The 243,793-nt window shown below is 47.2% G+C and overlaps 2 protein-coding genes across 3 annotated transcripts; one reads left to right on the forward strand and one right to left on the reverse strand.

Moving 5' to 3' along the window:
* Positions 1-8,902: 8,902 nt before the first annotated feature.
* On the forward strand, positions 8,903-103,134 carry MNT (MAX network transcriptional repressor). 2 transcript variants are annotated; one of them, XM_063146841.1, is made up of 6 exons: positions 8,904-9,232; positions 40,446-41,022; positions 50,808-50,849; positions 52,554-52,665; positions 99,310-99,502; positions 102,378-103,134. In XM_063146841.1, the coding sequence occupies exons 1-6, from the start codon at positions 9,163-9,165 to the stop codon at positions 103,046-103,048; spliced, it is 1,665 nt and encodes a 554-aa protein (XP_063002911.1). In that variant the 5' UTR covers positions 8,904-9,162; the 3' UTR covers positions 103,049-103,134. The 2 variants fall into 2 exon arrangements, with proteins under 2 accessions (XP_063002912.1, XP_063002911.1); XM_063146842.1 differs by lacking the exon at positions 50,808-50,849 and having other exon boundaries at positions 8,903-9,232.
* Positions 103,135-115,094: 11,960 nt separating this feature from the next.
* Positions 115,095-243,550, reverse strand: SGSM2 (small G protein signaling modulator 2). The gene is made up of 24 exons (XM_063146762.1): positions 243,514-243,550; positions 226,896-226,971; positions 183,900-184,062; positions 167,611-167,772; positions 164,101-164,168; positions 161,356-161,501; positions 159,566-159,700; positions 153,387-153,511; positions 153,122-153,189; positions 152,220-152,383; positions 149,386-149,521; positions 146,354-146,488; positions 141,734-141,884; positions 136,900-136,964; positions 136,280-136,425; positions 134,988-135,116; positions 132,488-132,664; positions 130,975-131,376; positions 128,352-128,476; positions 126,625-126,707; positions 123,290-123,399; positions 121,358-121,454; positions 118,317-118,484; positions 115,095-115,183 (listed from the first exon to the last, which is right to left on the reverse strand). Exons 2-24 carry the CDS (start codon positions 226,957-226,959, stop codon positions 115,095-115,097), a joined length of 3,108 nt encoding a protein of 1,035 aa, XP_063002832.1. The 5' UTR covers positions 226,960-226,971; positions 243,514-243,550.
* Between the last annotated feature and the right edge of the window lie 243 nt (positions 243,551-243,793).

Below are 243,793 nucleotides of genomic sequence, written 5' to 3' on the forward strand. Positions count from 1 at the left end.
ATCTGGAAGGCACCAGCTTGGGAAAGGTTTATTCCCGTCTTTTCTAAGCCTTGCTGGATCAGACAAAAAGCATGCTGTTCTTTTCACAGAGGCCCACCAGATCCCTCTGGGAGGCCCCAAAACAAGAAATGGTCTTGTATGTCCAAGCCTCTGGTACTGTGAGGTATTCTGCATATGAGCATGGACTTCCCACTCTTAACTAATATGAACGGAGTCCCACAAGGATCAGCATCGGGGGTGTAAAACCTCTTTCAGCCAGTGTTCTGGAAATGTCCAGGAAATTATAATTCTTGGATTTAATAATAATAATAATAATAATAATAATAATAATAATAATAATAATAATAATTTGTTATAAGGCTCCCAGAGAAAAAGCAGGTGAGCCAGGGTTTCCATTTCTGCAGTGCAATCCTGTGCATGTCTACTCAGAAGTAAGCCCCTGTGGGGGGTTGAATTGAGTGGGGGCTTGCATTAGCGGTGTTGTTTAAACGCCTAGGAAATGATCACACCTGGATTCCGTTACAGCAACAACAACAGATTGTGTTTATAAAGCTCTCCCAGAAGAAGACAGGTCAACTAGGGTTTCAGTTTCTGCAATGCAATCCTTGTGCATGTCTGCTCAGAGGTAAGCGCCCCTGAATGTAGTGGGGATTCCTTCTAAGTAGACATCGACAGGACTGCGTTGCCGGTGTGCTTTAAATGCCTGGGAAATTATTTCGCTTGATGATGATGATGATAGAGGTCAAGCAGGTTTTCCATTTCGGCAGCCTGATTTCTTCCCAGCCCCGCCTCTCCTGCAACCAGCCCTGCCCCACGTCTTCTTCGTGCAAGGCAACGCCGCTCCGTGATCTCATCTGACACCATCGGAGGGAGGCGCATTAATCTCCCTCTCCTCGGCTGCTGCAGCCAAACCCCGAGCCGCCCGCCTTTCCTGTTTTGCTGCTGCCCGAATTCCTCCCCCTCCCTCGTGTCTTATCACGCATCCTGCATTCACGTGCTTCCTCCTCCTCCTCCTCCTCCTCCTCCCTCCCCACTTTCTTTTTTTGGAAATAGGGCGCGGCCCCTTTAAGAATGTTCCATGCTCCTACCCAGCCATGACTAGACACATTGTCCCAGATAGGTCCCGGGGTTGGGGGAGGCTCCGCCTCCCGCAGCATCAGGCCAATGGGTGGGATTTGGGCAAGCCCCGCCTCTCTGCACACTTCTCGAGCTGGCCTGGTTGTGAAAGAATGGACGCAAAGGAGGACTGTTTCCTGCCCGCTGCAGCCTTGCTAATACACGAACGCCTGGAATATATAAATAACCAATATTACTTAGCGCCGCCATCGATTATTTATTTATTTATTCCATTTCTAAGCTCTCTGGGCGGTTTACAAAATTAAGACAATTCAAGTATAAAACCATAATATAAAATACAATATAAAAACACAACCAAGATAAATTATTATTATAAACCAAGATAAACTATTATTAAAGCAGGAGCAAGGTCAGGCTGCGATCAGTATCCGTACACTTACTCAGGAGTATGCTTTGTGGAGTTTTGTGTGATGCTTACTTCTGAGTAAACATGAAACCACTGCTGCAACCAATGGGACTTACTGCTGAGTAGGACCGCGTTGGTGGGGCTTGGTTCCTTATTTGGACTCCTGCAAGTTCTTGCTACACAGCTATGTAGAGTGCAAGCCTATACTTATGTATCCCAGAAGTCAATCCTGGCCTACTCCCATGTAAGTGGGGTTAGGATTGTGGCCTTATTCCGGGTGACAAATGCGTAGGATCATATCCACGCTGATTTGGGATTGACCCTGAGTTGAGAAGGGAAGATTGAGGGGAGCACTTCCCTTCTTTCAAGTAGTTGAAGAGTGATAGCACTCTTCAACTACTTGAAAGGTTGTCCCACAGAGGAGGGCCAGGATCTCTTCTCGATCCTCCCAGAGTGCAGGACACGGAATAACGGGCTCAAGATAAAGGAAGCCAGGTTCCAGCTGGACATCAGGAAAAACTTCCTGACTCTTAGAGCAGTACGACAATGGAACCAGTGACCTAGGGAGGTTGTGGGCTCTCCCACACTAGAGGCCTTCAAGAGGCAGCTGGACAACCCTCTGTCAGGGATGCTTTAGGGTGGATTCCTGCCTTGAGCAGGGGGTTGGACTCGATGGCCTTGTAGGCCCCTTCCAACTCTGCTATTCTATGATTCTATGAAATCAGTGGGACTTACTTCAGGGTAAACGTGCAGGAGATGTGGTTGCAATCATTGCTGAACTCCATGAAACTTAATCAGGCTAGATCTACACGACTGCTTTATAGCGGTATTGAAGTGCAATGAAAACTGTTGGGGCAAAATCCACATGCCGTATATTACTTTCATAGTGTTATTTCCTGCTTTTTATTCCACATTCATAATGATTTGACACGAGGTGTAGATCTGGCCTCAGAATCGGGGTTGTCTTTATTCCCACCTTAATGGAGGATTTACTCCTGAGTAAATTTCAGTAGGGGCGGATTGCGACTGTTCAAACTGACCCAAAAGTTATTTTATTTATTTATTGCATTTATATACCGCCCCATAGCCGAAGCTCTTTGGGCAGTTCACAAAAGTTAAAAACAATAAACATTAAAACAAATATACAAAATTTACAAACATAAAAACAACAGTATCCTTGTAAAAACAGTAACAGCCCCAGTGAAGTCAAGGCAACTTACTTCCACGTAAACCTGAATAGCATCCGCCTGCATCAGGGATTTAAAATTTTATTTTTCAAAGTCTACTTAGTGCAAAATATTGTCTGCACTTCCTTAAAAAATGACATAGGAATGGGTTCACCACCCGCCACTGAATACCACTTGGAAGTATACTCTACTCCTGGGGTAAATATTACATACCTAATAGTGAAAAACTGTGCATGAGAAGTAAGTCTCATTGACATCAATGGGGCTTTCTCACAGGCGAGTATGCATACTGGACCGCAGCCTATATCTATCATATCATAGAATCATAGAATAACAGAGTTGGAAGGGGCCTACAAGGCCATCGAGTCCAACCCCCTGCTCAATGCAGGAATCCACCCTAAAGCATCCCTGACAGATGCTTGTCCAGCTGCCTCTTGAAGGCCTCTAGTGTGGGAGAGCCCACAACCTCACCAGGCAACTGATTCCATTGTCGTACTGCTCTAACAGTCAGGAAGTTATGGGATGTATTATTCATATGTAGATACGTGTACGCTGTGCATTGCTGTAGTTGTGAAATAGACAGGAAGGTCCCCGCCCCGCACCTTACACAATCGGTCGCCAGAAAACAACAAGAAACAAAGGAGTTCGCCTGATAGTACACGCCCATGCACGCACTTTACCTGGGAGTAAAACCCCATTGAATCCAATGGGTCTACTTGTATAGAAGTGCACTCCTGTGAGAAGGTGCGACCTTTCCTGCGAGTCAAGCTCCCACCCGCCCCTTTCATAGGATTGCGCTGGGAAAGGGAGAGAAACGGCTGGATAGAATCAGCTTTTATCCAGGCTGCTAACAATTTAGCAGTCGTGCGCGCGTGCAAATCCTCGATTAAAACTGGGGTTTTTTTACGCTGATTTATTGCAGAGGCAATAAATAGATAAATAAATCCGTGCGTGGGATATTTATTGGATGATGCGAGATGCAATCGCAGCAGCTTTTTGCACGGAGAAATGCTTTACCTCGCTGTTCAATGAGCACGGTTTCTTTGCTGCTGCTACTCGCAGCAGCAGCGTGGGAAGGAAAAACCCTCTCCCTTTGGCACGCAGACGGAGGAGCAGCCCCCACCAGAGTTCACCGGGGGTAACCACGTGCCCCTCCACCCCTCCACCCCTCCCTCCACCCCACACCCCCCCCCTTGCAACAGGCCGCGAGAGGAGAGACGGCCTGTCCCTTTAAAGGGGACGCCGTCGGAGGCGCACGGAGCGGAGTGCCCATGTGGAGCTGCTCCATGCCTTGTTGTTCTGCGAGCCCATTGGCCCAGGCCCGGGTGACGTCACTTAGCAGCATGCGAACGCAGTGCCGGGGGGAGGATCGGCCGGAAAACCCGGCGAAGAGGAACAGCAGCAGCAGCAGCCCAACGCCTGTACCAAGAGAAATAACACAGCCTCGTTTGCAACAGAGGAGGAGGAACTCTTGGCAAAAGCGCTAAGGAAATTGCCTAAGATTTTCAGGCAGCAATCATGCAGTGGTGTCATCTGGGTAGGACTTCAGGGCAGGAGTGCATGAGAGCTAGGTTACCCTATTGATTTACTCATTTGTTACATTTTTATACCGCCCAACAGCCGAAGCTCTCTGGGCGGTTCACAAAAATTAAAACCGTAAAGAGCACAAGACAACCGACAATCTAAAAACACAAATACAAAATACAACATAAAAAGCACAACCAGGATAAAACTACGCAGCAGAAATGTAGTAGAACCCTACCCTGTGCCTGCTTACCCTACCCTGTGCCTGTTGGCATTCTCTTCCCCTCCTTATTGTTTTACTATGATATTATTATTATTATTATTTATTTATATAGCACCATCAATATACATGGTGCAGTACAGAGTAAAACAGTAAATAGCAAGGCCCTGCCGCGCGGCAGGGCCTTGCTATTTACTGTTTTACTCTGTACTGCACCATGTACATTGATGGTGCTATATAAATAAATAATAATAATAATGTAGAAGTAAAACAGCGGAAGAGAGGGGACACCGTAAGACTGTTGAAGAGCTCAACCCTATGCGTGTTTAGACAGACAAAAGTACTACCATTCCCAGCAATCCCCAGCTAGCTATGTTGGGAGTTGTAGGACTTTTGCGTGTACAGTGAGTGCACAGTCCAAACTGCACCACTGACGTTATGCAGCCCTGAGCTGGGAATAAGGCTCCTTAGTAAACGTGCCTCGGATCCTATCAGAAATGTAGCACATGCCCAAATACAGCTGGTGAGTTTGCTGCATGTGCCGTGCAATCCTATCTACACATGTCTATTCAGAAGCAAGCCTCACCAATTGCTGCTGCTGCTATTACGTTGTGCAGATAACACAGAACTGGCCTTGATGTAATGCAAATCTGGGCTGAAAGAACAAAATGAAAATTAAGCAGAGATAAAGGCAAGGTTCTGCATTTAGATGAAACTCACCAAATGCATTCTGCGTCCAATTCTGGGTGCTGCATTTTATCAAGGATGCAGGCAAATTTTAACTGCTTCAGGCGAGAGCAATGTAGATGGTCAGGGGAGTATGGGATATAAGTCCTGCTAGGAAAGGTTAGAGGAACAGGGTTATTTTTAGCCTGGAGAAGGAAAGACTAATGGGAACATGACAGCACTCTTGGAAGACCAGAAGGGCTGTCAAACAGAAGGAGGCAATGGCTTGTTCTCTGCTGCCCCCCAAGGGCAGGACTAGATTAAGTTACAGGAGGGTAGATTTTGGGTGAACATTAGGACAAACTACTCGATGGTAAGAGCAGTTCAACAATGGAACCAATGGCCCAAAGAGTTGGTGGCCTCTCTCTCACTGAAGGACTTCAAGCAGAGGTTAAACTATTTCCTACATCAAGCAGGGTTGGACTAAATGTCCTCCAAGAACCCTCCAACTCGATGTTTTAAAAATAATAACAACCATTACGGCTGGAATCACACAGGAAGATGGGAACATAAGAAGTGTTCTGCTGGATCAGATCAAAGAGAGCTAAGAGGGCGGGAGGGTGCTGTTGCACCGTGTCCTGCTTGTGGGTCAACAGCTATAGCCACTTGACTCAGCAGGGTTCTTTTTGTGTTCTTATATCCCTTATCTACTAAATTGTCCCAATACCAAACCGATTTATGGATCAACAGGAAATATTAGGTTCAAACAGTGGGGGTTATCGTTTCCATATATTTGCTACGCTAGTTATGAATGCAACGGGTGCTGGTTCATAATGTTTGGGCAATTTGGCCCATTAATGGATACTCTTCTTATCTTCTTAAGTATGTGCTATTCAATTGCAGCTGCTTCTAGGTTCCACCCCAACTCAAAGGGCAGGAGTGGGTGATATGGGGAAAAGCTCATTAAGCAATCTAAGATATGGGGTTGGGGGGCAGGTGTCCTTTGTCCTAAAATTGGAGTTGTCCCAGTGTCTGGGATGTGGAGGGGGGGGCGCAGGCTGCATTATTATTATTATTATTATTATTATTATTATTATTATTATAATATTTATTTGTATCCCGCCTTTTGCCCAATACTGATTCTAGTTGATCTGGCCCTGCAGATGTTTTGCTGGCAACTCTCATCAACCAGCATAGCCAATGGCGAGGGTTCAAGGGAATTATACCCCCCCCCCCAAATCAGAGGGCTACAAGTTTCCCACCCAGGGGCAGCAGGTCTAGCCTTACCCCCATCTTCTATAGAAACGAACAGCTAAAATGCATAAACATGCCACATTGTCTGTGGGGTCATGGGCATATATGCGCTTTCTCTCTTACCTTGGGTGACCCTATGAAAAGGAGGACAGGGCCCCTGTATCTTTAACAGTTGTATTGAAAGGGGAATTTCAGCAGGTGCTATTTGTATGCATACGGCACCTGGTGAAATTCCCTCTTCATCCCAACCATTAAAGCTGCAGGAGCTATACTGGAGCAACCAGATACATAAGAGGGCAGGCTTTGTGCTGCTTTATCTGTTGTGATGAAGAGGGAATTTCACCTGGTGAAAATCCTCCGTTTCATATGGTCACTCTATCTTGCCATAATTAAAGAGTTTCCAGTTGCAGCAAAGACCATGACAGCTTGAGAGGGTGATTCTATGAAAGCTAGTTCTGAAGTGGTCAGTGCATAATGTGCGGAGAGGATGCATAGGGCCCCAAGAGGAATGGTATGGATCACAGCTAAAGTGTGTGTGAACAGCGGTGTAGCTACTCATTTTAATGGAGGCTTATTTTATAGAGCTGGGAAAAGTGCAGGAAAGAGCAACTAAAATGATCGAGGGGCTGGAGCATCTCCCCTATGAGGGAAGGTTCCATCAACTGGGATTGTTTAGCTTGGAAAAAAGGAGGCTCAGGGGAGACATGACAGAGGTGTACAAAATGATGCCTGGTGTGGAGAACGTGGACAGGGAGACATTTTTCTCCCTCTCACAAAATACTAGAACCCGGGGTCATCCCATGAAGCTGATGGGTGGGAGATCCAGGACAAATAAAAGGAAGAATTTCTTCACACAGCGCATAGTTAAATTACAGAACTCACTACCACAAGATGTAGTGATGGCCACCAATCTGGTTGGCTTTAAAAGGGGGTTGGATAAATTCCTGAAGGCAAAGGCTATCAATAGCTACTAGCCCTGATGGTTGTGTGCTATCTCCAGTATTCGGGGCAATAAGCCTGTGTGCACCAGTTGCTGGGGAACATGGGCGGGAGGGTGCTGTTGCACCATGTCCTGCTTGTTCATCCCTGGCCGATGGCTGTTTGGCCACTGTGTGAACAAGAGTGCTGGATTAGATGGACCCTTGGTCTGATCCAGCATGGCTGCTCTTACGTTCTTAATGATCTTAATGATCTTAGGGAGCAATCCTATGCATGTTTAGACCAAAAAAGTCCTACAAGTCCCAGCATGCCATCAGGGCTGCTGGGATCTATGGGACTTTTTCCAGTCTAAACATACATAGGGTGGCACTGTTAATGATCGTATGACCCTTTTAGATGTTCACATTACTTCAGTTGTGAAGCAAACAGATAACATTTCTCTTTGCCTCCCAACTGCTTCTAAACGCAAATAGCCCAACAGATCTGGTAAGTGAATTTAAATGCAGCAGACCTTCTTTGCCATGTCACTTCATCCCTGGGCACTGTAACGTTTGCTTCAACCTTTAAAATACACTTCTGTGTGCACTAGTCCGTTCCCAAGAAACTTTTGCACAATTCAACACACAAATGGACCAGTGCATGTGTCAAGTATATTGAAATGCGACAAGGGGGCAGACATGGACTGCTTGCAAAAGGAAGAACTTCAGCTATTGGGTGGTATTAAAAAATGTAATAAATAATAATAATAATAATAATAATAATAATAATAATAATAATAATAATAATAAACATCCACAGAGGGTGTTATGATACCGTGAACTTTATGGCAAAAAGAACCATTGATTGGGATGGCTGCTTTCATAACTCGGTGAGACCAGCTTTTCCTAATCTGCCGCCCTCCAGCCGTGTTGGACTACAACTCCCATCATCCAGCGGCCTTGCTGGCTGAGGATGATGGGAGCTGTAGTCCAGCCCATACAGAGGGCGCCAAGTTGGGGAAAGGCTGTGCTACAGCCTTTCAATGAATTTGGCAGCATTTAAGCTGCCCCGTGATTCTTGTATGGAATTTTAATTGCAATCTGTGCCTCGCCTGTTTCGGTTGACTATCACGGGCCCAATTTACAAATGCAGCATTATCGAATCGTAATACTTCCCCACCTACCCCAGGACTGTACCACTTCAAGGCTGTAGATAATAGATATGATCCATGCTGGTCTAAGGGAGGAAAGAAAGAAATGCTTCATACACATTAAAAAAATATATAGCATTCTAAAGAGGGGGGAAACTAGGCTGTGTATTTGACACCCTAGCTTTCTACCCGCAAGGATGCGTCGTTGTTTTTAATCGGCTTGGGAGCACCCAAACATGCCAGGCTCCACGTGCAGCCTGAAAGCGGCGCCGCCCAGGAAAACCTTTTGAGTCACTCGCTGCTGCCTGCGAAAGCGGAAACTCCGCTCCTGTCAAAAAGCAGAAGCGCTCCGGTTTGGAGACCTGCACGAATCCGGTCCGGCTTCTGCCTCCAACTCTCGGTGTAGTAGCTGAGGGCACGGTCAGTCCCTCGCTCGCTCTCTTTTTCCCCTTTTTTTCTTGTTGTGTTTCTGTTACACATCGCCATCTTGTTACAAAGCCTTTTTCTTGTCTGGAAGCTTCGCAGAGGCGCTGGGTGGGAGGGGCGATTGCTTAGCTGCGCTTTAAAATCCCCTTTTAATATTTATTTTTTATTTTTATTTTTGCAACCACCCCCAAAAGCCACAGATCTTGCGAGGGAGGCGGTGAGCTCGGCGTTTCTCTCTCCCCCCTCCTCTTATACTTTTTTTCCCCCCTTTTCTTTTTGGGGTTTGCAAATCTCCCCAGACTTTGGATCCTCCACTGAGACGCAGCCCCAAGAAATGAGCATTGAGACGTTGTTAGAAGCGGCCAGGTTTCTGGAATGGCAAGCTCAGCAACAGAAGACACGTGGTAAGAGGGGTGGGGTGGCGGCGTGGGGTGGGGTGGGGAGGGCCGGGGGGGCACAGGGGAGACGAGCAAAATGCAAATCGGGGTGGGTTGGTTTGTGTTTTAAATGTAGGATTGGTCCTGCCAAAAATGAAATAATAATAATATTTTAAAAAACCCACAACCCTGCCTGCATTGTGCAAAGAGAAACCAACTTCGTAACACCATCCGAGGAGTGTGATGTGCGTGGTTTTAACTGGGGATCCAGCCCCAACTCTGTTCAATGGGACCCAGCCACGCACCCACCTACCCGCGCGCGCGCGCCCCACGGCAAGCGCGCAGGACCGCCAGCCATCCCTCGGCAGTTCAGCCCCATTGAATTCGCTGGCACTGACTCCCGAGGAAACGCGCGTTGGATCCCGCGGTTGGCTCAAGCCTAGCGAAGCCGGAATATAGTTTTGGCGGGTTGTTGCGGAGAGGCGGCGGCGGCGATGTCGATTTCATGTCTGTTTCATCTTTCTCAGGCTGAGATGTTGCAATGAAACCTGGTTTTCCCGTGTTTGGTTATTAATGGAAATTTGGGCGGGGTGCGTGGAAAGGTGTGGGGTGGGGGGGATTTTGGGGTGGGGGTGGGAAAACTCTCGCGCAAGGTGGGGGAGAGGCAGCCGGTAGGGCCGGTTTGAACCTCCTCGGAAGCAAGCCCCATGGAGTTCGGTGGGACTTACTCCTAGGGAGTAAAGGCGCGCAGCGCCTCGAGAGCTGCCTGCCTGCCTGCTGCGCTCCGCGTCGTGTTGCGTTTGCTGTGGATTTGCTGACACATAGTGACCTGGGTGCGAGGGAGGGGGGAGAGAGAGAGAAATGTATTTCCTGCAGGGTGGCGCGTCTGCTGGGTTTCTCCCCCCCCTCTTAAAAAGAGAGAGAACGGATCTCTCCCTGCTTTGCAGTGTAAGAAGAGGAGAGCAAGGAGGGGGGTGTTTGATAACCCTTGCAACCCCCGCGTCCAATCCACGCATAATGACCGCTGATTAATTGGTCATTATGCGTGGATTGGATGCGGGGGTTGCAAGGGTTATCAAACACCCCCCTCCTTGCTCTCCTCTTGGTCCCTTTAAAACGCTTGAACCCGGGCCCGCTTCCACGCAAGCAAAACACGCGTGGAAGCTCCAAGACGCGTCGGTGGGGGGGGTGAGGTGGGGAGGTTTGCAGGAGCGGGTTACGATGTCATGTAGTTATGCGCCAACCTCCCCCCCTCCCTCTTGATACCTCCCTGATCTAAAAAATAAAAATCGAGCTGTCTAGAAAAGGGGGAGGAAACCCGTCCTTTATCCCACTGCCCCCACCAACACCATCACGCAATTTTCCTTGGGCAAGATTATTCGTTAATAATAAAACGAATTATTATTGGAGGGAGGGGGAAAACCAGGACTTAAATCGACCGGGTTGCCTTGTGGGGACACGCTGCTGGAGGCTTTTGCACTTGGGCATACTGAAAATGACATGGAAATGGAGAGAGTGGATGGGGGGGCAAGGGGGGGCGGATTGCTGAAGCGACGCGGTCGCGCGTGCTGGAGATCTAAGGGCACAATGGAACGTTGGCGGCGCGTGTTTTCCTGCCCCCCCTTCCTTCCCCCCCCCCCCGGGTTTGGAACGATGCGTGTTTGCTCTGCGTTCCAAACGCGTCCCATTGGTTGTGGGGAGAGCTGACGACGTGTCCAGGCCCTGCCCCCGACCACGTGCGCTGGGGACCCGCCCTCTGGGGTGACTCTCGCTGGCTGGAGGTGCGGTTTCATTCTTGCAACAGTGCGCGCGGGCACGCGTTTGTGAGCGTGTGCGTGTGTGTGTGTGAGCGCGCCCTTGCGTATACGTACACGCGGGTGGTGGGGCGGAGAAGGCCTGCCCTCCGTTGTCTGTGGCGTGAGAATCAGAATCCGAAAGTCAACGCAGGGGAAGAAGCTGAGAGCCAACGGGTCCCTTCTATACTGCAATCTAATCTTTTTATACATATGTATATAAACTTCAGATCTTTATTTATTTATTTTCTGGTTCATAGTACAACTGCTGTGTTCATGCAGGCAGATCGGAGTGTGGAGTTTGCTCTAGAATTAAAAAAAAACCGTTTTAATAATAATAGGGGAGATCTAAAATAAAACAACACATCCCATATACCGCAATTCTGAAAAAAAAAAACACCCCATGTCTTTAATCATTTAATTTATTACATTTCTATAGCCGAAGCTTTCTGAGCTGTTCACCAAAATAAAAAAAGCACACGTTTAAAATACGTTCTATAAAGTACGAAAGAACACTGATGTAAAAACATACCAGCGGCACGCGCACACAGGCGACATAGATCTATGAACAATCCAGACCTCATTTTAATTTGTTTATGGCTCGTGGTGCAAAAGCAGTATCCATGTAGGCGGACTGAAGGGTATATTATTGGAATGTATATTGTTCTAGCATAGTAATCGTGAGGAGTGCATTGGGCAGATTTGAGACCTGTCATAGCTGCCATCTCATTTCTTCCTCTCAGCCCAGGTTTTTTAATCCAGGTCCCATTAATATTATATACTAATGTGCCTTGTAACAACAAGCAATATTTGCACAGGTGGATGCGGCTGTGGACACTGCTGAAAACAACAACCTGTGCCTCTGTTTACTGGTGAAATGGGATTAACGTTTAAACAGAATTCATCATGTCTCTTGCCAATGAAGCACTGACCTTGCCTTGATATAATAACGAATAGCGATAATGACAGCAAGAGGAAATCCCGAGAGGTAGCATGCTGAAATCTCTTTTGTTTCCAAACCACATTTCATAGGAGGAAGGGTGTGTGTCTGTGTGTGTTTGTGTGTTGCAGCCAGGGGCAAAACAGCAGTATCCGCACTGGCTGATTGTCGTGCTGACAGTTCGGTGGAGATTTGGTCTGTCAACCACTGAAAAGTGAGGTATAAATGCTTTAAATAATATTAGCTGTGATGGCAGTTTGCCTCTGGAAACTCGTTGTTGGAGAGAGTTAGTTGTTTCATGCCCTGCTTGTTGAGGTTCTTGGAGGCATAGAATCATAGAAGGGACCTCAAAAGATCATCCAGTCTGGTCCAGACCCGAGTCCCACCTCGCACTCCCAACCCACCTTCACAATTTTTTTTCTATGCCCAGCATGGCGTTGACAACTTTGCCGCAACCCATTTTTGGGTTGTGACACACCAGTTGAAGACCACTGATCTAGTCCAACCGCCCGGCAATGCAGGAAACCCTCTATTACAGCATTCCTTAGAAGGTGGCCGTCTAGCCTCTGCGTAAAAACCTCGGACAAAGAAACCGGTCTGTTCCATGGCAAAAAAGATAATCATACTCTGAGGAAGTTCTTCCTAATGTTGAGTCGAAATCCTCTTTGTTATTTGACCCTGTTGGTTCGGATCCTTCCAGGTGGAGCAGCAGAAGACATATTTGCTCTATATGACGACCCATCAGATATTCGAGGAGAACTGTCATATTGTCTCTTAGGCCACAGCTAGACCTAAGGTTTATCCCGGGATCATCCAGGGTTCGCCCCTGCCTGAGCACTGGATCCCCTGTGTGTCACCTAGATGAACAGGTTTGACCCCTGGACGATCCAGGGATAAACCTTAGGTCTAGCTATGGCCTTAATCACCTCTTCTCCAGGCCAAGCATATGCAGCTCCTTCAGCCTTTCCTGGTCTCTCTGGACACGTTCCTAGTTTGTCAATATCCTTTTATTTATTTTATTTAGACGTTTGTATCCCACCCTATATCACAAGGATCTCAGGGTGGCCGTGGGAGGCAGGATGCTGAATGAATAGACCCTCATTCTGACCCTGCAGGGCTCTTAGCTTAGAAGAAGCCATGTTGGAAGCCACTTATAAGATCCAGGGACAAAATAACGTCTTGGATGAGCAATAGAACAGATCAGCTTTCCGTCAAAGACATCCATAGAGGTTGCAGCTCTGTGAAGGGCTGTTGGCCATGATAGTGCAACGAAACCTCCCTATTCAGAGGCCACAAGCCACGGAGCACCGGCGGCTGGTAGGTTGTTGCCTTCAAAGCCCTAATTTCTGGGCTACCCAGAAACACCAATTTGGCTGCTGTGTGAAAATGGATTGGAAGGATCTTCAATCTCTGATCCATATTGAGGGGGCCCCTGAGAGAAGTTGTCCTCTTTGAACAGTGCCACTGCTACAAACAGCACTAGTCACCTGTGCCTTGTTAACCCTTTCAGATTTCCCAGAATGCCCCATAATGATGCTACGTCAGGAGCATTGTGGGAATTTAAAAGGGTGTCTTAGCTCTCAGTGCTGGGCAAGGATTTAGATTTAAGGGGAAGCCATGGCAGGTACCCCAAGGGGTGTGTGGGCAGGACCTTGGGGTACCCTGAGCTGCCCAAAATTTCCAGGTGCCAAAGCTGGCCCTCTTTGATCTGACATTGGAAGACTGTCCTTAAAACGGGAGCATCTCTGTGACTCTGTTTACTACTTAAATAGCTTCACTGGGGTTCCTTAAGCAACATACAGGCGTGGCTTTGATACGCAAATAGTAGCGAGGCGTGAACAGGGCAGATCAAACACCTGGCATGCTGAAGACTGATTTCCTCTTTCCCTAGATTTGTAATCCAGATATCCGGGTTGTTTGTTGGTGGCTCAGAGTAAAGCGGAGGTATCCATGCAGGCCCGCCTGAACGCAGGCCCTGCAAAGCGGGCAGCTGCGTCTCTGCCAATTGTACTCTGCTTGCTGCTTTACATAGGTTTAATCTTTTAAATGTAATTTTGTTCTTTCATATTAGGGTGCAACTACATGATGTTGCCACCCATTAGAGCAGCCTTCCTCAACCTGGGGTGCTCCAGATGTGTTGGACTGCATCTCCCAGAATGCCCCAGCCTGGGGCATTATGGGAGTTGTAGTCCAACACATCTGGAGAACCCAGGTTGAGGAAGCCTGCATTAGAAGGAGGCTTCTGAACTCAGAGGCTTCAGAGTATCCAATCCTCCGCCAGGCTGCTGAGTTTTGCTTCTTGGTCATTCTCCCCCCACCCCTTTTTCCTCTGAGCCTGTCTAGAGGAGGCCTGCTTCCAGAGGTGGGGCTGTGGCTGGAAAGGCTATAAGATTTGCATAGAATCAAAGAATAGTAGAGTTGGAAGGGGCCTACAAGGCCATCGAGTCCAACCCCCTGCTCAATGCAGGAATCCACCCTAAAGCATACCTGACAGGTGGTTGTCCAGCTGCCTCTTGAATGCCTCCAGTGTGGGAGAGCCCACAACTTCCCTAGGTAACTGGTTCCATTGTCATACTGCTCTAACAGTCAGGAAGTTTTTCCTGATGTCCAGCCGGAATCTGGCTTCCTGTAACTTGAGCCCGTTATTCTGTGTCCTGCACTCTGGGAGGATCGAGAAGAGATCCTGGCCCTCCTCTGTGCGACAACCTTTTAAGTATTTGAAAAGTGCTATCATGACTCCCCTCAACCTTCTCTTCTCCAGGCTAAACATGCCCAGTTCTTTCAGTCTCTCTTCATAGGGCTTTGTTTCCAGACCCCTGATCATCCTGGTTGCCCTCCTCTGAACACGCTCCAGCTTGTCTGTGTCCTTCTTGAATTGTGGAGCCCAGAACTGGACGCAATACTCTAGATGAGGCCTAACCAGGGCTGAATAGAGAGGAACCAGTACCTCATGTGATGTGGAAGCTATACTTCTATTAGTGCAGCCCAAAATAGCATTGGCCTTTCTTGCAGCCATATCGCACTGTTGGCTCATGTTCCGCTTGTGATCTACAACAATTCCAAGATCCTTCTCATTTGTAGTATTGCTGAGCCAAGTATCCCCCATCTTGTAACTGTGCGTTTGGTTTCTACTTCCTAGATATAGAACTTGGCATTTATCCCTATTAAATTTCATTCTGTTGTTTTCAGACCAGCACGTATTTATTTTGTATCTTGGCTGCTCATCTCCCTGTCCACCAGAACACCCCCCTTTTGATCTCTGTGAGGTTATTTAAGGTCACTTTTGCAACCTGAGAAAGCAGGGGCCATGGACCAGATCTTTCCATGGTGGTTCTGAGGGGTCGGGTGTGTGTTGGAACTTTAGGTCCCCCTCCTAAAGTCATAGCAGTATATATGATTTCGGGAAGTGGGAATTCGAAAAGTGCTACGGTCCCCAGGACACTCTCCAAAGACCATAAAGTTGCACCCTTATTTGTTGTACTTCCAAACTGCCCTATAACTGAAGTTCTCTGGATGTTGTACAATACATTAAAAATACTGTACACATATTAAAATAAACAATAAAAAGAGTGCAGAATAAAACTGGCAGCAAAGATTAAAAGCATCATAACATCATAAGATCAAATTTAAACCACCAGCAGCAGAATAGGGTCTCAAAGCAGTTCTTAAACTGCCTGGGAGAATAAAAAGGTCTTTAACTGCTCCGAGAAGGTCATAAAGTTGGTGCAAGGAGAGCATTCCACAAATGGGGTGCCACCACTGGAAAGGCCCTCTATCTTGTAGCCACCTGCCCGGCCTCATTCGGCAGGGGTACCTGGAGGAGGGTTTTGGACAATTACCTTAATGTGCAGGTAGGTAAATGTGGGAGGACACCTTCCTTTTAACTCTACTTCAGTTGCCTGTACTCTCTTTAAAGTTGCGTATAGGCAAATGAATTTTAAGCCTGTTGTTTAAAAATAATACATGTCTTATATGGGTTGCCCTTAATACCTGCATGTCCTCCTAAGAATGAGTGGCTGATGTTTGTGTTCTTCTGAATCAATTCCTTGTCTTTACGAAGCTGTCCAAGCGTTATCTGTAACCTCTGAAATGCCTCTGTCCTGCCTGCATGTTTGCTTTTCCACAAGGAGGGAATCTGGGCCTTGCTGACAACACCATTGCCATTTATTTATGATGACATTTAAATCCCACTTTTCCCCCTCTTGCAAGGAACCCAAGGTGGCTTACAAGGCCTTCCTCTTCTCTGTTTTTATCCTCACAGCAACCCTGTGAGGGAGGTTAGGTAGCCTTAGACCTGCTAGGTCACATGTCTAATTTCATGCCGTTTGTGTGCGGGGGGGGGGGGGGGAAGAGACAGACAGACAGAGCAGCGTTCAGTGCTGCAGTTTCTGCCGTTTCTTCGGATGTGGTCACCTTCAGACCTGATCTTTCCAGACAACATCAATAACTATTCAATTTTTTTGCCCGGCATGAAACAGAGCATCATAATTTCTTTGCTGCTGACGATGGCCATGATACGTTATAGTATAGTGTAAGGAAAAAGGACAGGTCTTTGCCCTGAGGAGGCTACAATGTGCCCATCTATCCCCAGCAGAGATCCTGCCCCCGGTACGCACAGTGCCATGCAATGAGATCCTGGTCCCTCTCTATTCAGCCCTGGTTAGGCCTCATCTTGAGTATTGCGTTCCGTTCTGGGCTCCACAATTCAAGAAAAACGCAGACAAGCTGGAGCGTGTTCAGAGGAGGGTGATGAGGATGATCAGGGGTCTGGAAACAAAGCCCTATGAGGAGAGACTGAAAGAACTGGGCATGTTTAGCCTGGAGAAGAGAAGATTGAGGGGAGACATGATAGCACTCTTCAAATACTTAAAAGGTTGTCACACAGAGGAGGGCCAGGATCTCTTCTCGATCCTCCCACAGTGCAGGACACGGAATAACGGGCTCAAGTTACAGGAAGCCAGATTCCAGCTGGACATCAGGAAAAATTTCCTGACTGTTAGAGCAGTACGACAATGGAACCAGTGACCTAGGGAGGTCGTGGGCTCTCCCACATTAGAGGCCTTCAAGAGGCAGCTGGACAACCATCTATCAGGGATGCTTTAGGGTGGATTCCTGCACTGAGCAGGGGGTTGGACTCAATAGCCTCATAGCCCTCTTCCAACTCTACTATTCTATGATTCTATGATCAGGCTGAAAATCCAGCCTGGCCTTCCTGTGCAGGAGAATGGTGTAGTAGCATCCTCAGAGGGTAGAAGGAAGACTGTACCACATCTGGCTACATGTGGATTAGATCCAGACTTGGTCATCCTTAGAGTAGACCCATTGAAATCAAAGGGGCTTAAGTCCCATGGATTATAGTGGGTCTGCTCTAAGTATTACTAAGCCTGGATCTAACCCATCATTTTTGTTTTAATGTTCCACTCTGTGTTTAAAAACAAAATGTCAGTACTCCTTTGAAAGTTGTAAGCTATCACAGCCAGGAGAACGAAGGATGAGGTAGGACTTCTTCCTGATGTGCTAGTTCTCTAATAGCGGGGAGTTCTTGTTTTGCATTACAGGGCAGCGCATTAAAACACGGCACACGCACCCCACTTGTCCACTCTGTCACTTCAGGATTCTACCCCATCATCCTGCTGCACGGGTAAACCAGGACACACTCAATTGATTGTATTTTAAATCAGTAGAATGATTTCATGAGAACTTTCCTCCATGGCATGGGATGGGGTACACAAAAATGACCATCCTATGCCTTGTTTCAGTTCCTTTTGGTATCCTGATCGTCTATAAGAGATGAACCAAGCTCTGTAAAGCTTCTTTGTCTGGTTGCTTGAATACAAATCCTTGCTCGCCATAGGCGATCAGCTGAGTGAGCGTTCTGTGTAATTGGGAGGATGTTAGGTGCAGTAACTCATTGGAGAAAGAGAGAGAGAGGTGTTGGGTGCCTGAGCCCATTCCAGTTACACCCTGGTAATGGACAGAGTAGGCCAATGTAGGCATCCTTTCACACTCCAGATATTTTGGACTACAACTCCCATAATTCTCGACCTCTGGCTATGCTGGATGGGGTTTGGGGGAATTGTAGGCCAAGATAACTGGAAAGTTACCAGGTTGCCTCCCCCTGGCTTAGGCAATTAAGTTTTCTTAAATAATGTAAACCTCGTGTCATGTCTCTCCATGTCACACACCCCTCCTCCTCCTCCTCTTCTCCTCCTCCTCCTCCTCCTCTCCTCCTCCTCCTCCTCCTCTTCTCCTCCTCCTCTTCTTCTTCTTCTTCTTCTTCTACTCCTACTCCTCTTCTTTCATCTCCCTCTGTTGCTTTCCCTGTTGATTCCTGGCTTGAATTCTGGCTTCTCTATAAAATAGCACGCACATCAATGCCCAGGCATTGAATCTGTTCACCCCTGCTTGGGACAAAGGTGAATCCCACCTCTGTTAACAGCCCCGGGTTTAATTTCATGAAGCTCAGAGCGACCTGGATTGCTTTTTCCTTGACTTACGGGTGCCTTGCTGTGCGGAAGCGCTATCTGCTTTGTGAAATTGTAATTAAATCTTTTAGGAATGCCATTAGAGTCAGGGTGCAGCGTCAGAATGGGGTGTATTGCCGAATTGCGCACCCCCCAGGCCCTCCGCATGATGTCAGCGACCATGGCCACGCCCACTGATATAGCCCCGCCCATCTTGCCTTTCTCCCTGCTGAGAGGCACAGTGTTCCGTGCCCATCAGCGTGACAAGAAGTTCCTGGCTTTGCGCATCTGCGCTCCTGCTGTTCTCAGGCCGGAGATAACAGTTCAGTTCCCCTTGTGACTCCCTACTGGGAGCTGCATTTAAGGGCATCCCCAGTGGTTCGTCCAATCTCAGTTCAGAGGTAATGGGGATTTCCTTCAGGGGCGGGGCTTATAGGACAAGCCCCACCCAGTGGAAAGACCACAAGGAGGCTCCGCGGGCCAGCTGCAGGACCCTTGGGCCTGCGGAGCGGAGGTTCCACACCTCTGTATTAGAGATACAGCCAGCGTGGCCAAAGGTTTCTCGAGGGTCCCCTTTCTCGGTTTCTTCTCTCGACCTGCCCGTTGTTGACTGCGTGGCAATGACGGTGGGGCCCCTTCAGCACAGAAACCCGCGAGGCAGGCAACGGGAGGTACCTGAAACGTTTTGTTTCGCTGATGAGTCACTCAAGGAAAGGGAAATCAAAATTCTCCAACCACAAAAGCAAACCAAGTGCTCTGGAACTCTCTTCCCCGGGGAAGCTAGACCGGCTCCCTCCTCGACGGGCTTTCGGAAGCAGGCAAAAACTTCTTCGTTCCGGCAGGCCTTTGGCGAATAATCTGGGCCTCCGTCTATGCTAAGGACTTTTAAAATTGTCATGTATTTTAAATGTTTAATGTTTTAACATTGTAATATATTTAAGATATTTTTTAACTTGCGTGTATTTCTTTTCATAGGTTTTTAAATTGCGTATGTTTTAAATTTTGTAAGGCTGTCTTGAGGCCCAGGCAAAAGGCAGGATGGGCAAAAGGCAGGATGATGATGATGATGATGATAATAATAATAGCAAAAAAGCTTGAGAGCTGCTACTTAGATATCACATGGCTGTATCTTCCTTTATTTATTTATTTAATTTCTGTACCGCCGAATTCCTGAATTCTCCTTGTCCATGTTGGGCCTCCCAAAGGACGGCAGGTGGTATGGCCTGCGTTTATTTATTAGATTTCTATCCCATGTTCTTCCCTCCTGCAAAGGAACCCAAGTTAGCTTGGGTGCAAGTTCTCCCATGGGGTGGGGGGGGGAATACAAAAATGTGTGCATTAAATGAAATGGTGAATAAAAATGCACACATTAGGGAAAACAGTGTACAAAAAGGCGTATATTATGGGAAAGTGCTTGCAAAGCATAAGCATGTTAGGCGAAATAGTGCTCAAAAGCACACACGTATTTTTGGCGCAGTTTTTTTTAAAAATGCAAACCGATGCAGAAATGGGACGGAATAAAAGGTGCTTGAAAAAAATGTGAACGAAACAGACTTCAGTATTACTGTTACATTTAGATCCTGCCTTTTTTGCAAGGAACCCGAGGCAGCTTACACAGGACTTCTCTCTATTTTATCCTCACAACAACAACCCTGTAAGGTAGGATGAGAGTCAGCGACTGGCCCAAAGGCACCCAATGAGCTCCCGTGGCGCAGCGGGGGCTAGAACCCGAATCTCGCGATTCCCAATCCAACACTCTGACCATTACACCGCACTGCCTCGCTCTCTTCTTTCTACCCATTTTTTTAAAAAAATAAAATGTCAATCAGATCATATGAACATGCGAAGAGTCCTCATCCCAAGGTGTCCCATTGGCCTATGAAGCTGATTGGTGGGAGATTCAGAGCAGATCAAAGGAAGGACTTCTTCAACTCTGGAACTCACTGCCACAGGATGTAGTGATGGCCACCAATTTGGATGGCTTTAAAAGGGGCTTAGATGAATTCCTGGAGGCGAAGGCTATCAATGGCTAGTAGTCCTGATGGCTAAGTGCAACCTCCAGTATCCGAGGCAGTAAGACAATGTATGCCATTTGCTGGGGAACATGGGCAGGAGGGTGCTGTTGCACCTTGTCTTGCTTGTGTGTCCCCCGGCTGACATGTGGTTGGTTGTTTTGTGGTCAGAGACCTGGACTAGATGGACCCTTGGTCTGATCCAACAGGCTGTTGTGTTTTTATATGTTCTTAGTATCATTTATTTATTTATTTATTTAGAATATTTATATACCGCTCCCCATTGAAAAAATTCAGAGCGGCGTACAAGGTAAAATGAAAATAAAAACAGAATAAAAGCAGTTAAAACAAAATTTAAAAGAAGCAATTACAGTAATCCAAGGCTGCATGTTAGAGAAAGGCTTCTTGGAATAAAGATGTTTTCAGGAGGCGCCGAAAGGGGTACAAGGTCGGCGCCTGCCTGACCTCCAGAGGCAGGGAATTCCACAGGAGGGGGGCCACCACGCTGAAGGCTCTTCCCCTGGTGGATTCCAATCGGAGGATGGGTCTAGGTGGAACCACCAGGAGCAGGCCCTCGGATGACCTCAGTGACCGGGCAGGTTGGTAAGGGAGAAGGCGCTCTCTCGGGTATCCTGGTCGCAAGTTGTTTAGGGCTTTGTACACACGTTCAAGAACCTTCAACCTGGCCCGGTAGCGAATAGGCAGCCAGTGCAGCTCCCTCAGCAGAGGAGTTCCATGCTGGAAAGGGGCAGCTCCAGACAACAGCCGAGCTGCAGCATTCTGCACTAGCTCCAGCTTCCGGAGCAGCTTCAAGGGCAGCCCCACGTAGAGCGCGTTGCAGTAATCCAATCTTGAGGTTACCAATGCCTGTACCACCGTGGCCAAGCTATCCCTGTCCAGGAGAGGCTGTAGTTGGCGAACCAACCGGAGATGGTAAAATTTGTAGTGGAGAGCAGTAACCCTTCACTACCTGAGATCTTTTTACCTGGAGATTCCTGGGATCAAACCTGCAACCTTTTGCACAAGAGGCAGGCGCTCTGCTACTGAGCTACTGTCCCTTCCCTGAAGCGAGCATCACAGAGCCACCTCATAGCAGTTCAGATCATGCAGGGCTATTCATCTCGCCCAGCGTTGCGTATACCAGTGCTGGGCTAGACCGCTGAAAGTTTTAGCTTAAAGCTCTGTCTGCCAGTAATTTAAGCCTTCAGAGAGGCATTTCAACTTTATAGAATGGGGAGGGGGGGATACACAGAAGGTGAACTGGTGGCTGGGGAAAGAGGTGTGGCTCTCGGGGGAATGCTAGAGGCCTGGTTTTGGCCCACGGGCCTGAAGTTCCCCACCCTGGTCTACACTGAGAGGTATCAGCTCTCCCGGGTTTTGGGCCAAGAAGGGTCATTTCCATCACTTGATTCTCTTAACTGGAGGTGCCAGGGATTGAACTTGCGACCTTCAGACTGCAAAGGAAATGCTCTGTCACTGAGCTGTGGTGCAGAGGAGGGCCAGGATCTCTTCTTGATCCTCCCAGAGTGCAGGACATGGAATAACAGGCTCAAGTTACAGGAAGCCAGATTCCAGCTGAGCATCAGGAAAAACTTCCTGGCTGTTAGAGCAGTACGATGATGGAGCCAGTTACCTAGGAAGTTGGTGGGCTCTCCCACCCTAGAGGCCTTCAAGAGGCAGCTGGACAACCACCTGTCAGGGATGCTTTAGGGTGGATTCCTGCATTGAGCAGGGGGTTGGACTTGATGGCCTTAGAGGCCCCTTCCAACTCTACTATTCTGTGATTCTAAAAAGGAGAGCAGAGGGTCACTGCAGTTCATCCCTCCCAAGAGATCCTTGTATCTCTTGGGAAGATATGTGTAAGAACACTTGGGGCGTTTAAGAAACAGCAACATACAGGCAGGATAGTACTGGGAATGGGCTTGGAGTGAGGTCTCCGTTCAGTCGTGTTGCCCATCGTATTTGCATTGGGCAAATAGCCCCCTGGCGGGGCACGGGGAGACGGGGCGGGAGATTGTGAAGCACTTGGTGCTGAGTAGAAGCGTAGAAAGGATCTAACAACTGCAGCACGATGAGTGCATGGGTGTCTTCCTGCAGTTCCACCGAGAGCAATAGAAAAATCAGACGAGCATCCCGGATCAGACCAAGGGTCCAGCGTGTGTAGAGTCCTGCTTCCCAGAGTGGCCAGTCTGATGCATCCGGAAAGGCTGTGAACAGGGCAAGGTGGCTACTGCAGTTTGTATTCAGAGGTACGCAGCCCCTAAACTTGGAGGTTTCATTATGTATCCTGGCTACTCATGATTGTATTGCTCGCCCCCTACCATTTACATACCATGTGGCAGTGAGTCCCATGGGTTAACAATGTCCTTTCTTTTGTCTGTCTTGAATCTGCTTTGGATGGATTCAGATAATGGGGATCCATAGAGCAAACACTTACGCAAGCTGCCTGCCTGGCGGTGGTCCTGGTGAGGCATGGTATCGCAGCCTTTTCCAACCTGGCCATGTTGGGTAGGAATGGTGGGAGTTGTAGTCCCACACATCTGTAAGGGGTACCCGGTTGAGAACAGCTGCTGCAGCATTCGTATAACTAATAGCGATCTCTGTCTTCTGAGTTGCGGTCCTTTGTGTAGCCAAAACAGCATGACCCATGTGCAAGAGGGAGGAATCAGGCTTGTGAAACTCAAGAGATTCATAGAATCATAGAATCATAGAATAGCAGAGTTGGAAGGGGCCTCCAAGGCCATCGAGTCTAACCCCCTGCTCAAGGCAGGAATCCACCCTAAAGCATCCCTGACAGATGCTTGTCCAGCTGCCTCTTGAAGGCCTCTAGGGTGGGAGAGCCCACAACCTCCCTAGGTAAATGATTCCACCATCACACTGCTCTAACAGCCAGGAAGTTTTTCCTGATATCCAGCCGGAATCTGGCTTCCTGTAACTTGAGCCCATTATTCCGTGTCCTGCACTCTGGGAGGATCGAGAAGAGATCCTGGCCCTCCTCTGTGTGACAACCTTTGAAGTATTTGAAGAGTGCTATCATGTCTCCCCTCCATCTTCTCTTCTCCAGGCTAAACATGCCCAGTTCTTTCAGTCTCTCTTCATAGGGCTTTGTTTCTAGACCCCTGATCATCCTGGTTGCCCTCTTCTGAACACGCTTCAGCTTGTCTGCGTCCTTCTTGAATTGTGGAGCCCGGATTGCAGAAGTACAGAAGAAGTTGCGGGGGGGGGGGGGAATCCTCGGGGGAACCCCTCACAAAACACAATTGAGCACACTCAGTGGGCACAATCCTGACTGATGGGGGTGACTGGGAAGGAATCAATGAAAGCCATAGAGGAGAAGGGAATGGAAACGGAACGGACCATCTTGGAAGAGGGCATGGCCGGCTAGAGCCCTGACAACGCTGCAACTTTTCGTTGCGAGTTCCACTTTGTGCAGCCCCTAACAATGCAGGAAAAAGCCCAAGGTTATCTCTGCTCCACTTCCCTGGACTTTTCAAGCCGCCTAGCAGGAGGTCAACAGGGGCTTTAAGTAGGCAAAGGACACTTCCCCCGGGGGATACGAGGGCCGGGCTGTGATCCTTTGGGTGGCTGGTGAGCGGCTCCATTCCGTGGTGAGGCTGTCGATCAGCCTTCCCCAACCTGGTGCCCTCCAGTTGTGTTGGATTGCAGCTGCCAGGGTGGCTGGGAATGGTGGGTGTTGCCGTGCAACACATCTGGCAGGTGTCAGGTTGGGGGAGGCTCCGGGAGCTTTTAAGGCAGGAGGCAGCAGCTAGCGGTCCCTGGCTTCCATTGCCAGTCTCTGAGGCACGATGTGCGTGGATGAAGGGGCATCCCACTTTATTGAGGGTGGGGGGTTATTGCCCCTTTCCTCCGCCCCTACTTCATCACAGTGGCTCTCTCGGAAAGCAAATTCCGTATTTCAAGTTCTTTGCCCTTGTCGGTCATGATGCTCACCTCCTCGACCCTGCTGGTTTTGTTTTGCAACGATTTCTTTTCCTGTGCCGTGTTTCCTTCTGTTTGACCTACCTCCCAGGGTGCTTGTGGAGCAATCTTTTCTTAGCAAGTGTAGCAGGAAAACCAGTCGCCTACTCGCGGGAAAGCAGAAGCTGTCACCCGTGTTGGTACGTGCGCGTTCGTCTTCCCTCGTGACGGTTGCAGGCAACATCCCAAGAGCGCTCTGGGCGTTTTCGCTTCTCTGAGGTTTCTTCTAAAAGTCCTTTAAAACAGGGGTTGTCCTAGCAGGCCTTTTCACTGAAAGGGTTTCCCGTTGCTAGAGTTAAGACCAGATCAGATTGCCTGGCAGAACCCAGCTGTGTTGGATCAACAGAAAAGGAAGCAAGTGCTGAAATTAACCCCATGAAGCTGTGCGTTGCCTACTGGTGTGTAAAATCATGCCTGGTGTGGAGAATGTGCAGAGGGAGACCTTTTTCTCCTTCTCCCATAATACTAGAACCTGATGGGGTCATCCTATGAAGCTGATGGGTGAGAGATTCAGGACAGATAAAAGGAAGGGCTTCACACAGCGCAGAGTTAAACTATGGAACTCACTACCACAAGATGTAGTGATGGCCGCCCGTTTGGACGGCTTTAAAAAGGAGGAGGATAAATTCCTGGAGGAGAAGGCTATCAATGAATGAATGAGTGTCAGTCTTTCATTTCTCCCATCTGTAAAATGGGAGCATTGATCTACATCGCACATTCCTGGTGCTGAGGATGAACCACCACAATGTGCTCTGAAGGTCCTTGAGAGGAGAATCCTGGGCAGGCACGGAGGCCCTTTGCTGGTTTGGGGGCTTTCCCCAGCGTCTTTGAGCCCCGTGGTACAACTCAGCCATCTGTGTTACAGAAGTTGGAAGTGATGGACATACTGTCCGAATTAACTAGTCTAGTGGCTAGGGTGACCCAATGAAAAGGAGGACAGGGCTCCTGTATCTTTAACAGTTGCGCAGAAAAGGGAATTTCAACAGGTTTCTTTTGAATGCATGCAGCACCTGTTGAAATTCCCTCTTCAGCACAACAGTTAAACCTGCAGGAGCTATACTAGAGTGACCAGATTTAAAAGAGGGCAGGGCTCCTGCAGCTTTAACTGGTGTGATGAAGAGGGGATTTCACCCGGTGCTGCTTGCATACAAATGGCACCTGCTGAAATTCCCTTTTCAATACAACTGTTAAAGATACAGGAGCCCGGTCCTCCTTTTCATAGGGTCACCCTACTAGTGGCTAACCAAGGAGTGGAGCAGTGAAACGAAATGTTGCTTCTCTTAGGGACGGACTCAGCTTCAACAACCCAATCTACAACAATTGGGAGTTAGGTCAAAATCCTTCCAGTAGACCAGTGGAGGCTGGTGGCTCCGACATCAGTGGGTGTGTGTGAATCTGCTCCAGGTTTCAGTCAGGATCTCCCTTATAGTCCTGACTGGTTCTGATAGAAACCCGGAGCGTATTCACCACCATACTGGATCGGAGCCGCCAGCCTCTACTTAATAAACAGCAAGCACTTCAAACGCTCTCTGTAAAGTGCTTTAGAAATGGTGATGACTAGCCCAATACAAATAACAAGGGAGGCATTTGGTACTGATTCACAACCTCCCCCCACTCCCGGAATTCATCCTCACATTGGGGATAAGCAACGTAGATCACCTGTTCCCGCTTTGTAGATCACCTGTTCCCGTTTTGTAGATCACCTGTTCCCGTTTTGTAGATCGCCTGTTCCCGTTTTGTAGATCGCCTGTTCCCGTTTTGTAGTTCGCCTGTTCCCGTTTTGTAGATCGCCTGTTCCCTTTTTGTAGATCACCTGTTCCTGTTTTGTAGATCGCCTGTTCCCATTTTACAAATAAGGGAGTTGCAAGTCTGATACCCAAGGTAGATTTGTGGCTACTAGACTCTGTCCTGAATGGGGTGCCGGATATTCCAGATCTCGCTGGCTGTCTTCCTAGCTGAAAGTCTCATTTGTGTGGGCCTGGGCTTTCAGCCCGAACCATCCATCCGTAGGCTGTTCGGCAGATGATCGGCAATGATAAATGGATGACAAAGCGGATGGTTCTGTGGCGCACTGGGAGTTTCCCCAAAAGCTTTGGGTTGGGAAATGATGATTCATTTGGTCTTTTTCTGAACTTGCCCTCTGGGTTTGGCGAGGCTTTGCTTTAGAAAGCGCTGCCCGCGGAAGAGACCGAGTGACCCTGGTCCAACTAGCAAGGATTTCAGACAGGTGTTTTCCAGCTATACCTGGAGAAGCCAGGTTTTGAACCCGGGACCTTCTCCGTGCAAAACCTGTGCTCTAGCACTGCGCTACAGCCCTTCATGGTTCTGTAACATCTCCTCTGAGGGCTGACCGAGAGAGATATAAAGGCTTCAAGTGGGGGGGTGGGGGATGGTGTCCCTCCCCCCAAATCCCCAGAAAATCACTGGGGGGGGGGAGAGGAGTTTTTTCTGAGTTTTTCTTTGTTTTCATTTGTTTCTGTTTTCTCCCCAAGGCTTTCTAGGAGGGTCTGCGAGTGTCTGAGTTTAGGCCCTGGGCCAAGACCTGACTAAGGCCACAGCTAGACCTAAGGTTTATCCTGGGATCATCCCGGGATCGCCCCTGCCTGAGCACTGGATCCCCTGTGTGTCACCTAGATGAACAGGTTTGACCCCTGGATGATCCAGGGATAAACCTTAGGTCTAGCTATGGCCTAAGAATCTTAACCTTGGTTTTATTGCCAAACCATGGCTTGCTGTGGGCCAATACGGTTTGGAGAACATGGTTTTGGGCTTGTTCGGCATTGCAAAGCCAGGTTTGTGCCAACTGTGATTCAGTCGCAGCTTCTGAACTGTCGGCCCGTGGTTATGGCCATGGCGCTGCCTTCAGAGGCGGCTGCATCCTGGACATGGGAGTCGACTCACAGGACGGTGAGAGGATGGCAAACCGTAGCTCTAAATAACACCTTGGTTTGGGGCGTGCCAAGCCATGGTTTGGCCTAACGTCTGGACCCATCCTGAGGGCCTCTGGCGTCCATGTTCTGGAGTTGGGAAGGTGTTTAGCCGCCCTGAAGGGGAGGGCTCGGCCGTCTCCTGGGGATTGGCCAGTGGCGACCTGTTGAACAGGCTGTAGAGCTACAAGCTACCATTCAAGGACAGGGATGCACCTTGACCGGCCATTCTAGGAACCCACGTTGGCATGGCAGGTGACTCCCTGGTACGAGTTCGAATCTGAGTCATGTGCCACCTACCTGAGCTGGGCCAGTGAACCTCAACCCACCCAGGCGAGCAGGGAAGTTCGTTCTCCAAGCCATGAGTCGTTTTTTGCAGGCTAAGAGAGAGCTTTGAAAATGGAGGAGGGCGTAAGAGTCACAGGAAGGACGGAATAATGGCGTAATGGCGGGGATGTCTTAGGTGGGTTTTTGTTTCTTGTAGAAGTGGTTCCTTGGCTGTGTCCAGGTTCCACTCTTGTCCACTCCCTTCCTCCACAAAAGTCGCGAGGTAACCTGGGCTGGCTTGCCCTCTTTCAGCCTCACCTTCCATACTACACGGTTAGCCTCGCAACAACCTTGTAATGTCTTCCTCTCTCTGCCACCCCTTTTCTTTCTCTTCCTCTCTTTCTCTCTGCCACCCCTTTTCTTTCTCTTCCTCTCTCTCTGCCACCCCTCTCTCTTCCTCTCTCTCTCTGCCACCCCTCTCTCTTCCTCTCTCTCTGCCACCCCTTTCTCTCCCTCCCTCTCTCCCTCTCTCTCTCTGCCACCCCTTTCTCTCCCTCTCTCCCTCCCTCTCTCTCTCTGCCACCCCCTTTCTCTCCCTCTCTCCCTCCCTCTGCCACCCCCTTTCTCTCACTCCCCCTCTCTCTGCCACCCCCTTTCTCTCTCTCTCCCCCTCTGCCACCCTCTCTCCCCCTCTGCCACCCTCTCTCCCCCTCTGCCACCCCTTTCTCTCCCTCTCTCCCTCTGCCACCCTCTTTTTCTCCCTCTCTCTGCCACCCCTCTCTCCCTCTGCCTCCCTCTCTCCCTCTGCCACCCCTTTCTCTCTCACTCTCCCTCTGCCACCCCCTTTCCCTCTCTGCCACCTTCTCTCTCTGTCACCCCTTTCTCTCTCCCTCTCTTTCTCTGCCACCCTCTCTCCCTGCCACCCCTTTCTCTCTCCCTCTCTCTCTCTGCCACCCTCTCTCTGCCACCCCTTTCTCTCTCACTCTCCCTCTGCCACCCCTTTCTCTCCCTCTCTCCCTCTGCCACCCTCTTTTTCTCCCTCTCTCTGCCACCCCTCTCTCCCTCTGCCTCCCTCTCTCCCTCTGCCACCCCTTTCTCTCTCACTCTCCCTCTGCCACCCCCCTTTCCCTCTCTGCCACCTTCTCTCTCTGCCACCCCTTTCTCTCTCCCTCTCTTTCTCTGCCACCCTCTCTCCCTGCCACCCCTTTCTCTCTCCCTCTCTCTCTCTGCCACCCTCTCTCTCTGCCACCCTCTCTCTGCCACCCCTTTCTCTCTCTCTCCCTCTGCCACCCCCTTTCCCTCTCTGCCCCCTCTCTCTGCCCCCCTCTCTCTCTGCCACCCCTTTGTCTCCTTCTCTGTCTGCCACCCTCTTTCTCTCTCCCCCTCTCTCTCTGCCACCCTCTCTCTCTCCCTCTCTGCCACCCTCTCCCTCTCTGCCACCCCCTTTCTCTCCCTCTCTCCCTGCCACCTTTTCCTCTCCCCCCCCTTCCCTGCCCAGTGGGCTGCTGAGGGAGGGAGGCATCTCCCTTACCACAGGCCTGAACTGGTATCTTGCAGAGGGCTGAGAGCGGCAGGAATTTAGGCAACAGGCACCTGTTGTCCGCCCCCCATTTTAAAGCTGCAAGAAGCCTGTGGCCCAGATCCCATGGGGTGGGTGGGCTCCTTCTCTATAGCACCCTCCCCTGACAGTGAGGATAATGGGAGAATGGCTTGCTTCAGGTGCTGCCGCTGTCCGTAGGGAGATCTGACTTCCCCGAGTTACAGGGCCTTTTTGGTGGTGATGGAATTCTCTCTACAGCAAGATCCACCAAGTCCGCGCAATGGCAGCCGTTTAGGACCTTGCTAAGACTGCAAATGGTTTAGAGGACCGAATGGGGATATATATATATATATTTGACTTGGTTGCTTGAAAAGAAAAGGGGGGTGCGGCAAACTGAGGTGAGGTGATTTATTGATGATTGTTTCTGCTGTCCTGCTGTAAGCTGCTTCTTGAAAGTTTATAGTAGAATTCCACAGTGCAAAGCCTCTTCCTCTCTGAGATTTTTGTTTTCTTCCGTGAGCGAGTTTTTCCCACCTCCCTCGCCCCACCTCGAGAGCTAGTTTGTCTTCTTCCTGAGAGATCCAGAGTTCAGTTCTTCAGGAACATGGGTATCGTCAAGGATTTCTGGATTCCATGACCCGTACCTACAAGTGCATGGTGTTTTGCATTCTCAGAAACGTAGCCTTTATTTTTTGAAATCAAACCCAAGTAACTAGCCCTTAAGACTGCGGAAGGAGGTTTGGAAAATTCCTGGTATTAAATCTGAGAAGCCAAAGCGGAAGCCTGAGACGAATTTGTAATAGGGTTGTGGCTTTGCTTTCCTGCATAATCCCTGCGTTGTCTTGTCTAGAGAATAAAGGATGAATAAAACAGCAAATGCATACAGGTTTGCATAACGTAGAGGAACGCGGCTTGCGGAATGCAGCTCTTTGGTTCGCTCTGTCATGTGGTTTTCGACTCTCTGGAACGCAGTTGCGTAATCCTGCAAAGGACCAGTGCCTTCTGTTTCCTCACCCACCAACCCTCTCTATGCCGCCTGCAAAACTGAGATCCCAGACCCCTCCCGCTTCTGTCTGGGTTTTTGGGATTATGGATTGGCCGGGCAGACGTCCCGGTGACGTGTTCTGTGTCGCCTGCGTGGAGGGAGGGGAGGCACGGCAGCCCTGCTTTGGTGGCTGGCTGCTGTCCAGCTGACCTGTCGTGTTGCGTTCCAAAGTGTGCATCAGGGAGGCACGTGCTTGAGGACTAGCACCCCCCCACACACACACCCTCCGCCCACATGGTGTTTTCAACGGAGGTTTTTTTTTCTACAGCCTCTTGCGGTTGAGTGATTTGCTCAGCTCGGCTGCTTCGCAACTCTCTGGCTATTTGTTGGGGGGGGGGCGTTCACCATTTGAAGCATTGCAGGGCTGATGTGCAAAGATGGCTAGGGCCAGTGAAAGGCGCCAAAAAGCTCCTGCCATATGTGCAGGGGGCGGTCCGCCCCTGAATGCCAGACGCTGGGGTCGTAAAACAAGGAGGCTGTATCCTTCCTGTCCTAATAAGCTAGCCCCTGTTAGAAACAGGAGACTGGGCAAGGAGACGGATATTGTTGGACAGGGACCATAAAGAAAAGATTGAATCAGTTTAGGGCATACGGTATAGACACAGTTATCGTGTAGAATGAAACCTCCACGTTCAGGGGCAGTGTAACTTTGAACAGATACCAGCATACACTCTGACATACCCTGTTTTGGAGGGGATCTGTCACTGGCAAATTAACTCTTTATTTTTCCTCTTTTGGGGATAATTTTGGGGATGTGTTTTTTTTTTTAAAAAAAAATGGGGACCAGCTAGAGGAGTAGTCGTAGTAGCTGCAATTATTATTAATAATAATGTATTGTTATTATTATTCATTAATATTTTAATGTATGAGTTTCCCTGTGACCGAAGCTCTCGGGACACCATACATAATAAAACCAATAATAAAACCAATTATAAAACACACTAAGCAATCTTAAAAAAAACGTTTAAAAGCAGAAACAATAATTTAAGATAATTTTAAAATACGTTCATATTCAAGCAGCTAAAACATGGGAAAGGGTTATTTTCAAATGTAGCATTAAACATATCATTAGAAGGAAAACAAGTAGCAGTGCAGCATTCTTTTAAAAGCCTGGGCTGGCGCTGAATCATCAGCCAAGTAGGCGCTAGGCAAACTCCTCTTGGAAAGGCATTCCACACTTTGTGGGCCACTGCAGAAAAGGCCCTGCTCACGAGTACCCCCACCCCCACATCTCAGTATATGAGAGTCTCTGAACAGGGCCTCAGATGACGATCTCAGGCAGAGGTAAGCAACATGGAACCTCTGGGCACCAAGAGGCAGCTGGACAGCCATGTGTCAGGGATGCTTTAGGGTGGATTCCTGCATTGAGCAGGGGGTTGGACTAGATGGCCTTGTAGGCCCCTTCCAACTCTGCTATTCTATGAATATGACCCCTTGGTGCCTATGTCCCGATTTTTATTTAGAAACTATTTTTGTATCTTCTTACTTGCAGCTGGGAATGCTCCAAAGCAAAGTTGAGAGCCTCTAGCTGTTGCCTCTCTTAATTTCCCACGAATACCTTTGGGTACGTTACTTATACTTACCAATGGGAGCCAATTTATGGTGGTGCTCAGGACAGTTTCTCAAATGTTCAAATGTGCACATTGGCCCAAAAAATTGCCCACCCCTTATCTCAGATAATACAATGGGGATAGAGGTTCTCCTACCCAAGAGGCCTCCAAGAGGTAGCCGGACAGCCATCTGCCAGGGATGCTTTAAGGTGGATTCCTGCATTGAGCGGGGGTTGGACTAGATGGCCTAAGAGGCCCCTTCCAACTCTACGATTCTATGATTCTATAACTTTTCGCCATGTTCCAGCGCCCTCCCTTGTACAGTCAAACATCTGAATGCGCACATCTTGATCGATGCGTGTGCATAAGGATGCATGTTCGAGCACGCCAGTGCTCTACGTAATGCGCAACCCACCATCCACATTGTGATGCCTGTCATCACAAGTAGTGATGCCTGTTGTGACAAGTAGGGACGAGGGTTTGGTTCGCATTTTAACTGCTACACCACACCAGGGCCGGATCTACACTACTGCTTTAAAGCGCTTTATAACAGTTTTGTAGCGCTTTAAAGCAGTTAAAGCGCTTTATAACTGTCATAAAGCGCTTTAAAGCAGTAGTGTAGATCCTGCCCAGCACTCTATCCACTACACCACACTGTTCTAACGTCCTAGGTGGAGTAGTGAGATGTGAGAAGTACATTCAGACAGTGGTGTAGTGGAGGAAGGAATGCAGGGAACGCGGGTTTTTTTTCCTTCCCAGAGCAGAAACGTTGGCAGGATCTCCCAGAGAGCCAAGAGGAACCACCCTTGACAACTGCATGAGGTGATAACGAGGCTTTCAAGTTTTACTGTAGCTTGTGTCCGATTTGCACAGAGGAAATTGTAGAGTGAGGGAAATGATCGAGCAGAGAGGCGCAACTCTGGGGTTCCTGTTTTACACTAACAGTTTAAACGGCAACACTCGTTTGCACGATGGTTTGCATTTCCAACCGGTTGCATTTCGGCTGGTTGGAAGTCTTTTGTTACAGCCGGTGTGTTGTACGAGTTGAACCCATGCATTCAGAAATAAACTCCACTGAAATGTCAGTGGAGCTCCTCATGGGACTGTGGTCGTGATCCATCAGCTTAATTGTGCCATTGTATTAGTGGTTTTCCCCCCCTTTGTCTTTTGATGTCTGTGTTTTATGATGGAGGTTTTAACCAATCCTTTGAGTTTACATAATTGAAAGCCAGGATATGTAGTCATCTGTCTCCTGGGGTGGGTGGGGATGGCTATGGATTCTCCTAGGGGTGGGTGGGAGTGGTTTCTCTGGGGGGCATGGCTTGGGATTCTCTTTGGGGTGTGGCTATAGGACTGTCATGATGAGATCCTGCACTGTATACATACACCTGCACACACAGAGGGCCGGTGCCAGGCTTTTTTGCGCCCTAGGCAAGGTGAGCTGCGTTCACCCCCCCCACTGTACCCCCCACGCGGAGACAGGCGGAGATGGAGGCCGCGTATTCACCCCCCCAGCGTCCCAGCTTGGCTTTGGCTGGGCAGGCCCAGTTGAAGCCAAGCCGGGATGCTGGGGGTGGGTGGACGAACGTGGAGCCGCCCGTTGCCCCCCTCCCCCAGCGTCCCAGCTTGGCTTCGGCTGGGCGGGCCCAGCTGAAGCCAAGCCAGGATGCTGGGGTGGGGGGCGGAATGGTGGCTTAGGAACGGCGCGTCTGGAAGCTGCCCTCGCTCGGCCAGAGCGGCTCGGGGAGTGGTAGGGCGACTTCAGGGCGCGGTGTTCGGCACCCCCCCTTCACCCCCAGCCGAAGCCAAGGCGGGACACTAGGGTGGGGGTGGGGCGAATGGACGGCTCCACATTCGCACCCCCCACCAGCATCCTGGCTTGACTTCGGCTGGGCCCACCCAGCCGAAGCCAAGCCAGGATGCTGGGGTGGGGGGCGGAAGGGCGGCTTAGGAACGGCGCGTCCGGAAGCGGCCCTCGCTCGGCCAGAGCGGCTCGGGGAGTAATAGGGCGACTTCAGGGCGCGGCGTTCGGCACCCCACTTACCTTGGCGCTCTAGGCGGCCACCTGACTGGCCTCTATGGCAGTGCCGGCCCTGCACACACACACCCTGGCAACACCCAATATTTGTAGCATGTGCTTTGTTTTCCCAGTAATACGTATAATCTGAGTTTGAGCAAAAGTATTATAAATCTGCCCCCTTTCTTGTACCCCATATATATCATCAGTTAGTTTTGACTTCATGGCACGTTCGCGTCGCATACTCACGCAGTTTCGATATTATTGAGATTTATATTTTGCGTCACGTATTGGTGCTGCAACGATTCTATGTGAGATCACTTCTGGGCGTGCCAATATATTGCTTTTTTTAAAAAATCCCACCCTTGCGTCACTGGTTTGAATTTTCCTGAGCACGGACAGACCGGATGGAGAAAGTGGCTTTAGTTTTAGTCGCAACGTTTGTTGTTTCATGGCGAAAGAGCGGAGCGTGTATCAGATGGCACCCTATGGGAAACAGCCCCGGGGGGTGATAACCTCTTCCGTGCTGATGGATGGCTGTGTTTGGAGGCTTGCACCTGTGTGGTGAGGCTCCTGCATAAGGTGTGGCCTTCACCAGGTAGCACCTGCTGTGTGTGGGTGCATGCTTTGTTTTAATACTTTGTTTTTTAATGGATTTCTACGCTTGCATTCATACAAGGCTATTCTGATTCTATTGCTTTTAAGGCAGGAGAGGGCAGAAGCTAGACTGGGATCAACTGGTAAATCTCTAGGTCATTTGTAGTGGATCAGCGAAGGACTCCAGCCCCCAGGGAGTAGCAAATTTTGAGTATAAATTAGACCAGTGGTTCCCAAAGTGGGCAGTGGGATTGCATAGGGGGGCGTCAATAAGCAAGGGGGCCTCTTAACGCCTCTCCAGAAGGTCTTAAAACCCAGGGACATTTTTATGGGAGAAGGTAGTTTGGTCCCAAGCCATATAGGGGAAGAATCCACACATGTATTAATACTGTTTAAGAAGAGTCCTTTTAACAGCGAATTGAAATATTTCAGAAGCACCAAAACGCTAATGAAGAGACATACCCTGCTTGGTGTGCCCTGCCACGCCGGCTGCAAAACAGAGGCGTTCGCTCTCTTTTCCCTCCCTCCCTCGGCAAGCCTGCGGTGCAGCGGATGCTTCGGATTTTGAATAAATATTCAATTAATTGTTACTGTTTTGAATTTTATTGCTATAATATTCCTTAGTGGGTGGTTGAAAACCACTATTCTGAATAATGATTTTTATAGTGTAGGGTAGGAGGCACTGGGCGTGAGTTTGTGGAACCAAGGGGGCGGTTACCCAAAAAAGTTTGAGAACCACTGAATTAGACAGTTGGAATCCCTGATCTGCAGTAACTTTGGGGCTAAAACAGATACAACTGTAAGGAAGCCATCCCGTGGCCCCTAGACAGTGTCCAAGGGGACATACGATACATTGGATTCCCAAGGTCGGAATCCGGGATATGTCCCCCACCCGTGCCCCCTCCCCCTTACAGCTGGCCTGGAAAGAGCCACACCGGCTGCCTCTCTGAGGTTGGGAATGTGGTCATGGAGAGGGGGAGAACAGGGGCATTACGGTGGGGAGGGGAGGGCCTTGATGTCCGGAAGAAATGCTTTTGCTAGACGGGCAAAAAAAAAAAAAAAAGCCCGTCTAGCGAAAATGCAGGGCGGGAGGACAAAGAGGCGAAGATCACTTCCACTGCTCCTTCTGCTCTATGCTGGATGTTTGTAAGCCTCTGAGTTTGGGAGCTTTATCCTATGCATGTTTAGACAGAAAATGATGCAATCCTATGCATGCTTAGACCGAGGGAAAGTTCTGAGTTCCCAGCATTCCCATGCAGAGGTCTAGGCTCTAAATTTGTGTCTAGCTACCACTTCCTTTCTTTGTTACTTTAGAGTAGGCACAGCCCCTCCCATAAGGATCTTGAAAACTCCCCCTACTGCCCACACTGGGGTCCTGATCCAGATAGGTGTACTTGCACCTACTCTAGAGTAAGAATGAAAAGCAGTGGCCAGCTCAACACACGTTTAAAGTCGCTTTTCATTCTTACGAAGTGGTTCCCATAAACCTCAGGCCCATCCTTCTTTGGTTTAGGGAAACATTCCCAATTTTTCGAGGGTTGATGTAAAATTTGCAGAAATTTCTGTCTGTGAGCGAGAGTGACTTCCCCCCCCCCCGTTCTTTGTGCGTAAAGGGAATTGACTGGACAAAATGCCATTTTGGGAAACGCGTCTTATTCATTACAGCAGCCCGGTAAATAACCCTCCCCAAATTAGTAGCCCGGTTGGCATTTGGCAGAGGAAAGGCAGAGAGCGGTGTTTCTGTGCTGGGTGTGGAGGAGAGGGCTTCCCTTCTCTGGTGGCTCGCTTGGTTTCTATGCTGGGCCCAGAGGAGGGATGGTAAATTCTGTCCCTCCTCTGCCCGCCTCCATGCACTTCCTGGTTACCTCTGGCTACCAGGCTAGTGCTTAATTGCAAGGCTGAATATCAGGAGATAGCTTGCAAAGAGGGAGCTTTTGTATTTATCTGGCCCGAGACCTGTGGCTGGCCAAGATTTGTTGTTGCTGTGACCCTTTCTCTCCCCCACTCCATGCCTCAGAGGGAGGGGCCGTGGTCTTCTGACACTTCATTGAGTGTGGGATCTGGCACAATGGTGCAAGGTGAGCCCTGGCTTTCCCCTACAGCGGAGGGGTGGGGCAGGAACTCTTCCCCGCTGAACTAACCTCAGATGTTCAGAAGCCGGCAAGATTTGCCACATGCGTATCCAAGAATCTCCAGGCCTCAGAGCAGCATCAGGGAAAGTCCCGGCCGTTCTCAGGTGCTTCTGAAATCACCCCGGCATTGCCGAAAGACTTCATGCTTCTTTGGTCAAGGAAGACGAGCAGGGCGCCACCGGATTCCATGCTGTTACCAGAGCAAATCACGCACTCCCCAGCAGTGAGCTGGCAAATGCATTTGTCGATCCATTTTGGAGTTCCTAACGCATTCGTTGCTTTTGCGCGTTCCCACTGGAGAGATGCGCCACTTCCTGTTCCATGCCGTCGCCAGAAGTACGGACGGAGGATGTGCGAGTCGCCGTCCGCCTCCACCGTCCGCACTCCCTCCTAAAGTGCAAGGGGAAGGGCAGAATTTCAGCCAATTCCCCCCCACCCCGAGTGTTTTACCGATTTGCACGAAATGCAGTTTGGAGGTTAATGTTTGGACACTGTTACGTGATGTGCTCTCATTAGACCCATGTACAAACTTGCACACGTTCCAACGAGACCTACACCCGCTTATAAGGAATCTTTAGACATTGGCAACAGAGCGTCTGTGGCTAAGTAAGGCGATTCTTACTCAAAAGAAATCTACGCCATTGAACAGGATAACACCACAATGGCACATTTATTGCAGTTCAAACAGATACAAATGCACAAGCTAGTTTGGGGGAAATTAGCTGAGCAAGTGGAGGATTAGAAGTAGTTTCAAGACTGAAAAATAGACTTTCTGAGACTTAGAGCACACACCCACAAAGCAGGGGAAAGAGGAGGGGGGGAGATCCCTAAAAGCAATGTACCTTTCCCTGGGCTGAAGCTCTTTCCTGTAGACATAAACTGGTGAGCATTGCAACTCCTGGTCTCAGGTGGAGAAGAAAGAAGGAGCAGGAGCCTTCCCTCTCGGAGGACAGACTCAGCAAATTTGGCAGCAGTGTGTGGCACCTTACCCGGTGGGAGGGGGGGGTAAGGCACCTAGTGGTTTCAGCAGCACGGCCTTTGGGAAGAATGGACCTGACTCTCAAAACCTGAGGGTTTTTATATGATCTAAATCAGTGGTTCCCAAACTTTTTCGGGTAACCGCCCCCTTTGTTCCACAAACTCATGCCCAGTGCCCCCTACCCTACGCTATAAAAATCATTATTCAGAATAGTGGTTTTCAAGGAAGATAATAGCAATAAAATTCAAAACAGTAACAATTAATGGAATATTTATTCAAAATCCGAAGCACCCGCTGCACCACAGGCTTGCCGAGGGAGGGAGGGAAAAGAGAGCGAACGCCTCTGTTTTGCACCCAGCATGGCGGGGCACACCAAGCAGGGTCTGTCTCTTCATTACGGTTTTGGTGCTTTTGAAACATTTCAATTCACCGTTAAAAGGACTCTTCTTAAACGGTATTAATACATGTGTGGATTCTTCCCCTATATGGCTTGGGACCAAACTACCTTCTCCCATAAAAATGTCCCTGGGTTTTCAGACCTTCTGGAGAGGCGCTTCTCGGAAAAGACCACCTCGAGCGCCCCCCTTCCGCCCCTTTGCCTCTTAGCGCCCCTCTGCTGTCCCCTTGCCTCTTAACGCACCCCTGTGCAATCCCACCGCCCCCTTTGGGAACCACTGATCTAAAGAAAAGCAGTGACATCACTGCTCATAAGCACTGGAAGTGATGCTACTTGCTATGGGAGAGAGAGACATAACCAAAGAGGGTGTTTGGGGATGAGCAACACAGTAATCCGGGCGAGGCCGTGCCACGCCGTCCTGTTTTGGGCGCCCGCAGTTTGAGAAGGATATTGGCAGCCTGGGAGACGTCCAAGTGAGGATGACCAAGATGGCGGAAAGGCTTGGAAACCAGGTCCTCTAGGGAAAGGTGGAAAGAGTTGGGTCTGTTTAGCCTGGAGGAGCGGTGATTACGGGGCGATAGGAGAGCCATCTCCAAACGTTTAAATGGCCGTCACAAAAGTGATGGAGCAACTCTGGTTTCCTGTAGTTTGAGAGGTAGGATCCAAATGGACCAGTTCAAATTGCGAGAAAGAGGGTTTTGACTAAGCGTTCGGAACAAGCGACGGACTCCGATGCCAGTCGGGCGGTGAATCCGCTCCGGGTTTTAGTCAGCATCTTGGATAGCTCCTCTAGAGTTCTGACTGAAACCTGGAGCGGATTTACCGCCCCACGGACATCGGAGCTGGCAGTTTCCACTAGGAACAACTTCCTAAGAGTATGAGCTGTTTGACAGAGGAACACCCGGATTTGGAAGATATTGGACTCTTCTCGATTAGAGGTTTTTAAGCAGAGGCTGAATGGCCGCCTATCAGGGGGGTTGTAGCGGTGGATTTCCTGCATAGGTGAGGGGGTTGGACTGGATGACCTTTTGAGATCCCTTCCAGCTCTATGCAAGGTCTGCACAATGAGGCCCAAGGTCATGGAATGTGCTGCAACAGTACATCGGGGCTGGGCTACTTCAAAGACTGCTTTCTCTCGTATGAACCCTCCCACACCTTTTGATCACATCTTTGAAGCTCTGCTCTGTAACCCCTGGCTGTCCGACATACGGAGAGCAACTATGCGAGACGGGTGCTTTTTGGTGGTGGCCCCTAAATTGTCCAACTCCCTTCCTGTGGGGGACTCAACTCCTTCTGTAGTCAGGTTTGGAAAGCAGGATAGGACGCTACTATTTGACAGGGGGGATTTGGGGATCGTAGACCTGCGTCTTGTCTCGCTTTTTGTACTGCTGTTTGTTTTCACAATGCATCTGTTAAGTATTTAATTGTATTGTTCTGTGTTGTTTTTAAAGCTGCCTCACGGATCCCACTTCAGGGAAAGGCGGGGCTATAAATCTCTTTAACTGTAAGGTTTTATCTGGCAAGACAAGACACCCAGGCCTCATTTATCTGCTTCAATCGGTGTGTGGTCAAAGCAAAGGGCAGGCCAATGACTATGACTACAAAAAACTACGAGGCCGGGATGAATTCTTTGGCAGCAGGGAGGAACCGGTTTTGCAGGTCCGCTTTCTCCTTCAGGGGAAAAAATCACTGTAAGGCACAGGCCTGGCTGAGTTTAATCTGAAGGAGTTCTAATGAATGCCTCTGGGCTTATGCAGAGTGCTGCTGCTATGTGAAGCTGCCTTAATCCAAGCCAGCCTCCTGTCTTCATTTTTATTTTGTTCGCCTTATTCCATGATGCATCCGGCGTGCACCATTGGTGCCGTTGATGTATTTACTGTGCTTTTGAACCACCCAATAACCAGAGTTCTCTGGGCAACGTACAACACACTGATCAGCCCAGACACAGACAAATACAAACGAATAAAAAGCCGTGCAGGAAGGATGTAAAGTAAAACCAGCCGCCCCAAATAAAAGAAATACAACATCAGAAAACCAAATTTCAGCCAGCGGCAGAATACATGAATAAAAGCAACAAACGCAGGTCTTAAACTTGCCTGGGAGAATAAAAGGGTCTTTGCCTGGTGCTGAAGAGAATAAAGTCAGCGTCCAGGTGAGCCTCCCTGGGGAGAGTGTCCCATAAACACGGTGCCACCACTGAAAAGGCCTGCTCTCTTTTGGCAGGGGTGGGAGGGGGTCCGGACAACGTTTGGGAACTATTCGATTAAAAAATGAGCTGTGAACATTTTTGTTGGAATCTACCGTATTTCTTCGATTCTAAGACGCAGGTTTTCCCCCCATATAAACATCTCTAAAAACGGGGCGCGTCTTAGAATCGCGGGCGCGTTTATTATTTCTTAGAATCAAAGCTCTCTCTTTTTTTTCCTGTACTGAAATTAGCGTGCGTCTAACAATCGAAGAAATGCGGTATATTGAATAAAGGGATAAAGACAGGGCAGAAATGCTTCCATTTCTATTGATGGCTCTTGTCCTTCCCCTTTCTCTCTCTCCTCTCTCTCTCTCTTTTTCCTTCCTGCGTTCCCCCTTTTCCCCTCCTTTCCAGAGGAAAATGAGAAGCGTGACAAGCTGATCCTGGAACGCGAACAGGAGCAGAAGACGACCAGCGCACCAAGGGTTAACCACGCCATTCACCCCGAGGACCTCCGCCATGAAACCGCGGCGGCCCCCTTGCCTCTGCCTGCTCCGGCTCCTCCCCCGCCTCCCCCTCCCCCACTGGCAGCCCCCATCTCGGTCATCCCCATCCCCGTGGTCAGCGCCCCCCCTCAGCCGAGGGTCCAGAGCACCTTGTCTCCCCCCCTCATCCAGCGCCACCTCATTAGCACGCCGGGCCTCGGCAAGGACCCCCCGCTGGTGGCGCCCGTGATCCAGAAGGCCTCCGGCCCGCTCCTTCCGGACGTCAAGCCCCCCGTGCCCTCTTCCGGCAGCCCGAGCCAGCTGCCGCACTACGCCACGCCCGTCCTGGCCATCCCCCAGCACCACATGGTCCAGAAACCGATCCAGCCCCAACCGCTGCCTCACCAGCCGCTGCAGCCGCACCAGGTTCCCCCTCAGCCCCTCAGCGTCAAGCTGGCGCCGTCGGAGGACGCCAAACCGAGCGAGCAGAAGAAGCGACCCGGAGGGTGAGTGGCCCCTGCGCAAACAGGCCGGACTCAGAAACCCCCTTCTGCGGCTTCGTTTCCCCACCCCCACCCCCAAAAGCAAGGGAAGAGTCAGTTAAGGCAAAGAAACCGAGGGACCATTCACACAACGCGCTGACCCACACTCAACGTTAAAGCATGGGTTGTTCGTCGGAACGTGGGTTGGCGTGTCGGCTGGAAGCAGCCTGCTTGCCGCACGGTAGGTTATCGTGTTTTCCGGACCCAGCCAGTGTGGCTTGTTAACCGACAGCAAACCACGGTTTCTCAAGGTGGCTGTTTTGAGAAAAATGACCCACACCGTATTGGTTAACAAGCCACCCTGGCTGCGTTCAGGCAGCGCTATAACCTGTGGTTCAACAAACAACGGTTCGAAACGACCCACGCCGAACCTTGGTTTGCGTGTTGTGTGAACAGCCCCACGGGCCCTGTCCTTGGCGCTTGCTGACAAATTGGCCTCCACGTACTCACAATTTGCCTTGGTCGACATTGGGGTGGGTGGGGGGGATGTGTGTCCAGGAAGGAATTCAACAGGTGCAGCACCTTCCCCAATCCAGTGGTGCAGGCAGGTGTTTTGAATCGAGCGGGAAACCTCTGACCTTCGAGATGCTGTTGGGCTCCCAACTTCCATCAGCCCCAGCCAGTGTGGCCAAGGAGCAGAGAGGAGGATGGGAGTTGTAGGCCAGTAACATTACTGGCTTAGGTAAATGGCGCAGCCCACATAGGGCTGCGAGGTCTCCAGATTTGGCCTGAGATGTGTAGGATATTTGCTGTCATCCGTCCACCTCATCTACCTTTCCCCAACCCTGACCACCTTCGAAATGAGCTGCAACTTTCCCAACTCACAGCTGATCTAACCCAGTATTGTTTACTCTGACCGGCAGCAGTTCTCCAGGGCCTCCTTGCAGAGAAAACTTCCCCCCATCACTTGCGACATAAAATCCCTTTGGAACAGGAGATGCCAGGGATCGAACCGGGGTGTGTGTGTGTGTCTTTTCCTGAGCTATGGCGTCTTTCCCACATCTTCTGGGAAAAGGTAGCAATCTGAGGGCGAGGATTAGAATTGAGGGAAGGGGCAGGCTATTTTCTGCTTTTACGGGTGCTTTTTTTTAAAAAGATGATTTTTGAAAGGGATTTATGTCAGCCTTGTACTTAAGGATTAGTTGCCACAGGTGACAAGAGATTGCAGGTAGGTGAGTACATGGAATGGGATCCTGGTGAGTGCATCTGGCTGGTGGGAGAAGGATGGAGCACACTTCCCCCTCCTCTACACCGAGGAAAGGATCCAAGTGGGCTGTTGGAGGAGGGATGGAGTTTTCCACGCCTCCTGTCATGTTTGTTTGTTTATTTATTTATTTATTTATTACATTTATATACCGCCCCACAGCCGAAGCTCTCTGGGCGGTTTACAACAATTAAAAATAGTTAACATTAAAAGTATACAAAAATTTAAAAAAACATAAAAACAGTATAAAACAACAGTATCCATTTAAAAACAACAATTCTGGGGTCCATTAAAAACAAACTTAACGTTGTTAAGTGCTGTTAAAATGCCTGGGAGAAGAGAAAAGTCTTGACCTGGCGCCAAAAAGATAACAACGTTGTTTTCCAGCCTCAGTCTCCCTATGGCTTAGGGGAAGAGGAGGAGGCTTCTGCACCAGGACCTTCTAGGCAGGAGGACATGTCTTATTGGATTTGGAGGGCACTCCGCCGATTCAGTCCTCTTTACCTCCATGCCGTAAGGACCAGTGGCTGCATAATTGGACAGGGGCCCTTTAAGAAGTAAATAGCAGACTTACTGACAGGTCCAGAACTTCAGAAGGCTTCTGCATGTTGCTGAGACAACAGTTCTTTGTGAGTGAATTTCTGCCAGCATAGATCTGGCCAGAGTTCTGAAAGGTCTGGCTCCTGGACAGATCTATGCTGGCTGAAGCTCACTCAGGAAGAGCTGTTGTCTCAATAACATGTAGAGGCCTTCTGAAGTCTGGCCTGGACTGTATAGTTGGACTTGACTCTGCCTTACTTTTCTTGTAAGTGCAACTGCTTCAGATAAGCTCCCCTGAGAACTGAGCTTGACAGGTCACCTCCACTGCGATCTTCCCGCAGGCTAGTAAAAAAAAGTTGCATGCTCATGACTTTGGCGGGCTTGATTACAAAACCGGTTTTAACTTGAGGCCGGGTGGCACTTTGAGCCAAATGCCTTCCTGTACCCCTCCAAACTCTGTGCCAAAACACCTTGCATGCTCAATATACCCAAATCCCCCCTCTCTAGATAGAAGCGGCTGGTGGGATTTATTTCTCTGATTGTAATATATTTTGGCATCGCTAAAGGATTCGGTATCAAGGATTCAGCAAGCAACTCCTTTGCTGAGAGAGCTGTACTGGCTGCCGGTTCACCTCCAGGCCAGGTTTAAACTAGTATACAAAACCATAAACTACTTGGGACCAGGATATCTGAGAGAGTGTCTTCTCCCTTACCAAGCTGCCTGGTCCCTGAGGCCATCCGAGGGCACGTTCCTGGTGGTTCCACATGGACCTATGGGCCAACTGGAGTCCACCCGGAGAAGAGCCTTCAGTGTGGTGGCCCCTTTCCTTTGGAATTCCCTGCCCCTGGAGGTCAGGTAGGCACCAACACTCTGTTTCTTCCGGTGCCCCCTGAAAACAGTCCTGTATCAGGAAACATTCCTTATTTGACAAGCCTCATTTTTTTTATTGGTACTCTGTTTTTAAAAAGAACCATTTTAATTTTTGATTTATTTATTAAAACATTTGTGTCCCGCCCTGTGTCGCTGGGATCACTGTTTTGATCTTTTTACCCTTTTAATGTTTTACCATTACGTTCGCCGCTCCAAAATCTGCCTTCAATGTGGAGCGGAATAGAAATTTTGTAAATAAATAAGCTGACTCTCACGTCTGGCCAGCCACTGCGTCCCAAATGTCAGGGTGTCATTGGTATACAGGCGCCATTGCTGTGGCAGACATCACCATAGCCGGGGTGACCTCTCAGACTGGTGTAGCCGGACGCTGCGTGCTGAGTTGGAATCTGCCCCAGGAACGTGGTATTCCTTCCGGAACTACCCTTGACCACCATTCGAAAGCTTCAACTGGCGCAAATCTGGGTATCTGTCTTTCTGGCAGATTATTTGTGCAGGGCAGGGAAGGAGGTAAGCAGTGGGGGTCTCTCTTCCTACCCGGATGGGATTCTTGCTGATTTCTCCACCTGTTTGAAGACTGCACGGAAAACAAAACCTCCGAGATGGGGATCCCTGGGCCAGCTGCCGTGCCAGGAGGCCAGGAGCATTTCTCTCACCGGAGCTGGCGAGTCCCACCTCTTGATGCCTGCTCAAAGGCCTTTCTCCAGGTTTTTCGCTGCCCCCCTGCCTTCGGAAGGCTCTGGAACATTCCCCCCTGGGCAAATTGTGGCTGCTGTTTTCTACCCTCCCCCCCCCGGGCACCAGCTGAATGGAGCCAAGGGTCTTTGGCCAACCACAGAGGAGCCCCGGACCCTCCCACCTTTCCTGCAGGAAGGGAAGCATTCTGACTTTAGCCGATGCTCAGCAAAGACGCTCAGAACCCCACCGCTGAGAAGCAGGTGCAAGACCCCCTCCGCCCCTCCCTATTGCAGGAGAGAGAGGAGGTACCTCCAAAGGCCACATAGCTTTCCCCCCAACTTTGGAGGTGGGGAAAGGGCAAGAATCCCAGCAGCGCTCCAGGAGTGCAGAAGCCTTGAAGCCCCCCAGGAAAACCCGCCTGGCCCGACTCTTGGGTACTTTCAACCCAAGGCCGAGACTGTTTTCTCATCCCCGGACTTTTTGGTGTCAGGTCTTTGTTTCGTTATTTATGCTGAAATTCTATTTGGTTGGTGTGTGTTTTTAACAAGATGGCCCTAGTGCTGCTACATGTGTGTGTGTGTTTTCTTTTTCAAAAAAAGAGAGTGCGGTTCATGCTTTTGGGTTGGACGCTGCTCTGATAGTCTTTGGATCTGAGCGGCTTAAAAGTACCGTGAAATAAATAAACGAATCCTGTCTTCTTTCTGGGCACTTGGTGGTAAAGTGGTTCAAAGCAGGCTGGCCTGTTCTTGAAACCCGGCAGCAATGCAGTGCTATCTTGTATAGTAGTATTAATATTCTCTCCCCCACCTCCTGGGTTCTGTACTGCCATCCTTTCTTGTATAGTACTATTAATATTCTGCGCCAGTTTTTTCCAGCTTGTTGGTAAATAAGTAAAAGCTTCAAGGGGCCTTTTAGCCCTGTCCTGTCACTTTCCCTATATCTTCCCTTCTCGTTGCTGTGGCTGCCGGCGGTGTAGAGTTCATTCCGGGACATCTTTCCTCTGGGCTGCAATTTTGCAGCTGCATCACCTCGGGATGACTTCTGAGCGCATGCACGCGCGTCATCCCGTGGCATTTTAAACGCTCAAAGGAAGAAAAGGCCCAAGCATGAAAGGCAGCTAAGGGTGTGTGTGTGGACACCACAGTGGTTTCTGACGTGAGAATGGTGCGGTGGAAGTGGGTAGATCAGGGTACACCGCCGGCAGGGCTGGAAATTTGCCGCGGCAGCACGCCACAAGTTAAATTTGCCCCTTTTAACCCTCCGTAGTGGCTTGCTGCAGAAATTTGGTGGCAAACGGCAGGCTTTTTCAGCCGCAGAAGTGCGGCCTGCAGGTGGAGGTGAAAAGTGACCTCTCGGCCGCGCACCATTGGACTAGTTAGTGTTCTTTTTTATTAAAAAAAAATCTTGTAATAGTAGAATGCAGGGGGTCGTCCAGCGCAAATTATTGGCAATTGAAACGGGACAGGCAAAAGAAAAGACTTTGTTGTATAGCCCATGATTCGTTTATGGAATTCACGGCCACAAATTGTGAGGATAATACTGGCCGAGATGGCTTTTCCATTGCTGTTAGCTGTGCTAGCATAAGCGTTTTATAGGGACTTTATCTCTGAATGCTAGTTATGGGGAGCAAATAATAGGTTATAAGCAGTAACAAAATAAAGCACGCAAAATGTGTGAGATCATGCAGACTTTGCCGCAGGTATGCAGAACTCAGCCTTTCAGGAGAAATGGTTTGCGTTGCCTGGCCACAGAGTTTTCTAAAAATATATTTTTGTTTGTTTATTACGGAATTCTGCACATCCCTTTCCTAAGTTGAAGGGAGAAAGTGCATCATTGCTCTTTAAAGGATGGGGGAAGGGGATGTAGCACGTCCCTCTCTTTGCAGCCGCAGGTTTGCTGGCGATAACGAAAAGTTGCCACCAAAGAATGATAAAGTCGATCTCTGGATAAATGCTAACACACTTCTCCTTCCCATAACTTTCGGGGACAGTTTTGGTTCCCGAGTAAATTGCCACCCCTGTGTTGGCTCTTTGAGATGTTGTTGTCGTTGTGTGAATTAGAAGACATGAGGTCAAGTCCTCCTGGTGGGCTTCCTGGCACCATCCAGCTGCCCGCTGTCGGAAACTGTATACTGGAGTTTGGAGCCTTTGGTGTGATCGAGAAAGACTCTTGTTATGTCTTTGAAGGACGTGAATTGGAAGTGGTTCTGTAAAACCACAGCTGACAGTCGAGTTAAAACCACTCTTCGTTAAAAATGAGAAAGATGTAGCATGTAGGATGGCCGAAGGCTACGGATGTCTGTTGCTGGGAAGTCCAGTTCTTTTTTTCTTTTTTTTTGGCTCGAATGAGTTCAGCCGTGCGTAAGGCTCATTTTGCGTCCACGAGCTGACCAGCTTGTCGATTTTCCAGGAATTTTGTGCATTTGGGTGGGTGGGGAGGAAGGTTCTGCGATGTCCCCAAATTTCTGAGCAAATTACGGCTGGATTTGCACGCATTACGCAAATTCAGCTGTGTTTTTTCAACCCAAAAAAAATGGCCATAATTTGCAAAAATCCAGTTGTAATTTGTAGGGCTGTGCTCCGCTTCTCCTCGGACCGGAGAAGCAGAAGCGGAGCAGGGTGCTTCGCCTCCCCTTAAGGCGGAGGCGAAGAGGATCGGGGGATCGGCGGAGCGTCGCGGAGCGGATCGAGGTGAAGGCGGATCCTTCGCCTCGATCTGGAGCTCCGCAAAACAGGTAAGGGGGGTTTACTTGGCCCTGCTGCTGCTGCCCGTGTGGCGACAGTGGCAGAACCAGGTAAGGGGGCAAGGGGGAGGGGGGGTCTTACCTGTGTCCGTCCACGGCCCCGCGGCTGCTTCAACTGAGCCCGAGGCTGTTTGAGTCCTCGGGTTCAGTTGAAGCAGCCGCGGGGCCGCTGACAGATGCAGGTAAGGGGGAGGGTGGTTACCTGGGCCTGCCGCCACCGTCTGTGCGGCGACGGCGGCAGAGCCAGGTAAGGGAGCAAGGGGGAGGGGGCTCTTACCTGCATCCGTCCGCAGCCCATCGCCAGCTTCGCTAGAGCCCGTGGCTCAACCCGGAAGTGTAGGCCGCAAGTGTGGCCTTCAGTTCCTGGTCGAGCCGTGGGCTCTAGTGAAGCTGGCGGTGGGCCGGGACAGAAGCAGGTAAGGGGGAGGCGGGGGGGCTTACCTGGCACCACCACCCCGCCACTGCGGAGCTCCAATTCGGAGCCAGAGCTCCGCAGCGGAGCGGACCCTAGGCGAATCAAGGCAGGGCGGAGCAGGCCCGTTCCGCAATTTGCAGAGCGGGGGCGGAGCAGGGGGTCCGTGCACAGCCCTAGTAATTTCCACAGACCTTCCCCCCTCCCCCCACCAAAAAAACACGCAAAATTCCTGTAAAATCCACAAACTGGTCCGACTCACTGCAAATTGAATCCGGCGTCGCAGCGGCAGCTGAAAACGAAGTTGCAAGGGGGCGAGCATGGAAAAACAACCCAGGGAGCTTCGGCTATTGGGCGGTATAAAAATGCAATAAATTAATAAATAATAAATAATAAATAAAACATGGCCATCTCCACCCCACAGATAAATTTCTCTGGCATCCCTGCCCAGGCTGTGGTAGCTCTTGCTAAGTTATTTCAGAGCCGGGAGCTGTTGGCTGCATCAGAGCCCCACAAGAAAGGCAAAGACGCTTGGCGAGAGGTGTCTGGTCTGTCTTGTTTGGAAGCGGATTTATTTGCTCATCCGCTTCTGATGGCTTCCAGTCCTCATGAACCAAGGAACTCCCTTGCAGAGTGGGTGGTTGGGTCGCCCCCTCGTACGGAGGCAGACGCGGGCCGGTCTGGGTTGTTACAAAGTGCCAGGCGGGGGGGGGCTTCTCTTGCACTCACTCTCCCCTCAGGGAGGAGTGCCGACCCTTCTGTCGCCAAAATGGCGCCATCCACACGGATGAAGGAGGTGTGGGCGGAACCCCACGTTTTTCAGGAGTAGGCAAAATATTTTAGGGGTAAAAACCGAGGCCCGAGACAGTGAGGACTGCATGTGTCAGCGGCCACAGAATGCAATCTGAGTGTGGCGGGGGAGAACGGAAAACTGGGTGGGAGGGGGAATGGAATGGAATGGAGTAGCACAGAGGAGGGCATGGCTGGCTTCAACACTGAAGAGGAGCACTCCCACGCTGCCACATTTTGTAGCAGGTTCCGCTCCCACAGATACACCGTTGGCTACACCCCCACAAACAGGAAAGGGGAACTGAGGGTCATGATCCCATGAGACTGTGAAGAGCCGTCCCCCTCCGCCCCAGATTCCGAATCCAATGTTTCTTGGCCGAGCGGCTTCTTCTGGCGCAAGTTTCTGTCTGCTTCCATCTTCCACCTTTTTAAAAATTTCGACAGCCGTGGTGTGAAGAGGAACCGCTCTGCGGCGGTTTCAACCTCTCAGATGTGTGAGCTGGTGTCGTTGCGTCTTCTCCTTCGTTTGGCTGATCTCCGGTTTAAAGGGTTTCCAGTTATTGGGGCTCGCAAAAACCTTCTGCCTGAAACCCCGGCGATCCGCTGCAGTTCAGTGGAGACAGAACTAAGCCGGGTGAGCCAGCGGTCTGCCTAGAGGCAAGGCAGCTTCCTATATCTAAAGGGTTTGTCTACAGTGGAATCTGCCGGCAGTGAATCCGCTCCGGGTTTCACTCAGACCTCTAAAGGAGCTCCTTTAGAGTTCTGACTGAAACCTGGAGCGGATTCACCGCCCCGCGGACATCGGGGCTGGCAGATTCCACTGCTTGTATAGCTCAGCGGTGGAGCCAGTGCTGGAAAATTCCTAGTATTGGCTCTACCAGTCAGAGCGGGCGGTGCTGCTTTGGATGGGCCCATGGCTTGACTCAAGAAAAGGCAGCTTTCTGTATTCCTAGGACTTGGTTCCAGCCTTTCCCACAACTGCTGCTCTTCAGATGTTTTGCACGACAACCCCCTGCCGCCCCTGAGCCTTGGCCATGCTGATGGGAGCTGTATTCCAAAGCACCAGGAGGGATTACTGCTTTTTACTCTGTGCGAGGCGACCTCCTGGGTTCAGTGGCCCCCAAATCCTGGAGACGATCGCTCCTTTTTTAGTGGTGTTCTGGTCTCTGTCTCTAAACTGAGAAGGAAAATCCATTCGGTCGAAAGCGGGGACGGCCCTGCCATGAAGCGGGAGGATGCAAGTGCAGCGAGCAGCGGAATACGGGAGGAGCGTCGCTTTCCCCCTCCAAAGGGTCTGCCGCTTCTTGGTCCTGCTGGCCGCGTGCAGGGCTGGCTGGCGGGTCCAAGGCGTGGCTGCTCGCTCACCCACACTCCTTCCGCTTGCTTGCCCAGCCAATCAGGCGGCCCCACCTGCCCGCCCGCTGGCTTAGCTTTCTTGGTGTGCATACGCGTGGGCGAATCACGGATGCACATCGCTTCCAGGCACTGTGTGGCTCCTGGCGGTGGGAACACTTTACGGGCAGCGTGCGGACGCGTACATGCGTGGGCAGATCGGGTGGGAGGGGTGGCCGCGGCAGATCCCTGCTTCAGGCGGAGGCAGCGCAAGCGTGGCCCTGATGTTTCCTGTCTCGTTCATGGGAGCATCTCCTCGACGGTTGGGAGACCTCTAGGGCTTTCTTTGCTGCCCCTCCCCAAATGACCCCTTCGCTCCGCGGTCAGGCCGGCAGTCTTCCGTGCCGTGCACCAGACAAGCCCTTCGTGTTGCATATGGAGGTTGCTAGCAGCAGCAGCATCGTGGGTCTCCTGGAACAAGTCAACTGCACACAACAGATGTGTTTGTTACCAGGGCAACAGGGATGTAGCAGCCGGTGCGCCGCACACGTCACGACTGCCTGTTAAAACCTGGGCTGGGATGCGGGGCTGGCTGGGTGTGGGGCGGTTTGGGAAAACCCTGGTTCTTAGAATCAGGATGAATCATTCCAACCAAGCACCGGGGCTGATATTGTATGTCTGTACACATACTTCTTCATTGCATTCCTACCTTCCAGTGCTCTTATCAGCAGCCTGAAATTAAACAATGGAGACACCAAGCCTTGGAGCGCTCCTTTAGAGTTCTGACTGAAACCTGGAGTGGATTCACTGCCCTACTGACCTTGGAGCCACCAGCCTCCACTGTATACACGCCCTTTAAATATACGTTGCTGTTTTAGGTGCAGTCAGACACTTGGTCGTTCCAGCTTAGCATTGCCTCCTCCAAAATGCAGCGTTTCGCCCGGTTTTTCCTAGCCCCGATAATCGGAAACCCTTTAACTGGAGAGGCCAGGGGTTAGATAAACTCTGGGAGTGGAGCAGCAATCGCGGATGTGGCTGCGTTTCCCCCCGTCTCTCCAGTCCCAATCTGCATTTGGAAAGCTCTAAATCTTAAGCAGAGAGATTTTCCGAAAACCTGACGCTGATGGTGACTTTTTATTTTTCTTCTTTTTTTGGATTTTAGGGTTGGCACCAGGGAAGTCCATAATAAATTGGAGAAGAACAGGTATGTAGCTTAAAAGAAAAAGGAAAAACCGTGGCAAAATCTTGGCCAGATTTGCACGTAGCCAGTAGACATTTGGGCTTCCTAGGCAAGCGGTTTCCCAGCTCTGGTTCCTTGGAAGCTCGATAATGGTAGGCAAGGTTCCTTGAAAGGTAAGAGCCTGAGTTCAGACCCCGCACCAAACTGTGGTTTGCGCAAACCATCGTTTAGAACCCAGGCTGCGATTTGAGATTCCACATGTACAGCAGGCAAGGTGGGCGACTTTGCTGCAGGTTCCTTTTTCTTTTTCCTTCCTCCCAGCTCTCTGGGCTGTTTTGGGGCAGCCGCCTCTGGAGCAGCTGTCATTGATTTCTCAATTCAGATGTCGCGAGAAACCGTATTAAGTGCAAACCGTGGTACGTAGAGCCGTTCCAGACCATGGCTTTATGCCTCTTTGCTGCGTGATTTGCAGCCCTTATTCCGTCACTTCAGACGTCTAGCCCATCCACGGCTGAGCTTATTTAGCGGGGGTTTGGTGTGCCGTCTGAGCCAGGTTCTCCCCCATCCCTGATGTTCGATTGTAACTTGCAACCTTGCCAGGAGCTTTGGACCTGTTCCAGGATGGGCATCTGGGCCGTGTAGGGAAAGAAGCTAGCCCCAATGGGGCCCGTTAGCATGGCAGAAAAATTTAGAGCGTATTCTAGAGCAAGCATGTGCAGGAGTTCGTTGGCTGACCGACAAACACACTCACCTGCGCTCAGTGGTTGAGTGTGGATTGTTGTTGAACCGTGGGTTGTTTGTTGAACCATGTGGGTTAGCGTGCTGTCTGAACCCAGGGCATTTTCTGCAGGGTGGCTTGTTAACCATACAGGGTGGGTTATTTTTGCCAGAAGCAAGCCACCTTGAGAACCCATGGTTTGTGGTTGTGTTGTTCAGGGTGGCTAACAACGAATAACCCGCTCTTCAGCAACAACGCACAGTCAACTGCTGAGTGTGGACTAGCGTGTTGTGTGAACATCTCCAATGTGGAAAAGGTGGCCTGAAGTTAGATTTTTTTTGGAAACAAACAAACCCTGTTCTAGATGGAATGGGTGCTGGCCAATTCCCCGTTCTTCCCTCTCTTTGCTGCATCTTTTCCAGCTTCGTAACGCCACAGTCCATACCCCAATGTGATTCATCCCAGCGTTTCCCTTCTCGCTTAGCCGTACAAGCAGCTGCGTTACTCCTATCTCTGTTAGGGTCCTCTCCCGCCCCGCTTTTCTTTTCCTCCGCTCTGCCCTCCCCACCGTGTTTTCCCAAGTTGCAAAGACGATAGCGGCACCATTAAAGCTTCCTCCGCCAGGCCGTTTTAGTGTCTTAGGTTTGAAGGGCCCCGACCGAGCAAGGAATCTCTTGGCTTGGGCTCGTCGGCCGCTAAACGTTTCCTCACCCTTCTCATGAAAGGCCGTGGCGGAAACTCTTGGGATGGTGGTGCCTGGACCTACTGCTTCTGCAGACCTTGGGCTGCAGCTATTGGACACAATGCCAGGGGTCTGCACTACCCCCTGCAAGGCAAAACGACCCGCGGCAGCCCCCCCCGTTGTAGCAGGCAGCCCCCCTTTGGGCTCACGTGAAACGCTGGGGTCGGTCCATGTCGCTTGGCCTGCCGAAGCTTGTAGTCCTGTCTCTTGCGCGAAGTCCCTGCGTTTGTTCTGACCGAGGGGGTGACCTTGGGCTTTCTTTCTGTAGACGTGCCCACTTGAAGGAATGCTTCGAGACCCTTAAGCGGAACATCCCCAACGTCGATGACAAGAAAACCTCAAACCTCAGCGTCCTAAGGAGTGCCTTGAGATATATCCAGGTAGGGCCTGAAACGTTGGTTTATGTATTTATCGACGGCGATCTTCCGCGTTGGCCGAGCCAGATATGTGCGCTGGTGTTGTGTCCCTTGGAGACTAGCATTTCGGCTTCTTTTCCTCTGGTTGGGGAACGGATAAAAGGGGAGATGAAAATTATGTGTGGTACAAAGGAACCGGATAGAATTCCCGCCCGCCTGGTGTCCCATAACGTTGAATTTAGGGGGTATCTAATGAAATCAGTGTGTGGGAGACTCGGGACACGCAAAAAGAAAGAAGGACTTCTCCACGTTGTGTATAATTCGATTTTTGGTACGGAATTAAAATGTGGTGATGGATCACCGGCTGGTGTGGCTTTAAGGTGGGAGATCGCTCTTTCGTTCAAGTCTTGCTTATGGGTTTCCCTTGGACAGCTGGTTGGCCTCTGTGTGAACTGGACGCTGGAAGAGATGGAGCCTTGGACTCTTCTGATGTTCTCATGGCAGGATTAGACAAAAGTATGGCTAACGGGGTCATGCCTGTTCCCCTCTAGTGTGGGGGAAGAGGTTTCAGGAGGTCCATCAGACTCCGAATCTGAAGAAGAAGCAGGGCTAGAAATTTACCAGCCAAGACAGGAAGTGGAGGAGGAAATTCTCCAAGATTCTTCAGGAGTCAAGGAGGAATCTTCCCAGGAGCTTATCGGGTAGAGAATGCCAGCAACTAAGCGCCCAGCCTCCCGTGGCCCCTGGGAACCCAGCCTTTGTCAGAGGGGGAGGGAACTTTGGAATTGACAGATCCCAGAGTCCACCGCAGGGTCAAGCAAGTGAGAGGCGGTCTGCCAGGCTAGCCACTTGCTGAAGTCTTCTCCAAAGAGACCCTCCCTGAGCTAAAGTGGCTCTTGGACTGTGTGGGAAACTCTCCCTTTAGTTGAAAGGGCAACTGCCTGGCTTAGCCCGCCTAATTAAGCTTAGAGGGGAGCTCCTCGCATTCTCACTGCCTTCGGGTGTGAAGAGGTGTTTCTTTTGGAACAAAGCTTTGTGGACTGCACGGCAGACCTCTTTATTGACTCGCATCTCGGCAGGAGGGCTTGGAATCGCAACACATTGTCGCTGAGTGAAACCTTTACGTTCAGGAACAGTGTACCTCTAAATGCCAGTTGTTGAGGAGTGGCTGTGACAGCTTAGGAGAATTGTTTCCTTCTTGGCTTTCCTGATTCACTTCATTGGGAGCCACAAAATGTTGGACTAGGTAGACCGTTGAGTCTGATTCAGCAGAGCTGCATTTCTGCTTTTAAATCATGACACTGGGTAGAAAGTTTACGATCCTGGGTGCATTCTAGCAAGGAGAAGCTTGTTCTGAGGTCACAGCAAATGTGCACGGGGTCAAGTTCTCAGTGTGGTGTAATGATTAGAGTGTTGGACTGGGGATTGGGAGATCCGGGTTCTAGTAGTCCCCACTCGGCCATGGAAACTCACTAGGCCAATCAGACTCTCAGCCCAGCCTACCTCACAGGGTTGTTGGTGTGAGGATAAAATGAGAAGAGGACGATAATGTGTGCTGCCGGGTTCCTTAAGGAGGAAAAAATGCAGGATATAAATAATAATAATAATAATAATAATAATAATAATAATAATAATAATAATATTTATTTATTTATATAGCACCATCAATGTACATGGTGCTGTACAGAGTAAAACAGTAAATAGCAAGACCCTGCCGCTTAGGCTTACATTCTAATTAAATCATGGTAAAACAATAAGGAGGGAAAGAGAATGCAAACAGGCACAGGGTAGGGTAAAACTAACAGTATAAAGCCAGAACAAAATCAAGTTTTAAAAGCTTTAGGAAAAAGAAAAGTTTTTAGCTGAGCTTTAAAAGCTGCGGTTGAACTTGTAGTTCTCAAATGTTCTGGAAGAGCGTTCCAGGCATAAGGGGCAGCAGAAGAAAATGGACGAAGCCGAGCAAGGGAAGTAGAGGCCCTTGGGCAGGCGAGAAACATGGCATCAGAGGAGCGAAGAGCATGAGCGGGGCAATAGTGTGAGATGAGAGAGGAGAGATAGGAAGGAGCTAGACCGTGAAAAGCTTTGAAGGTTAACAGGAGAAGTTTATATGTAATAAATAAAAAAATAAAACTTGCTCTGGGCTTAAATACTGCCTTACAAATCATTTTTTTAAAAGTGAAGCAGTCACATAAGTTGAACATTTATTTATTTTATTTATTTATTTTATTTATTTATTACATTTATATCCCACCTTTTTTCCTCCAAGGAACCCAAGGCTGTGTACATAATCCTCCTCCTTCTCTCCATTTTATCCTCACAACAACAACCCTGTGAGGTAGGCTGGACTGAGAGTCTGATTGGCCCAAAGTCACCCAGTGGGCTTCCATGCCTGAGCGGGGACTAGAACCCAGATCTCCCAATTCCCAGTCCAACATCTTAGCCACTACATCACACTGAAGCATGGTGCATGCTAACTGTACTTTAGACCCCGAATTATGGTTTGAGCTACCAAATGTGCAATGGCTGAACCATGGTTTAGATCATAGTTGCCACCATCTCTCTGCCTCCAAAGGCTGCTTCACCACAGAGGCAAGTACCAAAAGGATAGAAAAAAAGGGTGTTTTTTTAAAAAATAAAATAATAAAATAAACAACCGTTACTTTTCCATCCTCCCTGCTCTTGTCTCTATGGCGAAGCAGCCTCTGGAGGCAGAGAGATGACTATAACTTTGGTTTATCACATCAGACGTCACACTAAACTGTGGGTAGTGCAAACCACGGTTTGCAAGCCATCTTCAAACCATGGTTCCTGTTTCTTGGTTTGCGTTGAGTAGAATGCAAGCCATGGTTTATTTGATTCAGGAAAATAGTTTGCTTACCCATAAGTTTTGGTGTGAAGTCTGAATGCAGTCCGATTTTCTATATTTGTCAAGAGAGGCCTCCCCCCCACCCCCGGTAATGCACCATCACGTGCCGTGGGTGACTTTTTGGGGGGGACGTATTGAGTGCAATCAGGTTTGCTATGCACAGACCCATTGAAAGATTTCATTTTGTTAAAATCTGATTAGCTGATGTTCCTAGAGTTTATTTTTTGAGGGAGGGGAGGGGGATGGGTGGGTGTTTCAGGTATTTTCTGAGCTGCTTGAGGCAGCTTAGGAGTCCAGGCTGTAGTTTTGCTGATGATGCAAGATGAGGGTGAGTCAGAGCAAACAGAGATTGCAAATTCATGCCCGGAGAAACTGGAATTAAGCTGTGTCTTGGTACTGTGGCAGAAAGCACAGTTGGTGTCCAGGGACTGAAGTGCTCACAGACAGCCTCTCATTCCCGCAGCTCCGGTAGGTTGGGAGCTGTAGTCCCTAGCGGTCCACGCACCCTGCCCACGGAGAGCTGTCGGATGTGGCTGTGGGTCCCTCGTGGTGTGTGTGGTCCCTTTGGCCAGCTGCCCACCACGGACGTGGGGCGAGGGCCCTGCAGGCAGAAGCGCCTTCCTGTTTCCGAGGGGCACTTCCTGCCTGCTTCTGATTGGATGTGCCTTTCTTATCATTTATAATAAGGGCAGCTGCCTAGTTGGCCTAATGGTAGCGCCGGCCCTGGGTAGATCACCATCTTGCAAGAGATCCCCGGGTGATTTGCAGTGGATTGGCAGGGGGTTTCAGGCTCCCATTGGTTTAACAAGGGGGTCCAGCAAAGTGCCCCCGGCTCCAACCGGGGGTTCTCAGGTTCAAGTAAAAAAAAGAAGAAGAAAACATTTTCTGCAAGTAGGGAACTGTCCGCTGCTGATTTATACGAATGTCGTAGAATCGTAGAGTTGGAAGGGACCTACAAGGCCATGGAGTCCAACCCCCTGCTCAATGCAGGAATCCACCCTAAAGCATCCCTGACAGATGGCTGTCCAGCTGCCTCTTGAAGGCCTCTAGCGTGGGAGAGCCCACCACCTCCCTAGGTCACTGGTTCCACTGTCGTACTGCTCTAACAGCCAGGAAGTTTTTCCTGATGTCCAACCGGAATCTGGCTTCCTGCCACTTGTCGAACTCAGTTAAATTCTGAGTGACAATCTTTACGTAAGAGCCCCCATTACCAAGCAAGCCCCCCTCCCTTTTGGGGCTACTCCAGTCGGGTCTCTGAATGTCTGTCACTGCAGTGGGCCGTGGCGCCTGTGGAAGGGGCTATTGCCCACCTGGCCGGGGGCTTCCTGGTGGGCTGCTGTGGGAAATCAGCTGCTGCACTCGACAGGTCTTTCTGTTGCGGCCTGATCCATCTGCTCTCTTCTTATGATGTCCTATCAGGCAGGGGAAACACTGCTGAGCTAAAATGGGCCACTTGGTATACGGCAGTGTCTTATACCTGTCAATTTCCGCGGCTGTAGGTGGGAAACGTGGGCATCTCTTAATGCGAACGAGGAGTGGGGATCCCCCTTCCTCTCCATGTTGCATGAGTGCGCAGAGTTCAGAGCCGTGATATCACAAGCCGGGACATCTGTGGCATCGCGAGCCAACGTGCTCTGTGCATACTGATTTTTTATTTATTTTTATCTTAGCCTTTGGGAAACTGCCAGTCCCTTCCGGGACTTTTTGATCCCTTGCAAACCAGCAAATCTTCTTTGGGAGGTGCTGGCGAGGGCTCCTGTGTCGTCCCCCCCCCCCAGTGCTTTATGCAATCTCCAACCACCCTGATTTTTTTTTGGTGCATTTCTTTGCTGCCTGCATCCGATCGGTGCCCCCCAGCTAACGAGTAGCGTCTTATTATTATTATTTTCTGACAACTGAGCTCTCTGCAAAGAGATGAGCAGCGGCAAAAATCGGAGCGGTGTCCTCAGATGCCTAGGAGACGCAAACCACGTGTCCAGCGAGCCAAAATATAATCCTTGCTGCGGTAAAAGCCGTTTTCTGTCCGTGCCCCTCCCTGTTCATTTCCACCATCCAGTCCCTGCTCAGTTCAACGTTCCAGAGGGATGCTATGAAATTTCTGGTGACCTGCTGCATTGTATTCTAGGTTGAGGACCTCAGTGTTTCCAGGAAGGGTGGGTGAGAGACTCATTTCAGGTTTTTAAAAGGAGGACGACGCACACGCACACGCACAAGGTGATTCCACAGGAGCATAGGATGAGCTGTTGAGTGCAGAGTCCAGCTTTTTGATAGGCTGAGCTTTCCTTGAACAGAAAATGAAGAACTTTATCCTTATGGCTCTGAAGATATTGTTACAGATGTCAGCTGAGCTTCCCTTTGTTAGGCTGAGGACTCACAGGAGATGGCCTCCTGGTAGCTGGGAATCTCTCTCCCTGGCCTTTGGCATGTGATATACATCAGAGTTTTGGAGAAGGAGAAACTTTTCCAGTTTGGGTGGGTACTGCAGCCCTGTTCTCATAGTGCATCCAGGGTGAGTGAATGTGTCTAGAGAAAGGGGAGATATGGGATTGATGGGACTGTTTAGCTTGGAAAAAAGGTCACCAAGCGGAGATGTGATAGAGGTGTACAAAATGATGCCTGGCTTGGAGAATGTGGACAGGGAGACATTTTTCTCCCTCTCTCATAATACTAGAACGAGGGGTCATCTCATGTAGCTGATTGGTGGGAGATCCGGGACAGATTAAAGGAAGGACTCCTTCTCACAGGACAGGGTTAAACAATGGAGTTTGCTACCACAAGACGTGGTGATGGCCACCCATTTGGACGGCTTTGAAAGGGGCTTGGATAAATTCCTGGAGGAGAAGGCTGACAATGGCTACTGGTCCTGATGGCTATGTGCTACCCTCCGTATCAGAGGCAGTAAGCCTGTATGCACCAGTTGCTGGGGAACATGGGCGGGACGGTACTGTTGCACCCATTACCTGCTTGTGTGGCTTCCATCAACAGCTGCTTGGCCACTGTATGAACAGTGTGCTAGACTAGATGGACCCTTGGTCTGATCATAGAATCACAGAATAGTAGAGTTGGAAGGGGCCCATAGGGTCATCGAGTCCATCCCCCTGCTAAATGCAGGAATCCACCTTAAAGCATTACTGACAGATGGCTGTCCAGATGGCCTCTTGAAGGCCTCTACTGGGGGAGAGCCCATTAGCCTGGGTCCTACACTCTGGGATGACTGAGAAGAGATCCTGGCCCTCCTCTGTGTGACAACCTTTCAAGTATTTGAAGAGTGCTATGAACACGCTCCAGCTTGTCTGCGTCCTTCTTGAGGTGTGGTGCCCAGAACTGGACACAATACTCAAGATGAAGCCAGTGCTAATAGAGGGGAACCAGTACCTTGCGCGATTTGGAAGCTATGCTTCTATTAATGCAGCCCAAAATAGCATTTGCTTTTTTTGCAGCCTCATCACCCTGTTGACTCATGTTCAGCTCGTGATCTACAACAATTCCAAGATTCTTCTCGCTTGTAGTATTGCTGAGCCAAGTATCCCCCATTTTGTAACCGTGCATTTGGTTTATTGTTCTCTAGGTGTAGAACTTGGCATTGATCCCTATTAAATTTCATTCTGTTGTTTTCAGCCCAGCCTATCAAGATCACTTTGAAGTTTGTTTCTGTCTTCCGGGGTATTAGCTATCCCACCCAATTTTGTGTCATCTGCAAATTTGATAAGCGTTCCCTGCACCTCCTTGTCCAAACCATTAATAAAAAGGTTGACAAGTACTGGGCCCAGGACTGAGCCCTGTAGTACCCCAATCATTACGTCCTCCCAGTTTGAGAAGGTACCATTGATAAGCGCTCTTTGAGTCCGATTCTGTAGCCATCTGTGATCCACCTAATAGAATCATAGAAGAGCAGAGTTGGAAGGGGCCTACAAGGCCATTGAGTCCAATAATTGTTCCATCTAGTCCACTTCTAGCTAGTTTGTTAATCAGAATGTCTTGTGGTACTTTGTCAAAAGCTTTGCTGAAGTTTACATCCACAGCATTCCCACAGTCCACAAGGGGAGGTTACCCGATCAAAGAATGAGACCAGATTCGTCTGGCAGGATTTGTTCTTGACAAATCCATGCTGGCTTCTAGTAATCACTGCATTGTTTTCAAGGTGCTTGCAGACTGACTTCTTTATAATCTGCTCTACAATTTTCCCAGGGATGGATGTCAGACTGACTGGTCTGTAGTTCCCAGGTTCCTCCTTTTTGAAGATAGGGACAACGTTAGCCCTCCTCCAGTCGTCTGGCACCTCACCCGTCCTCCATGATTTTGCAAAGATAATAGACAAAGGTTCTGAGAGTTCTTCCGCTAGCTCCTTCATTACTCTAGGATGCAGTTCATCGGGCCCTGGAGATCTGAACTCATTCAGAGAAATTAGGTGTTCCTTGAACATTTGTTTATCAATCTCAAATTCCAATCCTGCCCCCTCAGCTTGACTCTTCTTATGTTCTTTACTTCAATTTGCACATGGAGTCTTTACATGTGCAACTGTCTATGCATAAGGGTCTCTCCCTGTGGTTGAGAAGCCTGCTTTGATGGATTTTCTGATTTGGGGCAGACGGACCCCTACAGGTTTACTGTTGTACATTCTGGGGAAATACCAGCTTGTAGGGGGATTTTTGAGAGGGCTGATGGGAGTTGTAGTCCAAAACACCGGGTTGCAAAAGAAAGACGAGTGATAGCAGTCAGGGACATGTTTCAGTATCCTGCTGACATCCTTTCTCCTCGCCTTGGCTAGCAAAAGCCAGAATTCAGCAAAATAGGAACAAAATTCAGAATATAGTGTGGAGACTGAGGGTGCTCATGCAAACTCGCATAAATCAGGCAGAACTTGGCGCGTCTGGAGAAAAGATGTTTGGTTTAATTTATTTGTGCAGTGTGGAAGCTGCACATCTCTAAGTGGGATGCAGAAAGTGCATCATTGGTCTGTAAAGGGTGTGAGAAGCGCTACTGTATCGCTTCTCTTCATCCTGGTAAAAGTAAAGTAAAGGTAATCCCTGGGCAAACGCTGATATTCTGTCCCTATGTATGGGGGACAGTTCGTTCTGGTTCCTGCCTCCGGGAAATCATTGTACCAGCTTTGACATTTGTGAGGTGCCTTTTGGAGATGTGGTTAGCACACACTCGAAAAGCACTCCCAAGTTCAAAGCCTGCTTGTGGGCTTCCTGGAAGTGTCCGACTGATCACTCTTGGAATTGTATACTGGGAGGGATGGAGAGAGCGAGTGCAGAAATGCAGAAATGTTGGCTTTCTTCTGTTGATTCATTCGAAGTATTTTATTTATTTATTTATTTATTTATTTATTTATTTATTTATTACATTTATATACCGCCCAATAGCCGGAGCTCTCTGGGCGGTTCACAAAAATTAAAACCATTCAAAGTATAAAACAACAGTATAAAACCATAATATAAAATACAATATAAAAGCTCAACCAGATAAAAACAGCAGCAATGCAAAATTACAAATTCAAAACCATGTTATTTAAAATTTATAGATTGTTAAAATGTTGGGAGAATAAAAAGGTCTTCACCTGGCGTCTAAAAGCATATAATGTAGGTGCCAAGCGAACCTCCTTAGGGAGCTCATTCCACAGCCGGGGTGCCACAGCAGAGAAGGCCCTCCTCCTGGTAGCCACCTGCCTCACTTCCTTTGGCAGGGGCTCACGGAGAAGGACCCCTGAAGATGACCTTAGGGTCCGGGCAGGTACATATGGGAGGAGGCGTTCCTTCAGATAACCTGGCCCCAAGCCGTTTAGGGCTTTAAATGTTAATACCAGCACTTTGAATCAGGCCCGGACCTGGACTGGCAACCAATGAAGCTGGAAAAGGACTGGTGTGATGTGGTCTCGTCGGCCAGTCCCTGTTAGTAAGCGTGCTGCCCTGTTTTGTACCAATTGAAGTTTCCGGACCGTTTTCAAAGGCAGCCCCACGTATAACGCATTGCAGTAATCCAAACGAGAGGTTATCAGAGCATGGATCACTTTAGCTAGGCTATCTCTGTCCAGATGAGGACGCAGCTGGTATGTCATCCTGAGCTGATAAAAGGTGCTCTTTGCCACTGAGTTCACCTGTGCCTCAAATGACAGTTCTGGATCCAAGAGCACCCCCAAACTACGGACCCGATTTTAACCAGCCCTTTATCCTGCGATGGCCTTCTCCAACCCTGTGTCTGATGGATGGCTTGGATTTCAACTCCCATCAGCCGCAGTCAGCATGTTCCATGGTCTGGGTTGATAGGAACAACAGTCCAAAACATCTGGAGGGCAGCAGCTTGGGGCAGGTTGTCCTAGGATACTTGCGGTACAATAAACCCATAAAACGACAACGCAACAAAAAGGCAATAAAACCAGCAGAGCTGACATAAACCAGCGTTAAAACCTGGTGCAAAACCATGGCAAAACCTTACTAAAACCGGGTGCAAAACCTTACTAAAACTTTAGTAAGTAGGGCATTCCAGAGATAGGGTGCTACCACTGAAAAGGTCCTCTGGCTGGTTCCCACGCAGAGAACCTCCTCTGGCAAAGGAACCCGGGGTAGAGCCTCCTCTGAAGCTCTTAAGTCATGAGCAACAGGTTCTCCTACCTGGAGAACAGGCGCTACAACCATCCCTGGCTTCTGCCTGTCTAGGCTGCAGGTGGCCTGCATGGAACAGTTGTCTCTGCTCATAGAAAACTAGCACCTCAGCACGAAGGCGATCATAACCTGTCTCCCTGACTTCCTCGTTTTCTACAAGCAAGGAGATGTTTGTGTTTCCGTTGTGGTTTGTTCTGTGGGAGAAGTTTTTCATTGTGTGATGTCCTCTTTCCCTCCCCCCCACCCCACCCCGGCCCCTTTCAGTCTGAAGCAATCCGGTCCAGGGGTGGCTTTATGGTGTAATCTGCTGCTGCTGTGTGTACTTGCTCTGAGACAGGTTTGTCAGCAAGATCTTCAGGGTCAAGGGTTAAACAAGTGGCCGTTGCAGTTGGAGACAAGGACTTTGGATGTCTCTGCCTTAGGGAACAAAAAGGAAGGGGTACCAGGAACAGGAGCAGGAGAAGAATGTGAGCTTTTCTCAGAATACGCAGTGGCCCGCCTCTTTCCCCCTATGGCTGTTGTTTTGCATGAACCCTGGTGTTTAAAAATCAGGGGGCCCCCCCGTTCCCCCTTGCTGCACCCCCTTTTTACTTTTCCCTGCTGCCCCCAACTTGTGGAGTTGCCCTGGCCAGCCTACACTGCAGAGACGAGTGTGTGGTTACGAACCGGGGGAAGCATCAGTTTGATGTATGTGGACCACGTTGCTGGCGAGTTGTCCTTTTTTTTTGGTCTGGTTTCTTTGCTCCTTCGTCCCGTTGCCTTTGAGTTAAACTTCCGTTGATTATATGTGCTTTTAGTCTCTCTTTTGGTGATGGATCAGGCTATAAATTTGTGTGTGCGTGTGTTTGTGTGTCACACACACATACAGAAACACAAACAATATTGCAACGTGGCAGGAGACGTTTTGCTGCATCCTGCAACAAGGTGCGGGCAATTTCATTTATTTACCACTTTGCCTACATCTCATTCCAGACCTGCTGCAAAAAGTCTCCCATCCAGGACGGCTGTAAAATGTCTAGCATTGAAGACGGTTGCCTGGGTTATACATCTGTGTGTGTGTTTCGGGGGGGGGGGGTTACTCCCCTCCCCCCATTCGAAAACGACGATCGGGTAGCCCTAGTGGGCATCTGTAGCACTACTCTGCGTCATGTCTGCGCACGCATGGTTTTAATGCACAGTGCGCTCGCCCCCGATTCCTGGCTCTGCTTAAGCTCTCCGTGCGGCAGGCCCGGATTATGCCTTTGGAACGGAGTCCCGGGAGGGGGGGGGGTGCGCACAGGAGGGGAGGGTGCACATCAGGAGTGATCACCCCCCCCATGCGCCACGGCCGAAGGTCACTGCGATCGCTTGGCCTGCCCCCGCCTTCCTTTGCTCCTATCTCCCTCTTGCTCTCCCCCCCCGCCCCGCCCTCGGTGCTGTCGGCAGCACGTCCACGTGTACACTGAGCACATGGCTAGCCCCAGCCGCGTGACGTCACCAGGGCTGCCCGCCCAGACAAGAATGCGAGCTGGAACAAGCCGCACGAGGTTACGCGTGCAGCTGTGGCCTGCAGGAAAAGGGAGGCGCTCTGTGTGTGTGTATGCGTGTGTGTGCGCGCGCCTTCCCTCTCTCTGTTCGCTACCATGTCAGTCTTTTGACTTCCCCTGTGTTTCAGCACATGCCTGCCTCTTCCTCCTCCTTGGCAGCCCAGGGTTCGAGACCCAGAAGCGCGCCGGGGAAGGGGGGGCGAGAGATTCGGATCCCAGTTCCTAGAAGGCTTTCGCTTAAACACACTCCAGCCCCCAGGCTATGCGCTGACAAGCTGTGACAGCATTTCAGTGCAATAGTGAAGCCCGTGTGCTGCAGGCTGCAGTCGAGATGTGCTGCTATTATTTATTTATTTATTTATTTATTTATTTATTTATTTATTTCTATCCCACCTTATTTATTTATTTATATCCCACTTTTCCTCCCAGTCCTGGGACTCAAGGCGGTTACTTACTGGGAAGAAGCCACACTGAATGCCCGGAGACTTACCTATGAGTAAACATTCTTAGTATTGGGCTGCAATTGGAACTGGTAGGAGTTGAAGCCTGGAATTTGGGCTGGATTGGGCCGCCCTGCACTTGCTTTCCCATACATTCCTGGCCTTGTTTTGTTTTGTTTTTAAACATAGGTCTTGTTAAAAAGAAGAAAAGAAAAAGAGAGACAGACAGCCACTGTGCACCCCCTATGCTTTTTTCACCTAGGACATGTTCTAATTTTTCATCTCCCCACCAGCACCACCGCACACCCTAAATTATTATTATTATTTTAAAATTCATTTTAAAAAAAATCATTTTGGGCATATGAATTTTGTTTGTTTTGTGGATATTTCTATTTTTCCCAAGGAAGGTTTTTAAAAGGGTTTTGTTTAATTAAGAAGGCTTTTCAAACAAAATTGCCTAACGCTCACCTGTTTCTCTCTTCTCTGTGCTCCTCCACCCCCAATCGTCGCTGGTGTTCACACCTGGTTAGAAACATCAGTCCACAATCTGATACCCACTTACCTGGGAGTAAGCCCCATTTAATTCAGTGAGACTTACTTCTGAGTAGACGTGTATAGGATTGCTGTTAGCCTCTGATTCGGGGCCCAGATTCTCCCTCTCAGCGGCTGGGCTGTGAGAGCATTAGTGGTGTGAGAAAAGAGCGCTCTGCACATGCTTAGAAGCACAGTTGTTCCACGTGTCCCGAGGCCAAACCCTGACATTAGTCCGGGTTCAAGTAAAGCCCATTCCTCCACTCCAAAATATGCAGGGAATCTCTAACACCGTTTAGAATATTTTAAAGGGATTTCTGATTTTAGTAAGACATTTTAAAAGACATTTCTGGCCAACTTGGGACAACCCAATATGTGATTTTGGAGGCTGATTTTTGTTTAGAGTAGTTTGCCTGTATTATTTTATGTTTCTCATTGACCTGTTCCCCACCAGTTTAAAAGTGTAGTGAATAAATGTACCCACATCCCTGTGGCTGCATTCGCACAACACGCTATGCCAGAATTCTTCGGGATCCTGACTTCTCCTTCGCAAGCAAGCCCTGTTGATGCACATTGCCTGGCTGCTCCTGCTTGGCAAACAGGCGCAACTAAATAAGGAGTACTGAGCATCCCAAGGCCCCATCCCAGTTTGGGAGAGCTCCCAGGGGCTGCATGACTGGGCCAAAATACCAGTATTTATTTATTTTTAGCTTGAAGCTCTTACTTCCAGTAACTGGGCCTTAGAGGAGGCCTTCAGCCTTTTAGAGTGCAGGAAAAATGGCACAAAGGCCGGGAGACCACTAAACGTGGCCGAAGTAAAGGGCCGTGGCGATCTGAGAAACCCAGATGTACCACGTTTGGCCCCCAGGTCTGACTATGCAGTAAACTACTGGAGCAAAAAAATTTTCACATCTCCTGGAGGAGAAGGCTGTCAATGGCTGTCTTAGTAGCAGAGGCAGCAGGCCTGTGTACACCAGTAGCTGGGGAACATGGGTGGGAGGGTGTTGTTGCATTCGTGTCGTGCTTGCGGGTTCCTGGTCAGCAGCTGGTTGGCCCCCATGTGAACAGAGTGCTGGACTAGATGGACCTTTGGTCTGATGTCGCATTGCCCCTCTTAACATTATACGAACACAAGAAGAGCCCTGCTGCAGTGGTTCCTAATTATTATTATTATTATTATTATTTATTTATTTATTTATATAGCACCATCAATGTACGTGGTGCTGTGGACCACCATTCCTAGATGGTGGTCCACCCACCCCAGGGGGTCCGCGTAACCCACCCAGGGGGTCCGTGGCATGATTCATCTATTAGCTCTGCAAGGTCCGCATTTTAATAAAAGAAAATACGCCGTCTCCCATGCTCTGTTTTCTTTGACGGCGACGTCACGCGCAAAAGCACCTGCGTGATTTGGCGACTAGCTTCAGAGATTACTTCCCTGCCCCTAATCCTGAAAACTCCTGGATAAGGAATCCTTTTGAATGTGGAGATGTGCAACTAACAACTCTCTCTGTGGAAGAGCGAGATGCACTTGTTGACGTGACTTGTGCTGGTTCAATGAAATCACTTTTCAAAGAATATAGACTGGACCAGTTCTGGGTGATGGTTTTTCCTGGTTATAAGAAGTTAGGTGAAAAAGCTTTGAAACATCTAGTTCCCTTTTGTTCCACATATCTTTGCGAACAAACATTTTCGACATTTTGTTATATGAAGAACAAGCCTAGAAATGGGCTCGATGTTGATCCAGATTTGAGATTAAAAGTAGGAAATATGGAACCGGATGTGGAAGGGATTGTTCGGGACAAAAAGAGGCATGATTTCTCCCATCACATTTAGCTCAGTAGCTGCCAGACATGTCATAATTTGTTCAATTGTAAACTAGACGCTAGTAAAATTAGATTTGTCTTTATATTCCTAACTAAATCATTGTCATTTTTGCGTGGTAATATCACAAATATCACAAATTTTATGGTCTGTTTTTTAGTATCCCTAAAATCCTTTGCTTATTAGGGGCTACCCCTTGTTTTCTCCAAAAAATTGCTTCGCACTGGTAACTACCATAGAGATAACAAAATTTTCAAAAGGAGGGGATCCATGGCTTGGCATTTGAAAAACAAGGGGTCCGCAGTACTTAGCTAATTGGGAAACACTGCCCTACTGAATTAGACCAAAGGTCTGTCTAGTCCAGCACTCTGTTCCCACAGTGGCCAACGAGCTGTTGACAGGAAACCCACCAGCAGGACACAGGTACAAGAGCACCCTCCAACCCATGTCCCCCAGCAACTTGTGTAAACAGGCACATTGCCTCTGACCCTGGAAGTAGCACATAGCCATTAGGATGAGTAGCCATTGATAGCCTTCTCCTCCAGGAATTTATCCACACCCCCTTTTAAAGCCATCCAAATGGGTGGCCATCGCCACATCTTGTGGTAGTGAGTTCCGTAGTATAACAAAGCGCTGTGTGAAGAAGTCTTTCCTTTTCTCTGTCCTGAATCTCCCACCCATCAGCTTCATTGGGTTCTAGTGTTATGGGAGAGGGAGAAAAATGCCTCCCTAATCTACATTCTCTACCCCCTGCGTGACGTTGCACACCTAATGTACGCCTTATGTTTGAATCTGGACCCTGACTTGAAACTCCGCTAACAAGCCTGGGCCTATAAGCAACCCAAAACTGGGGCTTGTCAGAGAAACAACAAGGCAGAAACTCCGCTTCAGGAGTAACACTAAATTTTTCTGCCCTGGTAATTTTCCAGTTAGTTTAGCCACTTCTCCTGGCAGAGAGAAGTGATCAGCTGGTCGGCTTGCTTGTGAACAATAAGGCACGTTTCTGAAGAATTATGCCTTGAAGTTTTCAGGGGATGAAGCTTCTGTTTCCATTTTGGTCTGATTTCATGTTTAGCATTTTAGCCCATCTGTACCGACAAGCTCTAGCATGAATAACGAACGGCAATTAGAATAATTGAAAGGGGTAACATGGAATAGTTTGGTCACCATCAGTTACTTTTTGAAAATCAGCTGCTATATCCCCTTGTCTACAACTTTGCTTTCAAACATCCCTGTTGTGTTTAAATCAGTGGTTCCCAAACTTTTTCAGGTCACCGCCCCCTTGGTTCCACAAACTCACGCCCAGTGCCCCCCTACCCTACACTATAAAAATCATTATTCAGAATAGCAGTTTTCAACCACCCACTAAGGAAGGTAATAACAATAAAATTCAAAACAGTAACAATTAATTGAATATTTATTCAAAATCCAAAGCACCTGCCGCCGGCTTGCCGAGGGAGGGAGGGAAAAGAGAGCAAATGCCTCTGTTTTGCAGCCGGCGTGGCAGGGCACACCAAGCAGGGTATGTCTCTTCATTAGTGTTTTGGTGCTTTTGAAACATTTCAATTCACCGTTAAAAGGACTCTTCTTAAACGGTATTAATACATGTGTGGATTCTTCCCCTATATGGCTTGGGACCAAACTTCCCTGTGCCTGTTTTGCATTCTCCTTCCCTCTTTATTGTTTACTACAACTTATTAGATTGTAAGCCTGTGCGGCAGGGTCTTGCTATTTACTGTGTTATCTGTACAGCACCATGTACATTGATGGTGCTATATAAATAAATAATAATAATAATAATAATAATAACCTTCTCCCATAAAAATGTCCCTGGGTTTTCAGACCTTCTGGAGAGGCGTTAAGAGGCCCCCTTGCTTCTTGACACCCCCCTATGCAATCCCACCCACCCCCTTGGGAACCACTGGTTTAAACCTTTGGTATGCTGTGCTTAAGCTGAAGGTAGATGGATTTAGTCTTTGACTCCTTTTTATGTATAGTACCATTATAATTGTATTGCTCCTTATATTAATGGATTCTGTAGCTGCATTATGGATTGTTAGGCATGGATGGATGTTGATAATAAATAGAAAGGGATAAAGTATGCCAAAACCTCAGCCCTCTTCTAGAACCAAACTCTGGTGGTGACTAAAAGGCTAGCTTTCTTTGCAAGGGAGGGGGCTGTATAGATTCCTGAAATCTCCCATTAAGCAGTTTTAAGTAGCCTGTCTCTTTCCACGGCTACGGTAAATGTACTTTACGGTCAGCCCCTCGGAATGTCTGCTATGAAGTATGAGCTTAGCTTGATTAATTTGCAAGAGGTAACGTGGGCTGCCGTGAGGATGGGGTCAGAGGTTTGTCATGCCAGGCACGGAGGACACCCCCCTACCCCAAGTGAAGTTCAATGCTTTTTTCGGTCGTTTACACCAGTGCGCAACTGACAAGTTGCATATTGTACTCAGAGCTCTTATACCTGCCTGGTATGTTCTTGTTCAAACCTTAGCTGGTATTTTTATTTTGTTTGTTTTTTAAATACATAAGCTTCTAGTGCTCATTGTTTCAGAGAGAATTTTGAAAACGTAACAGACGGGCTGAGCGACTTGTGTCCCTCTCCAGGTATTTCTGGACCGCTGCTTCCGTCAGTCCTAGGCAACAGAACCAAGGGAAAGGGATCCTGGGAGTGACTCTGGAGTAGCCACCCGGTTGCCCTCCCCGGGATGACACCAGTCTGTTTTCAATGTGGCAAACGGTTTTCAAGCCCAGTTGCCTCCTTTCCTTTGGCCAACCTAATCTTCAGAGAGACCTGTGTTTAACCTCGTTGCTTTGAGTATGGCGCTACATAAAACAGCCTGCCGTAAAACCTGGGCCGGCAGCAGCTTAGATTTCTAGACCCGGCTCCTCCTCCCGTGATCACCATGTGCTTGACCCTCACGTGCCGCTCGCTCCGTGTTGTTTACCTGGTCTCTTCCATCCAGTTCAATGCTTCGCGTCTAATTAGCCTGGATTTCACAACGTGGAATAAAAGACTTTCCCATTGCAGGCAGCCTGGGCTTATGGCGTTGCTGGGCCGTGGGGTGAAATCATTTGGACTGGGGTAGGTTATTTGTGATGGGGACACACACAGGGTGAAGCCCGATGGTTGCCCAAAATTGCCCGTCACAAAATTGCCCCTGCCCGTCACAGATCAGAGAATGATCCAAATTGCAAGCACGTGGGCATATAATTCGGAGGAGCCTTAAGACGAACAAATCACCTGACCTGACTAGTCCATACCAACCCTAGATGAAGTTATTACATACAAAAATGTGAATATGGTGCGCAAAAATACAGTCAATACTCTGAAGATCTTAATATATACGCAGGTGATTAAAAAGTCTTTATAGCAAAGATTTAAAATAGGCTTGTATTTGCAGTGTGTAACCTTACATGGGCTATATGTTAGTTTTCCAGTCTTTCAGCCCATTTTAGGTAGAAGCAGTGCTTGCGAAACAGGATTCTATCCTGTAAAGATCAAGATCATCACCTACCTAAGTATTAAGATTTTCAGACTATTGGCTATGTACGTGTACTCCATATTCACATCTTTGTATGTAACAGAGTTGGGTCGTATGTTTTGTTTTGTTTATGTGGTCCCCGCAATTATATACTCATGTTCTTGTGGTTTGGATCATTCTCCAGTTTAATAGCATTGTCAATTTTGGGTTCTGTGCAGCTGGGGCCTTATTTGGTTGTATACATTTATCATAGAATGGAAGGGGCCTACAAGGCCATCGAGTCCAACCCCCTGCTCAATGCAAGAATCCACCCTAAAGCATCCCTGACGGATGGCTGTCCAGCTGCCTCTTGAAGGCCTCTAGTGTGGGAGAGCCCACAACCTCCCTAGGTAACTGATTCCATTGTCGTACTGCTCTAACAGTCAGGAAGTTTTTCCTGATGTCCAGTCGGAATCTGGCTTCCTGTCACTTGAGCCCGTTATTCCGTGTCCTGCACTCTGGGAGGATCGAGAAGAGATCCTGGCCCTCCTCTGCATGACAACCTTTTAAGGATTTGAAGAGTGCTGTCATGTCTATCATTTGTAAGCCTTTGAACTGGAGAGCATAAACAGGGAGGGCTGTCCCTATTTTATTTTGTTATTTTGAATAATTAAATGTCCCTCCCACAGCCTTCAGCATAAACGCTCTGAGAGCAGCTGACAACGGAATAAAACGGATGCAGCCAATCAGTTCAATGACATTTAATGAAAAAGAGGCAAAATAGACATTCAGTTCGTAAGAGGAACATAGGAACCGGCCTTCTACTGAGACCAACGGTCCATTCAGCCCAGTATTGTCGACACTGACTGGCAGCACTAGTTCTCCACGATTTAAGGCAAGGATTCTTTCCCAACCCTGCCTGGAGATGCCAGGACTTGAACTGGGGACCTTCTGCATGGAATGCAGGTGCTCTATCATTGAACTATACCTGCCTCCCTTTAAAGGAAAAAACGTTGTTATTATTGTTGTGCTTTTGAAAATATTTTCCGCCCTTCCCTGTGTCATTGCTGTGTCATTGCTGCCAATTCTGGCGGAATCGTTGGGCTTTTTAATGTCCCTCGTCATGAGGACTTGCAGCTTGGTTCTCCTTTGGAAGCCACTGCCCATGTCTTTGTACTGAGGCCGTATGTTCCTGTATCCCCAACCACTTTTTTTAGCTTATGGTGGGTTTTCAGGCTGCGAACGGCTTTGCCCTGTGGGAAGCTGGCGTTGTTGAGTGGCTGTTTTGGCAAAGAGAGGAAAGAACCAATTAAGGTCACAGGCAAAACCCGGCGCCTGCATTCTTTAAATAACTGGCTACAGATCAGCACGCTTCCTTTTTAGCTGCCGGTGGGAAACGAACTTAACGTGCAGGTGATGGGTGTCTACCAAAATGTGAGAAGGCGCTGGCCCTCCCAGCCAATCAGGCGTTTTTTTAAAGCAGATTTTCCAACTGCACAAATGCCTTTTCAGTCACACACATGTCCCACTGCCGCCCAAGCCAAACACATTATTTCTCTTTCACGACTGGACAGATTATCACCCACACTAGTAGCACCTTAAACTTAAAGGCAGGTTGACAGGGCCATACGGACACCCAGGAAGGACGACGAACCAAGAGACCTACACCACTGGTTGTCACCGACAGCCCCCAATTGAAACCACTGCAACGAATAATCAGTGAACTCCAACCCATCATCACAGACACTTCTCTCTCACAAGCCTTGGGGAGCAGACCAGTCCTGGCTTACACAAACCTCCCAACCTGAAGCAGATGCTAACCAGCAATAGTACACAGGACAGAGGGACCAGACCATGCAATAGACCCAAGTCCCAACTCTGCCCCCACACCTATTCCGGCAACGCTGTCACAGGACCCAACAACACCAGTCACACCATCAACGGCTCTTTCACCTGCATCCTTATATAATTTGTCTCATCTCATCAACTTTATTACAGTCACCGACCAGACTTTACACATACAAGAGAGGGGAGGGCAAAATTACGTACAGATTTGAAAAGTGTGCAGCAGAATCAAGTCTGGAGAGACCTTATTCTCATCGCATTCAAAATTTAATATAATTTGTGTTACATGACGTCCCTGACTTTGTCTGTTGTTAAGTTCTTAATAAACACATAACACGTGTATTATTTTTTTCACCACTTTTTTCAACTGCACATTATCAAATCTCCAACTGCACATTTTTCCCCCAACTGCGCATTTTGTGTCCAACTGCACACTAAAAAAAAACTCTGCAGCCATTCCCTCCCTCCCCACCCCGTAATCTTATTTCACCCAGTCCCCGTAACTCGGTATTAGTTCTATCATACTTCTTCTACATATACAGGAGAAATGTGAATCTTCTCTTTTATAATTTGTTGATTTGTGGATGCAGAAACCCACAAGAATCTAAAACCAAAGTTAACACGAGTCTTTTTTTCTCTTTTCTTTTTTGCTGCCTCCTCCTTTCTGAATCTTTAGCAACTTCTTTTGGCTGCCAAGTTTCAGGACAACAGCTTCCCCTTACTCTCTGCCACCGCGAAGGCTAGAGAACGGTCATCCGAAACATCTGGAGGGCACCGGGTTGGGAAAGCCTGCTTTGCATCCACAGCAGGAGGCTGGCCAGAGGGATAGCATAGCAATTGCCAGTCTTGCAGCTGTTTCCAACAGCTCTTGGTGAAAAGTGCTGTGGCACAGTGTGGGGCGGGCCGTGGCTCCGTGGCAGAGCACCGGTTTTGCATGCCGAAGGACCCAGGTTTTACACCTGGGCATCTCCAGGTACGGCTGGGAAAACTGCTGCCTGAAATCTTGGAGAGATTTGAACTGGCGTCTTCTGATTCCTACCTGAGTCTCTTAGCCTCCGTGCTCTACACCTGCGCTTAAAATCCAGGAGGTGCCAACCTGCCTCGCAGGGTTGTTGTTGCGAGGATGAAATGGACAGGAGGAGGAGGAGGACGTACGGCGCCTTGGGTTCCTTGGAGGAAAAAGGGCAGGGTTCAAAAGCAATAAGTAAAACTGGGCTGCACTCTCTGCAAACTGTCTATATTTTCCAGTGGAATTGGGATGAAACACCGAAATGCTTATTTGGCTGCAAGCCTCGGTCTCTTGCGCTCACCCAAGGGATGGCCATCTGCTTACACGTGGGAAAGGGGGGCACATGGCCCTTCTACCTCAGAGAGGCTGTCCGGAGAGGGGGAACCTTGCCCAAGGCCTAGGAGAGGTCGCCACCATAGATCAGCCTTCCCGAACGTGCTACCTTCCAGATGTGTTGGGCAAGCATCCACCCCAGCCAAGGACCAGGGAGAATGGGAGTTGTAGTCCAGGACAATCTGGTGGAAGCTTTGTGTAGACATGACTGAGCTAAATAGACACACACACACACACCCCGGCCGACTACTTGGATGTAAAACTTGGGTGTAAAACTAGAAAACTTTACCCGTTTGCCGTGTGTGTGTTCCTCAACCAGCGTTCCCCAACCTGCTGGCTGGGGCTGATGGGGGTTGTGGTCCAACCCCTTCAGAGGGCGCCAGGCTGGGGAAGGAAGTCCCAGACCATGCAAGATCTTTCTCTGCTGGCCTAAAAGCCGGCACATTTAATTGCATGAAGAAAGTAGGTCAAGAGGACACCAAGGCGTGGACGAGGTTAGGTTTTTATAAGCCCTGTAAGTGCTGATTGGCGGAAATTTCACGCCAAAATGGGGACGAGGCTCCCGACTCCGGGGAGTTGTGTTAGTGGCTGGCTGGAGAAAGGTTTTTGGAAATGGCCGCCGCTGGCCACCTTCCTTTCCTTTCTCCATTGTGCCAACTTCAGACCCCCTACGTTGCCCCTGGCACTATTCCACCCCCCCTGCCAACTTGGCGGAGTGAGTGTTTAAAAAGCCATGCCCCTTTTTGAGACAATGGTGCACTGAAACCAGCCATTCAGAGAGGGAACTGGAGCTAAGTGGGTGTTTGACTTTGTGCCACGGAAGTCTGGCGGAGTGGTTAGAGCACCCTTTCCCCAAGTGTTTTGGACTTCAACTCCTATCCGTTGGCATGGTCAATTGTCATGAATCCTGGGAGATGTAGTCAAAACATCTGTAGGGCAGGTTAGAGTGTCAGGCTAGGAGTGGGGAGACCCATGTTCAAATCCCTACTCAGTCTTGTAGTTCATTGGGTGGTCTTGGATCAGTCACTATCTCTCACCCTGACCTACCTCACAGGGCTGTTGTACAGGATAAAAGTGTGGGAAGGAGTTTGATTGATTGATTGCATTTATATCCCGCCTTTTTTCCTCCAAGGAACCCAAGGCAGCGTACCTAATCCTCTTCCTCCTCTCCGTGTTGTCCTCAGAACATCAGCCCTGTGAGGTAGGCTGGGCTGAGAGTCTGTGACTGGCCCAAAGTCACCCAGTGGGCTTCCATGGCTGAGTGGGGACTAGAACCCAGATCTCCCGACTCCCAATCCAACACTCTAACCACTACACCACAGTACCCTGAGTTCCTTGGAGGAAGGGTGGGGCATCCATATTATAAAGAGATGAACCTCCAAAGATTATCTCCTTTCCTGGCCCTAAACAAAATCCAAGTGTATGTTCGGGCATCTTTAAATTATTATTTATATAGCACCATCTGTGTGTATGACGCCTGACAGAGTATAAGAGGAGAGGAATCTGCCCCAAGGAGCTTACAGTCTGAAGTTGGACATGGGGGAAGTAAGGACTTAAACGGGGGGGGAAATATGCAGTTGATTTGCTTACATTTGCTTAAACTTCATTGCAGGCTTACTGCAATTCTGTGCGTGTCCACTTAGAATCTCTTTGCCTTTTTAATGTTTTATTTCTTATGTTCATCACTCCGGAATCTATTTTAGATTAAAATATTGTAAACGAATAAATAAGAATATAAATTGGAGTTCAGTGGGTTGGACTACAAACCCCAGCAGTTGTCTTGCATCAAGAAACGTTCATAGTTTTGCCCGTGTGCAGGTAGACTGCGCCTGCAGCTGGATTCACTGCCTGCCATTTAGCAAGTGAAGAGACTTAATCAAACGTTTTAAAACGTCAGTGTGCTGTAGTGATGAGAGCAGCTTTCCCACATGGTGCCCTCTAGATGGTTTGGACTACAACTCCCATCAGCCTCAGACAGCATGACCAGTGACTGGGGAATGCTGGGAGTTGTAGTTCAATAAAAATCTGGAGTGTATCATATAGGAGAAGGTTAGGGTGAAATCTGGGGTGAAATCCCCAGTCAGCTGTGAACCTCATTGTGTGAGTTCAGTGCAGGCACACTCTCAGGTTATCCTACCTCACAGGGTTGTTGTGAACATAAAATGCTGGTGGGAACCGTGTATTCTGCTTTGTATCCCTTGGAGCAAAGGTAGAATAAATAATGTAGCCAAATACATAATTGCATACAACCAATATATCAGCATAAGTGCCATATTTTTCTTTTCCTGTGAGAACATGTGGGTGTGTAATAATTTATTGTTGCAACCACAGCTCATAACACTGTAAATTAAACAAGCACATAAAAATAATACAACATATATACATCATACAGAAAAGCAACAATTGATTCTAAAATGTGTGTGTGTGCGTGTAAGCTAACCACTCACTGTTATTTATGTATTTTATTTGTTTGTTGCATTTATATACTGCCCCATAGCCGAAGCTCTCTGGGTGGCTTACAAAAGTTTAAAATAGTAAACATTAAAAACAAATATACAAAGTTTAAAAACATAAAAACAACAGTATTCTTATAAAACAGCTATTCTGGGGTCCGTTAAAAACAAACAAACTCAGCTCATGTTGTTAAATGCTGTTAAAGGCCTGCGAGAAGAGAAAGGTCTTAACCAGACACCGAAAAGATAACAATGTTGGCGCCAGGCGAGCCTCATCGGGGAGATCATTCCACAGTCGGGGGGCCACCACTGAAAAGGCCCTCTCCCTTGTTGCCATCCTCCAAGCATCCCTCGGAGTAGGCACTCGGAGGAGGACCTTAGATGCTGAGCGCAGTGTACGGGTAGGTTTATGCCCGGAGAGGTGTTCCGTCAAATATTGTGGTCCAAAGCCACAAAGGAAAAGTCATTTTTAATGCATTGGTTTTAAATTCTCTGTATTTCGTCATAACGAAACGAGCTTCAAAAACTGAAGCCTCTCTGGTGAATTTTTAATTCAGCAAAAGTTTTAGTTGATTGATCAGCCAATCAAAGCTTGTGGACTTTAATATGAACTTTTTCCCCCTTTCCCTGGAGGTGCTGGCATTATCCTCAAACTCTAGCAAAATGTGGCACAATTGGGAATAGGCCATAAGGGGTGAGTAGGTTGCTGTGTAATCACAATAGTTCCACTTCCTCTATCGTGGAAGAAGTTCCAGTTTCACATCTTTTCAAATGTATCTACTACAGATCGCTTAGAACGAGGCGGTATATATATATCTGCAAGCAGACACAGAATTTGGTTTTAACAGTCAATGTCCTGAGAATCTCATCTGCCTTCCTTTAAATAATTAAATAAAGAAACTTTTTTTTAAAAAAAGTTTCCAGTCCTTAAGATTTAGTTTTAGGCAGTTTTTAAAAATTACTATTTATGGGTTGTTTTACCGTTAAAATATTAACCTGCTCTGCTGGAAATAAAAATTTTAAAAAGCCAAATGCAACAAACAGCCAGGAAATGATGGATAATTGTAAGAAAATTGTGATAGTAAGACATTGATAGTAAAATATCTCCAGGTCACATTACTAATCAACTAAGTCAAGAAAAGATGCACTTCAAAATGTGTGGGCAATGCTAGTGAAATCCAACGAGTAGTTAGTGCCAACAGCAAGTGGGATTTTTAGTTTTGTTTAATTCAAATGCCGGGGTCTGTGTGTGCATCTTGTATGGTATTCTGCATAGAATCTTTTTTTGCGGGTTATTATAAAATTTGTACGTCTTTTGGTGGTGTGTATGCCCAGCTACGGTCTTAACCTGGATTTTCAGGTGTTCCTCCAGATGTTTTGGACTCCACTCCCGCAGTCAAGAGTGCTGGGCGTTATAGCCCCAGATATGTAAACAGAGCCAGGTTGAGGTGGTACAGTCCTGAAATGGGAGAATGGATTGTACCACTGCAGGGAGAGGGGGAGGAAATTGCAGTTGTTTAATGCTCCCTGCAAGTAGAAAACAAGCTTGGCAGCCAGGAAACTGAACTTGAACCTCTCTCTGTGATATGCTGGATTTCTACACGCAGGGAGCTTTTTAGACTTGTAGCCTCGCATCATTGTGCCGCATGTGAGTTAGAAGACCTAAAGACAGTTGTGCACGCGCTAGTAACTTCGAGGCTCGACTTCTGCAATGCGCTCTACATAGGGCTACCTTTGTGCCTAGTCCAGAAACTTCAACTAGTTCAAAATATGGCAGCCAGGTTGGTCACTGGTACACCTAGGGGTGACCACATTACACCAGTCTTGAAATCTCTTCACTGGCTGCCAATTAGTTTCCAAGCGAAGTATAAAGTGTTGGTTATTACCTTTAAAGCCCTACCTGGTTTGGGTCCAGGCTACCTGCGGGATCGCCTTCTCCTGTACAGTCTGCCCTGCACACTCCGGTCCTCTGGGAAGAACTTCCTTCAGCCAGCCAAAACCAGGCCGACAGGTATTACCCAGAGGACCTTTTCCTCTGCTGCTCCCAGGCTGTGGAATGGCCTGCCGTCTCCTCGTCAGCTTGACAGCCTTTTAGCATTCAAGAAAGCTGTCAAGACTGATCTCTTCCGGCAGGCCTATCCAGTGGAATTTTAGGATGCTTTTAGGATGTTTTTAGCAGTGTATACTATGTTTTTAATCAGTATTTTTTGTATTTTATGCTTGCTGTTGTTCCCTGCCTCCATCCCATCGGAGAGGCGGGTAAGAAATAAATGATGATGATGATGTGTAGATCCAGCCGCGTTTTTCTCTTGGCTTGCGGGAGGGGAGGGCGCTCTTGCAATAGAATGCAAGCCTCAGACAGAGATCCTACACTCTCCGTCTCTGTTCCCATCCACCCACTGCTGCCCCAGCCATTAAAATCCGCAATAGCCAAGACAGTCTTAATTTATCCAGGGTTCCCCCCCCCCCTCTTTTTTCTCGCATGCTAATGAGATCCCAGTGCAGATCTGCCCCCTCCCCTTCCTGGTATTTTTGAGTCTGTGGCAGGGAACTGTGGAAAGGAAACCCTCTCCTCCATCTGCACCGCTGCTGAAAAGGAGCCGGTTGCACGAAACTGTTGCTATGGAAACCGTAGCTTTGGTTTCCTAGGAAACCGGCGGAGTTTTCACACATGCGGAATATGAAATGCAGCGTCTGCACCTCTTGCCGAGGCTGGGGCCCAATCCGGGCCTGCGCACCTTGCGGCTTTCCCCCTCCGATCAGGGGTCGGCCTGCTTTCCAGGGGAGGCTGGTGGCTCCGATGTCCGTGGGCCGGTAATCCGCTCCAGGTTTTAGTCAGAACCAGCCAGGGGTCTAAAAGAGCTAGGTGCTTGGATAGCTCTTTTAGAGGCCTGGCTGGTATCGCCTGGAACCCAGAGCGGATTCACCGCCCGGAGCGGATTCACCTGCCTCCACTGCTGCTTTCTGCTTGGGCATGAGAATGCTTGGGGAAGTGGGAGGCAAGTTACTAGACCTCATGAACGGTGGGCAGGTGTCACCTCAGAAGTGGGTGTGCAGGAGCAAGCCTCCCATTGGTCATGGGATGGGATTTCAATTCTCGCCCCTTTCCCATGGTGAACAGCAGTCCAATACGTTATGCAGATTTGACACAGCTATGCAAATATGCTTGGCTTATTAATCCCAGATTGTTGAGTGTGGGCTTTCTTTGCATTTAAGGACCCCCCCTTCAAAAAGAAGGTGAACAAGCTGAGAGTGGTGGTGTTGCTTGCTGGGAGAGTAGGTGGAGGAGACACAAAATGGAAAATTGCACCGTTCTCTGTGTGTAACTGTGCAAAATCTGTGTGTCTCTGTGTTGGAGCCGTTCTGCAAGATATATTCTACACTTGCAATGCCCTCCAGAAACAAAGGAACCGCTTTCTGAAAGTAGAGAACTAGCACATCAAGGGAGAGCAGTTGTTTCCTGACCCTCTCCTTGCTATGCTGATTTTCTAACTTCAGGGAGTTGAGTGCTTTTTATTAATGTGGGAGAGTATTAAAAATGATGTCTCCTACCTCCAATCTAAAGATGCAAGTCTGTTCTTTCCATGCCATTCTGTTGCAATATGCCAAGCGATGCAGAGTGATGTGGAAGATTTGGACTGTAATATGTAGGTGGGGGCATTTTTTTCAGTGCTCCCTCCAGGTAAAAAGCTCTCTGCATGTTGTAAGCTAGCACATAAGGGAGAGGAATGCGTAAACCATTTAGAATCATAGAATAGTAGAGTTGGAAGGAGCCTATAAGGCCATTACATCCAACCCCCTGCTCAATACAGGAATCCACCCTAAAGCATCCCTGACAGATGGTTGTCCAGCTGCCTCTTGAAGGCCTCTAGTGTGGGAGAGCCCACAACCGCCCTAGGTCACTGGTTCCATCGTTGTACTGCTCTAACAGTCAGGAAGTTTTTCCTGATGTCCAGCTGGAATCTGGCTTCCTTTAACTTGAGCCCGTTATTCCATGTCCTGGACTCTGGGAGGATCGAGAAGAGATCTTGGCCCTCCTCTGTGTGACAACCTTTCAAGTATTTAAAGAGTGCTCTCATGTCTCCCCTCAATCTTCTCTTCTCCAGGCTAAACATGCCCAGTTGTTTCAGTCTCTGAAACATTTCTCCTTGTTATGCTAGCTTTCTATATACTGGGGATTTTTATGTGGGAGGAAAATGCTAAAAATATGACCTTCCCACAAGCAGCGTGAGATGGCACAATCCATAATTCTTCCACCTCGGTCTGTATAACTCATGGAACGTCTCTGTTACGCATGCAGCATGCTTCTACTATAATGTTTACGAGAAAATTGCTATTCTTTTTCTTAAATAAGACTTTTTTTAAAAAAAGAAAAACCTTCTGAATACAAATTGCACAGCAAAGCACCATCCCGGAGGCGAGGCGTAGAGAGAAATGCCCCTACAGCTTTGTTTTCTTCACCCAGACGTGTGAGCGAGCGAGTTAATTACAGTCGGCTGTAAAATTGGGGAAACATTTGTACAGTGACAAATGCAGGCCGCAATTGTACCAAGCGCGCGATTGTACTCCGGTTGCCAAAGTAGGGGCAGACGGGCCTTGTCTGGATCCTAGCTTTGCTGCTTCGAAAGAGTGTTGAAACAAAACGACAACCCGACCGAAGCAGCAAAATGGTTCTGATCCATGCAACACGCTCCTCCCTGCTGTTAATGTTAGGATCCATGCGACAGAAGGGAAACGCAAAGACCATCTAATTCAGCGGCAGTCAATTTCTAAAACTGGACGCATCCTGGCTGTGTTGGCGTGGTCAAACTCACGGGCACGGAGTGGGGCGGGAGCGCTTTGAGGAACCTTACTGTCAAAGTAAACAGAGGCATTTCTGCTCTTCCAAAATAATCCTCTCCAAAAATCGCCTTATCAAACTGTTTGGGGAATTCCCTTAACATCTCTCTGATGGGGTGACCCCTGAATTTGCTTCCGGTTTTGCTAGAGGTGAAACTTGGGGGGGGGGGGGTAGGGCAGCACCCCCCCCCTTCTTTGACCCTGCAAAGGACGCAAATGCCATTTGGCGAAGGCTGAGGTGTGATGGCCGTACAGAACAGCAGCACTGGGTTAACGCTGGCCAGAGGCCACAAATGTATCACGGAGCGTCATCTTTCTACCGCCATTTTGCATCCTTTAATCATTATTATTATTATTATTATTTATTTATATAGCACCATCAATGTACATGGTGCTGTACAGAGTAAAACAGTAAATAGCAAGACTCTGCCGCATAGGCTTACAATCTAATATGCACACATTAACAAATCATTACTAATAGCAACATTAATTTAAGGATTTTTACACCGCCTTTCTAAATTTGCAATCAGTTTCATAAAAGCATTCGAAAACTAAGAAATGAGAATAATAATAATAATAATAATAATAATAATAATAATAATAACAACAACAACAATATAGTAGAATAAATAAATTCCTAATCCAGACCACAGAAAGTGGTATTACAGATTAAAACTGGAGGTCGTAACCATTTAAAATCATTATTGCTGCAACTTTAAAAACAAGACTATTAATCAACCGGAAAGGTGCAACGGCCGATAATTGGATAGCAGGTTCTTTGTGTGTGAGTACACAAACGTGGAATTATTTCTAATACAAGTGCTCCCCAAATCCTGCAGCTAGCAAGCGTGATCTCAGAAGAGGCTTTCCACCCTCTTCTAAGATGATGCCCACGTGTGTGTGCATCATCTAAAAACAAAGGAGAGAATTTATTTAAAACTCTATCAAATGATCTTTAATTGGGTTGCAGATTTGTTGATGTGGTGATGGTGGTGATGGTGGGTTTTTTGGGTTTTTTTTAGACAGGTAGAGAAAGAAATGAAGGTGAGGCAGAGAAATACTTTGGAGAACTGCTCCTAATCTTTCCCGTTGCCCACTTTCACCCCTCTACCCCGCTCTTCCTTAGCCGCCCCCCCCCCCAAACTGGCCCAGTATGGGAGTTCAGCTGGGCTGCTTCGTTCAACATACACCTCCTCCCCTCCCTCCATTTTTCTTCTTCCTCTGACGCTAGGCTGCGTTTTCGGTGCAAAATCATGACGCTAGTTATTCAGGCCGAGACTGTCTCTGAAGTAGCCCCCCCCCCCCAAAAAAAAATAGGCATCGAAACGACCCCGGTGCAGAACGCAGTTTAGAGGTGCGGCTACCGCAGCGCGGAAGCTTCTAGGTGTATGGTTGCTATAGCAACTAGTCCCTTGAGGTCACCTGCCTGGTGGTGCGTTCTGTGTTTATTAAAGGTTTGCCACCATATCTTTGACAAAGGCATAACAGGGAAAGGGGTGTCCCCGTCCCCACCCCAGTGAAATGCTCCATTTAGGGAACATCCTAGTGTGTTTGTGTGTGAGTGACCTGGTACCCATGGTGTGACACCACCACCCCATGACTTAATTTACCCGTGGGGGCTGTTGTGTTAATGTTAGGTGCCCACGGGTGCCGCTTTTGCATGGCACCCATGGGCGCGTGATTTGTTGTGTTGCACAAAGCCTTTGAGGTCTTTGAGGGCTAGGCAACTCTCAAATAACTCTAAAACAAGCCATGGGTTATATTTGAGGGTTGCCTAGCCGTCAAACAACCCCTGGCCGCCTGGGTTCTCACAACACAGCAGCCACCGGCCAGGGCTGGTATGTTCAAAAAGAGTGCTGGCCTGCGTCGTGGCACCCCAAGGAGTAATTAACCCACAGCAGCTTGTCATGTTGTGCAAACTGGCCCAGTGTGTGTTCGTGACTCTTCAGATCAACAAAGCCTGTCAGCTGTAAATATTCCCTTAGGGCAGGGGTGGGGGGCCCTGTGCGGCCCCAGGGCCATATTAGCCCCAGGCAAGCACAGTGGGAGCTGTATGCTAGCAGTGAGGGGTGGGCCCCTCTCCCTCCCTCCCTCCCTCCCTCACACAAACACACACCTTTCTCTCACTCACACACCTTTCTCTCTCACACCAACTCTATTCTCTCTCTCTCTCTCTCTTACACACACACACACCTTTCTCTCACACACCTTTCTCACAACTCTATTCTCTCTCTCTCTCCCTCTCTCTCACAAACACACACCTTTCTCTCACTCACACACCTTTCTCTCTCACACCCTCTATTCTCTCTCTCTCTCTCTCTTTCTTTCTCTTACACACACACACACCTTTCTCTCACACACCTTTCTCACAACTCTATTCTCTCTCTCTCTCTCTCTCACACACACACACACACACACACCTTTCTCTCAAACACCTTTCTCACAACTCTATTCTCTCTCTCCCTCTCTCTCACAAACACACACCTTTCTCTCACTCACACACCTTTCTCTCTCTCACACCAACTCTATTCTCTCTCTCTCACACACACACACACAAATACATACCTTTCTCTCACACACCTTTCTCACACCAATTCTATTCTCTCTCACACACACACACGCATACAAACACAGCCTTTCTCTTACTCACACACCTTTCCCTCTCACACATACACACACACGCACACACACATACAAACACACACCTTTCTCTCACACCAACTCTATTCACTCTCACTCTCACACATACATGCACACATACAAATACACACCTTTCTCTTACACTTTTCTCACACCAACTCTATTCTCTCTCTCACACACACACACACCTTTCTCACCCCCACGCTCTCTTGCTCACACACCTTTCTCTCCTCCTCTTCTCTCTGTCTTTCACGCACACACACTCTTCTCACAAACTCACTCACTCACTCTTCTCTCTGTCTCATATACACACAGAGATCATTTACTCATGCACGCACACCACATGGGAACCTCTGGCTTCTTCGCCGGGCCCAGACCACTCTCCGCAGGTGTTATTCAGGAAATTTCTGCTTGCCTCCTTTACTCTTCATGCAGGCTAAACCAGGAGTCCATTTTTCACTTCTCTCTAAAATGTGTGGGCCTGTAAATGTTGTGCTACAACTCCCATATCACACCTGGCTATTGGCCATGCTGGCTGCAGCTGATGGGTTTTGGAGTCCAACAACATCTGGAAGGCCACAGGTTGCCCACCTCTTCCCTAAAAGGTTGTGTACAGCGAAGTATGAGGCCTGTTTCTAACTGGAAACCTGTCCACACTTCACGACTTCCAACTACTATTTGGGGTCTCAAATCATTCAGTGATCCCTCATACAACAACAAGTTCATAAATAGCAAAGACTTTTGGTTTGGTATGCTGGAAATTGCCCTTTATGATGTGAGAGAGAAGGGAGGGGGGACCCCATGGCCATCACATTTCCTTCATGTCCAAATATATATATATCATTCTCCTGGGACCAGTATAGAAAGAATCGGTTTAGGCTGTAATTCTGTATCCAGTTTCTTGGGAGTAAGCTGGTTATATTACACAGGTTATTCCCTGTGTCATAAAATGACTAAGCAAACCTTTGCAATCCGTGAAATAGCTGCTGCTCTTGATTTTTCTGGTCTTGGCCCGGTTGGAACACGACACCAAACCATGATGAAGGAAGCTTAACTACGGTTTACTGTGTTGTCTGTTTTGGGCCTGTTCAGACAGCATGCTAAGCCATGGTTAGGCCACTAACCCTTTTGCAGCAAATAGTGAGTGTGTGTGTTTAAACCGTGGTTATGTAGCCACCATGGTTAGGAATGGTTTACATGACACACCAAGCCATCAGGTTTAGGTCAGAAGGCTTAACCTCCGTGGCTTAGCGTGTCGTCTGCACATGGTCATTGATCAGCCATGGTCACCAATTGGCTCGCAATCAGAATGGGAGATCAGTTTTGGAAATTCTGTTTTATTGCCCATTCAGACATAGGTGTGCCTGTCTACACCCCATGCAGGTGGGGTGCCCCCCCCATATACACATGGAAATAGGATTGTCAGCAGAGGGAAGCTAAATCATAGAATATTAGAGTTGGAAGGGTCCTAAAAGGCCATCAAGTCCAACCCCCTCTTCAGTGCAGGAATCCACCCTAGCATACTTGACAGATGGTTGTCCAGCTGCCTCTTGAAGGCCTCCAGTGTGGGAGAGCCCACAACCTCCCTAGGTCACTGGTTCTATTGTCGTACTGCTCTAACAGTCAGGAAGCTTTTCCTGATGTCCAGCCGGAATCTGGCTTCCTGTAATTTGAGCCCGTTATTCCGTGTCCTGCACTCTGGGAGGATTGAGAAGAGATCCTGGCCCTCCTCTGTGTGACAACCTTTGAAGTATTTGAGGAGTGCTCTCATGTCTCCCCTCAATCTTCTCTTCTCCAGGCTAAACATGCCCAGTTCTTTCAGTCTCTCTTCATAGGGCTTTGTTTCCAGACCCCTGATCATCCTGGTTGCCTTCCTCTGAACACGCTCCAGCTTGTCATACTTTTATCATTTCAGTTTATCTAATTTATTGGTGCTATTATATTACATGGATCTATTATTATTATTATTATTATTATTATTATTATTATTATTATTATTAGCATTTTTATACCGCCCGATAGCCGAAGCTCTGTGGGTGGTTATGAAGCCAGTACATAGAAAGTGCTATTGCTATGTATATCACCAAACATACCTTGATAGTACAAATACTGGGCAAATTTACCCACTTTGCCATAGACATGAGGAGAGAGAGTTTGTTGGCATTCAACCTCTTGGCCATTCAAAATGCTGCTCAGACCACGTGTCTCCTTTTCTGCCTTCTGGGATTTCACTGGCCATTGCCTGCACATTTTGAAGTTCATAAGGACTAGAATTATCTCTTTAATTAAAGCTCTTGTATCATTGTTCGGGGTCATCCTGGGAAATGAAAGTGGAACGCTCCCAAGCCCCCTCTGGGGGACACCGTTCTACTTTCCCACAGTGCCCCAGAGCGATGGTGTGTTGAAGGGGATTGTGGGAAATTAGAATGGCAGCTCTCTCTCTCGTGCTGTCTGAAGAATCTGTGCTCTGATACCAAACCTGCCTCTGTAACAGGCCTTTGTGTTGGGAGGCAGAGATCCCGTCCCTTTAAGGGCGCAGTCCTCTGGGGGTGGCCATAAGCCTCCAAAGTAGGAGGCTTACGGCCATTCAAGGCAGAGCAGGAGGAGCACCAGAAGCAACTGTGGTCCTCCCGATATGCATTTCAGCTAAATGGGTGTTTTGTTTTGGTTTTGCCCATCTAGCCGGTGACATTGGGGAGGGAGGGAGGCTGGGCAGCCCAGAGGATTCCTCATATGCCCCCCTCCCTGCTCACAGGAATACCCCCTTTACTTTCCCTCTGAGGTTGCTCCCATGGGGAGTGCTTACTCCTGGAATCTGATCTGTCCTATGCACACTTGCCCCTGATGCTGTCTAAAGCAGTGGTTCCCAATTAGCTAAGTACTGCGGACCCCTTGTTTTTCAAATGCCAAGCCATGGACCCCCTAACTTTTGAAAAAATTGTTATCTCTATCGTAGTTACCTGTGCGATGTAATTTTTTTTTGGAGAAAATAAGGGGTAGCCCCTAATAAGCAAAGGATTTTAGGGATACTAAAAAACAGACCATAAAATTTGTGATATTTGTGATATTACCATGCAAAAATGACAATGATTTAGTTAGGAATATAAAGACGAATTTAATTTTACGAACGTCTAGTTTACAATTGAACAAATTATGACGTATCTGGCAGCTACTAAACCTAAATGTGATGGGAGAAGCCATGTCTCTTTTTGTCCCGAACAATCCCTTCCACATCCAGTTCAATATTTCCTACTTTTAATCTCAAATCTGGATCAACATCGAGCCCATTTCTGGGCTTGTTCTTCATATAACAAAATGTCGAAAATGTTTGTTCGCAAAGATACGTGGAACAAAAGGGAACTAGATGTTTCAAAGCTTTTTCACCTAACTTCTTATAACCAGGAAAACCCGTCACCCAGAACTGGTCCAGTCTATATTCTTTGAAAAGTGATTTCATTGAACCAACACAAGTCACGTCAACAAGTGCATCTTACTCTTCCGTAGAGAGAGTTGTTAGTTGTACATCGCCACATTCGAAAGGATTCCTTCTCCATGAGTTTTCAGGATTAGGTGCAGGGAAGTCATTTCTGAAGCTAGTCGCTAAATCGCAGGTGCTCAGTGATGTTATATTTTACTTCTGGTAGGAATTCCTCATCAGTGGACTCCAGAAATGAATGGTGAATATGTCCCCCTGGGGTCCACGGACCACCAATTGGGAACCACTGGTCTAGAGTCCAGAGGACCGCTTTCAAAGAAACTGACTTGTTAATGGGACATTCTCCAACCCAGCACCCTCCACATCCAGTGGTTGATGGGAGCTGTAGTCCAAAACTTCCGGAGAACAGCAGGTTGGGGAAGACTGGATGTGTTGATTGCTTTGATGCCATTTATTATGCGTTTATTTTGGGAAAGGATATGGGCTCTTCTGTTTTCAATTTCTTGTTGTATTTATCAAACTTTGGGCCTGTGATGTGCCCAAAAGAAAATGCTGTGGACGGCAGGCACGTGTCTGCAGCAGCAAAGTGGGACGTCCCAGCTGGGTCTGCTGAATGAAGGAAGCTTCACCTGACCCCTCCTTTCTCTCCAAGGAAAAACAAGGTGTGTGCTTTTAAAGGCAGAAGCCTCTCCCTCCCAGTTCCCCTAGAACCAAGTCAGGGAATGGCTGCTTCTTTCCTGTCTTGGCAGGGCGCTTAATCTTTATCCTGGCTTCTTTCCCTCTCCTGACAGTTTATGTTGGCCTGAAAAATGGAGAAAGTGGGCAAGGAGGCAGAGCAAAGCGTGTGGGGGGGGGGAGGTAAGGCAGCTGCCGTGACATACCCAGAACCACGTTGTGGTCAGAACGGGGCTCTCCTGGGCCAGCCCTGTGGCTTAGTGCATATTACAGGCATAAAATGTGATCCCAGATGTTTTAAATGTCTTTCAAATACTTTGTCCTGATCCCTTTTTAATCAGTATTCTTGGAAGAAGGCATGAAGCAGACCATATAGGCCAAGGGACAAACCATGTAGCAGAGGCAGTATACTGGGGAACAGGGGTAGGAGGGTGCTGTGGAACTCATGTCCTGCTTGTGGGCTTCTCGTGGGCAGCTGCTTGCCCACTGTGTGAACAGAATGCTGGACTAGATGGACCCCTGGGTCTGACCCTGCAGGGCTCTTCTTAGGTTCTTAACGTTTGGTTTTCATTGTAATGTGAGCTTATCCGATTTCACACGGTTTGAACTTACATGCCAAGAGAACACACAACCTTTCAGGCCAACGAGCCATCTGATGCCCTCAGGGGGTGCTGGCGGTTGCACATACGTGCACACACATCTTAGTGTGCAAGGATGGGGGAGCTTTAAACCTCCCTGTCTGCTGAGATCTAGGGATCGCTAGCGTGTGTGTGTGTGTGTGTAGATGTGAAATCCTCTCCCAGCAATCGGCACTGAGGTTGTTGTGCCTCCGCCGCTACGAGAAGCAGAAAAACAGCAACCTTGCAGAGCGAGGGGCCAGCTCAGGCAGATGCTTGTGGGAGGTGGTGTGGTGTGGTGTGGGAGGACAGAGCTGGCCTGGGTCTCCTAAGCTGGCTCACTGCCCCGCTTCTGTCGATGGAATGGGGGTGCTCTTATCCTCGCCTCAAGCATCCAAAGTTTTGGGCTGCTCCTTCCTCTAGAGCAGGGGTGTCGAACCTCTTTCAGCCTGCAGGCCAGATTCCATTTCTGAGAAACTCTCGGGCGCCACGACCCAGAGCAGGGCGGGGCGAAAGGCAAATGTGCGGAGCTAAAAACACCAGCATATTTTAGCTTAAAGCTCTGTCTGCCAGTTGCTAAAACTTAGGAGAGGCTTTTCAACCTTTTAGAGGGGAAAAATCTCTTCCCCCCCCCCCCCACAAGAAATCTCCAAAGGGTCATTGATTGGGGGAAAGGCAGTGAGGCCAGGGGAACCTCAGAGGACTGGATTTTGCCCCGGCTCCTAGGTTCTGCACCCCCACTATAGAGGGAATGTCTTGGGAATACTCCTACATAGGGCCTTTCTTACAACTAGCACTGTTGCCAATTTGTATGGGAGATATAAGGGTGCGCTGGGCAGTTTTGTCTTCCCGTCTTTTTAGGGCTAACATGCATATATACAGGCTACACTGGATCTTGGAATTGTTGTAGATCACAAGCTGAATATGAGCCAACAGTGTGATTACAATGTGATACTCAAACTGAGGCCTAACCGATGCCGAATAGAGGGGAACCAGTACCTCACGTGATTTGGAAGTCATATTTCTATCAATGCAGCCCAATGGCTGCATTGATAGGAATATGACTTCCAAATCACGTGAGGTACTGGTTCCCCCCTATTCGGCATTGGTTAGGCCTCAGTTTGAGTATTGCGTCCAGTTCTGGGATCCACAATTCAAGAAGGACGCAGACAAGCTGGAGCGTGTTCAGAGGAGGGCAGCAAGGATGATCAGGGGTCTGGAAACAAAGCCCTATGAGGAGAGACTGAAAGAACTGGGCATGTTTAGCCTGGAGAAGAGAAGATTGAGGGGAGACATGATAGCACTCTTTAAATACTTGAAAGGTTGTCACACAGAGGAGGGCCGGGATCTCTTCTCGATCCTCCCAGAGTGCAGGACACGGAATAACGGGCTCAAGTTAAAGGAAGCCAGATTCCGGTTGGACATCAGGAAAAACTTCCTGACTGTTAGAGCAGTACGACAATGAAACCAATGACCTAGGGAGGTTGTGGGCTCTCCCACCCTAGAGGCACTCAAGAGGCAGCTGGACAACCACCGATCAGGGATGCTTTAGGGTGGATTCCTGCATTAAGCAGGGGGTTGGACTTGATGGCCTTATAGGCCCCTTCCAACTCTACTATTCTATGATTCTATATTAACTTCATTATTATTTAAGAAAAAGTTGCTACAAATATGAAGTTTTCCTGAAATAATACCTAGATTAAAAATCAAAACAAAAAATCTTAAGATTTTTAAATAAAATAATCTGATTTAGATTTTAAAAATCAAGTTTATCCAAGTCATGACTGCCTTAAGTCCCATTGATTTTAGTGGATCTGCTTCTTGTAGTATGACTGACTCTTGCATCCAACCCATAGATTTTTTTTTTAACACCCAGCTTCCTATTGTTTACACACACCGCCCCGACCATGTTCAGATGCAGTTCTGCACATGTCTAGCTTCATCTGGGTGTGTGTGCCACTCCCAGAATGTGTATTCCTTCCTGTTAAGATGGGCAGGCCAGAGAGCACATGTTTTGCATGCGCAAAGGAGTAGAACTTAGGAAAGGATGCTTTGGGGTGGGGGAGGATTTGGAAGAGCGCCTGTCGCTTGGAGCAGTGTGTGCTTGGCTAAGTGAGCTGGTGGCCTGACTCAATAAAAAGTTATTTCTTAAATATCCTCTTATCTATTTAGGAGAAGTCAGAGAAGTCAGGGGTCTGGAAACAAAGCCCTGTGAAGAGAGACTGAAACAACTGGGCATGTTTCGCCTGGAGAAAAGAAGATCAAGGGGAGACATGAGAGCACTCTTCAAATATTTAAAAGCTTGTCACACAGAGGAGGGCCAGGATCTCTTCTCGATCATCCCAGAGGACAGGACATGGAATAACAGGCTCTAGTTATAGGAAGCCAGATTCCAGCTGGACATCAGGAAAAACTTCCTGACTGTTAGAGCAGTACGACGATGGAACCAGTTACCTAGGGAGGTTGTGGGCTCTCCCACACTAGAGGCCTTCAAGAGGCAGCTGGACAACCATCTGTCAGGGATGCTTTAAGGTGGATTCCTGCATTGAGCAGGGTGTTGGACTCGATGGCCTTGTAGGCCCCTTCCAACTCTGCTATTCTATGATTCTAGAGCAGTACGACGATGGAACCAGTTACCTAGGGAAGTTGTGGGCTCTCCCACACTAGAGGCCTTCAAGAGGCAGCTGGACAACCATCTGTCAGGGATGCTTTAAGGTGGATTCCTGCATTGAGCAGGGGGTTGGACTTGATGGCCTTATAGGCCCCTTCCAACTCTACTATTCTATGATTCTATATTAACTTCATTATTATTTAAGAAAAAGTTGCTACAAATATGAAGTTTTCCTGAAATAATACCTAGATTAAAAATCAAAACAAAAAATCTTAAGATTTTTAAATAAAATAATCTGATTTAGATTTTAAAAATCAAGTTTATCCAAGTCATGACTGCCTTAAGTCCCATTGATTTTAGTGGATCTGCTTCTTGTAGTATGACTGACTCTTGCATCCAACCCATAGATTTTTTTTTTAACACCCAGCTTCCTATTGTTTACACACACCGCCCCGACCATGTTCAGATGCAGTTCTGCACATGTCTAGCTTCATCTGGGTGTGTGTGCCACTCCCAGAATGTGTATTCCTTCCTGTTAAGATGGGCAGGCCAGAGAGCACATGTTTTGCATGTGCAAAGGAGCACAACTTAGGAAAGGATGCTTTGGGGTGGGGGAGGATTTGGAAGAGCGCCTGTCGCTTGGAGCAGTGTGTGCTTGGCTAAGTGAGCCGGTGGCCTGACTCAATAAAAAGTTATTTCTTAAATATCCTCTTATCTATTTAGGAGAAGTCAGAGAAGTCAGGGGTCCGGAAACAAAGCCCAGTGAAGAGAGACTGAAAGAACTGGGCATGTTTAGCCTGGAGAAAAGAAGATCGAGGGGAGACATGAGAGCACTCTTCAAATACTTAAAAGCTTGTCACACAGAGGAGGGCCAGGATCTCGTCTTGATCCTCCCAGAGTGCAGGACACGGAATAACGGGCTCAAGTTACAGGAAGCCAGATTCTGGCTGGACATCAGGAAAAACTTCCTGACTGTTAGAGCAGTACGACAATGGAACCAGTGACCTAGGGAGGTTGTGGGTTGTCCCACCATAGAGGCTTTCAAGAGGCAGCTGGGCAACCACCTGTCAGGGATGCTTTAGGGTGGATTCCTGCATTGAGCAGGGGGTTGGACTCGATGGCCTTATAGCCCTCTTCCAACTCTACTATTCTATGATTCTATGATATGCTTGACGTGCAGAAGGCTGAACATCAAAGGCTGCCTTAAGCCGGGACAGACTTCTGGCCAGTCAGTCTATCCTGCCCCCTCCCCAATGCTTTGGACATCAAGCCTCAGCTATCCCGGCCACTGCTACGGGATTATGGGAGTTGTAGTCCAAAACCTCTGGAGGGCACCCAGTTGCTTCTCCCAGCTCACCGGCACCAGCTTTCAGGGGTCTCCGGCCTTTCTCAACACCTGAGACTGGTTTAACTGGAGATGGGATTGAACTGGGGGCTTTGCGATGCACAACGTGTGCTCTACCACTGAGCTATGGGCCTTTGCTGTCCCTGGAACCTCCCAGGTATAATTTCCCTCTAGGAGGGGCCAAGAAAGACCCTCTTCCTAAGACCTTGGAGACCCACTGCCAGGCAGGCTAGACAACCCTGGGGCAGGTGCACCCGTGTTCTGACTCCAGCTTGGGTCAGTTTCGTACGTTCAAATGATGTGGTGAGAAAAAAATCCCATTAGTCACCTTTTGTGCCTTTCTCAAGGAAGCGCAGGGTGTGTCTTTCATTGTGCAAGCTGGATTTTTTGGTATCCTTACAGCAACCCTGCGAGGTGGGTTATGCAAGAGAGAGTGTGGGCTTTTGGGGGGGGGGGAAACACACACACCACCCAGCAAGCTTTGGAGCCAAGTGGGCGTTTGTGAGAGTTGGGTTTCTCCCCTTTGAGACCCAAATTCTAACACCGCGGGGCACAAATTATGGGACGCTCCTTTCCCTCGGGGGAAGGGGAACACCTGGAGCGGGAGGGGGGCACGCATTTTGGGGGAGAGATGAATGCTGAAGCTAGGAGTTACCTTCTTTCCGTGGGTGTGACGGCTACATCGCACAGAGCCCTTAATGGCTACTAGTCCTGGTGGCTATGTGCCACCTCCAGTATCAAAGGCTGCTGGGGATCACGGGTGGGAGGGTGCCGTTGCATTTGTCTCCTGCTTATGGGTCCCCGGTCAACAGCACTGGGGGAACCGAGTGCAAGACTAGAAGGACCCTGGGTGTGATCCGGCAGGGCTCTCCTGACGTTCTTAGGCTCTGACTTGTTTGTGCCCCCATCCCAAGGCGGCTTTGCAGAAATTAGCTGTTGCTTTCTTCCTGGTGGCATTTCCTTCTGCATGGATTTAGAAGGGAGCGTGAGACATTCTCGTCTGTTCTGAGGCGGGTTCCCGATTCCCAGTTCCTCATTCAACACAGGGAAAGACTTTTCCGGGCGGGCCAGTTTGAGGCCCTCATTTCGGCTGCTCTCTGTCGATTAAGGGACCTCAAAGCCCAACCGGCTCTTAGGACCACCACCTCAATCCATAGATGTTCCTGTGCGTTGGGGGTGCTGGAGGGAGGGGGGTTGGGATGGGGGGTGCTAAGCAGGCAGAACGTCAGAAGCGGGGCCCTGAGTTCGAGAAGCTTGACTTAGCAGGTCTCCGCTCTGCAGTCTCTCTGAGCTGTTGGAGAGCCCTGAGTAGACCGCGTGCTCCCTCCTGGCTAAGCTCGTACGTAGTAAACGTGAGTGCTCCCGAATGGAAAAAGTGCTCTCTGTGTCTGTTTGCCCAAGACGTAAAACCCGCGTGCAATTGGGAGCAATGGCGCCCGGTCAAGACCCGTTTCCTGGAAGGAGGCCGGGCCGAGGCTGCTGACAAGGTTTTGCTCCAGAGGAGGCCCGTGTGGGCCGCCCCGGCTGGCCCGTCTTCCTGCGGGCATCCATCCACCATGGCCCCCCTGGGGAATGCATGACTCAGCGAAACCAGGCAGGCGCTCTTTGGCCCGGCTGCCGGGAGAGCGTCTCACACCCGTCACAAGGGACCCGAGCGGCTTGTCTTTGGGGGACCGAAGGAAGCCAGGCAATTAAAGCTGGAGCGGCTTGCTTCCCACCGCGTGTTCCTCCTTGGCCGGCCGAGGCTGTGCGATGCAGGCGCCTGCTGGCCGTCTCTCCGGCTCGTTGTCTGCTGTGCTGGTTACCTTGTGAGGCCTCATGCACAGGCCTGGAGGTGTAGGGATTGATTTAATTTCGGCCCTTCTTCTGTTGCACCAGCACCTGGAAATGCACGCGCACACTTCCCGTGAAGAGTAGAGATGTAGAATTTCCAGAAATATTGAAGCTGGGGGGGGGGGGACACATCCCCCCCAGATATGGGTGTGGGTGGGTGTGTAAAAACCAGAAATGTGGGCAGTGGGGAGGAATTGAGGAATAAGAAATTTATTATTTTAGCATCGTTTACAGATCTAAAGCAACTTTGTTGCTTTAGGACCACCTTCCCCAACCTGGAGCCCTCCATATGTTTTGGACTTAAGCTCCCACCCGTCCCAGGCAGTATGGCCAACGCATGCTAGGTGTTCCTGTTTTATTTCTGACAAGAGGGAACTTCAGCAACTAGTCAGTCTCTGGAACACTGAATCATCCTAGGAGCGCAAAGAAGCAGGAAGAGCAGGAAGCAGAGGAAGACGGCTGTACAGCATCTGTTCCTAGCTGTAAGGAACTTTAGGGAAATTCCTAAACCTGTTTGTAGGGGGTGGAGTTTAGGTAAATCCGGTCGAAAGGAATAGCTGTCGATCTGTTATTTAGCTGGTAAAGATTCAGTTTAGGAATGGTAAGCCACCATATTTAATTTAAGAAACCTTAAGCAACCTCGGGCTTTGATTTGAAGAGTGACATTTTATTAGCTTGTAAATAATTTCTGTGAACGAACATCCTTCTATAGGGATGCTTTAGGGTGGATTCCTGCATTGAGCAGGGGGTTGGACTCGATGGCCTTGTAGGCCCCTTCCAACTCTGCTGTTCTATGATTCTATGATCTTATTAGTTGTTCATTTTGAAAGGTGGTCCTTCGTGGTGTCAATCCCATGCCTACGCCATAGGAACGAGACTGTTGAGTTTCTTTTAGGTAGAGAGGGTTTATTCTAACAGAGGCAATTAAAAGGTTTTATAGCTGTGGCAGTATTCCCTAGTGGTGAGTTCTAGTGGAGAATTTTATTCAAAAACTCTAACAGTGAGTTCTAGATACCCGAGCCTCAAAGTTAACATAGGAGGGACAGCCCACAAGCTGTTCCAGCATATGTGGGGATAGTGGTGGGATAATCTACAACATTTCCATCACATATTCTGGCTGGACATCAGGAAAAACATCCTGACTGTTAGAGCAGTACGGTAATGGAATCAGTTACCTAGGGAGGTTGTGGGCTCTCCCACACTAGAGGCCTTCAGGGTGTAGCTGGACAACCATCTGTCAGGGATGCTTTAGGGTGGATTCCTGCATTGAGCAGGGGGTTGGACTCGATGGCCTTGTAGGCCCCTTCCAACTGCTATTCTATGATTCTTTGATTCTATATTCCCCACAAATGATAATACGCATTTAACGTTTGGGATGCAACTTCTGTATTTTCCTGCTGAGATTATTTTCTTTCTCCCCCCCGTCCTTTCTGGCCTTGCAAAGCGCCTGCATTGACATACATACATACATATATATATATATATATATGCCATATCTTTGGGAAGGTTTTTTTTTGTTTTACGATGACGTGGTCAGAAAGCTTGACAGTCTTTTAGCATTCAAGAAAGCTATCAAGACTGATCTCCTCCAGCAAGCTTATCCAGTGGAATTTTAGGATACTTTTAGGATGCTTTTAGGATTTTTTTTAAACAGTGTATACTATGTTTTTAATCAGTATTTTACGTATTTTATGCTTGCTGTTCTTCCACGCCTCAATCCAATCGGAGAGGTGGGTAAGAAATTTATTATTATTATTATTATTATTATTATTATTATGATTATGATGATGATGATTATTATTATTATTATTATTATTATCATCATCATCTTTCTTTAACGCTTAAGAAAAGCCTCCTTGGCAAGGAGCAGCCTTGTTCCTAGCTCAGTGGTTCTTAACTTTTTTTGAGTCACGGACCCCTTTGAAAATCTGGTGAAAGCTGTGGACCCCCTCCCTAGAAAAATGCACATAAGGACATAAACACAAATTTGCATGCAATGAATATACTTTATTTTATTGAAAATTGATTGCCTTATACAGTGTATGACATACACAAAGTGTGAACACATTTATTTGATTTTCATGGACCCCCTGAAGCCCATCCATGGAGTCCAGGTTAAGAACCCCTGCGTCCATGTGTAATTGACTTACCTCTGGGTAAGCGCATGCACCCCCACCCCCCAATTTGGGACCATGGGGAATGCAAGAAGAGGGGACTTAAGTCTCTCCCCTCCTGTTTTCATACTGGAATCCCACCCCGTCTTGCAGGGAATGGTTTAAAAAAGAAAAGAAATTAGTCTTTCTTTTACTTCTTTTAATGCTCCCCCTGCGGTGGTGGGAATTTCAGCATAAAAACGGCATTTAAATCCCCCCTCCTGAATCGCCCTGGTCCTGAATTGGGGCCACACATGCTTACCCAGAGGTAAGTCAATCACGCATAGCTGTGCTAAGTCGGCTCACAAGGGAGATAAGTAAAGTCGCCCCTCAGAGAAGCGGTCAGGTTTTCCGCTGCTCTTGTAGCTCCTTCAAACAACTCGTGCTGCCGCCGGGTTCACACATCACAACAAGCTACTCTGAACAACGCAACCGGAAGCCCTGGGTTCTCAGGGTGGCCTGAAAACCCACCCTTAAGCCATTGCGGCGGGTTTAGACAACCTGACAACCCACTCTGAAACAAGCAAGGCTGACAAACCCCTGTGCGAACCAGTTCTGTATAAGGCAGCTTAAAGCATATCCTTGCACCCATAAGGACTAGTAACTTGGTTTTGTTTTGACTTTAAATAAAAAAACCTAGAGCAGGAGTAGGCAACCAGGTGCCTTCCAGATGCTTTGGCCTACAATTTCGATAACCCCCTGGCAGGATTGGCCAAGGGTCAGGGATGCTGGGAGTTGTTGTCCAAAATGTCTAGAGGGCAACCAGGCTGCCCTGTCCCTGGTCCACAGCCAACAGTGGTTGGTGCTTCTGTGTGAGGGGTGATCCTAGCTCAGTGATGGAACGTCTCCTTTGCAAGCATCAGGTCCCAGGTTCGATATCCCTCCACCCCCCACCCCCGGCATCTCCAGGTAGGGCCGTGGGGAAACACGTCTGGTTTGTCATCAGCATTTCCGAGCGAAATGCCATAAGCGAAATGTCATAAACACTCCGGCATATACTGCTTTGGAACGGGTTTTGTTTTTTTGCCATCCGCTAATATGTGCAGATCTGCCCTCGGCAGCTGTGGAAGTTCAGGTGCGACGGGGACCCTAAAACGCTTGCTCCCTTCGCCCGCCCGGACCGCTCCGGAATATCAATGCGCCTCACACTTCATTAGCTGCGGCCTCTGGAACCTCTGCTTTGACCGCAGTGGCGGCAGGACGGGCGCGGGTCACGTGCGCTTGGAGGTCTGAGCTCATCCGTCTTTGGAGCATCGGTTCATCCGGCAGCGCCACCCTCCGCCCACTTCAGGAAAGAACCGGATCCGGTCTTCTGCTTTAGGCCTCTGTGCTTTTAGGATTTGAAGCCCCAATCCTGCGCGTCCTCTAGGCAAGGCAATTCAGGCTTGATTATTTGGGGGAAACGTTACCGGGACGTTATCTATAGCAAAGAAAAGGCAGATCACAGAATGCCACGAGTGAGCAGCGTGGTTTGAACGCTCCCTCCCTAAAGCAGCCTCCCCCAACCTGCTGTTCTCCAGATGTGTTGGACTACAACTCCCATAGTCCCCATGCCAGCTCCCTGGAGGACACACCTGGAAGACTCCAGACTTTAGCTGTATATTTTCTCTCTCTCCCCATTATCAATCATGTGTTGTCGGGATTGCGTTTCCTTTGAGCCGTTGTTCCATCCCATTCTCCAGCCTGCACCCTAAAACACTCTGCACGTGAAAACACACTCTGCGCGTGAAAATAGGGAACACCTCACCCCCACAAAAAGAGGTGGGTTTTTTTTTTTTAGCTGCCTCTGCCAGTGGCTGAGCCCTGCACTTTGCATAAAAATTAGGTCTGTGGCCCAATTACAGGGCTCTTAATTGATTCATTGTAGTCAGACTTGAGTCAGTTGATCAGTATAATTGATCAAGCCTGCGTGTGAGGAGGGGCGGAACAGCTCTAAAGAAAAAAAGGCGTTTTTCTTTGTTTTTAAAGCCTGTCGTGGTAGGAGGAGGAGTTGGCACTGAAATGGGATATTCATTATCTTGGAAGAGGTATTCCACATTCCCCCATCATTCTCGCATGGGATGGAATAATAATAATAATTAATAATAATAATATTTCTTACCCGCCTCTCCATTCTGATCAAGGCAGGGAACAACAGTAAATATAAAATACATAAAACTGAATTAAAACATAATATACACTGTCAAAACATTCTAAAAACATCTTAAAAATTCCACTGGATAGGACTGTTGTAAGAGATCAGTCTTCATAGCTTTCTTGAATGCTATTAGACTATTAAGTTGATGCTTCTTCTTAGATAAGAAAAACAAAGCTAACCGTGTCGGCCATAAGAATTTTTTGAAGAAATCCATATAGTGCAATACCTTTATTGGGCCAACTCAAAAGATTTTTTTTTAAATGCGCAAGCTTTCAAGATCTTTAGATCTCTTCATCGGGCAACATGGTTTTTGACTTAAGAGAATGAGGATTAAAGGATAAAGATAAAGAAAGCAGGAAGGCATTGAGCAACCAAGCAGCCCGTTTCTCTCTCTCACTCACACACACACACATTCAGAGGCACAACTTGCAAAGCGCAGAGGAATAGCACCCAGGAGCGAAGAAGGAATTTATTAGTCTCAGAATCTCACCCCCAAGTCCCCAAAAGTTTTCTAGCCAGCGGAAAGTTCTCCTCTGCTCAGTAAAGGACAGGTGCAGAATCCCATTTGTGTACTGGACATCGATGAGGGGCGAAGTCTTGCACACTCGCCTGCGTGCAATATCTGGTCGCCTAGGGTGACCAAGGCTACTGGTGAAGTACAAAAACTGGGTTGGAGGGCCCAAACGCGAAAGCCACATGCTGCTTAATCAGGATTGAAAAACTTAAATCCGCTCTTGGGATTGCTTCAGACGTGGTGAAAACGTCTACGCTGATGTGCAACGCGCGTGACTTGACTCAGTCCCATATCCATCTGTTTCCTCTATGTCCGCGTGTTCCAGGAGGCTGTGGTTCGCTGGGTCTCTTTGGTGTGTGTCCACCATATGAGCGATAGCAACAGATGCCTCCACCTCTCTACACAGCAGTGCTGCTTGTGCATAACTATATATCTGAAATAGATTTGAAAGCCTTTCCCCACCTCTATAATTTGCATTTTGATTATTACTACGATTGATATTAAAAAAAATAAAATACCAGTGTGCATTGGCATTTTACAGTGTGCAATAGAACAGCCCTTAGCCCTGAGAAACTTTACAGTCTACACATTGACACAGGGGAAAGGGAGGAATTTTAAAAATGTCCTGTGTTCTGTTTAGGGTTTCAGTCCAAAGACTTGGAGCCAGCGATACTTTTTGTCTATTTTAAAGCTTGTTTTTAAAAGGAGGAGGGGAGAGGAAGAGACGTGCAGGAGTTGTTTTTTTTCCTGGCGTGCTCAGGCTCTGGTTTTGGTGAATCTTCAAGGGAAATGAGTTCCAAAGGATATGTTGCAATAGCAACAAAAAACACCTGGTTAAGCCTCCTTTGTTGGTTCGTTTTTAAAGTCAGTGCCTTTGTAACTACAGGCCGGAAGGCATCAAGAAGTACCCTTGTTTTTCTATCGACTTTTGTTATATATATTTAATTCCTTGGGTTCTTTTTGCAGACCTTAAAGCGCAAAGAGAAGGAGTACGAGCACGAGATGGAGCGGCTGGCGAGGGAAAAGATCGCTACGCAGCAACGGCTGGCGGAGCTGAAGAACGAATTGACCCAATGGATGGATATCTTGGAAATTGACCGGATTATCCGACAGACGGTTCAGCCGGAGGACGATCAAGCCTCCACCTCCACTGCTTCAGGTGTGTCACGGGCGCCTCGGCGCGCAGCTTGGTGAAAACTTGGTGGTTGAGCCACACGGCCCCCCGCGCTCCGTAAATGATGCCTGTACTGCGCTACGCTTTTCTGTAAACCTGCTTGCTTGCGAAACACACCCTTTGTGGGTTTCACTCCAATCCAGGCCTGAGTCACCCTTGCATCCTGCAGAGGTTGGGAAGTGGGGCCCAACGGATTACGTCAGACTACAACTCCCACCATCCCTAACCGGAGCAGTTGGGAGTTGGGAGTCTGGAGGATCACAAGTCCCCCAGGCCTGGTATGCAGGAACTCTGCAAGTGTCAGGGCGAACATTTCCCAAGGCAAGAGTGAGGGATCTCTTTTCTGTTGCTAGCCGGATTCCCTCAGGGGGGATCTGTTGGGGGCAGAGCAAGACGTTCCCTCTCTTTTAGCCACCACGTTTGCTCTCTCTTTCTGCAACCACCTTTTTCTGTTTCTCTCTCGCTCTCTTCCTGCCACCTCCTTTTCTCTCTCTGTTTACTACCATATCCTTTTCTTTCTCTCAGAAAGACACCCCCCCTTTTTTCTTTCCTCTCTCTCTGTCTTTTAGAAAAAACAGGACCACAAGGACTAGCCCATATAACCCTATCCCCTATTAAAAAAACAAGGGCACAAAAAAACCTAATTAAAACATACCTAACAACATTTATTATCACAACGCTCCTGACCATAATAACAATATCAACCTACTAGCCTAACACAGCGGAGTCAGCCTCCCTCCCTCCCTCCCTCCCTCCCTCCCTCTCTCTCTCTCTCTCTCTCTCTCTCTCTCTCTCTCTCAGAAAGACACCCCCTTTTCTCTTTCTGCCTGTCTTTCTACTATCCCCTTTCTCTCTCTCCCTCCCTTTCTGCCACCCCCTTTTCTCAATTTCTTTCTGATACTCTCTTTTCTCTTTCTGCCTGTCTTTCTACTACCATATTTCTTCGATTGTACAACGCCATTGATTGTAAGACACAGACTAATTACAGTACCACCAACAGAAAAAAAACCCTAAGGCACACCTGCGATTCTAAGACGCACCCCATTTTTAGATGTTTATATGGGGGGAAAATGCGTCTTAGATCCCCTAGAATCATAGAATAGCAGAGTTGGAAGGGGCCTACAAGGCCATCGAGTCCAACCCCCTGCTCAGTGCAGGAATCCACCCTAAAGCATCCCTGACAGATGGTTGTCCAGCTGCCTCTTGAAGGCCTCCAGTGTGGGGGAGCCCACAACCTCCCTAGGTAACTGCTTCCATTGTCGTACTGCTCTAACAGTCAGGAAGTTTTTCCTGATGTCCAGCTGGAATCTGGCTTCCTGTAACTTGAACCCATTATTCTGTGTCCTGCACTCTGGGAGGATTGAGAAGAGATCCTGGCCCTCCTCTGTGTGACAACCTTTTAAGTATTTGAGGAGTGCTATCATGTCTCCCCTCAGTCTTCTCTTCTCCAGGCTCAACATGCCCAGTTCTTTCAGTCTCTCTTCATAGGGCTTTGTTTCCAGACCCCTGATCATCCTGGTTGCCCTCCTCTGAACACGCTCCAGCTTGTCTGCGTCCTTCTTGAATTGTGGAGCCCAGAACTGGACGCAATACTTTAGATGAGGCCTAACCAGGGCTGAATAGAGAGGAACCAGTACCTCACGTGATTTGGAAGCTATACTTCTATTAATGCAGCCCAGAATAGCATTTGCCTTTCTTGCAGCCATATCGCAATGTTGGCTCATATTCAGCTTGCGATCTTTCTCTCTCGCTCCCTTTCTGTCACCCCCTTTTCTCAGTTTCTTTCTGCTTCTCTCTTTTCTCTTTCTGCCTGCCCTTTCTCTCTCTCGCTCCCTTTCTGCCATGTCATTTTCTCTCACTCTTTCTGCTACTCTCTTTTCTCTCTCTCTCTCTCTCTCTCTCTCTCCTTTCCTTCCTGCCAGAGGGATTTTGCAATTAGGCCAAGGGCTGCCCATTGCTGTCCTAGGGGGTCCCCAACTCTTCTGCGCTGAATTTCCCCCCAGCTGAATTTTTGAGCATGTCAGGTGTTTGATGGAAAGCAAATCACCAATGAGGATCTAGAAAACTTGCTTGAAAAGCTAAAGTTAGTTACCGTAATAATCTATAATATTTAATCCTCACAACAAATACGCACATTTAAAATCGGTTATTCCTATTTTACATATTGAACATCAAAGCATTAGATTTGCTGTGTATTTTCTGGTATTGTGACTTTTCTGGGAATATAGACTAGGGACGGGGGAGAGTGTTATTCTTACCTAATTCACTCCTCCCAAATCAGTACATTAACCAAAAGACAGTTATACTTCAATATTTGCACCTTTCTGAACAGTGGAATTTTTTCACTTAAAAATGTCTACTAAAATGCAGATATTAAGTGCGTACGAAAATGCTGTATTAGTGAAAATTACACTATTAAGAGAAAATGCCTCTTATTATGGGGAATTGCTTGCCGGATTGAACCAGGGTATCTTCCCCATGAAAAGCAGGCGCTGCCCTGAGAATTGCCCCTCCGCCCTTCTTTCTAGCAGCTTAGGAATTTCTTAAAGAAGCGTTTAAAACCAAACCTTCCTGTTGGTCTGTTGGCGTGTGGACGATTGAGCCAGTGTGGTGTAGTGGTTAGAGCGTTGGACTGGGAGCTGGGAGATCCGGGTTCTTGTCCCCGCTCGGCCATGGAAGCCCACTGGGTGACTTTGGGCCAGTCACAGACTCTCAGCCCAGCCCACCTCACAGGGTTGTTGTTGTGAGGATAACATGGAGAGGAGGATTCTGTACGCCGCCTTGGGGGTTCTTTGGAGGACAAAAGGCAGGGTATAAATGTCATAAATAAATATTCTCCCTGCTTTTGTCTTCCCCACAGAAGGCGAAGACAACATAGACGAGGACATGGAAGACGACCGGCCAGTGAATTCGTTGCCAAAACTCGCCCACCGCTCGCACCCCGAGCTCCTGAAAGCGGTGCCGCCCATCGCCGCGGCCGCGCCCCACCCGTCGGTCCTGCCTCTCGCGCAGAAGCCCGCCCCGCCCCACGGGCAGCCCCCCCTCCAGCCCCAGGCGCTGGTCCCCGCACAGACTCACCTGGTGGCAGCTTCCACGGTGCAATCGACGGTGATTGCTCACACAGCCACCACCCACGCCTCGGTCATCCAGACCGTCAACCACGTCCTGCAGGGCCCCCAGGCCAAGCACATCGCCCACATCGCGCCCTCCACCTCCAGCCCGGTCCAGCTGAGCACCACGGCGCAACCCATCGGCCACATCACTGTGCACCCGGCCACCCTCAACCACGTCGCCCACCTGGGCCAGCAGCTGCCCATTTACCCGCAGCCGGTGGTCGGCCACATCACCCACAGCATTTCTCACCAGCAAGTGAACGGGACGGCCGGCCTCGGCCAGCCGGCGGTGGTGGCCAAGCCCGCCGTCGGGACTCCGGTGGTCCACCACCCGCAGCTGGTCGGCCAGACAGTCTTGAACCCCGTAACTATGGTCACCATGCCTTCGTTCCCAGTGAGCACCTTGAAGCTTGCTTAGGAATTGCCAGTGGGGCTGAAAAACTCCGTACATTCCAGCTGCCTCCCTCTTCCACGGCGCAGAGGGAGAGAGAGAGAGAGAAAGAAAGAGAGAGAGACAATAAGCCCGCCCACAGAGTGGTGCAAAAGGTCGGGGGGGGGGGCGCGCCAGGCCGGAAAGACCCCTCCCCTGGTTTCCCTTTTCCTGTTCTGATTTCTCTTAACGCAACCGAGCAATTGACCACACGAAAAAGTCAAGGTTGCTTCTGCACTTGAATTTCCCCCTAATCAGAGAAAACATTGAATGAACAGCCCTTCACGGTGATGATTAATCATTCCCCCCCCGCTTTTTTTTACATGTAATCAGTGAGACACGACTATAATAACATCCTTAAGACTTTTAATTCCCCCCCCCCAACCGTCCCTCCTTCCTTCTTTTTTTTTTTTGTCGGGGGGCGGGTCTGTGGAGAAGGATGTGTTGCTTCTTCGTTTTTTGTTTTTTTAATGGCTGATCTCTTTATTGAGACTTTGCATAGATTAAGACAAAAAAAGAAATCATAGAAATATATATATTATATATATTTATATATATATCTACCTGCCTATAGCTACATATATATATAAATATGGTTATCAATGAAAGCCGTTGACGAGGCTGATTCTTTTGCAGGAATATTAGACGCAATGTTAACACAAATTCTTTTCCTTTTGGCGAGAGACGACGGAACCTCCTTTTTAAATAAGCATCTTTAAAAGACAGATGGTTTGGTGGACCAGGGTAAAACCATATTTAAAACAAACAAACAAACGAGACATGTTACGGTATTTTCCTTTCAGTATATTTGCATTTCAGTAAACCATCAATAATCACTGTGACTTGTTAATGGCATTTTGAGGAAACCCTCTGTCTAATAAAAGGTAAAAAAAAAAAAAAAAAATTACACACAACCGAATTTTGCTGTTGTAATTCCTAAATCTCACATGCTATACATGATTCCAGTTGTGTTACGTATCCACCTTCATCCCTTTCCCATTTAAACAAAAACAAACCCCTTTAATTTGCACTTCTCGCATTTTCACAGGACCTGCTGTTCGAAGTATTGGGCGGGGTGTGTGTGCATCAAATTGCACATGGTTCTCTTTCGGGCCGGATTGAGAGACCGGCTTTCCTCATGTGGTACCCAAAGCAGCTTCCTAAATACCCAAAGGGTTTCTTGGGCCATCTACATTTCCTCTCAGGAGGAGGGCCATGTGGTCATAGGAGTGTGCTGCACATTTCATTTGGGTGTGCAGTGGTGCGGGGGGAGGTGGGAAAGTGTGCTTTCTGGGGCCTCCAGAAAATGTGGTAATTCCCACCCACCCCCCACCAGCATACTAATGGTGGCTGCCATTAGCGTGCCCGGGGGAATTACTCACATTCTGTATGTTCCGGAGACATTAGGGGATGCCTGGGCACACCCGGCACACCCTGTACTCACGCCTATGCATGCACTGTGCTTTCTGATTTAATCTCAGATCTGCGAATGCAGGTGGTGTTTGCGATTCTTTGCAAGCACACCCTAAATGTTCAGCTTTCATGGTAAAAGGAGCGGCGACGGGGGGGGGGGAGGGACTTCCCCGGTCACTTCAGTGTTGGTATGTCTAGTAGATGAGAGGCTGGAGCTTGGCGGGGAAGCAGATATTTTGGCAGAAGAGACGGGCTGAGCCTGAACGTCTTGGGGGTGAAACCTGGTGGCTGTGGAGGGGGGGGGCAGAGCTAAGAACAACTGCTCTAAAAAGCAAGAGGAAACAAGCTTTTGACTCCTCGCATGGAGACCTTCAGAGATTCCGAGGCAGTGGAGGCTGGTGGCTCTGACGTCCGTGGGGCGGTGAATCCGTTCCGGGTTTCAGTCAGAACTCTAAAGGAGCTCCCCAAGGTCCTGACTGAAACCCAGAGCGGATTCACCGCCCCACGGACATCCGAGCTGCCAGCCTCCCTTGTTCTGAGACTGACAGTGGGATGACACAAATTTGGAGGAGGATGGAGCTTCCGTGGTATATGAGTCAGTATAGCTCTGAATAGCAGTGGGAGGGGGAACAGTGGGAGAGGTTTTCTGGAGGCATCTGGTTCGACCCTGTGGGAAGTTTTGCCTATTGGGCGGTACAGCACTGAAATTAAAAACCAAGCAGCGTGCAGGACTGAGCAAGCAACGCTTATAGACACAGTTACCCGGGATTGTGTACGCATGGCCTTGTGACATTTGGTTCTGGTTTTCCGAATCCAAGCTGCCACTTTTTAGGACACCCGAACCCTGTGGCTGATGTTTTAGTGCCAGATTCGTGACCGCGCCTTTCGCTGCGGCTCGTAGGCTTGAGATTTGCTTGGCTTTTGGACCCGCCCCGGTTTACAACTCGTTTCTCCGTAGACACCAACATGTGCAACGTAATTTGCCAACCACGGATTTTATGTTCTGTCAACGGTACACGTTTTGCCCTGATAACCGTATTTTACCTTTTGAGGTGCCACGAGACTGTTGTATTTTTGCCACAGCAAACCGACGAGCGCTCTCCTTTCGATATATGCCGGCTGGTCATTTATTGTTGCTTTTGGTGCCAGTTTGTATCCCAAGTAGGTTTTTATTTTATTTGCATTTTAAGTGAACCCAATTGATGTGTAAGTTGGCTGTGAGCCAAATTTGTCCAGAGCGAGGTGGGATAATTATGGGCGTCTAAGTATGATTACCGTGGGGCTGCGAGGTTATAGGGCTTGAGAGGGCGATCAGGTGGAGAAAACACATTTGCTTGATATGTGGGGTGAGATCGTTGGACGTGTAGGATGATTTGGCTTTTGATCCTGGATTTTGATCCTGGATTTCCTCTTTGGCTTTGGGGTACAATTTGCAATGAGCCTTAAATTAGCCGGAATGCTGCCATTGGAATGATTGACACACACCTAAATCTGTTAAATTTGAAAGGAGTCATTCCCTCCCACTCCCAAGATCAAAACGGCCTTTGGCGATGCCCAAACATTCCTGTTTCACCTACCCAGCTTCTCTTCTCCTTTGGACCAGACATGGTGTGTCATAAGGTCTGTGCATTCTGTTGCCGTTTGTGGTAGATTATAATGAGTGAGATGTGCAACAAAATGTTGTAGTGCACTCTTATTCAAGCTGCAAGCCAGTCAAAGCAATCATGCCCTATTCCAGGAGACTCCAGTCCGTCCACATTCCTCCCCCTCCTCTTCCTCCTCCTCCTTCTTCTTCTTTGAATCATAGAATAGTAGAGTTGGAAGGTGCCTATAAGGACATCAGTGCAGGAATCCACCCTAAAGCATCCCTGACAGATGGTTCTCCAACTGCCTCTTGAAGGCCTCTAGTGTGGGAGAGCCCACAACCTCCCTAGGTCACTGATTCCATTGTCGTACTGCTCTAACAGTCAGGAAGTTTTTCCTGATGTCCAGCTGGAATCTGGTTTCCTGTCACCTGAGCCCATTATTCCGTGTCCTGCACTCTGGGAGGATCGAGAAGAGATCCTGGCCCTCCTCTGTGTGACAACCTTTCAAGTCCTTGAAGAGTGCTCTCATGCCTCCCCAAAGTCTTCTCTTCTCCACACTAAACATGCCCAGTTGTTTCAAGTCTCTCCTCGTAGGGCTTTGTTTTTCAGTTTTCAGTTCTTCTTCTTCTTCTTCTTCTTCTTCTTCTTCTTCTTCTTCTTCTTCTTCTTCTTCATCATCATCATCATCATCATCATCATCATCATCATCATCACCACTCCATTCCTCTACTAAAAATACACAGAGCAGCATAGGACATAATTGTAACACAATGTAATCTATTTAATTAAAAAGTACAAATGCAACTTCCAATTTCTCAAAGCAATGCCAAAGAATGCCGCCGTGCAACCAACTCTAAGGTCAGCCTGCGTAAATGATGTCAGTGCCTTAAGCCTGCCATCCTAGGCATGGCTGAATGCAGAATGCTTGAAGTTGTAGCACTTTTCTCCGTCCAAACATGCATAGGATTGCACCGTAAGGCTGCAACCTGAAGGACCCTGGGAGCCTGTCCCAGACATTGTACGATTCGTTAGATCTCCTTTTCCGAGGATGGAGAGGGAGGGCCTCTCTTGGAGGGGGAGTTGCAACCTCAGCGTCCCCACCCACAGCCATGGAGGACCCGGTTATGACGGTTCCTTTCTGATGCCTGGACTCAGATGACAGGAAGGGGTAATGGGAGGCATGTCAGGGATGGGCCATGGGGCATCCTGGGAGAGCCTGTGGGTCTGCTGTTCTCTTGGGCCCCAGACCTGCCCTAAAACCAGGCAGACGCCTTCAAGGCTCCGGTATTGGAATTGCTCCACAATGGCCCAGAGGCAGCCCTTTACCTCGCAGTAAGTCTCATTGAACTTAGTGGCACTTGCTTCTGAGTAGACACGTCGGATTGTGCTGCAATACCAGCAGCCATGGAACTAGGTGTTGCATAATAAAAGCCCTTTGAAATAAAAGTGTCTTCAGCGTCCAGCAGAAGAGGGGCACCACATGTTGGCATCCTCGCTTTTCTCTTGAGCCACCCGAAAGGGCACGCCTGTGCGTGAGAGGGAGGTTAGCCGCAGGCTCAGGGGAAACTCCGAGGGTTTTGCAGAGCAACAAACAAGGGCAGAAATAAGCCCCTGCCCCAAAACCAGGCGATGGAGGAGTGAGCAGGCTCCGTGGGTCTAGGATGCTGATTGTCTGTTGGGAGGGAAATACCTAGAGGCAGGGAGAACAGAATGGAGTGTCCTTGACGGAGGCTTGGCTGAAACGGAATGTTTCATTGTGGGTGCCGCTTCATTGTAGATATGTCAGGGGTTTTTGGATCGGCCTTTCCAGGTGGCAGACGGAGAGGCCTGCCCTCTCCTGCCCTTGGAGAGGAGGATCTATTCGGCCCTGGTTAGGCCTCATCTAGAGTATTGCGTTTAGTTCTGGGCTCCACAATTCAAGAAGGATGCAGACAAGCTGGAGCCGTGTTCAGAAGAGGGCAGCCAGGATGATCAGGGGTCTGGAAACAAAGCCCTATGAAGAGAGACTGAAAGAACTGGGCATGTTTAGCCTGGAGAAGAGAAGATTGAGGGGAGACCTGATAGCACTCTTCAAATACTTAAAAGGTTGTCATACAGAGGAGGGCCAGGATCTCTTCTCGATCCTCCCAGAGTGCAGGACACGGAAAAACGGGCTCAAGTTAAAGGAAGCCAGATTCCAGCTGGACATCAGGAAAACTTCCTGACTGTTAGAGCAGTACGACAATGGAACCAGTTACCTAGGGAGGTGGTGGGCTCTCCCACACTAGAGGCCTTCAAGAGGCAGCTGGACAACCCTCTGTCAGGGATGCTTTAGGGTGGATTCCTGCATTGAGCAGGGGGTTGGACTCGATGGCCTTAGAGGCCCCTTCCAACTCTACTATTCTATGATTGGGCCTTGTGCCACTTCCTCTGTGAGGCTGCAGAAATACCCGTGGCAAGTGCTCCTCTTACGACAGCGGAGATCCCAAAACTTCCCCATTCTGCCGACACCACCCTGGAACGGCGGAATTCCTGCCAGCCCTAGTGCTTATTTCCCTCCTCCTGGACTCTGTGCAACAGGGATGTTTTTTTCAAATGCTCACCAAAAGAGAAAGCAGTCCAGTCCCTATGACCACCACGTCCCTTGCCAGGGTTCGGGGAAAGGGTAGTTCTCCATCGATTCTTTCTCTTCCCCCCACCCCACCGAGTACGTGACATTTTACTTCGTAGCCGCAAAAGGACAGATCGTGATCCTGAGAAGCCAAGAGGCTTAAAGTTTTCATGGAGGCAGCAAATGCTTCCACTCCAGCCTGTCTCCTGTAAGGGACAAACAACCACGTTTCTAGGGCCAGTCACATTAACTCTGAACTCTCCCCATCTCTCTCAAGAAAAGAAAAACAATAGCTCTCCTCTTATGTGCAATTGAGCCTCGTGTGGCGCAGAGCGGTAAAGCAGCAGTTTCTGCAGCCGAAACTCTCCCCACGGCCTGAGTTCGATCCCAGCGGAAGCTGGTTTCAGGCAGCCGGCTCGAGTCGACTCAGCCTTCCATCCTCCCGAGGTCGGTAAAATGAGTACCCAGCTAGCTGGGGGAAAGGTAATAACGGCCGGGGAAGGCAACGGCAAACCATCCCGCTATAAGGCCTGCCGAGAAAAAGTCAGCGAAAGCTGTCGTCCTTCCAAGAGTCAGTAATGACTCAGTGCTTGCACGAGAGGTCCCTTTCCTTTTTTTTTTCTATGTGCAATACAATTTCTTCATTACAACGCCATCTCATCTTTCAGGAACAAAAACAGCATAAGATAAGTAAATATAAGGTGGTCCCGTTGTGTTTTTAAAGGAAAAGGGCATATTTTGGAATTGCTTAATGCTGTGACTCCATCTTAACTTGCTGGGTTTTTTCTTTCTGTTTTCCAGGAGTCGTGTTATGAGCGAGAACCCGCCGCCTCTTACGTGAAATGTTGCTTTACGTGCAGGCCTGGGTGTCGAACTTAGGGCTCAAAATATCCAGCTTTGGAGATGAGGCAGCCCAAACGCTCTGCCAAGGAAAGGGCAAGGCCCTGATCCGGTGCTGGAGGCTGTCCTGCAGAAGTGTCATATTGGCTCAGCTGGAAAGGCTTCGGCCTTTAGTGGGATGGGTGACGGCACGTGGATGTTGTGCGCCGTGGATCATTCACAATAGGAGGCTGGGGCCCTGGGCAGAGGACGTGTGAGCAACCCCTGTGCTCTGGACTTTCCTCAGGCTGCACTGTAATTCAGATGCAGAGGAGAGAGTGAACTTGTCTCTCCAGACTCTACTATGTGGAAGGTGCCTGGAATGGAGAGGTGAGAATCATCAGAACTGCCAAGTGAGACAGTGTGGCATAGTGGTTAAAGTCTTGGGCTGGGGAGATTGGGATACTAGTCTCCACTTGGGTAGGAAGCTCACTGGGTGACTTTGGGCCACTTGCTGACTTTCAGCCTAACCTACATGTTTAGCCTGGAGAAGAGAAGATTGAGGGGAGACATGAGAGCACTCTTCAAATACTTAAAAGGTTGTCACACAGAGGAGGGCCAGGATCTCTTCTCGATCCTCCCAGAATGCAGGACACGGAATAATGGCCTCAAGTTAAAGGAAGCCAGATTCCTGCTGGACATCAGGAAAAACTTCCTGACTGTTAGAGCAGTACGACAATGGAATCAGTTACCTAGGGAGGTGGTGGGCTCTCCCACACTAGAGGCATTCAAGAGGCAGCTGGACAACCGTCAGGGATGCTTTAGGGTGGATTCCTGCACTGAGCAGGGGGTTGGACTCGATGGCCTTGTAGGCCCCTTCCAACTCTGCTATTCTATGATTCTATGATACCTCAAAGGCTTTTTGTGAAGATAAAATGGAGAGGAGGGCCACCATCTAGAGTATTGCGTCCAGTTCTGGGCTCCACAATTCAAGAAGGATGCAGACAAGCTGGAGCGTGTTCAGAAGAGGGCAACCAGGATGATCAGGGGTCTAGAAACAAAGCCCTATGAAGAGAGGCTGAAAGAACTGGGCATGTTTAGCCTGGAGAAGATAAGATGGAAGGGAGACATGATAGCACTCTTCAAATACTTAAAAGGTTGTCCCACAGAGGAGGGCCAGGATCTCTTCTCGATCCTCCCAGAGTGCAGGACACGGAATAACGGGCTCAAGTTAAAGGAAGCCAGATTCCGGCTGGACAGCAGGAAAAACTTCCTAACTGTTAGAGCAGTGCGATGGTGGAATCAGTTACCTAGGGAGGTTGTGGGCTCTCCCATACTAGAGGCCTTCAAGAGGCAGCTGGTCAACCATCTGTCAGGGATGCTTTAGGGTGGATTCCTGCATTGAGCAGGGGGTTGGACTCGATGGCCTTGTAGGCCCCTTCCAACTCTGCTATTCTATGATTCTATGTACACCACCTTGGGCTCTAACAAAAAAAATGAAAATTAAATAAGAGTTGGAAGTGAACGGGGAATGCAGCTGGTCCCAAGATCCTATAAATGGAAATGCCCGCAATGGAATCTGACCTGCTGCACATGACATGGGAATGGCCTCTTCTACTCAGCTACATGCCTTGCCAGGATCGCTCGTGTTGATCTGTGGCATAGCTACCTTGCAAGGAAGAGAGCGGGTGGTTGGTTGAGGGGTAGCGGAGCCTACTTCCAGCTTTGCTTTAGCTTCTACCCACAACCAGCACGCAGCCCCCAGCAGAATGTGACCCTGACAAGCACAGCTACCTTGCAAGGAATCTTCATGAAGCTGAAATGCTGCCCATGCACAAGAGACCAAACTCTCAACGGGCTTAGGGGAACCCCAAGGTTTGCAGATGTACCCAAAGTCTTTAGGAAAGAAGATACCCTAACAAGGCAAAAGAAAAACCTGCTCAGCGGCCACAGAATAGGCTGACTGATTGTCAGGGGGCGGGTGGGTGGAGAATCCAAAAACGGCTGATGTAATGAAGTATTCTAGAAGAGGGCATGGCTGGCTGGAGCCCTGAATCTGAGCACTCCATGCTCCATTTTCTTCTATTCTCTCTTGGAATAGGAATAGTCCACCATCTAGTGTTCAAGCCTCAAATTACAGGCCCACGTTAAGTGCTGTAGCAATAGTAAACTAGCTGGATGTGCCACAAAATGTTGAACTCCATTCCCACGTAATAGAAGTGCTCCTGTTTAGGGTGCCAGCCACCCCCCCCAAAGGAGAATTCCATTCCCCCCTCTGCATTTCACTTTTTTTCTTTCTTTTCTGATGGTCACTCAACATATCATGGCTACTGAACATGTTGAATTGTTATGAGTCTGTTTGGGGTTAGGTTTATTTCAATTTTTTTGTACTTCTACAAACCGTGGGGTACCCTCAAGCAAGCTGATAGCTCCTTGTTTGTCTGGCTCAGTTTCCACCCACACACTGCATCCAAGTTTGTTTTTAGCGTGTTCAATGTCTATTTTAAATACCGACTTTCCTCGGTTATAAACTAACTGTCAAGACTCCTGTCTAAAACAGTGGAAAACTGCTGTCAGTCTATTTAGACAATAGTGACCTCGAGGCACAATTGTTCCAACTTGGTTCAAGTCCGTGGTTCTTCAGATATGCAGACAAGCTGGAGGGGGTTCCAAGGAGGTCAACGAGGATGATGAGGGGTCTGGAAACAAAGCCCTTTGAGGAGAGACTGAAAGAACTGGGCATGTTTAGCCTGGAGAAGAGAAGATTGAGGGGAGAGACATGATAGCACTCTTCAAATACTTCAAAGGTTGTCACACAGAGGAGGGCAAGGATCTCTTCTCGATCCTCCCAGAGTGCAGGACACGGAATAACGGGCTCAAGTTAAAGGAAGCCAGATTCCATCTGGACATCAGGAAAAACTTCCTGACCGTTAGAGCAGTGCGACAATGGAATCAGTTACTAGGGAGGTTGTGGGCTCTGCCACACTAGAGGCCTTCAAGAGGCAGCTGGACAAGCATCTGTCAGGGATGCTTTAGGGTGGATTCCTGCATTGAGCAGGGGGTTGTACTCAATGGCCTTTTAGGCCCCTTCCAACTCTCCTATTCTATGATATGATTCTATGATTCTATGTTTAGCCTGGAGAAGAGAAGATTGAGGGGAGACATGATAGCACTCTTCAAGTACTTGAAAGGTTGCCTCACTGAGGGCCAGGATCTCTTCTCGATCATCCCACAGTGCAGGACACGGAATAACGGGCTCAAGTTACAGGAAGTCAGATTCCGGCTGGACATCAGGAAAAACTTCCTGTTAGAGCAGTATGACAATGGAACCAATGACGTTGGGAGGTGGTGGGCTCTCCCATGCTAGAGGCATTCAAGAGGTAGTTGGACAGCCATCTGTCAGGGATGCTTTAAGGTGGTGCTCCTTCCAACTCTACTATGTTTCTTTGAGTGTCCGTACCAACTGTTCAGCATTCCCAAACTCCCTGCGGCAGGCAAGCAACCCGATGGCTGATACGGGTTGACAACAGAAGTTCAGGCAGGCACACGTTCAGCCCAAGAGCCAAATTTCAGCTCGGAGAAACTTTTGTCAGTTGCATTCCAATAGGAGATAGAATCTGCAGAACTCAATTCTTAACCACGGTCTTTGGGAACAGAACCTCCATTCCCAGAGCGCAAAATGCTGGTGTTGTGCAAGTAAGGAGGGCCATAGGAAGATATTTGGTTGGCCACCATGGGAAGCGTGGGGGCTACCCCAAAAGGCCTATGACTGCCTTCCTCCACCTCGCCCCTCCCAGCTAGCTCGGGCATTGATTTGAGCCAGCCGGGTCTCCCCTTGCTCATTTGCATTTTTAAAGTTTTGAAACAGACAGAAGACAAAGAGCACAGTAGAAAAAGCTTTGACAGTATGTATTTTTTTTTATCTATAGGTTGCACTTAAAAGATAAACTCTTCAGCAATAACGAAAATATTCTGCTCCTGACAAAAATAAATAAGGCAGTACACAATATTGATAAAATACCATCATACGGAACATTATAATAAACAGGTACAACAAAGTGTGCACAGTTAAATTCTTTCTCTTTTTTTTTTGGCTGTGTGTTCGTTCGGGTTTTCTTTTTTACATAGTAAAGTGTTGTATAATACATTCTCCAAAAACATAGTGCAGTGTTTCGTTTTTTTAAAACATCGATCCCTTGGGCTTCAGGACAACCAAGGATGTTCTGTTTTGTTAAGACTTCACCTTTCCATTCAATGAAAACATACACAAATTGGAAAGCGAGATCCTTTGCAATGAGACTGCCCAGCAGATCCATGCACGGGTTGAACACTTACTTGGCACACACACACACACACACACAAAATAAAACAGACAGGGTGGAGAGACAGCAAGCATGCCCGTGTTACCAACAAAAAAAAAGTCAATTTCCTGATGAAACTTCTTGCATTCCAAGGAAAATGGGGTGAAGGAAAAAAGATTCCACTGGGCAAAACTTGGTTGCGTCTCTCTTTCCCTTCCACGGCTGTTGATCCCGCTCAAAGGCTGTTAGGAGTGTGGTCACAGTTAAGACACTTCAGTTAAGCCCAAAGGGGACGGACACTACCACCACCACCCCACACACACCTCCAGTGAGCTGAGATGCCAGAATCTTCACATCAGACAGGAAACGTCCCATGGACACAACCGGCCTACAGACTGAGATAACCTCAAAATAGGCGATAGAGGAGGATGCCTCTCACATAATCAGGGTTGTATCTAAACCTCCCATGCATCCGTAGAATTCAACGCCCCGTTGGGCTTCTGTGTTTTTTTGTTTTAAGTCAAAGTTCTAGCCCTCAGTGTTGTGCAGTAATGTATGGGAATATCTCCCTGCCACCCGCCTCCCGGCTCTGTTTTCTGGCCAGACCCTTCACAGGAAGAGGCAAAGTATGGAATCCCTTGGAGAAGAGAAGGGAACCCTCTGACGCCTTGGTGCGGAGGGCTGCTTCCCATTTGGGGCCAGCGAGGTGATCAGGCAGACACGGTCATTTCCAGGAGGACGCTACCGCCTTGAACTCTGCGGTCTCCTCTCACAAGCACGTAGTTGGTGGGGCGTGTAATAAGCGCCACCCACTTCGATGAGCTTCCGTTGCTGACCGAAGGGAGAGAACGCCAGCGAGTTTCGCCCGCCTTCGGACGGCGGGCAAAAATGGACCAAACCATGCAGAATTACAGTGGAGGGGAAGCGTATATAAGAACAGTTACTCCACTCCCCACTGCACCCCACTGACTGACTGGGGGGGGTGGCGATTCTGAGAGCCGTATAAATAAAACACACAAGAATTATTTCTGGCCCTGAAATCCAGAATTCGCGCTCTCTTCCTCTTTCTCACGCGCAGCACACAACCACTCAGAACTCATTTGGTGGGAAACCTCCGTTGTCTTTTGTTGTGTGTTTAAAGTCTTAGAAATCTCTTGAGTATTTTTTTCTACATTAATGGAAGGTGCCCTTAAAACATTGGTTGAAGCGAGAAGTGTAGGAAAAGGCTTCCGCCCCCGTCCCTCCCCTCCCCGCAAAGGTCCATGAACGGCTTCGGCAGCCACGCCGGCTGCTCTTCCATCCCGTGGCGCATTGGGGGGGGGGGCTCACTTATTCTCGATCAGCGTTTGGACTTTACAGACCAAATCTCTTGCTATCTTCAGGATCTCCTGGGCATTGTGATGCTCAGCCATCTCTGCGCAAACAAAGGAGAAAACCACAACAGCAACAAATGAAGAAACTTAGCATAAGAACCCGGACTGTCAACGTTTGTGCTTAAAATGTTAAAAGATGCACCAGAGAAGCTAGGTTTTGCTACCAGTAGAACGACGCATAATTATTTAGCTTCTGCTAGTTAAAATGGGATAAGCAACGAATTTTGTAGGGCACCAAAACTTTACCCCAATCACTAGAAATATTATTCAGTCCTGTTCCCTTTAGCTTCTAAGATTAAACAGGCAACGCTTGCGTAACTTTGTAGCAGATTTTCACAACCACAATAAGGACTAGAAACCTGAAAAGAAAATCTAAATGAAAGCTGAAGTTTGCAGGAAGCTGAATGCCACATGCGGCGCTTTTTATGAGCTCCTGTGCAATCGCACAGTAAGGCACTGCTAAGCTATGTCAGAAGAGCCCTGCTGGATCAGACCAAGGGTCCATCTAGTCCAGCGGTCTGTTCACACAGTGGCCAAACAGCCGTCCACATGAAACCTACAAGGACATGAGTGCAGCGGCAGCCTCCAACCCATGTTTCCCAGCAACTACCGTACATCTGCTTACTGCCTCTGATAACCAGTTTGGCTATTTCCCAATAGGCTTATGAGCCGAAGTCTTTCTCAGCCTTGCTGTTTGAAATCTCTATGGAGAAGTTAAGGAACTGGAGCCGTGCGCCCGACAACTAATGCTGGGCAAATTTACAAATATTGTCCACTGAGCAGACGTCCTGGGAGAGGGGGGAGGCTTAACTGCATCATACGTGTGGTGACCCAAGGAAAAGACAGTCATGGAAAATAGCACCCAAAGAGTGTGTTGGGGTTACCTGGGTGGCTCCCCAATTTCCCACTAGCCTCCACACAACCCTATGATGTCATTAGGGGCATTTTATTTATTACACTTAAATAAATGTAACTAAATAAATAAATTATTGTAAATAAATAAATAAATAAATGTAACTAACTAAATAAATGTAACTAACTAACTAAATAAATGTAACTAAATAAATAATTGTAAATAAATAAATGTAACTAAATACATAATTTTTTGTAAATAAATAAATGTAACTAACTAAATAAATGTAACTAACTAAATAAATAAATGTAACTAACTAAATAAATAATTGTAAATAAATAAATGTAACTAAATAAATAATTGTAAATAAATAAATGTAACTAACTAAATAAATAATTGTAAATAAATAAATGTAACTAAATAAATAATTGTAAATAAATAAATGTAACTAAATAAATGTAACTAACTAACTAAATAAATGTAACTAAATAAATAAATTATTGTAAATAAATAAATGTAACTAAATAAATTATTGTAAATAAATAAATGTAACTAACTAACTAAATAAATGTAACTAAATAAATAAATGTAACTAAATAAATAAATTATTGTAAATAAATAAATGTAACTAACTAAATAAATAAATGTAACTAACTAAATAAATGTTACTAAATAAATAAATAAATTACATTTATTTATTATATACTGCCTTTCTTCCGGGGAGCCCAAGGAAGTGTTATCCTGCCCCCCCCCCCAAACGCCATTTTATTGTCACCTCGATCCTCTGAGGTATGTTAGTCTGACAACACAACGACCAACCGTGGTTTAAATGGTCAATGGTTGGTTATCGTGTTGTGTGTGGGGATCTTTTCAACCAACGTTTGGTTATTTGGTCGAAATAACCCATGCAAAGGAACAATGTTGTGCAAAGTTGAGTATTTGAACCACCGTTGGTTATCGTGTTGTACGGAGGGCACCGCTGGTTATTTCATTGGCTGCTGAGTCACAAGGCAAGAGCGGTCAAAGTACTGGCAGCAATGGCTGATGGGATACTAAAAGGAGGACTGAGGGGCGGGGGAGAGAGCAGGGGATGAGTGAATCAACACAGTGTGGACTAATAGCCAATTCAACTCAACTAATAGCCAACTCATGGCTCAGGTCCAGGTTATTTGAAAGACTGTATTCTTCCTTATAAGCCTGCCCGTGCTTTAAGATCTTCTGGAGAAGCCCTTCTTTCAGTCCCGCCTTCTTCACAGGCACGCTTGGTGGGAACATGGGAGAGGGCCTTCTCGGTGGCTGCTCTGGAACTCTCTTCCCGGGGAAGCTAGGCTGGCTCCCTCCTTGATGGGCTTTCGGAAGCAGGCGAAAACTTGTGTGTTCCAGCAGGCCTTTGGAGAGTAATTTGGTCCTCCATCTATGTTAATGTCTTATCATTTTGTTGTGTATTTTAAACTACTTCTTTTTTTTTTGTACATTTCTTTTCCTATGTTTTAAAATGTATGTTTTAAATTTTGTAAGACCGCCTTGAGGCCCAGTATTGGGCAAAAGGCGGGATACAAATCAATATAATAACGCTGATCCTAATCCACTCCACGGTTGATTATCACGTTGTGTGGGGAGTACACTCTAGATAAACAACTGTCAAATTGATTATTACCCCACCGTTGACTATCGTGCCGTCTGAACACAGCCTGTGTGTGTGTGTGTGTGAGAGAGAGAGAGAGAGAGAGAGACTGTCCCCATGTCAGCGAGTGGACTCTGTAGCTGAGGAGGACTTGAACTCTTGCAGACCTAGTTTAATCACTATATCATCACATTGTCTTATGGTCTGGTTAGATATATTCCCACAGAGGTAGTCAACATGTCTAGTACCATATCAAGACTCCCATATAAAGAAAACAAGACTCCCATATAAAGAAAACCCCAGACACAGAAAACTAGGATGTCAAGGAGCATGCCAGACTAGACCCTTTCCCTTGACATGATAATTTTCTAGCTGCTCTGCGGTATTGGGTTTTTTCCCCCCCACAGGGAGGGCTCCACCATGGGATCCCCTGCCTATACTCCGCAGGGGTTCCAGCTAGATGCAGGCTGACCACCTCAGCTTCAGGTGAGCGCAAACGGAAATGAAAACATTCTATTCTCACTGTTTCGTTGTGAGTGCCGAAGTGTGGTTCCAAATCCCTTCTTGCTTTAAAACAGAAAGTTAGTTTGCAAGTTAGTCAGTCAGCCCGCAGGCTTAAACTGCAAACAGAAGGGGGGTGTTTAAAGCCCTTGAAAACGAAAATGAATCAAACCACATTGCACTCCGCCTGCCTTACCATTAAAAAATTTGATGATATCGGTGAAGTCCATGTTGTTATCACGGATAATCTCTCGGTAGGCCTCCACTAGTGCTAAGGCAATGAAAAGGACAAAATGTTCTGAAGAGATGTGCTTTGCTGCCCAAATAACTTCCCACACTGTAAATACATCCTCGTACAACAATTCTGAATGGGAGGAATAAACATTACAAAAAGCATTCAATTACTCAAGCGTATCATTGCCAACAGTTTTCTCGAGGACATTTTTCCCCCCCATTGGGGCTAAGAGAGATATAAAATGACCCCTGGGCTGAGTTCATAGACACTACAACATTGTGATAGAGCACACGCTTCGTGTGGGGGGTGGCTGAGTGGGGTCCCAGGTCTCTGCCCTGGTCCTTTTGCTTAGAATGGACCTCAGGATCTAAAATATTCCTTGGCTGCCTTTCAGGGCGGAAGACCTACGAAGCAAGAAGACACCAAGAAGTGTCAGCAAGAAGACACCCTGCTGGAGTAGAAAATTGGGAACTATTTATCCATCTAGTTTGCTATTGTTTCATCTAACCACAGTCAATATTGTCAACGAAGGGCTGATATCCCATGTAAATGAATAAAATCATATGAGTTTTAGTCAATTTGTTAATTGCTTGCTTTTTCCATGCAAATGTAATCAAGCTGGAGCGTGTTCAGAGGAGGGCAACCAGGATGATCAGGGGTCTGGAAACAAAGCCCTATGAAGAGAGGCTGAAAGAACTGGTCCTGTTTAGCCTGGAGAAGAGAAGATTGAGGGGCGACATGATAGCACTTTTCAAATACTGAAAAGGTTGTCACACAGAGGAGGGTCAGGATGTCTTCTCGACCCTCCCAGAGTGCAGGACACGGAATAACGGGCTCACGTTACAGGAACTCAGATTCCGGCTGGACATCAGGAAAAACTTCCTGACTGTTAGAGCAGTACGACAATGGAATCAGTTACCTACGGAGGTGGTGGGCTCTCCCACACTAGAGGCCTTCAAGAGGCATCTGTCAGGGATGCTTTAGGGTGGATTCCTGCATTGAGCAGGGGGTTGGACTCGATGGCCTTGTAGGCCCCTTCCAACTCTGCTATTCTATGATTCTATGCTTTCTGGGTGTTGGTGTGGATGTATTTTGGTAGGCCCAATTTCTGAAGGTTTTCTGTATGCTTTTTTTGATGTGATGCCAGTGACTGATGTGACTAACGGAATCATTGTGACCTTTTCCTGTTGCCATAGTTCTTTGACTACCATGGCCAGTGGTGTATATTATTATTATTATTATTATTATTATTATTATTATTATTATTATTATTATTATATTCTGCCCTGATTCTATTATTATCTATTATTATCAATATATTCTGCATTGATTCTATGATGCTATGATGCTATGATTCTATCATAGATTCTATTCTTTTCATTCTGAAGGAAAAAAGGATGCATATTTTGGTTTTGGAGGGGGAATGCCTCAAAAACTGCAGAGAGCAAGTGCCATCTTAGAAGAGGCATTACTTCAGGATGAGGCAAAAGGGGGAAACGCGTCTTCTAGAGTTTCGGCTGCTGCTGTGACATGTGTATCATCTAATAACAAAACGTGCCTAAATATTTTCCCTTCAGAATGATTGATTAAATTTGCATTAAAACAACAACAAGCAATTAATGAATTAACTGAAACACATATGGTTTTATTTGTATCCAAAAAAAATTATCTCTTGCTTTCCCACTTTCAAAGTGGAGGTGGCCAAAACTCTCATAGAACGGCAACAGAATCAAATCGGCATAAGTTGCAATTCTATACATATTTACCTGTAAGTTAGCCCCATTGAACTCTATGGGAATTACTTTTGAGTCGACAAGCATAAGACTGCACTGTTCTATTTCTTTTATCAGGTGACAGACCTAAATTACCAGCTTTTCCAAGCACGAGTTGAGTTGAAAAGACTAAAGCAGAGAATGACATGTTAGAACAGCCTTCCTCAACCTGGGGCGCTCCAGATGTGTTGGACTACAACTCCCAGAATGCCCCAGCTGGCTGGGGCATTCTGGGAGATGCAGTCCAACACATCTGGAGCGCCCCAGGTTGAGGAAGGCTGTGTTAGAATAAAGACTGTGAGCAGGGTGTGTTTAACCAGGAGATGGTTAAACCTGGTTAACCAGTTTAAGAGGCGACATGATAGCTGCCTTCTATCATGGAGGGCTGCGACACATTGAGCAGGCTTGTTCCCTGCTGTTCCAGTGGGCAGGACTAGGACAACTGAGGGGACAGGGAATTGCAGGGAAACAGATTTTGGCTAAACATTAGGAGAAACTTCTAACATTAAGAGCTGATCAGCAGTGGAACAGAGTGTCTCGGGAAGCGTTGGGTGCTCTGAGGCTGGCGGTATTTAGGCAGACGGCCATTTGTCCAGATGCTGCAGCTACATCCTGCATCTACGGAACCTGCATTGAGCAGGGAGTTCATAGAAGCATAGAATTGTGGAGTTGGAAGGGACCACAAGGATCATATAGCCCAACCCTCTGCAATTTTCAGGAAAACCGATTAAACGATCCATGAGAGAGGGCTATCCAGCCTCTTCTTAAAAACCTCCACAGATGGAGAACCCACAACCTCCGTAGGTAGACTGTTCCACTGTTGTACAGATCTTACCGTCAGGACGTTTCCCCTTATATTTAATAGACATCTGGGTAGCTGTAACTTATACCCGTTATTTCGGGTCCTAATTTCTGTGGCCGTGGAAAATAGCTCCTGACCATCTCCCGCGTGGCCCCCTTTGATGTACCTGAACACTGCTAACGTGTCTCCCCTCAGCCTCTTTTTCTCCAGACTGAACATCCCAAGTTCCTGTAGCCTGTCTTTATAGGGCATGTCCTCAAGTCCCTGTATCAGCTTTGCTGCCCTCCTCTGAACCTGTTCTAACCTGTCAATGTCCTTCTGGAAAAGTGGTGCCCAGAATCATATAGTTGGACTACATGATCTCTGAGCTCCCGTCCAACTCTAAAATGCTATGATTTTACCACTGATATTAGGCTCAAAAATCGTACCTCTTTTAAAATCCAGCAGGAACCAGCGGTAACAGAAGTAGAAGTGGGTGTAATCTCCATTCTGGTGCATCAGTTCAAAGAGCTCAGAATCCAGAATCTTACAAATTAAAAAAGAAAAGAAAAAAGCACACGGTAAAGAAAGAAAGAAAGAAAGAAAGAAAGAAAGAAAGAAAGAAAGAAAGAACCTCCAAGTCTCTTTGGAAAAGCTGATACTATCAGATGAAGCAAATGCTCTCCAGCCCAGCTCTTCTATCTGTGATTTGTAAGGTCCTCTGATTTTAATGTCAATGATTCACTTGATTCACGTGATTTCAGCCAAGGTTGCCTGGACTCCAGAAGCTCCAATCCAGGGAGGGAAAGACCCTGACAATTCAAGGGAGGAACCTCCTCCGCCGCCTTGGGAGGACGTAGAAATGTTTGAAGGCCCACAAAGGAATTGTGAAGGAATTTCAGTCAACGAAACCCTTTTTAAATGCACCGGACCGGCCGCACCATGTCTGCCTCCTCCCCTGCCGCAATGCAGTATCGGGTTGGTTTTGTTGGGTCATGGGCTGAGACTAAAACTACTGCAGGGGGCTCACTGCCAATCACCTTCCCAGAGCCTCTGAACCAGGGGTGTAGAACCTCCCCAGGTGGCCACGCCCCCTTGCCCTGGCCACGCCCCTTCCCTCCCAACTGCAGATAGTTCAGCCATTCCAACAGTTGGAATGCCTCTGCTAAGGCCGGGAGGTGTAGGACTTTTTTCCATCTAAACATTCATGGGATTGTGCCCTTAAGCTACAACAGCTGGTATTTTTGTCCCTTCCCTTCTTCCCTTTGGCTTTGCCCACCACTGGAATGCAACTCCCTGGGGAACGTCTCCAAACTTAAACTCAGCCCTCTGTCTGAACGAGGTTCGACACCTTTACTTTAATAAATAATAATAATAATAATAATCCCTGCTGCTACTTCTCCTCCGCTCTGACATTGCCTGCTCATCTCCTACCTGACAGTTGGGGTGTTGAGGCCCAGAGGGAGCGAGCAAGCGACAATACAGTGATGACAGCGGCGAGTAGGAGGCCTCCAAACATAGAATTGTAGAATAGCAGAGTTGGAAGGGGCCTACAAGGCCATCGAGTCCAACCCCCTGCTCAATGCAGGAATCCACCCTAAAGCATCCCTGACAGATGGTTGTCCAGCTGCCTCTTGAAGGCCTCTAGTGTGGGAGAGCCCAAAACCTCCCTAGGTCACTGGTTCCATTGTCGTACTGCTCTAACAGTCAGGACGTTTTTCTGTCATCATTGCTGGAAGATTAGCAGGAGGGCTGACATCCATCCTGGGCTACTTGTAGGTGATTGGATTACTTTCGCCCTTAGATACTAGGTAAAGCGTTTGATGGGTTATAGTTGTGGACTTTAGTTGAGTCATTCAAGAGGCAGCTGGACAACCACCTGTCAGGGATGCTTTAGGGTGGATTCCTGCATTGAGCAGGGGGTTGGACTCGATGGCCTTGTAGGCCCCTTCCAACTCTGCTATTCTATGATTCTATGATTCTATGTCTTGATTGATAATTGATTTAGGGCTGCTTTTTGTGGATTTGCATCTGTGTTGTATTTAAATTGGGTTCTATTCTTAGTTTTGTATGGGTTTGTTTTTTGTTATTTATTTATTACATTTATATCCTGCCTTTTCTCTTCTTGGAAGGAACCCAAGGTGGCTTACATGATCCTCCGCCTCTCTATTTTATCCTTACAACTACAATCTTGTGAGGTAGGTTAGGCTGAGAGGCAGTGGCTGGCCCAAAGTCACCCAGTGAGCTTCATGGCTGTGTGGGGGCTTGGACCCGGATCTTCTGAGTTCCAGACCAACACTCCAACCACTACATCACACTGATTGAACCCTGAACCTCAGAAGGGTGGAAAGAACTAAACATGTTTGGATACAAGGACCCACCTGGATAAGGGACCTCATGTTTGCAAAATGTATGTCCATGGCACCTCCGTTGGGGAAATTTTGGCTCATTCTCTTCATTAGGTGGGTGAAGCAGCTGTAAGCCAGCTCATCTGAAATCAATCCATGACAGAGGTTAGATTACACTACAAATAGTTTACTAATTTGTCTTTTGACCAATAAACAGCACAATCCTATAAATGCTTACTCAGAATTAAGCCCTTCCGTGATCAATGGCACTTACTCCGTAGTAAGTGCGTTTATGTTTGCCGCCTAAACCAGTTAATCAAACATTTATATTAAAATCTGAATAAAAGCCTCAATAAAGGTGCTTTTTGAGATAACGTCATGATTTAATCTACAAACGCTACTAATAGAATCTGTTCTGACAACATTCTAAGTCACGGTAGTTAAGTATTTTGAGCTAAACATTATGGCTTAGTGCAGCCTTCCTCAACCTGGGGCGCTCCAGATGTGTTGGACTGCATCTCCCAGAATGCCCCAGCCCCAGGTTGAGGAAGGCTGGCTTAGCGTGTCGTGTGAACCATTCCTAACCATGGTGGCTATATAACCACGGTTTAGACACTAACCATTTGCTGCAAAAGGGTTAGCGGCTTAACCATGGCTCAGTGTGTTGTCTGAACGGGCCCTTTGCTAGAAAGAAAGTCCATTTATTTTTGAGGGCAGTAATATTTCATTAATTAACTGGTGAGATAGATTGGGTAAAAACGTATTTTGCTCACGAAAAAGGTGTTGTCAAAGCACATGTTTTAAAATTTCGATATGATTTGTAATAAAAGTACTTATAAATGTCGCAGGCAGCTGCCATCGTCTTAGAAGGTGAGAGAAGGGGGAAAATGTTTCTTCTAAGATGGTAGCTGCCGCAACATTTGCATTTTATCATCTAAAAACAAAGGGATTGTAATATAATTTAATGCAGCAAGTGGTTCCTGCAACGAAATGTTGCAGCGTGGAGTGTTTCACTGAACATAAAAAGAGCCCTGTTGGATCAGACCAAAGGCCTACGTAGTCCAACATCCTGCTTCTCACAGTGGCCAAGCAGATGTCTCCTCTAAAGCTCACCAGCACAATGTGGCATTCAAGTGTAATGAAATACTGGCACATTATCCAGTAGATCAGGGGTTGCCAAGATAATGCCTTTGATTTCCTTTAAAAGAATGAGGGATCTCAAGGACATCCCGTTGAGGGGTGAATTTAGAGAGCGTAAACAGACATGTTCTAATGCCACACCAGGAACTACAGCTCCCACAGGATGCTCTCTTCCTGTGACCGTTCTGCCCATTATGACAGAATTTGAGGATCACGCCGACCACACAAAATACGTCAAGACAATTTACTACTTGCAACACCAGCGGTATGATTTATGGCCCCCAATGCCCCTGCAATAAATTCTATGTGGAGAAAATGCCCGGGGATCTCAAAATACATATAAGGGGACACCTTTGTAATATTAGGAATAAAAAATAGGGCACCCCCGCGGAAAGTCACTTTTTAGGACAAATTCACTCTGTAAAAGATATCAGGTTTGGAGCACTGCAGAAACTCCCCACAGACAACCACAAGAACCTGCTAAGGAAAGAACTTGGAATGGATTTTAAGAGTGAAAACTTTGATCCTTGCGGCCTGAAAGAAGGGCTGAACTTCCTTTCCTTCTTCTAAAGTACACAGTTTTCTAGACACTCCCTAAGAGAGTGGTACACATCGAGAAATAAAAGACCTTGAGTTTAATCAGCACTATTATGAGCATATCTGAGAACGTATATAAACTGCTGTTTCATGTCACCAGTTCCAGGATTTAACCTTGGAGGGATAAATTTTTAAGAGATCTCTACAGGCTACATTTTTTTAAAAAAAAAAATTGGTTAAGTATACAGAAGCACAGTTGCAACATGTATATGCAGTGGAATATTTTAAATGTCTTATATACAAACATAAACTAATGTGTTGTATTGTCTACAGTCCCTGCAGAAGGCTCAGAAATATATAGTACAAGGCCAAAACACGTTGGGGTTCTTGGAAGAATAAAACTTCATTTTTCACATCCATGGATTTTGTCATTCCTTTTCCCCGTATAATTTTGTATGTTTTTCAGTCTTGTCTGAGTATAGTAGGCATTGATAAACTTATCTTCCAATTTTCCAGCTGTCCAAGTTTGTGGCTATTAGTACATCTTGTGCAAAAAGTTCCCACAGTTTAACAAAGCGCTGCGTGAATACATTTTTCCATTTGTCTGTCCTGAATCTCCTGCCTTCAGCTTCATTGGTTGACTGAGTATTACACACTATGGCAGCCTCCCTCAACCTGGGGCGCTCCAGATGTGTTGGACTACAACTCCCAGAATGCCCCAGCCAACTCCCTGAATGCCAAGGGTCGAATAGAGAGGAACCAGTACCTCACGTGATTTGGAAGCTATACTTCTACTAATGCAGCCCAAAATAGCATTTGCCTTTCTTGCAGCCATATCACACTGTTGGCTCCTATTCAGCTTGCGATATACAACAATTCCAAGATCCTTCTCGTTTGTAGTATTGCTGAGCCAAGAATTCCCCATCTTGTAACTGTGCCTTTGGTTTCCATTTCCTAAATGTAGAACTTGGCATTTATCCCTATTAAATTTCATCCTGTTGTTTTCAGCCCAGCACTCCAGCCTATCAAGATCACTTTGAAGTTTGTTTCTGTCTTCCAGGGCATTAGCTATCCCACCCAATTTTGTTTCATCTGCAAATTTGTTAAGCGTTCCCTGCACGTCCTTGTCCAAATCATTAATAAAAATGTTGAAGAGCACTGGGCCCAGGACTGAGGACTTATTTTTGCCTGCTTCCGAAAGCCCATCAAGGAGGGAGCCAGCCTGGCTTCCCCGGGAAGAGAGTTCCAGAGCACCGGAGCAGCCACCGAGAAGGCCCTCTTCTCCCGTGTTCCCACCAGGTGTGCCTGTGAAGATGGTGGGACTGAAAGAAGGGCTTCTCCAGAAGATCTCAAAGCCCGGGCAGGCTCATAAGGGAGAATACGTTCTTTCAAATAACCTGGACCCGAGCCATATAGGGCTTTATAGGTCATAAGCAGCATTTGAATTGAGCCCGGAAACAGACTGGAAGCCAGTGGAGCTGTTTCAACAGGGGAGTTGTGGCCCCTGATGGTTCCTCCACACCACGACTCTTGCAGATATAGGGCTTCCTCAGAGCCTTGTGTGGGGGTGGTGCCATTTTGGTTATAGAAGGACTGGCTCTTGGAGAACTGAGACCACTACCAGTATATATGGTATAAAAGAGATATAGCACTGCATGGAGACCGCAAAGAACAGCACGTGGGTTTCCTACCCTTATCGAGGATAACCATGAGTGGCGCTAGAAGGTCACACATTCCTTGGACGTAGCCAACATCTAGATGTTCCCAAACGTAACTGCAACGGGGGGGGGGGGGGGGGGGAGAAACAAAGTCACAAAACAAAACCTCTTAAAAGGGGGGGGGAGAAACAAAGTCACAAAACAAAACCTCTTAAAATGAGCTGCTCCTAATTAAAAAGAAGCAGGTACCCTTCTAAACAATCCACAAAAATGACTTGGAACTTCACTTAAGCTAAAACAAACAGGAGAACTATTTTCTGCAGGGTCCATTCTTAGCCAGTTTATTCATTCTAACACATTTTTTTAACTACTGCACTCAATACGTACTTTCTTTGAGAAGCAGCAACTGAGGGCTCATCTACACCAAGCAGGATATTCCACTATGAAAGGGGTATGAAAGTGGTATATAAAAGGCAGGAGCCACACTGCTGTTTTATAGTGATATTGAAGTGCACTGCAGGATCTACACTACTGCCTTATAGTGGTACTGAAGTGCACTGACAACTGTTGGGGCCCAGGACACATCTACAGCACACCAAGCAGGATATAACACTCTGAAAGTGGTATGAAAGCAGTATATGGTATATATTTTATTTATTTATTTTATTTAAGTATTTTTATCCCGCCATTCAGCCCAAAAAGGCTCTCATGGTGGCTTCCAAAAATATTTCTTCACAGTCCCTGCCCACAGGCTTACTATCAATGGACAGGTGCCTGGCTGCTGCTTCCTCCCTCACTGGTGGCCTCTGCAGTGACAGTTGGTAGCAGGAGGGAGGGGGCTCTCAGCTGGAGCTGGACCCAGGTACGATGGAGACGTGCATGGCTGCTGCTTCCTCCCTCACTGATGGCCTCTGCAGAGTCAGTTGGTAGCAGGAGGGAGGGGGCTCTCAGCTGGAGCTGGACCCAGGCACGATGGAGAGGTGCCTGGCTGTTACTTCCTCCTTCACTGGTGGCCTCTGCAGAGACAGTTGGTAGCAGGAGGGAGGGGGATCTCAGCTGGAGCTGGACCCAGGCACGATGGAGAGGTGCCTGGCTGCTGCTTCCTCCCTCACTGGTGGCCTCTGCAGAGACAGTAGGTAGCAGGAGGGAGGGGGCTCTGAGCTGGAGCTGGACCCAGGCACGATGGAGAGGTGCCTGGCTGCTGCTTCCTCCTTTGCTGATGGCCTCTGCAGAGACAGTTGGTAGCAGGAGGGAGGGGGCTCTGAGCTGGAGCTGGACCCTGGCGGCTGCTGCTTCCTCCCCCACTGATGGCCTTTGCAGATATCATGGGCCCCAACAGTTGTCAGTGCACTTCAATACCACTCTAAAGCAGTCGTGTGGCTCCTGCCTTTTATATACTGCTTTCATACCCCTTTCATAGTGGAATATCTCGCTTGGTGTAGATGAGCCCTGAGAATGTTTAAGACAACACAGGCATAGTAAATATATATTTTAATATACTTGGGATTTATGGCAAGGCAGCTCAATGGCGTCCTAGGTTTCTTTCCTTTTAACAGCGCAGGCAATACTCCTGCACCATTGAAAGGAAAGGAGCATGCTCCGCCCCTGAGGTGTAGCCTCCAATTCTCTCGTGGGACCCTTTCCCCACACACATTCTACTGCGCTTCACCCCGTGCTCCAAAAGGCACCAGCGGAGAGATTGCAAGCTCTGACCCTTGTGCCCTCACACCTAAACTTGGCGACCTTTAGGTTTAACTTACCTGCACATAATATTTCTCAGCTTCTCCAGGTTCTCGGCTGTGAAATACCAGTAATTCCGATCACACCTCTGCACGTCTTTATCAATTCTATGCAAGTTTAAGGCAACGGTGTCCAACATTTCTATCTAGAAGATACATATAAAAGTCACAAACGTACTGCTGAACAAAAGAGATGTGATCTGCTGTATCTGAGATTCGAGGGGATTTTACGTATCTGGGTTTTTTAAAAATAAATTTCTGCACGTCAACAGGAGGAGAGATGCCGCTACAGACATAATGGTTCAAAGAGAGCAAGGCCTGAGCAAAAGCTGCCAACACCCGTTTATCAACAGGCAATGAGGACTAGTAACCTAATATTTTCTGCAAAATGAAAACTTGAGGTTCCTGTAGGACAGCCTTCCTCAACCTGGGGCACTCCAGATGTGTTGGACTGCATCTCCCAGAATGCCCCAGCCTGGCTGGGGCATTCTGGGAGATGCAGTCCAACACATCTGGAGCGCCCCAGGTTGAGGAAGGCTGCTGTAGGATTTCCATGTGGAAGCTACTCAGTTCTACGATTAATAGCATAACGGATGCTAATTTGTAGAACCATGCTGGAAGAAGAGAACAGACGGCCAACTCTGCTGCACCTGTCCGTGTGTGTGTGTGTGTGTGTGTGTTGTGTGTATTTATTTATTTTTATTTATTATATTTTTATATTGCCCAATAGTCCAGGCTCTCTGGGCAGGTCACAATCAAAGCCGTAAAATAAATGCGACGCGACACAATATAAACGTTTAAAAATACCACGTAAAAACAAAATAAATCCAGCGCCAGTCACAGGCCTGAGAAAGCCTATGTGAAAAGGTGTGTTTTCAAGAGGCGTTTAAAAGAGGTTACATTTTCTACCTCCCGAACTGCACGAGGGAGGCTTTTCCAGAGGGTGGAAGAGAAGGCCACATATATATTCATGTCTGTCTGTCTGTAGTGAGGCCAACGACACATCACTTTAGCAATCTCCACTCAGCTCTGAAGCATACTAGGTGACCATAGGCCTCTCCTTCTCAGCCTCATCTACTTTGCAAAGTTGTTGTGAGGGTAAAATTGCAGGGAAGACACTGTGCGCACCCCCCTGGGCTCCTTGGAAAGTAAAAAAGTAATAAATAATGGCAATCGTATGGACAGTTTTTATTATGATGATTGCATAGCGCCATCCCTCCATATACAAAGCACGTTACAGAGTAGCATAAGCAATGAGACAAGTTTTCCTGCTCCAAGGAGCTCCTATATTCTGCAAATCTGGTGACGACGACAGAAGAAAGAGAAAGACGAAAGATAAAAAGAGACTCATGTTCCTGCCAAGTTTTCTAAAATTGCATACAATGCAATTTATACCTTTGGACGTAACTTTTAATGAACATTTACAACCGCGTCTGTTACAGTGCTGCTGTTACAGTTCTTGTCTCTACATTTCTTTTAGGAACATTTCACACCGATATGTTTATATACATACAGCTAGTTCTTTTGATCTGGATACAGGGGAAGACAGGTGATTAGAGAGCAAATCAGGTGGGCAGCCTTTTTCTGTACAAACACGCCCACTTACGGAGAGCGTCACCCGAGTCCCTATTCTGGGTCTAGGTGAGCAAGGGCAGGTTCTTTGCCGTGTTGGCACCCTGGTTATAGAAATACCCTCCTCAGTCCTCAGAGGTATCTGCTCGGTGCCTATTGCAGTTTTAATTTAGCTCACTTCTATCCCACATTTCTTTCATCGTGGAACTCAATGAGGGGTCTATGGGGTTCCCAGGAGGCCTGCTTAGATGGCTGGTGCTTCTGTTTCCAGAACACAATCACAGCTGCTTATGAGGATGATCGGGGGTCTGGAAACAAAGCCCTATGAAGAGAGACTGAAAGAACTGGGCATGTTTAGCCTGGAGAAGAGAAGACTGAAGGGAGACATGAGAGCACTCTTCAAATACTTCAAAGGTTGTCACACAGAGGAGGGCCAGGATCTCTTATTGATCCTCCCAGAGTGCAGGACATGGAATAACAGGCTCATGTTACAGGAAGCCAGATTCCGGCTGGACATCAGGAAAACCTTCCTGACTGTTAGAGCAGTACGACAATGGAACCAGTTACCTAGGGAGGTGGTGGGCTCTCCCACACTAGAGGCCTTCAAGAGGCAGCTGGACAACCATCTGTCAGGGATGCGTTAGGATGGATTCCTGCCTTGAGCAGGGGGTTGGACTCGATGGCCTTGTAGGCCCCTTCCAAATCTGCTATTCTATGAAATAAACAACCGATGGCTATTTAAACCACCATTGGTTATCATGTTGTCTGAACCCGGTCACTATGTGCCAGAATGCCTAGGTGAATAAAAACATTTTTGTCAGGCAAGACAATGATACCACTGTTGATGTTAGGCGAACCTCCCTAGGGAGGGAATTCCATAAACAGGGAGCCACAATTGAAAAGGCCTTCTGTCCGTGCTTTTATTAGACAGTGGGATAATCTGAAGAAGAGCCTCAGATGACGAATGCAGTATTTGGGAAGGGGCACAAAGTAAGTAGGAGGCGATAAAGATCCTCCTACCTGTAACCTCAACACACAAACACACACACAGTGAGCCTTAGCAATAACCTACCGTGTAAGCCGCAGAACACACGGAAATGCTTTCCTCTGTAGATGCTTTATAGTCCATCTGAGAACATGGCGGTTGCTCTGTTCCGGATCCCTGCGGTTCCGAGCCCTCAGCTTGGGGAGCATGGTCTAGATCAGGCCTCGGCGGGTCAGTGCCAGCTTCCTCCTCAGTCCCATCCTCAAAGCAGACGCTCTGCCCATCATCGATGCTGGAGAGGATGCCCGACGTGACAGAATAGTTCCGGGAAGAAGGGAGCCCGGAATCAGGGGAGTCGAATTCCACCGACTGCTGCTCTACTGCCACCACCACAGTTGGTGCATCGGTGCAAACCCCAGCCAGAGACGGGTCCTCCCGGGCCTTCAGGTCTCGTCCTACGGAGTCCATTTCATCTACGGATATAAACACCTGAAGGGCAAGACGGACATCGTGCAGAAAGAAAAAAAGAAGTTCATTGATCATGGATGCTTCCGGCAGGGATGTGAAGGTCTGTAGGGCTACAGGGGACACCCAATACAACGACGACAACGACAACAATCTTGAAGAAAACCTGGAAGTGCTCATAACGAATAATGAAAAAATTTAGTGAATGTGAATGAATGTTTGCCTAAGTTTTGACTGATCGTCATCTGCAGAAAAAGACAATCAATCGTTTAGTATACGGTTTCAAATAATAGTGTTTGCAACCAGCTCTTCAAGGACAGTTTTTTGCCCATATCCAGTTGTATTATTATTATTATTATTATACAGAGAAGAAGAAGAAGAAGAAGAAGAAGAAGAAGAAGAAGAAGAAGAAGAAGAAGAAGAAGAAGAAGAGAGGAGGAGGAGGAGGAGGAGGAGGAGGAGGAGAAGAAGAAGAAGAAGAAGAAGAAGAAGAAGAGAGGAGGAGGAGGAGAAGGAGAAGAAGAAGAAGAAGAAGAAGAAGAAGAAGAAGAAGAAGAAGAAGAAGAAGAAGAGAGGAGGAGGAGGAGGAGAAGAAGAAGAAGAAGAAGAAGAAGAAGAAGAAGAAGAAGAGAGGAGGAGGAGGAGGAGGAGAAGGAGAAGGAGAAGAAGAAGAAGAAGAAGAAGAAGAAGAAGAAGAAGAAGAAGAAGAAGAAGAAGAAAGGAAGAGGAGGAGGTAGCGAAGGAGAAGGAGAAGAAGAAGAAGAAGAAGAAGGAGAAGAAAGAGGAGGAGGAGGAGGAGGGGGAGGAGGAGGAGGAGGAGCAGCAGCAGCATTGTTCATTGATCAGAGGAAGGAACAACAGGCCATTACAGCTGGGAGACTGTCACCATAGCCCGTGATGATCCTCCTGGTTTGGGAGGTCAGGTGATGCTGGAGGCCCAATAGGGTGCCACTATTGGATATAAAGAGTCACAGAGCCTGTTGTTTCCCCTCAGCCTGTAGAACTCATCGCTGGCCCCTTCCAACTCTGCTATTCTATGATTCTATGACTAGGTGATGGGCCTTTGATCTGATCCAACAAGACTCCTCCGGTGTTCTTACGACACGTGGCCTGAACAAGTGGAACATCATCTTACGTCATTGCTGATGGTGGAGTCCCTGTGGATCAACCGCTGCACGTGGCTGTCTATGCTGCTGCCGGAGGAAAACTTGGTGACCGTTTGAGACTCTTTCTCCCGGAGTTTCACAATCACCTCGCAGGCTTTCCACTCAGCCATAACCTTCTGATATTGGAGTGCGATTTTCTCATCCACCTTCACAAAGAAAGAAAGGGAAAGGAAAGGTGGGGGGGAGAAAAGAAAGGTGGTCAGGAAGCTGCTCTCTGAAAAGGCAACAGGATAAAACTATGAGGATTCCAATAGCTGATTGTAAGAGGCCTGACCTCTTACGCCTTGCATGTTTTATTTTATAACTGTACATTATTTATTACAGCTGTCACTTCTACTTTAACGGCAAGGGAGCTGCTATAAATGCCAAGTTCTACACCTAGGAAAAAGAAACCAAATGCATAGTTACAAGATGGGGGATACTTGGCTCAACAATACTACAAACGAGAAGGATATTGGGATTGTTGTAGATCACAAGCTGAATATGAGCCAACAGTGCAATATGGCTGCAAGAAAAGCGATATGGCTGCATTAATAGAAGTATAGCTTCCAAATCGCATGAGGTACTGGTTCCCCTCTATTCAGCACTGGTTAAGCCTCATCTAGAGTATTGCGTCCAGTTCTGGGCTCCACAGTTCAAGAAGGACGCAGACAAGCTGGAGTGTGTTCAGAGGAGGGCAACCAGGATGATCAGGGGTCTGGAAACAAAGCCCTATGAAGAGAGACTGAAAGAACTGGGCATGTTAGCCTGGAGAAGAGAAGACGGAGGGGAGATATTATAGCACTCTTCAAATACTTAAAAGGTTGTCACACAGAGGAGGGCCAGGATCTCTTCTCCATCATCCCAGAGTGCAGGACACGGAATAATGGGCTCAAGTTACAGGAAGTCAGATTCCGGCTGGACATCAGGAAAAACTTCCTAGCTGTTAGAGCAGTACGACAATGGAACCAGTGACCTAGGGAGGTTGTGGGCTCTCCTACAGTAGAGGCCTTCAAGAAGCAGCTGGACAACCACCCATCAGGGATGCTTTAGGGTAGATTCCTGCATTGATCAGGGGGTTGGACTCAATGGCCTTATAGGTCCCTTCCAACTCTACTATTCTATAAGCCTTTGATAGCCAAAAGAAAGCCAGAAGTTCTTCCGGTGAAGATTTTCCTTGTCTTTGCTGGCAGATTTCCCCCTTTTGAAACACTTTCATATACTTAATATAAGTAATAATATATTTTCTCTTATGAAGATGTAAAGTCAAAAGAAGATGCAGTAAAGAAATACGTCCTACTGGTTTTGCACAGAGTGAAAGGGGTAAGAAAGTGTGTCAATGTGGGGATCACAGAGTCCTAGATCTGGAAGGGGGGCATAGCAGTGGATGTCTTACAGTGATGGGAGGGGGTGAACTAGATGACCTTTGAGGTTCCCCCCAATGCTAGGGTTCTATGAAATGGAGGTGCATTCAGCCAAAGAATCCCACACCTGCAGTCTCAAATAATTCAGCCCAGCCACTGGCATTAATAGGCAATCATTATAATTATAATCATAATAATCCTAATAATCCTAATAATCATCCGGTCTGTAGCAGGACAGGTCATTCCTAGCCAGAAGCCCAAGGTCACACAGTCTTTACAGCATTCCTCCCTTGGGATAGAAAATAATTGTGAGGGTTCAGGAAAGCTGCAAATGTTGCCATGAGCAACACAGAGGAGGGCCAGGATCTCTTCTCGATCATCCCAGAGTGCAGGACATGGAATAATGGGCTGAAGTTACAGTAAGCCTTTTAAGTATTTGAAGAGTGCTCTCATGTCTCCCCTCAATCTTCTCTTCTCCAGGCTAAACATGCCCAGTTCTTTCAGTCTCTCTTCATAGGGCTTTGTTTCCAGAGCCCTGATCATCCTGGTTGCCCTCCTCTGAACACGCTCCAGCTTGTCTGCGTCCTTCTTGAATTGTGGAGCCCAGAACTGGACACAATACTCTAGATGAGGCCCCTCCTGCTCCCGGGATCCCCTGTGTGGCATTTGGATGCACAGGAACAGTCCCAGGATATAGGGCTGGTGTAGACATGCCCACAGTATCCCCAAGGAGCTGAAACAAAACCAGCTCAGGGCTTTTCTAAATGAGGCATTTATCACACGCTCGTCATTCCCTTTTCAGGTTGTTTATGGTTTCTTTAGATGATGCTGTGACCCTCCAGTTTCGCTTCTGCGTCTAACCAGGTTTTTTTTTTAGAGCAGGTAAAATGCAGCATTTAATTGTGAAAGTGAAAGAAAGCACGATTTCCTCTTGTGTGTTTGAGCTATTTCCACTATACGATGTTGCCACCTAGAGGTTACGTAGCAGAAAACCAGAAAAGGAAATGCTCTTGTGTAGTGCTCAGATCTCAGTTGTGTGACAAAACTGGAAGTAGATATGGTGGATTAACAAGAAAAATATCAACTTTTAAAAACCCTTTTTTAAATCTCTGCTGCAGGTACACACCCGGTCCATCTCCTTCTTGTTCATGCCAAACTTGTAGTGTCCCAGCAAGAACGGCCACACCTCCTTTCGGATTTCGTGCTGCACCCCACCATAGTAAACCCGTCTGAGGAGCTCCAACTCCTTGTAATTCTGACATGGCAAAGAAAGAGAGAGAGGTTATGAGAAAATTAGCATGTGCTCTGCCAAATAGTGACCATCCAGATGCCTCCAGGAAAGCCCTTCTGGTTCCCTCCCCCCCTTCAGCTAGGCACAATTAACTTATATTGGTGGTGATTACTAACTTAGATGGCTTTTAAAAAATAAATTAACCAATGCCAATGAAATGCAGCAAATTCTACAAATCTATTAGGTGGTGGGTGTAGAAGTCATAGAATCATAGAATAGTAGAGTTGCAAGGCCATCGAGTCCAACCCCCTGCTCAATGCAGGAATCCACCCAAAAACATCCCTGACAGATGGTTGTCCAGCTGCCTCTTGAAGGCCTCTAGTGTGGGAGAGCCCACCACCTCCCTAGGTAACTGATTCCATTGTCGTACTGCTCTAACAGTCAGGAAGTTTTTCCTGATGTCCAGCTGGAATCTGGCTTCCTTTAACTTGAGCCTGTTATTCCGTGTCCTGCACTCTGGACACGGAATATATCTTGTATATATCAATCTTGTATATATCTCTTGTATAAATAAATCTACTGGCCATCAATTTCATCAAGTCATATCCCCCAACCAGCTTCTGGTCAGTATGACTGGGAAAAGGTCACTCTATCCTCTTTTCCTGTGATTCCAGAATCAAAATACCCTCAACAGCAAATCCCACACTATGGCCACTGCTCCTTCGATCAGGGAAAACTGGTGCTAAGAGAACCTCCTTGGCCATCCTCCCCCCCCCCCCCCCGTTTCTGTATCACTTGGAAAGAAGCAGGGTATAACAGCTGCGACAAGTAGCATGTGTGATGTGTACGAGAGAGAGAAAGAGAGCCCTAGAGAGAGTCCTCCTGGTTGCAGGTCTACCCATTGTTGTACTGCTCTAACAGTCAGGAAGTTTTTCCTGATTCCAGCTGGATATCAGGAAAAACTTCCTGACTGTTAGAGCAGTACGACAATGGAATCAGTTACCTAGGGAGGTTGTGGGCTCTCCCACACTAGAGGCCTTCAAGAGGCAGCTGGACAGCCACCTGGCAGGGATGCTTTAAGGTGGATTCCTGCATTGAGCAGGGGGTTGGACTTGATGGCCTTGGGGACCCCTTCCAACTCTGCTATTCTATGATTCTATGAACTGGATAATCAAGCATAGCTTTACCTTCTTGTCTTTCTGATATTTGCTCCAGACCTCTTTCGACAGGCCTCCCACAGCACCCGTGGGTTTGTCTGGTGGGATGATCGTGTGATTCACCAGAGCCGATAAGTGAGTCCGGACTGTGGACAAGTGACGGCAGTAGGCAAGCCCTGCACGGAAGCAGAGAAGAGAACATGCAGCTACTTAACATGCATGGTTTTTATTCTTCAAAACAATAAGAAAAGGGGGAGTTTGCAATAGTATAGGGACTATAGTGTATCAGGACTTTAATGCTTTCCCCATGCCACATATTACCACTAATACAACTCCCCCACCCCCAAAAAAAACCATCTTTAGCCCTCAGAAGGGAAGTTTCCATGAACACCAATGGAATATTATCGAATAGCAGTTGTGGGTGGGAGAGAGAGAGATTTTCAGCGAGACTGCAGGGTTAAAAAAGAAAAGAAAAAAGAACTCCAAATCTCCCTGTGCACCATAGGCTTGATCCTGCCCCAATGGCCATATTGGCTGGGGAAGATGGGAGTTGTAGTCTGACACATTTTAAGGGACCCAGGTTGGGGAAGGCTGAGTTAGTTTGATGGGCGGGCAAAACACATACAGCCCAACCCCCGAGAGGCACTTACATCCATAGAAAGCTCTGGAAACAATCTGTCTCTTCATACTTTCACACAACATTTTCAGAGGGGTCCTGTTGGAACAGATATCCAAAACTGATGAATTACATTCTTTTATGCTGCTCTTTCTAAAAAGAGTTTGGGACAGTGTACATGGGGGAGGTTCCCCCCCTCCCCACTTTTTCATCTTTACAACAACCCTGCAAGGTTAAACGGGCCAATAACTATCTCTTAAGTATCTCAGTAGGCTTCATGGCCAATTGGGGAGGGGTGTGTGTGATTTTAACCTGCCAACACTTAGTTTAGCCACAGCTTTGCACGGGCTCTTTTCGCCATCATCTGCAACGTTTCGTTGAATAGACGATCAGATAAAAAAAAACATTTTGAACGGCTAAAACGGTGGCATCAAATTAACGGATTGGCAGGTTCAAGAAAAGAAGTATTTTTGGGGGGCAAGAACTTATTTTTTAAAAAAATGCAGATGGCAAGCACTTTCACAGACGCGGCATTCCCTCCTGAGAAAGGACAAAGTGCAGCAAAATAAATAAATACAGTAAATGAATGAATAAATAAATAAATAAATGCCTCAATGGAGATAATGGTTGCTGTGATAGAGCTGAGCATCATCTAAAAACAAAGTGCGCTTCGTTTTTCCTTTGGAAGTATTCTTTTTTTTCCCCCAAATGCAAATTTATGCAAATCAAATTGATTAATGAACAACTTAATTAATTAATACAATGAGCTGATGCTGATTTATCTTGAATTGTAATTTATTTATTGTTTATTTGTATCCTGCCTTTCTGCCAAAAGAAATACAGCTAACGATAGAACCCAGATTAAAAGTGATGTCTAACGACGAGAAGGGCCATGCCTCAGTGGTAGGGCACATGCGTGGCTTAAAACAGGAGTAGTCAACTTGTGCTCTCCAGATGTTATTAGACAACAACTTTGACCATCCCCAACCACTGGCTATGCAGGCTAGGGATGACAGGAGTTGCAACCCAACCACATTGGGAAGAGGGAGGTTTCAGGCACCCAACCAGGTCCAGAAGTCCAACAGACTCCCCTGCATTGCCTCCCCACCCCCTGCCAGGACCCAATCCGACGCCTGCAGCCCATTCATGAACCCGCAGGTCAAGTGAGGGCCTGGCAGCCCTCCACTCCTACCAAGGGCCTCCATTGTGTGCGACAACAGAGGCTCTGGAAATCGCATAACTCCTCCCTCTGTGTAAATGCTGGCCGTAAAGGCCCCAGTTATGCAAAAGTAAAGGCGTGAACGGAGCAGCGTGAATGGAGCGGTGAGGCAATCGCCCCACGAGTTGGACCCCGGTGAGTTTGCCCATCCCTGGTTGGGTGAACCACAAGTTGCTCCCCCCTTGGTGCAAAAGGTCAAATAGCAACTGACCGGAAAGTTCCTCTCTCTGCCCGAAACCCCGGAGAGCCATGGCTGCTACTCAGAACAGACAATACTGGGCTAGATGCATGTGGTAGTAGGCAGCTCCCTACGGCGTGGTTGTGGAGGGCATCTGGGAGAAGCACAGGTCGCTCACCTGCAGCTGTGGTTCTTGGAGTGGTCATCTGTGCAGTCACGCATGGGATGTGCAGTCACGCATGGGACTCGATGGCCTTGTAGGCCCCTTCCAACTCTGCTATTCTATGATTCTATGATTCTATGCCCATTTGTGTGATGCACAGGGATGATGAAGAACTTGCTTCTCCCCCCGACACACACATTTAATTCCATTAATTGGTTCCTAGGATCTTAATAATTGTAAAATTGTTTTATATGTGTGCGTGTATGTATTGTCTGGTTATTTGTTTGTATGTAAATGCTTTTTATATTATAGGCAATATTGTAAGGTTTATCTTTGTATAAAGTGTTGGTTACCACCTTTAAAGCCCTACATGGTTTGGGTCCAGGTGACGTGGGGGATTTCCTTCTCCCCTACAATCCGCCCCACACACTCAGGTCCTCTGGGAAGGGTTGACTCCAGTCAGCAAAAACTAGGCTGACAACTATTCCCCAGAGGACCTTTTCTTCTGCCGCTCCCAGACTGTGGAATGGCCTGCCGGGAGAGATTCGTCAACTTAACAGTCTTCCAGAATTTAAGGAAGCCGTAAGACTGATCTCTTCCGGCAGGCCTACCCACTTGAATTTTAAGTTGCCTTTTAATAATGTGTTGCCTTTTAATAATGTATTAGTTTTATATGTTTTTAATCAATTATTTGTATTTTATGGTGTTTTGCATTTGTGTTGTACCCCACCGTGATCCAGAGGGAGAGGTGGGTAAGAAATAAATTTATTACTATTATCTTTTTCTCACTCATGGCACTTTTTCTAGACGGACATGACGGGCGTCGCCAAGTCCTGCTGCCTTTTACTGTTTCAGGAACTTCCTGACAATTGAGCATGGTTTAAGTATGACTGCTTTGTATACTGGTTTTAAGTATGACCAGTTCTGGGCTCCACAATTCAAGAAGGACGCAGACAAGCTGGAGCGTGTTCAGAGGAGGGCAGCCAGGATGATCAGGGGTCTGGAAACAAAGCCCTATGAAGAGAGACTGAAAGAACTGGGCATGTTTAGCCTGGAGAAGGGAAGATTGAGGGGAGACATGATAGCACTCCTCAAATACTTAAAAGGTTGTCACACAGAGGAGGGCCAGGATCTCTTCTCGATCCTCCCAGAGTGCAGGACATGGAATAACAGGCTCAAGTTAAAGGAAGCCAGATTCCAGCTGGACATCAGGAAAAACTTCCTGACTGTTAGAGCAGTACAACAATGGAATCAGTTACCTACGGAGGTGGTGGGCTCTCCCACACTAGAGGCCTTCAAGAGGCAGCTGGACAACCATCTGTCAGGGATGCTTTAGGGTGGATTCCTGCATTGAGCAGGGGGTTGGACTCGATGGCCTTGTAGGCCCCTTCCAACTCTGCTATTCTATGATTCTATGCTTTCTGGGTGTTGGTGTGGATGCATTTTGGTAGGCCCAATTTCTGAAGGTTTTCTGTATGCTTTTTTTGATGTGATGCCAGTGACTGATGTGACTAACGGAACCATTGTGACCTTTTCCTGTTGCCATAGTTCTTTGACTACCATGGCCAGTGGTGTATTATATTATTATTATTATTATTATTATTATTATTATTATTATTATTATTATTATTATATTCTGCCCAGAGGGCTTTGGGCGCTACAGAAATGGAATGAATGAATGAAATATAGCTGCTTGTGCTGCAGTTTTATTGTTTACAGTGGCGTCTTATAGTTGTCTGTCTTGCTTGTTGTTAAACCACACTGCAGTCCCTGATGGGTGGAAAGGCTGAGTGCAAAGGTTTTAAATTAAAGACAGAACCATCTCCACATCCTTGCACCCATGTCCCCGTGGGAAAGTGGATAGGAGACTTCCACCCCCTCCCCCATAATAGCAGAACCAAAGGACATCCCCTCCTCTGATTGGTGAGAGATTCAGGACAGATAAAAATAGTTAAATAATGGGATTTGCTACCAGAAGATGTAATGATGGCCATCAACTTGATTGGATTGAAGAGGGGACTAGACAAATTCATGGAGGAATTTCATAGCTACTAGTCCTGATGGTTATATGTTACCACCAGGATCAGAGGCAGAATGCCTATGGATACCAGTTGTTGGGGAACATGGGTTAGAGGGTGTTGTTGCACTCATGGCCTGATTGTAGGTTTTCCGCAGGCGGTTGGTTGGCCACTATGTGCGCAGGATCCTGGACTACTGTAAGTTGGCCTTTGGTCTGAAGCACCAAGGCTCTTCTTGTGAAAGCCAGTGTGGCGTAGTGGCTAGAGGGTTGGACTGGGGGTCGGGAGATCCGGGTTCCAGTTCGGCCATGGAGGCTCACTGGGTGACTTTGGGCCAGTTACAGACTCTCAGCCCAACCTACCACACAGGCTTGTTACAGTGAGGATAAAATGGAGGGGGGTATGTAGGCCGCCTTGGGTTCCTTGGAGGAAAAAGATGGGATATAAATGTAAATAAATAAATAAATCTGCCCGGAATTCTTCATAGTTTGGTGTGATAGAGTAGCTACTTTGCATGCAGAAGGTCCCAGGTTCAAACCTCAGCTTCTCCAGGTAGGGTGAAGAAAGAATCCTGACTGAAACCTTGGAAAGCTGCTACCAGTCAGTGTTGACAGTACTGAGCTAGATGGGCCAATAGTGTCTGTCTCAGAATAAGGCAGCTTCCTGTGCAATGAGCCCCAAGAAGCAGATCAGGAGGGAATCTACACTAGTCAAGTTAGAACGCGTCTTATCGTTTTTAAGTGTGCGTTTGGTAGTATTTCGCCACATGACATTCAGTTTGTGGCATTTTATTGTTGTCTGTTCTCCGGTTTTTATTTTGAACTTCTCTGAAATAAGTCGTTCTATTTGGTATGATGTGGCCGATTTCATCGTATTAAATGGGTTTTCTGTAGTTCTTAATTAGCCAATTGCATTCCTGGGGGGGGGGGAGGTGTTTATGTAATTTCCGCGCCCAAAGTTGAACCGTTTTTTTTTCTTTCATGCCTCTTTTTTGCAGACACTTTTAGTTTCACTTTTGGGAGGCTGCTGGCTGGATCGTTTGTAAGTGGAGGATTCTCGGAGAGAAGAGGAAGTGGGAGGGGAAATTGGCAGACGGGGAAAAAGAACAAACGAATTTCTTTTCTTAGTGTGGCCAAAAGGAATGCATTCCCACGGAAAGAGAAAAGTAAGTAAACGTTTTAAGAACTGCTACGTTTTAAATCGTTCAAAAACAAAACGTTCAATGATTGTAAAAACAACGTTTCATATACTAGTATAGATCCCCTCGTGGATACAGACGATTCATTTCACCTGTCATGAATGCAGCTGCAGCAGCTGGGGAGGTCGTAAGGAGAGCTGCCCGTGGAGCACGAGAGGCAGGAGGAACCTTGGCTGCAGGGGTCCAGCTGCCACGACAATAAGCCGACACCAAAGCCCTGGATCTCCATCATCTCGCCGATATCTAGGTAAGAGAGGGAGGGAGAGAGAGGAGGGGAGAGAGAGAGATGGAGGGAGAAACATTCAGTAATGCACAAAGCCTTCCAAAGCCTTGGCAGACCGGAGGCGATCGCGGTTCTTTCAGCTGCAATTTAGACAAGAAAAATAAAAAAGGAGAAATACAGCGCAAACATTTGCTACGTCCCCCGCACCCGACATCAGCCTGTTGCTCCATTCCAATATTGTCTTCTGTTTTATTTATCTTTTGTTCGGGGCCCGTTGAGCAGAGGTGGCTGCACTGCAAATTGTTACTGAACAATCCTGACCTCGGTTTCTTAACGGCTTTCTTTTTTAAATATATATAGATATATATTGGATGACGCCTTTCATAAATAACTGGCCTTCAGCTCATCCACGATGTCCATTAAGGCAAAAGATGTGGCAGCGGTTATCGAAAACACGCAAGCAAAATGCGGGGTTCTTTCGTTTGCTTTTTCTTTCACAGCTGGGCTTTCAAATTTCAGTGGGAAGGAGAGCGGGTTTTTTTGGTTTGGTTTGGTTTAAAGAAGGGAATGCCGCCCCCCTCTAAAGCATGCACTCTGCCAATTGACATAGCATTTTCTTTTCTTTCTTCCTTTTCTTTTGCAAAAAGTGAATTTTGGGAAGGAGTGGCAGGAGGCAGGGAGGGTTAACAGATTCAGCCATTATTGCAATGTAGGAGAGTTAACAGCTTGCAAGGCACAGGAGCAGGATGGACAAATGTGGTGAGCATTTATTTTAATAAAGCATAAGATCATGCTATAAAAGCAAATCAATGCCATAAAAGCAAAAGTTAATGGGAACAAAAAAAAATGCTCTTCACCTTAATTCTTCAGGAACGAGCTGAATGAGCCAGTATCTATGGCAACTTCTCCTACAGCCATTTGGTCAACCAATCTTACTGGGGTGGGGGAGCATGGGTTTCCCACCCACCCCTTTCCCCTCCATAGACAAGAAGAGAGCTTTGAAATTTTTGTTTAGTTTTCTTTTTATTTTATTTTTTAAAGAAACAGTGTCCTTTTAAGGTGAACCCCACAGAACCTAAGAATTCAGATGAAAGGTACCTGAATTAATGAAGAATTAGAGTGAACAGCATCTTCAAAACGAATTTATTGGTTTGGTTTACGGTGGTTGATCTCCGCCCAATTTTCGGTCACATGCAAAAAGAGGTTGCGAAGAACTCAAAGCAAAATGGGAGAGCAATCTGGATACAACAGTGTTGTCATTAGGGCATGTTCAAGGCAGTGGTTCAATTTCATAATTCTACACTCTGAAGTTAACGAGTGTAAATGCAGAACATCCTTTTGAGATTGTAATATGTGTTTCAACAATGACCTCAAACTTAGGGTGACTCTATGGAAAGGAGGACAGGGCTCCTGCGTCTTTAAAAGTTGCATAGAAAAGGGAATTTCAGCAGGTGTCATTTGTATGCATGCAGCACCTGGTGAAATTGCCTCTTCATCGCAACAGTGAAAGCTGCAGGAGCCCTGCCCTCTTTTATATCGGGTCACTCTAATTATAACTCCTGCAGCTTTACCTGTTGTGATGAAGTGGGAATTTCACCAGGTTCCCCATATATACAAATGACGCCTGCTGAAATTTCCTTTTCTACACAACTGTTAAAAATACAGGAGCCCTGTCCTCCTTTCTATATGGTCACCCTAAGTATAGCTCCTGCAGCTTTAACTGTTGTGATGAAGAGGGGATTTCACCAGGTTCCCCCTATATACAAATGACACCTGCTGAAATTCCCTTTTCTATGCAACTGTTAAAGATACAGGAGCCCTGCCCTCTTTTATATCGGGTCACTCTAATTATAACTCCTGCAGCTTTACCTGTTGTGATAAAGAGGGGATTTCACCAGGTGCTGCATGCATACAAATGGCACCTACTGGAATACCCTTTTCGATACAACTTTTAAAGATACAGGAGCCCTGTCCTCCTTTCCATAGGGTTACCCTATTCAAACTGCAGTAAGCCAGCCATGCTAGGTTTGGGGCCTTCCTTCTCATTCTGCTGAGTGGGTCCCTGGACCCATGCCCTAAAGTCCTGTCCTGATGCTTAAGGGGGCAGGCGACTGCCAAGCAAACCTACCTGGACCTGCTGGCCTTTTGGAGGAAAATCCAAGAGGCATCCAGAGCACTACAGCAAGCTTGCACAAATGAAGCTCCCAGTGAGCTGGATTCCTGCATTGAGCAGGGGGTTGGACTGGATGGCCTTATAGGCCCCTTCCAACTCTAGTATTCTATGATTCTATGATTCTAGATTGTGCCCTATGATTTAAGTCTGATTCTCTCTTGCTCTCGCTTTCTTGGCACTCAAAATCTACCATCCACCTCACTTTGCCTCATGGCAGGGCCGGCTCTGCAAACCGTTCTAATTTACCTGGAACAGTTCCTATTTTCCTGGCTTCTGTCCCTAGATAAATCATTCTCTTGACTTCATCCTGATTTTGTTTCTTGTTACAGAGACTTTGGAGGCACCTTGAAACGTACATCCTTTGCGTTCCTCTCGAAATGGAGGCGTTCAAAGTGGCTAACAAACGCCTACAAAGCAAAGAAGTGACCCTGTCCATTAAGATGCGATGAAGTACGACAAACATTTCTTTAGGGGTTGTTGGTAGAAAGTCAGAACTTTTCAGGTGTTAGGTGCTGTCTATGGTGATGTCATTTGCTGTCATCACCATAGACAGCAAATATTGCTGAATGTATTTGAATAAATGATCAACAATCAGAGAAGAGGAAATCATTAGATTGTAATAGAATGGGAGGACAGGGGCCAGGGGGGTGCCAACCTTGAGTGACCAGAATTTCTTGGACTACAAACTCCCATCATCCCTGACTAGTAGGGATGTGCTCCGCTTCTAATCGGACCGGCGAATTAGAAGCGGAGCGGGGTGCTTCGCCTCCCCTTAAGGCGGAGGCGAAGAGGATTGGGGGGCCGGCAGAGCATGGCGAAGAGGATCGAGGTGAAGGCGGAAAAGGAGAAAAATGTCGCCCTGTCCACATTCTCCACACCAGGCATCATTTTGTCCACCTCTATCATGTCTCCCCTTAGCTTCCTTTTCTCAAAGCTAAACAATCCCAGTTGGTGTAACCTTCCCTCATAGGGGAGATGCTCCAACCCCTTAATCATTTGAGTTGCTCTTTTCTGCACTTTTTCCAGATCTATAATATCCTTCTTTAGGTGTTGTGACCAGAACTGTACACAGTGTTCTAAGTGTGGTCGCACCATCGATTTGTATAAGGGCAGTACGATACTGGCCGTTTTATTCTCAATTCCCTTTCTTATAATGCCTAACATGGAGTTTGCCTTCTTTACAGCAGCCGCACATTGGGTGGACTTTTCATCAAGCTTTTCCACCACAACCCCAAGATCTCTTTCTTGTTCGGTCACTGCCAGCTCAGATTCAGTCAGAACTCCAAAGGAGCTCTCCAAGGTATGGATCAGTGGGTCAGTGAATCCGCTCTGGGTTTCAGTCAGAACTCTAAAGGAGCTCCTTGGAGAGTTCTTTTAGAGTTCTGACTGAAACCCGGAGCGGATTCATCGTCATACTGACATTATTTATTTATTTATTTATTTATTACATTTTTATACCGCCCAATAGCCGAAGCTCTCTGGGCGGTTCACAAAAATTAAAACCGTAATAAAACAACCCACAGGTTCAAAAGCACAAATACAAAATACGGTATAAAAAGCACAACCGGCATAAAAACCCTGCAGCAAAATTGATATAAAATTAAAATACAGAGTTAAAACAGTAAAATTTAAATTTAAGTTAAAATTAAGTGTTAAAATACTGAGAGAATAGAAAGGTCTTCAGCTGGCGACGAAAGGAGTACAGTGTAGGCGCCAGGCGGACCTCTCTGGGGAGCTCGTTCCACAACCGGGGTGCCACAGCGGAGAAGACCCTCCACATTGGAACCACCAGCCTCCACTGTTTAATTGATTATCTGCAACCTGCCCCGAGAGCTTTTTTGGCTGAGGAGTGGCATAAAAATACTTCAAATAAATAAAATAAATAACGTCCAGTTTCTGCATATTTATACCAGGCCCGGCCAATCTGAAGGATTCATCCTGGCTGCCAGTCACAGGGGCTGGGGATACCCCTGTGTGCCTGAAGAGGGCGCTGAGACCTAGGCACCTACAGTCCTATGCACATCCATACAGAACACAGTCACAGATCATCCCTGAACATATGAGAAGAAGGGATGAAAAGTTAGTAACTGGGAAGAGGGCAGAGCGAGCGGCTGGTCTCTTCACAAACCCTCTTTCCAGGTCGGCCTCCATGAAATTCCTCTATCGTGGAAGGATGCCTGGGCGATGCATTAACACTGCAGTAATGCCAACACTGTTGTGCGTTAACGTGTGCGCGTGTGTGTCTATTGCTCCAGTGCCATTGAGGGGGAAATGAAAAGGAAGTGGGTGCAGGGTGGGTAGGAGAAGAATAAAAACCTTTCATCCTTTTAGGGTCTGTGAGGTTCCGATTGCAGATCATGGATAGCATTGCGTGCAGCTTATCTTCTTCCTCCTCGTCATCGTCGACGGAGGCAGAGCGGCTGGCAGCTAAGTGGTGGTAGTTAATAGTTACTGCTCAAAGAAAATAGTGAAAGAGGAGCATAAGAAAACACAACGGTCGTTGGGATCGACAATCAAGTCTTAAAAGGACATGTTTGACACAAACGAATGGGACCTTCTCCTCTGCAAAGGAGATTCCTTTGCGTAAGATTGCGTAATCTCCTCTGCGTAAGATTCTCACGTCACGCAAGTATAGGGGATGCTACTTTCCGAAGGCATAACTAAGATCATTCCCCTCTAGGGCTTCTCTAATCTAGCGCTTTTTAGCACGCTCATGACTGACCACTCACAGAAGTTTGTGGGTCAATTGCATGATGCTGTCAATGACCAGGACGTCTCTTCTGCCGCGAAAAGAACCACTTTTAAAGTGGCAACATCCTAAAAAAAAGTGGGATCTTTCGCTACTACATGGCGCTATCTCAGTTGAAGTGAACGGAAGGAAAGTATTCAATTCATTCCACATGGTCGACCCTCTCTGCCCATGTAATGCAGCCCATAACAAACGTGCCAAAAAAAGGAAGCCCTGGGTAAGCAAAGTGATTTCCCCTTAATGTAAAGACGCTCTTAGTGCCTGCTTGCAAAAGGTGTGAACTGTGTGATGATCCAACCATCCAAGCAGTGGTGACCATACACAATTCTCCTCACACAGACGCATGCCACAAAACCTGTACGCTATCCTCCGTGGAAAAACCTAACAAAACAAGTCACACAATCTCTTTCCTTTCCTCACACTTTTTACCTAGTTCTCAAATTGCACAGAGAGAAAAAAATATAGCTCATGATATAAGAGATGTGGCAGATCCCGGAGAATTAAAAAGATAATATCACCAGAGATTGTATTTGTATGGTATAATTCAAAATTTGCTGGAAATGAAAATGTATCATGGAAAATTAAAAGCGACAGGAATTGTCTGACAAATGCTTGAGTCCCAGGGCTGTAGCCTCAAGGCACGCGAAGCAGGCAGCTCGTGGAAGCTAAGAGGGTGTGAGTCTAGTTTGCACCTGCATGAGAGACTGCATGAGCACCACAGAAGAACACTTACGACATATAAATGTAATAAGTAACTAGATAAATCAAATCTGTATTTGATAAACACAACACAGTGGGGGGGGGGAAGTTCACTGGGACAAATAAATCCAAAACGGTGAAAGATAAACCATTAAATTGACTCACAGAACTGTAGCCTCCGACTACAATAAGAACATTTCAGTTGCTCTAACTGAGCAGCAGTGCAAACATTATAGGATGATTTCACAGAATCATAAGGCCATGGAGTCCAACCCCCTGCTCAATGCAGGCATCCACCTTAAAGCATCCCTGACAGATGGCTGTCCAGCTGCCTCTTCAAGGCCTCTAGCGTGGGAGAGCCCACAACCTCCCTAGGTCATTGGTTCCATTGTCGTACTGCTCTAACAGTCAGGACGTTTTTCCTGCTGTACAGCCGGACTCTGGCTTCCTGTCACTTGAGCTCCTTATTTCGTGTCCTGCACTCTGGGATGATCAAGAAAAGATTCTGGCCCTCCGTGTGACAACCTTTCACGTACTTGAAGAGTGCTATCCTATCTCCCCTCAGCCTTCTTTTCTCAAGGCTAAATATGCCCAGTCCTTTCAGGCTCTCTTCATGGGGCTTTGTATCCAGACCCCTTATCATCCTCGTTGCCCTCCTCTGAACCCCCATCCAGCTGGTCTGCATCCTTCTTGAAGCGTGGTGCCCACAACTGGACGCGATACTCAAGACTGAGGTCTAACCAGGGCCGAATAGAGGGGAACCAGTACCTCGCAAGATTTGGAAGCTATACTTCTATTAATGCAGCCCAAAATAGCATTTGCTTTTTTTTTTTTTTTGCAGCTATATCACACTGTTGTAGATCACAAGCTGAAAATGAGCCAACAGCTGAACATGCAATGCTGAACAGGGTGGGCAACCTGGTCTCCGCAGGTCCCTTTCCTGGTGCCCAGCCCCTCCCCTTTTTGAAAAAAACCCAAAATCAAGTAGGTTTCTGTTGGTGCTGAAAACAGTAGGTTTAAAGGAGTTGTCCAGTGTGTTGGGGCTCAGACCCCCACCTCTCCCTTGCACTTAGTCCTTTTGGCAGGTTACTTGTCCTTCGTGATTAGCCATGCCTCCTATGGCAGCCATTTTGTGGTGGTGCCCACAACAGATTTTCGAATTGTCAAATGTGCCCACGGACCCAAAAATGTTGCCTAGCCCTGCGATGAATCGTAATTTAGCATTACGGAAATCCACAGAGAAATTTGGGCTCATGGCCTCCCCCTTCCTCTTCCTCCTCCTCCTCCTCTAGCACGGCCGTGAGGAGGAGTTCAGAAACGTTTGCTTCCATTTTTGAGCTTTCTTCTCCCCTCCCAGTCAGAAAGAGCACTTGGCTCCAATTGCCAGTTGGGCTGAGACTACAGACCTGTGTCAGAGGACGAAAGGACGCCGTGCGTATGTGTGTGTGAATTTTGAGGAGGTTGGATTATTACATCCTGTTGTTGATCAACTGTCTTGAGAATCATTTGATAATGATTCCCTCATAATGAAGACTCCTCTTCCTCAACAGACATCACCAGCAGTCATTCCAGCAAGCTGTGCGGAGGGAGACTAGAGGACAAGCAGGAACACCTGGCCTGCTGAAATACTTAATTTCCACCCCTCTTCCCTCCGTGTCCCTTCTTCCTTGCGTGTCGTGTCTTTTTAGATTGTAAACCTGCGAGCAGGGGCTACCTCCCGTACTTGATTACACATCAGCCGCTATGGGAGTCTTTTTTGGCAAAGGAGCAGCAGCAAAATACTTCAAATAATCAAACAAATTAAAAATGGGGTATAAATCTTCAAAGCAAACCAACTGCCCATGCCCCTGCGGGTTGCTGTCCCTCATATATGGAAAATCAGAACACTGAAGGATCTTACTGTTCTCGTGCCTATGGCCTGGGTAAATAATCCTGAAGACGTAATCAGTAGCGGTCTCCATGGCAATGGGCATTTCGTCCACTTCCACAGACCTGTTGTAGCTGTTCCGTTTCCGAAGTTTTGGAAATACTTTGCCCTACAAGACAAAGGGATAAAATCATAAAGGATGCAAATTGGGGGGGCAGGGGAGCTGTGCTGGAGAATTCTGGCGTCTGAGGGGGTTATATTCCTCTCCTATGACACTTGAATTTGGAGGGGGGGTCATTCCTGCATTGAGCAGGGGATGGGGGTTGGACTGGATGGCCTTAGAGGCCCCTTGCAACTCTGCTATTCTATGATTCTATGATGAAGCTGTTTGGCAGTAGATTTAAGGACAGACGAAAGAAAGGAGTCCTGAACACAAAGCAGAAGTTGGGAATTCAACTTCATTGCCCCACAAGAGGCAGTGGCTCAGTTCAGACAACACGTTTCTCAACGGTGGCTTTTTGAACTCCAACGGTGGCGTTCTTACACCACCGTTGAGAAAGGTGTTCTCCTTCGGGAAAACACTCCATGCAGAATATCGACGCTGTGCAGAGGAGAGCTGCTGCACACCCGTTGCGTTGCATGTTGTGTGGTGGGCTCCGTGGAGTTTTCCGTTGTGTTGCATTGGCTTTTCCCACTGGCTACAGAGTTCCCTGGCAAGAGCGCCGAAAGCACCGAGTGCCACTCTAGCAGAGTCGCCAGGATTGGTGTTGGTTTTTTTTGCAGCAATGGCTGATGGGATACCATTGGGAGGACAGGAGGAGGAGAGAGGGCAGAGGAACTGTCAATCAAACATCGCATTGACTTTTACTCAACTCCATGGGAGCCCACAGTCACACAACGGTGGAGTTAGAACATGTTGCGTGGGGTGCACCCCCTGGGAGCGCAACCGTTGAGTGGAGTTTTCACACAGCATTGACTAACGTGTTGTCTGAACCGAGCCAATGATATTCGTTAGCTTAGGTGGCTTCAAAAGAGAATTAAATCAGGAGCGAGCAGACTTCAGGGTTGCAAGACCTGCTTGGTTTTCATTGGTGTTTTTTTTTGCTAAAATCCCACATTTCACCGACTGGAGCCAGGTGCACCCTGCTGCCTGACTCGGGAGGGGGAGGGTCCCTTGAAGTAAGGAATATGGGTGCCGTTGAGCACATGCGCAGAGACTCATGTGGCGCAGAGCGGTAAAGCAGCAGTTTCTGCAGCTGAAACTCTCCCCACGGCCTGAGTTCGATCCCAGCGGAAGCTGGTTTCAGGCAGCCGGCTCGGGTCGACTCAGCCTTCCATCCTCCCGAGGTCGGTAAAATGAGTACCCAGTTAGCTGGGGGAAAGGTAATAACGGCCGGGGAAGGCAACGGCAAACCACCCCGCTATAAGGCCTGCCAAGAAAACGTTCGCGAAAGCTGGCGTCCCTCCAAGAGTCAGTCATGACTCAGTGCTTGCACGAGAGGTTCCTTTCCCTTTCCCTGAGCACATGCGCAGCCCTGAAATGTCTTTTCAGTTCCGCAAAACGAAAACAGAGTCACGCACAAATCCACTCATGGTCCTCCCCCTCCCATTCACCCCCGGCTTTCTTCCATCTTAGCAGGAATCAGACACGCTTGTGGACTTCCAAGAGGTATTTGATTGCCCACCGTTAGAAACAGGAAAGTTATGTTCATTTGGAGGAAGTCTATCAATCACGTCTGTTTATCATGACAAAATGTGCAAGACGGGCAGGATATTCCAGTCTACAGTTTCGCCCTGCAAGTGGCAGCCTGCTTTCTGTGGCTACAGGGCCTGTTGTTAAGGACGTCAGAAGAGCCCTGAGGCTCTTAGACCCAGGGTCCATTCTAGTCCAGCGCTCTGTTCCCACAGGGGCCAACCAGCTGTCGACCGGGGACCAACAAAGCGGGACATGGTGTAACAGCACCCTCCAGCCCATGTTCCCCAGCGTGTATATAGGCTTGCTGCCTCTGATACTGGAGGTGTCGTGTTGTCCTTTGGCGGGGGGAGGTCCACCTCCCTTAGGTTGTTCCTTTCCTCCAAAGATGTTTTGTAATTTTGCAAACTTCTGTGTGTCCCCCACCCCCTGTATGCTTGATATCTCCCTCTTGTTTATGGTTGGCGACATAAGGAACGGCACTCACACCCTGGACATCAGTAACAGAGGGAATGAAAGCTAAATGGGATCTCCATTTTCAATGGCAAGATGACTCAATACTGGCTGTTCGTGAGCAGCTGTGGCTTTCCCAGAAGCCTCTGCTTGTCCACGACTGAAAAGATGCTGAATTAGAGAGACCCTTTGAAACGCACTCAATGGCTCAACGGCATGTGCCAAAGACTGAGATTCACAGCGAACCCTGGCAGGTCCCTGTCTAAAGTAGGGTGACCAACTGTCAGGATTTCCCCGGATTTGTCCTGGTTTTTGTTCTTTCCATGGTGTCAGGGGGGATTTTCTAAAATTTTCAATAATGTCCTGGAATGACACACCTCCCCCTTTAAAGCTGCCATTAGCATGGCAGGAGGGAGTGACATGCTTTCTTGAGGCACATCATTCCCCCACCCCGAGCTCCAATTGAGGTCTTAAAGGGGAAAGTGGGTCATTCGTGGACATTATAGAAAAGGCCCCAATTGGAGTGGATGGTGGTGGTGCAGAATGAAATCCTTTCCCCTCCTCCACTCCAATCGGGTTCGTTAAGGTGGCGGGAGAATAACGTACTTTCTGCAGGACTCAGAAAGCTGCTTCCCCCCCCACACACTAGGTGTCCTCTTTTTTGGTTTCCCAAATATGGTCATCCTAGTCTAAAGTGAATGACGAGGCAGGTGTTGCTTACCTTCCCCTGTTGGGACCACAAGGGAGGTTCCAGTTGCCCACGGGGCAGGAGGCCATTTTCGAGGCAAGAAAGGAAGGCGAGGAGGTGTCCCCCAGGTGGGAAATGAAGTGGAGGCCTTTGGATTCCGTCCTGGCTCACCAGCACCAAGGTCCCCCCTCGTTCTGCTGCAGGGGTAAATTTGTCGTGATATTAGCTCTTTAAAAACAAGCAGTCAAACAAAGCAACACAGCATTGCCACTGTATAGTTGCTGATGTCCCAGGACACAACCTGAAGGCACCTGGTGCAGCCACGTTGCTAACGCTAAGCAGGTCTGGGTCTGGTTAATACCTGAATGGGAGACCCTTAGAGCGTTATCAGATGGGGAGGGGGAATCGCGGTTCCCTACCGTTGCTTCTCCGCCCCCGCTCCTGTCCCACAATGCTTCCTCTTTCTTCCCACAGAAGAAAGAGGAAGTAAACAAAGACCACGTGGCCCATTCAGGGGTTGTTTTTATCATCCCGCTTTTCCTGCGCGAGCCTCGTGTGGCGCAGAGCGGTAAAGCAGCAGTTTCTGCAGCTGAAACTCTCCCCACGGCCTGAGTTCGATCCCAGCGGAAGCTGGTTTCAGGCAGCCGGCTCGGGTCGACTCAGCCTTCCATCCTCCCGAGATCGGGTTAGCTGGGGGAAAGGTAATCATGGCTCTGCTATTCTAACCCTGTGCGCTCTGATTCTGCCCCTGAACAATGTCTCCCCGTGCCCACTCCCTAAGCTTGCTACTGAGGCTGGCACATGCAAAGTTAAATTAAGCCATTGAAATTCACGCAATTAATTTCAAGCTGTCTGAATGCCAGTTCTAGGAAACGGCCCTTCTTAAATCAATGGTGGGCCCTTGCTCACGGGCATGTAATCCCGAACACACTTACGCTGTTGATGACAGTGGATGCAAACGATTTGACTGAAGGGCACAATCAAGGCGTAGCCCCAGTAGATGCTGAAAATGAGCAAACAGATAAATACAGGAGGAGATCATTCTTTCACAGCTCTGTTTACCCAAGTTAACTTAAGCTGGGAACAGCACTCTGTGAACACCCTAGAATTCTTGGCTGGGACAAGTGGACACATAGATCTGTCTTTTTCCATTCCACCCCTGATCTTTCACCTCAAAAAGAACCTGCATCAACGCCTTACCTTTTCTCGAGCTCCGAGTCCCCCAGAGCCCCATTCATGAGCTGATTCGGTGTCCATTTGAGAGTCAAAGAATCAGCAGACTGGTGAAGAGAGAGGTAGCCTGGGATGGCCTCCATGTCGTCTTTCTGTTTTAATAAAGTGAATAAGAGAAAACTAGTGGGATTTGCATGTCATTTCCTGGAAGAAAAATAGGAGGAGAGCAACGTTGCATACTGGCAAGAACTGGCATCTAGATGGACACTGTGGGAAACAGAATTCTGGATGCTAGCTATGCCAGGGGTGGGGAACCTTTTTTCTATTGAGGGCCACACTCCCTCAATATATTGAGGGGGGGCATGCCAATGGTAGGTGCAACCCTTTTCTCTCTCCTTCTTCCTCCACACCCAGTGGGGCTGCAAGGCCTACAGAGGCAAGTAATAAGAGTCAGGCTTAGAGGCCCGGAGTTTTTCCATTGGGAAGGGGTATCCCTGAGAGGTGTAGTTTAATTTCTCTGGTTAAGATTCATACCCTGGGTAAGTTTCATAGAATCATAGAACCATAGAATAGCAGAGTTGGAAGGGGTCTAGAAGGCCATCGAGTCCACCCCCACCCCCACCCCCGCTCAATGCAGGAATCCACCCTACCCTTCATTTCTCCCGTTAAGTTTCATTTCTTCAAGGTTCAAACAGTACTTTCTGTTTTGGGGGAAGAGGGTATAAAAAAAGATGAGAAAGCCAACCAGGGAGACAGGGGAAGACCACAGCATGAGGAAGGAGCAAAAAGAAGCAGCCTGGAGAAGTCTAGGTGCGGCTTAGGGTAAAAGAACTTGCACTTTTTCTTCTTTTATTTCCTTTGAATGCCTTTGTATCATTCAGCTCTATTGACTACATGCCTTTGAGTTTAATTTGCTTGTTTTAATGTACATGTAAACTCTTGTGTTAAGCCACAAGTGTCTGGAGTGTCATTTGCCCTATGTCTACAGCCTAAACCCCACATTACCGTGAAGGGGAAGGCAAAAGAAGGAGGGCAGGATCCTTAAAGAGACAGCGATCTTTAAGGAGTAGTCCAAGGGATCCAGGACAAGGAAGAAGCCCTGACAGGAGGGCTTTTGAAGTTAAGCTGAAGAGCCATATGCTGAAACAGACCTTTGTCTGATCCTGCAGGGCTTTTCTTATGCGGAGAAGCAGAAATTCCACTGAAATGGGCACAGCAAACTTTTAAGTATAGTTGCAGAGAATGCGAAGATTGAGAGGTCCTGTCAGACACAGCAAGGAAAGAGAGAGAAAAAAAGAGAAGAAAAAAGAGAAGCGTGATGCCAAAGTCAGGGTCTCTGTGACCCAGGCTGTTACATGCAAATGAAACTGACATTTCATTCTCCCCTCATTGACTCACATGAATTGGTGACTCATAGCAGTGAGTCTTTTCCTCCCCACCTATTTATGACTCATGTCCTTAAACGATCTTGCTTATCAGTGTCCGGTTCCGATCTTTAATTTTGATGAGAAGGCTGCAAGTCCCAGGCGGCTTGTAACGCAGTACTTAATATCCAGGGCTCAGAAGGAATCGTGATCCTTGCTAATGTGATGAGTTATACCCTTCTCTTCCTTTTCCTTCTTTCCTTCATTTCTTCCTTCCTTCCTTTCTTTCTCTTTCTTCCTTCCTTCCTTTCTCTCTTTAGCACTTTATTTAAATGGTCAAGAAAATACTCGAACGATTGCACAGTTCAAGAATTGCATCCACTGAAATCTTGTTCCGAGGAGAAACACGTTAAAGGTAGCTAGATTGAAGCTGAAGTCCTAGGCATACTTACCTGGAAGTAAGTTTGATTGAACGCAAGGGGCTTATTTCTGAGTAGATAAGTAGATTGCACCCATTACAAGTCAGCATACCATTTATATGAGAATATATCTATGGAAGAAAAGGACTTCTTTTTGCCTTTGTGGATTTAAGGGAGAACTGGGATGAAAAGAGGGCTGGTTGATATAGATGCTAGGAGTATTAAAAGCATGAAGTAACTTTCTATCGTTTTTATTCATTCCTTTTACAACCTGTTTTTCCTCCAAGGAGGTCAGTGTGGCATACATAGTCATTTCCCACCTCGCGTTATCTCAAAAAATAACCCTGTGAGGTAGGTTAGACCAAGAGAACGTGGCTGGCCTCCAAGATTACCCAGTGAACATAAGAACCTAAGAGGTGCCCTGCCGGATCAGACCAAGGGTCCATCTAGTCCAGCACTCTGTTCACACAATGGCCAAGCAGCCATCGGCCAGGGATGAACAAGCAGGACACGGTGCAACAGCACCCTCCCACCCATGTTCCCCAGCAACTGGTGCACCCAGACTTACTGCCTCAGATATTGGAGATAGCACACAAGATGAAAGGGGGGATAAGAGGAAGGGGGAACCCAAAGGTTGTCTTGATGCTAAAGTCATGATGTCTGCATAGTCAGTCTTAAGATATTGTTATTTATTACATTTATGCATCGCTTCTCACTGCAAAACGCGGTCTCGAAGCGACTTACACACAGAGACATCAGAAGAGCCCTGCTGGATCAGACCAAGGATCCATCTAGTCCAGCACTCTGTTCACACAGGGGCCAACCAGCCGTCGACCAGGGATGAACAAGCAGGGCATGGTGCAACAGCACTCTCCCACCCATGTTCCCCAGCAACCAGTGTATATAGGCTTACCGCCTCTGATACTGGAGGTAGCACATAGTCATCAGGATTTGTGGCCACGGATAGCCTTCTCCTCCAGGAATTTATCCAACCCCCCTTTAAAGCCATCCAGATTGGTGGCCGTCACTACAATTTGTGGTAGTGAGTTCCATGATTTAACTCTGCGCTGTGTGAAGAAGTCCTTCCTTTTATCTGTCCTGGATCTCCCACCAATCCGCTTCATGGTTCATGGTTGAGTGCTCCCCAGTCCTAGTTTGGCACTCTAACCACTACCCCACCCCACCCCCACACTTGTTAACTATCCAAGTACAGGGTTGAGCAGAAGATTTGCAAGGACCCACGAAGACGGCTTTTGCTGGTCTCACCATAGGGAAGTTTCTGTGACGCGGGAAGAGGAAAACCTGCCTTTGCATTCTCCCAATGATTCATTAGAAGGGGCAAATGCGTACAGGGTGCATCAAATGTGTACGTTGGGCTGATGGCGCGGCTTCCTGATTTGTTTGTTAATTTAGTTCAATTGAAAAGCAAAATAAAATCGGATCCATAATGCCGTAAGAGAGAAGCAAGAAAAACATAAGTAGTATTTTCACAACAAACAAAAACATAACAACAACCTCCCCTCACGGGAATTGGAATGTCTCTAAACGCTCCGTCCCACCACAGAGCTCCGGCTGATTGTTCCAAAGGCCAAGTCAGCCAAGTGAGGAAGGCCATTTATTTTTTAGGGTTACACGACTTTACACAATTATTATTTATCTAAACTAATATTTATGTATTTAAAGAATTGTAGCTGCTTTTCAGAAGTGTGCCCTGACGTTTTTATTTTTTAAATAATGGACACAATCCTATGCATGTTTACACGGGGGGGGGGGAAGGTTGGGGAAGGGAGGGAATTGTAGGACTTTTTTTCTGTCTAAACATACATAGGTTTGTTTCCCCAAAAGTAGCGTAGTGATCCACACTTCAAGAAGGATGCGGACAAGCTGGAGCGTGTTCAAAGGAGGGCAACGAGGATGATCAGGGGTCCCCCATGAAGAGAGACTGAAAGAACTGGGCATGTTTTGCCTGGAGAAGAGAAGATTGAGGGGAGACATGAGAGCACTCTTCAAATACTTAAAAGGTTGTCCCACAGAGGAGGGCCAGGATCTCTTCTCGATCCTCCCAGAGTGCAGGACACGGAATAACGGGCTCAAGTTAAAGGAAGCCAGATTCCGGCTGGACATCAGGAAAAACTTCCTGACAGTTAGAGCAGTACGACAATGAAACCAATGACCTAGGGAGGTTGTGGGCTCTCCCACACTAGAGGCCTTCAAGAGGCAGCTGGACAGGGTTACTTTAAGGTAGATTGCTGCACTGAGCAGGGGGTTGGACTTGATGGCCTTGTAGGCCCCTTCCAACTCTGCTATTCTATGATTCTATGATTCTCTCCCTAATTAATGCTTGAAGGTCATTCAGATAATTAACTATTATTAAACTATGGTGAAAGTGAACAGAGAGTGCAAGAGAGATTCATGGATACAGCCAGCTGAGCAGCCCAGGGTCACCCAAACGAAGCTGACTGGAAGAAAAGATTCAAGGCAGATAAAAGTAGTTCTTCATACAGTGTAAAACTGATGTAGGCAGTTCAGAGCCGCAAGACGTGGGGATGGGTGGCCGTTAGTTAAAATGGCTTGAAAATGCTACAAGTCACGATGGCTATGGTGAAGAAAATGGGGTTCCCCGCCTTGGTCTCCCTTGCAGGGCTGACATTAGCCTGTTCACAAACACCACCCGGCCCCCTGTTATCATGAACTGTCGGTGCCTGGCCTGGGATTCAAGGCCACGGCTAATTGGGAAGGTTGATTGCAGCTGTTCTGGTGGGAACTGTGCTCTGGTTGGGAGGGGGACTCAAAGGAGCAGCTTAGGCCGTGATTGGCAGAGCCAGATCACCCAATCCGTGTGCGCATGGGGCATAAATTGGGGCAGTGACCAGTATCAGTGTCTCCCCAGGGGTCCTCAAGGCATGGAGGACGCGTGCTTGGTAGCTGAAGCAGTACTATGTATTGCTTTAGTCACAGTAAATTTAAGGTTGTCTGTATTTGGTTATTTCTCTTGGTTATTTTAAACTGTTGTGTGCTTTTATAGTTGCATGCTTTTCTATGAATGTATTTGTCATGGCCTTTGGCTAGCACAATAAACTGATGATGATGATGATGTATATCATAGAACAGCTAGGATTTCTTTATTTTGCTTGGTGGTAACTGGTGAATGGCTCCCTATTTTACCCTGCACTGTTTCATTGTACATGCTTACTAACAGGGACTGGCCGACGAGACCACATTACGCCAGTCCTTTTCCAGCTTCATTGGCTGCCAGTCCAGGTCCGGGCCCGATTCAAAGTGCTGGTATTAACATTTAAAGCCCTAAACAGCTTGGGGCCAGGTTATCTGAAGGAACGCCTCCTCCCGTATGTACCTGCCCGGACCCTAAGGTCATCTTCAGGGGTCCTTCTCCGTGAGCCCCTGCCAAAGGAAGTGAGGCAGGTGGCTACCAGGAGGAGGGCCTTCTCTGCTGTGGCACCCCGGCTGTGGAATGAGCTCCCTAAGGCACCTACATTATATGCTTTTAGACGCCAGGTGAAGACCTTTTTATTCTCCCAATATTTTAACAATCTATAAATTTTAAATAACATGGTTTTAAATTTGTAATTTTGCATTGCTGCTGTTTTGTTTTTATCTGGTTGAGCTTTTATATTGTATTTTATATTATGGTTTTATACTGTTGTTTTATATTTTGAATGGTTTTAATTTTTGTGAACTGCCCAGAGAGCTCCGGTTATTGGGCGGTATAGAAATGTAATAAATAAATAAATAAATAAATAAATATTGCAACACTGCTTTTTAACTAGTCCTTTTAAACCTATTTTTATTTCCTTGTAACTTTCCCTCCCCTTCTCCCTCTAATAAACTGCTTTAAAGCCTTAAGCTGGTGTGGTTTACTTCAGGGTAACTCCTGGTGCTAAGTCCAGTGTTTGGCTGGTTGCAGGTGGGCAGCTGGGTGGTGGGTTACCTGGTCTACCTTGCAGGGAGAGCGTATTGACTACACTCTTCCTTCACAGCTATAAAGCACTTCCAGGTACAGAGGCAGTATGCCTCTTAGAGGCCTTCAAGAGGCAGCTGGACAACCCTCTGTCAGGGATGCTTTAGGGTGGATTCTTGCATTGGGCAGGGGGTTGGACTGGATGGCCTTATAGACCCCTTCCAACTCTACTATTCTATGATTCAGTATCAGTTTCTGGGGCATAACAGCAGAAAAGGGCCTTGACGCTCATGCCAGTGGTCATCTGGTTGGCCTCAATGAGAAAAAGATACCGGATTACATGGGCCTTTGGCTTCTGTTTTATGTTGTTTCAAAGCATTTTGTAGAGGGAAGAGATCGACAAAAAGATGCATCTTCCTGCCACTCCCGTCCTGCATCGCAACATGGATTTGAAACGTCGCGCTGCACGCGCCGCGCACGAGCTTCCCCCATCGGAGCACTTACCGGCTGAACCAGGACATTGTTCTTCCCATAGAGCAAATGCGTCCTTGAATTCTGGTGCAGCGACTCCACGTAATCTCTGGCCGAAGCAGCAAAGCGGTCCTCTGATGTGCTTCCGCTTGAGTGCTGTTTCCGTATCTAGTGCACACAAGAAGCTCGACGTCATACATATATCCTGTCATACCTACGTACATATACACTCACCTTTCCAAGTCTATATAACGCATGAAGGGAGTAATGCTATGGTCCCTAAACCGAGCTGGGTATGCTTTAGGGTGGATTCCTGCATTGAGCAGGGGGTTATATTATTATTATTATTATTATTATTATTATTATTATTATTATTATTATTATTATTATTATTATCCCCCCGCATTTTGCCCAATTCTGGGCCTCAAGGCGGCCTTACAAAGTTTAAAACATACATGGGGGGGGGGGAGGGAAACAAAACCATAAACAATCAAAAAATACACAACAAAATTATAAGTCAATTAACATAGATGGAGGGCCGGATTATTCTCCAAAGGCCTGCTGGAACAAAAAAGTTTTCGCCTGCTTCCGAAAGCCCATCAAGGAGGGAGCCAGCCTAGCTTCCCCGGGAAGAGAGTTCCAGAGCACCGGAGCAGCCACCGAGAAGGCCCTCTCCCACGTTCCCACCAAGTGCGCCTGTGAAGATGGCGGGACTTAAAGAAGGGCTTCCCCAGAAGTTCTCAAAGCATGGGCAGGCTCATAAGGGAGAATACGGTCTTTCAGATAACCTGGACCCGAACCATATAGGGCTTTATAGGTCATAACCAGCACTTTGAATTGTGCCCGGAAACAGACTGGAAGCCAGTGGAGCTGTTTTAACAGGGGAGTTGTGTGCTCCCTGTAACCAGCCCCGGTCAACACTCCGGCTGCAGCTCTTTGAACCAGCTGGAGTTTCCGAACACTCTTCAAAGGCAGCCCCACGTAGAGCGCACTGCAGTAATCCAATCGGGATGTAACTGGACTTGATGGCCTTAGAGGCCCCTTCCAACTCCACTATTCTATGATTCTATGAGTCCAGGGGGGAGAGGGACATGCCGGATTCCTGGAAACAGCGCTCCAACCTCAGACCCAAGGATTCAAAGTCCTCGCCTCTCCTCCCTTGCAGCTGCCATGGAGAGAACCACACTGGCTGCCTCTCCAGACGCCCAAGAGCGACCTCAGAGAGGAGGGAAAGAGGGCAGGCAGGTGGGCAAGGAGGAGAAAGGGCTGGAGGGGCCGGCTTGCAATGTATCCTTCGCTCCTTCCCTAGCGCTACGCAGTGCCACAGGTAGACCAGCCCAGTTAACTGGGTACTCATTTTACCGACCTCGGGAGGATGGAAGGCTGAGTCGACCTGAGCCGGCTGCCTGAAACCAGCTTCCGCTGGGATCGAACTCAGGCTGCGGGGAGAGTTTCGGCTGCAGAAACTGCTGCTTTACCGCTCTGCGCCACACAAGGCTCATGTAATAAATTAATTAATTAATTAATTAATAATAATAATAAAAATATTTATTTGTTACCTGCCTCTCCCTCTGGATCGAGGTGGGGTACAACACAAATGCAAAACACCATAAATTATATTGTGAACCGCTTTGATAACCATTCATGGTTGGAAAAAGATTCTATACAATCATTATAAAATAGATGCACTTAATGTGTAATCCTATATGCTGGCTGGGAGATGCTGAGAGCTGTAGCACTTTTGTGCTGTCTAACCATGCATAGGATTACACCCTTAATGTTTTTAAAAACAATTAAAATACGATTGTCAAGAAACAACCTACTCCTAGCGCTGGCCGTTTGGATGGAGAGTCCTGGCGCCCGTGGGCTCCATGAATCCGATGCCTCTGGACCAACTCGTCAGCCGAGGGATCTGTCCAGAAGTGGTCAGCTGTTTTCAGCTTCGTGTATTCGAGGGCACAGGGTCCAACTGAAAACAGAAGAATCGTAGAATCATAGAATAGCAGAGTTGGAAGGGGCCTACAAGGCCATCGAGTCCAACCCCCTGCTCAATGCAGGAATCCACCCTAAAGCATCCCTGACAGATGCTTGTCCAGCTGCCTCTTGAAGGCCTCTAGTGTGGGAGAGCCCACAACCTCCCTAGGTCACTGATTCCATTGTTGCACTGCTCTAACAGTCAGGAAGTTTTTCCTGATCTCCAGCTAGAATCTGGCTTCCTTTAACTTGAGCACGTTATTCCGTGTCCTGCACTCTGGGAGGATCGAGAAGAGATCCTGGCCCTCCTCTGTGTGACAACCTTTTAAGTCTTTGAAGAGTGCTATCATGTCTCCCCTCCATCTTCTCTTCTCCAGGCTAAACAGGCCCAGTTCTTTCAGTCTCTCTTTACAGGGCTTTGTTTCCAGACCCCTGATCATCCTGGTTGCCCTCCTCTGAACACGCTCCAGCTTGTCTGCGTCCTTCTTGAATTGTGAAGCCCAGAACTGGACGCAATACTGGCTTTCACTGGCTTTGACGTTGCCCACACAGGTCACAGTCTCCCGTGCTATGCTTACCATTTCTAAATGTGCATCTACACATAAAGAGGAGCATATTCATGCAAATCCGTGTTCTCTTTTGCCCTCTTTTCTGGTGATGCGTAAGTAGCTGCCTAACGGCGGCCCATGCTGAATGCCCCCCCCCCCCCGGAAATCTTTAAAAGGTGCAGGGCCCAAGTCCAATGTCAGAGATGAGTCCTGGCGGTAGCATAAAGATGCCACAGGGTGAGGCCGGGCCTGAGTAGAATCACCACTCAAAGCTGCTTTTTGCCTCAGCGGAGAAGCCTGTATGGCTACCAAGGGAGGTTTCATTCCCAATGCAAATAGCAGCTGGGTGGATTTTAATCAGGACTACGGAGAGGGGACGCTTTCCGTTTTCCCTCTTGCCATCTTCCACGGTCCTAATGCTGTTCACTTCCTGTAGCTGCTATTCGTATAAATGTGTATATTACTGTCACATTTGGTTTGACCCTCAAGGAGAACATGGCGATACTTTGGACAGTCCCTTGTGGTAACTTAAACTAGAGGTGGGTGGAGCAAAGAGAGATACTGCTTCACATAGCAAACTAAATATTCATATTTTAGAGCAGTGGTTCCCAAACTTTTTCAGGTCACCGCCCCCTTGGTTCCACAAACTCAAGCCCAGTGCCCCCTACCCTACCCTATAAAAATCATTATTCAGAATAGCAGTTTTCAATGACCCACTAAGGAAGATAATAACAATAAAATTCAAAACAGTAACAATTAGTTGAATATTTATTCAAAATCCGAAGCACCCACTGCAGGCTTGCCGAGGGAGGGAGGGAAAAGAGAGTGAACGCCTCTGTTTTGCAGCCAGCGTGGCGGGGCACACCAAGCAGGGTATGTCTCTTCATTAGCGTTTTGGTGCTTTTGAAACATTTCAATTCACCATTAAAAGGACTCTTCTTAAACTGTATTAATACAAGTGTGGATTCTTCCCCTATATGGCTTGGGACCAAATTACCTTCTCCCATAAAAATGTCCCTGGGTTTTAAGACCTGCTGGAGAGGCGCTTCTCGGAAAAGACCACCTCGAGTGCCCCCCTGCCGCCCCCTTGCCTCTTAACGCTCCCCTATGCAATCCCACCGCCCCCAAGGGGGCGGTACCACCCACTTTGGAAACCACTGCTTTAGAGGATAAACCATTGTCCCTTTACAATAAAAGAAGGTCTTGACTCCATATAACGTAACGCATGCCTTCATATATCAGAAAAGGAAACTCTGGAAAGACAAAGGTAGCCATATTGGCCGTAAAGTTGGGGGGGGTGGCATATTAGTGCAAGCTTTAGCATTCTGCAGAACTCTTCATCAGGTTTGATTAGGGGTGCATAACCTGCCTGCATTTAGTCACAGCCTTAAGGTGGAAGAAAGTGGGGAGGGGAGGCAGACATTCCGATTAGGGTCTACCAAATACTATGATGGTTTCAGCTTGCACTTAGGGACTGCTTTGATGAAAAAAACATACAACGGAGAGCCACCATGGTGTAGCGGTTAGAGAGTTGAACTGGGAGTCAGGTGATCTGGGTTCTAATCTCCTCTCAACCGTGGAAGCTCACTGGGTGACTCTGGGACAGTCACAGACTCTCAGCCCAGCCTACCTCACGGGGTTGTTGTGGTGAGGATAAAATGGAGGGGAGGAGGATTATGCAAGCCCATGAAACGTATCCTCAGAAAATGTTCAGTTGGAGTAAAGTTCTCCTCTTTCACTTTAGGATCCGTTGAACAGATGAATTCAGTATTCTCCAAAAGCTTTGGAATGTCTTTTATTTCTAAGTCTTTTTTACTCTGTAAACCTTAATGCTCAAGATAGAGCTTAGCATAATTTGCATGGGGGGGAGATATATATATATATATATATATATATATATATATATATATGTTCCTTTGGTGCAAGTGCGTCACATTTCTGACTCACATTCATCATCTGTGCAAACGTCTTTGAGAAACCACATGGGAACTGTCAAAACAGAGTTATTCTAAAGCACACAGAAATAACATTTCAAAAGACGCTTACCCAGGAGGCATGCCAGGATGGGCCCACAGACCGGGTCTGCCAGTAGAGCTTCTTTCTCATAATATTTGCTGGAAGATATCAACCCAAAAAAAAAGCCCGACAAAACCACGTTTCAATTAAAAAAGGAGCATCTATACAATACATTTTTGTAACGTATAAGAAGTAATGCTATTAGGTTGGGGGCTGAACTTGAAATCTTCTGGAGGCAAAGTGGATAGACCACCACTGAGCCTATGTTTCCTCTGCCGTTTGAAGGATATTGCATGCACAGAAAAGTATCCCTGTTTCCACCCATTAAATACATACAGAAAGAACAAATTATTTAAGGCAGCGCAACCTGGCACTGGTACGTGGAAAATAACCATAGGGACAGAAAAAGATCATAGAATAGTAGTGTTGGAAGGGGTCAATAAGACCATCAAGTCCAACCCCCTGCTCAATGCAGGAATCCACCCTAAAGCATCCCTGACAGATGGTTGTCCAGCTGCCTCTTGAAGGCCTCTAGTGTGGGAGAGCCCACCACCTCCCTAGGTAACTGATTTCATGGTTGTACTGCTCTAATGATCAGGAAGTTTTTCCTGATCATAGAATCACAGAATAGCAGAGTTGGAAGGGGCCTACAAGGCCATCGAGTCCAACCCCCTGCTCAATGCAGGAATCCACCCTAAAGCATCCCTGACAGATGGTTGTCCAGCTGCCTCTTGAAGGCCTCCAGTGTGGGAGAGCCCACAACCTCCCTAGGGAACTGATTCCGTTGTCGTACTGCTCTAACCATCAGGAGGTTTTTCCTGATGTCCAGCCGGATTCTGGCTTCCTGTAACTTCAGCTCATCGTTCCATGTCCTGTACGCTGAGATGATCGAGCCCGTTATTCTGTGTCCTGCACTCTGGGAGGATCGAGAAGAGATCCTGGCCCTCCTCTGTGTGACAACCTTTCAAGTAGTTGAAGAGTGCTATCACATCTCCCCTCAATCTTCTCTTCTCCAGGCTAAACATGCCCAGTTCTTTCAGTCTCTCCTCACAGGGCTTTGTTTCCAGACCCCTGATCATCCTCATCGCCCTCCTCTGAACACACTCCAGCTTGTCTGCATCCTTCTTGAAGTGTGGTGCCCAGAACTGGACGCAATACTCAAGATGAGGCCTAACCAGTGCCGAATAGAGGGGAACTCGTACCTCGTTCAATTTGGAAGCTATACTTCTATTAATGAAGCCCAAAATAGCATTTTCTTTTTTGCAGCCCACATCACACTGTTGGCTCATATTCAGCTTGTGATCTACAACCATTCCAAGATCCTTCTCGCTCGTAGTATTGCTGAGCCAAGTATCCCCCATCTTTTCAGGATGCCTTGTAACTGGGAGGACTATTTCTCCATCTAAGCCACTCTTGTATTTAACAACCCACCTGGGTAGCAACAGGTGACCAGGAATTTCGCGCAAGTGAGTACGTAGCCTGCCGGAGATTGTGCCATCTTTCCTCTGACCGCCCGCTTGCTGCAGAGGGAGCAAAGTCTCTTCCTCCAAGACAGCACAGAAATAAAGCAGGCCAGCAGAGACAAATTGCACTGCTCTGTCCTCCACCAGCTTGCTTGTGATAAGACAAATATTTATCTTACTAGCTTTCTAAGAGGCTAAGCTGTAAGTGTTTCCATGCAGGTTCACATTTTTATTCTTTTCCAGCAGGCTAGTAACTTTTGTGGAGTTATTTACAAAGGCTCGTCTAAGCCCAGTGTTGTCCACTCTGACTGGCAGTAGCTCTTGAGGTCTTAGGCAGAGACTCCTTCCTGCCACCAACTACTTCACTCTCTTGAAAATATGGGGTGGAACCTGGGATCAAATTTGCAAAGTACCTGTTCTGCCACTGAGCCAGCTTGGGTGCTGCATGCAGAGAGGTGAGATGGACATGGAAATAAAAAGTAAAACCGCTTAAAAATGAAGCTGTGGTCCTTATAGAATCATAAAATCATAGAACAGTAGAGTTGGAAGGGTCCTAAAAGGCCATCGAGTCCAACCCCCCGCTCAGTGCAGGGATCCACCCTAAAGCATCCCTGAAAGATGGTTGTCCAGCTGCCTCTTGAAGGCCTCCAGTGTGGGAGAGCCCACCACCTCCCTAGGTCACTGATTCCGTTGTCGTACTGCTCTAACAGTCAGGAAGTTTTTCCTGGTGTCCAGCCTGAATCTGGCTTCCTGTAACTTCCTTCTCCATGAGACACGAATGCACCTGCTGCAGAAAGGCTCTAGAGTAAGGCAGGCACCTGAAACTCTTTTAAAAAATGAACGGAAAAAGGGAAGAGCAAAAGCAAAGGACAGTTACAGTGCACAATAAACCCTCCAAACCCTTGGCGGCTTTTTACGCTGGGGCACGGAGGAGAGAAGAGAGAGAAAGAAGCCATTCATTTATCTGAAGTATTTTTAGACTGCTCTTCAGCTGAAAAAAAAATCCCAGAGCAGCACAGAGGCCCATAAAAAAAAACAACTCTAAGATAGTCACTACTCTAAGGCCTATGATTTAAAAGACACAGCACAAAAGAGGAAGGAGACAAAGGAGGAAGAGAACAAACTCCCACCTCAGTTCTTAAAGTTAGTCTTCCAGAAATGTCTCTGAACAAAGGACAGCACCAGGCATCCACAGGCATCAAAATCTGTATTACCCTTCATTCGGGGTTGATTTTTCACCTCATAAAAAGGGCATCTGACAGCTTTACCACATGGGTGGTGACAGTGACGCCTCTGGGAAATAGAAAAAGGGTGCCTTCCAGCCTGTCCTAACCCACAGGACTGGAGGGGCAGAGTCCTGTTTGTCACAGGTGGAAACGATTCAGGTAGCCTGATGGAACGGCGGCTGCTAGGTGAGAATGAAGGGAGAGCCAGGAGGCAGGTGATGGGAGGGATTCCTCTTAACCCGACACCATGAAGAGCTGTTGGCAGTCACAGTAGGCAATATAATAATCGGATGGATAAAAAGGCAGTTTCTCATATTCCTGGTGTAAGGAAACTTCCTAGGAAGACGGGCAATCTTAAAGAGCGGGAACAATGCCATCGTGCCACTAGATGGCGAAGGAACCCCAACGCCGAGTGGCTTCAATAAGCATGTGTGTTCAGGGATGCTAAAAGTGATGTCATTCCCACGGCCCAGGAATGTTCTCCTGCTTTCAAAAGAAGCAGTGGGCTGCATATTCAACACGGAGGCCTACGTAAGGCAGAGGAGAGATGGCCGCACGCATATATTTGGGGGGGCGTAGAGCAGCCGTTTTCTTTGCCTCCTGGGATAGTGTCTAACTAGGCGTATGGGTTGCATCCTGGGGGGAAACCAGGTTACCCCCGCTGGACTCTGTCCAAAGAATACCATCACACCCACTTAGGGAAACTAGCATAGACCGACCATGACTGGACGCACAGGGGTGAGCCCGGGCTAAACCCTCGTCTAGCAACGGCCTGGGTTAGAGGAAGCGTTCCTAATTCATGGCCTGTGCCGTTCACAAAGTCCTGCCACACCCTGGAGCACTCGCTTTACCTGCAATTGTCTACGACGTACTGCACGATTTTGTCAAGCACTCTTTCGATCAAAGCGGTGCGCACCCAAATGTGCTTGATGGCTTGTGGGGTCAAGGCAGGGGCTTTGCTTGTGGTGGAGCTCTGCCTCTTAAGGGATTCTTGGCCAGCTGGCTGACATTTCCTGGGGGGGAAAGAAGCAAAGGACATGCTCAAAGAGAGACTTGGGTGGGTGGGGGGAACCCAGAGCAGGTATAGCAGAATCTGTGGGCACCTGTTTATGCACAACTTTTAAAAAACGTTTCAACATTTATGTATTTATTTATTTAAAGCGTTTTTATAGCGCCGCCTCACCATTTCTGGCATCGAGGCGCTTTACAATAACATACAAAACAATTCCATTAAAACCCTCAACCCACATTAAGATAATTCCATTAAAACCCTCACCCTCAAACCATTAAAAGCCCTCAACCCCAATTTAAACCACCCTCTCCCCAAACTCTTGTGAAAATAAAAACGTCTTACAAAGGCGTTTGAAGCAATTGAGAGTGGGAGCCTGTCTAGTCTCCAGGGGCACATCGTTCCATAACCGGGGGGCCAGCCACTGAAAAAGCCCTGGCCCCGGCACATTCCAATTTGTAGCGGGGGACCATCAGGGCGCCCTGCTCCTGAGAGCGAGTCTGCCAATGGTGAGACACAGGAGAAAGGCGAGCGCTCAGGTATCCAGGACCCAAGCAATGCAGGGCTTTATACATGGTCAACAAGACCTTGTAGGTCACCCTAGCAGCCACCGGCAGCCAATGGAGCTCTTGAAGCACCAAAGTGATGGAAGACCACTTTGGGAGCCCCTTGACCAACCTGGCTGCTGCATTTTGTACAGCCTGTAGGCGTTGGATTGGCTTCAAGGGAAGCCCTGTATACAACAGTCTGGAAAGAACCAGGGCCCGGACTGCGCTGGTAAGATCAGCCTCTGACAGAAAGGGGCGAACTTGGCGGAGCACATGGAGTTGATAAAAGAAACTCCAAACCACGGCCCCCACCTGTGATGACATAGTTAGGGACTGGTCAAGAATAACACCCAGGTCCCGCGCCTCAGTCACAATCCTTGGTCGGATTCCTGAAATAGGCAGATCTACGAGCTCCTGCCTCAAATCTGCCAGCCGCCGACCTCGGCCAATCACCATCAGCTCAGTCTTCTCCGGGTTAGTTTACTACTAGACATCCAGTTACAGATCTCAGCCAGGCACCAAGACAGAGTAGCAATTGCCTTGCCGAGGTCAGACCCCACCGAGATGTAAAGCTGGGAATCATCAGCATACATATGGTACCTCAGCCCATGGGCTCTAATTAACTCTGCCAGCAGCCTCACATATACATTGAACATGAAAGGAGAGAGGATGGAACCCTGTGGAACTCCACAGGGGAGGGCTGTGGGGGTAGATGTACAAGTGCCCATGGTAACCACCTGAGCCCTTCCATCCAAGTAGGACTGGTACCAGTGCTCAATGCAGTACACGGTGCTACTATTTATTATTTATATTGCACAACTTCTACAAGACACAATATTAATACAGAGTATGGGGAGGCTTGATTTCTGCCGACAAAGGGTTGACAGCCTTGGAGGAAACTGACCAGAACATGGTAAGAAACAGATGAGTCTTAAAATGGAGGAATTCAGATTCCTATCTGTTCTCTACGGCTAACAGCCGGCAGTTTTAGTGGGACACCCTTGTGAATAAATAGCAACATATGAAATTGCTTAACTGCCTTATGCTAAATCAAATAATGGGTCCATCTAGGCCCTGAATGAGCGAGGGTGGGGTGGGGCTCTCTCCAGGGACGCTGGCCGGGGCTTTGAAACTGAGCTTCCCAACTTCTAGTCCTAGTCCAAGATTATCAAATGGCCATCAAAATGTCTTCACAATGCCGAAATCAACGAACTAACCAAAACGATTCACAGAACTGGATCTTATCAGATAATCAGTGCCGTGGATAATCTTGCTTGTTTTCTTATAAGTGGGACCTTTTAACAAAATAAGGCAGTGTGGAGCGCTCCTATTTTTATTTATTTATTACATTTATATACCGTCCCAATAGCCGAAGCTCTCTGGGCGGTTTACAAAAGTTAAAAACAGTGAACATTAAAAAGTATACAAAATTTAAAACCATCAAAAACATAAACGGTATAAAAACAACGGTATCCATTTAAAAACAACGGTTCTGGGGTCCGTTAAAAACAAACAAACTTAGCGTTGTTAAATGCTGTTAAATACCTGGGAGAAGAGAAAAGTCTTGACCTGGCACTGAAAAGATAACAATGTTGGCGCCAGGCGAGCCTCATCGGGGAGATCATTCCATCATTGGGGGGCCACCACTGAGAAGGCCCTCTCCCTTGTTGCTATCCTCCGAGCTTCCCTCGGAGTAGGCACTCGGAGGAGGACCTTAGATGTTGAGCGCAGTGTACGGGTAGATTCATGTCGGGAGAGGCGTTCCGTCAGGTATTGTGGTCCCAAGCCATGTAGGGCTTTATAGGTTAAAACCAGCACCTTGAATTGGGCTCGGAAACATATAGGCAGCCAATGCAAGCAGGCCAGAATCGGTGTTATATGTTCAAACTTCCTTGTTCCAGTTATCAATCTGGTTGCTGCATTTTGCACAAGCTGCAGCTTCTGAACCGTCTTCAAAGGTAGCCCCACGTAGAGGGCATTGCAGTAATCTAATTTGGAGGTTACCAGAGTATGGACGACTGAAGCTAGGTTATCCCTGTCCAGATAGGGGCGTAGCTGGGCCACCAACCAGAGTTGGTAGAAAGCACTCCGTGCCACCGAGGCCACCTGAGCCTCAAGTGACGAATGGTTCTAGGAGAACCCCCAAGCTACGAACCTGCTCCTTCAGGGGGAGTGCAACCCCTTCCAGAACAGGTTGAACACCCACCATCTGGTCAGAAGAACCACCCACCAGCAGCATCTCCGTCTGTTCAGAATTCTAGCTAGCCTGCCACGCCCACTTCCAAAATTCACCATTCTACCATCACCCTTTTCTACCGTCCAGTTCCAACAAACAGTATTCTGTGCCCCTGAGCATTCACAATCCTCACTGGGCTGGATTTGTGTGTGTGTGTGTGTGTGTGGATTTTCTCCATTAGTTTTTTTTTTAATTTTTTCTCCTAAAGCTTTTTTTGTACTTCTGCAAACCACCAAGCTTGCTGATACTTCCCTTCTGTTGTAAATGGTGCCATTTTGTCTAATTTATTTATTTATTTGTAACATTTACATACCGCTGAATATAATAGAATCTCTCGGCAGTTCACAATGTTAAAAGAATCGGCATTCAGAGCACAAGTCCGCTATTTGTATATGCCACTGGAACCAACCATGTAGATATATAAGGCATGATGGAAATGTATGCTTGAATCATAGAATAGCAGAGTTGGAAGGGGCCTACAAGGCCATCAAGTCCAACCCCCTGCTCAAGGCAGGAATCCACCCTAAAGCATCCCTGACAGATGCTTGTCCAGCTGCCTCTTGAAGGCCTCTAGTGTAACCTTCCTAGGTAACTGATTCCATTGTCGGACTGCTCTAACAGTCAGGAAGTTTTTCCTGATGTCCAGCTGGAATCTGGCTTCCTTTAACTTGAGCCTGTTATTCCGTGTCCTGCACTCTGGGAGGATCGAGAAGACATCCTGGCCCTCCTCTGTGTGACAACCTTTGAAGTATTTGAAGAGTGCTCTCATGTCTCCCCTCAATCTTCTCTTCTCCAGGGTAAACATGCCCAGTTCTTTCAGTCTCTCTTCATAGGGCTTTGTTTCCAGACCCCTGATCATCCTGGTTGCCCTCCTCTGAACACACTCCAGCTTGTCTCCATCCTTCTTGAATTGTGGAGCCCAGAACTGGACGCAATACTCTAGATGAGGCCTTGGAAAGGAACCTCTCGTGCCAGCACTTGAGTCATTGCTGACTCCTAGAGGGCCTAACCAGGGCCAAATAGAGAGGAACCAGCACCTCACGTGATTTGGAACCTATACTTCTACTAAAGTTGGGATCCTCTGCCTTCAAAGTTTCTGCCCTACCACTGAGCTATGGAGCCAGTTGTGACCTGCAAATCGCCCCTTCCCCAGTCACTACACAGCAGAGAAGTAGCCACCGAGATTTCCAGCCTGGACACTCGGCTTCAGCCCTCACATGCAGCATTTTGCAAAAACCCAGGGGGAAAAGTCCCATCTGCCTCCCAAGCGATCCCTTTTGCTCGGTCAACAACATCTGCCGACTTCTTCCAAGCTTAGCATTTTAGAAATGCGAAGGCGGCCTCCTCCACGACAGCTTATTGACCGCTTTCCTCCCCTGTTTTTCTTCCTGTAGCCTGGGTGGCCGTTGGCTATGTTCTGGCTTCGAGGGATGATTCAAAAGCCTTTCAGATGCAATGACAGGTAACCGCAAAGAGGCAGCTCATTGCTACGGAAGTCAGGCATGCTCACGCCTACAATTTGCAGGAACCAGACAACGTGGAAGGGAAGCAGCCAACTCAGAATTAAAGAGCCTTTTCAAAAGCAAAATATTCTAATGACTAGCCACTGTGGTTTTGCTTATTTAGCAGACTTTCCTGCAAAGAGGCACTGCGAATGCCGCGCAAATATGAGCATTTATCAGCCTCCGCTTTCATTTCCCCTGCTTTCGGTTCACATACACACGTACATTTTAAATCCCTCATATTGCGGAGGAAAATGTTTCTCACTTAAAACCCAAAGTGACCGTGTGCATTGGGCAGGGCTTCTAGTGGTCAGCAGGGATGGGTTTGAGCACCTTGCATAAATCCTTATTGTTCCTCTCTATGGTTTCTATCCTCTAGCTCCTGGGCAGACCCTCCGAGATGTCCCAGATGAAAGCAGGGACATACCTTCATTCTTCTACTAAGCAACTTTCTATGAGCAATGGCGCACGCACACTTGCACACTGTCGAAGGCTCTTCACTATTTGGATGGATGCAACTTTCACGTATCCTACCAGTACCCATGCTATTGTTTTGGGGTGGTGCCATAGTGGCATTTGCCCACAGGTTCTTAAGGGTACATGTAATTGGATGGCTCACTCAAAGCAGTGGTCTTCCTTTTGCCTTTCTTACCGAAATTACGCTAAAAGCACTGGGATAGCTCAGAACTGTAACACCACTGCAGTCACAAAAGAATCTGGATATCGGGGCAGAATTGAAACATAATGGATTGTGTTGGGAGGCAGTTGCAAGAAAAGCAGAATGACACTGTTCTCAACAACAGTTTTGAAGCAGCCAAGCAAATAGGGTTATCTGACCATGGGGCAGAATCAAGACGTCTTCATAAACTTCCTTGGACTTCAGGAAAGGTGATTTTAATCCACTCAGGGCACTGATAAGTAGGATTCTATGGCAGGAAAACCCAACAGGAAGGAAATATAAGAATATCAGAAGAGCCCTGCTGGATCCAGGGCCGGTGCTACCATAGAGGCCACTCAGGCAGCTGCCTAGAGCGCCAAGCTAAGAGGGGCGCCAGGCACAGCGCAGCACTCACGCGCGTTGGTGGTGAGCAAGGCCGGCCCAAGGATTCAGCTGGGTCTGGGCAGGCGAGATGGCGCCCCGGGCCCGTCCAGACGAAGCGAAGCCAGGGACGCTGGGGTGGGGGTGGGGCGGCTCCACATTCAGACTTCCAGAACGTGCCCGGAAGAGAGAGAGAGAGAGAATGTATGGATGAATGGGGTGCATGGGGTCTTTGAGTGAATGCATGTGTTCATGCGTGTGTTTGTTTGGAGTGAGTGATACTAAGTGTGTGTGTGCGCGCATGTGTGTGAGAGTGAGTTGGGGCGATGATTTGGAGGTGATATTCCTATTAAATAATGCATTTTAGACCCGTAGACGTTCCTTTCCAATTTGTTTGCTCTAATTGGCATGACGTAGTTCTTGCACTTTAAAATAAATTTAGCAGTTTCAAGTTTTGTGCTTCTTATTTTTTCCAGGAAACATCTGTTCTTAAAAATCAAAGTTGGCATTTTTTTTTGCGTGTGTGTGTGAAAGTATCTCACTTTGCCTAGGGCGCAAAATAGTCTGGCACCGGCCCTGCCACAGTAGCCCTTCTTTCCACTGAGACAAAAGGCTGATTATTCTTTTTGGTTAAAGATATACTAAACAACATATAACTGTCCAACGAACAACCAGTCATGAACAGTTAGATATATACATCAGCTGCTGCAGTATGTGAAATAGCAGGCTATATTGGTGCCTTGGGGTGCAATCCTATGCATGTTTACACAGAAAGGAATCCTACAACTCCATGCTGGCTAGGGCATGCTGGGAATTGTAGGATTTCTTTCTCTCGAAACAAGTATAGGACTGATCCCATAGTGTTCATGCACATGCATATACAAAGACATGAGCTAGAAGCGATGAACTGATTCACATGATCAAAATAAGCCACCGTGGCTCATTTTCCATGATCACCACCCGGGAACTTCTGAACCCGGACAGCACGGCTTGTTGGAGGGTTATTGAAGGCTTGTTTCCCCCTCCAACAAGCCATGCCACCCAGGTTCGGACAATTTATTTATTTATTAAATTGATATACCGCCCCATAGCCGAAGCTCTCTGGGCGGTTTACGAAAGTTAAAAACAGTGAGCATTAAAAAGTAAACAAAATGTGCACATACGTGCGCATATACGCACATACGAAGATACAGAGGAGAGAGGAGCGAAGCTATAAATTTTATATGCGGAGCTCCGCAGATTCATATCTAGAAGGGGGCAGACAAACTTGGAGCCGGGGGAGGGAGGAGGCAGCAGAGGGAAAGGAACGAGGCAGCAGAACACGTCTCCTTCGTCTGGCTGCCTGTTTCGCCCTCTTTGTTTTTGTGAACCGCCCAGAGAGCTTCGGTTATTGGGCGGTATAAAAAAATGTAATAAATAAATAAATAAAACAATAAAAAAGAAAACCAGTATAAAAACAACGGTATCCATTTACAAAAGTTAAAAACAGTGAACATAAAAAAAAGTATACAAAATTTAAAATCATCAAAAATATAAAAACAACAGTATAAAACAACAGGATCCATTTAAACAACAACAGTTCTGGGGGTCCGTTAAAAAACAAACTTCGCGTTGTTAAATGCTGTTAAATGCCTGGGAGAAGAGAAAAGTCTTGACCTGGCGCCGAAAAGATAACAATGTTGGCGCCAGGCGAGCCTCGACAGGGAGATCATTCCATAATGGGGGGGGGACCATTTATATACCGTCCCATAGCCGAAGCTCTCTGGGCAGTTTACAAAAGTTAAAACCAGTGAACATTACAAACAAATATACGAAAATTTAAAACCATCAAAAGCATAAAAACAACAATACCCATTTAGATCGTTCTCATAACGCTAAACCATGGCATAGGACAGGGGTGAACAGAAGTTCTGGTCCCAGGGGCTGCATGTGGCGACAGGTTGAGGGCTGGACTGTCACACATTCCCACACTTCAGCATGCACGGATGCGGAGGGTTAGAATTCCCTTCCCTGTGTGCTGAGATCAGGGAGAGAGAAGCCCTTTGAAAGTTAGGATCCTGCTAGTGACAGCCAGCACAACCCTGGCTTTAAAAGGCTCTTTCTGCGTGGGTGGAGAAGGACAAGCCACCAAACAGCAGTGGGATGGGATTAGAATCATAGAATCATAGAATAGCAGAGTTGGAAGGGGCCTACAAGGCCATCGAGTCCAACCCCCTGCTCAAGGCAGGAATCCACCCTAAAGCATCCCCGACAGATGCTTGTCCAGCTGCCTCTTGAAGGCCTCTAGTGTGGGAGAGCCCACAACCTCACCAGGCAACTGATTCCATTGTCGTACTGCTCTAACAGTCAGGAAGTTTTTCCTGATTTCCAGCTGGAATCTGGCTTCCTTTATCTTGAGCCCGTTATTCCGTGTCCTGCACTCTGGGAGGATCGAGAAGAGATCCTGGCCCTCCTCTGTGTGACAACCTTTTAAGTATTTGAAGAGCGCTATCATGTCTCCCCTCAATCTTCTCTTCTCCAGGCTAAACATGCCCAGTTGTTTCGGTCTCTCTTCATAGGGCTTTGTTTCCAGACCCCTGATCATCCTGGTTGCCCTCCTCTGAACACGCTCCAGCTTGACTGCATCCTTCTTGAATTGTGGAGCCCAGAACTGGATGCAATACACAATAAGTTAAAGCCTCCCCCCCTTCCCACAACCCTGATCAATATCGCTATTTCTCTGCTTCTCTTAGCCGAAGCAAAACAATAATCTTGACTGCATTGGAATTGCACCCTGCAAACCGAAGCACTCCCCATTGCTGTTTCTCCGCTATTTTCCCCATTACACGCAAATTAGTGTTACATGCAAATCGGGCCACTGAGAGCCTGAGAGCAAGCCGGACCTCAATGAAGGGCAACGCCAGCAACTCACACACGAATGGCATTTTAACAACAGCACTCCTGAAAGATGAACGCCCTGCAAGGACAGGCACCAAAACCAGGGATTGTCCCCGGAAAATAAAGATGGTTGGAGTGTGTTGCTGTGTCTACAGTTCTTCCACTCTCAAGCTCCATGCAAATATCAAATTCTCTGAAAACAGGTTCTTGGAAGCGGGAGGGACTCAAAATAACCAGATGTGCATAATGCATTTTGATTGGCAAGGGCCTTGCGCCAGAAAGCCAACGAGCAAGAAAGCCAGAGCAAAAGACATTAGTAGGGGCAGGGTGGTGGAGGGAACACAAGCTTTGGGGGAAAGAGGGAGAAGCTGGAATGGCCTAGGGTGACCATATGAAAAGGAGGACAGGGCTCATGTATCTTTAACAGTTGTATTGAAAAGGAAATTTCAGCAGGTGTCATTTGTATATATGGAGAACCTGGTGAAATTTCCTCTTCATCACAGCAGTTAAAGCTGCAGGAGCCCTGCCCTCTTTTAAATCTGGTCACTCTAGTATAGCTCCTGCAGCTTTAACTGTGGTGATGAAGAGGGAATTTCACCAGGTTCTCCATATATACAAATGACACCTGCTGAAATTCCCTTTTCTATGCAACTGTTAAAGATACAGGAGCCCTGTCCTCCTTTTCATAGGGTCACCCTAGAATGGCCGGATCTCCTCTATACAAAAAAGCAAAAGGAAAAACATACATATACACACACACACACACCCCACTTCATAGCAAGCTAGCAGGTCAGGGGAAATGCAAGGCTAGAGCCCTTCTCCCTGACGTTCTACATTTCCAAGACTGGGGGTTTATTTCCTTCGTTCTGTACGGAGGAGCGTTCCATTATTGGTGTCCCACCCCCCACACACACACACCTGCAGCCTGTGAAATGGCACAACCCCGGCTCAGGCTTGTCAGCTCAGGGAGAAGTAGGCTAAAGGGAGCTGTTTGTTCTTCCCATGGTTTATTTCTTTCCCCTTCAGAAGACAGCTTTACAATCCCTCTACGCTGAGCCTTCTGGTACTCAGCGGTCATTATCTTCATAGACGAGGAACATTGCCAGTGCGGTCTTCAAATCCAGCTGCAAACTGGTTGAAAATGAGGGCTGAGATGGGAGGTGGAGGAGAGCTTTTCAGGAGGGCCAAAGAAGAAAGAAAGAGGAGTGCCTCTTCTTTTGGCAATTATATTTTGAGGGGCAGGAAAGGTGCTGTGAAAGGCAGCAAAGGGGCTCACTCACTCAGAGCGATCTAGGAAGCGCTGCTCTCACTCCCTACTGGCTTGGTGACGTCGCCACATAGCCAACTCTGATTGGCCACGTAGCAGGATGACGTCATTATACTGACTTTGTGCTCCTGGAATTGTCCAGGATAACTATTTCTAGGTGGAAGATGAACTCATGTCTTGTTTTTAAATGGTGTCGATTAGGGTGACCCTATGAAAAGCAGGACAGGGCTCCTGTATATTTAACAGTTGTATTGAAAAGGGGAGTTCAGCAGGTGTCATTTGTAAATATGGGGAACCTGGTGAAATTTCCTCTTCATCACAACAGTTAAAGCTGCAGGTGCCCTGCCCTCTGTTAAATCTGGTCACCCTAAGTATAGCTCCTGCAGCTTTAACTGCTGTGATGAAGTGGGAATTTCACCAGGTTCCCCATATATACAAATGACGCCTGCTGAAATTTCCTTTTCTACACAACTGTTAAAAATACAGGAGCCCTGTCCTCCTTTCTATATGGTCACCCTAAGTATAGCTCCTGCAGCTTTAACTGTTGTGATGAAGTGGGAATTTCACCAGGTTCCCCATATATACAAATGACGCCTGCTGAAATTTCCTTTTCAATACAACTGTTAAATATACAGGAGCCCTGTCCTCCTTTTCATAGGGTCACCCTAGTGTCGAAGCAACAACTGATAGGGGAATTAGTCAGCAAAAGCCAAAGTCCACAAGGGAGGGGAATATTTTAGACCTCCCCCAAAGCGTTTCGCCCACCCTTATTTAAATGGGCAAACCGGATGAAACTCGAGGGTTGGGGGCAGAAGGAGGAAAGGGATCCATCAAAAACATCCGTCTCCCTCCAACATCCGTCTCCCTCCTAGAAATCACCAGGCTACGAGGAAAGAAAACTCTTATTTTTGCTATTCTCGCTTGACATAAGCTAGTGACCTGAGCAGAGATGGAAGTGCTGTCGAATAGCTGAACCTCCTGCCTATATTCTCCCAGTTTCTTACAGATGACCTGAAAAGGGAAAAAGAAAGATGGACATGTTCTCTTTGTGACTTCTTTAGGGTTCAAAGGACGAGGGCAGAAGGCCTGCGCTGAGCTCATTTCTTTGGGGTCCGTGGCTGGCACAATTCTTCTTGCAGCCCTGCCTGTCATTGACCACGTCCCTTCTTTAAAAGAACAGACCATTTAACCCCAAGAGCGGTAAAACAGTAGTTTCTGCAGCTGAAACTCTCCCCATGGCCTGAGTTCGATGGCAGCGGAAGCTGGTTTCAGGCAGCCGGCTCGGGTCAACTCAGCCTTCCATCCTCCTGAGGTCGGTAAAATGAGTACCCAGCTAGCTGGGGGAAAGGTAATCACGGCCGGGGAAGGCAACGGCAAACCACCCCGCTATAAGTCCTGCCAAGAAAACATCAGCGAAAGCTGGCGTCCCTCCAAGAGTCAGTAATGACTCAGTGCTTGCACGAGAGGTTCCTTTCCTTCTAAGAGTATTATACAACTCCAAACTAGGGGTAAAGTGCCTTTAATTTGTGCCAGTCCCAGAATCTTTGGGGACGATGGATAACAGTATCCTCAAGCAAGTGCAAAGTGTCTTTTCTCTCTCTTTTCTGACCCTCACAGCGGCGTTAATGCCACAACTGATTGGTACACCGTGTTAATTAACAGGAGAGGGACGTGCCATGGGGGATGATCCATTTTATACACTAAAACACCTTAGGCCGATCTTCAATCAGAGTGGTTTGAAGATACTTTTTATGAAGGTGCGACCTTAGAAACTGAGTTCTGCAGATCAACGGTGTAGTTTGTAGCACAGAAGGGCTCAACATAGGACGGAGACATTTTGAATCTCTCTGATAATAACCTTTCCAGAACTCATGGAGGATGCAGAGAGTGGACCAGCTACAGGGTTGAGGTGGTTCTCAGCAAAGTGCTAAGGTCTCCTCTACTTCAATAGTGGCCCCCTAGGGTGGGCTTACTTCAATGATGCCCACAGTTCCAACCAGTAGCCATTTCCCCTTTCCCACTCTTCAGAACTTGAATTGACTTCCAGGGCTTTCTGGGATGAAAATGGCCACCTCCAGCAAAACATGGAAGCCGCCCCCTGCAATGCCCCCAAAGTGTGTCCTCTTTCATTGCACTGTTGCAAACTAAGATGGTGGCTGGTGGAGTAAGGTGACCATATGAAAAGGAGGACAGGGTTCCTGTATCTTTAACAGTTGTAGAGAAATGGGATTTTCAGCAGGTGTCATTTGTATGCATACAGTATCTGGTGAAATTCCCTCTTCATCACAATAGTTAAAGCTGCAGGTGCCCTCCTCTCTTTTGTATCTGGTCAAGAGGGCAGGTCTCCTGCAGCTTTAACCGTTATAATGAAGACAAAATTTCACCAGGTGTTACATGCATTCAAATGACACTTGCTGAAATTCCCTTTTCTATACAACTGTTAAAGATACAGGAGCCCTGTCCTCCTTTTCATATGGTCACCCTATGGTGGAGTGTTTTGGTTTGTTAAAAGACGGCAGAGTCAAACGAAGAGAAATCGTTTCCTGAGCACTCAAGACCAAATCACAATGTTAAAAACTCAGGTGTTGTTGTTTTAAAAAATCTTTCTTATGTTGCCGCTTCAATTTAAAGGGAGAAAAATGGGTTTTTTTTAAATCAACCTTAAGAGTTAATTGAGCTTGCCATGTAATTGAAAAAGGCACTGTGAAGGGCTCAGGGTTGTTAGGTCTAATGAAACCTCTTCTGATTAAGATATGCATCTATTGAAAAATATTATTATTATTATTATTATTATTATTATTATTATTATTTATTTATATAGCACCATCAGTGTACATGGTGCTGTACAGAGTAAAGCAGTAAATAGCAAGACCCTGCCGCATAGGCTTACATTCTGTGGGGTATTTGTACCTTCTTCAGCAAGATCAATATGTGAGCTCACGATGCACAGCTTTTACCAATAAATTACAACTTTTAGGCTTGTCTGTAAACTTTCTGCTTACGGCAGGGCCACTGTCAGGCAAAATCCATTGTTATATCCTGGATTATGGATATAGACAAACAGTACTCTACGTCCACAGTCTGGAAAACGGGTGCCCCGGTCCACTTGCACCTGCCTTTTGACTAGGGCTAGGTTTAACTGTCTGCCTTCTGCTGTACTGGATGGTTGTTTCTTAAGCACTCCTTATAATGAATGGCTTTGCCCCTGTGGGCATGGAGCAAAAGAAACACTTGGAATTATAGAATAGTATTGTTGGAAGGGGTCTATAAGGCCATGGAGTTCAACCCCCTGCTCAATGCAGGAATCCACCCTAAAGCATCCCTGACAGATGGCTGTCCAGCCGCCTCTTGAAGGCCTCTAGAGTGGGAGAGCCCACCACCTTAGGTAACTGGTTCCATTGTCGTACTGCTCTAACAGTCAGGATGTTTTTCCTGATGTCCAGCCAGAAACTGGCTTCCTGTAACTTGAGCCCATTATTCCATGTCCTGCACTTTGGGAGGATCAAAAAGAGATCCTGGCCCTCCCCTGTGGGACAACCTTTTAAGTATTTGAAGAGTGCTATCATGTCTCCCCTCAATTTTCTCTTCTCCAGGCTAAACATGCCCAGTTCTTTAAGTCTCTCTTCATAGGGCTTTGTTTCCAGAGCCCTGATCATCCTGGTTGCCCTCCTCTGAACACTCTCCAGCTTGTCTGCATCTTTCTTGAATTGTGGAGCCCAGAACTGGACACAATACTCTAGATGAGGCCTAATCAGGGCTGAATAGAGAGGAACCAGTACCTCACGTGATTTGGAAGCTATACTTCTATTAATGCGACCCAAAATAGCATTTGCCTTTCTTGCAGCCATATCACACTGTTGGCTCATATTCAGCTTGTGATCTACAACAATTCCAAGATCCATCTCTATTTTGTATGTAGCTTCTATAAAGATGACCGAAATAGATTATTAGCTCCTATCCTATCAAAATACCCCGGTGGGTCTTTTGAATAGTAGCTGGTTTATTTACTAGCAGGTGAGGGAAAAATAATAACAGAAATAGTGGCCAGATTTCTTTTCTTCTCTCTTTGGCAACATACACATTATTATTATTATTATTATTTATTTATTTATTTATTTATTTATTTATTTATATAGCACCATCAATGTACATGGTGCTGGATTTAACTAGTTTATGCAAAAGGATTCTCTCTGCTTAAATTTAATTTGTGCTGCTTCTTCTCTAGCCTATATATGTACCATATATTTTAACTTCTCTACCCTAATTTACTGTTTTATACATCTTAGTTCATATATATTAATCCACTGCATCATGTATCATAATGTTGATATTTTAATTTTGTATATTATACTTGCACTCTGGTGATCTGAAAGTATTTATTTATTTCAGTCCGGATATTGTAATTAATCTTACATTAAAATTAACAGATTTTGATAAGTCTCTGATCCATGAATGGGTCTGTGACTGTATAATGAACTTGCTTGATTGGTCTAATAAACTAGTTAAAGGAAGCCAGATTCCAGCTGGACATCAGGAAAAACTTCCTGGCTGTTAGAGCAGTACGACAATGGAATGAGTTACCTAGGGAGGTTGTGGACTCTCCCACACTAGAGGCCTTCAAGAGGCAACTGGACAACCATCTGTCAGGGATGCTTTAGGGTGGATTCCTACATTGATCAGGGGGTTGGACCCGATGGCCTTGTAGGTCCCTTCCAACTCTGCTATTCTATGATTCTATGATTCTATGATAAGATGGAGACCCTACTGGTGGGCCGTTTCCAGGTCTGGGAATTCAGGTGTTTTTGCCTATCTTGGACGACGTTGCATTCCCTCTTAAAGAGCAAGTACATGGTTTGGAGCTTCTCCTGGATCCATCCTCATCACTGAAGGCTCAGGTGACCTCAGTGCCCATTACTGATGTTGGGTGGCATGCCAACTACCTCTGTTTCTGGCGATAGCCTAGCCACAGTGCCCCTTGCACTGGTAACCTCACTACTGTAATGCACTCTTTGCTGAGCTGCCCTTGTGCCTGGTTTGGAAGCTATAGCGAGTGCAGAAGGCAGCAGCTAGGATGCTCAGAGAAGCAATGAGCTGTATACATATTACACCAGTGTTAAAAGAACTGTACTGGTTGCCTATTACTGAGCCATGTTTTGGTGTTGATATTCAAAACCCTAAACGAGTCAGGACCAGGATACTGAAGAACTTCAGGAGAGTCCTGCTGGATCCGACCAAGGGTCCATGTAGTCCAGCACTCTGTTCACACAGGGGCCAACCAGCTGTCAACTACAAACAGGACACCTAGCTGAGCATCTTCTCCTATATATGCCAAATTGACCCTTGGGATCTTCTGGGGAGGCCTTATTAGTCATCCCATGACCAACAGTGGGTTGTCAAGTAACGGCACATAAGCGAGCCTTCTCAGTAGTCCCATGTGTGGACCCCCCCTTTGGGGGTCATGAGTCACCTCTTTTTACTCAGGCCTTCCCTGACTTACAGTCACACCATTCTGTTTCACTATTTTTCTAACGCTTTTAATGTATTATTTATTTATTTGAAGGAAAGGAACCTCTCGTGCAAGCACTGAGTCATTACTGACTCTTGGAGGGACGCCAGCTTTCGCTGATGTTTTCTTGGCAGGCCTTATAGCGGGGTGGGTTGCCGTTGCCTTCCCTGGCTGTTATTACCTTTCCCCCAGCTAGCTGTGTACTCATTTTACCGACCTCGGGAGGATGGAAGACTGAGTTGACTCGAGCCGGCTGCCTGAAACCAGCTTCCGCTGGGATCGAACTCAGGCCGTGGGGAGAGTTTCGGCTGCAGAAACTGCTGCTTTACTGCTCTGCGCCACACGAGGCTCTGATTTATTTATTTATTTATTACATTTACCGTCCAATAGCCGAAGCTCTTTGGGCGGTTCACAAAAATTAAAACCATAATAAAACAACCAACAGGTTAAAAACACAAACGCAAAATACAATATATAAAAACACAACCAGGATAAAACCACACAGCAAAATGGATATATGCTTAAAATACAGAGTTAGAACTGTAAAATTTAAATTGAAGTTAAAATTAAGTGTTAAAATACTGAGAAAATAAAAGAAATATTGCTGCTTTTATATGGGTTTTTATATTGCATTTTATGTAAACCTCTTAGAGATCTGATGAAACCTAGCAGTATATAAGAAGTCTAAATAAATAAATACATACATTATTTATCTGTATTCAACTACGAATGTTGACTATTTACAATAAACTATTCTCTCTCTCTCTTTCAACATTCACTGTAGGTGATTATGGTATTTAGAAGTTGTTCTACTGCTATATTTGAAAACTAAAAAAAAATTGGTTGTGTTTTGTTGTGAATCTATATCTTCTATTTTAGTGTGTGTGTGTGTGTGTGTATGTAAGTTTTGTAGAATTTTTCCTGACTTTTTTTAACATTGTGATTTGTTAAAAGGAGTCCTAGAGAAAGCAACGCCAGGAGGTCCTATCAGGGCCCTGGCAGGCTTTGGACGGTCTACTCCAGTCCTGCAATATGGGATCTTTTAACGGAAATGACTCCGTATCTAACTTGGGGTTCGTGGGGAGGGCGGACATACGCAAAGCAATGTTTTGTTCCTCAGCTGGGGACTCTCCTGGAGGTTAACCTCAGCCCTCACCTGCCTTCTACCTGCTGCAGCAAGTCCTGTGCTTTCCTGCATACGTCGCTGGCCACATCGTACGTCTTGCCAACCTTGGTGAAGAGGGCAGCAATCTTGTCAGTCCGCAGGAAGCCGGCTGCCCGTCGCTTGAGCATGTGTAGAAGGCATACCTCCACCACCCCTGGGAGAAAAAGAAAGTAGAATAGAGAGTCAAAAAGCAATATTGCTTCTCTCCGGCTCTTCTTCCTTGGACAAACATGGGTTACACCAGCTTCTCCCAATCTGATGCCCTCCGGATGTTTTGTATTATAACTCCCAGCATTCCCAACCACTGATCATGCTGGCTCGGAATGATGGGAGCTGAAGTCCAAAATAACTGGACGGCATCAAGTTGGGGAAGGCTGGACTACAGGCCTGGCAGGTGCTCTGCATGTTCTCCCTCTAAACCAGGCATGGCTAAATCTCAGGCTTATGGGGTGGGGGAGAGACATGACAGCACTCTTCAAATACTTCAAAGGTTGTCACACAGAGGAGGATCAGGATCTCTTCTCGATCCTCCCATAGCGCAGGACACGGAATAACGGGCTCAAGTTACAGGAAGCCAGATTCCGGCTGGACATCAGGGAAAACTTCCTGACTGTTAGAGCAGTACGACATTGGAACCAGTTACCTAGGGAAGTTGTGGGCTCTCCCACACTAGAGGCATTCGAGGGGCAACTGGACAACCATCTGTCAGGGATGCTTTAAGGTGGATTCCTTCATTGAGCAGGGGATTGTACTCGATGGCCTTATAGGCCCCTTTCAACTCTACTATTCTATGATTCTATGATCTGTTTTGTTTTACTAGAATCCATAATCCATCAAATGCATCCAGATGCAAAATCACAGCTCAGGAGGAGAAGCGAAATACCCACTACACCCATGACCCAGTCACTGGGATAACCTGCATCTACAAGTAAAGATCTACCTATTGGTGACTAGAGATCAGGGAGTCGAACACAAATCTCTAATCCTGGCCATCAGGGATACACAAAGACCTGGTCAGGGAATCATAGAGCTGATCCAAGAAATGAAACCTTTCCAGTCAACACCATTTTGGCTCTTACTATGTTCTTAGAAAAATTCCTGGGGGTAAGGCTGTGAATGGCGACTAGTCTAGTCCTGATGGCTATATTCTCCTTCAAGTATCAGAGGCAGAATGTCTATGTTCACCAGTTGCTTAAAATCATAGAATCATAGAATAGCAGAGTTGGAAGGGGCCTACAAGGCCATCAAGTCCAACCCCCTGCTCAATGCAGGAATCCACCCTAAAGCATCCCTGACAGATGGAGGTCCAGCTGCCTCTTGAATAGGAAGGGGTGAGAAAACACCACCTTGGCTCCAAAGTCCTTCCACTGTCCTACCCTGAGGCTCACAATTGCTTGCAATATGTATGTGGCAGTAAAATTTGTTCCCACAAGAGCTTGATGAGCTGTAGCAAGCTTTCTGTCATATCCTGCACCAGGGAGACAACAAATCAAGTGGCCAAAGAAAACCAATTAATATACCTAGTTTACAGGTAAGGAACACAGAACCTCTGGCTGAGTGATTCAAACAAGAGTAGTTATCACATTAATAATAATAATAAGAAGAAGAAGAAGAAGAAGAAGAAGAAGAAGAAGAAGAAGAAGAAGAAGTTTTATTTGCTATTCAGGAACACTTGCTAATCTACTAAGAAGATGCGAGGAAGACTGGAGCAGGCAGGGACCATCGGAGCCTGCTTCAGTTGGACACACACACACACACACCACACACACACAGGGCTAACATCTTCATCCTGTGGGGAAGAAGAAGGAGCTGTTGGTTTGCCCCTCCTTTGGGAGATGAGAGGACGGAGCAGGGCCTTCCCACCAGCCAAAACAGTCTCCTTAATTTCTTTTTATTTTCTCCCTCTTCCCTCCCCATCCCCTTTTCCTTGTGTGTCATGTCTTTTTTAGAATGTAAGCCTGAGGGCTGGGACTGTCTACTTAATTGATACATTGTAAGCCGCTCCGAGAGCCTTTTGGCTGAGGTGCGGGATAAAAATACTCTAAATAAATAATAAATAAATACTACCATTTAATTAGAGCTCTACTGGTAGATACTGATCAGGGTTAAGTCCACCCCTGTAATGATTGTGGCAGATCCATTCCTTGACTCAGACCAGGTTTCAATGGAAGCAATGACCTAGGGAGGTCGTGGACCCTCCCACACTAGAGGCCTTCAAGATGTAGCTTTATGGTAGGGTGGATTCCTGCATTTAGCAAGACTTGATGGCCTTAGAGGCCCCTTCCAACTCTACTATTCTATGATTCTAGGCCACCCCAGGATTTTTTTTTACCAGACTAGCAAGTCAAAAGGGATTCTGGAAGAACAGTTGCCTGTTTGTGCCTATATGCAGACAAGTAATTACATCCTACATCTATTAATTTTGTCTTAACTCCCAATATTCTCGGACAGGCTTCTAAACACAGCAACCCCTTACTAAAATCCTTTGCAACATGTCAGATAATATGGAAAGAGATCCTTGAAGCGAGAAAGTCTTAAGCATCACTGCTTTAGATTAGAGGTGGGCAGATTACAGATTTCCAGATGTTTTGGACTTCAATTCCTAGAAGCCCCTGCCATTATAGCCAATGGTCAGGAATTCTGGAAGCCCAAAACATCTGGAGGTCTAGTTTTTGCCCGCTCCTATAGTAGAAAACACAACTGTATTCAACTCTGTGGTGTTGACAGAAGAGTTTGAAATCAAATACATTTGTAAAATTACTGAAGGCTTAATTTGGCTCCTTATCCTTTATGATCAGTTCTCTTGCTACTTCAAACAATGCCCATGTATTGAATTCGGTAGCTGTCAACTGAATTGACACTTAACACCCACAGAGTATTTCATGGATGATCAACCTCAGTTGATCGGTGATTTATTTATTTCGTTAAGGAAGAGAAGGAAAAAACGATGTGGCAGAGGGCATGGAAGTCTCAACAACCCCCACGAAATAGGAAAAGGGGCCTGCATCTTTTCCAGACTGATCTAACCACAAGTACTTGCATTCAGATGTGACAATTACTGTGAACAACCCCTGGGGAAGAAAACTGGCTTTTTGCAGATTAAAAAACAATAGAAAGGCTGAAAATCTCTCGCCGGCTCGCTCCCCCACCAACTCAAAGCATCCATAACAAAGCAGTGGAAAAATACCAGGTCCACGCCTGGTTGAAAATTATAGAATTACTGGGGTTCTGGGGGGAACCAGTCAGGAAAAAACACAGCTTATTTATTTATTAATTACATTTCTATACCGCCTAATAGCCGGAGCTCTCTGGGCGGTTCACAAAAATCAAAAACATTCAAAGTATAAAACAACAGTATAAAACCATAATATAAAATACAATATAAAAGCTCAACCAGATAAAAACATCAGCAATGCGAAATTACCAATTTAAAAAACCGAGTTAAAATTTATTTATAGACTGTTAAAATGCTGGGAGAATAAAAAGGTCTTCACCTGGCGTCTAAAAGCATATAACGTAAGTGCCAAGCGAACCTCCTTAGAGAGCTCATTCCACAGCCGGGGTGCCACAGCAGAGAAGGCCCTGCTCCTGGTAGCCACCTGCCTCACTTCCTTTGGCAGGGGCTCACGGAGAAGGACCCCTGAGGATGACCTTAGGGTCCGGGCAGGTACATATGGGAGGAGGCGTTCCTTCAGATAGCCTGGCCCCAAACCGTTTAGGGCTTTAAATGTTAATACCAGCACTTTGAATCGAGCCCGGACCTGGACTGGTAGCCAATGAAGCTGGAAAAGGACTGGCGTGATGTGGTCTCGTCGGCCAGTCCCTGTTAGTAACCGTGCTGCCCTGTTTTGTACCAGTTGAAGTTTCCGGACCGTTTTCAAAGGCAGCCCCACGTATAATGCATTGCAGTAATCCAAACGAAAGGTTAGCAGAGCATGGATCACTGTAGCTGCGCCTCAAACACAGATTCGTACATCTCTTGGAAGATGTTTTGGAAGATTTTGCTGTGACTTATCGCTACGCATGTATATGTACCGAAAGCATGCTAAGTGCTCTACAAAACATACAGTAAGGAAGTTATCCTCACAACATTCCCATCCCAGAAGTCCCTGCCCCCCAGTCTTAACTGTTCAAAGTGTATTAGACAAATTTGGGGAGGAAGGTTTGTTAACAGATATTAACCCTGATGTATTTCACTAGTCTATTTCAGAGGTGCAGCGCTTCTGATCTGAGAAGCTCTGTTTAATTTATTTATTTATTACATTTATATACCGCTCCCATAGCCAGGGCTCTCTGGGAGGTTTACAGAAATTTTAAAATTGAGATAAAAACAAGTATACAAAATTTAAAATTCTAAAACACAGAACATACACACATAAAGCATTAAAAACTGTTAAAAAAACTAAACATGTGGATGATTAAGATGTGCACGGTTAATAGCTACAAGGCATCTTTATATTCCAAGGCCGTATACCTCTGAAATGCAGGAGTGGCAAACTGCTATGTTGCCTAGGGTGACCAACTGTCAGGATTTCCCCGGATTTGTCCTGGTTTTTGTTCTTTCCATGGTGTCAGGGGGGATTTTCTATAATTTTCAATAATGTCCTGGAATGACACACCTTCCTCTTTGAGGCTGCCATTAGCATGGCAGGAGGGAGTGACATGCTTTCTTGAGGCACATCATTCCCCCACCCCGAGCTCCAATTGAGGTCTTAAAGGGGAAAGTGGGCCATTCGTGGACATTATAGAAAAGGCCCCAATTGGAGTGGATGGTGGTGGTGCAGAATGAAATCCTTTCCCCTCCTCCATTCCAATCGGGATCTTTAAGGTGGCGGGGGAATAACGTACTTTCTGCAGGACTCAGAAAGCTGCTTCCCCCCCCACACACACACTAGGTGTCCTCTTTTTTGGTTTCCCAAATATGGTCACCCTAATGTTGCCTTCAAACCGTTCTAAAACCATTTGGTGGGCCACCACAGGAAAAAGGATCCTAGGATATAGATGGATCTTTGGTCTCTGATCCTGCATGGCTCTTGTGTTCTTGTTAGCCATGATAATTTGGAGTAGGACCTCCATTTGCAGAGAGGCACTGGACCTCTGAATAACAGCTGCAGCAGAAGAGGAACCTATTGCTTTTGTGGGCTTCCTGGAATGATCTGGATGACCACTGTGGGAAAGATGATGCAGGATTAGATGGCTGGACCCAGCTAGACCAGGGGTCCCCAACATGGGTTCCATGGCCACCCTCAAGAGTGCCTACAAAGCTTTCCACTAACTGTCCCCTTCAAAAAAAAACATTTTAATAAAAACCTTGGGAAGTGTTAGGGTAGTCCTCTTTCTCTCCCTTTTTAGCCACACTATTTATATCTCCCCAACCTAGGGTGTCCATATGAAAAGGAGGACAGGGCTCCTGTATCTTTAACAGCTGCATAGAAAAGGGAATTTCAGCAGGTGTCATTTGTATATATGCAGAACTTGGTGAAATTCCCTCTTCATCACACCAGTTAAAGCTGCAGGAGCCCTGCCCTCTTTTAAATCTGGTCACTCTAGTATAGCTCCTGCAGCTTTAACTGTCAGGCCCTCATAGCAGCCATTCAATGTCAACGCATCCTCCATGGGAGCCATTTTGTGGTGGTGCCCACAGCAGTTTCTCATATTCCAAAATGTGCCAAGTCCAAAAAAAGATTAAGTACCTCTGAGTTAGACTGTTCTTAGGTTCTTATTTATGTCATTATATTATAGTGATTGAATACATTTCTATACCACTTTTCTGTCAAGGCGGTTTACCATTTTTTAAATACTGAAACAAACAACATTCTTGGCATGGCATCATTTGATTCCAAGTTAATGTAACTTTTATCAAATGGGGAATTCAAAGCATGGCCCTAATTCCCAGATAAAAGGCATGATGAATAGTGAAGCAAAATGCAATTCAGGTCTAATTCTCCCTGAGGTAAACATTAGGGCCGGCTCCAGGTTTGGGTGAGGGGGGGGGTGAGCAAAGAGATGCCCCCCTCCCACTCTGAAGGCAGCTAGGAGCCCCCATTTTATTTTCCCACAATTTGCTGCAGTGTCTGACAGAGTGTTACCCCAGGGCATTATGGGAAATTAAAATGGGGGCATATAGACCTAGGCCTAATCTACATAGGGTGACCATATGAAAAGGAGGAGAGGGCTCCTGTATCTTTAACAGTTGTATTGAAAAGGGAAGTTCAGCAGGTGTCATTTGTATATATGGAGAACGTGGTGAAATTCCCTTTTCATCACACCTGTTAAAGCTGCAGGAGCCCTGCCCTCTTTTGAATTTGGTCACTCTAGTATAGCTCCTGCAGCTTTAACTGTGGTGATGAAGACGGAATTTCACCAGGTTCTCCATATATACAAAGGACACCTGCTGAAATTCCCTTTTCTATGCAACTGTTAAAGATACAGGAGCCCTGTCCTCCTTTTCATAGGGTCACCCTAAATCTATACCAAGCAGGATATTGTACTATGAAAGCAGTATATGGTACGTGTCAATGGGCCCCAACAGTTGTCAGTGCACTTCAATACTGCTATAAAGCAGTAGTGTGGCTCCTGCCTTTTATATACCGCTTTCATAGTGCAATATCCTGCTTGGTGTAGGTTAGGCCTCCGTTGGCTGGCACAAAGGAGATGGGCAAGTGTTAGCACTAGTTGCCTGGAGGTTCCTCAGGCAACAGATGCTGTGGGGAATCTGCAACAAGCTGCTGGAAGGCAGAGTTGGGTAGATTCATAGAATCAAAGAATAGTAGAGTTGGAAGGGTCCTACAAGGCCATCAAGTCCACCCGCCTGCTCAATGCAGGAATCCACCTTAAAGCATCCCTGACAGGAGGTTGTTAGGGTACATGTGCTCTGCACCCGCTAAATGGGCCTGCTGCCCTCAAGTGTAGTGGAGGGCATTGTCCTACTGCCATTGTCGAAGTTAAACTCAACTGTCAGTCCGTCCAGCCTCACTATATGGAATGTGTGTGCGCATGTGGGTCATCTTGTCCTTTACCTCAGGCGGCAAAATGTCTTGAGGACAGCCCCATTTTCTATCCGGAAGGCGTTTTCTACCCCGCTGCCATGTGAGCCCCCATGCGCAATCCCTGAAGTGGTACAGCCCAGACAGATTTACCACCCCAGTCAGTGCTAGGCCTCAGCTGAAAAGCTGGAACGAAAGTTTAATGAGGAGATGTTAAAATAGGGTGACCCTATGAAAAGGAGGACAGGGCTCCTGTATCTTTAACAGTTGCATAGAAAAGGGAATTTCAGCAGGTGTCTTTTGTATGCATGTTGCACCTGTGAAATTTCCTCTTCATCACAAAAGCTGCAGGAGCTATACTGCAGCTACACTGTGACCAGATTTAAAAGAGGGCAGGGCACCTGCAGCTTTAACTGTTGTGATGAAGAGGGAATTTCACCAGGTTCCCCATATACACAAATGACACCTGCTGAAATTCCCTTTTCAATACAACTGTTAAAGAGACAGGAGCCCTGTCCTCCTTTTCATAGGGTCACCCCAGTTAAAAGCAGACGCCCGCCTGTGGTAAACTGCAGTCGATAAACTTCGACAAAACGCACAGTCCTCTCAAGGGCTAGGTATGAAAGACCAGGCAGTCCTGGCTGATCTCTGCAATTGAGTGGGAAAAGGTGCAAGGGAGAGAGAAAACGAGCCACCATTTCCCTCAGAGGAATACGGCTTTCCCTCAGAAACGTTCTGTAATAGTATTGACTGGGCTACTATGCACAGACTATTCTTGGTTGACATCGCTCAGGCTGGAGGTGCCAGAATGAACTGTACCTTTGCGCACTGTAGGAGAAGGAATCACACGTGGCGTGGGTGAGAGGGAATGTGCCCTTATGTAAAAATAATAATAAAAAAATACTCCTAGTGAGTAGAAAATTAGCACAGCAAGGACTAGAAGCAATGGATATTTTTAGAGGTGTTGTGCTTTTCTGTTTTAACACGTGGAGCATTTGAAAATGTGGTGCTCCTATCTACTCTACCACTAGTATTCATGGCTACCAGTCCTGAGGGATATAAGCTGCCTAGATGCAGTATGCCTACTACACCAGTTGATGGGGAACATGGGCAGGAGGGTACTGCTTGTGGGTTTCCCGTGGGCAGCTGGTTGGAGACTATGGGCTCATCTACAACAAGCAGGATATTCCACTATGAAAGCAGTATATAAAAGGCAGGGGCCACACTACTACTTTATAGCGGTATTGAAGTGCACTGACAACTGTTGGGGCCCATTGACACATGTCATATACCCCTTTCATACCGCTTTCATAGTGTTATATCCTGCTTTGTATAGATGTGTCATGGGTCCCAACAGCTGTCAGAACTGCACAGCCTAGAGAAAACCAAGCTCCCACTTAAGGCTCAATCTTGATCTGCTCCTTGTTGGAGCAACGTACAGACAACCCCATCTAGCTTCCAGCCCCACTCAAACTTTTCTGCAGAGCTGATCTTTTCCCATCTTGCTTCTCTGTGAAGCCTGAGTAACCCAGATCCCTGCTAAAGATCTGACCCAGAATAGATTCTTACAAGCTACAGCAATGTACAATGACACAACGCCCTGCCACAACTGAGGCAATGCAGGGAATCGACAAGGCCCATGGCCTGAAATGGTACACACTGCTGACAATCCCATGTGTACACTCCGAACCACACAGACACACACGTCTGTTTGACCTTCAATAAAATATCTCCATTTGTTCTCAGGGAACAGCCAAGCTACGCGTGTTTTAATTCCATTTTGGTTGCACATAGTGCCTGGATACCGCATCAATGTCTGCTAGGCACCAGATTGCAGCCAACGCTTGTGTGGGCGGGAGAGAAGGCCATGTGGCTTTTTCACCTTCCATGCTTCCCACACACAGCCTGGCCATGTACTGCTGAAGACCTCAATGAAAAAAAATCAGCTCGAAAAGGAAGGAAAAACAAAACAGAAAGTGCAACCTGTCAGCTAAATAGACTAGCAACCAGAAGAGCTAGATCCATTGAGGGGAAATGTGTTGGTCATTGCTTAAAAGCTGCATCTTAGTATCTGGGAGGAATTTTCTGGGATATCTGGAGCCAGTGTGGTGTAGTGGGTCTTGGACTAGGACCGAGGAGGCCCAGGTTCAAATCTCTAGCCATGAAGCTCACTGGAAAACTGTGGATCATTCACACACTCTTTTAGCCTAACCTACCTCACAGGGTTGTTGGGAGGATAAAAAAGTAAGGGAGAACAATATCTGCCCCCTTGGAGGAAAAACAAGAGAGAAATGGAATAAATAGAATTTCAGGGATTGCCACGATATTAGGATAAACCAGGGCTTGAACTAGGAACCTTCTGGTCTCTCAACTGCATGTCCTCTAATATTTCACAGGTGAAAATAATCTTAGAAGAGCCATTGCGAAAGCCTTTTATTGAATACTGGAAAAAATAATCATGATAAGAGAAATTAACAAATATCCTTGTTTTGCTATTTAATAAATCATTGGCTTTGGAAGATATGTGAAACTTGAACTGATGTGCTATCTAATCCATTTAGTTTAGTTTATATATAACTCATTCTTGTGTGTTTTGTTTGGTGTTATGAGAATTCGATCTATTTGATACTAATTGTACCTCACTCACTCATGTTTATAGGTGGTGTTATGGTGGTGCTTTCATTGAGTAACTAAAATAATTGATTGTGTATAATGATTGTGTTGTAGAACAATACATTGTATATATTTTTCATTAAAACATGCCAAAAAGAGGAGGGAAAAGAAGGAGGAGGAGGAGAAGAAGGACAAGAAGAAGGAGGAGGAGGAGGACAGGAAGAAGGAGGAGGAGGACAGGAAGGAGGAGAAGGAGGAGGACAGGAAGAACAAGAAGGAGGAGGAGGAGGAAGAAGGAGAAGGACAAGAAGACGGAGGAGGAGAACAAGAAGACGGAGGAGGAGGACAAGAAGACGGAGGAGGAGGACAATAAGGAGAAGAAGGTGGAGGAGGGCAACGACGACGTCCAGATTCCAGATGATGTCCAGATTCCAGCTGGACATCAGGAAAAACTTCCTGGCTGTTAGAGCAGTGCAACAATGGAATCAGTTACCTAGGGAGGTTGTGGGCTCTCCCACACTAGAGGCCTTCAAGAGGCAGCTGGACAACCATCTGTCAGGGATGCTTTAGGGTGGATTCCTGCTTTGAGCAGGGGGTTGGACTCGATGGCCTTGTGGGCCCCTTCCAACTCTGCTATTCGATGATTCTATGACGACAAGAAGAAGGAGGAGGACGATGACAAGAAGGAGGAGTTGGAGAAGAAGAGCCATTTTCCTCCAGTGTAAGAGAGAGAGGAATGCCTCTCCTAAGATGTTGCCTGCCACCTATCATTTTTGTAAGGACTCATTCTAACCTGCCTATAAATAATAATAATAATAAAAAATCCTAACCTGCCTCTTGGGAGTATTGTGAACCAGGGGCAGAGGGCAAGTACCATATACACTGTGCTACATTTCTTGGAGGAATGCTGGGATATAAACGTAAATACGGCACTGCAAGAAAATGTTGCAGTATTAAGTGCTCTGGTTCAGGGTTTCTGCCCGCAGCCATTCTGGGACACCCCATTCCCCAATACCTTTCTCATTCCCCATTTTATTTCCCCTGCAGTCAGCCAGCTGTCTTTAGCCAGTGAGCACGCTCACTCCCCACTCTAAAGGTTTTTTGTACATCTGCAGTACTTTGGGTCCTGGACTCCAGCAACATTTGCAAGGGCTGTAGATTCTCCTCTCCTAGACCAGTGGTTACCACAGAGGTATTGAGCACATTTCACATCCAAAGAAAGAAGCACGCCAGAGGGAGACGTTTAACTTCCAAGGCTGGGAAGTCAGAAATGAGCGTCGAAGAGGCAGCGTTCAGGGACGGCGGGTTCTGCATTCCACCAGGGCTTGTATCAAACAGAACAGAATACAAGGAGCCTCCAAATCCTCCCTAAAGCCTCCGAAAGAGAGATGGCACAAGGAGTGTCCGTGTTGCTTAGGAACAACTTGCGGTTGCTCTGTTGTTGTTGCTGCTGCTGTTGCTACTGCTGCATCAAATTAAAGTGGACCATCAAATATTAATGGAGCAAATATAGCGAAACACACAGCAGATAAGGCATTTAATTGTTAAGTGTTTCGGCTGACATCCAGGGTGATTTTATTGTTCAAGTCTTCGATGCTTCCTAAAGCTCCAGCTAATGCAAAAGTAATTCCACAGACACGTTGGCAGCCAGTCACAAGAGAAGCATTTCATTGACTGTAATGCCAACATAAATTCAGCCTTGTAATTAACCACTCATCTGGGCAAGGTGGACTTACACTGCAATCCTATGCATGTCTACTCAGAAGCAAGCCCCACTGAGCTCACTGGGACTTACTCCGAGGTAGGTGTTATAAGACTGCAGCCTTCAATAGTTACATTGAGGCATAGGGACAAGGACAGCTTTGGACTACAACTCCCATCATTAACCAGTCAGGCTGTGGAAGATTGGACCAGACTAAGGGTTTGAGCCAAAGGCTTCACAAAGAAGGGATTTGAAGTGTGTGGGGGGGAGCAAAGAGTCAGAGGGCTTCCTTAGATTAAGGGGAAATTATGCTGCCTTACCGGAGCTTTGCTGCCTGCTTCTTTTGCACAATTGTAATGGGCTGCATTACATGGGCGGAGAGGGCTGACCACGTGATCTATAATGGAAAATTTCCCCTCCTCTCAGTGTTCATAGCCTTGAATGGGACAGAGCCCTCTAGAGAGTGATTTGTAGCACAACTTCCTCTGCACACAGTAGGAAATCCTGAGATATTTCAGCAGATTTGGGATATTCAGGTTGTTGGGTTTTTAGGATGGAATTACTGTGGGAAGGCACAGCATCAAAAGGACCCGTGAACTTCCCTGAGTGGCCAGTCACGAGCGTGCCTTATTTCACTCATGTGAAGAAGCTCAGAAGCATGCAGGTGTCCTGAGAGGCAGTTCCAGGCAGGAGGGACAACTCTAAAATGCATTGTTGCAGTAAAAAAAAAAAGGGGCATTTGCTTACTGAGCCAGCTCCAGTATACAGTATCCTCAGGCCACTGCTGAGATTGCAGGACCCCACTGCTAATGCCAGAGGTTCCTCTTTTAGAAAAAACAAAGTCCCAATGGCTGCTGTCTTTGTTTCCAAAGATATCTCCACTTTTGGACATTGTCAGGAGGGGAGAAACAGCTGATAGCTATTGCCACCAAAGTAAGAATCCCTAGGCCCTTCACACACACCCTGGGAGTCACCATTGTCAAAGGGACATACTACCTTGCTGAAGGGTGTCCTCAGCCTTGGAGCTGGGCCTAATTGCACATTTGTTTCCACCCCTCCCCTCCACTTGGTCTAGGGGGACTAAGCCTCACGCCACGGTGCCACGAAGGAACGTATTTCCCCACCCTCCACAACAGCAACCAATAACGTGGAGCAGGAGCACAGAGAACCACAGAAAGCCTCGACAGTCCCGTCCTCTGGAAACACTATGGCACCAACAACGGTGCAGGTTTATTCACATGCTCATCTTCCAATGTGATATATGCCGTCTTCCGTCAGCAACTCCCTTCTCCGTACTACAGACAGCAAAGAGGCCAGTCTCTACAGAAAAGAATAAATAGCCACAGATCTGACATCAGAAATGGCAATATTAAAAAAAAAAAACACCAGTGGGAGAACTCCAAGACACTCTGTCCCGGACCTGAAAGTAGCCATTGTGGAGCAAAGAAACTTCGAAGGGAAATTAGGGCGAAAGATTGCCAAATTAGAATTCATTCTATTGCCAGGGGCCTGAATTGGGATAATAGATTTTTATCACACAACATGTGTTAGTTGGCTTAGTTACCAAGATATTTCGGTTATCAGCAACAATACACGGTGAAGCACCGCTGTTAATAATACAGTCATCACTTTCTGTAATTTCCTCTTGACTGTGCCTTTTATCATTCTTCCCCCACCCACCCAGCTGCAATATGGACTGTATATAAACCTGAAACTCTCCATTACACCCCATGCATGTGATGAAGTGGGCTGTAGTTCACAAAAGCCATACTAAATTCCCTAGATGCCATAAGAGGCCTTTTGCTGCAATAGACTAACATGGCCACTCTCTGGGCATCACAAAACAGGGAACAAAAGGCACACTTGTGTCCTGCTTAGGCTGTCGGATGCTCCTCGAGCAGATCCGGTATATACAGAGGGACGATCAAGCCAGGCCGAGGTCAGAGCACATGCAGTCAACCCGTCGAGAGGGTCAGGCAATAACAGGAGTAGTCACAAGAACAGGCAAAGGTCGAAACACAGGTAAGCAGTCAGTACGTTACACAGTCCAGAGGCAGAGTTGGTAGGCAGTCCAAAAGGTCATGAAAAGGTATCAGGGAAGGCAAGGTTCAGGAAGCACGGTTCGAGGAAGGATGGACCAAAGCTGTTCCAACGCTGGCTGACTCCCAATGCAGGCTTTTAAGCCCAAAGCCTGTTGGACCCCACCCAGAGCTCAGCTGCAGTACTCAAAGCTCTCCTTTCAGAGCCCTACTCCTGAGGAGACCCTTTCTCCCTGAGGAGACCTTTTCTGCAGGTGAGTACTCCCTCGCACAGGAGCCTTACTCACCTGTCTCTTGAGGTGACGTCGCTCCCACCCGGGGATCAGGGGGTACTCAGCCTCTGCCTCAGAGACAGAGTCCCTTTCTCCTGGCAGGGATGGTCCTGCAACTCCCTCCCCTGAGGGCTCAGGCTCCTGCGGGTCTGATGGTGGTCTTCTGGGGCTGCTGAGGCCTCTAGCTCCTCCTCTGAGGAGGACTCCTCAAGTAGGGGCATGACAACTTGCCATTCTCAGCGGCTCTGTCTTCATGGCGCCGCTTTGCCGTTCCTTCTCCCTGAAACCCCGCAATATTGCTGATGTAGGATGGGATGGGAAAATCTCCATGCCTCCAGTGGGATTGCATTGAGCAGGGGGTTGGACTAGATAAACTTATAGGCCCCTCCCAACTCTACTATTCTATGATTCAGTGCAAGGTATTAATTATTTGTTTGTTTGTTTATTTATTTATTTATTTATTTATATAGAACCATTAATGTACATGGTGCTGTATTATTATTATTATTTATTATTATTTATTTATATAGCACCATCAATGTACATGGTGCTGTACAGATAACACAGTACATAGCAAGACCCTGCCGCATAGGCTTACAATCTAATAAGTTGTAGTTAACAATAAAGAGGGAAGGAGAATGCAAACAGGCACAGGGAAGTGTAAACAGGCACCGGGTAGGGTAAAGCTAATAGTATAGAGTCAGAACAAACTCAATATTTGAAGGCTATAGGGAAAAGAAAAGTTTTTAGCTGAGTTTTAAAAGCAGTGATTGAGTTTGTAGTTCTCAAGGAAAAGGAAAGGAACCTCTCGTGCTGATGTTTTCTTGGCAGGCCTTATAGCGGGGTGGTTTGCCGTTGCCTTCCCCGGCCATTATTACCTTTCCCCCAGCTAACTGGGTACTCATTTTACCGACCTTGGGAGGATGGAAGGCTGAGTCGACCCGAGCTGGCTGCCTGAAACCAGCTTCCGCTGGGATCGAACTCAGGCCGTGGGGAGAGTTTCGGCTGCAGAAACTGCTGCTTTACCACTCTGCGCCACACGAGCGTTGCCATATAGGCTTACATACATTCTAATAAAAACGTAAGAAAACTATAAGAAAAGGAAGGGAATGAACGAAACAGGCGCAGGGGGCAATAAAACTAACAGTATAAAAGTTAGATCAAAATCAAGTTCTAAAAGCTTCAGAAAAAAAGAAAAGTTTTCAACTGAGCTTTGGAAACTATAATTGGACTCGTGGTCCGCAAATGCTCTGGAAGAGAATTCCAGGCCTAAGGGGCAGCGAGAGAAAATGGACGAAGCCGAGCAAGGGAAGTGGAGACCCTTGGGCTGGTTAGAAACATAACATTTGATGAGCGAAGAGCACGAACAGGGCAATAATGTGAGATGAGAGAAGAAAGGGAGGAAGGAGCCGTAATAAATGTAATAATAATAATAAATAATAATAATAATAATAATGGAGAGTGAGGAGTCGAATATAAAACCAAGACTACAAGCTTCTTCAACTGGATTAAGTGTAACATTATTAACAGTAATTGAGAATGAAAGATGGATTGGGAGGAAAAACAAGCAATTCTGCCTTTGCCATATGAAGTTTCAAACAACGATGAAGCATCCAAGCTGAGATATCTGAAAGACATGCCGAGATATGATCGTGAACAGCAGGAGAAAGTTCCGGAGATGAAAGATGTAATTGTGTAACATCAGCATACAGATGATATTGGAGGCCACGAGATCAAATAAGACTACCCAAGGACAACATATATAAAGAAATCTCTTCTCGATCCTCCCAGAGTGCAGGAAATGGAATAACGGGCTCAAGTTAAAGGAAGCCAGATTCCAGCTGGACATCAGGAAAAACGTCCTGACTGTTAGAGCAGTACGACAATGGAATCAGTTACCTAGGGAGGTTGTGGGCTCTCCCACACTAGAGGCCTTCAAGCGGCAACTGGACAAGCATCTGTCGGGGATGCTTTAGGGTGGATTCCTGCCTTGAGCAGGGGGTTGGACTCGATGGCCTTGTAGGCCCCTTCCAACTCTGCTATTCTATGATTCTATGAAAACAACAACGGACTGAGCCCTGTGGAACCCCAACTGAAAGGAGAAAGGAAAAAGACCCTTAGTCAACATGTTGAATGAACGACCCGCTAGATAAGAAGCAAACCAGTTATAGACATATTCATAATACGAAGCAAGGTAGGGAGGGTAACTGGAATAATATTAATAAAGTCACGAGAAGGGATCGGAACAAGAGAAGAAACGGAACGCAGTATTCTAGACAGTTCATCAGCTGAGACCAAAGAAAATGCAGAAAAAGTTGCAGGAGGAACTGACAATTGAGGGACAGGAAGTGGAAGTGGGGCAGAGATGGCAAGACCAGAGTGAATAGTTTGAATTTTGGTATTGAAGAAAGAAGCAAAGTCATTAGCAGACAGGGGGTGGAGAGAGATGGTGGACTAGGCTTCAGAAGAGAATTGAAGGATGCGAAGAGCCAGCAGTCATCTGGGTACTGGAGTCCCGTCCCCCCACCCCCGGTCCTGGCTTCCGGTGACCAATCAGTAGTCACCATCTGCCTCGGAACACTTACGGAGCGACGCCCGAGGAAGTTCACATGGCAGTAGGACCATGGTGACCTTGCTTCCAAGGGGAAAGTTGGGGTAAGTCGGAGAAAAACCGTAAGTTGACGGCTGTGCCGTATAACTTACACAGCGCCAATTCACAGCCACCACGGGGCTTTGAAGACCTATAGATAGCCCCATGGACAACTGCAGGTTTAGGGTTGTATTCTACTTTAGCCCTTGCTTCACTCACAATAAAGCTGCCCCCTCCCTCGACGCGCACACTAGTGTTTTTCAAAGCTAGCAATAGACTGAACCAAAAGGTCAAAGGCAGCTGAAAGCAAGGTTGCATTCTCCTTGTTCACTCAGTGGACCGCAGCCCTTGAGAAATGTCGCAATTCACAGTCTGATCTCCCCCTCCCCTGTCACAAGGCTCTGTTTCTCTGGGGCCTCCTTCCCTGGTCCGGATTTGTGGCTCAAATGATCATTTCCCAGAGGGCAGGCTGGGCGCTGCCATTTTAGGGCCTTTGAAACCCAGCCAGGGCTTTCTACATCAGAGAAGCGGCCCCAGTTGCTTTTTATTGAAATCTCGAGGCCGCTTTCCTAGGTTGTAAAACCAATCGACACTGTGGAGGCGAGGATAGAAACTGCCTCCACTTTTCGCAGCTCCTGTTCAGGACAGTTAGTGCTGTGGTTAACGGGAAAAGGGAGTTGCAAAAGAGCGGAAGCCAAAATCTCGGCTTTCTGGAGAATCTGGAGACCTGGGAAAGTGTTGAACAAGAGCAAGACTCCGACAAGTGTCAATTCAACACTTAAAAACAAGAGGATAACCTTTCTAAGAGGAATCCCCGAATCTTTCCTTCTTTTTTGGACCTGTCAGCAGCAAGTGTGCACAAATGAGTCTGTTTGCAGCGTGTCACCTTATTCTTTCTTTCTTTCATAGCTGAAGCACTCGGGTGGCTTACAATAATTCAAAAAATACAAAATACCACATAATAAAAACAATCTAAAAATTTTAACTAAGAAAATTAAGACAACGTAAACCACAAAAAACAATTTAAATAAACAATGTTTGTTCCTAATAGACCTGTTCTATAACAACGGACATAGATGCCTCATCATGTGCCATTAAATGCCTGGGCATAGAGGGTGGTATTTACTTGACGCTGAAAAGATGAGTGTGTCGGCACCAGGCGGGCCTCAGTGGGGAGCTCATTCCACAGTTGGGGGGCCACCACTGAGAAGGCCCTCTCTCTTGTTGCCACCTCCCGAGCCTCCTTTGAGGGTGGCATTGTGACCCGGGCCTCAGACGTTGATTGTCGTGTCCAGGTATGTTTGAGAGAGGCATTTAAGGCTTTATAAGTTAAAATAAGCACCATGGATTGGCTGGGAAACCAGCCATGTCAATTTCCTTGTACATTCCTTACTGCACTTAGTTCCCTTAGACAGCTGAAACATACAAGAGCATTGACAAGGCAAGCTACACATATTGGACAGCCATAAGCGCACATTTGCTCCCTTGAGAAAAACCGATCAAAATAATAATATTTAAAAAAAATTACAAACACATTTGCGCACATTTCTAGGACCAAAAAACCCCACATAATAATAATAATAATAATAATAATAATAATAATAATAATAATAATAATATTACAACCCTATTTGCACACATTTCTGGCGGCCAAAGTAAGTAAATCAATCAATCAATCAATCAATCAATCAAAGAGCCGAGAGACAAAAAAGGGGGTGCAGGTCGGGGACAGGACAGGCAGATAAGACGGGTTCAGCTGGACAGGACACTTGGATACCAGCTGGAGGACTGAGGGGAAGGAGTGGGACCTGTGGGTTGCTTGCAGAACAATACACAATGTGTAGCTCATTTGCATTGTGTCCTGCAAACTTGCCCAACGAAGATTGCAAAGTGCATCTCCTTGGGAAGGGCATTTCACAGACAGGGGCCACTGCACAGAAGGCTCTTACCCTGGTAGGTGCCTGCTGCACCCCTGCAGCCAGCAGCACTCAGACAAGAGCCTCTGAAGATGATCTTAGCAGTAAGGCGGAACCTATGGGGAAAGGGTGCTCCTTCACGTAGACTGGTCCTATCATGCTTTAAAGACCAGCACCAATACTTTGAACGGATCCGGAAACTGACTTAACAACCAGATGCCTCTAGGATGCTCACAAGCAGGACAAGGAGGGAAGACCCCCCTTCCACTGTTACTTCCAGCATCTAAGCATTCAAAGATATACTGTTTCTGAACCTAAAGGTTCAATATCAGCCTTCCTCAACCTGGGGCGCTCCAGATGTGTTGGACTACAACTCCCAGAATGCCCCAGCCAGCTGCTGGCTGGGGCATTCTGGGAGATGCAGTCCAACACATCTGGAGCACCCCAGGTTGAGGAAGGCTGTTCTATATGGTCATCATGACTAGTAGTCGTCATTGACAGCAACATCCCTCCTCCATGAATTTGCCTAATCCTCTTTCAACATTATTATTATTATTATTATTATTATTTACATTTATATATTGCCCCATAGCCGAAGCTCTCTAAGCAGTTTACAAAAGTTCAAAACAGAGAACATTAAAAACAAATATACAAAATTTAAAAGCATAAAAGCATAAAACACAAACAGAAACAGACAATATCCATTAAAAACAACTATTCTGGGGTCAGTTAAAAAAAAAACTCAGCACATGCTGTCAAATGCTGTTAAATGCCTGGGAGAAGAGAAAAGTCTTGACCTGGCGCCGAAAAGATCACAATGTTGGATCATTCCATAATTGGGGGGCCACCACTGAAAAGGCCCTCTCCCTTGTTGCCATCCTCTGAGCTTCCCTCGGAGTAGGCACCCGGAGAAGGACCTTAGATGTTGAGCGCAGTGAGCGGGTAGGTTCATGTCGGGAGAGGCATTCCATCAGGTATTGTGGTCCCAAGCCATGTAACATAATCTACACAATCTTACGGCAGCAAATTCCATAAATTAACTCTGTGTATTGTGAAGAAGACCTATCTTTTGTCTATCCAAAATCTACTACGTACTATTCAGCATCACTGGATGACCCTGGGTTTCAATATTATGAGAGGGGGCACAAGCCATCTCGTTCCCTCTTTTCCCATTGTTTTAAAAAAATGTATCATAGTATCGGGTTTGGCAAAATATTAGTACATTTGTATCCCACCTTTCCGCCAAAGAACGTATCCTCACAACAACCCTGTGAGGTAGGTTAGGCTGAGAGCGAGTGACTGGCCTCAAGTTACATGAGCATTTTGATTGAGTAAGGATTTGAACATGGGTCTCTTGGGTCCTAGACTGACACCCTGAGGGTGGGCAATTTCTGGGATCAGAGGTTGCATCGTCCTCCCAGACCTGACCGGGGGTCACCCATGCTGCTGTTCCACTGTCAAATGTGCCCCCCAAATTTGGCAGCACACCACTGACAACGCAAGGCCAGAAGCCTTGATATACCTGCTCTGTATGCAGGCCTCTGTATGTAGTTTGGTTCTTGCAAGTGAACTGCATGATGGGATTGGAATGACGCATGTGCCTGAATGTGCTGTAATGCTGAAACTGCACAATTGGAAGGAAATTCTTAACTGGAATTTTTAACTGTCAAGACCTTTTGATATAGTATAAGACAAACATTGTTGTTGTTTAAATGGATACTGTTGTTTTATACTGTTGTTTTTACATTTTTGATGGTTTTAAATTTTGTATACTTTTTTAATATTCACGGTTTTTAACTTTTGTAAACCGCCCAGAGAGCTTCAGCTATGGGGCGGTATATAAATTTAATACATAAATCAATAAGTAAATAAGCTAGCTTGATCAGGAGGACTGACCATCCAGTTCAATCTGACATTGCCAGAAGAGTTCTGGAGCATCTGCTGTTAAGGTATAATGAAGAAGTTTTCTTTGATCTGTCTTTGTTTTGCTTTAGAATTTTGCCAACTTCTAATTGGTTAACATGCCATTGTGCATAAATATACCTGCATTTCACACTGCCAGGGGAGACATTCTTTGTAGGACTCTCTCCATACAGCTGTATTACACTCAATAAAACAGAGTTGCCTTACAACCAAAGTGTTTTTTTTATCCTTGACACCAGCAGCAGCATACACACACACAAAAAGTGTGTGTGCGCCTTATTTTTAAGGGAAAAAACACCACTTTTTTGCTGCCATCACAGAAAGATCAGCAGCGGTTGTGGCAGCAGGCTGGTGGTAGCAACAAAAAAGCCATGCGGTCCATCCTTGCTCTAACCAAAAATACCACGCCTGGTCTTAGCTACATGCTTATAGAGCCAGTGTGGTGTAGTGGCTAAGGTGTTGGACTGGGAGTCGGGAAATCCGGGTTCTAGTCCCCACTCAGCCATGGAAACCCACTGGGTGGCTTTGGGCCAGTCACAGACTCTCAGCCCAGCCTACCTCACAGGGTTGCTGTTGTGAGGATAAAACGGAGAAGAGGAGGAGGATTATGTACACCGCCTTGGGTTCCTTGGGAGAAAAAAAGGCGGGATATAAATGCAATAAATAAATAAATAAATAAATAATACATGCTTGTAATTCCCCTATACGGCCTTGCTAATATTTAACAAACTGCATAAACTTTGGAGATCTTTGGGCAGCTGGTAAATTTAAAGCATCCAATTTAAAGATCTATCTAGCTGCTGCAGGAAGAAAAGGGGCCTTGGTACGTTCAGTGACCCCTGCTCTCGCCAGAACTGTCCTGGTATCCAGCATCAACATGCCAACCCAACCCTGCTGAACACTAAGGAGTGCTAACGCCCATGGAATTTACAGGGACAGCCACAAAAGCACCTTAGAACCAATGTAACACCCAGGAAGATAGGAAACTAATGAAATTGTACATCAACCAAAATGCTGCACGTCGACAGAGATAATGGCGCATGCATCAAAAAAGAGGAAAGAGTTACACTGTAATAAAAATCCAGACTTGGCAGGGAAGCTTTCCTACATAAGCTAGTTCGAGGCAACAGTTACGAGCAGAGAGACTTAATTGGACTTCTCCTGTTGCAATTCCGCTCACCTCTCTCTTATTGCTCTAAGAAATCATTTAGTCTAGGTCTGCTCGAAGCTGGCCTAGGGCATGTTATTTCCCAGGGAGAAATATTAACATTTCATTGTCTCCTTCTGCCTGACAATCCGAATCCAGCAGGCCCTAGGGCTTCCTGTTCTGAAGGGAGTTTGAGCTCTTCCCTGCGTCAAAACCGTTTCCGTTTCCTGGCTGCTTAAAAAATTCAATTTGGGACTTGCCATCTTGGGAGAATGGCTCAGAATGTTTCAACTGGGAAAAGGTAGATTTGACCCTGCGCTGCCAAACTTACAACTCTGCCCTATATGATTATACTGTGTTACACACACACACACCCCTTACCAAAGTCTGCATCAAAAGGTATTTATTTATTATACCGGCGGATGTTGTAATTCTAAGCCCTCCTGCCGAGATGTGAGACAGAGGTCTGCAGTGCAATCCACAGAAAGCTTTATTCAATAACTAGACATGTCTTTACACCTGAAGAGAGTGTGAAGGCCAGGAGCTCTCCTCGAAGCTTAATTCGGTTAACAAAGCCAGGCAGTTGCCTATCACCTAAATGGACAGTTTCCCTGCAGTGCCCAACAGGCTTCTCCTGAACCCCTCCTTCAGGGAGGGTCTTCGAGTCTCCTCTCAATTTCGCCCACTTGACCCTGCGGCGGACTATGGGGTCTGTCAACTCTGATGCTCCCTCCCCTCTGACAAAGACTAAGTTCCCGGGAGTGGGGAGGAGGATCTCTGAGCCTGGGCTTCCTGTCCGATAAGCTCCTGGGAAGATTCCTCCTTGACTCCTGGAGAATCTTAGAGAATTTCTTCCCCCACTTCCTGTCTTGGCTGGTCTACTACTACTTCTTCTTCTTCAGCCTCTGGGTCCGATCCAGGCTCCAAAACCCAGTCCCCCACACTAGGGAGAACGAGCCCGATCCTAACCGTGGGCGGTTCACAGCAATTAGAGCCATAAAATACAACATGATAAAACACAATCTAAAAGTTAAAACTACGGTATAAAATAAAACCAAATAATAACTGAATAAAACTTAGCAGCACTGCAAAGATTGGAAATAGAGTCGCAGGCTTAGGTAGGCATTGTCGGGCACTTGCCGGGGGCCGACGCCCTAGCTGGTGCCTAGTGACAAGAGGTCTCTGAAGTTGCTCCTCGTGTTCACCATTGCAAGCCTCCTTGTCACTGGCTCTCTGCCTGTCAAGCAAGTGAGAGCAATAACGAGAAAATCATGAGTGCTGGTTTTAACCTATAAAGCCTTAAACAGCTTGGGACCACAATACCTGACGGAATGCCTCTCCCCACATGAACCTACCCGAACACCGCGCTCAACATCTAAGGTCCTCCTCCAAGTGCCTACTCCGAGGGAAGCTCAGAGGATGGCAACAAGGCAGAGGGCCTTTTCAGTGGTGGCCCCCCAATGATGGAATGATCTCCCCGACGAGGCTCGCCTGGCACCAACACTGTTATCTTTTCAACGCCAGATCAAGACCTTTCTCTTCTCCCAGGCATTTAACAGCATTTAACAACGCAAAGTTTGTTTGTTTTTAACGGACCCCACAACTGTTGTTTTTAAATGGATACTGTTGTTTGTATAGTTTTGATGGTTTTAAATTTTGTATACTTTTTAATGTTCACTGTTTTTAACTTTTGTAAACCGCCCAGAGAGCGTCAGCTATGGGGCAGTATATAAATTTAATACATAAATAATTAAAAAAGGGAGGTGCAAGAACAACTAGTGACAAGGGCAGAGAGAAAGTAGACTGGGTGCTGCTAATCAAGATACCTGAGCAGGCAGACAGGTGACCCGAAACCGCATCCACCCACTGATATGTGATTCCTTTTGTGATGCTTAAAGGCCAATGTTTGATTACTCTGACTGTGACTAGGCCTCAGGAGACAGACTGACAGGCAAACAGAAACACACACACAGTTTCAGAAATCAGGCAGCTAGAGGTTCCTAATTGCATTTGTAAGACAGCAAAATCTAATTATCTTCCCAGCACAATTTTTCTCTCCCCTTCAGCAGAAAGCTCACAAAAGCAGCCTCTGCAGACATCGGATCAGCAAACATGACAACCTTAAGTCTTCGCATTTAACTGTTATGCAACACATGTGCCTGAGCGCACACGCAGCACAGCTGCATGGCTGCGATCGAAATAATCAAATAGGGTTGAAAATACTGTTATGGCTTCCCCAGTTGCTGCCGCTTGGTTTACTTATTCAACAAATGCACCCCATTGCTGGGTTAGTGGGGGGAAACAAAAGGGGTAAAACATCTACCGTATTTCTTCGATTGTAAGACGCCATCGATTGTAAGACGCACACTAATTTCAGTACCACCAACAGAAAAAAACCCTAAGACACACCCGTGATTCTAAGATGCACCCCGTTTTTAGAGATGTTTATATGGGGGGAAAAGTACGTCTTAGAATTGAAGAAATACAGTACTTTGGAAAATACCAAATTTAGCCATTATTATTATTTATTTATTTATTTATTTATTTATTTATATAGCACCATTAATGTACATGGTGCTGTACAGAGTAAAACAATAAATAGCAAGACCCTGCCGCATAGGCTTACATTCTAAGAAAATCATAATAAAGCAATAAGGAGGGGAAGAGAATGCACCAAACAGGCAGTATAAAAGTCAGAACAATTCAAGTTTTAAAAGCTTTAGGAAAAAGAAAAGTTTGTAGCTGAGCTTTAAAAGCTGCGATTGAACTTGTAGTTCTCAAATGTTCTGGAAGAGCGTTCCAGGCGTAAGGGGCAGCAGAAGAAAATGGACGAAGCCGAGCAAGGGAAGTAGAGACTCTTGGGCAGGTGAGAAACATGGCATCAGAGGAGCGAAGAGCATGAGTGGGGGAATAGTGTGAGATGAGAGAGGAGAGATAGGAAGGAGCTAGACAGTGAAAAGCTTTGTAGGTCAACAGGAGAAGTTTATATTGGATTCTGAAGTGAATTGGAAGCCAATGAAGAGATTTCAGAAGTGGAGTAACATGGTCAGAGCGGCGAGCCAAGAAGATGATCTTAGCAGCAGAGTGGTGAACAGAAACCAATGGACTGATGTGAGAAGAAGGAAGGCCAGTGAGAAGAAGGTTGCAGTAGTCCAACCGAGAAATAACCAATGCATGAACAAGAGTCTTGGAAGAAGAGACAGACAAAAATGATCGAATCCTGGCAATATTATACAGGAAAAAACGACAGGATTTAGCTCCAAGCAGGATATAATACTTTGAAAACGTTATTCGGAATGTGTCCGAGGCCCAAACAGTTGTCAAAAGCATTATAAACAGTTATGAAGCAGTAGTATAGAGGGTTCATCCCCTCCAACTACTAGGAAAAGTGAACCAATTTGGCATTATTGATTTCTTTCCACCTAGTACAGCATCTAAAATTATCCCCCACTGTGTAAATATAGAAATAGTCTAGTTTATATTTACTCCTGTTTTCCACCAACCAGGGAACCTGTCTGGTTCACCCAAGATGGAGACAATTCTGAGCTAACACCTAGATTTTATATTTTTTAAAAATAGAGGATCTGCAATTGATCGCTACTTTCTTCTATCAGTGGTTCTAAATCACCACTGACACCTGAAGCCATCATATCACCTGGCAGAGCCCAATTTGAATGTCTGCAAACTCATCCACCGTGTTTATGAAAGCTCTCCCCAGTAGAGATGTGAAGGCCCGGAAAAACCCCGGAAAATTTCGGGGAAAAAACTGTTTTTCCCCCCAAAGCCTCTTTTGGTTTTTTCCCCCCAAAAAATGGAAAAATTGAAAAAAAATGAAGAAAAAACAAATTATAGGATTTTTATTTTAACATGATGAATAAAATGTTTAAGACAAGGTGTTTAGATATTTACTTCTCCAAATGATTTCTAAAAACTGCACAATATCAGATTATTACAATGTCTGTACACCAAGGACAAGCAAGTCCTAGGTTGCAAACTGAGACTACAACCCTCACATGCAAGAGCAAGATGCATTTCTGCCTCTAGGGGGCAGCACTGCCATTGAAGCAGAGACTGAAACTAATATACTGACAGCTATAGGTCAGAAAATGAGTCTGATTCAATTTCATGCATATTCATTGAATCTCGGTTCCCCCTTTTTTCTCAGTTCTTTTATGGGAATGGGGGCTTTATGTCTTGACACTGGAGGACTAGCGGAGACATAAATAATTTTCTTTGTTACTAATGTTGGTGGCTGCCTCTTGAAGGCCTCTAATGTAGGAGAGCCCACCACCTCCCTAGGTAACTGATTCCATTGTCGCACTGCTCTAACAGTCAGGAAGTTTTTCCTGATGTCCAGCTGGAATCTGGCTTCCTTTAACTTGAGTCCATTATTCCGTGTCCTGCTGTGTCCATTATTCCGTGTCCATTATTCCGGCTGGCTGGGGCATTCTGGGAGGTGCAGTCCAACACATCTGGAGCGCCCCAGGTTGAGGAAGGCTGCTTTAAAAAGTGGGATCTTCTCTTCTCCTCTTTGTAGGCGAACATTCTTAAGGTATTTAAAAAACAAAACAACACCCACACCCATAATCCTACATATTTTACAAAAATTATAGCCGTTATTCTCTCATTCTCATAGGGATGCAAGGAAATCATCACCAGCACCCCTTCCCCCTCGTAACACACTTCCTCAGGTAAGATTTTAAAACGGCTAAAAGCCAATTTGGGCGGTAAGCCTTCCAATAGACAGAACACGGACGTTGCAATTTGTCCATGAAAGCGCCTGCATTTGAAAATTATACCAGTTTAATTGCCGGTAATTGGCTTTCGTACTCGAGTGGAAAACAGATTTTTGTAGCGTTAGACCGATTTCCACTTTTGAAAGCAGCGGATTTGGAGACCTAGATGTCAGCCACATAGAGCAATTATAGCGACGATTTCAAATCACGCACCTCGAGACATGTCACAAACCACACTGCGCTGACTCAAGGGCGCCAGAACAAATATATCTAAAATTCACATCTTAGAATCATAGAATAGTAGAGTTGGAAGGGGCCTACAAGGCCATCGAGTCCAACCCTCTGCTCAGTGTAGGCATCCACCTTAAAGCATCCCTGACAGAGGGTTGTCCAGCTGCCTCTCTTGAAGGCCTCTACGGTGGGAGAGCCCACAACCTCCCTAGGTAACTGATTCCATTGTTGTACTGCTCTAACAGTCAGGAAGTTTTTCCTGATGTCCAGCTGGAATCTGGCTTCCTTTAACTTGAGTCCATTATTCTGGGAGGATCGAGAAGAGATCCTGGCCCTCCTCTGTGTGACAACCTTTTAAGTATTTGAAGAGTGCTATCATGTCTCCCCCTCAATGTTACATGTTTCTCCAGCGTCCCCCCAAATTCTGCTGGAGGCTCTACACCAGACCACTGGTCTTCCTTTTATCTGTTCAAAGTATCTGGAGCATGACAGTAATCACACCAGGAGAGTTCCTGCCGCCTCTTTGACAATTTTCTCTTTCTCCCGAGCTCTCCACAATTTTGCCACGGGCTCAATGCGATGTTTTGGCAGGGCTTCCCAATTAGAATATATTACCTTCACACACACACTTCTTCCAGTATGAATAATAGTTGAAGGGAATAGCTATGGGCTTTGCCTGAGAACAGTGGGAAATATCAGCTTTCGCATTTTAAAAAAATGAGGAGTCAGTGAGCAGTTAAAGATATACTCTGTCACTCAGTCTTTGGAGATCTCAAGCTTGATGGAGCTTTTCAACTCAGCACAGCTGAATTATTTATGCGAGATTTGTCTTGTCAGGTTTTCTGATCTGTCTTTATCGTTTGTACGTTTTACGATTACAGCCCTGAAATACAAGATACCCGTGTTCGGTATCGACAGTTCTTGAGCTGTGCGTTCTTAATCCTAAAACTATTCCATACAGCACCAGAGAGGAATATGCTCTGTCCGCCGCACCACCCGCCGACGAAAAACAATTAACAAAACACCATCTCACAATTCTGAATTCTGGGCGAAAGTCAGATGGATTTCTGCATCAAAAGGAAACAACAAGGACAAAATCCTGATTCTGCAACTTGGTTGAAACAAGACAAAACAAGCAAATTTAAAGACACTTGGCTGTTTTGCATAAATTGTCCCATTTATTGCGAGCTGACGGGCAGAGAACGGTTGTAAACAGAGCACTTAAGCTCCACCCAGTCAATCTCAAACAAAATCACCTGAGAAGCCAGAAAGCCTTAATACGATGCATGAGATCATCTAGATCAGCCTTCCTCAACCTGGGGCGCTCCAGAAGTGTTGGACTACAACTCCCAGAATGCCCCAGCCAGCTGGCTGGGGCATTCTGGGAGATGCAGTCCAACACATCTAGAGCGCCCCAGGTTGAGGAAGGCTGATCTAGACTCATGTGACTTTTAGAGCCAGGAATGCTCTTCTTTATGGCCTTCTGCCCGCAAAGCAGATGTTCAAGCAGTGAGCTCCAGCCCTTCCCCATTTCAACAAGGAATTTTGAAACCAACCTCCTGCACACCGTGAGCGTGGCTCAGCCTCTGCGGCGTAGGCCTGGTCTGCACACATACATCAGCAAATGTGCTGACTGCACCATTTCCAGGCCATGGCGGTGGTGGGGACACAGTGGGCAATACCCAACTGTACCGATCCGTTCATGCAAGTGACGTTGCGCCAGCGGAAACCCGGTTCCGAACAACATGCGAGAAAGGAATCCGACTAAAGTTACATTTGGGTAAGCATGGTTGCGCAGGCCTTACGCTTTGTAAGCCGCTGTGCAACCAATTGTGCAACGGAAGATTCAGCAGCGTTCCCCCTGCATTATCTTTGTGGAACGTCATCGACGGATATTGCCCTACATTTGCATGCTCCCCTATGTTTAAACAGCACCCAGTGAAAAACTAAAGAAAAGTAGCATCGTAGGCAGCCAGCTCAGAAAAACTCCCTTCTTGTGCGCTACCTTTCTTTTCTTTTCCGTTGGGGAGCATTCAGTACTGACAAGTTTTACCTCTGTGGGCTTAACTGGAATTCTAAGAACATAAGAACATCAGAAGAGCCCTGCTGGATCAGACCAAGGGTCCATCTAGTCCAGCACTCTGTTCACCCAGTGGCGAACCGGCCATCGGCCAGGGATGAACAAGCAGGACACGGTGCAACAGCACCCTCCCACCCATGTTCCCCAGCAACTGGTACACCCAGGCTTACTGCCTCAAATACTGGAGATAGCACACAACCATCAGGGCTAGTAGCCATTGATAGCCTTCGCCTCCAGGAATTTATCCAACCCCCTTTTAAAGTTCTCCGTTCCACCATCTCATTCTGCTAAATCTGTGGGCGCAGCCATTCTAAATTCTGGTTCAGCTGCGAAGGGCTAAATACCGTAATTTGATGCTCTGTGAACAAGAAGAACCCAGGGTTCCTTCTTCCCCTTCCTGAGCTACAATAATCTCCCTCGTTTCCTGATTTGAAGGTTTGCCTTTTCATCCGAACTGGCAAACTATGCTTTTGCGCTCGCCCTGCAAACCAGGATTGGAACCCGTGCTTTGATCCTATCTCAGTTTCAAAAAGGTGAGCAAAACATGAAATGGGAAACCATGGTTTGCCTCAAACCAGGAGCACAGGGAGAGACAGGAGTGAACCTGTGAGCTCAACATTCCATAAGGGCTCATTCACTATGTTTCAAACCATGGTTTGGTGTTACGTCAATCAGCCCACTTGTAGATTGATGTCGCCCTTCCTTCGGACCCCTGCAAATTTCTTTTCTTCCTCCACATGCTTTATTTCTCTCATGTGTGAGCACGTAAAACGCACACAGCAGAGCGCCTGAAATTTCACACGGAGTTGCACTTAATGTTTTAACTCTTTCCTTAGAAACAATAAGGGCTAGCAACTTTCTTGTTTAAAAAAAGAAAGGAAAATTAAGAGTTGAGCCAGCAGTCCATTTGAGCTTTAGTGTAAATTGATGTTGTTTTTGATGCTATCGGGTCACTTTTGATTTTCTACTGAGAGAAAAAAGCAGGGTTTAAAGACTGATGATTGAATAAATAAAAGTACTAGTTTTTATTTTGCAGTTTCCGAATTTAAATGAGGACAAAGATGTTAGACACATAGAATAATAGAACTGTGGAGCTGGAAGGGACCACAAGGATCATCTAATCTAACCCTCTGCAACGTGCAGGAAAAGCAACGAAACTATCCATGAGATAGTGTTATAAATATGTATGTATAATCTCTTTTATTTTTTAGAAAGTTGCGTGTGTTTCCATTTCACGTGTATTAACTGAAATTGATGCATTCAGTCATGTCAACCTCATCTTCTTTTCTATGGTTTTGTTTTGCTTTGTTCTGTTGAAATTCACAAATAATAATAATAATAATAATAATAACAACAACAATAGTGGTAGTGGGTGTGGCTTGTTGCTTTGTATGGGTGGAGCAGCACCAATCTGGATTGGACCTCATGAGCTTTAAGGCAGAAAAAGACAGTAAAAGAGTGTAAAATTTTGTGTAGGTGTGCCAGAGAAAGAGAGAGAGAGAGAAAGAGAGAGAAGAGTTCCCCCTACCCTGCTTTGTACAAATGATTGTGCAATTATTGCCTTAGATTCTCTACTCTGTGCAATGGGGATTGTTGCAGAGTAGAAAAATGTGGGTCCAAAGGTTCTGTGTTGATCTCCCCTTGCTCAATTCTCTACTTTACTGCCATAATCTCAAAAGTTAATTTGCCTCACTTTCCCTTTTCTGTGCAAGAGATGGCTACCCTTAGATGCACTGCCTTGGGGACCAGACACCGCTGACGAGGTAGATCTTTGCTGCCTCTCACTGTTAGCTGCAGGCAGAAGGTCCCAAGTTCGATCCCCGGGATCTCCAAGTAGGGATGGGAAAAGCTCCTGCCTGCAGGCATTGCTACCAGTGAGCGTCAACAGTACTGGGCTTCGGTGGACCAACTCAGTATAAGGCAGATTCCTAGATTCCTAGATTTCACACGGTGCTGTACAACAAATATCTCAGTTCCAGATATGCAGCAGGTGCCGATTGCCTAAGTGCACACAATTCAACTTTAAAAAAGCAAGCAGTCATACCCTGAGAATTACACTGGCCTTTTTTCACCTCCTGGGCTTTCTTGAAATGCAGCCATTAACTCCATTTTTAATATGCAAAGAGACAACCCAACCCATCCCCTCCAGCTCATTTATCAGCACAGAGAAGGAGGCGGGGCGGAGAGCCGATGGCATTAATTGTCTCATTACAGATAGCACCACGGATCAGTCATTAGCCAGGCAGGAAAACCGGGCTTGTTGATACACAGATAATTAACCAATAATCAGATCGTTGGTAAAAGAACACAACAACCAAAACTTCCACACGTCCTCAGGTGGTGAGAGAGGTATTTAAACATCACGGAAGCTGAGAGCGGCTTCTATGGCAGCAGTTAAGAGGGGTGGGGGGAGAAACGTTTCCAGATGTGCTCTGCAGTCCATGGGCGCTGCAAATCAATACACCACTGGAAGGAAAAGCTATTGTGTTTATATGAAGCGAAGCCATTTTCACCTTTGATTTAACTGGAGTGCTTGCTAATGAGCCGGTCCTAGAGCCCGCTCAAGAGGTTTGCCCAAATTGCTTTTGATGGCGCAAAGACGTTTGTTCAATGAGCGTTGATGGCTGGTGGATGTTGTGTTCGGACACACCCTGGGGGAGCAACCTAGGCCAACTGGGAAGAGCCCAAAAATGCTCTCTGCAAAGTTTGAGCGAGTCCAACCCCAGTGAATTTGGACACAGGCAAATTCAAGAAGGACGCAGACAAGCTGGAGCGTGTTCTGAGGAGAGCAACCAGGATGATCAGGGGTCTGGAAACAAAGCCCTATGAAGAGAGACTGAAAGAACTGGGCATGTTTAGCCTGGAGAAGAGAAGGCTGAGGGGAGACAGGATAGCACTCTTCAAATACTTAAAAGGTTGTCACACAGAGGAGGGCCAGGATCTCTTCTCGATCCTCCCAGAGTGCAGGACACGGAATAACAGGCTCAAGTTAAAGGAAGCCAGATTCCAGCTGGACACCAGGAAAAACTTCCTGACTGTTAGAGCAGTACGACAATGGAATCAGTTACCTAGGGAGGTTGTGGGCTCTCCCACACTAGAGGCCTTCAAGAGGCAGCTGGACAACCCTCTGTCAGGGATGCTTAAGAGTGGATTCCTGCATTGAGCAGGGGGTTGGACTCGATGGCCTTGTAGGCCCCTTTTAACTCTACTATTCTATGATTCTATCATTCTAAATCAGGTTTGTTATAAGCAAGTGTAAACATGATGCATTCTGGGGTGGGAAAAATAAGTAAAATCAACTAGACATGACATTAATGGAGGCTGAACTGGGGTCACGGTGGACGGCTCACTGAGAACATCAACTCATCCTAGGTATTATCAGTCAAGGGACTCAAAATCAAATCAGCAGTAGCAGCTGCTGCAATGCTGTTACATTTCGACACTGGCTCCGGTGTCAGTGAGGTGGTGAATCCGCTCCGGGTTTCAGTCAGAACTGCCAAGGTCCTTTCGAGTTCTCACTGGTTCTGAGTGAAACCTGGAGCGGATTCATTACCTCACTGACCTCGGAGCCACCAGGCTTCACTGCTGCACAGTCCTGGTTCCACCATTTCAAAATGGATACAGAATCATAAGGTTGGAAAGGAGCTATGTGGGTCATGTAGTCCAACCCCTGCTCCGTGCAGGAAATTCCCAACTTTCTCAGCAAGTGAAAGCCCAACATCCCCTCTATGTCATTTGTTTCATTGCTGAATTGCTCTTACCCTCAAGACGTTTCTCCTAATGTTCAACCCAAATCCGCCTTCCTGTAACCTAAGCCCATTATTATTGAGAACCAATGTGGGGTAGTGGTTAGAGCATTGGAATGGGACTGGGGAGACCAGGGTCCAAGTATCCATGAAGCTCACTGGGTGACTTTGGGCCAGTCATAGAATCATAGAATAGCAGAGTTGGAAGGGGTCTACAAGGCCATCAAGTCCAACCTCCACCTCAATGCAGGAATCCACCCTACAGCATACTTGACAGATGGTTGTCCAGCTGCCTCTTGAAGGCCTCTAGGTTACCTCCCTAGGGAACTGATTCCATTGTCGTACTGCTCTAACAGTCAGGAAGTTTTTCCTGATGTCCAGCCGGAATCTGGCTTCCTTTAACTTGAGCCCGTTATTCCGTGTCCTGCACTCTGGGAGGATCGAGAAGAGATCCTGGCCCTCCTCTGTGTGACAACCTTTCAAGTATTTGAAGAGTGCTATCATGTCTCCCCTTAGCCTAACCTACCACACAGGGTTGTCATGAGGATAAAATGGAGAGGAGAAGGATCGTGTAGGCCACCCTGGAGGAAATGTTAATAATAATTAAAAGAATAAAAATTAAAATAATTAAAATATCTGGTCCTTCCTTCTGGGGCAGCAGAGAACATTTTTTTGCCCTTTTCGTTGTGACAACCCTTCAAGTCTTTAAAACAGCCTTCCTCAACCTGGGGCGCTCCAGATGTGTTGGACTACAACTCCCAGAATGCATTCTGGGAGGTGCAGTCCAACACATCTGGAGTGCCCCTGGTTGAGGAAGGCTGCTTTTAAAAGTGGGATCTTCTCCTCTTTGTAGGTGAACATTCTTAAGGTATTTAAAAAACAAAACAACACCCACACCCACAATCCTACATATTTTACAAAAATTACAGCCGTTATTCCCTCATTCTCATAGGGATGCAAGGAAATCACCACCAGCACCCCTTCCCCCTCGTAACACACTTCCTCAGGTAAGATTTTAAAACGGCTAAAAGCCCATTTTGGCAGTAAGCCTTCCAATAGACAGAACACGGACGTTGCAATTTGTCCATGAAAGCGCCTGCATTTGAAAATTATACCAGTTTAATTGCCGGTAATTGGCTTTCGTACTCGAGTGGAAAACAGATTTTTGTAGCGTTAGACCAATTTCCACTTTCGAAAGCAGCGGATTTGGAGACCTAGATGTCAGCCACACAGAGCAATTATAGCGACGATTTCAAATCACCCACCTCGAGACATGTCACAAACCACACCGCGCTGACACAAGGGCGCCAGAACAAATATATCTAAAATTCACATCTTAGAATCATAGAATAGTAGAGTTGGAAGGGGCCTACAAGGCCATCGAGTCCAACCCTCTGCTCAGTGTAGGAATCCACCTTAAAGCATCCCTGACAGAGGGTTGTCCAGCTGCCTCTCTTGAAGGCCTCTACGGTGGGAGAGCCCACAACCTCCCCAGGTAACTGGTTCTATTGTCATACTGCTCTAACAGTCAGGAAGTTTTTCCCACCCCCAAATGCATCATGTTTACACTTGCTTATAACAAACCTGATTTAGAATCATAGAATCATAGAATAGCAGAGTTGGAAGGGGCCTACAAGGCCATCGAGTCCAACCCTCTGCTAAATGCAGGAATCCACCCTAAAGCATCCCTGACAGATGGTTGTCCAGCTGCCTCTTGAATGCCTCTAGTGTGGGAGAGCCCACCACCTCCCTAGGTCACTGCTTCCATTGTTGTACTGCTCTAACAGTTAGGAAGTTTTTCCTGATGTCCAGCCGGAATCTGGCTTCCTGTAACTTGAGCCCATTATTCCGTGTCCTGCGCTCTGGGAGGATCGAGAAGAGATCCTTAAATGTTAATTTTGAGTCACAATGCAGTAAAGGCAGAGTGGGGAAACTCTGGCCTTGCAGATGCTGTTGGACTCCAACTTCCATCAGCTCCAGCCAACAAGAACATCTGGAGGACTACGGGTTCCCCATCCCAGCAGTAAATTATATGCTTCCCTGCACATTCACATTTTTGCATATGCCCATCACTCAGGCCTATTGAGAGGCAAGACATGGAGAGGAAAGGGATTAAAACAGGGCTGTAGCCATTGGCTTAGCTGCTGTGATGTCACAGAGGGGCATGGAGAGCCATCATTCCTGCTTTTGCAATGAGATGACACATAAACAAAAAAAACCCTGGCTTGCCACCTGCACGAGGGCACTGATGGATGCATTAAGTATTTGATAATATTCCGGCCGGGCGCGCCGTTCCGAAGCCGCCCACTCCCACCCCAGCGTCCTGGCTTCCCTTCAGCTGGGCAGGCGAGATGGCGCCCCGCGCCCAGGTACGGTGGGGGTGAAAGCAGCTCACCTGCACGGCCCGGTTCCTAACAGGCCACGGACCGGTCCCGGTCTGTTGCCCGGGGTTTGGGGACCCCTGATTTAAAACATTTAGGGCAGTATCCAACATTCTGCAAACTCCAATAGCACCAGCATAGCTCTGCTGAAGCTTTCCGTGGTGCAAACCAGTTTGAAACCAGTTGTGCAAGCAGTTGCATAACCCAAGTGGAATGCGCAAGGCGTTACACAAGAGTTACGCAAAGCCACTTGCGCAAACATATAGTTGGATTCTTCTCTTGCGCATAGTTCAGGACCTAGGCCCTTTCTACACCTAAGGGTTATTCCAGGAAAATGGAAGGATCGTTCCCGACTGCTCCCGGGATCCCCTGTGTGGCGTTTGGATGCACGGGAACGATCCCAGCTTATAGGGCTGGTGTAGACATGCCCCTAATTTCCGCTAGCGCAACGTCAACGGAGGCTACCAGGTTGCCTTTCCCTGGTCTACAGGCAAACTGGTGAGCTTTGGCTCTTCCTTATGTCAGTTTGTCAGAGCAGATCAGTCAACCAGTTCCAGAGATTTTCCCGGAAACAGATGGTGGACACGCGCTGCTTACGTCTGCCATGACAGAGATTCTCCCATGCTCTCTCTCTCTCCAGCCCACACTGCAATCCACAGATCTGATGCAGTTTCCTGGTTCCTGCCAGGAATAAATATCACGCTGCCATTATATTGTACCGTCAGCGGCTATTAATAGCACTTAATGGACCAACACATATGAAGAATTTCCTCCGCACCGGCAGCAAAGATGTTACCAAAGCTTCAGCATTCTACGCAGTGACGGCAGCAAGCAGAACTTCAGGGCAGCACTTTTGTCGTTTACACAAGATGGCAACACGCGCATCCTGCTCCCTGGCCGCGTAATCCGTCGCTGACTTTAGTGGCAATCGCAGCTGCAAGCAAAATCGGACGCGGGTCGGGTTATTCCACGCCAGAGCGGCCAGACAACCCCAGTGGTGCAGAAAGACCACAGAACACAGGGAGCAAACCAAAGCAAGGGGAGGCCACCTTTGCTTCCTCCGGTTTCATGCCAGCGGAACCTCCCAAGGACGCACCTCAATGGTGGTATCTGGGCCGTGGGCCACTGTACCCAAATCTAGACCTGGAAGTCTTGTGTTCCCAGCCCAGGGTCCTTGTGATGGGTTACTGGAGTTGGAAAAACTGGAGGGTCACTCGGGAGAGAGCTGCAGCCCCTGTTTTGCTCGCAGAAGGTGCCTGGATCAACCCCCAGCTTCTCCAGTTAGGACAAGAATCCAGCCTGGAACCCTGGAGAGCAGTTGCTGCCAGTCAGTGTCGACAACACTGGGCAAGCCAGACCCATGGTTTGACTCGGTATAAGCTTGCTACGTTCCTAAGTAGATTATAAATCATCGTATGCTTCTCAACCCAGTTTGAGAGCCAGTGTGGTGGTGTAGTGGCTACAGTGTTGGATTGGGACTTGGGAGATCCGGGTTCTAATCCCCACTCGGCCATGAAGCTCACTGGGTGGCTTTGGGCCTAACCGACCTCACAGGGTTGTTGGGAGGATAAAATGGAGGAGATGAGGGAAATCATGTATCCTGCCTTGGAGGAAAGGCAGGATATAAATAATAAAAAGGTCCTGCCCTGTTGATCATCAGGGGTCAGCATCGTCAGGGCCACAGCCGAGTAAGGGGTCCACTGCCAACCCCAGGAACAGGGTGACCATATGGAAAGGAGGACCGGGCTCCTGTATCTTGAACCGTTGTATAGAAAAGGGAATTTCAGCAGGTGTCATTTGTATATATGGGGAAATTTGGTGAAATTTCCTCTGCATCACAAAAGTTAAAGCTACTGTTATTCCGTGTCCTGCACTCTGGGAGGATCGAGAAGAGATCCTGGCCCTCCTCTGTGTGACAACCTTTTAAGGATTTGAAGAGTGCTCTCATGTCTCCCCTCCATCTTCTCTTCTCCAGGCTAAACACACCCAGTTCTTTCCGTCTCTCTTCACAGGGCTTTGTTTCCAGACCCCTGATCATCATGGTTGCCCTCCTCTGAACACGCTCCAGCTTGTCTGCATCCTTCTTGAATTGTGGAGCCCAGAACTGGACGCAATACTCTAGATGAGGCCTAACCAGGGCCGAATAGAGACGAACCACTACCTCATCTTCGTCAGATATTATTTATGTATTATGGGATATTAACCCACCTTCCAAAAGAGCAGCCAAAGCTACAAACAGCCATAAAAAACCAAGATCAGAATATCATAACAGTTTTTTTAAAAGAAACATAATAACAAAAACATATTAGTCATTTCTTACCCTCCCACCACCACCACCAAAAAAACTCTCTCTCTAATATCAAATGAACCAAAGGATGCTGAAGCCCTAATTGAAAAAATGCCAGATAGCTTCAAGACCCAATGCAGTTGGTTCTGTTTCAAGAGCATCCCATAGTAGCTAAGTTAAGCTGCCAGGCCCTTGGGAGTCTTCCAGGGAGTATAAACGACCTTGTGGCACCATAAAAGATGAAGAGATTTCTTGCAGCACTTTGAATCGGGCCCGGACCTGGACTGGCAGCCAATGAAGCTGTAAAAGGACTGGCGTAATGTGATCTCGCCGGCCAGTCTCTGTTAGTAACCGGGCTGCCCTGTTTTGTACCAGCTGAAGCTTCCGGACTGTTTTCAAAGGCAGCCCCACGTATAACGCATCACAATAATCCAAACGAGAGGTTATCAGAGCATGGATCACTGCAGCTAGGCTATCTCTGTCCAGATAAGGGCGCAGTTGGTATATCAGCCTAAGCTGATAAAAAAGGGGCTATTCCAAAACATCTGGAGGGCACCAGGCTGGGGAAATGGTATTCAAGAGGCCTACGATCCTTGAGGAAGCATATAACCGTTAGGACTACTTATTTTACTTATTTATTTTATTTAAAACATGTACCGTATTTTCCGGCGTATAAGATGACTGGGCGTATAAGACGACCCCCAACTTTTGAGAAGATTTTCCTGGGTTAAAAAGTCATCTTATACTGGGCATATAAGACGACCCCCAACTTTTGAGAAGATTTTCCTGGGTTAAAAAGTAGTCTTATACGCCAGAAAATACAGTATATCCCGCCCTATATCATTAAGATCTCAGAGCGGCATACAGATAAAAGCATACAGTATAAAACAATAAATATGCACAGTTAAAATCAAATTAAACCACTAGTAGCCACTGAGAGCTTTCCCCTCCATAATTTTGTCTAACCCCCTTTTAAAGCCACCCCAATTGGTGTCCATCACCACATCTTGTGGTAGCCCGTTCCATAGTTCAGCACTGCAAGGTGCCAGAAATTTTCTGGCTTGGGATTTCCTGCTTTGAGGAGGGAAACGCATGAAGAGGGCCTTCTCTGTGGTGGCCCCCCAACTGCGGAACGATCTCCCTGACGAGGCCCGCCTGGCGCCGACATTGTCATCTTTTCGTCGCCAGGTCAAGACTTTTCTCTTCTCCCAGGCATTTAGCAACACGTAATGACCGTGGGTCTGTTCTTTGGCTCATTGTTTTTAAAGTTGTTATAGAGGTTTTAAATGTATGTGTATTTTGCTTGTTTTTGTGGTTTTTAATCTTTGTTTTTAAGTGTTTTTATCTTATGTGAACCGCCCAGAGAGCTTCGGCTATGGGGCTGTATACAAATGCAATAAATAAATAAATAAATAAATAAAGAACTCCACTCCCCAACGTGAGGATTTTGCAAAACACTGCTGCAACGTAGGTTTATCGAAGGGTAAAGGGATGCTACCTTGGACACCCACGAAGCCCATGAGAGAGAGTCTGGTGGGGGGGGGGGGCGGTTTGGAGAGGAACAATCCCCACTGATTGGCAAACGGGTTTGTGACTACAACCTTGTTATTCCAGGAAAGTTAGGACAGCAAATGAGTCATGTTCAAGTGGGATGGCTTTCTAAAATAGAAAGGGAACAAACTCCACAATGAGCCCAAGGAGAGCAAAAACAATACACACACACCTCTCTCCAAGGCCATGGAAAACGAAACCCTTCAAAACCTGGTGGTTCTTATTTCAATTAGCCAAGGTGCGACCACAACACCCAATCTCACCTCCGTGTTGTTTAAAAACATCCACTGCTCACCTTTCAGGCTGGGGGTGAGGAGAGAGGTGCTTTCCTAGAACTAATTAAGACCACTTAGCAACAGCAAAGCCAGCTAACAGAAGAATTAACTTGCGCTCTTTAGAGAGGAGCGCAACAGCATAAAATTAAAAACTCACGGGAAGCAGATGCGAAGCCACGCCAGGTTTGACACGGCTTCTGGATGAACGAACAGCAGGCTGGCTGCAGTTGGGGACTCTTTGATCCACCCACTGGGCAATATTGAAAATACAGAAACTTGACACACACAGAGGCAGTGTGGTGTAGTGGATAGAGCAGGGGTGCCGAACCTGGCTCCTCTTTCTCTCTACCACCGCTTGTTTGGCCATTTTCCAGGTTTTGTGCCATTTTCCCCACTCTAAAAGGTTGGAATGCCTCTCTTGATGCTTAATTACTAGGGTGACCCTAAGAAAAGGAGGACTGGGCTCCTGTATCTTTAACAGTTGTATTGAAAAGGGGAGTTCAGCAGGTGTCATTTGTATATATGGGGAACCTGGTGAAATTCCCTCTTCATCACAACAACTAAAGCTGCAGGAGCCCTGCCCTCTTTTAAATCTGGTCACAGTGTAGCTGCAGTATAGCTCCTGCAGCTTTTGTGATGAAGAGGAAATTTCACAGGTGCAACATGCATACAAAAGACACCTGCTGAAATTCCCTTTTCATAGAATCATGGAATAGCAGAGTTGGAAGGGGCCTACAACGCCATCGAGTCCATCCCCCTGCTCAATGCAGGAATCCACCCTAAAGCATCCCTGACAGATGCTTGTCCAGCTGCCTCTTTAACAGTTTTCTATGCAACTGTTAAAGATACAGGAGCCCTGTCCTCCTTTCCATAGGGTCACCCTATAATTACCGGCCGTAAGAGCTTTAAGATAAAGTAGGCAGGTATTTTGGGCTCCGCCTTCTTTTGCCTTAGCCCCACCCCTTTTTGTTTTCAGCCTTGCCCGGCCACTGGAATTCCAACCTGGGGCTGAAGGAGGTTTGATACCTCTGGGCTAGAATGCTAATTCAAGAGCAGGAGGATTAGAGTCCAATCCTCACTGAAGCATGGCATTTCCTGAGGCCTCTCTAACCCATCTCTGAATTCTTTGCGCATGACCCTGGACTTGGGGAGGTGTCCCTGGTATTTGTTGATTGCGATTTGTTGATTGCGATTTGCACTAGCAAAGAATGCTTTGGACTCTCTACTGTCGGCAACGGTTCTTCTGGCGTGGATTCCAGCGATGGATACCTCCCCAATGGACAACACTGGGAGCATGGGAGCTTATGGGCCACGATGCCATTCTCAAGGGACCGACCTGCCACCATTTCTTCCGGCTGGGATTCGCCACTGACCCTCGACGGCCTGGCATCAGCAATAAAGCTTTTTTCAATAAACTGTTACTCAAAGTAGAGGCAATAATAGCCCTGAAACCAGCCTTTCTGCCAGTAAAGAGGCCTCGGCAGGGAATTTTGCTTTCCCCCCTTAAAATCATGAACCAAACAACATTCACTACCTCTGAACAGCAGGTATAAATCAAATTGAATGACACTCAGCTGCGTGCGGCAGCAATCCTAAAGGATCACCTCGACGAAGGTCCCAACCAACGGACTCAAAGAATTCTCTGACGCCACGTTACACCAAGACAAACACATATAAACTCAGCCCAGCTAACACCATCAAACGGTGGCGTTCGCTGCCTGATTAGTCTAAGCTAAATAGTGTCAGCCAAAATCTAAGTGACAATATCAGCCCAGCTTTGAGATACGCCTATGCCAGGTTTACTGATCCCAGTAGTATCAGACTACAACTCCATCCTTCTTGGGCTCTGGGAAGCACTTATTCACATAAGGGCTATTTAATGGCTTCAGTTGTCCATGCTCTGGTAACCTCCAAGTTAGACTACTGCAATGCGCTCTACGTAGGGCTGCCTTTGAAGATGGTTCGGAAGCTGCAGCTCATGCAAAATGCAACGGCCAGATTGATTTCGGGAACCAGAAGGTTTGACCATATAACACCTGCTCTGGTCCGCTTGCACTGGCTGCCTGTATGTTTCCGAGCCCAATTCAAGGTGCTGGTTTTGACCTATAAAGCCTTAGACGGCTTGGGACCACAATACCTGACGGAACGCCTCTCCTGACATGAATATACCCGGTCACTACGTTCAACATCTAAGGTCCTCCTCCGGGTGCCTACTCCGAGAGAGGCTCGTAGTGTGGCAACAAGGGATAGGGCCTTTTCGGTGGTGGCCCCCAGACTGTGGAATGCTCTCCCTGATGAGGCTCGCCTGGTGCCAACGCTGCTATCTTTCTTCTTTGCCCAGGCATATGGCGGCACATCCTAATTGCCCACATGTTTAGTTTTTAAATCGGTTTTTAATGTTTTATTTGTGTATGTTCTGTGTTTTAGAGTTTTAAATTTTGTACACTTGTTTTTACCTCAATTTTAGAATTTCTGTAAACCGCCCAGAGAGTATATAAGTTTAATAATAAATAAATAAATAAATAAATAAATAAATAAATTAATGGGGAATGATGGGACATGCAGCATATTTGGAGGGCACCAGTTTGGGGAAGCCTGGTCCAAGCTAAAGATTGAACGTGAGCTAAAATACCAAACGTAAAAGAATTGGATAGCAAAGTCACGGCTTTTCACATTAATGACCCAAATCAAAGTCTCTTATAAAAACAAAGGAGAACCATCAAAAAGGAAATAAATCAACCTACAAGGAATTGGGCACCATTCACTGTTTTGTGTAAATTTTAATTTATTAATGCCGAGCCCATGCTTTTGTTTTAAGACTAACTATGTTGAAATTGTACCAATGGTACAATAGCCAGGGTGGGGGAGTGTGACCCTCCAAGATGATGTTGGACAACAAATCCCATCATGCTGATAATTCACCAGGCACAAGAAATGGAAGGGTGACAGATTCCACACTAATGAATTAGCAGTAGTTTGTACCTATTGGGCCTGTTCAGACGACACACTAAACTATGGTTAGGCCAAGACCCCTTCTGCAGCAAATGGTTAGTGAGCAAGTTTAAACCATGGTTGTGTAGCCACCACAGTTAGGAATGGTTCACACAACATGGTTCATACAACACACTAAGCCAGAATGCTTAACCACCGTGGCTTAGCGTGCCTGAACAGGGCCTGTATGAATTGTAAGCACTTCGTTAATTTACATTTCTGCTACTTACATCAAGGTATTGTGCTTCTTATATGAATATCAACCACTTTGACAGTAGTCACGTTTTAGAAACGATGATTACCAGAGATTGAATGTAGGTACGTCTGAATGCTCAGTAGTAGAACACACATACTTGTGTGAGGCAGGTCTGCTGCCAGCAATATGAGAATTACAGTGGACTACACTGCAGGGTTGTTAGAAGCCACATGTAGCCTCAGAGACCCCCTTCCTCACCCCACCACCTGCAAAGGCACTAGAATATGTTGCAAGTTCATCACAAGCCCCATTCTCTCTCTCTCTCTCTCTCTCTCTCTCAGCATCAGCCAACACACCTTCGTAATATAGGCCTAACCTCTCTTAGTATCAGCCCCTGCTCAGCAATCTGTAATAAATAGGATCTACTCTTTGACAATTTGTGTCTTCCCTTTCCTAGTGCAGGAAGACAGGGCATTTTTAGGGGGAAAGCACCCTCAAAACATTAATATTTCCCCACATAGAAGCATACCTGAGTTGGAAAGATCATGAACGTCTATTTTTGCTTTTGCTTTTGCTTTCTTCCTGTTTTTGAATGACAAATCATTGCTATGAAAGTCCTGGATTTCTACACTGGGCTGGTTAAGAACGTCAGAAGTGCCCTGAAGCTGGATCAGACCAAGGGTCCATCTAGTCCAGCACTCTGTTCACACAGTGGCCAACCAGCCGTCGGCCAGGGAACAACAAAGCAGGACATGGTGCGACAGCACCCTCCTACCCATGTTCCCCAGCAACTGGTGCACACAGGCTTACTGCCTCGGATACTGGAGTTAGCACACAACCAACAGGGCTAGTAGCCACGGATAGCCTTCTCCTCCAGGAATTAATCCAACACCTTTTTAAAGCCATCCAAATTGGTGGCCATCACTACGTCTTGTGGTAGTGAGTTCCATAATTTAACTACGAAGTACCAGGAAATATGGTCTAAAGACAAAAGAATTTCGTGTCAATGAACGTCACAGATTTCATTGTTGTGCCTTTAGCCACACCTCTATCCTTTCCTTCCTTGCATTGATCCAGACTGGGCCATATTTCTCCCGGCACATAAACAAAAACAAACCCGGATCCTGGCTGTCCAAATGCTACAAACCACGCAAAGCGTACAAACACAGCCTTCTGCATCTCGCATGCGGAACACAGAACCTCCTTCTCTTTCAGACGTATTTAAGCTCTTTCGGACACTGGCAGCAAAAAAGCGTTTTGCCCGCTTAGAAAACTTGCAAAGGTGGAGCGGGCCGGAACATCTGGCAGGAGGGTTTGTCACTTACCGCACAACGCAATGACGTGGCTGCTGTCTTCATGCACAAACTTCCGGGTGACGGCTTCTTCCATGATTTGTTTCACCTGAAAAGAAAAATAAAGAAGCTTGTGGGTGGAAATTGGTGATCCAGAGCCATAAAGAGTCAGGAGGGAAACCAAGGCAGCTGCTTTATTAAGGCAGACCATTAGTCCATATTAGGGCTGTGCACGGACCCCCTGATCCGCTTCGGATCCTGATCCGCAACTTCCGGATCGGGTCCGCTCCTCGCCGATCCACCAGTGGTCCGCTTCACTTCGCTGAGGAGCTCCAGATCCGAATTGGAGCTCCACAGCAGCGGTGGCGGCAGGTAAGGCCCCCCTCCCTCCTCCCCCCTTACCTGCGTCCGTCCACGGTCCGGCGGCTGCTTCAACTGAGCCCGAGGACTCAAACCGGAAGACCAGGCAACAGCCTGGTCTTCCGGTTTGAGTCCTTGGGCTCAGTTGAAGCCGGCGACAGGCCACGATGGACCAGGTAAGAACCCCCTCCCCCCTTACCTGGCTCTGCCGCCAGCGGCAGTGCCAGGTAAGGCCTCTTTACCTTTTTTTCGGAGCTCTGGATCAAGGCAAAGGATCCGCCTTCATCTCAATCCACTCCGCAATGCTCCGCTGCCCCCTCCAATCCTCTTCGCCTCCACCTTAAGGGGAGGCGAAGCACCCCGATCCGCTTCTGCTTCTCCGATCCGAAGCGGAGCACAGCCCTAGTCCATATAGCTCAGTATTGTTTGCTCTGACCAGTAGCGGTTGTCCAGGGTGGGTGCTTTGCCACAAAGCTATGGACTGAGGGAGGGCCATAAATGCTCCCCCCATGACAAAAAGTGTAAAGTGAGGGGTAAAAAAATAATCCCAACTTCATGATGGGTGGCTGACCAAGAAAGAGATCTTGAGGTCGTGGTGGACAGTTCAACAAAACTGTTGACCCAGTGTGCAACAGCTGTCAAAAAGGCAAATCGGTATAACAAGGAAAGGAACTGAGAATAAAATGGTCACGCTCATACTTCCCTTATACAAACCTATGAAGAATCACACTTGGAATGCGGTGTTCAGTTCTGGTCACCGCACACACACACAAACAGCCTATTGTAGAGTTAGAAAACGTGCCAAAAAGGGCAACTAAAATGATCCCCATTGAGGGAACGTTAGAAAATTTGGGACTGTTTGGCTTAGAGGCAAGTTGACTGAAGGGAGACATGACTGAAATGGACAAAATTACGCACGGTGTGGAAAAAAGTGGATAGGGAGACATCTTTCTCCTTCTCTCATTCTTTATTTATTTATTTAGAGTGTTAGTCCATCTGGCCCAGTATTGCGGCTTACAACGAGTCAGTAAAGAAGACAGTCCCCGTCCCCCACTCAGGCTTACATTAAAAAAAAAAAAAAAAGGCATGACACACAAGGAAAAGGGATGAGGAGGGAAGAGGAGAAAAATAAATTAAGGAGACTGATTAGCAGGACTGATAGGAAGGCCCTGCTCTCCCCTCTCATCTCGCAATGGAAGGCAGACCAACAGCTCCTTCTTCTTCCCCACAGGGACACGATGGCCGTTAGCCCTGGGGAGGGGGCGTCCAACTAAAGCTGGCCCTGATGTTCTCTCCTACATCTAGAGCCCATTGATGGGAGATTCAAGACAGATCAAGGGAAGTACTTCTTCACGCTGTGTGTAGTTAAAATTATGGAAGTCTCTTTCACAAGATGTGGTGATGGCCACCCATTTGGATGGCTTTAAAAGGGGGTTGGATAAATTCATGGAGGAGAAGGCTGACAATGGCTCATAGCCCTGATGGCCATATGCTACCTCCAGTATCAGAGGCAATATGCCTGTGTACACTAATTGCTGGGGCACATGGGTGGGAGAGTGCAGTTTCACCCATGTCCTGCTTGTGGGTTCCTGTTCAACAGCTGGTTGACCACTGTGTGAGCAGAATGTTGGATGGACCAGATGGACCTTTGGCCTGATCCAGCACGGTTCTTCAACACCTTTATTAATGATTTGGACGAGGAGGTGCAGGGAACACTTATCAAATTTGCAGATGACACAAAATTGGGTGGGATAGCTAATATCCTGGAAGACAGAAACAAACTTCAAAGTGATCTTGATAGGCTGGAGTGCTGGGCTGAAAATTGAATAGGGATAAATGCCAAGTTCTACATTTGGGAAATAGAAACCAAAGGCACAGTTACAAGATGGGGGATACTTGGCTCAGCAATACTACAAATGAGAAGGATCTTGGAATTGTTGTAGATCACAAGCTGAATAGGAGCCAACAGTGCGATATGGCTGCAAGAAAGGCAAATGCTATTTTGGGCTGCATTAATAGAAGTATAGCTTCCAAATCGCATGAGGTACTGGTTCCTCTCTATTCGGCCCTGGTTAGGCCTCATCTTGAGTATTGCATCCAGTTCTGGGCTCCACAATTCAAGAAGGACGCAGACAAGCTGGAGCGTGTTCAGAGGAGGGCAACCAGGATGATCAGGGGTCTGGAAACAAAGCCCTATGAAGAGGGACTGAAAGAACTGGGCATGTTTAGCCTGGAGAAGAGAAGATTGAGGGGAGACATGAGAGCACTCTTCAAATACTTAAAAGGTTGCCACATAGAGGATGGCCAGAATTTATTCTTGATCCTCCCAGAGTGCAGGACATGGAATAACGGGCTCAAGTTACAAGAAGCCAGATTCCGCCTGGTTATCAGGAAAAACTTCCTGACTGTTAGAGCAGTAAGACAATGGAATCTGTCACCTAGGGAGGTGGTGGGCTCTCCCACACTAGAGGCCTTCAAGAGGCAGCTGGACAGCCGTCTGTCAGGGATGCTTTAAGGTGGATTCCTGCATTGAGCAGGGGGTTGGACTCGATGGCCTTGTAGGCCCCTTCCAACTCTACTATTCTATGATTTTATGATTCTATAATTTAAAAAATATTACAGGATAAGTGCTGGGACACTGCTACAGCCCCAGAACAGATGGCCAAGACGCCTGCATCCTGCAGCAACCTTTGCACATTTGCGATGCTGGAAGTGTGTTGCCAAGTCCTTCCCTGCTTCGATGGAGACAAGGCCGTTTCTGTTCTCAAATGAACAGCGACGCAACACTCGGCAAGACGCAACAGTGAACCTTTTCTCCCCCGGCGCAGCAAGAACCCTGATGTGCAGCCAAATAAAACCATGCTGGGGTTGAGGTAGAAAGAGAATCGGCACAACGCCCAGAAGAGGCAGCCCAAAACAAACGACTCGCAACGCTAAGTGCGCGCACAGGTAAATCATAGAATCATAGAATAGCAGAGTTGGAAGGGACCTACAAGGCCATCAAGTCCAACCCCCTGCTCAATGCAGGAATCCACCCTAAAGCATCCCTGACAGATGGTCCACCGGAGCACCAGCGGTGCATGTGGCAAAGGGACAGCCAGCCGCTGGCTCCATTTCAACGCAACATGGCAAAGGAAGAGAAACCGCGTCTCCGAGCAGAAGGCGGGCACTCCTCACCAATGGAGTGAAGCCCCCGGGCTTCAGATTAGTCCGTGAGGGACCTAGCCATCACTGGAATCCACCCCAGAAAAGCAGGGCTGGCCTGAGACATTTGCTGCCTGAGGCGAAAAACAAGATGGCGCCCACTCCATGTCCTAAAGCCAACTTGAGTAGCAGATGAATCTTATTTCCCCACTCCATCTGAGGGCTTCTGACTAGTTTAGGGGGCACAGGGCAAGTTTTGTGTCTCACAGCTCTCTCCTCTGACACGTTCCTGCATCTGCCGCCTGAAGCCACTGCCTCACTCTGCGTAATGGGAGGGCCGGCCCGGCAGAGAAGATGTGGTCAGTGAAAGGCCTAAAACACTGTGTGGAGGACTTTGAGCAGACTCTCTTTGCCAGAGCTGAGCCAAAGGAAGCCACTGTGGAGGCAGCCGGGAGTCGTGCCAGGGGTCAGGGAATTTTTGCCACATATTTGCCACAAAGCATTGTCCTGAAATAGCCTGGAGTTTGTGGGCGGAAGAGGAACCATGTTAAGAGGGGGGCAGGCAAATTGTGCCGGGGGGGGGAGGCATAAAGAGGAGATAATTACATCATGGGGCAAGATGTTTCGAGGACTTTGCTACTAGATCTATGGTTGCTGCGGATGGGAGTGCACCACAGCCTTAAACACCTGTAATATTTATTTTACATAGGGTGACCCTATGAAAAGGAGGACAGGATTACTGTATCTTTAACAGTTGTAGAGGAAACCTGCAGCTTTAACTGTTATGATGAAGAGGGAATTTCACTAGTTGCTGCATGCATACAAATGACACCTGCTGAAAATCCCTTTCCAATACAATTGTTAAAGATACAGGAGCCCGGTCCTCCTTTTCATAGGGTCACCCTGTTTTACAAATATACAAGCAGGGCAGAAGTGGAGGCAAAGAGGCAGCCCTACAAGGCAGATCTGTAGGTGCCTCCGCCCCAACCGTTGCACCCCTAATTTCAGCTAACTCTAGCCAGGAGGGGGATTGGTTAGCCAGGCTGGCCCCCAACTTTTAAAAACTTTATTTACAATACTGATATTAGGGTGACCATATGAAAAGGAGGACAGGGCTCTTGTACCTTTAACAGTTGCATAGAAAAGGGAATTTCAGCAGGTGTCATTTGTATATATTGAAAACCTGGTGAAATTCCCCTCTTCATCACAACAGTTAAAGGTGCAGGAGCTATACTAGAGTGACCAGATTTAAAAGAGGGCAGGGCACCTGCAGCTGTAACTGTGGTGATGAAGAGGAAATTTCACCAGGTTCCCCATATATACAAATGACACCTGCTGAAATTCCCTTAATGATACAGGAGCCCTGTCCTCCTTTTCATATGGTCACCCTGACTGATATGCTACCCAAAAATGAAGGTTACTTGGGTGGTTCATGAGAAGGAACAAAAGCAGACACAAAGAGAGAACCATAAACGAGAACTCTCAAATGAAAAAAAAGCAGAATAAAACCAGCCACAGAGCACGACTAGAAAGCGAGATTCTCAGGAGCGCCAGAAATATTCCATAGAAGCCCTTATACTACCCTCAAAACTCAAAGGATCTAAAAAGCACTAAAAGATGTTAAAACTGAAGAGTCAAAAGGTAGGGTGACCATATGAAAAGGAGGACAGGGCTCCTGTAACTTTAACAGAGAGAATTTCAACAGGTGTCATTTGTATATATGGAGAACCTGGTGAAATTTCCTCTTCATCACACCAGTTAAAGCTGCAGGAGCCCTGCCCTCTTTTAAATCTGGTCACTCTAGTATAGCTCCAGCACTTTAACTTTGTGATGAAGAGGGAATTTCACCAGGTTCTCCATATATACAAATGACACCTGCTGAAATTCCCTTTTCTAAGCAACTGTTAAAGATACAGGAGCCCTGTCCTCCTTTTCATAGGGTCACCCTACAAAAGGTGCCCAAAAGACTACAATGTAGGTGCCCAAGCAAGCTTCTTTGGGAAGCAGACACCACAGCTGGTGTGCCAACTCTGATAAGGCCCTGTCGTTTACTGTCACTTAACCTCATTTCCCCTTACTGACCCTTCAATCCTAGTCACCATGTTTGTTAATATCACGCAAGACAGACGTCAAACCAGGAACTTTGTGGCATCAAGTTTCAATTCCCTTTTCCCTTTTCAATTCCCTTTTATCTTCACAACAGCCCTAAGAGGTAGGCTAGACTGGGAGTCAGTGACTGGCCTAAAGTCATCCAGTGAGCAACGTAGCAGAGTGGGGACTAGAACCCAGGCCTGCTCTAACCACTATACCACACTGGCTCCCAGTGGCTACATTGTCCCTTTCCCCCTAAACTCCTTAGATGAAGGGTGGGATAGCCATCACATGAAATTAAAGAGCAGGGACTTTAATCCTCTCTTTCTCTCTGCCTAGCCTACCGCACAGGGTTGTTGTGAGGACAAAATAGAAGAGTGACACACATTTCACCCTGAACTCCTTAGATGAAGGGTAGGACATTGTTTTAACTGTTTTAATAGTTTTACTGCTTTTAAATTATATAGTGTTTTAACTTGGTTTATGGTTTAATTTGCTTTTAGCTGTGTATATTTACTGTTTTATACTGTATGCTTTTATCTGTACACCGCCCTGAGATCTTATTGATATAGGTCGGGATAAAAATGTTTTAAATAAATAAATAAAATAAATAAATAAACAAACATAATCAAACAAAACTTTGCAATCACAGGAAATTACACCTAACGTATTTCTTTGATTCGAAGACGCCATCGATGGTAAGACGCACACTAATTTCAGTACCACCAACAGAAAAAAAGCTTTGATTCTAAGAAACAGTAAATGCACCCGCAATTCTAAGATGCACCCTGTTTTTAGAGATGTTTATATGGGGGGAAAGTGCATCTTAGAATCGAAGAAATACTGTAGCTTTAGGTTTATGTGAGAAGGCCGCACGGCTTGCCTTCCGCATATTTTCAGAAATATAACCATGACATCCTCCAGACACAGCCAAGGGAATGTCATAGGTGATTAGAATAAATACGTAACGTTTAAGCCTAGAGGAACGGGCTACACATCATCACAAATTGGGGTGGAGGGAGAAAAAGACGAAAGTCTCCAAGATGGCACAAATATATCACACATTTCCCACTCTGAAAGCAACTGCAAACAACACGATATGCCAGGAAGACCAATGATGGATCTCCCCACACTTTGATATCATTGGGGAAGGGTCATAGCTCAGGGACTGAGCATGTGCTTGGCATGCAGAAGGTCTCGGGGTCAACCCCTGGCATCTCCACTAAAACTATCAAGTAACAGCTGATGGCAAGGAGCTCTTCCCATGACCCTGGACAGCCAAAGCTCCAGTCCAAAGAGAAAAAGCTGGTCTACATCAACAAAGAAACTGAACTGGCTGAACGAAGCTTGCTACACCTCTCTGTTTTTCCTAAATGTAGACATTGGGTGCGCATGCGCACATGTATGCTAATTTGACAAAGGAAGGGGGATAGAGACATTTAACGTGTCCAGATGACCTTGCCTGCCAATTTACATCATCTCCAGAGGCTCTGCTCTGGAAGCACCTGTTTGAGGCATGTCAGTAATGGCAATCAGAGACAGGGCCTTTTCCTGTGGTGGCACCCAAATTACGGAAATCACTCCGTTGGCAGATTCGCCTGGTGCTGTCTTTTGTATCTTTAAGGCACAATTCCTGCTGACTCGTGCCTTCAATACATCTAAGATCCTTAATGGTCCTTGCTGTTGATTTATCTGCTGGACCACTGTTTTGATCTTTGTAGGGCCGGTGGTTGTATTGTTTCGCTTTAAAAGCCAATATACTAATAGCAAACTCATTCTCCATGCAACTATCCTCATCCAGCCAAAACGGTATTGCACACACAATGTGCAGGCTCAGAGGAAACCCCACATTTCCAGAACAACAATTTCAGCAGGTGTCATTTGAATGCATACAAATGTGTGGTGTAGTGGCTAAGGTGTTGGACTGGGAGGTAGACTGGGAGTCGGGAGATCTGGGTTCTAGTCCCCACTCGGCCATGGAAACCCACTGAGTGACTTTGGGCCAGTCACAAACTCTCAGCCTGACCTACCTCACAGGGTTGTTGTTGTGAGGATAAAATGGAGAGGAGCAGAATGTTCATTGGAGGGGAAAAAGGCAGGATATAAATGCAGTAAATAAAATAAATAAATAAATACAGCACCTGGTGAAATCCCCTCTTCATCACAATAGTTAAAGCTGCAGGAGCCCTGACCTTTTCTATAACTCTTCAAGAGGGCAGGGCTCCCGCAGCTTTCACTGTTGTGATGAAGATGGAATTTCACCAGGTGCTGCATGCATACAAATGACACCTGCTGAAATTCCCTCTTCATCGCAACCATATAGGAACGCTGTCCTCTTTTCCATATGGTCACTTTAAACAACAAATATTAGGCAAAAAAAAAACCTAAGGAGGGGGGGAATCTCCCAGAACAGTGGACTGAGCATGTTCAGAATGCAGGCTGCCTGTTGGATGGGGAATGAAATGGAGTTTCCTGGAAAAGGGCATACTGACTGGCTGGCAAGCAACCTGAGCAATGGTACCTTCTGCTGCAACATTTCATTGCAGACCCCAGTTTTATTTTACTAATTACTCTTTTATGTTTGCTCAAGTATACTCAGCAGTGGGGGGGGGGGAATCCCATGAAGAAATCAAATCAGTCTTTTCTCCAACAATGCTTTTCCAGTTTAAACGCTCTCCCACACACACAATCTATCCTCAGACAGGAAAGAGGCAAGTTCCATCTTCAGGCGAAATTGCAGAGCTCATATCAGCAGCTGTTTCAGACTGTAAAAACACACCTGTGTGCCGACCACTCCAATTCCGTTACACGTGCAAAGTTCTTTAAGGCACAGAAGCAACAAAATCAATTCTCTAACCAGATGAATAAACTGTTGAGGGCTGTTCATGCTGGGTGCTTTTGTTTCATTTTTAATTTTAAAGACAGGATATATTTTCTAGCTGGCGAACTAAGTTTTTTCCCTGGGGAGAAAACACCGAATGGAGAAGTGGTTTGAAAATTTCATACACAGAAACTTTTTCTGGAACTCCCTGGATTCCCACCCAGCTTGGAAATGTGGGACTTTTTTTTTCTAAACATGCATGGCATTGCACCCCTAAATTCTGTTACCACACAATCCTAAACAGTTCTATAAAGATGTAAATCCCAAAGTTCAATTGAACTTAAAGTAAATGTGTTGTTGCATTAGGGGTGCCTTCGTCAGACATGGGCGGATTTCAGGTTTGCAGAATTTACTTCGTTTTCCCCTAGAACTCAGATCTACCTAGGGTGACTCTATGGAAAGGAGGACAGGGCTCCTGTATCTTTAACAGATGTATAGAAAAGGGAATTTCAGCAGGTGCCATTTGTATATATGGAGAACCTGTTGAAATTTCCTCTTCCTCACAACAGTTAAAGCTGCAGGAGCTATACTGCAGCTATACTGAGACCAGTTTTAAAAGAGGGCAGGGCACCTGCAGCTTTAACTGTTGTGATGAAGAGGAAATTTCACCAGGTTCCCCATATATACAAATGACACCTGTTGAAATTCTCTTTTCTATGCAACTGTTAAAGACACAGGAGCCCTGTCCTCCTTTTCATAGGGTCACCCTAGATCTACCAGTTGCAGCTTGGTGGAAAACAGTGGCTTGGGAGAATAAATATATTCTAATGCTAAAAAATAAGGAACAGGGTGCAGCCTCTGAGCACATGTTCAGCTCAGGAATTTGTGATCAGTGCCACAACCAAGCTCACAAATCGTTTCACGCAAAAGCTTCAGCTCACTATGTGTAAGGGGCTGTTCACAACAAGCCACATCACGGGACCGTCGCAAGGGTGAACGGGGATGCGTTTGCACACAGAAAAGAAATCCATTCAAAATCCACCAGTAGTGACAATACCACTATACTCAGCCCTGGTTAAACCACGACTCGTTTAGAAAGCTCCGATTCATTCCAAACACTGCTGTTCAAGAACGTTAAAATGGATTGAGAGGATACAACAGTGGCCAGGCTCTTAATGTCATCATGGGCACGTCTAAACATTCCTCCACTTTTTTTTTAAAAAAAAGAAGAATACTCCTTGCATGCAGAAAAGTAGCATGTCTGCAAGAACCCTCCTCCCTGACATCCTAGCTTTCTAAATGCAGAGAGTTTTTTTCTTTATGTCAGGAAGCTTTCCTTCACTAGCCATTTGAAGCGCTACAGTCCATGAAGAACTGTGCCGTATGATATATCTGAACATGGCTCAGCTCTTAGAAAGCCCTTGAAGGGAAAGAACCCTGCCTGAAACTTTGGAGAGCCACTGACGCTGGCTCTTGGCCTTATGTACTTTTATTGCCTTATTTCTGATATTTATATCCACCCTCTTTACAATCCAAGTAGCTAACTACAGCCCCATAAGAAAAAAATAATCATTGAGCAGGGGGTTGGACTCGATGGCCTTGTGGGCCCCTTCCAACTCTGCTATTCTATGATTCTATGAATTAATCAAAAAAGAACCTACAACTCCCATGCTGGCTGGGGAATGTTGGGCGTTGTAGGCCTTTTTTTCTGTCTCAGCATGAATAGGGGTTGCACCCAAAGTGACAGTAAGACAAATGTTAATGAAATCATTTCACAAGCAGCAGCTGCCATTAAAAAAATCTACTGAATTAAAAGTCTTTGCTGCTCACCAGAAATAGAAGCATTGATGAGAACCAGGGGGGAACCTCCCATGTTCCAAATTCGAGGTGCCACCACTGAAAAGGTCCCTTTTTCTGGGCCCCACCCACCACACATGCAACAGCAGAAGGGACACAGAGAAGGGTTTCAGTAGTGGATTGTAGTGCCTAGCCAGGTTGATAGGGGAGGGAGGCGAGTGGTAAGACATTCCCTTCTCAGGGTCTAGACTAGGGCTGTGCAGGGACCCACCCCCAATCCACCTCAGAGGCTGAAGCAGCCCCGATCCACCGCAGGGCTGCCTCAAGGGTTCCCGACCCGCCTCGGCGTCAAAGCCCTCCAAGGCGACTCAGAGTTTTCTGGGTGCCTCCGCCATCCGCGGATGGGGAAGCAGCAGGTAAGCTCCCCTCTCCCCTTAACTGCGTCTGCTGTCCACTGCCGGCTTGTGTCCGGTGGCTTCCACTCCTAACCGCCACCATCTTTCTTCTGGTGGCTTCCGGTGCCGCCAGAGGAAATGAAAGGGAGTAGGCCGCGAGATAACTTAAAATCGTGCGGCCTACTCCCTTTCATTTCCGGCGGTGGCATCAGAAGCCACCAGAAGAAAAACGGCGGTGACGACAGAGGCAGCAGGTAAGGAGACTGGTGGGGGGCTGGGGGTGACCCGAAGCTTTGGAGCCATTGGCCTTCGCCCGAACCACCTCCGATCCGGTTCGGAAGCGTCTAAACCACCCCGATCTGCTTTGGATTCGGGGTTCGGATCCGAGGCGGTGCACAGCCCTAGTCTAGACTATAGATCAACAAACCCATGCAGGTTTTGGGCTTAGACTCTAGACCCACTCCCCAGCTCAGGATGAAGTGAGACCACCCCCACCCCCACACAATTGTCCCCTGGGCTGTGCATCTCTCGCTTTGTGCTGCTGGTCACCTGTAGCAAAGCTGGATCGCCAGTGGTGATCTGGCTCAGATTTGTGGACCCTGGCTCCGCTTGAAAAGCTAAAAGGAACAACCCAGCAGAAAATGTCCCTCTTTGCACAGCTTCTCATTACTGTAGATTTTCCCGCAGAGAAGGGAAATGTTGAGCACACAGGTTTAGAGGCAATCATAGTGGGAAGGCGGCGGAGTCAAATTTTCAAGACGTATTACAAGTGCGCCTTTTTATTAAAGTCAAGGAAATAAATCCCTTACCAGAGGGAGAAGGAAGGCTGACAGAAAACCAGAACCCACAAATAAATGTTTCCCAGGGACAACATTTGAAAAGATTTGCCTGGTATTGATCGTTTGGGGGCAGAGAAACAACGTCCAATGTATGAAATGTACTTCTCAGAAACGGAGCGCTATTTCAGCAGGTTCGTAAGAACCCCTATGGCAATTTTGCACATTCGAGGTCACATCTAGTGCTTCGGTATTAAAAGGTTTGAGATTGTACATTGTAGGCTTCTTGGGGCAGGGACCTCTCTTCCTGTCCCTGCTTGTAAAACAGTGCTAAACAATGGTCCTATATAAACTGTTGTTGTTGTTATATAAAATGTGATGATGATGATGATGATGAAAATGGCCACGGATTTAAATTTGGAGGAAGGGGCAGATTCAATGTCCTGTTCTTGAATATATTCCATGATTAAAGTGCAGAGGGAGAGCAAGTATTTTCAGAGCAATTGGAGGCATAAAAGTTAAGCACAACTAGTAACCAGAGGTAAAAGGTGCCCCTCCCCTATGAGGAAAGGTTACATCAACTGGGATTGTTTAGCTTGGAAAAAAAGGAGGCTAAGGGGAGACATGACAGAGGCGTATAAAAGGATTCCTGGTCTGGAGAATCATAGAATCATAGAATAGCAGAGTTGGAAGGGGCCTACAAGGCCATTGAGTCCAACCCCCTGCTCAATGCAGGAATCCACCCTAAAGCATCCCTGACAGATGGTTGTCCAGCTGCCTCTTGAAGGCCTCTAGTATGGGAGAGCCCACAACCTCCCTAGGTTGTGGATAGGGAGACATTTTTCTCCCTCTCTCAAAATACTAGAACCATGTTCATGGGACATCCCATGAAGCTGATTGGTGGGAGATCCGGGACAAATAAAAGGAAGGACTTCTTCACACAGCACATAGTTAAATTATGGAACTCACTACCACAAGATGTAGTGATGGCCGCCCATTTGGATGGCTTTAAAACGGGGCTGGATAAATTCCTGGAGGAGAAGGCTATCCATGGCTACTAGCCCTGATGGTTGTATGTATTTATTTATTTATTTATTTATTAAACTTATATACCGCTCCCATAGCCAGGGCTCTCTGGGCGGTTTACAGAAATTCTAAAATTCTCCAGTATTCGAGGCAGCCAGCCTGTGTGCCCCAGTTGCTGGGGGACATGGGTGGGAGGGTGCTGTTGCACCATGTCCTACTTGTTCATCCCTGGCTGATGGCTGGTTTTCCACTGGGTGAACAGAGTGCTGGACTAGATGGACCCTTGGTCTGATCCAGCGTCAGGGCACTTCCTGTGTTCTTATAAAAGGATTGGGTAGGATTCCGATCCCACATTCCTTCCATGGCACCTCTATTTCTACAGCAAGTATTCAGAATCAACAAGTGGGACCAAACTGCAACAAAATGATACAGTATGAAATGCAGGTCTTCAGCCACTTCGTTCACCCCTCCTGTCCCCCACCCACACCAGACAAGCCGTCATTCCTTGGCCCATCAACACTCTCTGTCCTCGTTGGGATGTTTTGAGAAGGGTTTTTTTTTTTTAATTTCTCTAAAGATTTTTATTCCTACTTCTGCAAAGCCTGCTGTTCCCTCCCATTTACGCAGGGGTGGTGTCATTTTGGCCATATGCAGATTGGGACTCACAGCCTGAACATCAGGCTGGTTAATTTCTGATGGAACTGACCAGATAGGAACTTGTGGGGGGTGAGGAGCAAAGAAAAGGTACCTGTATACCCAGATCATCTGGCATCCCGACTCCCCCAACCAGATTATAAATCGTTAGTTGCAGAATCCAAGCATTTGATTTCTAGAGGTGACTAAGTTGGGTTATACTTGCTAGAAATAAAAGGTTCTTTGATATTCCTGCTCCCTAAACCCAGATTGAAAGGGCCAGTGCATAATGATATATACATACTGTGTATGTTTACTAATACTTTACAAGTTCCCGGAGAGATTCCTGGCCAACATGAAGTTGTATGGTATATATCAGACAAGATACAGAGCTATCTAGCAACCACGTTCAACCTCTGCCTCTCAAAATGCCATAAAAGTAGGGCTAAAGTGTTTAGCTGTACAGACTCATAGAATACAAAACCTTCTGGCTGATTAAAAAGTCCCCCTTTAAAAAAAAAAAAGGAACCCGCTGTATGCGCCCCCCATTTACATATGTATGTGATGTAATTATGGCCCGTTCTACACCTGTTTTATCCCAGGAAAATGGAGGGATTGGCCCTGCCTGCTCGCAGGATCCCGTGTGTCATTTGGATGCACAGAAATGATCCCAGGACGATCCCGGGGTGGGTGGGTGGAAGCCAGGTGTAGAAACAGACTAAATTGTAGAATTTTAGATCTATTTACTGAATGTTAGGGGCTAACAAATCTATGGGTGGCAGGTGCCATCTTAGAAGCGGTATTTCCCCCTTGTCTCTTACACACACACACACACACACACACAGAGAGAGAGAGAGAGAGAGAGAGAGAGAGGGGGGGGATTCCTCTTCTAACTCATTCTTACAAACTGGCATTCTCACTCCCCCTTTCACCCATTCAGAGGAGAGAATGTTTCTTTTAGATGTTCTAACAGGACAGTATCCACGCCCCCTAACAAGACGGTATGCGGGGGGAGGAGAGAGAGAGAGAGAGAGAGAGAGAGAATGCCTCTCCTGAGTCAATGCCTGTGGGACACATTTATGCATCATCTAAAAAACGAAATTTAAAAAACCCACCATGCTTCTCATTCTCCTTGAGAACCCTGGTTTTATTCATATGCAAATTTATGCAGCTTTTAGTTAAGTGATGGATCAACACTCACATGGCTAATCACCTAAGATTCCTTTAATCAAGCCACCCTGTGACTTCAGATTCATCCCTGACACAGAAATAGATGGGAATCTTCTAGTTTTTGAATGAATTCGTGTGTGTGTGTGTGTGTGTGTGTGTGTGTGTGTGTGTGCCAACACATACACACACACACGCACACGTAAGGCAGAAGCATCTGCGTCACCACTGCAACTGAAAAGGGGGGGGTGAGACTCAGCATTGGCATGAATCCAGGATGCAACCCCAAAACCAAATCATCCATCACCACCCTTCTGAAAAAGGACGCAAGAGACCAGGTTGCTTTCCCTGATCAAGACTCATAGGAAGGGGGGGGGAATCAGGTAACACTCTTTGAGCTTTGCAACAAATGTCACGGACTGTACTTCTTGCATTTTATAGGGTTTTGGCCCCGCTGCTTTCGACCCCCCTGCCCCTATGCCCACTACCATAAATATATAACATCTGGCAACTGAGAATAACGCTTCCAAACGCATCCAGCGAAGAAGATGCTAGAGGAGGAATAAGAAGATTTCATCGACTTGGGGGGGTTGTTGTTTTGTTTTTAACTAGAAACCCCAAGATCCATCAAGCGTGGTGGGAGGTGCTGCAAAAGACAGGATTCAAGGATTCGGAGCCCGGGAATTTGTTTCGAGTACCAGGTCCATGCTGGGCTCTCGGTGCTTCCATGCAAACATCCACTCCCAGTGACCCCAAGCTTTCTTCATTTCAGCTGTATAATTCGGGGGGGGCGGAGGGGGGTCATTTTGTTGCTGCTAACATTAAACCACGGAGTCAGAAATCCTCGCCAACCCACTGCAAATCACCAGTAGATCCAGAACGACCTTCTGCTTAGTCCACGAACCCTTGTGGCACAATGCACCTCTTCCTTGCGTTGCTCACACGACACTTCGCACCCGCTTCGCACCCGGAAGATCCCAGGTTCAGCGCCTGGCATCTCCCATTAAAGCTCAGCGAGCAAATGATGGGGAAATGGGAAAGATTCCGGTCTCTCTGCTCTAGCCCATGGAGCGCTGCTGCCAGTCAGAGCAGGAAATATTGAATTAGATGGAGAAGCATAGATCAGGGGGTATTTTTTATTCCTCCTCGACAGTGCTTAGGTTTTAAGGTCTGGGGCTCATGGCATCCCCCAAATCACACCCTCTGACCCTGCAACCACCATGCCAATCTAGACGCCCAGCAGAGTAGCTGCCAATGCAGCGGTGAAGGAACAGCACTCTGCACGCACCCAGAAACGCTACCAGTTACATTAATACATTGGGATGATGCTTTAACCGGGCATCTTTTTACCCACCTAGCCCACTACTGCCCTGTCTGCCCAGTAGGATGAGAGACATTTTCCCCATTACCTGGGGAGGGAGCACGGTTCAGTGGTTAGAGCACATCCTTTGCATACAGAAGGTCCCAGATTCAATCCCAGGCATCTCCAGGTAGAGCTAGGGAAAATGGGCCAATTCTGCATCTTGCTATATATCCCGGATCCTTTTGAACGTGAGACTGAACGTGACACCTTCTGCCTGCCACAGGTTCCTTCACAGTTTCCATGCCCAAACCCTCACACCGGAGACTGAGTTGAACAAAGACCGCCACCTGGCTGTGGGTTTCCTAGTGCAGGAGAGGGAAAAGCACTCTTCACATGCTTCTGGGCATGGCCACCTGCTACCTTTCACGTGTCCCCAAAAAGGGAAGCCTGCAAGGAAAACCGTTTCCAGAGTCGAAGCCCTGGATTATATGCGCAAATTTTACTGGAGAATCTGTCCCAGCAAAACCAGTATGGCTTGCTCCAAAGTAAATATAGTTAAGAACGTGGATTAAGTCCCGCCCGAATACACAACACACACACACACACACACACACACACAACCATTTTCCTGGGTTTCTTTTCAAAGCAAACAGCCCTGTTTCCAACCTCTTGCAATACGCAAGAGCGCTAACGGAAGAAAAGGGGAACCTCTGAGCTTACACAGAGCGTCTTACAACAAACACACACACACAACCACTTCTTTCTTCCTCCTTGTCCTCTTAGGAGAAGAGAAAAATCTGGTTTCTTCAACTGCCCCCAAGGTAGAAGGCACACGACGACAGAAAAGACTATAAGCCCCGGTACGTATCCGATCATGTCGAAATGGGGCGCCCTTTTCTCATCGGAACCTTGCTCCGGGCGGATCAGGGCTCAAAACGGCAGCCCAAATTTCACCCCCCACCCAAATCATGTGTGAGCATATAATGGGATGGGATCTACCTGGTGGGTGGGTGGGGGAGCAAAGGAAGACTCCCCAGACAAGGGGTGGGGATGTCTTCGGATGAGCGATTGCCCCCCCACCTAAAAAAAAGTGGCGCAAAAATTGGGGGAGTAAGCGGCCCCCTCCCCTGCTTCTTACCTCCTTTTTCACATTCCAAAGCAATTTCTCCTTCGCTGCATCTCCAGAGCAGTTCATGGCGCCGCTGGGCTGGAGAAGGGAGCGAGCAGGAGACTTTCCCAAAGCAGCGGGGGCGGGGGAAGCCCCGGGGGGCGGCGGCTGGGGGCGGGGGAAGCCGAGATGGGGGCGCCTGCTGCGCAGCCCCGGCCACGCGCCTGCCGGAGCCCCCTGCCCTGCCTTGCCCGGGTGTCGCGCGCTCCCTCCACGCGCGCCGGCGAGAGGAAAGCCCGTCCGCTGCTGC

Source organism: Elgaria multicarinata, chromosome 22 (assembly GCF_023053635.1).
Source record: "Elgaria multicarinata webbii isolate HBS135686 ecotype San Diego chromosome 22, rElgMul1.1.pri, whole genome shotgun sequence".
In the NCBI taxonomy this organism is placed as follows: domain Eukaryota; kingdom Metazoa; phylum Chordata; class Lepidosauria; order Squamata; family Anguidae; genus Elgaria; species Elgaria multicarinata.

Excerpts from the sequence above, each read along its gene's own strand:
- MNT (XM_063146841.1), top strand. The coding sequence starts at position 9,163 with ATGAGCATTGAGACGTTGTTAGAAGCGGCCAGGTTTCTGGAATGGCAA. Across the intron at positions 9,233-40,445 it reads TCAGCAACAGAAGACACGTG|AGGAAAATGAGAAGCGTGAC; the intron begins GTAAGAGGGGTG and ends CCTCCTTTCCAG. Across the intron at positions 50,850-52,553 it reads AATAAATTGGAGAAGAACAG|ACGTGCCCACTTGAAGGAAT; the intron begins GTATGTAGCTTA and ends TTCTTTCTGTAG.
- SGSM2 (XM_063146762.1), bottom strand. The coding sequence starts at position 226,959 with ATGGAAGAAGCCGTCACCCGGAAGTTTGTGCATGAAGACAGCAGCCAC. Across the intron at positions 131,377-132,487 it reads ACTCCACCATCAGCAATGAC|GTGTTTATATCCGTAGATGA; the intron begins GTAAGATGATGT and ends CTTGCCCTTCAG. Across the intron at positions 115,184-118,316 it reads TATCATCAAATTTTTTAATG|AGATGGCTGAGCATCACAAT; the intron begins GTAAGGCAGGCG and ends TTGTTTGCGCAG.